Genomic DNA, 288358 nt, shown 5'->3' on the forward strand with positions numbered 1-288358 from the left:
CTCATGTCAGAGGCAAGGAAGATGATGTCAATCAGTGCAAACATTTACAGCAGAATCAATCAGGTTTGAACTAACCAGTTAAACAGATTTTGATAATTTGTTTAAATCTGTATCTACACTGTCAGACTTCTCTGTTGTCATGCCTTGCGTTCCCCACTACTGATAAAATAGGAAAAACATATCTCTGAAAAGGTTTTTAAGGGACAGGGGAAAGTATATTATAATAATCCCAAACCATTTTTTTAGGCAATTCTGATAAACATGGGTTATTACAAGTGAGGTAAAATAAGTCTGGAAGCAATTTCGAGATGATAATTAATTTTAAGAATGTTTAGACCAAGCTGCTGCTAACACTCACTGTAAACTGCAGATGGCACCATTTATACGACATTTTAAAGAGCACCAGGGAAAAAAACAGCCCCTTTTAATCTGAGTTTTCTGATCTGCCGTGATCGTATAGTGGTTAGTACTCTGCGTTGTGGCCGCAGCAACCTCGGTTCAAATCCGAGTCACGGCAGGAGATGATGTCTTTTTTGAAGAGATGCAATTACAGATCGCATACCAAAAGTGATCTGCTAGCGATGTCTACGACTAAGATGAAAAAGCAATTAGGAACTGTGACTTTTACAGGAATGTTTTTCTAAAAAAGTACATAGCATAAGTAAGTATTATTTCAGAAATCCTGGTGCCAAGCAGGATTTTTTTTAATTTAAATTTTTATGGATACTGTGATAAACACAGTCTCACAGTAGCCATGGAATTTTTACTCATTACAGCTGCTTAATATCTGGACTGAGCCATGAAGCCTCTTTGGTTTTGATCTTCCCTAGTTTCTCATGCTAATAAAACAATCAGCCTGGAAATATGACAGTGGTAGATGTGGAAATCCTGCTTACCTTGGTCTGGACTGCTGCCAGCAGAAGGTCTTTGCTAATGACAGAGAAGAGGAACCATCACCATTGTCTGTTGATTCTCTTTGTTTTTATAGTAGGAACAGTGTGTAATTTCACTGTCCTGTTTCACTGAGTAATATGAGCGCATATTCTCAGTATGAAGACTTATAGGTTACCATTTGGATTTAGTAAATTGGTTATGGTACCTAACAGCTTGTTTCTGCAATAAACAAACAAACAAAATTATGTAATTGGTAATAACTACATTAATAAAACATCATTATTATGGGTTAATAAAGTAATTTTTAAGCTACTGAATAGTTTCTGGTAGTTGTTCCTTGAATTTGATAAGGAATCAACTCAAGATCAAGCACTGCTTTTCTCTCACTGCTGCATCTGACAGGACATATGCCCCTTTACAATGGATAACATCTCCAAAAAGCCCAGACAGATTCAAGCTTCCTGCAACAGGCCTGCTTCTTCAAAATGTGAATGACAGGTGCATTTCTCTTTCTCCAAGGGAGCAGGAAAATATTTTGCCATCCTACTGAGTGAGAAAGTGAAACAAATCTTTTTTAACATCAGTGTCGGGAAAAATCAGAGCCCTGAGGTATGGCTGAAAACCTGGGAGGGCACATCAACTTTGGGGATTATGGGCTTACATGTCCTAGTTTTGGTGTAATATGCTAATGACCCCTGGCATGTTTTGACCTTCCTCAGGTTCACGAGAGCTCTTTCTGTTATATTCTTCACAATATCTTTGAGTATTCCTCTGATTTGCCTTAGAATTCCTAGTTAAATATCATTCAGCCTTTTAGGAGCATGTCAGAGTAATTAGCTCATGAATTCTTGGTCTAATTGATGAGACAGATGTGGCTGATTTCCCAAAAGAAAGCAATTTAGAAATATGTACTAGCATGAAAAGACCAGGATGATCTTTTGTACTCTATCCCTGTAGATAGTGGTAGTTTTTCAGAAATGTCATCTGCTGTGTTAGATTTTATGAAATCCAGAAATAGTAAATTAACTCATCACAGGTGCACGTACTCTTTAAAGAATCCTAGTGAATTAAGTCCTAAAAAAGGAATTCAAAAATTGCCACACCAAATATTTTGCTCTACTCATGCATCATCCTGAGGCTGCCAAAACACTCAAAGCTCACCCCTGCTTGACCTCAACCTACCTGGAACTGACTTCTCTATATCCAGTGTTCATCTGTAGCTAAATATTACCTTATTATAATTATTGATGATTTTGAAGAATTTCATTAGGACAGCAGACAAATTCTGAATGCCCTTTTTAAAAATGGCATTCTTTTTTAATGACTGCCAACTGGAAAACTGTGGTTATTTAGTTTGATTTATTTTATTTGGGATTCCAATATTTGTTTTGCTAGCTCAATGGTAGCGTTATAAACTGAGATCAAGGATGGTGCAGGCAGATAATCAGAGCTCTCTTACCACCCCCCCCTGCAGTTATTTATTCTTCCCACAAGAAAATGAAAATTAAAAGCCAGCTTCAGTTTGGAATATAAACATGCAAGTGCAGATGTCTCCCAGCATTCCACTTCATGAGAAAATATTTATCAATTTTCTCTTCTCTTTAAAAAAAAAGAAAACAAAAACTTCAGTGCAAAAGAGTTTCCAAGGATAACAGGACAGCAGACTAGAAACACAAAGAGGTAATTCTGGAACTAATTTTGAACCTTGAATTGCACGAAGGTTTGCCTGTATGTTGCTGGAATATGTGGGTTGTCATGTCTAGTAGACATGTCCACATAACACTTTTCCAGCTGGAAACCATGGTCTAAATAGTAATAATAAAGTATTAAAAATATTAATGGGCTTACATAAATCTGTTTCTGAAACTCTGAATTTTTTATTGTCTAAGAGCAATTTGGGAGCCATAGAGCAGGGTCAGCAGCTTTCTCTACCTTTAGGAAGCAAACTGAAAGCAAGCACAAAATGAATAGTAGTTTAAAAACAAGGAATAAGAAAAGAGTACATTCCTTCCTTTGCAGTTTTCCCATGTCATTTGGTGCTTGCTATTGTTCTCATTCATGGCTCATTCTGCATAAAACATGAAATCGTTAAGACATGAAGGTGTCTATCCATATACCCAGCACAACTACTTTGCTTCTTAGAACTGAAACTAAACACTAATATTATGTACTCATTATGTTATTGGGGAAAGATTTCTTTCTCATTATTGTATCTTAACATTAGCTGTTGATTAGGGCCAAAACTGCTAGACTTTTCAAGTTATAGAGAAAGACAGGTATTTTGAAAATGCAGCACTGACCATAAAGTCTTGAAAAACTGTTGCAGCATTAATAGAGTCTACTGTAGGTTTCTGTTATTCTTCATTTTTCAGGAGCGCAGCAAAGGTGGTTGTATCCAGTCTGATGTCCGTATCCGGTGTTGAGCAGGATAGAAGGCAATGGCTGTTTTGAACCTGAAGTCATCAAATCAAATTAATTCTGTTTTTTTCATTCTCTTTACAGGAGTGCAGCTCATATTAAAACTTTTATAGGTCCCTTCTGAAATCCTTTCAAAAAGCTGTGGTCAAGTAGACTCTTTGAAAGGAAATATGTGATAAAAAGAACTTCTGAAAGCTTAAATACCTGGTTGTGCTTTAGCAAGGAATGCCAGGAATTGAGTTCACAGGTGGGATGATTTTACCTCTGGAAATTCAGCCCTGAGTTTACAGGCTATTATTGTGGAATGGGTGGTAATTGGGAAAAATTTGGCAGGCAGAGAAATTCCTGAGCCTGATGTGTAAACAGAACTACATAAACAATGTCTGATGTTGCAGTCCTGTTCTCATAATCTGTCTTTGGTGTTTCTTGAAAGAAAACTTGTCCTGGTCTCTAAATAAGAATGCTTCTTATTCATAATGCTTTAGCAGTTGCAGCACTGGAGAGAGCTGTACCAGAACACATGTGTAGATTCTTGTTCAATTTTTGAAGCTTTTGACTTGTGCTGCTTTTGGTAAGCTTTGACTCAGGTTTGAGTCTTACAGTCAATTCAATTCAATTCAATTGACTACAATTCAAACTATTGAGTAGGGTCTGGTTTTACTTCTTTGTCAAAAGCTCAGCACAAACCCAAACCCACCAAATGTCTCCAAAACTATCTAACTAATGGTTTATGTCTCACTTTTTAAAAAAATTATTTCTCTATCTGTTTTCATCTTAATCAAGTTCTCATTTTTCTTTATTCTAAAATCTTTATAGATGTAATATTTTGATTTAAAATTTCACAGAAACAAATCAGCTCTTCCATTCAGATTCAGATTCAAACACATCTGATAAATAATTCTTTCACAAAGCTTCATGAAATTAATTCTTGTGTTAAATGTTTTACAACTTTTTCTTCCACTCTTTTATACAGAAATGTTGTGTTGTGTATGTTTTCTCTGCACCAAATACATCTCAGGACATGACACTTTGTGATAGTCCTTCCAAAAGAATTCAGTTTTCACCTCAAAAAAGCCTCAGTCCAAAAGGATCTCAAAACGTGCTTTAAATTCAAAGTGCTTTAAATTCTTTGAGAAGAGAGTATAGTTTTGGTATTTTGTAATAATTAGCAAAAAGATTCTTTTATAGCACAATCTGTAATATCAACACAATCAGCATCTCTGTGCTGCTCAACTAGAACCTTTGTACCTCTTTCACCTGAAAGTTGTGCCTGGAGCCAACAACAGAGCTCCCTCAATTTTTCTGGTAATTTTTATTTATTTATTTATTTATTTATTTATTTCCTGAATTCCAAGTTCAGATCTCATGCTTCCAGGCTCCTCAAATAAAGATTTTTTTTCCTCTGTTGTTCTCTAATATGAGCAGCAAACCTCTAATTTTTACTCTCCATAATTATATCTAAATTATTTAGGAAAATCTGGCATACTAGGATGTGCTTATCCTGGGACCTGTACTATTGTTATTATTCACCATGCATCTGAAGGTGAGAAGGTGTACTGACCTTTCTCTTGACACAGGGAAGACAATTTCTTTACCATATAGCTACGAAGACATCTGTATAAAAACCATATGGTATAAATTGGTATTTTACTGTTACACTTGAGAAAGCAGTCTGAATTATTTTGCTAAAGCAACAGTAAAAGAATTATCACATCATAGAAAATTTGTGCTGGAAACATGTTTTGAAGGCTGCATTGTTGGGTTTTTTAGCATAAGAACTGAGCTTGACTGAAAAATAATTGCAAAAGGACTCTAGAAGTCCGAATACAAGAAACACAAAGTCTTCCAGAAAGACAAAAATATCATTTCTACAAAGAGATTTGCAGTTGGTTCACCAGTTTTGTTTCACCCTAAGGTCATTCTTAATTCTGTTTGCTGATAGAGGGGTTAAATGGAATTAAATATTCCCTGCAGGTCTTCAGAGTTTTGTGAGCTCTGCTTTAAAAGCAATCCTTTTCATCTTAATAGTTTCAAGATAAGTCTGGACAAACACCTGAAGGAAGTTTGCCAGGAGTTGTGAATACTCTGTCTGGTTGCCTGAATGATGTTTGGCCTCAGAAGGACATGCACCATCCTCAGTAAGGAAAAATTCTGAGAATCTGGCCTCAACTGTCAGAAACATAAATCCATTTGCTATAAATTAGTATCTGTTGCTTCCTCCTTTTTCAACCTGCTTCTTCTCTTCACCTGTAGTCGGGCCGTGTGCTTCAGTATGAAGAAATCATTCAGTTAAAATGAGCACTCTTTACTTCAGTCATCAGGATGAGTAGCTGTCTATAGATAAAATTCCAGTTGGTTAAATAATCTAAGTTTGTTAATAAATTTTTGAGCATATTCTATTAATAACAAATTAGAACTGTGTTGCCACACCATCCAGTCAGCATACAAATTGCCAACAGTAGGCGCCTGGGAGTGTCTCTTCAAAATTTCTTCCCTTGTACCTTTCAGCCAGCTTCTCTACCTCACCTTTCCCATACTGGAAAGCCACTGGTCCCTAGCACTGCTGCATTAGCAGACAGAAACACCCAGCAGGCAGAATGGGCAGAAGGAATGAATGTTGCTTTGATAAACAGGGAATCTTATTGGACCATTTTTCTACCCTGTGGCAGAATCCTTTCGGTTGCATCATCCTCTCCTCCCCTCCCCCCCCCCCCCACCCCCTCCCCCCCCAAAAAAAAGGACACTGCACTTCCAGCAGTGTCTTGTTTCTCTTTTATAAAATTTATACCTAGACATGATGCCTTACATTTGCTGCCATTGATTACTCATCTCATAAATATATTATTCTTTGAGTAAAGATACTATGAAGCCTCATGGTAAAGAAATAATTCGCATGTGATTTAGTGCCTCTTTTGCTGCTCTTTCTAGAAAAACTCTTCTGAAATTTTCCTTTGTGGTGAGTAATCCCTGGGAACAAATCATAGGAAGAAATTAATGTTTGCTGGGAAGGTAATTTGTTAAAAGAATTGTCAGATAGTGTGAAATTGGAGAAAATGTTGTCCCAGCCAACATTAGTACAGCAACATCTGCGTGATCTTGTTGAAATCACACAAAAAGGGACGGAAAAGCTCATGGTGCACAGAGGGCTGCTGATACCTTGTCAGGTATCGGTGAGACATATGAACCTTTCTTTTGTGCAGCTGCTGCTTTCTCTCACCTGTTTTTTTCTGTAAATCGGAGACTGAAGTGCTTTCTGCAGAGTGAGGGTTTGCGGGGTGTCGCCTCCCCGGCGCAGTCCCCAGACGGGAGGTCTAAAACAGCCGCGTTCCCACCGTGCCGTGACTCGGATTTGAACCGAGGTTTCTGCGGCCACAACGCAGAGTACTAACCACTATACGATCACGGCAGGCTACAAAGGACGTGTCCCATGCAGCTTTTTGCATCCCGCTTTGCAGAGCCGGGCAAGCATTGCCATCTAGTGTGGGCCGGCTAGAACATGCCACCTGCGGCCATCCTCCCCGGGCTGGCCGCTGCTGCTGCGGCACCCCGGGCATCCCTCGGCTGAAAACGGAGCTGCCGATCGAATACCTGCCAAAGAGGGGCTCAAATGTTATGGTGGCAGAAAAATATTCCTGCTCCTTTTGGCAACTGCAGTTTGTTGATGAAATCTCCCATAGCCTTCTGTTCGGCCAATATCTAGCTCCAAACGTGAAATAATTTTGGTCTGTGAATTTTCTTTCTGTCTTTGGAAAACAAAGGCGGGGGGAAAACCTGGTGAAAGCACGTTCAAAGTTACATAATTATTTAAAACATTGTTGAAAAGGAAGCATGAAAATACGTTCCCCTCCTGCTGTACACCAGATTTGAACCAAATTTGCCATAGCACATAGTACCAACCACCGGACTGTCACAGCAAGCTGGCACATTGTGACAGGTTTTGAACAGATGTGGCAGAAGAATATCAAAGCTAGTTAAATAGAAAATGTTGAGAGCAGTGAGTCACTAAAGAAGGATTTCTGTTCAGGCTTGAGAATTAAGGTTTCAAAACACAAGTGTTCTAGTAGATTTATTCTAATAATTATCTTATTGAAGATCTGATACCTGCCATTTAGTTTTGCTTTTTAATTCTATGTCTGACAGTGATAACAAGTGAAGATTGATAATATCAAGTATTTTCACAATTTTGTTAATTATTTTAAGAAGTGGAAGGAATTAGTGGATACACCAGATGGTTGTGCTGCCATCCCAAGGGACCCCATCAGGGTGGTGAAATGGGCTGACAGGAACTCTCAGAAATTCAGCAAGAAAAAATGTCAAACCAGGCATCCAGGGACAAACAACCCCACGCTCCTGCACATGCTGGGTGCTAACCAACAGGAGAGCAGTGTGACAGAAAACAGCCAGGGAATCTTGATGGACACCAAGCTGACCATGAGCCAACAGTGTACCCTTGTGGCAAAGATCAAAAACCACCCTGGCTGCATCAGGCAGAACATTACAACAAGTCAAGAGAGGTGACCTTCTCTCTGTCCTTAGCACTGCTGAGACACATCCAAGTGGTGTGTCCAGTGCTGGGCTCTCAGGTGAAAGAGAGACTGGGAACACACTGGGGCAAGTCCACTGAAGAACCACAAAGATGATGACGGGCTTGCAGCTTAAACAGTGGACCTGGTGCTTTTTACATTCAAGAAGAGCAGGCTTGGGGGAGGAGTTTATCAATGTGAATATATCCGATGGGAGGGTAAAGATGTTGGAGCAAGGCTCCTATCTGTTGTATGCAGTGATAGGGCAGAAAGTGATGAGCAGTAATCTAAATAAGGAAAATTATTTTTAAATATTAAAATATTAAAAAAACTTATTTTCTGTGAAGGTAGTTGAACACCAATTGCCCAGAGAGGTTGTGGAGCTTCCCTCCTTGAGGTATTCAAACCTGACTCAATATTGGGCAGCTAGCTGTGGCTGATCCTACTCAAGTCACCATGGTACTAGAGGTTTCCAGAGGGGCCAGCCAGCCTTGAGATTCTAATTCTTGGGAAAAGGAAAAAACCCAAGAATAAGAGCAACTCAAACCTGTTAACCAAATGTGAAATGACAGTGCTTGAAAAAAAATTTAACATTTCTGTAATGTATATATGTACTTAACAGCACAGGCAGTTGAGCAGAGGGAGTCCATGAGTGCCAAGAAATGGGATACTGAAAGCTTGACAATCTTCCCTGTCAAAATCCACAAAGTCTGTGTTAGCCAGAGAAGTAAGCAATAGCTGGAGATTGAACATCTTAGTTGGTACAAAAACTTCTATGTTTTCAGAACTGACAAAGGTTATGTAACTTGCATCTTGCCCAGCACATGTGTGTGCTAGATTTTTCCTGGGAGTTGGAGGTACTCAGTGATGGATATGAATGTTTAATTGCTATATATTATATAACTATATATTACTACAGATTAGCAAGGTTTCCTGGAATTTTCCAGCTTCTTGTTTTGCCAAAGTGAATAAAGATTATATAGATTACAGTGAATATAGATTACATTGTTTCAGGCAAATTCCATGTGATTATGAAAAAAGGAGTTGCCTATCTAATAGCCACAAATTAAAAAAAAAAATAAAAAAATGCCAGTTTACTACTGTGTTCAGACCATGCTGGTTTTCTTTTCTCTCTCTTTCTCTCTCTCTTTGTTTTTGTTTTTGTTTTTGTTTTTGTTTTTGTTTTTTTTAATATCTTCACCCAGTGTTGTATGGGCATGTACACCACATACCTGGTTGTATGTGCTGGAATAATAACAGGAAAGCTCACAATTGTGCTGCAAATTAATTCCATTTATTGGAAATTATTTTGTCTCAGTATTTGAAGTTCTGGATTTGATCCAAAGATCTAAATTATTTTATCTGTGTGGCACAAGGCTACATTTCTGCATCTAAACACATATGTATAGCTCTAATTGCAATTCTTAGTAAGACTTTGTGTTAAATGAAAGACTTTTACATCAATAATACTTGTGCATGGTCTAATGTAGATAAAATTCCTAGCCACTTCATATTTAAGGCCTACTTGCAGCCCAGTAATCTCTCTTTGTTGCTTCCATCCTCCATACCTCCCTTTTGTTGAAAATAAACCTTATTATTGTCAGTAAACCCAATGCAAACCTATTAATTGTGTGGTACTGTGTGTCATTCAAGAACAGGAGTGATTTTTGTAACATTTTAAGCTAAAAAGCATGCTTACGACATTAGTAGGTGTGAATCAAAGCTTCTGCCTTTGACTCATCTTGTGCGTTTGTAACTGTTAAACATTACTAGTTGCTGTTGGCATCAAGGGAAAAACCTGTCACATTAAACTGTGTCAGCATGTCTGAATACAAAGCATAAGGCTCTGGGGATTCCTTGGTTTGATAGCAAGTTAGGTTCTTTAGTTGATTGTGGTTGCTGAAATTTAGATAAGACCTTGATTCATTTGGAAATTCAGAATATAATGATCTAATGGTGCTGAACACCAGCAGGTCTCCTTGAAATAATCCTGGCACACCGTATTTCCAGTGCTTCCATTTAAAAATTAACCAAGAACCAGTGGCTGGGCCTAACTTGGTAGCAGAAGCAGAAGAAACTTAGCTGTGCTCATAGGGTTACTTGACACTAGAGCAGGCAATGACAACATCATTGAAAAGAGGGTTCCAGAATAAGGCAAAACTCAGAGCCAAGCAGAGGTGAGCTAAAGTCATCATTTGTGTTCAGTGTGTAGCTAGCTACTAGGGGATAGCAAGACTGCTCAGGTGCATAAGCACCCTAACTCACAGTGGTAAAGCAGATCTCTGCCCCAAGACATCTGCAGAGTCATCTGTAATACAGTTTCAATGTTGCAGGAAATGTTACTGCTGCAGTTCAGATTCTGCTGTTGCTGCTAGTAAAATCCCCTCACCCTGTAATCCATCTTCACCTTACCTTACTTTGCCTTGAACATCTTCACCTTTTGTTACTTTTTACTTTAGGCCTTTCCTTGTGTATCATGACTTAAATTTTCACTGGACTCAACCTGTGCTCTGTTTATATTGTATTTATGTAAAGTAACCCATGGATACATGCAATGGGTTATTGCACACTTAAACAGTAACATAACTTCCAGCGAAATGGCCCCAGAGTAAGAGGCTTCTGAGCTGTGCCAAGGATGCAGAAGAGCTAACTCAGGTGCTAAGGCCTGTTGTGCACTTTCCTGAGAAAAATAAGTGAGCCTCACAAATGGGTGTGCATTCCAAAGCAAATTCTTTGATAAACGAAGTTTCACTGCAATCATATTAATGACAAGGCACCACTAAATTAGTCTGAAGAGTTCTTGGTTAAACTAAAAGTTTGTAACACAGTGTTATCTCTGTAACTATGCAAAATGTACAAATTGAGCCTCTTATTATACATACTTTTAGTTATCTGAGTTGTTATGTGTAGAGGATTATATGAGAATTCAATGCAGACTGCAGAATGTTTAGGGTATGTATATATTTGGGTTTGAAGTGTGTTAGTGTCTTTTCCAATAAAGTTTTTTAAAAAAATCCTATATCATAATCTGAGTTTGATGATAAACATCTCACAGTTTAAAATCACTTTTTAAATTAATTTCTCATCTTAAGTTAGTACTGGCTTAATGTAAAAGATAGTAAATGTTTTTCATCAATATATGAATTTTATAGTGTCTAAACAATGCACTGGATAATAAACCTACCTTTAAGTAAACCTGTCTGGCAACTTAGACTATATGATCCTGAGGAAATCCCTAAAACATCCTATGACTGTTGAGCTGGAGTTCTGGTGCAGAAACATGACTCACATAATGCTGAAAAGAAAGCAGAGTATAGATAATGAAAGCTAAAATGAATCACATCCAGCTCTCTCAGTCTGTCTGGCACACAGATGCCAAAACCTGTCTTAATTCATGACCAGTATTAATTTTAATTTTTTAATTTTTGAAGGTTGTTCTAGGTGCAATGCATTTCAGAGGTGATCTCTCCCTCTGTAATGAGCACGTCAGATCAGAACAGACAGTTGTTAGGTGACGTCTGGTTTGAAATCCTACCTCTTGTACTCATAACTGATGTAGTTACACAGATAGCTACAGACAAGGCCACCATTTTAAACAAACATTTAAGACCCACTTGCAAAATTCTGACTTTTGGGTGTTAGAGGAGCTAAGCAAATGTAGATTGCTTGGCTGTTCAGACAATACTGAAGCTATTCAGAAGAAACTTTTCCATCAGAGCACTTCTCCTATGAGGAAAGCCTGAGGGAATTGGGTTTGTTCAACCAGGAAAGAGAAGGCTTCATAGCTACCTAATTGTGGTTACTGAGTACCTGAAGGAAGCCGACAAAAAAAACCAAAAGATGGACAGGGACTATTTACAAAACATGTAGGTGTGGTGAGGCACTGGAACAGGCTGCCCAGTGAAATTAGGAATGCCCCACTCAAATGTTCAAGGCCAGGTTGGATGGCATTTGGAGCAACCTGGTCTAGTGCAAGGCCCACGGCAGGGGGGTTGTAATTTTAAGGTCCTTTCCAACCCAGACTGTTCTATGATTCTATGATAACTATGGCAGTAGTGAGAGAAATTTTACAGAAGCCACACTTAACCTGATTTACAGCTTGTTCTTGGAAAGGATAACCATGAGGCAAAAACACAAAGGAAATGTTTACATACACTTCTCTTATGAAGAAGACTGGCAAAAATTTCAGACCAGCTGTTACAAGTGGAATACTTATCAGATTATTTCAGTCCTATAATCAGATTGAATCTGGCAATGGATGGTACCTGGGCATCTTTTAAAATTGGAAAAGGATTTCAAACCAATTTTTTTTTTTTAATTAAGTGATTGCTTATAAAAGGAAAAATTATTTGCAAATTACTTAGACTCTCAGAAGCTCAGCCTTCATAAAACAAGATGCATATGAAACCTAGAACATTTTTAATTAAGGTTGAGGTTTTCTTCTTGGAAATAAATAGGTTTATCTAACATGTTCCAATATGAAGATTTCCATCAACACACTTATGCAACAAAGCATGAAATGACCTTTCTGTTGCAGTTCTGCAGACAAACATCTTGTCATTTGACCTGGGTCTAGGCAACATTGTCCAACCAGCAAATATGAATGTTTTGTTTTTCTTATTGTGTGCAGCTCAAGTCCTGTGCTTCTTCAGTTCAAAACACTTTGTTGGTTTCCTGAAATCTTAATGGCTAGTTGCATAATTCCTCTGATACATGAATAGTCATTAGCAGCATAGTATAATCCTTCTACCAATATATTGCCATTCCTAGAAAACATGGGAAGTGGATCAGAAGCAATACCAATCTCTGGCAGGGAGTCTTGCTTTGTGGCTCTGAAGGTATAGATATATGATGGCAGCCACATTTGCCTACTGTCACCAGCTCATAGCACCTGTGGAGCTGAAACAACTTTACAAATTTTGATGCTAGCCAAGAATTTATCTTCAGCTACCAGACTGCTCTCATTGCTGTTTCAGGAAACAAAAAAAAATTTCTAACATTCCCTAAAAGAACTCACAAAGATTCCTTCTGTATTTCAGCTGCTACTGGTAGGTCATGATTTCCAGAGTAAAATCATGTCACAACACAAGTAAAAGACAAGATGGTCCATACACAGATCAATTACTTAAACTTCTGTGCAAATTAATCAAATCTTTGTATAATTTTGCTTGAGATGGTGCTTCACCTTTTGTACAGATGCTTTCAGGTTTCTTCTCTGAGTCTTTCTAGGGATATATTGCCACTCATGTTACAAATGTTTTTTTCAAAGAAAGGTAACCTTGGTATCACCAGAACATTGCTCTGAATATCCCATGTTCAAATCCCTCTGCATAATCTAGACAGGAGGATTCTTGCTGTTATTTGGTTGCCAAAAAATCTTTTCTCATCTGTTTTCAATATTTTCTTCAGACTTAAAAATTTTTAAACAACCTCAAAAGAATAGTGGATGGTATATTATAAATTTATCACAAGTCCATTCTGTATAATGCTGACAACACCATCCAAAGCGTCAGGCTAGTAAAACAGTCAGTGAGATAACAGCAGTGTAGCAGGGTGCCCATGAGAACTCAAATTCATTTCTCTGTAGATATCATCCCACTGGCAGCTGTCAGATGTTGACCACAAACATGCTAGCACTTCTCCTGCTTCTGTGAGACTTTTTGGATTGCAATGAAAAGATACTGCAATATTTGCTTTCTTTTATTTAATGTACCATTTTATCTTTCTGGGGATAGCTTTTGTTAATTCAAAACCTTATGTGGGGTGCAGTGTGGTGAAAGCTACCTAAATAACCAGCTTGACAACCTGCACTAAAAAACCTGCATGTATTTTCTATTGGTGGTGACAAAACTATTAGGTTTTAAAAGCTATTATTACATTAAACCAAAGGTGTTCAGATTATTATGGTCAGATTTTGTAGTGCAAATTACTTCTTCAACATACTATTTGGAGTAAGGAAGGTCTGCTCAGGGGATGACAGAACGGGAGCCACCTAGAGGCCTTTGAAACTCTGGAGGTAGCAGAACTTTGTAGTGTTTTTAGTCCTAAAGTTAGAAAGACATTACACTCCATGATATGGTCTTTTATTGTGTCTGCTGAATGCAAACAAGTGAATAAACCAAAAGCTTTCTATCAAACCCCACACATATATTGCTAGAAAAAATCCTCAGTTGTCTTATTTAAGATTCCACATGCAGCTAAAATTGGTTATATTCATGATGTTTTGTTATGCTTCAAAGCTGCAAAGTATAAAAATTATGTGGTTTGCATCTGTCTGGTAGTTAAGATTTAGCTAGCAAGAGCTCATAAGGAGCAGGCAAAATAACGTCAAGCTTCTGACTTCCTTCAGAAATCTAATTAATGATCCCTTGCTCTGCATTTAAATGGTCTGAGAGGTGTTTGAACATTTTTAGAGAATACTTATTTTTAGAAAAACTCAAACAATTGCTCAACTTATACCTGTGAAATAACAAAATGTTAAAATATTACCAGGTTAAAAATCAGTCTAGGAACTGGATATTATAAGCTGAACCTCAGAAATTAATTAAAAACTATTATAATCTGTTCAGTGTTATTAAATTGATCTGGAAAACACAGAACTGTTATTTCATAGTGATTTAACCAATTGCATCCACATTTTGAATATTTGGAAAATTCAGATTTTCATTGATATGATCTGATTTGTTTCATTGAAAATCTGCTTTTAATACACAGTCTTTTTGGGAGGAAAAAAAAAAAGAGAAAAGAAAATAGTTGTATGCGGTACCAAAAGGAAAGTGACACCAGGTTTTCTCTGTAAGCAGTAGTGCTGTTTGCCACAGAATTCTCAGCATGTTCCTACCTTTCCCTTTTTGATGTACATCAGAATAATCTTAAATATCTGATGAGGAAAGACATTTTATAAAATTTGGGGCTGTAAAGTGATTGCAGTTTCACATACTGTTCTTTTTGTAATTGAATCTGGTTTCCTGCTGCCACCTCCCCTCTGTTAATCATTGCTGCATTCACCAAGTATTACAACCAGGTCACAAACCCTGGCATAACCAGCCCTCTGTTCATCCTCTAAGCAGGCCCTCCTGCTCCCTAAACATCTTTCATGGTAGGAAAGACTAGTTAGGAGTGAGACATAAGCACTTCTGATTTTGGAGAATGTTGACAGGGAACAAGAATAATAATCTAGCTCAGTTGTGCTAGAGTGGTTGATAACTCGCCTGTCAGCAGAATGAAAGGGACTAGGAAGATTGGACACAGGCTTGCATCAGCTGACCACAGTAGGCATCTCGTTCAATCTACAGATTGGTTTTTCACCTTGTGGTTTAGGAATGATACTTCCCAATTCAATTCCCCACCGAGACTCTGCCAAATCATGTGCTGCTCGTTTACTCCCCCATTACCCTTCCACTTGCCACTTGGCAGGATGGAGTTGAGATTTGGAGGTACAAGAGCTGAAAATCATGGGTTGAGGTAAGAACAATTTACCTTAAACAGCAATGAGATAAGAAAACAAATAGTAACAGCAACAATATTAACAACAAGAGTATGGAAAAGAGGGTGATACAAATGCAAAAATGCTCACCATAGACGTAGAGACAATGAACAATGACAGAAAATGACACTTTTTTTTCACGCTTCATCTCAAAAGAGAGTATCTTGTCCCCTCCCCTGTCAATGGTGTAATGTGGTATGGAATAAACCTCCAGGTCCTGGCCAAAGCTAGAACACACCTGTAAAACACTCCCAAAGGCACTGTGAGAATGTAATTTCTTAATGTTAGCAAATCTCTGTTTCTCCGAAGAGATAGTACACTGCCTATGAAACTGAGATATTAATAATATAAATGATATGTCAGTGTCATTTCAAAATCAAAATATATTCCTAAGCATAATTAAAGAACTCTGTTTAGGATGCATTAATAGCAGTTACTGCTATAGTATCCTGATATTTATGCAATCAAGCAATTACCAAAAAATAATTATTTAAGTTATCTTAAATGGGTATAACCTGAAAAGATTAATGTAAGCCAGAGATAATTAATCACTTCTTCTGTAATAACCAGTACTAAGAAATGTTTATCAAACATGCCCTCATCTTCCCTCATTTTGCAGCATGCTATCAGTGTCCTCAGTCTACAGTGCACTCATTATTGTTGTATTTTGTGGGGAGAGCAAACCAAATAGAGCCCAGATATTTGATTTCTCTTCTATGTTTTCCCAGTCCTCAGCGAGACATCTAACTATAAATTATTATTTTTCATATCTGTGAAATCCAGACATTATTTTTAATACCTGTAAAATCAAGCCAACTACATTATCATGGCTGATGAAAAGATGCTTTTCAAATCTTAGATGAAACAAATAAAAGAAGATAAACCACAACAGGTGTATAATTTTAACAACACGTACAATGATCTCCTAAATGTGACTCAAACTCAAATGCCTAACAACAGTCTGAACAATGATAATAGGTTATAAGTATTTAAAGCCTTCCTAAGTATTAACCCATACAATTTCAGTTTTACTTAGATGCTGTTCCCTTATACAAATAATAATTTTAAGGGGAAGAGGTAACTGCCATGCCTCTCATGACATACATTTTTATGATGACTAAAATGACGGAATTCCTCCTGATTTTAGACTTCACTTTGACTAAAAGTATTGCATAATGAAAGTATTATTACAGTCAAACACAGATCATGGGGTTCGTTGGTTATTTTGTGTTGTTTTGTTTTGGGGTTTTTGTGTTGTATTACTAGATTACACAATTGTGCATGAAAACCATTCCAAATGATTTGTCTGCTAAGACTTAATAACTTGTTTCATATAATTTTGACTTTTTTCTTGTGGTTAAGTAATGTTTTCTTCCCTCAGACTTTAAACAACTTGCTATTTCAATTGAGCATTTCTTTCTGGGTAAAACAAGCTCCCTCTGCTGGATCTGCAGAAAAGAATAGGAATCTGCCTAGGTCCTGTGGATGAGGGCTGGACAATGATTGGGGCTTTGCCATTCATTTCAGGAAAACAAATTTTCTTATTCTTCAAGCTTGTTAAAAGCACTGTTTAAAGGAAAATGTGTGAAAGTATTATGCACAATGAATGTTGGAGCACTGATAAAGACTATTGGGTCCAAAGGGACAAAGAAGCCTTTCTTGAGACCTGTGTTTTTCAGTAGTCATCAGAAAGGTGCTCCTTACTGTGAAAAGAAACTAAGATTTTTAAAAGTAAAGGAATTTTGTTTATGCCTCTTTCAGTCCTGAAGAGTTTAATTTGCTGCTTGGTATACGTCACATGTTTTTCCATGACAGCAGAAAAATTGCACAGCTCCATCTTTCAAAATCCTGAGACTCAGTCAGAAATTATGAGATTCTGTAGAAAACCATTAAAACACCAAGAGAGCACATTTTTAGATGGGCTGCTCAAAAGGGGAGAAAAAACATGCAACTACATTTTGGAGTGCTCTTTTCTTAATGGAAGATGAGATTATAAATGTAATGGCTTTATACTAAAATAGAGTTAGATATGATATTAGGAAGAAATTCTTTACTGTGAGGGTCGTGAGACACAGGAACAGCTTGTCTAGAGTAGTTCTGGGGGCCCCATTCCTGGAACTGTTCAAGGCCAAATTTGATGGTGCTTGGAGCAACTTGGTCTAGTGGAAGGTGTTCGTGACCATGGCAGGGGGGTTGGAACTAGATCAATCTAGAAAATTAGAAAAAAATAGAATCTTTAAGGTCCCTTCAAACCCAGACCATTCTATGATTCTATGATCATATCATCATTCTATAGTATAATATTTATAAATTATAATAATATAGTTAGAAATATAATTATATAGTTATGATTATTATATAATCCTCAGTCTTCAACAGTTGCTTAAGAAAAAAAAAAAACAAATTGAAAATCAGAAACATTGAAAATCAGAACAATTACATTCAGTGACACTTCAATTCATACAATCTGCAAAAAAGCCCATATTTTTCAAAGTTTGGTACAAAACAAAAACCAATTATCACTAAATCTGCCCATTTAAAATCGTGTTTCCTCTTTGGATCATTGCTGTCCCTGGACTCAGCGTATGCTAACTGATGTGAATGAACTGAAAAGACGTCTGACATGTTTCTGCTCCAAGTTGCGAAGTTTCGCAGATGATTGTAACATTGTGTCCTCACCAGGGACTGTGACCAATTAAGCCTAGAAAGCTCTCTTCGAAAGATTAGCTTTTCTCCAAAACAGAAAAACATGTTCCATATTAAATTTTATTATTTTGTAGATCTAGTGTTATATCCTCTGGGAAATGGTTTTCATAAATCCCACTGCATTTAACGCCTCTTCCATGATTTTTGTAGCAATCTAATAACTGATAGTTACATAACAAGACCTTTTTGGGTTTTCTTCATGTGACTGAAATTTTGACCCATAATATGTATGCGTATATTGAAGAAAGAACAAAACTGAAAGTGAAGAAGGGACAAAACTGTCTTTACAAATAAGTACAGGAACCCTTTGTGTGGTTACATGGCTGGAGGAGGTCAGCGTGCTTAAGCACAGCTACATGTTGCCATTTACATGTTACCTTCCACTCCTTCCTGTCTAACCTTAGCACTCCATACTACTGGAAAAGTACAAAAGTACTATTCTTAAACAAGAAGGGATTGCTAGATTATGCCACCATTTCCTATGGGAAAAGCTTCTCAGAATCGCAGAACTCGAGCTTGGAAGGGATCTCTGAAGGTCACCTGGTCTAAACTCCTGGGCAACCTGTGCCAGTGCTTGGTCATCCTCACAGCGGAAAGCTGTTTTCAGATGTTCAAATGGAACCTCCCGTGTTTCCATTTGTGCCCATTGCTTCTTGTCTTGTCACTGAACACCACAGGAAAGAGCCTGACTGAATCTTCTTCACATGCTCCTCTAAAGGTGTTCATATATCATAAGATCCCCACTGAGTCTTCTCTTGCATAGAGAAAACTGTTTTGGCCATGGCTTCATTTTTCATGCCGTATCTCTGTTCTGACCATGGGAAAAATATTACCACGTGTGTTTGCTCATGCAGACAAAAGATAAAACTCACCTATGAAAAAGACATGCCTTTCAATGCCACAGAAGAGCAACACTACGGATACACTGAAGCCAGATGCTTCTGCTGTGGGTTTTTAATGAAATGTTTTCACTGACAACATCAGATGAGGAAAGTCCTAAAACACTGCCATATCTTCTACTGGACTTTTTTTTGTTGTTGTTGTGTCCACCAGCCACCCTATCACCAGCACTAGGTAAATCAGAGCTAGAGAATTTCTAATTCTAAAGCAATATTTACTGCCACCGCTGAAAAGGCACTTGAGCTAATGTAAGACACCTCCCAGAAGAGTTTGGGACTAGGACAGTCACAGTAAAGGATGGCAAAGTGAAAATCTATTGGCAATAGGCATGTCTTGTCATGTATAGAAGATACTTCCTTTATTACACCTAGCAATATCTTGATATGACCTGTCTTCTTTCAACTGACTGACAACTACAGACTGACAAATCTAACACAAGAATCAGTATTAAACAAAGGTAAAATATCTTAGGAAGGCCAAGAAAGTAAGGAAAAAAAAAAAAAATCACAGCGTATTCTTGGATTCAGTTTCTTAAAGAGTCTGAAAGTTAGAAAATTTTGCTTTTTATTCAGAATCAAAACATTTATAATTACAAAATCTGCAAGCAAAATGATGCTTTAAACATTTCCTAGTCCCTGACTGATTCCAATGTCACAAGTACTTGACAGCAGATTTCATAATGCTGATCATTACTTCTTGAGCCTGGTGATCCAGAAAGTTTTCCACCTGCTGTATAGTTTGTATCTGTAGAATCTGTATCTCACCAATCTGTCTGTAAATATACTACAGGAGATTGCTTGAAACTGAGCTGAGGAAAACACTATCCACCTCTCACCTCTTGTCTACCTGGGGTGTTACAGAAGGCAATCCAGCTGGCCTAGTTTGATTTGTCCTTTCTAAGGACATCGTCCATACTCCCAATCACTTTATTCTCCTTAAGTCATGGACTTGGCTTCCCAGAGGACTCGCTTCATAATCTTACCATGGACCAAAGGTGAGGCTGACCAGCCTGATATCCTTAGACCCACCTCCTCAACCCTTTGAACAAGGCTATCTACTACTCTCAAGTCATCAGAAACCTCTCTCTGAAACACCATGATAATTTGAAGAGTGTACAGAGTGTGTCACAGGAGCATCAGCCAGCTCCCACAACATCCTGAGGGGCATTCTATCTGATCCCATGGGGTTTGCATCCCATGATAATTTGAAGAGTGTACAGAGTGTGTCACAGGAGCATCAGCCAGCTCCCACAACATCCTGAGGGGCATTCTATCTGATCCCATGGGGTTTGCATCCAGCCTGCTTATGTAGTCCTTAACTCCACCCTTCCTTACCCTGGGCAATGTTTCATTTCCAAGCCCTTGATTATAGGCTTAGGGACCTAGGAGACCTGAAGACAAGTGTAACCAGTAAAAAATCAAGGCAAAGATGTCACTGGGAGTCTTAGACTTTTCCATAGAATCCCTTATTGCTGTTTTTCGTGTGATTATGATTATGATTACGATTATGATCAAGCTCCTGATTATGATCTCAGCTCCTGCTGTGTATGGGCTTTCCTAACTCCATCCTTTCTGTTTCTCAAAAAGTTCTTGGCTCTTTGAGCTGTTTTGCATAACCTCTTAACAAAGAGACCTGTATGCTACTTCTGAAACTGCTTTTGGCTAACACACAACAGTGAAAAAAGCTATCCAGCACAGAGTTCCAGGGCCCAGGGCTACTAATCTATGTTTCTCAATCCATCCTAGACTGCATCTCACAAAACTGCTCCTGTCTGCTGGATCAGCACTTACATCACAGAAGTTTACTTTCTGTACCTCAAATAAACATACTTTGAGGCAATAAACATGACTAGTATTCCCTCCATTTTATGTCTGTGTTATACAGCTGATCAAGAGCCATTCAATTCTACCATGCTCCATCAGCAGCAACACCAAGCCTCCTCAGCCCTACTGAAAAATCACTTAAAATTCACAGCTTTGGATGCAGGTGACACTGCATGACACCAGCCATGGGTTTTGCTCTTTCTCTATTTACATTCCTTCTGTTCTAGATAGTACAGACAGCCTCTAACCTTTTCACAGCTCATACCTGTGACAGGCAGCTGAGGTTGCTCCTTTGAGAATCTAATAAAAGAACACATGAGCAGAGGGGTTTTTTTAAGTTATAACAAGTTCTGTTTGAAACATGTTAGGCTTTGTTAGGGGAATAGATTTTACTATTCCATCAAAATCTGATGTAGAAAATTCAGTGAGTTCTTTTTAATATGGAAGGAAATATGGCACTTGAGGAAATAAGTTTAGTATGCCAGTTAAGAGGAGGAATTCAGCAATCCCATAATTGTTTGAAATCCACCTCCTGCTCCAGTATCATATATGGGAAAAAAACACTGGAAAAATGGAAAAAAATTGCCTTCACTTTTGGTGCTTAAGAGATAATTTCCTCTTTGAGACTTTTAACCAATAATTAACTCCTTCTGCTGTATATAAAGTAAAAGACTGACAATAGTTTTGCTAGTGTCAGCTCAGAACAGAAGCAGTCTATAACAGATCGGTCTTTATGTCCTTAGTTAAGATATTCCTGCCTGATCTTGATGTATCCCTTATGCATTTTTCAGTAAAGGGTGCATGTATGTGTGTGTGTGTGCTTTTAACTTTTAATAGGAGAAGTAATATATTTAGCAATCTGTTATGCAAGGTCACTTTTCTGGGTACTCGGTCAGAGAAAAAACCAAAAAACAACATAGATGAGGAACATTTAGAACAAGCTTTTCAATTAAGCCTATTTTCTCTCAACATACTGAATACCATAAATGCCAGTTCTGGAAACTATTACAACACTTTTAGAGCTGAAAAGTAATCATAAGGAGATCTTGCAGACAATGAACTCTATTCTCCTTCTGACATACAGAAGGATTTACGAACACATTATTGCCTGTGCATTCAAAGAAAATTCCCTTGTGCATCAGAAAAATAGGTCACAAATAACCACAAACTTCTTCCACAATTACAGTGCTAGTTTCACCATTTAAGTTTTATTTAGTATTATTATTATTATACTAACAGTAGATGGCAACCTTTTGTTGAAACTTGGAAAACGTTTGTGAGCTTTACAGACTCATTTCAGTTCTAGTTTTTACTCATGACACTTACACATACAGAAAAATAACATATAGCATATAATTAGAAACTATAAATTAACTAGATTTTTAAATTATCTATATAAATTAATATTGCAATTATCTTATTATCTTCAAAACTCCAGCTTGCCCAGGAGACTTTCTGACTGAAATCCAGCTGTGCTCTGACTGTTTGTTTGGTGATTTGGTAAAATGTCAGTGTCCTAAGGGTTAAGTTTTCCTTACACAAAATCATAACCAGAGAAAAGCAGAAGGTTAATTCCTTAAGGAGTTATCAATAAAGCTTTTCCTGAACTGCCAGCATCTCAGTATGTTTGGATCAAGGTTCTCAGTACAGGTATTTAAAACTCTCCAATTTGTGTCATATCTTTTTCCCCCTGACAGATGCTCAGTGAATATTCCCATTTAATGCTGAAGTTAATGAGAATTCTGCTGTTGACTTGATGGAAATGGGAACATCCCTGGTAATAGTAAAGAACTCAGCTACTCAGCTACTAAGATCACAATGGAATTGAAATCTCTTAACTTTTAGAACTTGTCCTGTAATTGATGCCTGCATGCCCCAGGTGCAGGCTCAGGCATAAGGTAAAACACAATGTCACTACTCACCCAAGCTGGGCAAGTATGAACATCCTGGGCTGTATTCTAGTCTTTGCATACACACGGAAGGTACTTGTGTGATGTCAGGCCAAAGGGTTAGGAGAGGAAATGTGAGCTGCTTGGAGCTCCCTGGATATACTGATCAAAGTAAAGGTGATTTGTGTGTTTGATTAGACTAGGCTACACTGCCTGAACTAAAGACTTGCCTTGTAGATCTGTTCAAGCAAAACATTTTATTCCAGTTTTAGTTGTTTCGAATATTAAATATAGACCTATTTGTAACATATATCTCTGTATGTGTGATTCCTTGTCTGGATCTGACTTGAAATCTTGAGCTGCAACTTCACAACAACAACAAGAACCACGAAGACCATATACTCATGGAACATTCACCACATTTTTCTATTTAAGTTACAGTGAAAGTAAAAAGCAGATCAGCAGGTATCCTAACGGTGCATGGCTTTGTGAACCACTCTGACCATGGCACAGTATTCTCCATGGATAGTGCATCAATCACTGCAAAAGACTAAGGCATTATTCCTGGCTTTCAGAAGCACAGCCTGGGCCTTGTGCTGTTTGTGCAGACAAGTACAGAAAGAATGTCATTTGAGAGGGAGAGTGGGAGCTGAGTGAAGAGAGGGGGCCCTTGTATGGGGAAGAGAGAAGAAAAGAGAAAGGAAGAAGGCTCAGACGCTGGAAAGCAAGATGACTTTTAAGCTGCCAAGGGTTTAACAAAAGAAATCCTGAGGTTATCCAAGAGGAAGTGAGTTTCTTATCATAAATAAACAGATGATTTCATGGGCATGCTCTGGATCTCACCACACTTCTGTGTGTATCCTATTTAAGTGGTGTTTGGTCTCTGACTTTTTCTTGTGGAAGGATCTCTTCTGCAGAACTTCACTGAAGGCTGCGTATTCCACAGGGCATTTCTGTGGATGTGAAAGAGTTCAGCAAATATCCCATATATTTACATACATACAGCACTTTTTATCTGATAATGGAATGAAATATGATAGATAGATAGATAGATAGATAGATAGATAGATAGATAGATAGATAGATAGATAGATAGATAGATAGATGATAGAGTATTAAGAAATTGAACACTCTGTAAAATCTAATAAATGTAGGGCGGCCTCTGTATTCTTCATATACACAGAGATTGTTATTTCTAAAGATGTGTTTTCTCAGAAGAAAGCAGAAGCATCTAGAGAAATATGTAAATAGACTAGGATTAACTGAGGCTGCATTCTGTACTTTGATTGTGACTGCAGAATTCATTTGAGTGTATCTTTCTGCAAGAAATCCAATGCAGCTGCTTGAGAAACCTCTGCCTGTGGTATGAGTAAGAATAGGAAGCTGCTAAATCTTTGACTGTCTGCTAGTACTGGTTTTAAATGAAGTGCAGGAGAATGTCCTGCCACAAAAGACATCAAGGTTTAAAAGCTGAAAAGCAAAGCAAATCAGGAGATTCAGAGTCACTCATCTGAAGAAACAATGTGCATTACACCTACAAGATATGATGCCAAAGTAGATTCCTGTTTGCAAAATTAAGAAGTCAGTAGGCAACTGAATGGAAAGAACTAGTTAGGAAAGAAAGGTACATATTATTAGTATTGTCTCCTAAAGCAACAATGGATTTAGCCAGCAATTGCCTACTAGCAGTGTGTGCCGTTTTATGAAGTTGGAGAACACAAACATAGCCAACCCAAGAGGTTAAATGGAGAAGCTGGAGTATAACTTTTTATACACTTCAGCTTGAAAATAATATGGGTAAAAGAGGGCCTCTGATTTGATGCTGCCTTTTCTGGAATGTACAGTGCAATTGGATCTAAATTTTGGGAGAGTGCCCAGTTTCAGATGTCTAAAGCCTCTGTTGAAAGCAGTGGAGACTATACACTGCCAAAGTTTTATGTATGCAACTGCAGATTGATTGCCTAATGGCAGTGGTGGGCTTTGATCATGAATGTCTGGAGAGAGAAGTCTCAGTAGGTGCCCTTTCCCCCATTTTCCCCTTTACTTAAATCCTAACTCTACTCTTTTTCTCTTTCCCCCCACATTTACTACAACCCTTTCACTGATATCTGAGATATAAAAATTCCTCTCCCTACATATTTCTTTTCTTTAACAGCTTGCTAGTTGAGGACTGTGCAAGAGGAGTTAACTGGAGAAGGTGCAAGGGTATGCAATTGCTCTAACACATTGTCTATTTTAAGCTTTATGGGTGAGAGAAACAGATGAAGATAATTTCCTCTCATTTTCTGTTTCTTATTAGTAAATTGTGAGGAATTCTTAGGTACAGAACATCCAAGTGGGATCATCATCTCTATGCAAAGGAAAATTATTTCCTTACAGTTTGGTCAATGTGTGAGTCAGAGTCACATAAAAGATGTAATAAGCTGCTTCTGCTTGCAATTAGAGGTTTTGTTCTGATGGTAAATTAAAATTTAAGTCCAGTAGAATTAGGTGTGAAATCTTTCAGATTCCCAGCTTACTGTATATTGTGATTCCATTTGGCAGCTAATAGGACTCAGAAAATTACTTTTATTGGCCTGTACTTTCCATTTTACATACACTTCTGGAACTGTGCAAAATGACAGCAAACTGCCATGAATATATCTTTAGTCTATATTCACTTCTCACTTCCTTCCCTTAATGAAAAGAAGGGAAACGCATCAATTTTTATTCCCTTTTACTGAAAAAAGAGAGTAGCAGTCTTAATACTTAACGCCTAACAGATGGAATGAAATTACAAAGAAATGCCTGAGAGTATACATTGTTTTCTAGTGAAAAATCTTGCATAGTCAAAGAATTCAAACTTTTTTTTTTTTTTCCAAAATCATACTTTCCCTAAAATCAGCCTGTTCATTCTTCTTTACATCTGCAGTTATAGGGAATCAGCTCAGAAGATTCCAATTCTGCCATAAAGACAGATGTTTGAACAATTCCCTCCTGCTATGTATCAGCTGTTCAGCAGAGCTTGCCTCAGAAATAAAGTCTCAGTTACCTCTAATTCTGGCTGCCTTTTCAGGAATGATACAGGGAATTTTTTAATAACAAAGCTACCTTCTTTTTTTCTGAGGATTAACTAGAAAACTTCTGGCAAACACAGATTCAGCTCATCAACAACAGAACTTGCTTGTGCTCCTTGCTCTTAAACTTTACTTGCAGACCAACCAATATCATTTTCATGAAGCCATGATGGGGATCATCAGACTGAGGCCCCCATGAATTGTGCATCTCTCATCATTTCAGGCATGATGGATTCGTTTATTTGTTAAATAAAAGCAAAGACCAGGTCAGGTTTTTCTTGAGAAAGAATGTAGGTAGCCTTATGGTGTGGTCTGCTGTGGGTGCAGAGTGAGGTGGAGAATTTAGTGTACTATTCTAAGATAAATGGTCTTGAAGGTCTAGTTGAAGATGTTCCTCCTCATTGAAGAGGGGTGGACTAGTGAACGTTTAAAAGGTGGATTCCTACTCAGACTATTCTGTGTTTCTATGGAGGCTACACCACCACATAGTCTTACTCATAAGTTAGTGTCCTTAGGTGTGGATGTGAAGAGTATCTTAAAAAATGAGATGAAAAACACTCAAACCAGGTGAGGATATAGTGTCAGTATGCTTTTCAGAGTTGCCATGTGATTTGCTCTAAATAAGCTTCACAAGTAGCGGCATAAATGTAAAAAAAAAAAAAACCTTTCTGTTTTCCTTTCTGTTGGTCCCTGCCTCAGAATTATAGGAGAGATTCTTTTCCCTCAGAATCCAAAAGCCTTCTGAGACGTGAATCACAAAACAAAAAATGAAAAGAAACCTGACTTTGAATCTTGACCAGAGCAGGGAGGAGTATAAAACTTCCTTGAAATGAACTCCCATGAAAAAAAAACCATAAAACCCCATAAAAGATTAAGTATAGAAAATAATGGCAATCCAAAAACATGGTAACAAAACATGGCAAATAATTTCTGGAGGGAACCCATTTCATACTTATGAATTAGGATGACCTCTGCATAGTTCACCAAAGTTCCTATTTTACCACTCCTGGGCTCATAAAAGAGGGTATGTTTCATCCCAGGGGTAATGTTAAGATACTGTGAGTTAAGCACAGAAATATGTGCTGAACATCCCCCATTAACAGACTGGGTGGAGCCTTGTGCAGAGGACTAAGTCTTGAGTAACCCTTTCACAACCTTCCTTCTCTCATGTCCGTCTCTGCTGCTATGCTCTGTTCTGAGGAAACGTTTATGTGCAGAAACATGACAGCCTGTGCAGTGACTGGACTTGCTGAAGTGCCTGTGAGAGGTCTTCATTCACACCTGATATTGGCTCTTAGGTTATCGGTTATAGCAGTTATTGGTGGACTAGAAACACCATTATTCACTTCTTTCCCTTTGAGGGCCAGAAAGGGAATGAAATTAGCATAGAAAAGTATGGCATACTGTGACTATAAGTATCACTAGGACAACTACTATAACGTGGGGTGGCCTCCAGCTCTGATAAATTACACCAAAATCTAATTTGGTTCCTCTAACAGCAGGCATCCGAAGAGTCATCCTTGCCCCACCTGTCATCTCTAAATAGGCCATATGTGCTTCAGTTCCCAAAGGTGCAGGACAAATTCCCAGATAGTTACTCTGTCTGGAAACGTTAAAGATGGACATATTCAAATAGCAAGGAAAAAATATCATCTCCCTTTCTTCTCTCCATTGCCATTAAAGTGGTGTTAGGCCATCACCATGGCATTCCTCAGCCTTCAAGAAGAAATCTAGGTACTCCATTGTTAGGTCCCACTTCCTCTTATTCCTGAAGATGCCTCTTTACTTTTGTCCCATATATGTCAATCAAAGAATTTTTTTACATTTCAGGCTAAATTTCCACTGGTAAAATTCTGCAGTAGGGGGAGCATTTCATTTCATAGCTATGGTAGGAGCTGGTGCTCTCCATTTTGGTGGCTTGCACAGCTCTGCTGAGCTCATCTGACAAAAGCAAAACAGAGATCAGGTGTGGCACACTGCCCCTCGTGGAGGCAATGCCGTACTGGTGAAACACCTCTGTTTCCTGAAGTGGGACAACACGGGCCACCTGGCTGACTTTGAAGATCTGATTGACTGAGTTAGTAACAGCAATGACCAGCAGCCAGATGACGTTATATCTGAGCTGATTAAGAAGTCGGGGAAAGGCTGGGGGGTGTAGGTCCCCAGCAAACAGTGGTACCTGTCCATGATGAGAGGGTATCCTCAAGCACACAGGGCAACGCTTAGACTGCAGGAAACTGACAGCTCTGCGGAAAAGCCCTGCATAAAGATCTCTGCAGGCGTCAAACTCTCTGGAAAGCCTGCAAAAACGATTCCATAGAACGTTATTTTTCAGTTTAATGAAGAAGAAGCACGCAGTGATACCCAGTAATCAGTTTTAAGCACTCACTGTGCCTCAGTCAATTAAAAACTAAGGTGAATTCTGGAACCTTAATACAAACCTGTGTCCATAGACATTGTGCGGTACTCAGGAGATCAGAGTAGAACACTTTAATTATTTCAAGCAGAGCCTAGTAATTTTTTTGTAATTTACCCTAGTAACTTCGTAATTTTTCCATTGCTTTCCTTCTGTAAAGTGAGGCTTACGGTCCGGCGAGACAGCGCTCGAGGGATGCTCTGGGAGAACCCACAGCGCTGCCGTGGGCAGCTGCTGTGGCCCGGGGGTCAGGCGTGCGGCCTCAGGGCCCCGCAAGGCAGGTGGGCAGCGGGGCAGGGCAGCCCCACGGCGGCGGTGTCCGGAGCCGAGAGCCGCGGCCGGGCGGGCGGCGCAAGGGGGCGCAAGGGGCCCGCGCAGCGCTGCGCGGTCGCGCATGTGCCGCGCCCGGGCCTTGCGGGGACCGCTTCGCCCCATCGTGGCAGCTCGGGGGTGTCGCCGGCGGCCGCGGGGCACCCAGGGACGGTGGCCAGATCGGGGGCTGTTTTCTCAACGGGAATAGAAATCTGGGGCGTCCTAAAAGTCGTGCCGGCCGAGGCCACGCCTGCGGTCACTGCGCTGCGGGGGAAGGCGGCAGATGGGTTTTGGGGTGGGGGCAAGGAGGGTGCAGCGCAGAGCCCGGGGGCGGCTGGCGTTCCCGCCCCGGCGGAGGGACCGTCTGCCGCTGGCCCCCGCCGGGAAACTGCTGCCGCTCGCCCGCCGGTTTCGGCAGCGGGGTCTGATTCCTCCTGCTTGCGGGAATAAATGCGGAAAAGCTTTGACATGGTCCGTGGATGAAAAGGAGGGCTGCGCTGCTGCCCCGCGACAGCCAGGTGTCCGCCGAGCCCGGGGGCGGACGGAGTGCTGGCGGGTCGGCCGCGGCCACCGCAGGAATCCCGCCGGCCTGAGTCGGCGGGAAGTGGTCTGTAAGGTCTAGGGAGGACTCCCTCCATGCTCCCGGAGGAGGAGGAGGCTGTGCTTGCGCGGAAAGGTGGTCGCGGAGATGCGCTTAGGGCGATGACGACGAGGTGCGCGGGGCCCGTCGCCCTGGCTAAACCCGGCCGCCTGCACTCGGGTAATGACCAGCAAGTACGAACCGGGGCTGAAGTCAAGCTTCCCGAAGGCTCCCTTGGTGAGCGCGGGATGCACGTTCTCCCGCTACCCATTATCCCCAAACTGTGTTTGTGAGCTCTTTGCTTTGTTTTTAGCCTCTTCATGTTCCTGTGAGGCGGCCTCTGCGAGGAGCGCTGTACCTGCATCGGCGCTGCCCTGGGCTGGGGAGCGGCGGCTGGGGCGGTGCCGCGGAGGGACCCCCGCTGCCCCTGAGCTCTCGGCGCTCTCCGTGCCCCCCTGGGCGTGTGCCCGTCCTCTTGTTGTAAACACACCGGTCCCGCGGGATATTTTAACAGCGAAGTAAATGCAGACACCAAAAAAAAAAAAAAAAAAAAAAAAAGCGCCTAACTTGAGGAGCAACGTCAGTGTTGCACTGTAAAAAAGAATTAATCACCTTCTTCAAAAAAAAGAAAAATCAAAAATCAACTAAGATGAATTAAAACCAGAGAATTGGAGGCTCTAATACTTGAGTGGGCTTTACAGAATCACACGAAGATGTTACTGCACATTATTGCACAGCAATAATAGGTATGGAATTTATCTGTGTGCATAAGCAGGAAAAAAAATAACCTTTCTTTTACTTTTCTATGCGACTTCGGAGCCTTAGTGCTGAAATTAGAGTAAGTGGGAAACTGTGCTCATAATTACAAGAAAAAATAATTCCACAACGGTTGAAAAGGACGGGCAGCACACAAAACATCACCAAGACAGTAGGCTTGTTAGGCACAGGGAATGTTTATCTGGATGGCTGCTCATCCAGTTTCTTCATAACAAACACTATTTTTATAACAAAGCCGTTGTTGGTCCTTGTCATAACAATAATCACTATATGGACAGGATTTTGCCCCTTTTGCTCGTGAATAATGACAGTGTGCTGTTGCCGAGAATATAATTAATTATTTGGAGCTACAAAACTCGGATATTCATCTTTTCTAGGTGCTCTCTGTACACGCATTTCACCCTCGTTTTGCAAAGAATACTACTTTGCACTTATTTTATTCACTTGACTTCGTTCAGCCACTGGCCTCTGGCCAAGGAGGGCATCCTACCCGGCGATACTCTGGCGGTACAGAAAATGCTGTGAAGATCGCAGTGTTCAGGCACTTGATTCAATGCAGTGGTTTTGCTAATGCATGTGTGTGTTCAGAGGCAACTGATATAAGAACTTTCTAAATCTTCAGCCACGAAGTTCAAAACTCCGGTAATAACTCCTGCACCTCAGACTGTACCTATGCGTGCATACAAATGCATACCGCGTTATGACCTCAAGGATAGCTAACTTTTAAAGTCTGGATCAATGTAATTCTCTCTTTAGGAAACGTCACTTGATAGAAGTGCGTATCTCTTTTTCCCTTCCCTTCTACTTTGTTATGTATTCCCTTTATAACACTATTTGCGTTCAGGTTGAAGGGTCTGTAGCTAAATATGGAGACGGGTTTTTAAAATGGGCATAGAAGTAATGTCATCTGGAACTCCTCGGCTGACGCGGGAGGGAAGGGGGCAGGGTTGGAGAACATTTAAACGCACTTTACAGTACTCAGTTACCGTAATAGTGGCTGCAGAACTGCCACTGGGAAGGGGGAATTAAGGAGGGGGGAGAGGGGAGAAAAGGGCTATTTAAGTGATTTTTGAATCAGATTCTCATTTTTTGTGCTGTTTATGAAGTGTATGTGGAACTCACTGAAACAGTTCAGCAAGTGCTGACAAAATATTCCTGTCGAGGAGACAAGAATACATTGGGATATTTTATTCACTTCTTACTTATTTTGATAGCTGGGCACGCCGTTAATAACATAATAAAGATAGCACCTAGAGTAGATTTACCATTTGTAATGGTTTCTAATATTTACATTTTTAATGTTTAATATTTGGGGTACTTCCCTGCAATACTATAAACGTTTCTTTAGTTAGGCAAATGCTGCTGTCGACTTAGTTCAGAGTGACTTGCCAACCTAATGTAGCCATTTCCTATAACAGGTACTTTGACAAGGATAACCAACAGTCTTGTATATCAAAGAGCAGTCAAACCGCAGTGAGATTCAAAGCAGAGAATGTTGGAACATTTTGTTCCAGCGAAAGAGCTAAAAATACCAGCCCCTCCCCGTGTTGGAAGAGGGTTGATTTTCACATTTGGAAGGGCATGTAGAAATCATATTATTAATATAATCAAATAGAAAAATCTTCCCGGAGAGGTGAAGGTAAAAGTTTTTAAGTCTCAATGCTTTAAAAAAACAAAACAAAACAAAACAAAACAAAAAAAAAAAAAATAAAGCCCAAAAATCAGAGCCCAGAGCCGGGACTCTGAACGGGATTTGCTGGGTTGTTGGGAGATTTAATAATTTTATACCTTCCTCATGGCACATCAGAACATGATGTTTGAGCTAGGTCATAGTAATGCCAAACTGCACAGCCAAGTGTAATGCTGCTCCAGCCATCCTGCCGCTGGAAGCCAAACGTGAAAGTCTCATTTTCAGCCTAAAAGCAAGCTCCTTCCACAGCCTCATGTTTTACTTACCTGCAGGACAGGCTCTCTAAACATGTCAGAAACCGAGAAACTGCTTTGACATACATTTTGGAGATTAGACGCTATGTGTGGTGCACGTCAATAAGGAAATGCTCAACAACATGATAATTGCACCATCCACGTTACTGAGATATTTTGTTAGAGACTTTCAGCATCCACCCTGTGGGAAAAGAGAGCTTCTTTACTTGCAGACCGTAGGAGAAAATAAAAACAAAACAACATCATCAAAACCCCAAACACCCACGGTTTTAATCCCCCAGTCACATTTTCTGCAAGCAGGGAAAGCTTTCCCCTTTTCCAATAAGCGTGCTTCCAGACAGCTATTACTATTCTCGTGAGCGGCTTGGGGTTTGTTTTTGGATTTGAATGTTTAAAGCGCTGCAGAGACGTGGTATCGAAAGAGCCGGCGGCAGCCCAGCGGAGCGGAGTTGTTCCGCAGCAGCTCCGCACAGCGCCCGTCGCAGCGAAGAGCTGCGCTGCCCCGGGGCGCTCTGCCACGCTGCCCCGCGGCTCTGGCCGCAGCCCTCGAGCATCCCGGCTCAGCTACGCAGTCCCGTCAGCCCTGGCATCCCCGCCGGCCTCCGGGACCGCCGTGCGCGGCAAACAGGCGGGTCGGAGCTCCGGCTCTCCAGTCTCCGCGGCACTGGACGGCAGCCTCGCTCCCCTCGTACCCACTTTATTTCCATCTGGCCCTCAGACACAAACTTTGTGTCGTGTGTGCCCCACTCTCCTCCCCCCACCCCCACTCCCCTCCTCCGGACACAAACACGAGCTCTTCTTGATTCGGCTCCCCTGAGGTCCCCGCATCGAGATGGGGCGGCAGTCCCGGCCTCTCCCTTTCCCGGGGGGCAAGGGGCTTTCCTTTCCCCACCCAGGGAGCCGGGGCCGGACTTTCACCGTTACCTCTCTCTCTCTCCCACCAGAAGCACGGGAATGCCGCACCTCCGGCAGCCTGCCCCAGCCTCCCCTCGAGTCCCGCCTGCGGGACTTCCAGCTTTCCCCTCTTCTATCCTCCCGTTTTCCCGCCTGCATGCCTGCCTCCTTTTTTATTTTCCCCGCCAGTAATTTAAGCCCAAGCCAAAGGAGGCAAAAGGAAAAATACAGCCGTGGGCTCCAGGTCTATAAATACAGCTCGGAGAGAGCGTCCAGAAGTTTGGAAGGAAAGGAAGAAAGCGTACGGAGACAAAAGCCAAGCAACGCTCCGCTGCTGCCGATGCTCTGGCTGTACTCGGGCTTCGCGGCGGCGGACCGAGCCCGTTCGCTGTTTGTTTGGGTGGGATTTTTTCGTGTTCGGGGCGGTGGAGGTGGGAGGATCGGCGCATTCATTATTTCAGCTTAAATACGTGAATTTTAGGCACAAATACCAGTCTATCCATCAGACATCTTTGCAGCTGCTACTGTGAGTGGAAACTTTCCTAATGCGGCTGAAGCCGCTAGTGGAGGATAACATTTTTTTTTGTTTGGGTTTTTCTTTTTTGTTTCTTTTTGTTTCTTTTTTTTGTTTTCCTTTTCCATCTAGTGAAGCCTGAGAGTCGGAACATTTCCTTGCTCCCCCCTTGTTGTGTGTATCCATAGGAGAAAAAAAAAAAAGACACAGTCGTGTCTTTAAAGGAGGGGTAGCGTCGACCCTACCTGCTCTGTGTCGTCTTAGACGATACTGTCTTAGAAAGAGTATCCTGTCTTTGGAACACAAGTGGTGCTGCTGTCCGTCGTAAAAGTAACACTGGGATTTCAGAGAGGAAATGACCAGCATATGTCCGCTGTATCCTAAGTATTTATTCATTTAAGTGGTGTCTTCTTTATCGTGCCTAAGAAATTGGTATTGGACTGAAAATATTGCTCTTTCTCAGGAGGGAGCAGTACCCGTTCAGAATAACAAGGACAGAAAGAGTCAAGGTAATGTGCATATACCAGGTGAAACAGGAGAAACCGACTCAGTTTTGGAGTTCATCTCTTTGGAAGATTGAGGTTGTGAGGAGGAAGCAGGTCCCAAGTCAGAGAATTAAACTAGCAAGCGGAGAAAGTGACTTTCGTTGCGCAGGCAGCGTTTGAAAGCGCAAGGAAGGACATGCCAAGCTGCCCCGCAGCGAGAGTGTGAAGCGGAAGCAGCGAGAGGCCGCAAAACAGTGCGGAAAGATGCTGCCCGGAGCGGCCGCCCTCCTCCCCCTCAAGCTCCCAGGACGGGCGGCCCCAGCCCCGCGTCCCCCGGAGGGGAGGGAGCAGGGGCCTCTCCCCCCGGAAGAGCGAAGTCATCGGCAGCTGTTGAGACAGAAATACGGGGTGCTGAGGAAATAGGAGCTGAGAGGCAGGAGACAATTCAAAGGAGCAAACAGCTTCAGCACTGCAGCTTTGCAGGAGCTCGCGCTTTCTTTGTACGACAAGCGCAAGGCAAAAAGAGATACTCCAAACACCGAAGAACTCTGTAGACTTCAGAGAAGGTCTTTTCCGGGCCCTCCTACGTCTTCGACAGGGGCAGGAGGCAGCTTTATCATGCACTGCTAAAAAACGGAGCTCTCACCCTGCCCCCATGGCACTGTCGTCCAAGGGGGGGAGTTGACCGGGCTTGCCAGGCTTTGAGGTTTTTGTTTAATTAGCAGTGGTGAGGGCTGTTCACAGGCATTACTTTTGGTTCAGGGAAAGGATGATGAAATAGAAATCGTGTATCTGCTTTATCTCGAAAAATTCACCAGTGGTCAATGTCTAATCAAACAGCAATACTGCACAGCTTTTGTGGCAGCAGGGTTGTGAAGCCATCCCAATACCTCCTCACTGGGCTAGCTCTCACCACATTTGGCATTTCACACGTGTAACACTTGGAGCGGAGGCTTCCCCACCACGCACATGTGCTGCCACCAGACCACCACAGCTTTACTGATGACAGATTTCTAGTGACTGTAGAGTTATTTCCAGGGGATGGATTGCACTGCCAGCCTTCGCAGCCCCGCAGTCTGCCCTGGGGTGAGCCGGGAGCTAGGGATGGTGAGGGGGCTGAACACAGATGGGGATAAAACATCCCACAGGCACAGGGACAGAGAGGTGCAGCTCATCCTGCACCCTCAGTTGGCATCTCTGCTCACTGGGGTGAGACTGCCAGCCCTCCAGAAGCAGCGTGTAGCCAGAGCTCAGTCTATTTAAAGCCTCTGCTCCTGCTGCAGACTCCAAGCGGTATGTGCCAATCCCCTTGGCTTGGCAACATTATTTTTGGCTGCAGCTCCCTCCCACATTGTAGGACATACAATAAAATTAAAACAAACATAAAAAAAAAAAAGAAAAATAAGAAAGAAGAAAAAAAAGAGATGCTGAGCAAGTCCTCCTGGCAGGGGAAGGAAAGGAGCCCAAGAGTGTCATGTCTTCCCTTTCTCACTGCTCAGTAGTCGCCTCCCCTCCAGCTGTGGCAGGTCTGCTGGCCCAGTGTGGAGTGGTAGGTGTGGGGTGAGATGAGGCAGCATAGCAGTGTAGCTGCACACTGGCTGCCAGGGGACCTTTCTCACTGCAGTTGCTTGGCCTGACTCCCCTGGGCAGAAAGAGAACGGGTGTCACTGTGGGCCTGTGCCATGGGGGCAATAGCCTGCCCTAGGCCCTGGGGCAGCTGCCGAGGATGGGGTTGGGATCACCCTGGTCTGAGCTGCAATTTAGGTGGGACAGACCTCTCTGTGTGAGCACTGCTGGATTGAGGATGGTGCTGGGTCCTCTTGGTGTGGTCTGGGTTTAATCTTTATCCTGTCTCAAGGAGAGGTGTCAGGACAAGCTGCAGCTTTGCTGGTGCGGGAGAAGCTCTAATTCTAAAATTTTCCATTCCACTATCACATCTCAGTCTTAAAATGAGAGTAGCAATGAAAAAAGATGTTTAAACAAATCCTTCTCCAGAATTGAGGCCATGAGAGTTATAGGCACAATGCATTCCAGAAACAAGGAAACCCATCTTTTCTTGGAGAACTTTATCCATCAAAATTTCACAGAAATGAGAGAGGATGTGGTTCAGTGAGGGAAAGTAAAACCATAAAGGAAAAAAGAAACTCCTCTCATTGATGCAGAAGAAAATACCAAATAACATTCCAATGGAAAAACACTGCCTGCTTTTTTTTTTCTCTAATGTGTCTCTATACAGAGATTATATTGCAGTTATGCAAAATACATTATATACTGAAAAATTGATAGTATTTCTACTTATGGGCTGTAAGTTAATTTTGCCTCATTGAAGGCATGTATTACTCATGTATTACTTTCCTGCACATACTTGAAGTCTGATAGACCTTTCTTCATGCCCCTTACACACCCTTCTGCTGCTTCAGCTCCTCCTACTTCCAAATATATTTTTCTTTCTTTGGCTCAGCAAGAAGCAGAAGGAAGACAGGGAGGGGTTATGATAAAAATGGTAGTGTTGAGGGATAGGAGGATAATGAAAGAGGTAAAACTTGCTTTGATTTGGTTTTGTCTTATCAATCAGTAACATTCTTGTGACAAGGCTAACTTTTCCTCATCTTAGTCAAATCAAACTGCTCTTGGCTTAGACTGATTTCCCCTGCTTCTGGCAAGCACATCTTCTGACTTTCTCTACTTCCTCTTCTCAAGAGTTCCACAACGTCCTGCTTTGCTACTTGCTCACAGTAGTACGTATTGTGCTGCAAAATATATTACTTCATTAATCAGTTAAGCCAATTAACAAAAAGATTATTAGTCTTACCTTATTAACTTGAGTGCATGCATCTCTGTATTTAGAGTATTCACAGAACCACTGGGTATGATTAAGCTACAGAGAAGTACCATTATAACCTTGTTTTCCATATGTTCAAAGTGTTCTGAAAATGCCACCTTTGGAACTCAAATTTCCTGTGTCTAGTAAAAAATATTAACGTGCCAGGAAGTCTTCCTCTGAACACAAATCCAAGTCTTTCAGAAAGTCACTATATGTTTAAAGAATGAAGCAGGATTTATATTTTAGCTTAAACACTTCCAAGTAATTTTTTTTTTTTCACTCTGAACCTGAGAGACAGGATTGCTTGTCCAGGTGTTGGTTTCAGGCAGGATATGGGTTTCATTCTAAAACTGGCTCCGAGAGGCTCACTACAGTGAGTGTGGCTCCCGGCAAAGTTCAAAACTGTTATGCCACACTTTGGTAGCTCTTCAGGGCTGCACTGCTGCTCCCTGGGCCTGTATTGTTCCATTCCTCTTCCTTACTGTGGCTTACCTCTATGCAACACAAATTACCTGTGGTCACTTGTGGCTTATGCACATTAAATCTCCTGTCATGTAGCTCATTCCATTTTTACATGCTTGTCTCACCTTGGACATGCTGCCGAGGTTAACCAGATCTTGACAACAGCAAGCTCATCAAGGTGTTTGGTTACTCCCTGATGTGATCTTGGTTTACAGGTTCATTTTGGTAGCTACATGGAAAATTAACACTGTTAGTGGGGCATGGTGAGGGTTGAAGACAAGAAAATTTTGTATTATTTCAGGGTGTGCCATCATAAATCCAGAGTAGCAAAATGCAGCAACAACACACTTCGTTGTGCACCTGCACAGCTGTGAGTGTGGTGAACTTGAATAGCCCACATGACTGCCTAAAATACCTGCTTTTGAAGTAAATATTTTGTTTTTTCCCCCAGTTTTCATTTAGCTGCTCTGGCTTCTTGTTTCTCCAGACAGTGCTCTTGGTCACTCACACCACAACAGCACGGAATTATACCCCTGAGACATTGTCTCCAAGACCAGATTATAAATCATCAATGATTTAATGTTGTAAAAGTCTCCACCCAAAGCTGTAGAATTTGGCTCCTTTTAGATTGCGCATTCATAATCTCACATCCTAGGAAAGAAGGAGAAAATAAATTTGACAGTCTGGCCTAATCTTCACCTTAGTCTCATGTCAATGCCTGCTTAAATAGTCCCCCTATTCTACCCAGGATGCCAGTACTTGCCTTTAGCATTTAAAGATTAATATGTCATCATTCAGAAGGCTTCTTGGCCAGAACATACTTCAGTAGCTCACCAGCCCTGTCTCTACCATAGTGTGCTCTTCACTAAGTTAATCATGCGGTGTCAGGTGTAGATTTTTACACATGAGAAACTTACTTGTCTTCTGACCAGTAATCTCTCCTTACAAACATTCTGGAATGACCACCTAGTCCATTTTCCCTGACTTCTTTCTCCAGTGTGTTAAGAAATTAATATGAAATCCTTCCCATAATGCACACATGAACAGGGAACCTGGTTGCTAGCAGATGATATATGAGACAAAATGCAGGGATAAAGGAGAAGCTCTGCGGTCTTGCCAGGTCACAGAATATAAAGGGCATAATTTTTTTTTTTTTTTTAATTGAGGACAAGAGATATGCTCATAATTTTTCATGAAGAAACCTTCCTCCACTTAGAGTGGAGTCACTTAGAGTCTACTTAGAGTGCGCCAATAAGCAAAGCAGAATCAACAGAGCATAATGAAAAAACTTATATGGGCATGAAGTACACATCAGCTCTGGACGTTTAGGCCGCTGAAGTGAGGGAGCAATGCCTAACAACAGCAACAACAACAAAAAGCCTAAAAAAACCCAACAAACCAAACAACAACACCAACAACATCAACAACAAACCCTAAACAAACAAAATAAAAAAATAAAAACAAAAAATAAAAAAAAAAAGAATCTTAGCGAAAGAAGAGGGTAAGGTGACCTCAGAAAAGCCAACAGTAGGACAGAAGAGGAAAAAAGGGCAGTGACTTGTCCCATGGTTTCCAAGGCAAGAGTTCCCACTCCTGAAACATAATCAGCCCAAATATTTCACTGGTGTCCTCTCCTGCACACTGCCTTCTCACATAGCTGTCACCAGAGAGTACAAGATTTCCAGTTTTTCCAGGTCTGAAAGTAGGTACTACTCATCATTCACTCTGTTCCCACAAAGTGCATTGGTGTGTGGTCAAAGGGAAATAGTGCCCTTCAGAAATCATTCTCAACCACCAGTGCGACTACTGCCAGCACTTACTGGCAGTGCAAACCTGCATCTTTAAAAATCGTTATTTTTAAGCAGCTGGAGTGCCTGTGATCATTCTAAAAGTGCTTATATAACAGACTGTCTGTAACAGTTTTATTTTAATATTTTAAAAATTATTTAATCAGTTAGACAATTTTCACAGGTATTCTCAGGTTTGTGAATGTGCAGGAGAGAAGAAGAAATTAGGAAGACTATAACATTTAAATTTTCTGTCAGTCAAAGAACCCGTGAAAAACGTATCCATGGGTGTTGGAGAAAAGTATCTTGTCCCATTATGTTTCCATAATATGTTTGCATAGTACAAAAAACTGAAGAGAGTGTTTTCCTTTAGTTCTTTTGCTACTTACTGGGCTGTGCTCCACTAATGACAAACATACTAGCTAGCCACCTATCTCAGGTCTTCTGCGTCTTGAAAACTGCTGGAGAGCCTTCCTTAGAGACATTGTGCAGGACACTGTAGAAGGCAGGAGTAGAAATGGCACTGGCCAGGATTTAATTCAGAAATTATTCAGTAAGAAGGACTGCCTTTTCTTTAGCCTGCTGAATTCACACTTTGCCACTCTAGGTGGAGAGCTGAGAATCTTTTGCTGGGTACATGAAGAGGGCAGGAGGTGTTTCTTAAAATGACATACACATCATATAGACATATCCATATTTTTGTGAGGAAGTAAGATCCCTGCTGTTCAAACTGGTGAATATAATCTCTGGGAAATCAGCATTCTGGTCATCATTCTATTCTTTGGGTAAACAGAAACCTGTGTTTTCTTTCAGGCTGACATGGTTAAGTGTTCTATGGTATTGGTAAAGTGCCATATATCCACATATATCCACACTACTAACTGTCTGCAGAGCAGTTTGTGAAGTCTATTCTTCTAAACCTTAGCTATTTTCTTAAGCACACCAGCTAGAGAATAAAACCATCAATCATGTAAAAATCTTGTCTACCACAGGATCTTCAGCTGAATTGATGACACCAAAATGATAAGAGACCTGTGGAAGACAGGATGAAAAACCACCACGTGTCCAAACCATTCATCTTGGACAAAAACATCTGCCCTGCTGGGTGGTCCAGGAGATAGGGGCAGGAAAATTTTATGGTCAATCCTCATGCATATTTCTTTTTCATGCAGAAGTGTTGAATATCCCAAAACTACATGCTAAGAGAATAGATTTCTATTTTCTTTTTGCACAAGTCGTCATGCTGATGTGCCTACAGGACAACCCATGATGACTGTGGCATACGCTAAGTGTCAGTGTCTGTCAGACTGTCACATGAAGACCCATCAGCAGAAATAAGCTCTCCTTCCATTATCCTGGAGATCCCAGTGTAAAGTCAGATGTTTGCATGAAAATAACCTTTACTGCCTTCCTAAACTCTTCTGCTATGATAACAGTAAAGAAACATTCAGGATGATTGATCCATGTTCGGTCTGATGTAAGTGAAAAGGACAGAAATGAAAGTGAGAGGCTGGGTGAGCAGGCAAAAAGAACTTTTTCACAGTTCTTCCGACTCTTTGAATCATACTCTCAAGCTGATACATGCTAAAAGCTTTGGAACACATGCTCAGAAATCATAGAATCATATACTAGTTTAGGTTGGAAGAGACTTTAAAAAACATCTCATTTCAATCCCCTTGCCATTAGCAGGGAGCTTTCCACTTGACCAGAGTGTTCAGAGCCCCATCCAGCCTGCTCCAGGTATGAGGAGTCCACAACCTCTCTGGGCAAGGTATGCCCGTGCCTCACCACCTTTATAGTAAAGATTTCTTCCTCGTATCTAACCTAAACCTACTCTCCTTCAGCTTAAGGACATTCTCCCCTGTCTTAACACTACCAGCCCTTGTGAAAAGTCCCTCTCTAGCTTTCTTGTGGCCTTGTTTAGGTACTGGAAGGTATTATTAGGTCTCCCTGAATCCTTCTCTTCACCAGGCTGAGCGGCTCCAATTCTCAGCCTGTCTTCCCAGGACAGATACTCCAGCCCAGTGATCAACTTAGTGACTCTAGTCTGTGCTCATTCCAACAGGCCCATGTCCTTGTTATGCTGACCCCAGAGTTGAATACAGCACTCTGGGTGGGGTCTGACGTGAACAGTAGAGAGGCAGAATCACCTCCCTTGACCTGCTGGCCACACTGCTTTGGATGCAGCTGAGGATGTGGTTGGCTCTCTGGATTGCAAGCGTGCATTGCTGGGTCATATTGACCTTCTTGTCCATGAACATCCCCGAGTCTTTCTCCCCAGGGCTCTCTCAATACATTCTCTGCCCAGCCTGTACTCGTACTTGGGACTGCTCCAGCTCCAGATGCAGGACCTTGTACTTGGCCTTGCTGAGCTTCACGACGGGTGCACATACCGGTCCCTCAAGCTTGTCAAGGTCCCTCTGGATGGTCCTTGCCTTCCAGCTTGTTGACCTTACCACCCAGCTTGGTGTTGTCAGCAAGCTTGCTGAGGGATCCCGGTGCCAAACCTATTTTAGGGCCAAATCCAATGCAACTGCAACACAGAGTCTGCAACAGGAGTATATAACAGACAACTTACAAATGTACCTATATTGGGTCCTCTCAGATAAGCATGTTTGTGCCCAGGGCAAGGAATATTGTGTCAAATCACTTTTGGAGCTATGGAACACATCTCAGAAATAGCAGGGCATGTGAAGTTTAGTCAAAAGAAGCCCCCTAATTGGGTAAGGAAGAAGATTTATATCTGGTAGATTGGCTTGCAAATAATAGGAAGCCAAAATAATTGTCTTTTAAGGGCCTGGCCTGGCTCTATTTCACAATGTTTTGCAATTTTTAAACCTAAAAACAAACAACAAACCCAAACAAAACAAACCTACTGGAAAAATATAGCTGCTACAAGGTTAGTTAATATGCTGCTGTTCCGTTCACATAGCTTGGCTGAAAATGCTGCAAGGCAAAAGTAACAACAAAGATGTGCACCCCTTCTCTTCCTGTTCACCTTAATGAGGTGTGAACTCAAAGGGCTCTGTATGCCATTTAAATGTTACCATTAAGCCTCAGCTTTTCTTTTTTTTTTTTTTTTTCCTATTAAAAACAATGATGTTACAGTTCCTTAGCAATCCTGTGGATTGAGAGAAACAAGAGTGTGGAGGAAGAAATTGCACTTTGCTCTATTATTAAGGAGAGTTGAAGAGCTGAATGCTCTTGTATGGAACATACACAAGATTTTTTACCATTCAGTGCTTCACTTATCTCCTAATCTTTTAATTTATTTTGGTGATGATATGGTTGAGTGGTGATGATGTGATAGTGTTTCTGTCATATTTTAATGGAAGAAGAGGTCTAAACAAATAAAAGTACATAGTATGAGACAATTAATTAAGCAGGAAGAAATGCTGTGCATCAGGATTCTGCAGTTGCTTTCCTGGACAAGTAAAGGTAGACTTGCTGCTGACTAAAACTGTACATGCCATATTTCCTATCCAAAAGGAAATTATACAAAATTAAAAATAAAAAATATCTACTGTAACAACTTTGCTATTTCTCACAGAAGTCACAGAACTTTAGAAAAAATTTGGTGAAATCTGCTTGAATTCTCTCCTAATATGCCAGAGCAGGGTAGGAAACGACAGGCACTTGACCCTGCTACAGCAGGTGGGAACTCCAGGCTTTGCTTGGCAACACAGGGAATTACTGACATCAGCCTCTGTGAGCCTTCTGACCAGTACTCCCCATCTCTTTGCCCAGTGCATTTCACCCTGGACTGCAGACTGCTTGCCTGGGGGAAGCAGCAGAAGGAATCATTTCACCAGTGCCAAAATGAGAGTTATAATTCTCCTAGTTGCTAGGAGACCGTGCAGGAGGCTCGGCAGGGCTGGGGTCCTGTAAAGAGCAGCATGGCGAAAGTATGAACTTCCAGAAGTAATGAGCAAGTGTTGTGCACATGTGCAAATCAAGGAGTTTTCATGGTGCCCTGCTCAGACAAACCTGAAAGGCTTGTTTCAGGAATAGGAAGCAGCAACTTTTTACTTCAGTGGCCTTTCTGTTAAAAGTGGGGAGCCCTTACTTGAAAGCTGGTGGGGCAAGAGAATTTTTTCACATGTGAAAATGATGCATTCATCCAAAGCTATGTGATTTTCTCAGCTGTCCTGTTATGAACAAGAATGGCTTATGCCATTGCACACAGTCAAACTGTACTGAGATCCTGCCTACTTCATTGTTGCTTAACATGACCTTTGTTTGCTCAGTCTGTGCAAAGTCTCCATGACTGGACTTCTTCACAGACTGGACTGTTGAACTATTGATAGATCAGGGCCCCTTTCACTGATTTAATTTTCCTGTCCTGTCAGGTAGTAAGCAAACCTTGAAAACACAGAGATTTTAATAAAATAAATTTTTACATCAGCATCTTCAAAAATAACATGTCTTGAAACATCTGGTATTTCTCAAAAATGCTGTTGAAAAGATGTCAAATAATTCTTTGTTATTTGTTTTAGTGGGAATTCTGCAAGTGAGTCTACCTTCCTTCAGATTGCTATCTATTCATACAGATGAGTAATTGACTTGGCAACAATTATCCGTGGAAGAAAACTGTTTACAGCCTTTTCCTGTTTTGTCCATCCTGAATATTAAAAAGTATCAAGTATATAGATATTAAAACCTCAGAAAACCAAAGAAATCCAGAATCAACAGAACTTAAGGTCAGACTATTATAAAATGTATGAGCCCTTGATTAAGTTTATGGAGAAGAAAGCCATAATCAACACATGGTAGTTGCTATGGAACTCAAAAATCAAAAGGAATGGGAATGATACATAACACATTTTTTTAACTTAAAAACATGATCACAAAAGTTGCTTATGACCATCTAGGTTTAAACTAAAACTGATAAAGTATGACAACTTTGTGCAATACAGTTTTTCTTTCTAAAGGACTGAAATACTTATTTCTTTCTTGATGCCATTATTTCTGTCTTTTGATATAATATAAATCAATTTAGCAATTGTTTGCTAAATTACATGCAAAGTTAGGCTTAGTAAATATACAGACTTAGCAAAAACAACCAACCAATCGACAAAACAGAGGAAGCTGCAGAGAGTAATGGGATTGGCTACCAGAAATTAAATCTTTGTCAGCAATCACAACAGCAACACCAAAATCAAACATAAGGAGCAAAAAAAAAAAAAGCCTCAAAACCTAAACTAAATATTGATGAAGTTTTTGCAAAAATTCTTTTAAACATTGATGACTAGCACAAATATTTAATTTTGTGCAAATTTTTTCAAAAATAAAACATTCATTCCATAAAAAGAGAGAAAACATTTAAAATTCAAAAACACCTGCAGATTCTACTTGTCATGGAGAGAGGTCTGCTCTCCACTTGACTGACTGGCTGGTGTAAAGTTTTCAAAATCTGCCGCACATAGCACAAACCATAATTTCCCTTGCTCACTGAAAAGAAAAATTCATAATTCATTTTTTCTAGGTTTGACTTCTTTGTAAAAGGATCAGAAAAGACAAACTCTGAAAAATTAAGCAAAACTCTGCAGTGATTTGGCTTAAGTCTGAAAGCTTATATATAAGATTTCTTTCCTATTTCATGGCAATTTCTGTTCGATTTTAAGAGTAGACTGCATTTTTAGACGCTTAAACTGTTTTTCTCGAATCAAACAAAAGAAAATTAACTTCCTGAGAGGCCCCCATAATCCCAGCAATGGTCTCCTAGTAATTACGAAGATTCTTTACAGTTTGTACTTGCCAATTTTTAACAGGAAGGAATGTATTTGTTATCTGATTGATTAAAACTCTTCACACACTTTTAACTCATGCAGTTTTATTTATTTCATTGTAAGTGCTTTAATTGTGTAGGAAGTTTTAGATGTGAAATCCTTCCTCTGTGAGGTTGTGTTACTGCCGTCGGGTTTGGACCGGAGAACAATTCCTCTGGAGCGGAGTTAATCCTCCAGGGAGCGAGCAGCGTGATGTGATAGTTTATAAAAGGAGGCATCTGAAACCACGAAATTACACAACCTGTGTACAGAAACCTTTCAGGGGAGGGAAAAAAAAACCAAAAAAACCCCAAAAGTGCGAGGGACCGTACCCGTCAAGCGTGGCCTGAGAGGGCTAAACTAAACTAAAATAAAATCCGTGCCTAATCTGCGAGCTCCCGCGGCGGCCCCGCTGCGTGCGGCAGCCGCCAGGCGGAAGCGGAGAGCCGCGCTTCCCGCGGGCGGCGGGAGCAGCGGGAGCGATGGAGGAGGCGGAGGAGGAGCAGCAGCCCACGGCCGGAGCCCGAGGGAGGCTGGGGCCGCTCCGCGCTCCCGGGCCGGGCGGAGGAGGAGCGCGGGCGGGGCGCGCAGAGCCGGCCCTGCCGTAAGAACGAACATCCGTAAGTGTGTGGATGTGTAAGAGTTTAAAATTTGGGCTGCTGGGGGAAGGAATTCTTGGGCCGAGTTCAACTCAGACCCCACTGAAACGTGCTCTCCAGCCTGGCAGCTGAAAAGAGGAAAGGAGACTGGGAAGAGAGGAAGAGTAGGAGGAGGAGCGCTCTGCCCACAGGCTGTGACTTTAGCGCCTTTTCCCTCGCTCACTCCAAGAATTTTCATCCTGTTCGGTGTCAGGCAAAAAGCTGGCAACAAAATAAATCCAAAACCAAGTCAATAGCCAACAGCCAATCTGAGTAAATAATGATTAATATATTAATATTAATAATAATAATAATAATAATAACAACAATAGCAACAGCAACAACAACAAACAACGATAATAATAATAATAATAATAATAATAATAATAATAATAATAATAGATATCACTCCCCCTCTTCCCATAAGAAATCCCTCAAAACAACCCAAACCAGCTATTGCAAACAAAAAAAACCCCAAAAAATACCCCAACCAAACCCAATCAAAAATTACCCCGACACACCATCCTAAAGTAAAAGGTAGGGGGAAAACATAAAAAATATAAAGGAAAGAACAACAAAAACCAACCAACCAAAACCAAAGGCAAACAAAAAACCCAAACAAATCCCCCCAGAACGAACAAACAAACAAAACCTCCAAACACACTGGATCCTTGAAAAAATTGAGATGCATCCTGGAAAACATGAAGCCAAAGGCCAAGTGCTGTGTTGAAGATTTCAATATCTCATTTATTTAATATGATACACCACAATGGTACATAGTGCTTAAGTGATTTGTATTTTTACATATATATATTATTTTAAACTCAATTTAACTTCTTTTGTAATTCCTCCAGGCTGAGATTGTGTCTCTGTGGTTTCAAAGTGGATGTTATACCCTGTTCTTAAATGCTGATACCACTTCAGCTGTACAGCATAAGATATAAGTGGTGGATTGTTTGTATTTGGCTTTTTTTTTCTTTTTTTTTTCTTTTTTTTTCTGGCAGCTTTTGTATGTGGGTCACACTTTTATGCCAGAAATCAGTTGATGGGAGTTTGCATCCAAAAGTGCTGAACTTGGCATGTTTCCTGCTTCAAGTTTTTCCCCCTCCCCCCCTCTTCTCTGGCAGACCACTATCAGCTAAACGCTGGAAAGGATTAATGCAAATGCTATTTTATTGGTACCTAACAGACAGATCTTTCCCTCTCTTTCTTGTTGCTGTAGAAATTGCTTCCTTACTCACATTTTAATATAATATTTTCTCTCTGGCTGTTTTAGCGGTTTTTGCAGTTAATGGACTGCAATTTGAATGTATCATGTGGAGGAAATGGCATTGCTGCTGTGTATCGTCTGCTCGATAAATTGTCTGGAGGCTTGTGCTGGTCTCTTTCATGCTATATAGCAGGATGCAGTGTTAGAGTGGCATTTCTGACTTGTTTTTTAAAGTTACTCTGGAGGGTTTCTTTTTGTTCTTCCCCCCCCACCCCCCGTTCTTTTTCACTGCCGTTTTGTTGTAGGACCTGTGTGTGTATTTTAATTCATTCCTTTCTCTTGCGTGTCTGTTTATATGTGTGTGTGCGTGTGTGTCTGTCTGCTTTCCCTCTTGTCCTCTCTTCCCCTGTGTGTCTGGGCCACATTTTAATGCACAATATCCCATCCATTAAGTTGTGGTTGAATGCGGAGTGTGTGAGGACTTGGCAGCTCTCAGGTTGAAGGGGGCGGGGAAGCCAGTTTCGACTCTGACACAAGATGCCGATGTGGCGTGATCTGAATTATTATTAGTTCTGCCAACATAGCCATCTTCTCCTCCCGCTGCTGGAAAGTGCTGCCATTGAACTTGTGACGGGACAGACAAGATTTCCAGCTTTTTTTTTTTTTTTTTGCTTTTTTTTTTTTTTTCCCCCCCCTCTAAAGTACAGTAGCTGGCAGGGAAAAGGCGCCAAAACACACAGGATTAACTCATAACATTCTCTGAAGCGGTTTTGAGCTGCAACGCTTACAATTTTAATGTTGAATCACAAGAAAAAGATCAAGCACTTCTGTAAGTCTAATTTAGGCAGACATTTAAATCGAGTTTCTAGATGCTGCCCTCGCCCCCACCCCTACCCCTATCCCAATATCCTCAAAATCTGGCATATAGTGATATAAATTGCCAGAAAATCAATATGTTGGAATTTTATTTGTGGTGTTGTCATTTCTGTTTATGTCCAGGGCATTTGAAATCAGCACATGTGAATTTTTAAAGAATTTACTGTATTGGAAAAAGAGGGTTTCATGCCTTTGTAAGGCTGAGGATGTGACCTGCAGTGAGGACAAAAACTGCACAGTTGTGTAACCCAAAATGCTGTGGTTTCCAGCTTTGCACTTGAGGTTTGATGTTTTTATTTGCTGGTCTGGGAGCTGTGAAAAACTCAAGTGTTACAGTCTCCATCAAACCATATGTGGACAGGGGTCAAGTGCACACACCCGTCATACGCATGTGTGTCTGTTTATGTACAGTATGTGTTTCTTCTTATCACCCAAAACCAAGTAAAAAATGCTAGTAATTATCATGATACATAATTTCATTGTTGTGATACTGTACTGGCTTAGAAGTTGTACTTACTGTTGTTTACATTTTAAGTCAAAAATAACTTAAAGTTCAGTCTGATGTGAAACATATCAAGGCCACATGAACCAATATATTATCAGTTTGCTTATTTAACTATTTAAGTGCTTTTTTCCCCCCTGAATTTCTGTGCATGTACATATGTTTATATATACATATATGTCTCCGTGCACAGACAATATTCCTGCACGTAAAAAACTCTATTTGGTTATGCCAAAGATGCAAAGCTTTACTTTGTAGGTTAATATGCTTGTACAAGAAGACTTGCAAGGCACCATGACCACTCATACAGATAGAAACACCATCAGGCAACAATATAATATAATATAATAAAAATATAATATAATATAATATAATATAATGTAATGTAATATAATATAATATAATATAATATAATATAATATAATATAATATAATATAATATAATATAATATAATATAATATAATATAATATAATATAATGTAATGTAATGTAATGTAATGTAATATAATATAATATAATATAATATAATATAATATGGTTTAGATTAGTTGTTACTCATAAGTGACATAAACTATACTCCATTTACTCATTATTTATGTACGTACTCAAGTATTGTTTATGGAATGGATGTGTGTTATTGGCATTTTCTAACAATGGGTGGAAAATAAGTTAATGGTATTATTAAACTAGATATAAAACTTGTGCTTTAGATCACAGAGTCCTCTTACATAAGAATTTTGGTGCTAGATCTCAGATATTCCATACTTCTGATGAAAAGTCATGTGCCAGAATCACTTCTTTCTGATTTCTGTAAAGAGACAAGTGGAATTTTCATGAAAACTTGATTTCTTAGAAGATCAGTATATGAACATTTAGATATTTGACCAAACTGCCCGCATTTGTTCAGAGGTAATCTTAGGCTTCACACTTCAGCATTAGTGATTCCTTTCTTTTTGTTCCAGTAACAACAGTCTTTCGGTCCAAAACTTGAAAAATTTGAGCAGTTGTCCAGCCAAAGGACAGCAGCTGAAATTCTGGTCTAGGTGCGATATAAGTAGTCTAAATGGCCTTTTCACTTTTAAATGTTATTATCTCTGAAGTCCAAGGGAAGTGCCACTTTGCAGCATCTGGTGAAATTTGTGAGCATGGTTTGTGAGGGAGAGGGAGAAAGTACATGATTTCAGCAAGAGTTTGGCATACCAGGGTCTGCACCGAAGAGAACTGCCCTGGGGGAACTAGGGTGCTTGGAGGAGAGTAAGCCTATCTGCCCATGGTGTCAAAAAACCTTTGTGATGCTTTTCTGTGAGATGAGCATCTCAGATCATGCCGTATGGGCAGTGGGTGTCCTCCCATCCTAGCCACCCTGCAAGAGTTGGATGGAAGGCAGGGGGAGCATGGGAGCAGCTCCCCAGTCGGGAGAGTGCAGGCTCAGGATGAGGGTGACTTGCTTGCAGCTTTGGTATCTGCTGCTCAATAGTGTGAAAGCTGCTTTTTCTTTTTGAATGTACATTTTTGTCACATGAAGGTTTCTAGAAGCTGTGTGCCGGCATCCATCTGTGTGTGTGTCCAAGCAGTGTTATCAGTTCTCATTTTGCATCCCACCTGAGACCAGGATCTCTTAGGCCAGCCTGATCCTGTGAAGTCGATGGGTTAAGATTAGTGCTCAAGAGCAGATTTCAGTGTCTCTCGCAGGGAAGGTCAGATAGTGACTTTTATTTTCTTAATTGCCCACATTGAAATGCTGGTTGAACTTCCAGATACAGCATGAAGTTGGCATAGCTCTGGCAGTGAAGACAAAAAGCAATTGTCCTCCAGCCTGGAGCTTCAAGGGTAGAGAGCTTGCAGCATCAACAGGAATTTTAGTATGTGGGGATGGAGAGAAGGGTCTTTGGGGGGGTTGATGAATTAATGCAAGCCAGAATTTGAAAGCAATTGAACCACTTTATCACAAGGTGTCTCTGCATGCCAAGGGCCAGCCACTGTGCCTCGTGTCCTTGCTGCATTAATGCCACGTTTTCTCCAGGCTACCCCAGTTACCACATACCCTTTTTAACATGCCTCTGCAGCAAAGTGATAGAGGCTTACACTTTTTTATGATTTTAATGTAGTTCTTTATCCATTCTGAAAAGAATCTTTAGCTTGCTTTTTCTGTGAAAGGAGCTGAGGGCTTGGGGTGGGATGGAAGAGGATGGGTGCACACATGTGTTTCTGAGGAGGGTTCTCCCAGGACAAAGCCTTTGTTCGTTATGGGTTCCCACTGGGATTAACCAGGAGCAACAGAGCCAAAACATGTCTTTGGGTACCCAGTACAGCCTGCTTTCTTTCACGTACTGGGAGCCTTTGGGTCAAACCCATGGGTAAACCCATGGCAACCTGTTCCAAGCCTGCCATGTCCTATAGATCATGCAGAAGACAAAATGATGCTTGAGCCATGCTGGCTGGGCAGCTCCATTTTCCCCAAGGTGAATTTATATGAGAGGCCTGCTCAATCCCAGCCAGCAGATTAGCTCTGGGTGTGGGGGTGTCTCGCCTTGCCTGGTCTGCAGCAGTGCTGCTCTGGCGGATACTGGCACATGCTGCAGGGCTGTCTGTGCACTCTGGGTAGAGATGCAAAACCAACCTCAGCCAGCTCTTGTGGAGATGCAAGCACAGTCTCACACTGAATCCACATCCCTTGCAGTAGCAATATCTTTAGAAAGTGACTGGTTTCTCTCTGCCCTTAACCTTGCTGCATTTGTTTGTTCCTGCTTGCCAGACTGCCAGGCAGTTCTGTTCTAGTGCACAAGACTCTAGTGCAACCTCAATCCCTTGGCCAGTCATGGGATGGAGTGGGGCCTTCTGCATGTCGTGCCTGGGAAAGGAGAGACTTCTCATGTCTGTGCAGCTTGCAGGGGCAGCCTTGCTGATGTGGTGTTATGGTTTTGGTTAGGTTGTCCTGCTCCTTATGGATGGATGAGAGTGATAAAGGGGACAGAGGAAAGTTATTGTTTTAAACCAGATCCGCAATTATGGCTTGTTGTGTAAGAGTTCAAGCACTCAAAGAGGTGTGCTCAAGGACATCAGAGCATTTGTGCCAGGAGGAATGTCTTTTATGGTAAATTAACTCCAGTTAAATAGAATACTTATTCTAAGGGAAACTCCATAATTTAAAGCTGGCATTATCAGCTTTTTGTAGAGTCTTGGTAGAGGGAAAAACGATTGGGCTTTGGAGGTATTTTACACTAGATTTAAAAAAAAATTTTGTTAATTATGGTTAACCCTGAGTTTGTGTCATTCGTCTTTGCCTAAATTTATGTCCTTAACTTGTCACGTATCAGTATAGTCTGTAGAAGAGAAGACGCACGACAGTTGTTTGACCCCTGAAAATCTGAGGGAACTTGGCAAGACAAGCCAGACAGAAGCTGAGCTGTGGGGATGCAGTATGGATTCTGCAAGGGTTACTGCGTTGGGGTCTTGCTGCTTCCTTTGATATTACCTGTCTGGTACAGGGTCAATCCTTCCCCCAATCATCCCTCTGCTTCTTTTGGTTTGTAAATTTATGGGAATTGCTGCTGGTAGCCTTGGCAAGCTCCCTTCATTAAGAGTCCTCTTTGAAAATGGGCTGTATTTGAGCATTTCCCTAATGAGGACAGGACGGGGTTAAAAAGTGACCATTTCATGGTTGACTTGAACCTGCTTACTTTCCTTGATGTGTCGTTGTGAAATGCCTGACGTGAATAAACTCTCACTTTGGGCAAGGAGGAAGTCAGCGGTCCCTCCGGGACGCCGCCGGGGGCTGCGCAAGGGCAGCGGGAGGGAGTGCCGATGGAGCGGCGGTGCTGGGGCTGGGGGCCGCGCACACCGCACGCCCCCTGAGCTGGGCACAGCACCTCAGCCAGCCTCGTAGGAGCAGAGCAAAAATAAGTTTCTCTCACTGTTCCCACCCCCCCACCCCCCACCCCCCCGCTCCCAGCTCCCCTGGTTAAAGCTGCCCCCGGAGAATGAAACCAGACCCCGGCACCCTGTTGCCGCCCGGGAGCCGGGACCCTTCACCGTCCCCGGCCGCAGCCTGCGAGGGCGGGGACATCAGCCGCCGACCCTGGGGGGGCCGGCGGAGGGGGCTACCCACCCCCGTGTCCCCCGCGGAGGGTGGGGGGAAGCGGGGGCGCATGAGCCCCACCGCAGCTGGCAAAGTCGTACCCCGAAAGAAGAAAATGAAGCCTCTCGCAGATGGCAGCCCCCCCACCCCCTCCCCTTCGCCACCGCAACTTTCTCCCACCAGAAGAGCGGGAAAATGAGGGAGGGATGTTTGCGAAACGTGCTCGTTCCTTCTGCAGCGTTCGGTGGTAATGAATGCAGAGGGAGGGCAGAGGAAGGGGATCTGGAGAAGGAATGTGTTTGCAGGAGGAGGAGGAGGAGGAGTGTAAGCCGTGATTGTGTAATTAAATAATTAAACAAAAATACTTAAGTCTCATTTGGGGAGAGAGCTGGGATAGGGTCCACAGGGTGAATTTTTCAACTTCCAAGTTTTGCAGAGTCAGGGGCGGGGTGGGAAGCGGGGGACACTCACGGAGACGTTGAGAGCAAATCGGGTGGGAGCGCCAGGGAGAGATTTATCGTTTGAATTTTCAGGAGATCATTTTTATTACGGTGGCCCTTTAGAAAGCAGTCTCTCACCATTGCCCGCAGAGCGAGGACGGGCGGGCCAGCACAGGCTGCCGGAGGAGCCCGCAGGCCGCACCGCCCGCTCTGCCCGCCCGAGCGCGCCCCCGCCTCGGCGCGCCCCCGCCGCACGGTCCCGACCGCCCGGCGAAGTTTCGCCTGCCATCGCTGCCCGGGAGCCTCCTGCTCCGCTCTGGGCTGTAACCTTGAACTTTCGAAAGCGTGGTGACAGTGTCGTGTTATAACGGCAGCACTACCAACTTCTGAAAAAAGAAAAAACCCCCCCACCCCTCCAAAAAAAAAAAAAAAAGAAGGAAAAAGAAAAAGGAAGAAAGAAAAAGAAAAAAGGATAAAAAAATAAGCCAAACAAAAAAATCCTTCTTGCCCCCCCCCCCCCCCCTCACACCCCCCCCCCCCCCCCCCCCCCCCCCCCCCCCCCCCCCCCCCCCGAGTCCTTCCCCTCTCATCTGCAAAACAACCAGCAGCAGCAGCAGCAGCAAAAGCGAGACTCCTGCGCCGCCGACTACAAGAGGGTTAAAAGTGTAGATTGGATTTCACCCCGGGAAATCTAGCACACGGAGTGAACTTGAATCTTTGGCTATTTAAGGAGGACTGGGGTTTGTTGTGAAGTTGTGGTGATCCAGAGCAGAGCCCCGTCCTGATTGATTTCATCTTCCTTGAGTCTCAGATGACTGTAAAATGAATAGATGAAATTATTCCTTTTTGAGGCTTTTCTTAGGGGCTCTCCGGGCAGCGTGTACTCAAAGCGAAGTCATGATGTATTCTCCAATCTGTCTCACTCAGGTATAGACGCTTTTATTTAATTTATTTGTTAATTTATTTATTTTCACGTGATTGTCGGGATTATTTTTTTTAAAAAAATTATATGTTTGTGGGTTGTTAATGAGTCATTGCTAATAGTTGTAACGGGTTAAAGCACAGTCGGAACTGCTTGTCAGATCCAAACTCCTCTCTCAGGAGGGAATATTAGAGAATAAACTGTACCACGCCATTGTTTTGGGGAGATCCATTCAAAGTGTCACCCGTAGACAAATACTGTTAATTGTTGGTGCATAGGAAGTCAAAGGTTAACAAACTGGAAATGAGTATAATTATGCTAAAAAACCGTGTTTGAGAAGTATTGATTTGATTGGAATCAAGCGATTTGCACTCTTTTCAGCTCGCCTGTTTACACACAGCCTAATGAAAGGGTTTGAAAGGAAAAGTGGTTTTTTTTGACAAAACACGGCCACTGGCCGGTGCGAAGTAATCCCGTCTTATGCTTAATTAATAATATGCAGGCTGCCAACAATGAGGGAGATGTGAGCGGGGATGACCAGGCTGTGCAGTCTTTTCTCGTTCGCTTATACAAGGGCACTGCGTTTTCCCCCTCCCCGCTAAAGTGTGCTGGTGGCTGAGGAGCATGCCCTCTCCCCAGCACGGGGAAAGACCGACCCTTATTTTACAGCCGCGCTTGCGGGCGCTTTTCGATCCCGAGCGGCGGCTGTCACCGGGACGGCGGGAGGGGAGCGGCGGTCGGCGCGGTGCGGGGCGGCGGAGCGGGGCGCCGAGGGCGGGGGGCAGTACGAGCGGGGGTCCCCGCCGCGGTAAAACGCAGATTTTGAAACCTGAGGGGTTTCGGGAGCATGTTTGGGAAGTTGCCCGGGCGCCCCTGGAGCGTCCTCGCCCGGCGCACGGTATCGGCGAGCAAGGGCCGGGGCACCGGAGCCTGTTTCGGACAGTAAACCCGGTCTGCAAAGCCCAAGGATAGTTTTCAGCTTTCGTGAAAGCCTGTCTTAGGAGGATGTGATGTAAACTGATTAAGCGATAACTGCTTGCTTCCACATTGGTGCAACAAATAGCTAAAAAAGCAGAAAATGTGCTAAAGTAACGTCTGCTGCAAGGCTGCTGCAGAGAGGCCAGCGATGCACTTACAGTGCACCGTGAATAAATAAGTATGATTTAAGTTATTCCGCAGTTACAAACCATTGTAATTCGAAAGGACCAAAGTATTCATAAATTGTGATTGAAGATGGAAACAATGATAAGGCTTATTCAGTGATTGGACACAGTCCTGCAGTTTTTTGGCTGACACATTTTTTATTGTTTATATTTTGTTTGGCATCTAAGTGTGATTGACTTAGATATGGATATTTTCAGTAACTAAACGTGAGCTGCAGTGGAAGAAAGCTGGAAAAAAGTGTTATTGAGATATTTCTTCTTCAAAAGAGAAACATAGGAAGCATTTTGTGTAACAGATATGCACATACTTGCAGTTACACACAGAGAAATAATTACTTAGCATGGAATCTGTGGTCAGAAAAATTAATTCTGTGTAGGCTGTCCAGCGTGTGAAATTATTGTCAGGCAATAAGACCTCTGCATCAGAATATAAACCTGAGAGTACAGCATAAGAAAGCAGTTTTTGCATTTGAGACTCAGATTTTCACAACCATTTATTTTACAGCAGTAATTCATTATCTTGTTTCCTGCTCTAATGACTTCTTTTTTTTTTTTTCCTTTTTTTTTTTTTCTTTTTTTTTTTTATATTTTATTTTTGGACTCATTGGTAAAATAGATTTCCTCATTCTTTACAAATTTGTGTTAAAATACTGCACTCAGGTGTATACAAAAATGCTACATTGTACTTCTACTGCCATTAATCCAATAAAGCAGTTCGTGGCTTTTGTGCATTGATACCTTCTCTGTAATATTTTACAATCACGCACTACCATGTGCCAGGCAGAGACAGTTCCCATTTGGTGATACATGCATGGAACATAGTTGCAGCAAATTGATTTTAGTTTGGAATGTTTTTCTACCTGCTTGGAATGATAGGAGCAGTTTATAAATGATTTTTTCTCTAAGTAAATTAAAAATTAAAATGACACCAGCAGTGAGAACTTACACCTTGTGTTCTTTATTTGTTTAAGGCAAAAGATTGATTCATCTCACGTAGAGTAGCAACTGCATTAAAGTATTACTACCAAAATTGTTTTCTTTATTGTATTCTCTGTCTCTAGGACACTTGCAATGCACTTTGACTGTGGTAGTATATGTTCAGAAGAAAATATTTTGGTAAAAGTAAACACAGAACACCTGTTTGGACAGAGCTACTTATGGTGGTAGTTCAGTTTGTGCCGAGACAGCGCCGAAGCAAGCTTTAGTAACAAGTCTAAAATCCAAAGTATAACTTTTAAGTGAAACCTTTGCAATTTGAGTGTTACCCATTATGCTTACAATAAAGGTTTGGTGGGTAAAGATGGCTCCAAGGTAGAAGAAAACTTACTAAATTCAATTTAATTTTTGGGGCTCCTTTCCTCTCTTTCCCATATACCTCTTCCTCTATGTTTTGGAATGAGTGGAAACTGCATTTATCTCTCTTGCTGAGGCATGAATAGGATGCAGTTACTGCATGCCTTTTAGTGCTTGCTCTCTTATGATATTTTTGCCGTGGTTTATAATGTTATAGTAGTCCAAAATCTCATAATATGTAGTATTTTCTTTTGCTCCTATATGTTGTTGCACTAGGCATGAGAAAATCCATGGAGGGAAATTGAATAGATTAACTTTTCTGTATAAAATTTCCGTACTTCTGCCCAGTGTATTTATTGTACAGTCCTCAGTTTGAACTTTCATGGGCTGATACAAAGTTTAAAAGTGAAAGATAGGAGGAGAGCACTGCCTATCCGCTTTATCTTTTCAATAAAGAAAACCTGGCCTATCTATTGTCATTAGATGACTGCTATTTCTCCCTTTCTCTACAATCTACATAGATGTTATATTGTTACTTCCATTTTAATTTAAATTGGCAGTACACAATGGTTAACCTGACCTATTTGATATGGCATTTGAAAATCTTACCTTTATAAATCACTTCATTGCAAGAGCAACTGTGACACATGAGCAAGTGCTACATAAAAACAAGAAATAATTCACAATTGTCTATATGAATATTGAGGAGGAAAAATAAAATTCTGTAGATATCTTTTTAGGAGATTTGGTGGAGAATGTGTGTGATTAATTGCAAATGTCCATTTAGGATCATTTTTATGGGCATTTCCCCATGTCAAGTAGTATTTTCAGTTGAAAATACTCCAAGTGCACAATGAATAGCTCAAAAAAATCTGATTAAATTACTTCCAAACAGGATGTTCTTTGCTTTGTTTCTCCTCCTCACTTTTCACCTTTATTTGTCTCTTTAAGACTTAACAATATTGTGAAAGAAAAACCTGAATACAGTTTTAAAAGGCTGGAGTTTCTGGTGTGTATGTTTTTGGGGTTTTTTTCCCCTCTCTTTTTGAAAAGCAAGTATTCAGCTACTACAGACTGGAATTTAAACAATGAAATTCTCTATAAAATTTTCATAGATATAAAATGCTGGTGGTTATTATTGTTAATATTGTATGCATTACCTCAAGGGATAGTCAATCTGAAATAATTTTTGATGCTCTTCTTCAAAATTAAAACTAGATGTGCGGTATTTTACTAGAGGAGAAGATGTCCATATTTATTTTATTGTCATTTTAACTTATAAATGCCAAAGTCTGTTTAGATGTAGGGGAAATCATTGTATTGAGGCAGAAATTAATTTCTCCCAAAGCTCTTCAGCCACCTGCCTTCACCCCACCTTTAGCCCCAGCTGTTAGAATTTTCAAAATCTGTAGTAAATCTGTTTCATTCAGCCTAAAACGAATTGTGAGGATTTAACACTGTGCAGTCTTTATGCTTCCATCAATTAAAAAAAAAAAAAAATTATTTGAATACTTCAATTAAGATGACTTCCGTAGGAGAAGAAATAAACTTTCTTTAGTAGTTATAATTGAAAGGAAAAAAAGCATGGCATCAGAAAGCATATGAAGATAGGGAAGTCTTATCATGGGCTGTGGTTGCTCAGAGCAGTACTGCCTTCCCACACAAAGAACAGATTGTGGTTTAACTCTTTCCACGGCCTAGTTTTATGTGCCAGTATAGTATCAGAATTGTTCAAATCTGTGCTGGAAACTACTAATCAGTTTAATTGTTGCCTTTGTAGGTCTTTGTCAAGCATAATTTGGTAATGAAATTGTTTATGTCCCGAAGTATCTTCTCATATTGCCTCTCTGCTCTTTTTTTTTCCCCTTTGCTTAATTTTTTTTCCTATGAAGACAAAATGACCATAGGTAAACTGCTTGTAACTTTTCTGTTGTTTTCTGTTTAATTTGAGTATGGTTAGGGAAGAGAGGTAACTAGATCTAGTGGGTTTTGCAACATTCAGGAAATTTTAAAGTTTGTTTGAAATTCAAAGATTTAAATATGGAATTCTTTGCCTGAAGCTTCTGCAATGGCAGTCTGCACTCTATAATTGAGACCATTAGTTATACTTTCATCATTTTTACCTAATGGAGTTAATCAGCCTATTGATTAAACATAATTCATTCCTTGTCTGGCAGCGTAACTAAAATAGTACTTTGTTAATTGTATTCTTGAATATAATTGCATAAAAAAGGTTCAGTTTTAGTTTGATTGCACTGTACCACTAAGTATGATGAGCAATCTGTGTAGTATTTAAAATTAAATATCCCTGCATACAGGAAGAAAGATACCTCCTCTAAGGTCCCCCTTTCAACCCAAAATATAGTATCATTTGATTTTGCGGATTTGAGACTGCAGTGTTTTAAACAGCAGACTTGTTAATGGAAAATAAGTTTTTGGGGAAGGTCTATTTAGATATTAACATGGATGTGTAGGATGGTACTTTAAGCAGACAAACGAAATTAATTTAATTGCTATAGGATGTGCTTGTAGACAACAACTAAGCATTACCTCCTTAATGCAATCCATATTGCTGCTAGGCAGAAGATAAGAACTTGCAGGTGAAGCCAGACAACAGAAAGGGATATTTTGAAACTGTAAATAAATTGCATGGATTTCACAAAAGCAGCATTGGACCAGCGGTGGACTCATAATGTCTCTGCCACAGCATGCAGAAGCACAAAGAATGCAAAGTTTGTGCCAAGTTGCCATTTTTCATTGTACACCTCAGATTGATTTTTAAGGGGTTTAGAATAATTGCCACACTCATGTGATCAGTTAACAAATTAACTTACTCTATGTGGCTTTAAAATCTACAGTGATACTGCTGGAAGGACATAAATGTAATTTTTGTTCTCACCTTCAAAAAGTCTTAATTTTACAGAGTTTGGGGGTGGTGGGAGGGAAGCGAGAAGAGATGAAAATACAGAAGCTTCTGTTCAGGATTTGTATATGACATGTTGTGTCTTTTTCCTGCTTTTCCTTACTGTATACTGGTTTCTCTAGTTACCACCACTGGAATGGTGCTGTTTCAGTGCTGGAATGTTGGACGTTTGATAAGAAAATGGATCAAGTTTAATGGCGCATGCTCTTTGTGCCACCAGCAGTCTCTTGCTGAGAGCATGCTCCAAAAGCGGGAACTCTGTGGCATTACACTGAGCATGTATATGCTTTGTGTTTCTGTGCCACAGAGAGGAGAAATGAACTGTGGCATTTGCCTCAGCCTTCTGAACATTTCTGCTCAGATTTTTTAAAACCGTGTAGTGTCTTGTGCAATGGTACTTTTCTTGATGATAGCTGTTCACTCAAATATTTAAATGTTAGGAACAAAACATCTCGGTAGCATCTCTTAAATTATGTTGTCTCTGCAGCACTGTGGGATGAAGTGAGGGGAGGAGTATAAAATAAAATTTTCACATGGTTCTTTCAAAGAATGAAACATGGGAAAAATGTGATTCTCTATGCACTTTTTTGTCTGTTGCCTGACAACAGTAATAATTTCATAAAAAGCGTTTTGCAGAAATTTACGTGTTTAAGTTTTAAGTGTTTATTATCTTCGTCTTGTATTTCACTTAAAGATTTTCAGAAACGTTTCTTGATACTGCTTTGGTAATGAGAACTTGCTGACTTTGAGTTTTCTTTTTCTCTTCTTCTCTTTTTTCCTTCACTTCTTTCCACAGGATGAATTTCACCCGTTCATTGAGGCACTTCTTCCACATGTCCGTGCAATTGCCTACACTTGGTTCAATCTTCAGGCTCGAAAACGCAAGTACTTTAAAAAACATGAGAAACGAATGTCAAAGGATGAGGAAAGAGCAGTCAAGGATGAGCTACTCAGTGAAAAGCCTGAAATCAAACAGAAGTGGGCATCCAGGCTCCTGGCCAAGCTGCGCAAAGATATTCGTCAAGAGTTCCGGGAGGATTTTGTGCTCACAGTTACTGGGAAGAAGCACCCATGCTGTGTATTGTCCAATCCTGACCAGAAGGGCAAGATTAGGAGAATCGATTGCCTGCGACAGGCTGACAAAGTCTGGCGTCTGGATCTAGTCATGGTGATCCTGTTCAAAGGCATCCCCTTGGAAAGTACGGATGGAGAACGTCTCATGAAATCCCCACATTGCACAAATCCAGCACTTTGCGTCCAGCCACATCACATAACAGTATCAGTCAAGGAGCTTGATTTGTTTTTGGCATACTACGTGCAGGAGCAAGGTAGGAAGCAGATTGTCATGTTTCTATGTTAGTATGTCAGACTCTGACTCCAAGTAGCCCTGTTTCACCTGTGGGCTGGCTTCCAGTGAAACACTGTTCTGTGGTCTATAGATGTAGTGTGGCTACGTATCCATCTGTAAATCAGCATGTATACGTATATACTTAAACACACACATATTCCTGCAGACTTGTGTGACATGCGTATTTGACAAACGTGCCTCTTTCCAGAGAGAGACCCACGTACCAAGGCAGTACTTTCATTCCACTGAAGTTGCCTTTTGTTTTTTTGTGAAAAAATTGGCAGTACATAGTTGTGGCTTCAGAAAACATTCTTGTTTTCAAGTTGTATTTTTAAAGAAAAATAAAACAAAAACCCCCACCCCAGTACTAGTAAGAACAGATGCAGGTATATGCAATTGCACAATCACAATAAATACTAGAAATATTTTTAATTGTCTTTGTAGTTATAAATAATCAAGAAGCAATCCTTAAACTGATGACTCTGCTATCACATTGAAGAGCGATTGTAGACTTTCTCATACCTATAAAACAAAGCTTGAAAATACTTTATCACAGCTATATTTCTTGTAAATGCCAAATACAATCAGAATTACAGCATACAATATCTAATGTTTCATTCATATTTTACATCAATAGCTCATCTTATCTATCTGAGCTTTAAAGCAAAGATCCAGGTCATAATATTTTGAGAAATTTTTATGAAGAGTGAATTTTCATAATCACACTCATATACTTTTACTTGGCAGGTAATTGAAATGTCGAAAATTGCAGGAAATCTATGTAAAAGCTTCTTAAACTTGGTATTACAGAATGCAAATAAAACAGAGCTTCTGATAATCATGTGTCAGGGGAAAAGCCATATTTCATATATTGGATAGTCAGTAACAGTACCCATAGGAGGCTCCTTAAAATTGTAAATGGCTGTAAGTAGATAAAGGTGGTTTTTTTCTTTTTTCTTTTTTTTTTTTTTTTCCCCTCCGATAGTAAGTCTTCTGAAATACTTTCTCTGTTAAGGTCATTTTGATTCTTTCTGGTAATGATACCATCTTCTAGGTGTCTTTGTAATGCTGGCTGATCAGCAGTAATAATATATTTATTTTTTTTTAGCCACAGATCTCAACTAGGGAAAACTTGACCACCTGCAGATGGTGGGCCATTTCACAACTTGGCCTGGTAGTAGGTAGAAATGGCCTGCAGAAGGGCAGATGGCAGGCTGTTATCTGATGCTTGGTAAATAACTATGGGATTTAACTGGAAAAAAATTGAATTGATTTTGTTAGTAACAAAAAAGTAAAATTGCATGTCCTCATTTGGAAGAGACATACGCAATGAAATGTTTCTGTTTTAAGTGAATTCTCTTTTAGCATTTACTCATGTAAATGAAGAACTGTTTGTGTGAACTCATATATCAGGTTCTTTTTTGTTCATTACTTGTTATGAAAAAAAATTGGCTTTTATCCCTCCTCCCCCCACAAGTATTGTTTTTGTGTTATTTTTTTTAATTTTTTTTTTTTTTTGTCTCTCCACAGCAGTAGACACATTTGGGTATTTTACAATGACTTTAAGTAACTGCGGAGTCTGGTAAATCTGATCCCAAATAATATAGGAAGAAAATTTTCTTTGATATAATTAAACAAAATGGCTAAATTACAAATAATTTGTACCTTTAAACTCCTTTTGTGGAAAAAAAATGCAAATTATATTTTGAATGCATATAGCTTAAGTCATAGCTTACTGATTAATTCTATGGATTTACCTGTCTCTAAAAGTCAAAACTACAAAGGGGGGGTAAAACAGTTTAAGTAGCTCTTGAGCCAAAGAAACTGGGGTCAGAGTACTCTTAACACAATGTTGACTTATAAGTTGTTGAAAGGCAGTAACTTGAAGTGGGAGAAGGAATTGCAGGGCATAGCTGATTTTGTTGATTTAAATGTATTGAGAATATAAAATTATTAAAAACACTTTTGTCTAGTTGGAAATGAGGAAGTTAAGCATGCAGTAATGCTATAACTTTCAAAGTTACACAATGCTGCTTTGCGAATATACTGAAAATGAAGCTGGCTAATTTCTATGTATCAAGGCACTCTTAGAAGACCCTTTTATTTATTGCTAACTGCATGTATTTTGTATCTGTCTTGCTGCTTTACTGCATATGTTCCATTAACATCTGTTGGCTCTCCTCTTGAAGAAGTCATATTAAGTTGTCTACATTATTTTTTTTCCGTTTTTTTAAACTTTGATTCTCTATGCTCGTTGAAAGCAGGTCAATCGTGGCACTTTGTAGTGCACTTGATTAAGAGTGCCAGGCTTTGTGAAAGATACGCATGAAGTCAACCAAAATGCTGCATTATACATATGGCGTTTTGCTTTTTTATTTATCTTTCAGAACATATAAACACGCCTGATAGCATCATGTATAAACTAAGCGAAAACATAGAAACAATTAAATCCCTGAGCGAAATATGAAGAAGGAATTAGCACATAAAATGAATAAAGGGGCCAAGTAGTTTGCTTTTTCTGTCGCTTTAAAATAGAAGATTAGGGGAAAAAAAAGAGGAGGAAGGATAGTTCGAGTGCCAGTGATGGTTGCCAGTGGCACCAGGATTGGCATCAGACCTTCTTTGTTTAGCCTAGGATGTCTGTGATTTGTTGGTTGGCATCCGCATTGCAGTGCAGAGTAATGTTACAATATATTGACAATTTCCAGATCCAGAAGTGTCAATAATCTTTCTAGTTCTTAGCAAAAAGAGCTTCTACTTCCATGTCTGCCTTGAAAGAAGAAATAAGGACTGATCTGTGAAGTTCTATCATTGATGAACTTTCTCAGATCCTACTTTTCTCTCATCTCAAAATTCAGCATCCTTTCCCCCCTCTAATCACTTTCTGCTATCCTCTACAAAAATAAGAGAAAGAAAAGAAAAAAAAAGAGGATTGACACAGGTTGCAATGCTGCCCCTTTGACTGAAATGGAGGAAGAAAATGTGAAGTATACACCGTGATGAATGTTTAACATCAAAATAATTCTTAATCATAACATGCTTCTATGGAGCTCTGCTTGTTGTGTGTATCAGGGGCGTGTGTGTGTCCCACACAGATAGTTTATAAAACCCAAGCCTGAAAATGGTATGAAATTCTTTCTACTGACAGAATTGCCCTTTTTTTCTTTTTTTTCTTTCCTGCCAGCATCAGAGAGTGTCTATCATTTGCTATGGAACGCATTTCAGTCCATAAAATCATTTGATGGTATTTGATTCAGCACAGCGCTTATGCTGTGTTCCCGTTGCTACAAGAACCGCCATTTTGTTTGTCGAGTGCCAGGAGAGGGGGAAAAAAAAGGCAGACAATGTGCTTGATGCCAATAATGGTTGCCAGTGGCACCGAGGTTGGCATCAGACCCTCTTTGTCTAGTTGCTGAATGCCTTTGATTCGTTGGTTGGCATCCGCATTGCAGTGGGCACATTGGAAAGTTTTTGACAATCAGTGAATGAAAGCTGCAGTACTTGTTTGCTGCAACAGAACCAAGATAATATAAATCCCTTCTTCAGATACATGTTTTACTTATTCTTACTGTGACTAATTAAATAAAAAGCTAAAAATTGCCTTCCTTTTTCTAAAACATAAAGTATCTGTATCAATGTGCCTTGTCTGCAGAATTCTGAATTCCCTCATCATCCCTGCTACTTTTTTTTTGCAGAATAAATAAAATGCAAACTTGATATTAGGTAATTCAGCATATAATGAATGAAGCCTAGTACACCTTGGGAAATGCTTTGAGAGTTTAAAGAACTGAAGCGGTGGTACATGGAAATGTTAAGATTCTAAAGTGTTTTTAGTGCATGTGTCTCTCAGAGTACATTTCTCTGATCAGTCATGTTACTGTTTACACTCTCCTTTGTCCTTATGTAAGGGTGATATAACTGGGGGAGCCCACGTTCCCAGCTGTTAATAAACTCTGGAGTCAAAGGAGGAGAGGATTAAACTATCTTTTAAACTATCTAGGGAGCGGGGAAGAAAATAGATGCAAATGTCCTTAGTCCTGTAGTGTTCAGGCACTCTTCGTTTCTTAACTTCTTACACCATCAAGATGCTCCAGCTGTGTGACTTTGTTACCAGGAAATTGGCAAAAAGAATAAATAATTTCTGTTGGAAGTTTCCTAGATAGGTGACATTAATATTGCTTTCCGGTTAACTGCTATTATCTCGTTAATTAATAAGAAGGATTAGCAGCCCTACCCGAAGGGCTGCACAGAAGGAAGCCTGGCCTATGTAAGTCCCTGAGTTGCTAGACTGTGTCCTGTCTCTTGAGGATTGGATGGGGGGGCTGCTGGGCCAGGAAAAAATGGAAAAAGAGAAAGATGAGAGAAGAGCGAGGGCGCTGGCCGGCCAAGGGGAGAATTCTTTATGCAGGACTCTTGTGCTGAGCTGGCCCTGTGCTGGGGAGGTTGGCAGTGCCCTGTCCTGCACCTGCAGGTGCCATGCCCTGCTGTGGGGTGTGGGAGGGGGCACGGGCACACCCTGGTGTGGTGCCCACACTCCTGAAAAGCACGCTTGCAGGTAACCTCAGCTGGGGTGCAGGGTGCTGCCGCCGCATCCAGCCCAAACTCTTTTGCCCTTAGCTTAATGCCAGCAAACTGGTAATCCCTAGCCAAGTGGGGATATCACTTTCCCAATTCAGACAGTCCTGGCAACATGTGTGCCTTGTCTTACTTGAAAAACGTGCCCTCTTCCAGAAGGAATGGTAATTCTTTTTTTAACGTGATATGTCTGAATTGCAGGAGTGGGTGGGTTTATCAATGGCTTGATTTTTTTTAAAGCTTTTTTGAGTTTTCTGAATTTATGTCTTCAGGGAGCTCAAATTTTGGAAGAGGTTTGCATAGTAGTTTTTATGTTGCATTTTAGTTTTCATTCTGTAAGAATGTAAGAAAATTTATTGCATAGTCATTCTGTTCATATTTTAAAATGATAATGAAATTATTTTGGTTAGTTTGCTGTGACTACATGCAATTCCACTTAAATCCACTCTCAAAATAATGTTCTAAGCAATTCCTGGTTAAGTCATATTATGGTCATATGCCTAAATATCACACCACCCAGACAGATTTTGGATGAGGGCTTGCATTTTTTGTGTGCACTGATGTTCCCACATACAAATAATAAAAAAGCAGTGGGCTTAGATGAATCAACCATTTACTGATTGTTTCAAATTCTTTTAACCTTAATGATTTGCCTCCTTCTCAATACTTTACCTGGGAACACTAGAACATTTTACCTGTTTTGCAGAAGGATATGTCAAAGGGCAAGGTGATTTGTTGTGAGTTTACACAGCAAATTTTGAGTTACAGCAAGAACAGCAGGAAATAGAGCTTATTACTGCCCTTACCTACAGGCTTCTATATGCTCCAGGACCTTGTTTCTTGCACAGCGAAATGGCATCCCCTGCTCTAAATCTCAATTTTGAATCAAAAATCCAGTACAGAACCAGAAGCATGAGTTTATATTTTATCTGCTCTAGTACGAGAAGAGCTTTTAATAGTTTAAAAATCTCACAGGGAATAATCAACCTTTTAAAAAGATGAATTTCTGTGAACAATTCCAGTCTGCTGAGGCATGCAGAAAATGCAATTTAAAAAAAACAAAACATTTTGCGTCAACTGTAAAAGACAGTGTATTATTTTCAAGTTTTCTAATGTAAAATTTTTGATAACCGTTTTGTTGACTCTATTGTATTGGAAATTACAGGGAAGAAAGACACTTGCCATTAGGAAATGGAGGTTAATTAAGTGTATATATGGATGTAATAATATTTTTCAGTTGATTATTATAGTTACTTCGTTTATGGAGATGTAGGATACTGAAACATTTTGAAAGGCCACTTGGCAATTTTTATTTTTTCAAACATTTATGTGTGAACTAACATTCAGAAAGTAGGTCTGAAAAATTAAAAATGTTTAATTTTTTCTTTTTAATTTAAAAAACTTTTCTTCAGAGGATGAATGCGGGTCATACGACAGGTTCATGAAAAAGAAAAGGGAATTTTGCATATTCACTATGACTCTTAAGAAGAATTAAATTTATTTGCATTTCAGGAAGGAGCATTTACCTCATTCTGAATTTTCTTGCCTGATACACTAAGAAGAGTAATTTTCACTGGGTTAAATGACATCAATTGTGACAAAAGACACTTAAAAGAAAGAAAACAAAAGAAACTTAAGTTTAAATAAATTCTGTTAAACTACTTGAAAACATAGAGGTGAGTGTTAATTGATGAATGACATTTCAAAAATAAGAAGCAATAAAGAAAAGAATGGAAAAGGAATCAGAAAATTCTTGCTTCGTGGTAGTTTCAGACAGAAATGACAGTGGGAACAGTACTATAATTTAGAAGAAAGGATTCTTCTAAACTATATACAAGACCACTAATTAATAAAGGAAATACCTCAATTTAGAGTTTTATGTTTTAAATTTCTTAAATTTTCATGCATATTGAATTCACTGTAGCTGTGAAAACTTCATTAAAATAATTAAATGCTAAATGCTACTGCATGTTGGATTTTAAAGTTAATTGCATGGGGTTGATGTCAAGTCTGCTTTATCTAGCTTTCTTTTTTTTTTTTTTTCCTGCTTTTCCTCCTCCTCTTCCCTGCTGCTAGTGTAGTAGCATAGTCATGTCAAGGACAGGTTGCCCTCTGAAATGGTGGTCCACAATACCAAACACAGTAATTCGAGAGATTTCCTGAAGTGTTACTTTCCAGTCTTAACAGCAAGGTAAAATGTTTCTTTGATGTAATTGCTTGGACAAGGATGATCTCAAAATCAAGATAAATGGCTATCTTAACTGAATAGGGTTGCTCCTTCCATTGTGGGATGAAGAAAAAGGCTCCTTATGAGGAACTACTTTCCAGATACTAGGTGAATGTGAAAAGGGAAGAAAGTCTGTTACTATTCAGTTTGTTTGACAGATGCCAAACAAGATGTCATTCATTATAGGGAGGTTTCATGACTTTACTCTGTACTTCTTTTTTATTTTTGTACTTTTAAACTTGGGTGGAATTTTTAGAAGTTTTTTTTTTGCTAAAACCCTGGCTCAGGGCATTGAAACCTAGATTAGGAGAGGTTTGAAAGTCTCAGCAGCTACTAGAAGGGAAGCAAATTTCAGATTATTAGCTTTGTCTTAGAGAAAGCAGAGTTCATTTTGGTGTGTCTCTTGTACTGTCTTATAGCACTGAGTTGTGTGTGAACCTGGAAACATTCTTCCAGCACAGTTGTTTGTATTTCCCCCCAACATGTTTTTCTTGACAAAAAGATAACTTGTGCTCTCCCCCCAGTTCTCCTCTGAGGAGGATTCTTTCCTTTTCTGAAGTATATTGTGCTTTCTAAATTTTAAAATAATGTATTTCCTCAGGTGTTTCTTGGGAACATCAACATTGGAGCATAGTGACTTTTGTTCTAATCTGTCTGTCCCCTCTACCCTCCCACCCCCAAAAGAGTGCTGGGAGATGGGCACTTCAGTCTTGGTGTTTGGGAGGAATTTTAAGAATGGGCTGATAGTCTAAAGTGTGTTTATCAATAACAGTATATAAAATGTTTTTAGGTAGCCTAAGGACCAGAGCTTTTACCTTCATGTCCTATGATTCTTGTGTGTTACATTCCACTTTATACAAGATCCCTCTTCAAGTCAGAAAGGTGACTTAAAAGTGTAGGGACCTTGGAGTAATTTTAATTTTAATTTGCTCCTAAATGCCTGTGGTGTTTGGAATTTTTAAGCTACATGTATGTTTGTTTGTTTTTGCTCCAAGAAACAAAATTGAAATAAGAAGTTACTGTGATGTGGCATGGTATGAAAGCTTAGCTGAATTCCCTTCAATCATCGTGTTCTTTTCTCTCAGCGAAACCTTGCACTTTTTTACTTAAGTAACTGCTCATCTCCAGAGTAGAAGGGACATGTTCAGTTTTCCAGTGTCCTTCCATAAAGGCACCTTCACTAAAGACCTCTCTGTGGTTTTAAGTGGGCTTTTTATTATTTTCCCTCTGAAAAAAATACATATGGAAATTGATCAAAACAGTTCCCATTTTCTTCCTTAGAAAATGAACAGGAAAGCCAAATGCAAAAATGAATGGGTAGTGAACTCTGAGAAACTTGGTGTGGCTGTTGAAAAATTAGGAAAAATTTCTGTGTTTGTTTGTCAGAGGCAAACAGTGTGCACAGTAAGTATATTCTGTATTTTTTGAAATTATTTAACAATTGATAATTTTAAATATCTGTGTTTTGAACATGTTGTTTATGTGTCTGACTTCCTGATCTCCAGACAATATTAACCTGAGTTACTACACATCTTTTCATAAGGGGTCAATTAAACAACTGAAAGATGGTTATCTATTTATCTCAAACCTAGCATTGTATTTTAATTTCCAGTCAATTACCTTGCCATATCCTTCATAAGCTGTGTTCTGAGCTGTCATGAGATTTGCATATTATTTAAAATAGAACAAAACAATGTGCATGCTTTAGAATTTAGTAATTACAAACTCAATGTCTTTAGAAATTAAATTAAAATATTCACAAAGTACATATTTTTTTGCTGGTGAATTTCATTGGGTTAAAATGTCAAACCATTTTCAGCCTTTTTTATGAAGTGGCTGACAGGGAAATGCTTAGAAGATTATTACGGGTGTGCATTGTGTCTGAGAGATATCAAATATACTTACTGCAGCATCAGTATTCTATTGCCTGAGTAATGCCAGTGGAAAAGATGTCAGACTTTTTGGAGGGATAGCTCCACTGACTGCCCCTGATTTAAAAGTGTAAAAATTTCTCCTAATCAAGACAACTTACTCTGACATCAGCAGTTTCTAGACGGATTACCTTAAATTTGTTATGCCACGTTAAAAGTCGTGTTTTACGAGGCTGGCCTCAGCTCCTGGCCTTAGTGTCAAGAACCCTGCTATGTGATGCAACACATCTTATTAGGTTTAATTGACCAAAGCTGATTTGTTAAAACAATTCATTTATGCTGTAACTCATGCCCATGCCAAGTTGCTACCTGAATCTCTTGACCTTGGTTTGTCTGGGTCATGAAATGCCTGTGAACTGCTTGACCTCTCTATTGTTCAGTGGCCATGCCACTTCCTCCACTTCTTTGTGGTAGTTGCTGACAAGAAGACCTCGGCCCTGAAATACACCCCAGTGGGTTTTCTGTGTCCCTCCAGAGTGTCTGTATCCTACTTTGGAAGTGCTCCTGATGTCACCACCTATTGTCTGCTGACAGTGAGGGGGACAAATTGATGGCCCTTCATAGTAGAAGAGGTAGTGAGGGAATTTCTCTGAGCTGGAGGAAAATTCCATCCTATCTCAGGCTGCTGTGCATTTCTGTTATGTTGAGGTGCACAGGGTCACTACTTTTGTCAAGGGCAAACACCATCTCTCTTAGTCAACCTCATTTCACTGTGAGCTTTGTTTAAGTGGGATGTGCTGGGAAGAAAGTCCTGCTTTGAAAATATTTTGTGATGAAAATCTAATGAGTATGCACACTATTTCAACTTTTAGGATACAGGAATGGTCAAAATAATCTTTCATTGTGAAATTGAGGAATGTTTCCTGTCAATGTCATAAGTGGCTATTTATTTCTTTAATATCCAAACATTGATTTCTAAAGACCTAACTTGTATTCAAGAGCAGTCACGATTTCTAAAGCAAAGGAGTTTAAACATTATGCTTGATGCAGCATCTAAACTTATTAAAAGGGAGACAGAACAATCTTTATATGACTTCTTAAAAAAAAAGTTAAATGTATTATTTCTAGTGGAAGCTACTTGTCTTTAAGAATTATTCTTGGTGAGGGGCAGTCATTGCCCCCTTACCCTGACAGGCTGCCTACTGTCAGTATCTCAGATGCTAAGGCCAATTTCTTGATGTAGTCTTTGTGCTTCCCATAACTACCAACAATTTGGCTGTTGGGACAGTTATTTTATTGAAATGGGTATTACATCTAATCATATGCTGCATTGTGACACTGTTTTAAAAAGTAGCACCTTTCAAAATCAGTGTCTGGATCTGTCAAAAAATCTAGGTGGTGGCTAGGTTAAGAAAGCTTATAGGCTACTACTGGTATCATTATAAAACAAGTAAATTTGTATTCCTGTAGTCATCAGATAATTGGTATGTTCTTGCTTCAAGTTTTTAGCCTCAGACTGCTCACATGAGTGGATTTATTCAATCAAATTGACATAGTTTAAACCCCATATGCTTTCACAGCATTGTGCACTGACTTTCACAACACATGAGCAGGTTTGTATTTCTGCAGTACACCTGATTTCTTTGGAAACTTACTCTTTTTTGCTTCTTGAAAAAGAAAAAAGAAATCATACGATATGTTTACGTACAGCATTCCTTGTATATGATGACACCTTTCTGTGTGAAACTCTGCGAGCTAGGTGTGATTTCTAATTGCAGTTACGTAGTTCCTCTGAAGGAAGAGGGTGGGAATGCTGGTGCAAGGACCTTGAATGTTATCACTGTGATGACAATGTAAAGTATGACTCAATGTTTAGTTGCAAGGACTTCAAAATCCTTGTCCCTGGTCTCCAACCCTGCCATTGTCTCCCCCGGGGGATGGCAGGCAAGTTAATTAATACCTCTGTGTCTCTGGGCCTGGGGAGAGAGGATACCACTTACTTCAGTGTTGGTCCAGTGAGGGTTGTGGTAAATACTGAGATAAGTACTGGTTAAAACATTCCTGTATTCCACTTCAAGTCAAACCCATGTGCTGGTGCCCAGCCCCCAGGAGGGCTCTATATCATAAAGAAATGTTGTACCCAGTTTTCTCATGCCCAGACAGAAGAGACTTGCCCAAGCAGGGAAGGCCGTCACAAAGCATTCCTTGCCTGTAAGCCCTGCGGTGGTACGGCTCCGTGGGAGAGGGTGTCAGAGCAAAACCGCGCGGCACGGCTGGCCCGTCACAGGGGACCGGCGCTGTGGGAGCAGAGCTCCTCCCGTCACCCCGCTTCACTCTGCAGGAGCTCTGGGCATCTCTTGGGGATGGGACATGGCACAGACAGTTCTCTGAGTTTCCCTTACCTTTGAAAGTGACGCAAAAATGTACTCCAGACAGAAAGATAAAAGAAACACTCATTATGGGACAGTTGTATGGGTGTTCATCAACATTCAGTCGCAAAAGAGGCATCTGCAGAGCCTGTGAGCTCAGTCTGCTTTCCTGTCCTTCTCTCTGCTCTCATCACAGGTTTTCAGTCAAGTGGGCCAGTTGAACACTTAAGTTCCTGCACCGTGGTCCCACGCTCAGGGATGGATGGTCAGGAATTTGGTGAGGTGTGAGATGAAACCCAAGCTAATGTAACAGTGTACCTGTGTCTGGAATATGCTGGCCATCCTGTTTCATGTCCCAGACTTGGACAAGTCTGATCTGTGAGGCGGCTGATGTGCACATCATTGGTTTGTAGGGGTTTAGTCCAGGATTGCATCTTAGAGGGCCTAGCTTTACCTGATGCCCCAGGTGATTATAGTGAAATGCTCCTAAGTAATTAGTAACCTGTGCTTTTTGGACCCAGAATGCCATCTACTTTTACTGCTTCAGTCACTGCTTTCCTCATTCCTTCCTTTATGATGATATTTCAGGGTTGGTAATGAGCTAGCCATACCAACACTTACAAAATTACTGTGTCTGCCTCTCAGAGTGGGAAGTGGCAATCATTTACAAAAATGAAGAGTGTCCATGCATTTTTCCAGCTGATACTGAAACAGCGCCATTCACAGTGAAACAAGGGTTAACATCAAAACTTATTCTATTGTTTAACTTCCAGTTAAAGAATAACCAGCTTGTGCAGAAAGGAGAATTGAAAAATTGATTGAACTTTTGGATTCAGACATAGAATTTAAAGGATATCAGGTTGTAGTTTTGCCATATATGCATTAATAGGTGAGTTTATGGCCTGTAGTTCAGTCATTTGTAGAAGCTTATGTTGGAGGAGCCACAGACTTACTTGGTTTTATTAAATTCAAGGGAATTTGTTTTAAAGCTATGTGTGATTACTTTAACTGGCTTAATTGCTGCCATTTTTTTAGTTAAGAAAACATATCAAATTGTTACTTAGAGCATAAAATTGTTTTTTGCACTTTATAGTGAGGAGTTCTGGTGTATTTTAAAACGTGTGTTGGTCTTGCTTTGTCATACACAAATGCAGTGTGTGTATGTAGTCTTTCTTAATATCCCATATATTTTTTCAATATACTGTGGATATAACTTGAATATTCTGGGACAAGAATTATAGTTGTCCTATAGTGATTTCTGTTCTATTTACAATCTCCAAATAAAGGAAAAGCTGCTTATAGTAAAATGAGGATCACTGGTCTTTCAGTAATTAAATAGACTTGTTATACTGCATTAATCCTTTTTGGAACATTTGGAATGGCTTCTTAGCACTCACAAACACAGCATTAGGGCCAGCAATTAATCTGTTGTTTGTCCTTCAACATTTGGTGATGTAAAGAATGTGCATTCAAAGATGTAATTCAGGTTCAGGATGAGGATCATCATGGAGTCAAATACTTACCTTGATCATTCAGTTGTGTGAACCAAGTTGTTGAGAGAAGTTGCAATAATTGTTGGAAGGACTCACAGACTACTAATTGCATCCAACTTAAAGAACTAGTAATGGTTTTCAATGCTGTCTAGTTTTGATCGATCTATGTACATAAGGAAAAAAATGTGAATTATTTGGTGGTAGCCAGAAACTTTTTAATTTTCTGATTAGCCTTCCTTATAGATAGGTAAAGAAGTAAAGACTCAACATTTCGTCAGTTAAGAATATGCTCAAGAAAAAAATTCAATGTCTTTCTAATGATGAGGACAGTATTGTTTTTTTTGTTTTTTTTTTATCAAGGATGACCTACCTAAACCGGATCTAGCACTGAAGTGGTTCAGGTGATTGCTTGATATTCTTTCTAAATTCGGGGATCAGTGGTGCTAATGCAGTAGCTGAATTTCTTCCTCTTCTGAGCTTTGACTTCACAAACAATGAGCAACTAAAATCACACAAAATTTCTCTCAGATTTTTGCAGTTTTTTAATTGCTTTCCTAGACAAAGTCTGCTAAGTCTTTGAGCAAAACACCACTCTAATTCACTCGGTGCTGTGTTAGATTCCTGTGCTGTTCTGCATTGTTTAGCTTTAATTAACCTGAAGCATGGTACAGAGCATAAGCTTCTGAGACTAGGTTAGATCAGCAGAAGAGTCTTATGTTCCTGTGGTATGTAGTCTTAGAACACATTATCCTATTGCAGTAAGATAAAAGTATTTTAAATATAGTCCAGCCAGTTTGACCTTGTCAGAATTCAAGTCATATTATTGGTAACTTGGGCTTGCTGACGTGTTTCATAGTAGGATGAGCATTAACACCGAACTCCCTATTCCATCTGGTGAGGAACCTACAGAGAAGACTATACATAGATTTGTTTTCTTAAATTCCATGTTACGGTATAATGAGATTCTGTCTTCTCTGTGCTGATGACACCTCTCTTGCCATTGATAGGCACCTTTGTCAGAGACCAAAATGTGCAGCTGAGACACTATGAAGTGGCAGTATTAGACCATGTGGATGTGACTGCTGAATGGTAGTAGTTATGGGTTGTATTTTTGGAAAAAGTGATTAGTGACAGCTTTAGCAAATGTTTTATGAAGTTTTTAGTTTTCAGGGTAAATGGCCTGGAAACAGGTGTCAAAATGAATGGAAGAGAATTTAGTGATTAATCTATCCATGGCACAAAAGTTGCAAAAAGGCTCTACAATTTTAAAATTTGATTCTGCCCAAATTTTCCTATGTGTTATAATAACACAGTGATAACCAGAGACATCATGGTGAGGTCCAAGGAAGCTCATGTGGGTCCTGAAAGCAGCAAAATTGCTTTCATATGGCATTTTCATGTGCTTTCATGTAAACTACTCCTTTGGGTTCCCTACAGGATGATGTCAATCTACTGTGGAAAAATTTGCCCATTGGAGTAACTAACAGATTAATTTGAACTTTTCTGTTACATGTGTGTTTTATTTTCCAGTAATAATAGATGCATATGACAGTGTCTGTCATGACACTGTCATATGTAGTGTTTGATATGTAGTTTCTAGTCTGAGTTCATGCTGTTTGGTACCCATCCTAGTTATATATATCGTTGACAAAGGTGCCTTTGGTTTTTGTTGCTGACTTCTCTGTCACTGGTAACACATGACCTCTTTGGTGGCACATGGAATCCTAGAGTCACTTAGCTTGGGGCAGACCTCTAAAATCTTCACATCCAGCTGGTAACCTAGCACCACCAAGTTCACCACTAATCCCTGTGTGCCACATCATATCCTCTTTTCAATGCCTCCAGGGATGGTAGGTCAACCGCTTTCTTGGGCAGCCTGTTCCAATGCTTGACATCTTCTTTGGTAATCAATTTATTTCCTAATAATCAATATGAACCTCCCCTAGTGCAACTTGAGGCCATTTCCTCTTGACCTCTGTCCTGTTACTTGGGAGAGGAGAATGGCAACCACCTGGCTACAATCTCCTTTCAGGTAGTTGCAGAGAGAGCTCTAAAGTCTCCTCTCAGCCTCCTTATTACCTCCAGACTAAAGAATGTCAATTCTGTCAACTGCTCCTCATGGAAGTTTTTCTCTAGAACCATTCAGTCTCTTTTGCCCTCTCCCTGGCACCTCGAGGTATTTGCTGTAGTAGCCCAAAACTGAAAACGGGCTTCAAGGTGAGGCTCCACCAGTGCCACACTGACATATTTCTTGTTGCCTGAGGGGCAGACATTTGAGTGGCAGAGTTAGTGCTCCTTTTGACATCATCGGTGATGAATAAATATGCATTTCCTATCTTCACAGAGGTGTTTTCACAGACAGTTCACACTCATCGGTTTTTTTGGGTTCTGTCACTGAGTGCTAGGTGGCTCTGGGCTGTGTGTGCTCCTTGCCAATGAAAACTGCAGCAGTTGTCCAGCTCCTGCCACAACTTGTGCGGATGTGGGGAATGGGTGAGGTGAGGGAAGAGAGAGGGTATGGGGCTAGGGAGGAGGGGGCAGGGGCTGCGTGAGGAGAACCCAAGAGTGTGTGTATCTGGAGGGTGGTGAAGGATGCCATCTCTAGTGGCAATAGCACCAGTTTTGCAACCCCTAGACAGGTCTTTTGACTTCTGAATAGTAATCTCTCTTCTTCTGTCTCCTTTGTAACCCAAAGTTACTGCATACAGAATTTGTAGCTCTGGGTTTTGATGATGGAAGACAAAAATATGCATATAGAATTCTATAGTTTTTCTCATTGTGTTCCATTTAGGAACAATGAGAAAAACAAAGAAAGGAAAAAACCCATCTGTTTTATCTTCCTCTCCTTCCTCAGGTTTGTAAATGTGAGGACATTCTTCTTGTATTTTGTAGGTTAGTATGGATCTCATCTGATCTCTTTGAAACTCATTTGGCTCAGGAGGATGTTTTTTACAGTAACTCAAAGTCCTAATGCGAAATTCATGTTGCAAGGACTGTGTTGAGATTCCTACCTCTTCTGTAAAGGATGTTCTTTAAAGGGCTGTTCAGAAACTACTCTGGTGTATTGAGCTCCCAGGCAACAAAACTAGAACACGTATAACTGAAGTATTGCAGACTCCCTAGACTGTAAACCTAATCCTGCAAATCCCTATTTACATAAATCCCACCGATTTCAAAGGGCCTGCACATGAGAAAGCAGGTTTTACAGGATCAGGACATTCTTCCTAGGGACCAACATCTGTTGCACCAACTGTGATAATCTCATGATTGTTAAAGAAAACTCTGAGGAAACATTTTATCTGGAGTAAAAGAAAACAGCAAAATAGTAACACTGTTATCTATTGCTATAAAGTGGATTATTACCAAAAGCAACTCTCATTATATGCTGTGCCTCTCTTCCCTTCCTGCATATTTTCATTTACTCTAGGGAAAATGCTGTATGTAGCTATGTATGGTTGCTGCTCTTCCACACCCATGTTGTAAGAAGTTTGTGAACCAGACTGCAGATGCTGAGATATGCTTAGATACTGAAAGACGCTTTTGGCATATAGGTTAAAGATTATCATTGTCTTCTGGAGTTTTGGAAACTGAGAAAGAAATGTCTTCAGTAAAATTTTAGGGTATTTTGGGTCTTGCAGTCCAAGTCTATGCTGCTTTGGCTGAATTAACTGCAGTACTAAAGTCAGAGAGTCCACTTGGCATTTTCTGTGGGAGCATGGGTGGTCAGTTGGTAATACTGAAAACAACTGAAAAAGAACAACAGAAGCAGATGGTGGTTGTGTTGGGAAGAGCAAAGTCCAGTTCCTTTAAGAACTTTCCTTTAAGAACAGAGAACACTTGCATAGCTGTGGTAGCACTTGCTGCAGCTGAAGCTTAGTAGCCTTTGTGATGTGTACTTAGAGATCTGGAAAGGGACAATAGACTGCTGTGTTACCTTGGTTGACTCCCAGTTTCTGTAGGCCTGGTTTCATAACGCACAGGAGTGTGTGGATTCATAGTGCTGGGCTCATTTGGTGTGTAGTCGCGTATGCTTGCTGCATTCCTTGGGCTATGCAGCTGAAGATAGCAGCAAAGTATCATTCATTGTCCCTTGTAGCACAGAAGTTATAAAATAGCTGTAGAAAAGAATGGCAAAAGAGCGGGGCAGGTCAGTTGTGCCATTATGTGTTGGGGTTAAAGATCTCAAGTCCAAAAGCAAAGTGAGTCTGTATCAATAATGAGCTGCATGCAACAATAGTTCTAGCACTTCATCCATGCTTTGGATTCCCTGTACTTAAAATTTGCAGTCAGTCTGCACATGACAAGGATGATGGCCTGTGATTTCCATGAGCTGTGTAATGGACGATAAGCTGCTGCTACTCATTTCATCAGATCAATGGGAAAAAAGGAGTTAGACTTCAAATATCCCCCTACAGTGCTAGGTTGCTGTCAGCAATTGCAATTGGCAATTGGTGGACCAGAGGCCTGTTACTCCTCTGCATGGTTGCAAATTCTTCTGAAATTTCCTGATAATTTTGAATTCTTCTAATGATTATAATTTCACCTCTGTAAAATGAGTAAAATAGTGTTCAAAGTCTAATAGGCAAGGCTTGAGGGAGCTGTATTTAACAAGTATGCAAAAGCTAGAATATAAATAAAATTTCTGTGCAGTTACTTGACAAAATAACATGTTCAAAGTTGGTGCTTTTATTCACAAGCTGTAACTTTATAGCATCTTTTTGTCTTCCTATCTTTTCTGGTTATTATGAGTCAAGTTTCCTTCAATGTGCAAGATTCATAATTAAGTGTACTTTTTATTAGGGGGAAAAAACATTTACTAGTTTTTTCTACTATGTCACCTATATTTCTGCACTGTGGTTATCACAGTTCCTCCTTCTCTGTCATAGACCTATATTTCCTCTCATGTTTTTAGGAAATAATTAGAAGTTATACTCTTAACGATTTTTAATGAGAATTTAAATGTACCAGTTAGGATTGCATTTGAGAAGCAAACAATATGCTTTAGGGAGTATTTTCTAGATTTTATATTGAGCTCTGTGAAAGATCAGACCTATGCTAAATAAGCAACATTAATCTATTATACTGTGCTTAAAAAAGCAGAATGCAGATCAACATCAACTGAAATTACAAAATGTTCACTGCCAGGGAACAGGTCTTGAGACTGAGAGCAAAACAATTCACACATTTATTTTCATATATACTAATAGGAAAGACTTTGGAAAGCAAAATACATGCAAAATCTCCAGAAAGTTTATTTATATTAGGAAAATATCAAGCAAGCACTTATATTAATTTTCTGTATTGAGATATTGTCATCTTCATTTGCTAGGGGTAATTAGTTCAGTCAGCAGATTTTTTTTTTTTTTCCCTCTTTTTTGGAACTAAGCAGAATTAGTATTTTCAAAATAGCAAGTGTATATAAGATCAAGCTTGCTGAAATGTACTTGTGTACACTATTTCATTTGCCTCCCCTGTCTCAACTCCCAAGAAATGTAATTTCTTTAGGGTCTGAATTTGTTTCTGTTTGTGTAAGGTTAAATATAAGTAATATAACAAACATCTGTGGTTCTTTTAAATTTTACTGAACTTTGTTCTGGTTTGAGATTTTTTCTGATATTTTAAATCAATCCTTGCCAGAATTTGGGAATACATTACAGAAGATTGCAACTGCATGGGAATAAAGTAGAACTGATTCTGAACAAGAAAGAAACCAATCAGTTAGTGTTGAAGAATAGTTCGTTGTTTATTTTCAGAAGACTGGTTGTAACAAGCAATTCTTTGTCTCATTCTCCATAGTTTTCTGTATTGGTCTCTCGTGTCTCAGGAGAAATAACATTCTTCTTCATCAGAACCAATGCACCTTGTTAAGCCACTAAGATAACAGGATCTCCTGTCATTCTGCTATGTTATGGGGCTCTTGCTGAAGGTGAACACCTTTGGATTGCAAAAAGTGTTTTGCAGTATTTCCCGTTTGAAATGCCGTGTCCTGACTGTCTAAGTGAAATGACATCTATTCATATAAACATGCTACCTTTTCCTTTCTGCTGCTAGAAATGCTTTACACAGACTTGCAGCTGAGTGTCTGAGTGGAGAAGGAATGCAGGTATTTGAGATCCACGTCCTTCTGTGCCTCAGCTCGGCACCAAGCATAGCAGGATCTTCAGCCTTGTTGAGGATGTGGTATGCAGTGGTATTTGAAATGCTTAGTGTGGAATTCTGTGCTAAATCACTACTCAGCATGGTATAGCTGCATTCCAACCTGCAGGCTGTGATTCTTAGCATTTTCTTATTGCTAGATAAAACAAATTATTAAACTAATTGTGTTTGTTTATTTCTGATACACTTCATTGTGGTATTGCATTCTGAAATTAAATTCTCTGAATAAGAAAATATTTTTTCACAAGCATAAATAGATAAGTATGTTCTACATCCCGTTCTTCATAACAACTGTTGTGATTGCATATCTTATCTCTGACAATAAAATCTAAAGTCAGTGGAGAAATAGTGCTTTCATGCTTATAAATGCTTGGATTTTAATTTTTTTCCCCTATGATAGTTGTTGAAATCCCTGTCAGTAGAGGAAACCTTGGAAAGCAGCTAAAATTTAGTATGAGAAAGACAGATTTCAGTTAATTATACTGAAAACATATTTTCTAATCATTATAGCTTAATAGTTACAAAATCTCAATGCACCAAGCCAAATAGGACACATTGTAGATAAACACAATTATGCTTCAAACATTGCTAAGAAAGAAATGAAACAGCTTTTGATGAATTTTCACTAGTTCAAAAGAAAATAAAAAACCTAAAATGAATATATAAATATAAAGGATGAGTTAATTTTACTGGATTGTTCTGGAATTGCTTGATACTTTTTGAGAGTTCAGTGGCTGATGCTTCTTGTGATTGATGTTGATGCAAATAGGATAATTTATAAAAGTTTCTAGCCCTATGAAAGTTTAGGACCATGGCATATGCTGCTATAGTTTCTCTTTGGATAAAGAACTCTTTTAAATTTTATTAATAAATTCATAGTGTTTTTAAAAATGACACTACCTCTTTCTCCATTTTTGAATTACAAAACTCTTTAGACACAGCTAAATGTTTTGGTTTTGACTGTCGACGTGTATAAATGCATAGGCTTCAGAAGGAGTGTGCTTCACTCTGTAGTGTACAGATTATCCATGTAATTTCCTCCCTATCCACAGAATCGTAGTGAACAGTGTGTTAAATAGGCTTTGAAATTAAATGTTTAATATTAAAAGTTCATGGTAGTTTGTAAAAAATGGTGAAGATTGTTAGTATAGTCTTCATTGATAAAAACTGTTTGGGTAGCATGGTTCTTTTCCAGACTCTTTGTAGAAGAAGTGAAAATAAATTACACAATGCAATAGCATAGTTCTGTCAGAATACTTGAAAGGTTCATCTTGGAAACCACAAAATTGTGACTCTGACAAAGCACTTATCCAGATAACAATATCAAAATAATAAGTGTCTTATGGACTTGATGAGTTGAAATTTATTTCTTACACAAAGTAAATATTTGAAACTGTGTGGCAGGCAGGTTCATGCATTTGTTGAAAAGTGAGAAAGCTGAGGCATCTAAGCAAGTCCAGATTTTTGAGAGGCCTCTGCTATAAAATATGAATGCGTTTGTTCCTGTGACTGGAATCAACCTTTGGCCTGCAGCCAAATTAGTGTGCGCCATAAGTGACCTTGACGTGCTTTCTGCCACAATCTTTATTATTGCTGTAATTTGCTTTCCTTTTGGTGTTCTTCAGATTTTTTTATCCTTTACCTATATTGTCAAAACATAAGTGTTTGTAGTGCGTATGTTCAGTAATAGCAGTTTATCTCTCCATGGTTTACAGAGAGAGTTAGAAGCCAACAACTGTAATTACTTCCATGTTCATAGCTTAGCAGTAAACCAGGAAAGTGAAGTTAAGGAATGCCATTGATGCAGTACATCAAGAAGGATTTACAGGGTGAAATCATTGCTATACATTCTTTTGGTTTAATGATGACTGTTACTTAAATTTGGTTTTGGGGGGTTTACCACTGTCTGTTGTGTTTATGTGACCACATAAAGAGACTTTAAGTTACCTGTTTTGTGAATGTCTTCCTGTTGTACTTATTTTCCACATCTTCCTTTTGGCTCAGCAGAATTGTAAATTCCAGATAATGACTTTCTACATTAACATGGCATTGTGCTGTGTGGAACCTGTGCAGCTTTTACCCTTAATGGTGGAAATATGTAAGCAAGGTTAGAGCACATACATCAGAGTTCAACTGTAAAGTCTCATAGCCACTACTTTCTACTGGCTTGCTCACATTTATTAAATATATTTAAATGAGGCAGCTGCCTCTAAGGTTGAAATGAGTATAATTGAGACTAATAGGCAACAGGTATTCTCTAATAATGGAAGTCTTAGCATCTAAGGATACAACTCATTCACATGGATGTATTTACATGAATAAATATTTTTTTTATATTTTGGCAGTTAAATTTGAATACTCTGTATGTAGAATATAGCTTATCTGTTGTGGTTCATGTTTTTTTTTTTCTTCATGCCATAATCATGCATATATTTAAATATTATTTTCTTACTGAGGGAAACTTGAATTCAACACAGGAAGTATTTAATTTCCTGAACATCACTAGTATCACCATGTGAAAAGACGCAAATCTTTCATAATCTATATGATGAAAAATGTTTAGCCAAATATGGACCACAAAATCCATAAGTGACCTGAAAATTCTAATTGAATATCATGGATAGTAAGAGGTCTGAAGTTAACGTAAAGTTTCTCCATTTAGCGCATTAAGTAACTTTGCTTAGGCCAAACAAAAAATACATGCCAAACTGAAAAGGAGATTGTGATCTCCAGTGTCCCCCTCTGCCCATTCAAATAGTCCACATTACCTGGTTCTCAGCTGTTGAAAATTAGGTCTGGTTTCCTACCCACATTTGTCAGTATGTGTCCTCTTGGTTCCCCTGAGACTCCACTAAACTTTCTCTCTTGTGTTAGTCTTGTGTGATACCATCATATTGCCATCCAGTTTTAGAGAGGAGAGCACAATTCTATTTTCAAGGGTATCTCTGGGTGCTGCTGTGAAGCATGTGATGGCAGGGCATGTTTGTCACAACCTTGTACACAGAGAAGTCTGAGCTCACCTTCTAGAAAAGTGCTTTGTGTGGAAGTGGTTTAGCCAGTGGTTAAGAAAATTGAAGAAAGATTAGGACATACTTATATGGCATTTTGCGAGCAGACCTAACAAGCTTTCCCTACACCGCGAGCCCGCCAGACACATTGCAGCAACTACATGGCACTCAGTTCTGGCCAGCTGGCTCATGGCACAGTCCAGGCTCGCATACCATTGCCTACAAATATACTGCCATACTTGTAACAGCAATGTGAACAGGGGAGTGGTCACACTGACCTCACAAACAGCTCCCTCCTAGCTCAAGTGACAGGGATGAGGGAGGACATGTGTCCGGGGAGGGGGATGGTGAGGCCAGTTGCTTTGCAGATGCAGCTACTGTCTTCTAGAGGTTCCCTTTGAAGTGCCCAGCTGCCACTTAGCAATGTAGCCCACCCTTGTAACACGACCTAGCACAGCAACAGCACGAGTATCTCCAGCTAACTGTCTTCCCTCTTTGGAAGGCCTGGTGGCCTATTTGCAGCTTGCATGGAGGGATGGGAGGGATAGGCTTGCTCTAGGCTTTGTTCTCTCTGATTCCTGGTCGAAGAGCTTCCTCATTTGTTTCATTCTCTAGTCCCCCTGACTTTGTTTTGGAGTTTGTAGAAAAGCAGAATAAATTTTAAGTTCACATTAGTTTCGGAACACTATTTTTACTGAGTTATGAATGCTTTGGATTTGAAAGGCTCTTGTTTCAGCTGGCAATGACTGCAACATTACTTTTTTATTTTGTTTCAAAACAGTCCTTGAAGACTTAGATTTGGAGACCCAGAGGAGAAATTACTAGGATTTAACCTTCAGTTTCCTTCTGTTCCTACCTCTGTGCTCTCTACTTAGTTTTCATTTGGTGGAAGAATGCCTAAAAAATGCTCATTATCATAATAAAATAAGAACGGTCTGAAATAGTTGAACTCCCCAGGAAATAACAGTGATTTTTTCTAAATTAATATTTGTCATAGGATTTAATGTGGTCATTCTCTTTTAGGGTTTGAAAGGAGATGCACAGATTTAACATGTGTACCTTGTTAGCAATGTTTTGACAAAGAGTAGCAGCTGTATAAACTAATCTTCCTGTAGCTTTCACACATGGGACTCAATTAACAATGAGCCACTTTCAGTATCTAATCCTTTCTATCATTAAAAAAAAAGTTTCCTGGTTTCTGTACGTTTTTCCATGTCTAACTCTTACCTATAAACTGAGGCAAGTGGCAGACTGTGAATGGACTGACCTTGCACGACATTTTATATGTGATTTATAGAAGACAATGGCACTTGTGTTTATATTCCTGGTAAACTCAGATTAAAGTGAAGATTAAAGCCTGTTATTTGCAGAACGTTGTAATGATTGCAGGATCTAGAAGAAAGCTTTGTTTGAAATTCCGGTGTTTCAAGTTCTGAAGTGTAGAGAATCAAGAAGTATTGCCCCAGGTATGTCATTCAACCTCATTGTGGTAAGTGCTCTGGAGGAAGGAGGAAGGAAGAGCTCTGTGGTTATTAAGCCTGTGAACCCATGGTATGTATTATAAGAAAGTCTGTATTTACCTATGGCACAGTCAGGTCACGAGGATAATTGGGCCTTTAACTAATTTCCAGGTGGATCTGTGGCCAGAAATTGAAGTAAAAGGTACTTCCATATGGACACTTCTGGAAATTTTAAGGGGTTTTAGAATAACAGCAAATTAATGCAAGCTCCATTTTAATCACACTTGACATTTCAACCTTTAACTTGAAATTCCTGCACTAGAATGATCTGAAGAGGACATTCTGGAATTACAGGGGCTTCTTCTATTTTGCAAGTGAGCAGGAAGATGCCAAAAGGATATAAAGGCAGAGCCAAACATTGTGTCATTAATTTTTTTCTTTCACCTAGTAAAATTTCAGTAAAGCTTGAATTGCTAAATTCAGAATAGGCTATTGTCACTACTTGCCAAATAGTACATGCTTGTGCATCTGTCTAATCCATATATGAAAGCCACAAACAGAAGCACATAATTTGGCACAGCACCAGAAGCATGCCTCGGCACACTTCTGGAGATTCTTCCAAATGACTTACTGATTCAAAAATTCTATAATGTTTTCCTGTGTGCATGCGCTGAGTGTCTGGAGGAGTTAAGCATGAACTCCACCAGAAAGCTAAGTGTTATGTTTGAAACTCGGATATGATTATTATGGATCCCTACTAATTTACTGGGAGTCCTAGATGCATGGGGTTTTTTTACATTTGTTTCTGTTATTGTTTGTCTGTTGTGTATGTGTGAGTATGAGTGTGAGAAATGGTGGTGTTTTCACTAAGAGAAAATTCACAGAGGCAGCGTGCATAAAATGGACAGGCATTGAAGGGTATTTTTTAGTCAGAATTGCTTTTTTTTTTTCCCACGTGGTTACTTTGTTTTCTGCTAATTCTTCCCTCTCTTTCTGTCAAATTTTTAAAAATAGGATGTGACCTAGACCTTAGAGACTTCAAAACTAGTGTAGAAACCTTGTCCATAAAATAGATTATCTAATCAGAAAATCAGTCTTTTTCTTCCTTTAGTAACCATTGTTGCACATGTTCATCTCTTTAGGCTCTTCTTAGACACATCTTTTATTTCACAATGAAGTGTTTCAAATATTCAGATAAATTTAAGGGTAAAACTCCATGAAACAGATGAGATGACTTTATGGATAACTTCTTTTAAAAAGATGCTATTCCCCTCTGGCCATCTCTGTACAGCTTCCCACAGAAGCCTTCTCTTGCCCTGAAATTGCTGTTTGTTTGTCTCATCTCTTTGCTGGTTTCTATTTCATGATTGTGGAAAGGGTTTAAGTAATCAGAGGATGAATTTATTCTGGAAACTCATTGGTTTAAAATCCTATATTAACAAAAAGCAGATGTAATTATTTGATGCTTTGAAATACAATGCAATGAAACACAGCACAAGAGTAAGCAGCCACTTCATTTTTTGAAGGGGTGTGAGTTTTCCCCTTAGCTTTAAAACAGTAATCGCATTTCTCTCATGCTTCTTTGCCACTCTAGATATAAAAATACAAAATTCTAAACGGTATATGCTGTCAGAGATATTTCACTATAAATTACTGTTTTAGCTGCGAGTGTTTAGAAGTGAGAATAGATGCTTTAGAAGAGGAAAAGATACTTTAGTTTCCAAAGCGGTATTGAATTAAACCAGAATAACTGTCCTGGTAAATCTGCTCGTTTGAACAAATCTTTTGTGAACAAACCTTTTTTTGGATTGCACACTGTATGTGCCAAAAAGTGAGGTAGATACGTCTGTACTCTGGTTCATACTTATGTCCATCTTTCATCAGAACAATGACTGATATTGTATAAAAAATGAGACAAATATAGATTTTCTTGGGTTTTAAAACCTTTGATGTGGAAATATTGTCACCTCACAGTTGTAAAATTGAAAATACCATTGTATTTTTTTTTTCCTTGATGAATAGAGTGGTGAAAGACAACTTATGTCATAAACTGAGATTCTGGCTTTTAGTCTGGACACTACTTCTAGGAGAGACAGGCAAGCACAGCATTTTCTGTTGCAACGAGAAAAAGACAAAGCCTGTTCTGTCTTTCTTTACTGTGGTAGACTGACCTTGGCTGGCTGCCAGATGCCCACCCAGCTGCTGTCTCACTCTGCCTGCTCAGCAGAACAGGGGAGAAAATGAGGACAGAAAGCTGGTGGGTTGAGATAAAGACAGGGAGGTCACTTACAGATTACCCTCATTGGTAAACATACTCAGTTTGGGGAAAATTGATCTAATTTATTGTCAACTAAAATAGAGTTAGATGGTGAGAAACACAGAAAAAGCTAAGCCACCTTCCTCCCACCTCCTGCCTTTTTATAAACTCAACTTTACATGTTGATTCCTGACTCTTCTACCACCACCAGGGCCCTGGGCCCTAGTGGTGCAGGAAGATGGGGAGCTGAGGTTCTGGTCAGTTCAGAACAGCTCCTCTCTGCATCTCCTTCCTCCTTTTCCTGTGTTCCAGCATGCATCTTCTCCATGGAGTATAGTCTTTTAGGAAATATTAACCTGCTTCACTGTGGAGTCCTCCACTAGCTGCAGTGTGGAGAAACTACATAAGGAAAAACTTACTGTGTAGTTGAACAGGTTTCCCAAAAAGGTTGTGGAGTTTCCCTCACGCAGAGATACCCAAAAGCTGACTGGGCACAGGCCTAAGTTACATACACTAGGGGATCTTGCTTGAGCAAGGAGGTCAGACCACATAACCTCCAGCACTCCCTTCCAAATTTATTCTGCCATTCTGGCGTTGTCCCTCCCACAGGCTGCTGGGAAATACTTGCTCCATCATGGTCCTGGAGCACCTCCTCCATATCCATCTCCTGTGAACTCACACAGGGTTGCACGGTTGTTTATCACACTTATTTTTTCCCCTCAGTCCTCACTGTTTTGCCCTTTCTTGTATAAAATTTCCTAGAGGCACCTCCATCTTGGGTGAGGGTCTTGGCTCTGCCCTGTGGTGGCTCTGCTGGGGCCAGGGCAGACTCTGTCTCTTCCACAGAGGCCAGCCCTGCAGCCCCTCAATGCCAGCACCTGGATAGCTGCACCCAGTTCACTTGGCATTGAAGGGTGTTTCCTCTTGGAAGAAGAGTCCATACATACTTTTAGCTTTTCCTTAACAGGGAACAAAGAAGGAAGTGAGACGCCTTCCTTCATACTCACTTCAAACTCACTGCATTAAACTAAGCATGTATCAGATATGCAAAGCATCAGAGATGTATTCTGAATTACGTTTTTCAAAGACTTGGTATGGAACAAAAGGACTCTAACACTTGTACTCACTGTTTTGAAGGCAGTTTTCAAACACATCTCTACTTGTAAGAAGGATGAGACCTGTTAGCAATTGTTTCAGCTGAGGTCTGGAGTGAGCTTAAATCAGGAGGTGTGAGGAAAATATGAGTGTATAGGTAGACAGTTATTTGGCTTCTGTGAGAGAAATTGTGGTTTAGTTGTACAGGACCAATTTAAAACTTCTAACAACAAAACTTTTCATTTGTCTACTTTCTTGTTGTGGTTGGAGACTACAACCTAAATGCCACTATTCTTCTTTCTTTTGCTTCCTCCAAACAATAGAGACATTTTAGGACAGTAGTGTGGTATATTAAATGTTCTTCAAATGGGTTTAGGGTTTTCTCTCTGTATGGAAAGCCTTTTTAAAGTAAGCTAAGTAAGCACAGCTGCAAACTCAGCTACTCTCTTCTGCACTCCAGTGAAAGCTTTGTACCAGCTCTTGGTGTGAACATTCTTAGCTTGTGCTGAGTGCCTTTGTGCAGGAAAATTTATTGCATTGGCAGAGTTTAGAAATATGGTATTGCTAACTCTGGACAATGCTGCAATGATTGCCCAGTGTAGACAGACTGTAAAATGAAATACATCTTGGAAGCTACCATATTTTCCTGTGCAAATGGTGAGGATGGGCTGCTGAAGAGAGAATTCATCATATACAGTTCATATTCAGAACTTTTTAAAAGAAGAATGAAAACTGATTTACTTGCCCTTAAAGCCCATTTATAATGACAAGAATAAAATTTAGCAATTTTTATTTTCTTGTAACATTTAGTAGAAAAGAAATGTTCCTGTAGTTACTTTTATGAGACTAACAATTAATCATCACTAGAATTGAGATTAAAAGTTTGGCAGAAAAAGTATGTGAAAAATAACATGAAAATGAACACAAAAATACATCCATTAAAATGAATACTATTTTTATATTTCCCTATGTATCCCTAACACTAAACTAGGAAATAAATTTATTGTAATGTTTCTATTGAAATGATATAGAAGATTAGATCTGGGCTTAACTAAAGTTTTCCCGCTCACACACGTTTTTGGACCAGCATATAGGTTTGTCAAAAATATCAAATACCCATTTTCATTTTGTATGCACCCATTCAGATTGTAAACTGTCTTTGCCCCTGTCAGCCAATGGCCAGGAACTTGGACTCTCTAGGAATTTACATCAGGTTCTTCAGTTTCCTTAGTGAGCTTTTCCTTGATTCCTGCCTGAATGAAGGTAAAGGGCAAAACTCCTTTGGTCATTGCTACGTGTCTCAGCTTCTCAGTTCTTAGACTGAAACTCTTAATGCATTTGCTTATCTTCCAGTCATGGTAAGGTTTAATCATATTTGTAAGACACTTTGAAGCACTTGGATAAAAAGCAGTGCAGTGGTTATCAGTATAAAATCAGCAATTCTCCATGCTTATTGCATTGTGCTGTCTTGGAGACTGCTGTATTACCTTGTTTCTAAAATAGGAAATGACTGTAGTATTTCAGAGACTGTGGTTTTGGAACTGTTGATAAGCCCTGATAAGGAGTATACATAAGAATCTAAAATCTCTGGACCTTATTTTTGAGTGTTCTGTGTTCTGTTTTGGCTTGATGACTGGGGGCAAGTTTTTCAAATTTTACCCTTAAAATATTAATTTTATGCTGATAGAAACCCCCCCCCCCCCATCTTTTCCCCAAAGTCTATAAAATCAAAATGAAAAATCTACTTTCTAGCAGATCCACAAAAGAGACGAAGTTGTGCTCTCATATAAAATAATAAAACCTTTATTTTTAGGATATTCATTGTCAAAATATAAGTCCATTTTTATAACTTTAGTTTTGTGTCCTCAATTATGTCTGAAATCTCATAAGTAGATTGTCAGCTGAGGGGAACTGAGGGGAAAAAAGGCTTCTGTTTTGTCCAAAAATGAGTTTGCATTTCTGAGTAAAGCACTGATGTGTCACTCTGGGAGAACAAAGTCCAGCCACTTTATTGCACAGATAGAGAGGAAGAATGATCCCACAATGGGCAGTATAGTCTAACAGTTGGCAGTAATGCCACATCTGGCACTGATGAGAGTTTTGGTTTGGCTTAATCACAGTGAGCTACACTGCTTTTTAAAATAATTTTGGCAGCCAGCACCAGAAACATACACTCTGTTGGTATAATCTGTAATTGAGCATGATTTAGAACAGAAACAGAAAGTGTAGTTGAAGGCAGGGCAACGTGTTTGACCACTACTTATCTAGTGGTGGAATGGGTTTACAAAGTCTCCTTATCTTTGGTAGTGAAGAATGTTGCATCAAAGAAAAAATATATGAAAATATGAACAACCCCACCCCCCTCCCGCCCCCAACAAACACAAATTTCAAAGCTTAAATCCCCCAAACTTATTTCTTTTCCCTTTTTAGTCTGTGCTGGTACTGGATGTCCCCTTGTCTGCTGTCCTGCAGTTCGGAGGAGGTCTGTGGTAGGGCTGTCTGCTGCAGTGTTCTTTCCAGGCACTGCTGTGGTTGGAGCGCACTCTTATTGATGAAGTTGAACATGGACAAATTTCAGTCTGAAAATGGTAAAAACTGTGCTCAAGAGACTTGGAGCTGCTACTGTGATTAACCAGTAAAAGTCAGGAATAAAAGTGTTGTCAGAAATGCCTGCTGAAGAATGTGGTCTTACTCAGATAAAAGACTGCGGATTTAGTCTTGTTTCTGGTGAACTGGTGACTGTTTTATAGAAAAGCATCATTGAAATGGTTGGTGACCTCAGCAGAGAAACCCGAGAATGAATAGGCATGGTTTACTGAGCAATTGTTGCTCTCTTTGATGTGGTTGCTCTAGAAAATCATTAAGGAACATTGATAGATACGTGAGAGGAAACTACTATTCCTGTTTATATGTGATTTGCTCTGTGTTTGGGGGATTTGAGCCACTAGCAGGCCAGTTTTATGTGCTACTTTTGCTTGTATTTTACATCCCTCCTCCCCCTCCAAACCTGAACAAGTGAAGCACATAGTACATCCCACTCTTTCTTACAAAATCAAAACTGTTGTAGGAGCCTTAAAATATTGGAATATCTATATACAAGTTACATGATGAATAGATGCAGAGAAGTAAAAGTTTGCAGTACCATCTCTGGTTCTTCACTTTCAAAGTTAGTTACAGTGCAGGAATGAAAGATGAATGTACAAACAAAATAAAGTTATTTTGTCTTATTTGCACAAGTAGTGTTAGTTACAAAAGGCTGGAGAATTAATTTCAGGGTAAACCATTCTGCATACCCAAAGTAGCATGCTCAGAAGAAATATATCCACATGAAGAGGAGGAGAGAATTTATAAAATTTAGAGAAATAATGCAAACACCTTTATCAAGGAAATATTGAAGACAAAGAAGTAATCTCAGGACTCTTTTCTTAGTTTTGAGCAGATTTGTGCTGCTGATTTTTTTTGTGTGCGTGTTTTGGTTTTGTTTTTTTTCCTGCTTGTTGCACAAAATGTCACTCCTTGTCCATATAAGCACTTTCTCGATCAGACGTTTTTGTGCCTTCAGATATGATCTGGCATTCCTTGTCTTATCTCGTTAATGCCATTGGAGGTGAAAAAAAGACTGTTTCCCTCTTACTAATTATGGTGAAGTGACACGTTATGTTGTATTGTCGTTAACAGCTTCAGGGGCGCTGAGAAACTTTAGTTTTGCCCCTGGGGAGTGTGACTTTTCCTCTTTCACTCAGCTCCAGGAAACTTGAACATTTGTATTTTCAAGACCATGTACCATTGGGAAGGAAGCAGGGGTGGAGATGTGTGCAGAGATTATGTGGATATGAGAAGCAGTATGCTTTGTAAAGATCTAGGAACTGCAGAATTTAGAGAAAAATGCACTCTAACTGACATGTCCTTTGGCGTTTTTTAGAGTTCAATGGCAATGTTGTTAAATCTAGCAACCTGTCAGAAAATTCTGTGTAGAATTGTTTTTCATATGCAGTTATCACAGATCACACTTTTTTGCATAATGTTCCCTTCATGCTCTTTAGCATACATAATCTGTATGCAATACATGTGTCTGTGTGTGGGTGCACAAGCTTTCGTGCTCTAACTGCATTTTTCTGGAATACATATTTATCATTCATCATGGTAAAGGAATTCCGTAACTGTGGGAACTAGTTATGAAAAAATAACTTTAAAAATATTTAGACCAGTTTAGCATAAACTCTTTCCACTTGGATATTGGATTTGCAAACAGTAGTCTGGATTTAAATTTAGACTCATGAATTCTACATCTCTACTGACTTTAATTTCTGATGGGATGATATTTTGTGAAAAATACATAGAGCCTTCAGACAAAATTTAGATTTACTTGGTATTTTTTAAAATGATGGTACCACTCAAACTTTGGCCACCTGCATTGTTGTAGATTTAACAGTGTATCAGCGGAGAAAAAAAAATTTCCTTTTCTTTCCTGTTAGAACTCCCTAAACATATTAGCTCAAGGCCAGTTTCAGCGTGGTTTATAGCTACGCTTAAGTGCTTCTGCAGGGCAGTGTGTCCTAGAGCAATATATAATTTGTATGTTCTTACAGTAAGAACTGAAGCAGTACTCTCTTAAAAATTGAATTATCCCTGCTTTTATCAGTGAATAAAAACTGTATATCCTTTTTATCAAATAATCCATTAAAAGTCAGTGAGAATCCTGCATGCACCATGTTCTTCCTTGCTTTGTTTCTCCGCTGTTTTCCTGGTGTTTTCTGTGACGTGAAGGAACAATATGTGCCTATGGATCAGGCAGGGCAGGAACAGGTTATGGGGAGGGCATTGCAAACAGTTCTGTGGCAGGGAGTATGAGCATAGCAGGGAGGAACACGGTAATTTTTCTTCCTATAAACCTAATCATACTGTGGAGGAAGCCATAGATTTCGATATCAACATATCAAGTCCCCTTTAAAGAGAATTTCTCCAAAAGTGGAGCTTTTGAGAAGACTGAACATGAGGCTCATCGTAGCAGGCATAAAAATCTGTGCAGAACAGCCTGTGTATGTGATTAATATATTTCCTGTTTCTTCTTTATTCTGGTTCTACAGCACTGACACATTCAAGTGATAGTAATTTATTTCCTAGGATACGTAGCAGTCTTATTTGGCAAAAGCAAAGCTGGGACTTCCTCTTTAGTATTTACGTTCTTTTTATGCCTCTCAACTTTGGGCTAAATGAAAAAGTTAAATAAATCAATCAAAATTTTCCTTAAAGTAACAAAAATAATTGAAGTAAAACCAAATAAAATGAATAGTTAAAATGAGGTTTCAACATAGTTTTCTCAGTAATTTGCATACATATTACTTGAAAAATATGAAGCGGCCAGACAACCAGTACCATCTTGTCTGAAAGCTAATTCTACAACATTTTTTTCACCTGAAATAATGCTGAAGGTCTTTACATGCAAAGGGTGCTTTTGCTACTAACTAAAAATATGCACTAATGGGAGAAATAGTGTAGATGAAGATCATCTGCAACATACCTACTTTAAAGGTTGTGTTTTGTGACTGACTTAGAAAATTATTTTTATTCCTGTAACTGATCAAAAAGCCCTGCCTGTGATAGAAACATTTCTTGAAGGTGTGCTCTTTTTAACAGAGAAGTTACTCAGCAACTCTATGTCCTATGTTCTGGAGGAAGCACTATTGACAGCGAATCAGTTGGGACTAATGCAGGACAGAACACTTTTCCAACATTAATGTATTTACTGCCCTATATTTTTTTATTCACTGAACTAAAACACATTATATATGAATGTATTAATGGTTTGTTTTACCTATCACCTGATTTTGATAGGAGTCTGAGAATTATTTGAAATTAATTAGCCATCAGTTGCAGTTTACATTTAAGAACCACTTTTGGGACTGAAGTACAGGGTGAGGTCTTAGCAGTGAAAAATTGTTACAATTTTCAGAAAAGTGTTGCAAAGTACAGGAAATGCATACCTTTTCTCTGAATACCAGAGACATTTAGAAGGGTAGCAAGCAAATGCATAGCTTAAACATTTTAGTTGAGCTCATAGCTTCTTTTGAAAGAAGGGAACTTACTACCTGTGTGAATTGTGGCAAAGTGATCCAATAGCTTCAGTAATCAAATTAGTAGGCAACATGTGCATAGAAAATGTGGTAATATTTTATCCTTTACAGTCTGAACAAATTGAAATCTGACTTTTAGAAATTCTAATTTTTGAGTACTTTATTTCTTTTGCTGTTTTCTAAATAGTTAAAATTTGGCGATATATTATACATTTTTTTTTTTCCCCACAGAATTTTTCTTACTCTAATCCTCATTAAGTCTGAAATATCTTTATTTAAGATACATGTGTTACATTTGGAGTAACTGAATTGGGGAGGGAAAGGTGAGATAAGAATTACCAGGTTACTATAAAATCTTATGGAAACAAGATTTCTCACAAAATATGCAGATTTACAATCCTTCTGTCAAGATCAATCTGTTAATATGTTTTTCTTCTTTTCTAGATAAAGCCCACACAGAGGGGTAGAGATGTGTTCTGCAGGAAAGTTCTAGCCACTCCTATCCTCTCTCCTTCAGTTTTTGCCTTTGGGCAGTTAGTAAGGCACATTTTTAATAACTGAATTGTGGAAGGCTGGATTTTTTTTCTTCCTGGACTATTTCCCCCTCACTCCCACCCCCCCATACATTTCCCTCCTCTAATGCAGAGTGTTTTTATTTCTACGTGTGACAAGTCTGCAGTCATGTGTTCTTTCTGAGTTATAATGACTCAGATGTCATAATTAATTTGATGAGCAGGTGGGGGTTATTAGCCTTGTGCTTCACTTGCTAATAGCTGCACAGCTTTTCTAAAGTACTCTTTCAACTAAGGAGGCATTTCTTCACATAGAATAAACAGTGCAGCACAAAAGCCTCAGTTAGATAACTATCCATGGGTTTGAAAAGCTGCCAAGCAGATGTTGTTATTGGAGCGGGCCCAGACGAGATTGGGCAAGGCAGATGCGAGATGGGGGAGGAGGTTACACACAACCCAGGCGCTTTCGCTGCGGTGGCTGCAGAATGGGAGGCTGGGAGGTGTCTTCCCATAAACCAAATCCATTCTTCACTGGCCTCATGCTCATTCCTCAAGACCCACCCTTTAACTGTAAATAAATGAGGAGGAAGCCCTCTCCCCCTGCTTTGTCTTAATATCCATGTGGGAATGAAACCGAATGTTCATCCAGCAGTCAGTGACTTCTGGTTTGCATTAAATCGGCTGTGTGCAATTTTTGAAGGGCCTACAGAGACTTTGCTTCATACCTATCAACATATGTAATGAACATGACTGCACTGACATTTACCAGAACTCTTAGGTTCTGCTTTATTACTATAAATTAGGTTGTGCAAATTTAAGACAAAATGATGTTTTGTTTCCTGTCACCTCTTTTTTTTTTTTTCCTAGTGAGATTATTTTTTGTTTTTATAAAAAAATAACAAATATAAAACATTAGTCCATTTTTATTCTTTTAAAAGAAAAATAAAAAAAACCCACTTAGAAAATTCAGAGGATTTGTATGTGAGAGACAAGTAGATTGGGTTGAAAATGGGGCTGATCTCTCTTTTACCCTCTCTGGATTTTTTTCCCCCCCTTCTGCGATCCTAGGCTTTTTAAAAAAAACAATTCTCCGTCCCTCTCTCTCTCAATAAAATGGTATAATCACATTTTTCATTGACTTGATCTCAAGCCAGTGGTCTGGGCTTTTATTGCCAAGGGATAATTTTTGATAATGGGCTATTAAAACACTTGGAGCTTCCATTGTATCTTTCAAATCTGTACATGCATAGATTGTATTTCTGTGAAGAAAAAAAGACCCCTTTGTTGGCTAAGATCAATAGATTGTATGTTTGTGTAGTATAAATGACTTAAAAGAAATAGATGCTTGTTAAACTAAATACAACATAAAAATATCACAAAATCCAGGTGACTGTACTTGGTAAAAGATGACGTTCTGAATAATTTGCCTCTATGTTTTATTTGTTATTTGCAATGATAGTTTGCTGAATCTTTTGCAGACTCATGTGGTACATACAGGGAAGTTGTTCTACAGTCTCTTTGACCATGGAAATTTACTGGTACATGACAAGATATACAAGACATTTGATCTTTCATTGCCATTTAGATGGTTTTAAAAGGACAGAGAGCTTAGAGTACATCTGTATAATCTTTACAAATATGCACAGTTAAGAATTTTGTATGTTTGACTTGTAAACTTTGTTAGTCTTCTTCAGTAAGTATTGTAAGAGCCATAAAAGCTCAAACTAAGATTTTATTTACCACAATGTTCTTTTTACTAGCTCAGATTTGATTTTCCAGTCTGAACACAGTAAGTTTACTTGCTTCATAAGACAGCAAAATGGTAGCCAAAAGTCAAAGATTCATTTTTCCTCTCATGAATGGATGAAATTCCTTGATGCATTGGTCTAAGAAAATTTTTTCCTTCATTTCAACAGTGTTATTTTTCATGGTGGTCCTTCAGCAAGTCCACGGACTCTTGATGACTTGCTGACCTTATCCTTTTAGGATTTTTATAGCTGGGGTCTGGTATAATACCATTTAAAAATATGAGAACATAATGCAGCAACATTTCAAAACCCAAGCAATTAAATTGTTTTAGGGTAGAACAGCAAAGCACAGCTTCTATACATCCTTACGTGGCAGACAGACTGACCAGGAAATCTTTGTTTTTCTATCTTTTCATGTTGCACCAGGAAGCTGATATTGAAGGACCCTCCATATATCATTCCTTACCTTCAGGATTTCATCCCTAGTTTTTCTCCCTGGATTGACCAGTAAAATGAAGATGTTGGTCCTTAACTCTTCTCCAAAATGGCACTATTTTAATATCTCATTCAGCTGCATGGATAGGATTGAGATTTTTCTTCTTAAACAAAAGCAGAAAACACACACCATCCTCAAGATCATATCTCTAGCAATAGGGGAAAAAAAAAAAAAGGAGAAAAAAATCACAGATCTGCTAGGACACAAAGAACATCAGCCTGCAAAGGATATATACTCACAACTTTGCTGCTAAGGGCCTCATGCAATTTTCTTCTGACGTTTTAACCATATTACCTATTTTGAAGTTGGTGATAATTTTGTCTGAAAAGAAAATAAATTTAAAAAATAAAAGAAAAAAGAAGAAAAATATATTAGTTGATTATTTCGGTTTACTCTTTCTAAAACACTGAATGTTTAACTGTGTATTTGCAGAATGGATTCACGTTTTCCTGATGGTCTTTCAATTTCCCAACTGCACCATATGTCATATTCATGGAAAAGAAAAAAAAAGTTAAAAGATGTTTAAGATACATTAAAATAAGTTTAACAGACCCTAGGGCACCTATCTAATCTCTCAGCACTCTTTTAAGGAAAAAATGCAAGAGAGGTTAAAGTAAATGTCAAATAAAAAGTCCCTTTGCACATTAAAGTCCAACTTCTTTTCAGGAAATGTTATTGTATTTATACAAGATGGCTGTAATCATCCCAGTAATAGATGTGAACAATGAAAATTATAGCATATGGAGTTGGTACTCAATGGAGACTCTGATGTTAATATCTTCTTTCTGACTTGTTTCAAGCAGGGCCTAAAAGTTTCTTCAGTAACAAAAATTGCAGATAGAATAGGAAAGATGAAATCATAGCAAAAAATCATTGACATTGCAGTCCTAGTGTTTAGTTCAGGACTGTCCAAAAAATAAAACTCCATAGAGCAAAGAATAATAATCACACAAATATAAGAAACAGTGACTTTGAAGAGTAATGGATAATGTATAATAGACAATAAGATGAACGTGGCAGCAAGTGCAAATGACTTATATGTGAACAGGAAAATCCTAAGTAAAAGACTGGTATAATTTTGGCATAGGAAGAGCAATTTTTAATGAATGTTTTCATTAATACTGCTTGAGCTACTGCCTAACACCTAGTTAAAGGCAACCTGGAATCAGATGTATTTTCAAGGAGGTGAAATAGCAAACTAGATTTTCACTAATTTTTTTTTTTTCTGGAATTATTCTCAGTTCATGTTTCCATTTGGGATCAGAAATGTTGAAATACAGCAATTCAGTCAATTTTACACTATTTCTGCTCCAGTTGGAGAAAGAAAGTATTGGCTTGATCTCATAAGATTTTTAGTCCAACATTTTGTGAAATATCTTCATATGAGGCAAGGGCCAGATATAAACCAAAAGCTTCTACCAGTTGAATAATGCTGGCTAGAGGATGTGAGATTTTTCAGTAAAACTGTAGTGTGTGCTCAATTCAACTGCAGAAATGTTTGTGTTGTAGTCATCTGTTGTTCTGTGGCATTTCCCTAGGTTAGTAAGTTCAGAAAATCAAGTACTTTGTTCCATATTTTTACTTTTTTTTAGCAAAGAAAAGTTGATATGCAATCAACTGAGTTAGTTTCTGTAAAAGAATACAGAATATAATAACAGAAACACTTTTTGATAGCCACAAAATATTGTACATTCATAAGTATCATGTATGAGTTTTATTTCAAAGGAATGAATGGTTAGCTGTTCTAGACACTTCTAAAGACACACTAAAAACGCTTCTTAGTGTCTTTGCCATTTACAGGGAAAGTGTGGTTTTGACCTATACATTCACTGTAGAAGCTTTCAATTACTTTATTTCTCTTTATAATATTACATGGGTATTGAGATTTTAACTTTTTTAACTTCTTAATATTTCTGGGTTTGCAAATAGCTAATATCTAGGCTATTCAAAAAGCCTGGCCACAATCCTTTCCCAAAATGCTATTCTAGCAGACATTCCATGCTAACTAACATAACAAAAGGTAAAGCTGAATCCTGTGTTTTACTCTATACAAAATTGAAAGAGGTACACAAAACTCTGTATTATCCCATGCCAGGATGAGCTGCTTCACAGAGTACAAGAATCCAGAGATACAAATTTGTTCAGAATCCCAGTATACAAAATACTAAGTGGAGTTAGAATATCTGAGGCCTTCAGTGTTTCCAAGGAGCAGGATCCCCTGGAAGAAGCTACAATTCTCTTGAAGTCAGACAAGTCCCCTGACAGAGGCAGTACTTTGACAGTTTAATATGAAACAATGTATTTATGATCTAGGACTTCAGTGCATGAATTCTTTGTTTTGTATTTTCTAAAGAGAAAGCTGCTCTTGTGTGTATTATTGGGTTCTGTGATTTGGCGAGTTTTTACTGTACATTGTTCACTTTGCACCTATTTTATGTCATGTTAATACCATGCAGTTGTCTCCTTATCAGAATTTTCAAAAGCATTTTCACTGAGGCAAATCACCTAAGGAAGAGTCTAGTGTGCTCCCTGTTTCTGAAGACTTGATGGCAATATGAGAACAAGATTTCTGTGTGGTCTTACTTGGCATGACACTGGGTAGAGTTTATTGGAGAAAGGTGGTTTCCTAATCACAGCAGTGGAAGGAGTCACAAAGGAGCCTGCCTTTTAAGGGGGCAGAGGGCATTATGTATTTCTCTAATGCAGGGCTTCCTGCAGTGTATTTAAGCTGGGAAGCAAAGCCTCCATTCATCATGGAAATCTTAAAAATCTGATCTTGTCCTTTCTGTATTATTGTGGAGGAAGTAGGCAGAGAGACAGATGCAACCATTTGTCAGCTAAGCACTGTTCTGAACCCCAAAAGTTCTTTAAAAGCAGTGAATATGCAGTACCTCATGGGCTAAGAATGGTGACTTGGACTTCTGCTTGAAGCAGCTGGATAGAATATAAGACTGGTCAACATCATTTGGGCCCGGAATTTTGTCATCCAAAGAATTTCAAAGACAAAAATAAGGCTAAATGCTGTCACTGTACCCCATGAAAATCCATATTCTATGTCAAGCTTGGCTAATATTCATGGTCTGTTTGACGGCAATCTGGAAAGATATTTTCATCTCCCAAATGCAGACTTTTCATATATTCATGTTATTATGATTCTAAAATGTCCGCATTAGAGGTGCAATTGGTTACTTTTTTCCTAAAAATTTAATTATTTCTGTTTATTCTAAATGGGACTGGTAACACTGTTGGGAGTTGAGGTAGCCAGGATCTTCTCATTACAAGGGTTCTTCCCTTCGGTCATAAGTCAGTCAAGCTTCATTCCTTTAAACTTTGACTTTGCCATGCAGAATGTCACCTGGGACTGAACTTTATTATAAAGTTTCAGAAAAAAAAGGGCTAGATATTCCTAAAAATAACATTAAAAAATGTATGTTTGTTTGTAATAAATGAATCTTACACCTGTTTTTTTGGTAAGATTTGACTTCTCTATGCTGTTGAGCAAAGTCTTGAAATTTGGCATAGAGGTCATTGTGGTGTCAGGGTATTCCAGTTGCTGTTCTTCTGGAAATAAAGAACTGAATGTGGCCAAGTTATAAGCCCTTGTAAAGACTCAGTTCTTGTATTAGTTTACAGTCAAATCAGACTTTGCTGGACAAATCCATTTGAGGGTGCTGAGTGCTTTGAGTATTTCCAGTTCAGGAAGAATGCTGGACTTTCTGCAGCTTTTGCTACCAGTTCTTGAGGTCTTTGGAGTTAAGTAGAGGAATATGTTCCCTCTTCCTGTCTCAGTTCTTCATCAAATAGGCAAGTAAGGGGAAAAGGTGTTGTTTTTTGATATAGTGGGAACAAGGATTTTCTTCAGAGAAGTAGAAGAACGATAAAAAAGCTAGGATAAAGAAGAACACATTACTGGTAAACATTATATTCTCAAAAAATATAATGTAATGATACTTGATTTATTAATGGAAATGATACAGCTTTAGAAAATGTGTCTTTTTTAGGATCATTTCAAGTAAGGAACAAGAATTAATTTTTGGCTTGCTGAAATGGCAGTAGTGAATGGAGGGAATGAACAAACCTCAGCTATTTCTCCTTGCCTCTTTGGCATTATTTATTTCTTCTTGGAAATACAAATACTTGTGAAACCATGAAGCCACAGAGCTATGAAACATTTTTCAGATGTGATACTGGTGTGGTCAGCAGCCATTAATCATTAGACAGTCAGAAGTTGCTGGTTATTTCTGTGGCAAGGGCCTTTGAATGGCAAAGATATGAAGAAAAATCCTAGTAGCAGAAAATCAGACACTAATTTCTTCAAAATGTTTTGAGCACATCATGGAAGTTGAGCTAATTTAGGTTTCTTTAGAGGCTTGCTGTGAATGGTGGTATTAATTTGTGTACAGAGGCTGGTATGATAGTGTGCAGGAACTCGAAATGTTAGTCTGAGAAAGGAGAGTTCTCTGTTTGTGTCTGAGAAACACAGTGCAAATTATCTTTGTTTTCCACTCTGTCAACTTACAAACTTACCCAGATTTGTTATAGCTGCATGGGGCTTGCTCCTTCTCATGTAAAAAATATTCTGTAGGCCAAATTATATCCTCAATTGCACTTTTGCCTTGAGTCAATCTGTACAGGTGTGCAACTTTAATAAACAAATGTAGCTCTAATAGAAGGCTAGAATTTATTTCTCATGCTCTCTTAACTATACAAGCTCTTCAAAAAAGTCTAAAATGAGTAGGCTGGCCCTGGATAAACATGTTGATGGTGTTTTAATAATGAACATACCATTTGTTTTTACAGATTTTCATATTAGCAAACTTTTTTTAAAAAATTACTTATTGTTTTGGTCTTTGTGAAGGTGAATCTCCACTCCAGTGTCTATTACTATCCAGTTAATTTAGTGAAATATTTTTTTAAAGACTAAGAAAAAATGTGTTCATATTCTAAGTATATGTATTTTCAAAAATTTGACCACATTTTTGCAGTAATTAATATTTCCTCAGATTATCACTCAGTATTTTATATTTGGATTACACAAGAAAATCCTTCTGGTCAATCCTTGTATCTGCAGAAAAGAGTGCTTTTATTAACACTTTGCTTGAAGAATGACAGATCTAGGCCTTTGATCTTTTTGCAGTTAATCATTATGTAGCAAACATAAATCTACAATAGTTTATCCCCACAGATACAGCATGTCCTAGTAAGATCTCAGTGAGCTACATAAAATAACTTTAATTATTGGTTGAACTATAGTCTGATAAACTAATCAAGTATTGCTAGTCAATAGCAGTTTTTCTTAGGGGATCTGTAGACTCCTGCTATATGTTTTGTGCACTGAATTTGAGGATGAAGCTGCTGTGGTGTATATACCTACCTAGTGATCAATACCAAACTAAAACTTTTACATGAAAGAGCATAACAATTATAATCACAGTTACTCTTTTTTTTTTTTTTTGGTGTGTTTGTGTGTGTGTCTGAAAATGCTAAAAGCTTCTGCCCTAAAAGAAATTGAAGCCTCTGGTAATAATACTCTCTTGCTGTGCTGTGATGCATAAAATTACCTGGAAAAAATTATAATTTCTCAACAAAATTAATAAGCTGGAGTTATTAAAAAGTTCTCTTCTCTTCTCTTCTCTTCTCTTCTCTTCTCTTCTCTTCTCTTCTCTTCTCTTCTCTTCTCTTCTCTTCTCTTCTCTTCTCTTCTCTTCTCTTCTCTTCTCTTCTCTTCTCTTCTCTTCTCTTCTCTTCTCTTCTCTTCTCTTCTCTTCCTTATTTATTTTCCTCTCTTTCTTTCTTTCTTTCTTTCTTTCTTTCTTTCTTTCTTTCTTTCTTTCTTTCTTTCTTTCTTTCTTTCTTTCTTTCTTTCTTTCTTTCTTTCTTTCTTTCTTTCTCTTTCTTTCTTTCTTTCTTTCTTTCTTTCTTTCTTTCTTTCTTTCTTTCTTTCTTTCTTTCTTTCTTTCTTTCTTTCTTTCTTTCTTTCCTTTCTTTTCTTTCTTTTCCTTCTTTCCTTCTTTCCTTCTTTCCTTCTTTCCTTCTTTCCTTCTTTCCTTCTTTCCTTCTTTCCTTCTTTCCTTCTTTCCTTCTTTCCTTCTTTCTTTCTTTCCTTCTTTCTTTCCCCCAGAATTAAAACATTACTGTATGCATTGCATCTTTGAGAGATAACCAAAATTCCAAGAAAAAAAATTGAAGAACAACTTTCTTGCCCTACTGGCACTTTATGTTAGACACCAACATGTAAGTTAGAGTAAGTGGTACCAGATAAAAGTGACACCAGATACACCATACTGTGGTTTGCACATCATGCTTAGGAAGTTTTGTAAAAAACCCGTATCAGTTGTAGAGCCTGAATCTTCAAATATCTTTTTAGGCTCCCTGTAATGATCATAAAAAGAAGATACTTAACAAAAATTAGTAAGATTTTACTCCTAGGTTTCCTTCTTTGAACACTGAAAAAAATATAAATTAATTTCCAAACAAGTTTCACAGATGTTTAAATAATATAGCCAAATTCCTATGTAGAGTAGTCCTGAAAGAACTTGTCAGAAAACTTCACTTGAATCCCTACTGTGTAACTGTTTGAGATTCTTTTCATAGAGACATCTTTAATAGATATTTTGTCTGAGATTTTCACATTGACATTGTAATATCCTGAAAATGCAGTTCTTGAAAATGTCAGACAGCAGTTTTAGGAAGTTTTTTTTTATACTTTCCTTGACAGTGACCAGTTAAAGAATATGAGGGTGAAATTGCAGCTTTAGATGTGCTTTTTGCTATGCTTGAGGAAATTCACTGCTGCCTGTGGCACATAATATGCGAGGGGCTTGCCTTTCCTAACTCTCAGTTGTAGAAAACTTTCTTGATTTTTCTTGCATGGCAGCATGAGCGTGTTTGCACAGGCTGTGCAGCAGAGTACACAGAGAGTGTGTGCTTGTACCAAACAGGCATTTACCCTTTGAGTGTTTGAGGTCATTTTACACTGTGCTATTCTGAGCCCTGATCTTCCCCCAGCCCTGTCCTGGCCTCTGTTCTCCACTTTCTCCTTACCAGCTTTGATTTTGGCAACAAAAGTTCATTCCATAGCTCAGGTCAGACAGAAATGATGCATTGCATCACAGCTGCTTTTATGAAAGTGTTTATTTCATATCTGAAATGTTTTTATATACATTTGCTCTGCTATGACTTGCAGGAGGAGAAAGAAAGCAGTTTTACTGGAGGCAAAACAGCCACCTGTGAAAACTAATTGCGTAGGTTGTGTTGTGCTGATATCTCTGGGAATGATCCATCAGGAAGAAAGTAAATATCCTTAATCTGTTAGGAGATCACCTATATGCCAAAATGATCTCCTTTATCAAAGTGGTGATTGAAATATCCTTTCAGATTTGCAGTGGTATGTGTAAGGGGGGGAAGGAAGGGAAGGAAGCATAACTCCTGTAGAGGCAGGTGCCTCATCTCAGCAAAGTGTATAGACAAATGAAAAATTATGAACTTGAGAGGCTCTGACTAAATTGTCTCATTAAGACTGTAATTTCATATGCTTGGAATCCATTTACTTTCAAAGAAGAATTTCAAGAGACCAGGCTGCTCTTCAGCTTTTTTTTCCCCTTCAGTAAGATGAGGCTTGCAGTGTCAAATTATGCCCCTCTGCTCACTTCTGCCTGAAAGTTCTGCTCTCCATCAGATTTCCAAAAAACTCAAAGTAGACTTAAAAAGAAAAATGGGTTAAAAAATGCAGAGCTCTAAGGCAGTTCAGCTGCCTGCCACCTCTGGGTGTGTTGTTCATGCATTCATGTAAAAGCCTGCCATGGAAAACTTAAAAAAATTTGAGACATTTCTGCTTTGTTTCTACAACGTGCTGTGCTCCCCAGTGGCTGCTGAGAACTTGCTAAGAACTTCTGTGTCTCCTCCCTCCTGTGACTGCAGCGGCTTAGGGACTGTGCCCAAGTGCCCCAGGCTTGGTTCTGTGTCCCTGTGTTAGAGGACAGGTGGTGGTGGTGACTGGGCTTGTGTCAGCCTGGTGAGGGTGTGACCACTTGGACACAAGATGCTGCTCAACTTACTGAAACACCAAAGGCCACTGTTCACTGGACAGGATAATTTCAGTCCAGTCTGACTGTCCTCTTCATTCTATGATAAGCTGACTTTTTAAAAACTTTCAATTCCACTGTACCTTGGAGACGGACAAGTTGAAAAAATGACCTTTACTTTGTGAAAGCAAAAAATCTTGCTGCTAACTCCATTCCTGTGATTTGTCAACACTGAGTAGAGTGGACAGTTTTTAAATCCTTATTTTTGGACTTTTTTCGTTTGTTGGGACTACATGGCAAAAATGGTAATTAATACTTTTTGGCCTGCTTATATGAATGGGATATTTGACTCCTACTTTACTACAGCTTAATACTTGTCATATGTACTTAATAACAGTAAAATACATTACAGCAAATTTTAAGTGTAAAACCATTTTGTAGCTCTGTGTTTTAAGCAAAACATGAAATCATGTTTCCCCCACTGTCTCCTTAATCTTAAATTCAATTTAACAAAGTTAAGGTTGGAATATGGGAGAAAGAAAACACCAGCTGATAAAGAAAAAAGATTAATCAAAGGGCTGGTCTTCTCATGTGGTATGCCTCTAACACTTGAAAATTGAGAATAACAGACTATTTAGTAACAGTATGCAGTCTCTGTATGAAATGCAAAGCTTGACTACAATTCTGTTAGGAATGAGTAACTAGAAGAACCAAAACTAGAGTAACCTTGAAATCTGAAATTGACTCCTAGTATTATACCTCTAATTAAATAAATTTTACTTTTGGGATTGACAACAGTGGATATAAGTAGTAAGAGGGAGATGCCAAAATGACAGCTTGTGAAATATATTGAGATATTTTGTAGCAAAGGAGTCCAAATGAAGTCATAGAACTTGTTGTTAGTAGTGGTGAAGATCATGTTTTAATTAAAAATGCACATTTTTCAGAGAGTGCCTTATTTACCAGGCATCTCAGGAGGTGATGCTCATATGGCACAACACCTAGCTTAAATGGATTTTGAGAGAATGCTGTACTACTAATGCCAGCTCCTTGCTTTGCATCCTGGATATTCAGATTTCCGAAAAATTTACGTGAAGTGCTTGGATTTAGTTTGTGAGCCATGAGTCATGTTTTTGCTTAGTTTGTACATAGTGTAGTTATTGTACTGTGCTTTTCCCAAGGATAAGTGACATTAGTCTAAAAAACACGCACTGTAATTTGATATTCGATACTGTGTGGTAGGTGTATCTTTATTCTAGGATTTAGAATAATATGCACTACAAGCCTAATTACCACCAGGCGGAAGGGTACCAAACCTGAATGACAAAAAAGATGCCTCTCCTCCAAATTGAACAAATCATATGTTATTTTTGTAATTCTGTCTTGAAAATTAAATGAATGGCAGTTTTGACCTCTCTTGATTGTTATTGAATCACTGCTTATCTAACTTCTGTAATTTGACAGATTATTTTTCATTTTATGCTCATAGGTCCTTCTTCAAATTAGTAGAAATGGCTGTCATAGGTGCAACCTTATATCCTTAGACTAAGGATGAGACAGTAGGGCCACTTATCAAAAGTTTCAAATGCTGGCGGGGAGAAGGATGTTGCTGACGCCAAAGAAATCTGAGAAACACATACCTGTTGTTATTTCAGAGCTTTTGCTTATGCCATGCTTTTGCTGATAATTGGCTGAGGTTTAAAGTTATGTCTGCTTTAACTCTAATTCATAATTCTGCAACAGATAGACACTAGGGTGAACAAGGACAAGTCAAAAGCTGAGATGTTAATGACTGTTGGATTGACTTCGGAAATTTGCAGTGGTCCTCCAAATTAAAAGGAGTTCCTACATTTTTGCAGGCAGATACTGGCACACATCTCCAGAGACAGACATTTGAGCCAAAGGGGTTTGGGACTGCATTTCAGCGCCATCTGCTTTTGTCACCAGGCCATCCTGACATGCTTACTTTGTCAGCTAGAGATTTTTTTGTTCCCAAGTCTGTCTGTGTTGTGAGAATTCCTGGCTTCCTCAAGTATTCTGGGCAGCTGTGTTGGGCCTGAGGCTCTAGCTCAGTGTTTACAGCCAATTTTTCTACAATACTCATGTTGGTTTGTATCTTGCATCACTGCTTCTTTTGGTTTAGACACAAAGATACTACCTAAAAGTGGTCAAAATTAGGAGAACTTGGCTTTGTGAAAATTAGTGTTAACTCCATCTTTTTTTTTTTTTTTTCTATTGTAAGTATGCCAGATTCTTCAGCATCTCCTCTTTTCCTCATAGTTTCCACTCTTAGAGGTTATTCTCTGTGAAGTCCAGAGGACTTTCCTATAAATAGAATCATAGAATGGTTTGGTTTGGAAGGGGGCCCTGAAGATCGTTTCATTACAAATCCCCTGCCCTGACCAGGGATACCTTCAACTAGACCAGGTTTCTCAGAGCCCTATCCAGCCTGGCCTTGGACACTGGCAGGGGTGGAGCATCCACAGCCTCCTAGGGAAATCAGTGTCTCACCACCCTCACAGCAAAGAATTTAGTTTCCAATACCTTAGTTAAACATAGTATCATTTTGAACTCCTTACCCCTTGTCCTGTCACTACATTCTCTTGTAAATAGTCTCACCCCATCTTTCTGGTAAGTTGGCTTCAGATACCAGGTGGCCACAATTAAGTCACCCCAAAGCCTTCTCTTCTCCAGATTGAACTATCAAAATTGTCTTAGCTGTTCTCCATACAAGCAAGCAGTGCTCCCTCCCTCTGATCAACTTGGTGGCCTCCTCTGGACTCTCTCCAGCAGTTCCATGTCCTTCCTGTGCTGGGACCCCAGAGCTGATGCAGCACTGCAGGTGGGGTCTCAGCAGAGCAGAGCAGAGGGGCAGAATCCCCTCCCTGGCCCTGCTGCCCACGCTGCTCTGGATGCAGCCCAGGACACGTTTGGCTCTTTGGGCTGGGAGTGCCCATGGCTGGGTCATGTCCAGCCTCTCCTCCACCAGCACCCCCAAGTCCTTCTGGGCAGGGCTGCTCTGATCTGTTCACCCCAGCCTGTGCCAACCCAGGTGCAGCACCACTTAATACCTTTGGGATATTTCTCTGGGCTTCATACACTGATACAAGCAACAGTACCAACAAGAGAAGCCCTAAAAAATCCTGCAGGTAAAGGGCTGCCTGTTTTCTCTTCTCTTAGACTCAGGGTTCAGAACCCTAACTGCACCCGTGCAGCTGCCTTGTGAGCTTGACAAACCTGCAAACTTTTGAAGTAGAAAAGAAATCTAGTGGGGTTTTTTTCTACCATCATTGCATTTCACTTTGCAAATCATCTGCATATTTACAGTATTATATATGCTGTTGAGTATATCAGATTAAAGTCGGCAAGTCTGTGTATTGGGTTGGGTGAAATTTGGAGGGAGAGAAAGAAATATTTTATGAAAAATATACTGCTTAAAAATCAGTTGAAATTTTTTTTCAGTTTTGAATTTCCTTAGATACTAAATGAATACATATTTTCTTAGACATTTTAGGAGTTTTGTTTCCATTCCATTCTAACTGTAAATATGTAACTGGTTTCTCTTCAGCTCTACCAGACCCAACTCTCTGCTGTCACCTCTTTTTTTAAAAAAAAAAAATTTAGAAATGTAGGTTCCAGAGTGGGATTTGGTCAGTGCAATTACTGTAGCAGGTTTTTTATTTAAAGTAGTTGCTGCAGGAGGCCTGATTTGACACCACACTGTGCCCCTCAGGATCTTAGAAACACTCTGCAGAGGTGAGGATCCGACCTGTGCCTGTAACCCCTGGAAGTTAATGCAGGTGCAAGCCTTGCTGAGCTTATGACATTTGTTTGCATACCATTTTCAACAACCTGAATGACTGGTTATTCTGGTCTGGAGAAAACAGCACTGACATCATGTGATTCTGGCAAAGTGAGCCACACTGGATCCTGGCCTCTGAATACCCAAGGGGCTGGCAGCAGTCTCAGGAGTTGGCCGGCAGCCCCATTGAGCTCGCTGGTAATCAGTTGACTGCTGGGCTGGACAAGCTGCCCTACTTTCTCTGACAAGCTCTGTCTAAGAGAATGATGGGCAGCCTGCCACTACTGCTCTTTAGTGGAGTTACTGAAGATTAACTGTTTAGCAGCTCAGCCCTGATAGTGCTTTCCTTTGAAGAATGGGTGCCAGAGAGGACTTTGTTGACTGGGGATGCCACTTCTTTTTCTCACTTGTTTTATATATTTCAGTGTTAAGGAGCAGGAGTTTCCTTTTCTTGTTTGTTTTTTTTTTTTCCCTCACTTTGCCTTTCTTGCCAGCTTTCAGAGAAATGCCATTAGACTTATTTTTCTTTGAAAAATATTTCAATTTCAAAATATCTTCATTTTTAGTGAAATGTTACATTCTACTTGCTAGTCAGCATTGCTAAGTTCCTACACTGAAGAAATTCCTGTAGGAAAGACAGACAAAAGAAAAGTCAACCCTTTTACAGGCCAAGAGCATTTAGTATTTATTGTGACAGACAAACTCAGATGGATTACTTTCAATAAAAAGTTTGATGTGTTCTTTATGAAAAAAAAGTAGGATATTCAGCATAGAGGGAGAGTTATATTTCTCAATAGTTTTGAAAACCTGATTTTCATAAACAGGAGTCTGACTGTTGACTATCATAAGTGTGATGAATAAGGCATAATTATAAACAAGAAGCCTGTTTATCAGGCGAGTTGGTGGAAAAACAGTTACAGTACTGTCCCACAAAAAAGAAAATTAAATCTGTAGAACATTTTTTTCAGTGGCTATTTTGTGTAGTATTTTGCTTGACAGTAATATTTTTTCCAAGACACATCTGTCTTGGAGTAAATAATAATATAAAACAAGCCACTGACATTTTTAGATAACTTCTAAATTTTGAAAATAGGAGTTTTCTGTGTCTCTATCATGATTCAGAGGAGCTAATCCAAATTCTTCTGAAGTCAGTGGAAATTTTTATGACATTTTACTCTCTGGCAATTATGAGAAATATATAAGAAATATATAACCCAGGACAGCTTATTATTTTGTGTCTTTGGTTTTCATCTGTTACATGTGTAGACAGTGTCAAATCTGTATATGCCATGTAAACTGGCATACCTTTGCATTACTTATGATGCAGGTTAGCTGGTTCTTCAGATTGGCTGCATTTGAAAATGATTTTCCTACCTCTTAAGAAAATGACAGGCAGAGAAATGCAAAAATAAAATTACATTCTGAGGATAGATTTTGAAGGTTTCTGTTTAAATATTTTGGAAAATCCCTTTAAGGTTTCACTTTCCTATCCTCTACTATGAAAATAATACTTGGACTCCACTGATTTATAAGACTTTGCTGAAACAGTGCAGCTAGTGAGTGGCAATTTGGGAGCTACTTTAGACCACTTAAAATGAATGTATTTTGGTGCTTCTTTCAGAAGTCTTTCTCCTCTTATTTTCTATAACTTTAAGTAACCTTATTCTTGAGCCTCTTTGCTTTAGGTCATAACTAGTTAAAATGTTTGCCTGACAGACAATGGCTGTCCAATCAGTGGACTGACCAGTCATTGTAAATAACTTCTATCAGCTATCTGCTAAGAGATAAGATGTTCTGAAACCCAGTGATAAATTGGACCCATTGCTATTAGGAGATACCTTAGCTCAGTATTTTTATTACACAAAGCATAGAAATGAGACACAGTTTCCCTGTTCATTAGTGAAAATACACCAAGAACACAAACAACAGTCTCCTTTAAAGATGCCTACATTTATTTCTCTGGCTCTTGTGATCTTTAATTGCTTCTCTATTATGAACACATATTCACTTTGAAGGGTCCAGGCATGGTAAAAATTTTAAGTGACAGCATTTTTAATTAAAAAGAAAGAATGCAAAACTGTTTAAATACCATAGATGTAGTAGGTTGTCTTTTTAGTGCCATTCAGTATGAATGAAAAAGCACACTGTTCATACAGAAGTAAGATATACATGTATGCTAAAGCTTTTAATTTACTTCAATCTTAATCATATTACAGGTTATCAAGATACTTTTCATGGATATTAATAGCCAGATTTCAAAACAGAATTTCTTACTTAGATAAACTTTCCTGTGTGGTGTATCTTTATGGGGAATGATAGTATTTTAGAAACACATGAAGACTTACCATTCTCTGATTGATATGGTCCTACAGCACATTTCTGCGTAATTAAAAAAAAAGATAAATGGATTCCATATTGCAGCCTAAGTGCTGATTTATGTAGCTTATTTTTGTTATAAATTTCTGATTCTCATGACATGATTGTACTCAGTTAAAGACAGTGCCTACAAGTTAATTTCTTTGCGAGTATAATTCTGAGGAATTATCACTTGAATTCTCTCAGAACTATTTCTGTTGATTATGACGGAGGTGCCTGTATATCACAGTAGAAACATGCTGTTTATGTCTGCATTACTCAGAATCTGGTCTCAGACAAATTAGGGTAGATCATTGCAGGAAGGTTTGTTCAGCCATTTGATTATTGTATCATTTTCTCTCTTTTCTTTTAGATTATGAAACCTATTATTAAATATATTATTAATATTATATACTAAACAAGAAAAAAAACATATTTCAGTGCACTATTAGTAAATGAGCTTTCATGGGGGGAAGGGGAAAGAAAATGTGGAAGAAATGGAAGAAAATTTCATGTGGAAGATATATATATATCTTATTAATATTTTGCTTATGAAAAAACAATTTTTATAAAAATATATGTTCATAGCCATGATAATGCAAAAAATTGCTATCATGGACTGTAGCTGTGCAGATACTCTACATTTTGCAGTGAGGGAAGAGTCTGTTGGTCTAGTCTGAGGAGAAATAATGTTCATTAGCTAATTTTATTAAAAAATCCCTGACTTCAAGTATTTGCAGATATTAGAGGTATTCCTCAGTGATTTGCAAAGCCTCAGTGCATTTCTAATGCAACATGATGGTTTATAGACCTTTCAGCTGCTCCATTTCAACACTTCAGTAGGAAAGAGTATTGCAGATATAATTTAAGTGTTTTCCTGAAATGTTTAATTTTTTTTTTCTCCATTTTTTATTGAACAATGAACTGTATAAAATAAATTCCCATGAAGAAAAAGTATGTTGTAAGGTCTTTGACTGATATGGAATAATTGCTTTGTTGATTGTATATCCATGCATGATAAGATATGCATAAGAAGAAATCTGGTACAGAAGTATAAATAATACTTATCTTTAAGCCAGCATCTGTCATCTGCTTCAGCAGACAGTGTTTTCTTTCATTCCTGCATAAAAAGAGCTGAGAGATTTATGGAGCAGCTTTGTTTGTGCTCTGCGATGCTTAATCAATTTTTATTAAATTCTAATTTAAAACTTGGCTTTCTTCATAGTCTTTTTTTTTCTTTTTTTCTGCGAGTAGACATATCTGATGTATAGAACAGGAGAAAGGCTCATGACAGCCACAGAATTTATGTGAAGGTGGGAGGACCTCAGTCCTGAACTCCTGAACACTTTGTTTTCAGAGGGGCCACTCTCAATCACTTTTTAGAAGCTACACTGGTATTTCTGTGACATTCATGAATATGACAGAACAACCTTTAAGCTATTAATATCTGGACTCCCGGACTGGTATAATTATTATTGATCTTTGCAAGAAATCTGTAAAGGAATTTTATTTTTATTAATATGCAGATGGTATGAATGGTTTTGTTAATCAAACTATGTTTAAAGTTGGCTTTCATCTTTATGGCAATTTAAAACATTATTTAATTCACATTATGCACTGAGATATGTGAATAAGTAGTGTTTTCTCTATTTTACAGATGAAGAAATTAAGGTAGAAATGCAAAGTTAGTTAGTCAGGGTTGCATCTCTTGAAAGAGGCAGAACATAGGCTACAGGAGTGCTCCAGTCCTTGGTTCAGATCTTATCTGTAATTACTTTGATAAAGAATAGGCACTTATACACAATTTTTATTTTCAAAGTTTAGATTCATGAAATAAACTACTCCCCTGAGACTAAAAGAACACATCTTAAAATTTGGTAGTTTGCTAGTTTGTTCCAATGCTTTGCCATCCTTGCTGATGCTAAATTGAGGTGGTTTAGCTTCATTGTAAAATTCTTGCTATGCTGTTCACATAAAATTGACAAACACTCCATGATCTGTTATTTTCTCTCTACAAAGGTACATACATATGCCAATGAAAACACTTTTTTTCCTTCTTTTTGAAGAAGTCTATTTATTCTGTATCTTCCAAGTAAGGTTTATGTAGACAAAATGGTGCTTTGGCTTTCCTCATTTTTATAGACCTACATCATGTTTTTCTGTCCTGGACTGTGGCTGGGAGCTAGTATTGAAATTTCATGATTGAAGCCTTTCAGTAACAGGTTTTGGGGATGTAGCTCTCCATTCTTGTTTTTCCTCTCTGAAAACCCCTAGGAAAGAACTGAAGATGAGCCATCTATTCAGTATACTCATAGGGTTCCTAATAGATAATAAAAAATTTGCCTGTTTGTTATCTTCAAGGGAATTTGAAAAATAGAAAAGTGAAAAGAAATATTCTTGTTTACCTTAACACCTCTGCTTTCAGGTAGGTTAGCTTGTGTCTTCTACACAGTCTCTAGTATGCATCAATCTGTCTTTGAGATTGTTGTCCTCATTCTTCTGAGTAGTGACACACTAATAACAAAATGTGCTGAAAAGCAAATCTCTCAATCCCCAAAGCTGCTTTAAAAGACCCCTTTCAGTTTATGCATGTTCATTTTAAGAAATACAGCAGAAATATGGAATCCACAGTAATGTGAATTCAGTGTGGCTGAACACATTAATTTCCTTTGGTGAGCTTTTTTAGAGATTCTGAGAAAATAATTTTGGTGATAATTCTTAGAAGAGCGTAATACACTCTTCAGAATTTTTGTAGATCAGCTCCTAATCAAAGAGATGTCAGTTCTTTTTTTGGTGTCCTTTTGCCTTTTTATTCACTCAAAACACTGCTTGTTATCTATTCTGAACACATTGGTTCTGTGTCCAGTGCAGCAGCAGCAGTAACATGGGAAAAAAAGCGTGGAGCTGAGAAACTGGAAGAACTTAGAAAGGAAGACAAATAAAAAGAAGTGTCACTGAAAATTCAAAATGAAAACAGGATGTAGACACGCTGTAGAAGAGAACTTTCATGATACAGTGCAACTGTCTTTGTAGCTGCTTAGCTTTGTGCTGTATTGCTCTTTGCCAATGTTCCTTTTTTAGTTTTTTTTTTGTTGTTGTTGTTTTTTGTTTTTTTTTTTACATAAGCATAACACAGATCTAGTAAGTTTGTGTCTATTTCATGTGGAGTAAATTTAGACTAGATGAACTGAGTTTTTGGAGCCACTGCCAAATGAGGTGGTGATGATGGCTAGAGAGGTTTGAAGTTTGGGAATGCTTCTGACTGGAACACAGCACGTACTGCATCATGCCTGTGACCACGATGCTTTAGACATACTGCCAAGTGTTTTTAACAAGACAGTGCTGTTACTGCGTTTTAATTTTCCTGTTGCATAGAGTACATTTCCTTTTTTTGTTTTATAAACTGTGCTCTCCATGGTTTTTGTACCTCTGTAAACAGTTCTAACTATTTGATATGTGTTGGCAAAATATAAGGGAATTTCATGCAGATTATTCCTTGTTATATTCCTTGTACACTCCATACAGTTTTGGTAGTGTGGTCAGCTTGAGTCCCTAAAATATGCTAAAGACGTGAGTGGAATTTTATTGTTAGATGTTAGCAAAAAAACCCAATCAACCAAACAAAACAAAGGGGGCATTACTTATATCTTTTAAATGAGCAAAAAGACAATTATTAGTATGAGAGACAGAGGATATGTAATGATGTACCTTAACAACAGTTAGATCAAGATTTTCTAAGAAAAACAAGAGTTTTGGAGAATTGGAGTTTTTTTTTCATAAAATTCAAAATCTTTAAAATTTAGTGAATGTTATGGAAATCTCAAAAAGTATATTATTTCAATCTACAAACTACTCATGCATTTATAGGTTGAAATTTTATCTCTTCCACAGAAGAACAAGTACATTATTTTTGCATTTGGAAATGGTCATATAAAACACCATTGAGTCTATGCTATAAGTTCTCAAGTTATAAAATCCACAGTAATATTTTTCAATAATGTTAAAAAGGATATAATGCATTTTAGCCAAACTATTATTTTTGTCATTTAGTGTTTTCCTTTTTTTTTTGGTTTTTAATGCTGGTCTCTAACAGATTGTGTAACTGAGGTCTCTATTTGTACAATAAATTTCCCCCTGTCTGAAAGAGGTTGCTATTCTCTATCCTATCCATGTAATCATTATGTGGTATGTAATAATTGTGCAGGATCTTGCAGTCACCATAGGTACCATTGAGAAGGTAAGATTATATTAATTGTGAACGTTTGTAATTGCAGAGTTTTGTTGTACTCAGCCTGAGGTATTTCTGAGACTGTGAGCTTCTGAAATAATAAGTGTTTTTAATTTCACTGTTTAGCCTTCGTCACTGTTCACCTTAGAGGCAGCTGCATATCTGTGGTGGATAACCTGATTTTTTAGTGGTATAAAACAATAGCAAAGTTTTCAATAACTTTTTTTGGTCGGAATTTTTTAAATGCTCTGGTGTTTGTCCAGTAACATACCATATCAGCATTCAGTACCACAGCTCTTGTTAATGTTAATCTGGTCATCCACATCACAAACAGCTTTGTTGGCTAGTAAGAATAATAGGGTCAGCACTGTGTGATGTGGTTTTGGCAACACTTCTGTTGTTTCTTCATGCTCATGCTTTCTATAAAAAGTATCTGTTAACCCTGAAAAAAAAATGCTAACCAGTAAGTGAAAATTTACTTCTTGTGGCTTGGCTACCTTAGTTATTATTGTGAATAACCTTCCTATGTTTGTATTTGCAAGAGTGGTTTTCCACTCAGAAGGGTTACTGAGTCACCTTGTCAGCCTGCACACCTGACACTGTACACTGACAGGTCAGTTCAGTGCTAGGCTATCATAGCAGTAGAAAAACTGTTCACCACAAGTGATTTCCTGCTGGTGAGTAAATGTTATTGCAGAGCTGGAGATTAGGAATTGAAAAGAAAAGTTAAGGACCAGGAGCTCTCTCTTGAGCAAAGTGTTTATCTGAACACCCTTGCTGTTTCTGTTTATCTGCTTCTTTTCTGGGTGGGCTATTTTTTTTTTTTTTTTTGCCTTCTTCTGGTAAAAGAGTGAAGAATAGGTACTGAGTTCCAAAGCACTGACTCATGGGACCACAATGAAACATTAGGATACAGCCATTTCCTACCTTTGTTTGAAATCAACCGAACGGCTCTGGCGGATGCGGCCCTTGGCTGCAGGGCTTGGTGGAAGGAAATGCTTTTCATCTTTATGGAGTATGGAAAGTTGCTCCGTGATCACTTTGTGCATCACATGTGGCAAGCATGTAAAAGACTTTTCTGTGTGTTGCTATGTACCTCAGAGCCACCTGTGGCTCTGAGGTTATTGACTTCAGGAAAAATATTTGCCAAGTAGAAAAGTGTGGCAAGGGAGATGAGACAGCGAATTCAAAGAGCACTGACAAGTTGCACTGTTTCTGAGGCTGTTTTACAGGTGTGAGTGAAACAGCACCAACTCTTCTTTGAATCTGGGAAACATGGTAACAACAAGATGAGACTAAACACAGAAAAAAGTATTTTCTTGCTAGGGATTCAATGGTTGCTCTGAAAATAGACTGACTTCACGCTCCTATTTTTCTGCTCTGAGCACTTCACTTAAACAGGTGTATCATAATCTCAGAAAAGACAGCACATTTGCATGTAAATGTCTTAAAACCCTCCAACTTTTGGGATTGGTAACTAAATGAAGATGTGCAAAACAACAATGGAAATACTAAAAGAACAACAATGATAACTGGAAGGTTAGGTGATTGTTGTGTATTTACTTTTAGCCCTGAAATCCATTCAGATTCTTTACAATATTTTTTTTCTGGAGTCTTTATAAATGACTCTTGTGACCTTTCATTTAACAACAATAGGCATAATTGTTCTAAATGTTTGTTTGTTTGTTTTTGTTTTTAAACTGTGTTTAATTTGTTAGTTTAGTGATTTTAATTACATCTCAGAGGCAAATTTTTTACTGGTGATCTATCATTCTTTTCTTAAATAGTGCCTTATTAGCATATGCAGTCAGTGTTAGTAAACATATTTAAAGAAAAGGCAAAAAAGTATAATCTTGGAAATTCTCCAAAGAAGGGTTAGGAAGCGACGTACGTACAAATGCTCCTGCTTGGAACAAAATAGAAAAGGGTCCCTGGTTCATGTATTTGTCTGTATGTGTTTCTAGTTTTTGTTAAGCCAAAATTAAACACAGTAGAGTTCAGCGTTTGCTAATCACCATGTGTTTACTTTCTCTTCCAAAAGTGAAGTTGCCAACCAATACATTTCTACCCAGTGCTATGAATCTGTCCAAATAAACATGGGAAGTAGTAAAACAATGACACTATATGAAAATACATCCTCATTCACTACACAGAGTCCAAAAATTTTTGTGAGGTTTAGCAGAAACAGAGAAATGTGCATCATATGGGCTCTCCAGAACATGAAAAAACAATAACATGTCATGAATTATCTTCTCAAGAAAAACGCCCTGTAATTTTCAGAGACGAACATCGATTATTTTATATCATGCCCCTCTGTAATCCCTCTGGGCTTGCACATTTTGTATTTCTTGTGGTTTTATGTTAATAAGGAAGGTAAGTGTCTTGCAGAGAGCAAATGATCAATTCTGACTGCTGTCTCAATCATTAAAGGTTTATACCAACATGTCCTTCAAAGTGAATTTTAAAAGAACTTCTGCTACAGATCACAGATACAATAGCAGAAACACTGCAAAATCAGAACCATAGAATCATCATGGAATATCCTGAGTTGACAGGGATCCACAGCTATCTTTGAGTTCTCTCCATGCACAGGATCAACCAAGGGTCACACCATGTGCCTGAGAACACTGTCCAAACACTTCTTGAACTGCCAGGCTCTGACCACTTCTCTGGGGAGCCTGTTCCAGTACCCAACCACTCTTTGGTTGAGATGCTTTTTCTAACATCCAGCCTAAACCTCTATTCACACAGCTTCATTCTTTTTCCTTCAGTCCTTTTACCATTCACAAGAGAGAAGACTTCAGTGTCTGCCCCTCCACTTCCCCTCACAAGGAAGCTATCTACTCTTTAGTACCTATCTACATTTGGTAGCTATCTACATTTAGTGCCAAACTAAGTATACCTCTGAGTCCTTAGGTAATGTTTTTTGTTTGCATGACCAACTAATGTTGGGTGAAACACTCTTCTATGTGTGGCAGAAAAGAAGCTGTACTGTACAGCTGTCCATCTTTTCCCACCACCCAGATTCAATTGATATATACTTGGTCTGTGGCAAAATTTAATATGATGTCAGGAGATAGTTCATAAAGGAGTCAAAAGTAGCTTTTAACCATCAATTTTGTCTATCACTGAGCTGGAGAATGGGAGATGACCTCTTTCAATACTTCATGCTGTGTTACATGTATTGGGTTGAAAATAAAGAACTATGCAAAAGGCATTGAAGCAGACCCTGATACAAAATTTTACAAACCCAATTCTTCAAGAACATACTGAAACATTTTAGATCTCATCAAAAGGAGAGACTTTGAGGAGTTCATCCCAAGGCATGTAGTAAACATAAGGTTCTTAATGGGGACCCATGCTTTGAAGGCCCTCTGTTCTTGAGAGGCAGTCCTGAAATGGCATTCTACCCTGCAGATACTCCTTGTCTGTCCTTGGCAGAAAGTCAAACAACTGCCTCTTTCCACCAGCAAACCATCTACTTGCTCTCTGTAGATCTGATTGTTGAACCCCATCCAATCCGTAATACACTTAAGAGCTCGTGCTTAAACCTTATGACTTGTCATACCGGGTGACAACCTGGAACTGTCTGATGTTGCACTCTAACAACAACATAATTCCCATACTTCATCTGTGGATTTTATTTTGAAGTCCAGCTTCAATCACTAGTTCTTGGTATTTCTTCTGTTTTAATTTTTTTTGGTTGTTTTTAGGAACTTGAATGCTAAGAAAAAAAGTTTCTGTTGCAGCTGGGATCACATACTTCATTGTGAGGCACAATTTGTGTTAATCTGCAGCCATGCAACCTGAAATAAAAACAGCAAGAGATATGAACTTACAGTACAGGGGACTCTGTCTTTAAAGTTGAGCAATTATCCCTGGGATGCCTAGGAGTCAGGAAATTCACTATTAATCACAAAGGGCAGCAGAAATGCTTGCCCAAGCCAAGCTCAGGGCCTCTCTTCCTTCGTCTAGATGATACATTCCTCAGAAAGTGGATTTTGAGGGACTCAGATTGAATAATCAGATGGATACATAAAATGAGACTTGCTGAATATTCTTTTGATTGCTTGGATAATTTGGAAAATAAGGTAAATGTAGCACAGTCATCTGGAAAGCACTAAGCTTTGTCACATGGTCAGGAATCTTTCATTGATTGAGAGAAAATTTTAAGTTATTATAAAGGGTTCAGATTTTTTTTTTATTTGTTCTTCCCACATCAAGAAGCACTTACATAATGGAAAAATTAGGAATGTGAGATTTGCACCTCTGCTGAAGAAACTGTATGGATAGAAAATGTCTGCAAGGGTGTAAAGGCAGCAAATGCATGAAGAGAGTGCACCTGTAATTCCTCTTGAATATTTAATAAGGATTTACAATATTTTTATTCATTTTTTAAATCAGAGTTTTCTATTACATGGAGTAAAAATTCTGGGGCCAAGGAAAATGTGAACAAAATCTTGATGACACTTGATGAAAACAATGCTCAAAGCTCCTCCTCAGCCACCTTATTTCCCCTGTATGTGAAAAATCTCTAGAAATGACAGCTGGGATCAAAATTTAATCACACTGGGCACTGTGCAAAACCAACACAGACATAATATCTGCCCTAAGGAGTTTATGGACTATTTCAGGGCTTGCTGCCAGGAGAGGGTGTAGCAAGTAGTGAGAACAAGGAAGAGGTAGTAGTTCTAGGAACTTGTGACTATCCTGTCTTGCTAGATAAACACTCAGTGTCAGCATCATTCAGTGAGGTTAAGATGCAAACAAAAGCAGTGGTACATTTGGTAATCATGGCTAGTCATCTATCTTGTGACAGGCCTGGTGAATTTATGAGATAGAGCTACTTTCTCAGATTTTATTATAGTCACTTTTGGGCCTCAGCTTACTATCTCCATTTTTATGGTCTGTTTTTTCATATACCTACTCCTACAGAGGAGCAGTGCTGACATATGTGTTTAGAACTTCTATTTCCAAAAGAAGAATATTTTCATAAAACATACTGGGGGTTGGGGGTTTTCTTCTTCTCTTCAATTTCTGATAAAATGAGAAATACTTTCCCCATGTGAACATTTCAGTCAGTGGGAGTCAACTAATAAGCAAGTATAGAGTGTATCTGAAACAGATAAACCAGTTTTCAGGGTACAGGATGCTGCGTTCTTTAGTTGTTTTCACTAACTCCCCTTTTTTTTTGGCTCGTTTGGGGAAGGAGGCAGACCTCTGAGAGATCATGAGCCAGTTCAGGGAAACATTCTCTCTACAGGGTATCCTGAGGTATATTCTCATAGCTCGTAGGAAGCAAACACCTGCATTATTGCCCTGGGCAGGTAGGACTGGCTTGTTATAAGAAGACCCCCTTAAAGAAAGGTCACAAATTCTGTGTGGAAGTGCATAAGACGCTACATTAGAGCTGTGCTGTGACCACAGGAATGTTGCCATGTCAGACAGGAATCAGTGGTCCAGGTCCATATACTTAGCTCTTGGTGCAGCTCTCCATGTTTGACAGCAGCTGGTGGAATGTGCAAGAAACACGTGAATCGACAGTTGGAGGATAACCTGCCCATAGTGAAAGTTGCTTTCTCAGCTCAGGCAATTAGTGGTTTTCTTCACCTTTTAGAAGGAGTTTGCATGCTTTGTCTTCAGTGAGCAAGCAGTTCAGTTTGCTGAATAAGATCTTTCACGTGGCTGTGGGAAACTTTGTGGTGTGCTCCTACTTTAAAAGCTGTGCTGCGCTGCTCATAGGTACAGTTTAAATGGGAAAAGGCAAGCTGAGAAAGCTCAAAGCAGAAAGGCGAGATGCATTTTAGTGAGACACTAAAATCTGTATCATTTGCCCCTTTTTTTTTTTAAATTCCTTTTAACCATTTAGGCCAAAATGTGCTGCTTGTTATTGATGTAGGGATTTTAGTCTAGTCTGTGATGTAGATATTCTAGTCCTTGGAATTGTGATACTCATCAGTAAATGAGACCAACGCCTTCCATACCTAACTCTCTTCTCATCAGACATCTCACTGAAATATGCACTACTTCCAAAAACTTAGTATAGTATGGCAAATGGGGTGTTATTTCACTCCTTTGGGAAAACATAAACAGGGCTAAATATCTCATGTATGTGAAGATTTCCCTGAAATTTAGAGTAAGTATTCAAATTTTCTTCTCTATTTTTTTTTTTAAAGACTCTTGTGTTGTTTACACTCTATTTTTTGATGTGCCTTGTACTTTTACTATTTGAATGCTTCAAATCTCTGTTGACAGTCATCAACTGGCCTTTGAATCCCACAGCTACAGTCTATTTATTTAGACCTACTAAGTTTTTATATTTAAAATAAATTAAACAAGTTAAAATACATACATATTTAAATTATGTAGAAAATACCATATTTCTATTTTTAGGTCTACTGGACCTAAATTTTCAGAGTGATTGTACTTTTCATTAAAATTTATAGCTATCTCACTATTATTGCAAGATCATGTAGAAAATACATGTTCTCTTTGTCCACATAATTAAAGAGGTGATATTTGATGAGTGGTTTTGGGGAGACTGGCAAATGCAGAGTTAAACAAATGACCAGTTTATGTTGAACTGAACATTCAGTGTTGATGGATCCTTAATCTCTAAACAGATGGTTTACCACAGTCCTATTGTAGTTCAGAAGTACCTCTTGCATGAGAAAATGCAGTCATGCAGAAACTGTACAAATACTATTGACTTGCCCACTACTTGCTGCTGCTTCTTTTCTCTCTCTCTCTCCTCCTTTTATTTTTTTTAAACAGAATGCAATGTTAGTTCAACTTTCATGCCCATAATACCTTATTGCTTTTTTACCTAGGATTTCTGTTTTGCTTCTAAATTAAATTAATATGATGGATATGATGGACTCAAAAGCCTTCAGTATGAACTGATTGTGAACTCATTTTCAAATTTGCCTGGTTTTTTATTATCAGAGGACACTTCTTTTGCTTTACATAACTTCTCAAATCATGGCATTTCAAATTCCTGAATTCCTTTAATACTATAATTTGTGAAGAAGAGAGATGAGAAAAAAGAGATATTTTAGTTCCTGCTTTTGTTAACCCATTTTTTCTTCTGTGCAGAAAAAGAAACGGGTCTCATTACTCAAAGTTGAAGATCTGCCAGCTCGTAAAGTATTCCTTTTCATATGAGGAAGATTAAGTTCGCATTTTATGCAAGTTCCCTAGTATGCAGCTTTGTCTCTTGTCATACATCACATAATTACTGCATTTCACCGCCAGCGATCGTTCTTAAGTTAAAACCAGCTATAAACCTCTCATTAGTAAAAATAAGACAATGGGAGTAGGATGCACACCTTCAAAAAGAGAACCTACTGTTAAGGAAGTTAATCTCTTCATTGCACAATAGATAAAGAATAAATAATTTTCACTTAGGGCTTTTCTTTCACATGCAATCAAAATAGTTTGTGATAACATATCTGCTGCCAAAGGCTTCATGAACACAGAGTGTTTTGCAGATGGGGTTGCTCTTCTTTCTACACTGCATTCAAATAAGGTAGATTTTTTTAAGTCACAGCAGTTGACCAGATTTTGGTGTTTGTATTATGGAGAGTGGAGAACTCCTCCATAGAGAGGGTGTATTACAGGGGGCTGCACACTACCTATTTACAACCTCAGCCAGGATAAAGAATGATTTCTGGACAGTGAAAAGCCCCTGGTAAGACCTCATTTTCTCTAAAAAAGTTTTGTCCTGAGCTGTAACTAGAGCATGGAGGCTGATATTGGCACTGAGAATGGTTGTTGGCATTGTACGACATTATTTTGTGCCAGGCAGAGACTTGGTGTGTCTTCCATTATTGCCTCCTATGTAAAACCATATTCTCTTCCAATCCAGTTCCATCAAGTCAAAATATGAAGAACTAGAAAACAAGATGTTTTTTCTTCTTGTCAAAGCTTTCCTACGTTAGGAGAAAAGCCTGAAAAAAATTCAGTGTTCCATGTTCCAGTGGGAATTTAATTCAAAATGAAAATAAAGCTAAGACATCCTCCATGTCATGTGAACATTTTAAATGGCATTTTCCTGTGGAAGGCCTACTGTGGGATCATTTTCACCTGTGCTTGGTACCAGCATGTAGTGGGCTGCTATACCCACTGATGAATTTGAAGTTTTGAAAGGGATGACAGAGAAAAAGGCAGAAAAGGGGAGGAGGAAGGGAGGGAGGCTGGGAGGGAGGAAGAAAGAAGTTGCAGATCCAGTACACTAAAGAGGACTGAAATGCATTCAAAAGTAGTGCACCACCACATATCATAAAGTGTATAACATCGCTTATGGGGTCACTGCATAAGATAAATCTTCAGGAAGTATTTTATCTTGCCTTCAGAATTCACTCAAAATTTGTGTTTAGTGTATGCAAAGTGAAGGAAGATCAGCTAAGTGTCTTGGTGTCCTGGCATGGTAGTATCACCAGGGAAAAAAAAAAAGAAAAAAGTGATGAATACAATAGAAATAAATTCTATTGTATCTAAATCTAAAACTGATTATTGATTTCAGTGGTTAAACTATGGGAATGCAGCCAGATCAATGGAGAATGCTTCTCAGAGCTCTGCTCTTGTACCAGAAGATAGGTAGGCTAAATACATCTGAAGATTCAGGAAAAAGGTTGTCTGAGTACGACAACCCAACGTTGTGCAGGTGCTTTGAGGGATTTTCATACATGACCTACAAGGAAAGAAAATAATGAAACAATTGCCAGGAAATTTTTCAAAACTTTTTAGCACCAGAGATACCTTGTTACATGTAAAACAACTGCATTTCAAAATCAAAATTAGAGGACAAATAATGTCCTGCTTCTGAAGTAACATACTGAAAGTTTGCTATGGCAAATTCCACCCCTGCCTCCCCTGAAAACAGTTGAAAAATTACATTTTTCCACATAGTATCAAATAGGATTGAACTACAGAAAAAAAATAAATCTAAGAAACCTGAAATTATATAATATTAATTATAGTAATGATGAAAGATTCTAAATAAATTAGTTCTTCCAGAAGCCATCCATGAGAAATTACAGTGGGAGCCAAACCACAAGCACTTTTTTGCCTCTTTGAAAGATTTAGATGGAATGCTTTCCAAAACAGGGATGTGCTTGAGGGGAAAAGAAGAAAAGTAATCATGTTAACCAAAATAAGTAGAATTCAAAATTACTTTTGGAGCTTTCCCTTTCCCTATTGTGAGAAAACAATGGGAGGGGAAATGTTCCTCAACTAAAATTCAGTTCATGTGTAAAATACACTTGCCATTGCAGGATCCTTTTGCAGCTGCAGAGTATGAATAATCTCTGAAGCTCTGTGATTTTATTCTTCCAAATAGCGTGACTGGCTAATTCTACAAGAACACTTAGTGAATAAGAGTGCACAGTGAAAAGAGTTCTTTCAGGTGTGTGTGGTATATATCCTACAGTTACAAAGTAATTTACACAGAGAAATATAAAATAAAATCAACTACATTAATGACTTTTCTCCAGGCTCTTGGAGCTTAATTACTGTAATCAGTAGCAAGTGGAAATATCATTTCAGTGTAATAGGTCACCTCAGGTCCAATTAGCCTACAACTTGCATGGAAATCACATAGTCAAATTGCTTGGTCACTAGTTAAGAGGCTCACTGCTTTTCCAGGAGGTTTAAATCCCCAACTGTTACATAAGCCAGCATCAACTTTCCTGCTAAATGTGGGCACTTGTATTTGGGATTCATCAAAATCTGGGAAGCAGTTATTTCTTACACCATATTTATGAATAATGACAAGACGCTGCCAGCTGGTATGTGTAAAGTTGTCTAGACCAATCTAAGAGCAGTATGTTTTTGCATCTTTTCCTATGGCAGCTTTGAGGGCCAAGGAGGCAGACTGGATAATTTTCCTGTGACTGCTAAATGACCTCAACCTCTGGTAGAAATAGTGCCTGCAAACACTACAACTTTGGAGGCTGTGATAAAAATAATAACAATAAAAAAAATTGGAAGGGCATCAGTACTTATGCTTTAGGACTAATGTTGTCTTGGAGGAAAAGGAAGTTTTCTACCTAGGTCAAATATTTCATAATTGCGTAATGCAGAAATTTTGAATTATCATCACTATTACATAGTGCTCTGCACTCTTTGAAATATGATCATCATGAGTTAAGATTTGGAGGTGTGAGCTGGTGGGATAGGCAGTTGTATCCGCAGTGCATTCTGCAATGTTACCTAGTGAAAGACTGCATAAAGGAATTTATTAAGTTTGTTTTTCTTTTAAAACCACATTTATTGATAGCTTTTCACATGCATTTCTTTTCTATCTTGTATACCTGTTGAATTCTAGATAGCTGTACAGTTGTGTGATATATCTTGGTGTTTTTTCCCCCCTTGTACTTTTTTTCACCAGAAGGGAGAAGTCCTGTAAACAACATCCAACTTTCAAACTGTCTTTAGTTAGGGTGAACACCCTAACGAAAAGTGCTGGATCCTGAAAGAGATGATGTGTGGCAATTTAGGAAAAAAAAGAAAAAAATGTGAGGTGAGGGAGATATAGGACAAAGAAGACTTTTATGAAAGAGAAAAATTTTTGTAAGAGAAAGGAAGAGAAAGGCAGAGGAACAGTATAGGAAAATTAGTTTTATTGCTAGAGAAATAATTTTTTCCATGAAATGTAAATGTTTTGACATAACCATCAGCTCCATCTCTAGATGGGAAGACACCAGCTGATACCATGATTGCCTGGAAACTGAGTTCTCAAACTCTTCTTGATAAAAATTACCTACAGCTACATTTGGAATGTCCTTGTCTTTATGCACAATAAATATTCAATTCAAGCTGAAAAAATAATTTATATCTTAGCTTTGTAGGCAGAAATGTGTGTTAACTGTTAATCATTTGATAATGATTATAAATACCACTCATGAATGTATAAATAACATACAGCCAGTTCCCCTGAGTGACCACTTGAACAGTCATATATAATATTATTTTAGGAAAGATTACCATGTGTAGATAAAAACAGTAAATGTAGCACAGACACAGTTCATGCTAATATTTTGTCACTTTGAGGACTTACCCCTCTCTCTATTAATTTTTTTATTTTACTGTGTGTTCATGTCTAACAAGTGCACATTTAAAAACAATCGAGTTTAGCCATGTGTAGTAAAAAGATATAACTGTACTGCTAAAAAAGAGAAATAAAGATATAATTCTACAGATCTCTCAAAAGAGTTTGAAAATGTCTGTTCAAGTTTCCATCTCTTGCCCCAGTGTGCCACCATATTGTAGAAAAGTGAGTCCATTTATCATTTTGTTCTACACCTGGATACAATGAGTTGCTGTGGGGAAGATCATGACTTTCAGAGCCATCTAGACAAACTGTGACTCATTAGACATTCCTGAAGTGTGGTGAAATGGAAAAGTCAATGGAGTGTTGTAATATCTGGGTATAAGTTACGCAAGGATAGTTAAGTCTATAGTGTTGAGGGATTAATATTATGTAGTATGTTTTCCACTTAATTAATGAGATGATGCCACTCCAGCTATAGTGGTAGCTGTAGAGAAATGAATCCCACATCAATAGGTATGTTTAGAGTTCTCAAGCCAAAAGCACAGCTTACTCAGCAAAGAGAAATTGCATTTCTGTTTGGAAAAGAATGGACCTGTCTGTGACACTGCATAAATACCCTTGTTATTGTTTTGCAGTGAACACTTGCCCACATCTCTGGAAGATGCACTCATTCATGTTTAGGTGAAGGATACTAAGATTTTGCATTTCTTGTTGAACCATAAGTAGATGTTAGGATAATTCCATGCCTGAATAGATTGAGGGAGCAGATTCTCTTCTTTGCTGTGTGCTGTCAGCTCTGTATCCCTGCCATGCCTCCTCAGTCTTGCTTAACCTCTGTTTTTTCATTGGGAACCTCAGTTTCATGACATTGTTCCTCTTGTGGAGGCTACAGCTTTTTTGTCTGACCACTAGAGTATTTTTCCTGTGCTAATCAACAAAAAGTTATCTACATTTTTTAAGTTCTCCCATAAAAAAGAGAACACCAAGTAGGTGGAAAATGAGAGAGGTATGGCAGGAAAATAGCTTCCACCAGCTTCTGCTCTCCTTTTCCTTCACCATCAACTGGAGCTGATAAGAGGCATAAAACAATAGGAGAGTCAGTGAAAAGTTTGAGTAATTCAGCCGGTCAGAGAAGGATTGGTTTGCACAGGTGTTCACATACATACTTCAGTTTGTTGTGGTTTTTACTAGAGATGGTGCCAAGCTGAGTTTGCAGGGCTGGTAGTCTATGAAAAGTCTGACCCTGCTCCATTTTGCTTCTCTGATGAGCCGTAGTCTAACAGTCTAATGGGAGTCATGTAACAGCTCTGCACATTGCTCTATCTTGTGATTTCAGAGAGCATCCTTAGATAAGCTATTCTTGTGGAAAGCCTCTTCCATTGTTGGTAAATGGTACATGAGGCTGACAGCCAGAACTGAAGACTCTGGTTGACCTCCTGACTGACACCAGATATGTTTTGGGCATGCAGTGTTATCATGTACATGCCAGGAATGGCTAACAGAACTGGCAGGGACTAATAGCAATATATGAATTACTGTGGTTTGTGCCCAGGATGCACCTCAAGAAGTTTCACCTGTAAAAGACATTATATTTAACTAGTGAGGATTGTTGTCAAGTCAATTTCCTTCCATGGAGCTCATGGCTGTACATATATGTCCTTTATATTGCGAAGGAGAGAGTAGTCAGGATGCACAACTTCTGTGTTCCATTTTGGAAAACAAATTGCTCATTTGAAGCATGAAGAACTACCAAGGCTAACTATTTTTTGAGATCTCTATACTCTCTTACAGGTTTCTATGCCTGCATACCGTGGGTCTGGGTATTATAATGGAATATGGTATTTTTGGCAAGATGAACATGTCCTGAGGTATCACATAAACTTTTCCAGAAGCTAACTGGGGGAAATTTTCACAAGCACCTTTCACAGACAATCTTCTGCTCCCCCTCAAGGTGGATACTGGTGGGAAAAATAAAACAATTTGAATGTTTTTCCCTAAGAGCCCAAAGACTAGAAGCACTTCAACCTAGATAAGTGTATCATGCCCAGCTTAAATTCCGATTCCATTTCTCTATGGTATATTTTTTTCAGTGGCAAGGTTGACATATGTTGTTACAATTTGCACATTGTTTTCTGTATGAAAGTTAATTTTTGGAAGACTCAGGTGGAATATCTTGCTTCCTGTTTAAGTTATTGCACTGTGCTTCAATATGACTGCTCACAATTTAGATGTGTATTCAATATAGATTTATTAGTTAGGCTTATAAACTGTGGCATCTGTGAGTCATGTGTGGCTTAAAAAGCATATCTCAGAGATGGCTGGCATTCAGTTGTGTGTGAAATGCAATTCATAGGCCAAACTTTTCATTTGTCTACATGAATCTGCTTTAATTCAAAGGATGTCTGTAGAGCTATTCCTGCCTCACCCTGGAATCACTGAGAGATACCATTCACTTCATAGACATAGTACATTAACAAATATTGAGTTCTAAAAATTTTTGGAGCCACAGAATTTATTAGCCATTTTAATGTCACTGTGTCTTCTCTTATTTTACATCCCCAGGCAGTGGAAAATCTTTGGATAATCTGGTTTCCAGATGTACTTTTAGTCTAAAAGGTGTGATTCTGACTGAATATATTTCATACAGTTAAAACAGATTAGGTATATTTCCACGTGATCAAATGAGCTTTTGAAAACTATCTTATATATTGAAATAGAAGTGTTAGGCTATCTGATGCAGAAATTATAGATAATAATAATAAGCAATAAATTGCTGCTGATGGATGAAATGCTTGGTGCCCAGTGGCAGCTAAATCAAAAAGAATTTGACATAGTTGTGTCAAAGTTGTTTTGTAAGCTTTTGTAAGCTTTTCTAGTGAGGTCTGTTGGGTTTCCCCCTTGGCCTCAAGAACCCATCTATTTCACTACTTGGCATCCTCTGAAGATACTGCTAATTTTCACATATTTTGTGGTTTTGTAGTGTGGAAAAGTCCCACTAGGTGCTAGACAAACAACTGTATTTGTGATTTAAGCCACATTTGTACTGGGTTGTCAGAGGTAAAGGATTAATATATCATTCCAGCTCATTAGTTGGTTGTCCCTCCCAAATCCTTCAGGGAGGTTTGCACACTGGAAATTTCATGTAACCTTCAAGTTTTTAATTTTAATTTATCATCAAAATACCCAAAACTATTATTACAGCATCAATGAACAGTCTGTGGCATTTTAGTTGTTTTGCTAAGGAGTGCACAGTCTTTTGTTCCACAAGTTGTTTTCCGTTTACTGTTCCTTATAAAAACCTCTTCACTATGCTGTTTTTTCAGAATATGTTTTTAATCAAAAAGTACATGTTGATGTTTTATGATAAGGCAAGAGGAAAGACTGGCCACACCTTAAGGAAAATGCTGTAATCCTACAGCTTACTTGTTGCCTTGCTTGGAAAATCTTGTTGGCTTTTAAAATGCTCCCCACCATTCAAATTTGCCTTTTGCTCTGAAAAGGATGCAAAACACTAAATCCCTTCTCCAAAACCGAATGCTTGTAATGTTATGAAAAGGGCGAACAGATGGTAGCATAAAGCTTAAGGGGAAAGTATAGCACTTTAATTCAAATTGTTTGACAGAGCTAAAGACAGCCACTTAGTTACCAATTGCTTAAGTTATTTATGCTCCTTTGTGTAAAAGAAGAAAACAAGGAAATTAAAATGTTTTGCACATTCAGAGAGAAAAGGGTAAGATAAGGCAAAATGGTAGTTTATTTGATTATGCTACTTGCTAGAAGTAATGCCCAAAATGTGATTGATCTTACTAAGCAGCCTTGCAGAATCATTAGAATAATTGAAAATTAATTGTATAATAAGTTATTGTATTTGGTTTCACAGTGGGCAAGTTTACCCTGTTACAATGTGATAGCCTACTAGGAAAATGCACAGAGCTTCATAACTTGGAACCTTTTCGTATTTTCCTTCCACTTTTAACTAAATTAGTTTTGCAGTTCCTCAGGATTTAGATTGTGATTCAGTGCATTAACTTATCCCCATGCTGCTTTGATTGAACAGCAAAGCATCCATTACCAATGCCATATCCAAAGTGACGTTTCCATACAGACTGCCTGCTGTTTCATTCATAACCACAAGGCAGCCCAAAATGACTTTACTTCTTTTTACAACTTGCAAGGAGTTAATGGACTGTGCTGGCCCCCTGCCAAAACCTTTAAGAAACTTTATTAATGTGTTATGAGGCTGGGACACCATAGTGTGGGATTTTATTGGTTGCTCATTTTAATGAATAAAAATATGTATGCACAATTAAAACCAGGTTTTCAAGCAATTTCCTTCTAATAAATGTTAAGTCTTTGACAATGATATTCCTAATGTTTGCTAATGACAGTTTTGTATATTTGTTCTCATAATGCAAGTCTTTGCCCTGCAAGGATATTAAATTTGTGTTGTGAATGTTCCTTTCCATGCTAGCACCACCTTTGGCCCTGAGAGTACCCCTTTCCCATGCAGGAAAAGAAGTATTGAAAGCTTCTGGTTGGACTTTACCATAAAAGACTGTGAAGACTACATGGCCTTGGAGAAATAGTCAATCTGTACGCACTATATTAAGAGCTAACATAATGTAAATAGCGTCAAAATTAATGCCAGAAGTCAGTTACTGGTAGGCTGGTTGTCTGATATGATTTAAGTGTTATTCTGCAAACATTTCTTCCCAACAGGCCTTTAAAATTTAGAATTCACTCAAACAGTGATGTAGGTAAGACTAAGTAGATAATGCTCTCAAGAGATTCTAATGCTTGGGAACAAGAACAGAGATGGTTCCTTGCATAAAGATATGTGAATGCTTTTTAAAATGAGGCTGTTTCATTACTTTTCCTTCCATCATTAAGAAATAAAAGTGGTCACTTAGGGTCCTTGTTCACTAAAAAGTATCCCAATTTCCAGTCCCTGAATGTTTTTTCTAAAACCTATGAATACTATCAGGGAAAAAAATCGTCACAGATTTAATAAAGATAAAATTAGGAAATACAGAAAGAAGTGTGGAAGTGAAATTCAGTAGGGGATGGAATGAAGAATTAGTAGCAAAGAAGAAACTTTAAATAAAAATGCCTCAGTCTGTTTAAATAGTTTGTTTATAGTTTATATTAGCACATGTTGACAACTGTTGAGTTCCCATAAAAGTTTTCATTCTGCTGTCAGGCCTCTCATTTGGACTTGAAAATTTCAAAGCTTGGTCTCTTAGAAAGCAATCATGCTTTGCATGTATTTTAAGCAAAGAAGATGACAATGGTTTGCATGTATAAGGTGAATCGTAAAGGACAGTCCTTGGTATCGAAAAAGAATGATCTTGTGAATTTTGTTTACACTATCTTCCTGTGAAAAAATACTTTGAGATGGAAAAACGATATGCTGGGGACCTTTACTGAAGAGTGCTGCAGTGATTATTTTAGGTTTGTGGGTGATGGGCATAGTATTTTTGTAGGAATGTGCTTCAGAATCCCAGGTGTAGTTCAGCCTAGATTCCTCCTCCCTTTAACCTCTTGTACAGTAGCTGTCTATTGTGGACAGCCTAACCCAACTGAAGTTGGCCATATGCATATGTGATTAATGAACAATGCCCTCAAAGAGGTGCTTCATTTGGTAGATCATCTCCAGTTGAAGATTTGGACTCAAGAATATATTTCCCATATAAAAAGGAGGTACCCTTATGCTAATAGAGATTCTGTTTGCAAAACATGGAATTTTGGTTTAATTTTGCGCATACGTATGTGCAGAAGTGCTGCATGAGTATCAGTACAGCAAGAATCCTGCTTCTTTCTAAGTTTATATAAAGCCTTCAATGCATGAATATTTGTGACATTAGGTTCATTTTAAGAATCTTTAGAAAGGATGACAAAAACTAAAATGCATATGGCTTAGAGTGCTAAGAAATAAACCATATTGCCAACACTGATTGTGACACCTTGACTCCTTGACTTTCAAGCATCTATCTATGCAACTTTCTTCTTGCATATAGCTTTTGTACACTTCAGGCAAGATAGATTAGGAATCTCTGGATGTGTAGAATAAACAAATAATAAGTTGATGCAAAACCCAGAATTATCTCATGATAAGTTTTGCCCCCTCTTGTTTTAGATCTAAGTACACAATTCAGTGTTCTCTTCTAGCAGGTTTTTATTTAGACATAGATTCCAGCCATCAGCTAAGGAATGCCGGGAAAGTGGATGTGTTATTCATAACACATAAAACTTGATGCTCCCAATAGAGGAAATACTCGGAGCTTTTCTGTCTCGAAAATTTTCAACAAAAGGTAGATCATGTAGGAGTAAGTGTAAATAATAAAATACATCTTGATCCTTTTTTCCTTTGAATACTTCAGCAAACCATATACCAGTGAAAATGTGACCCAGAGTGGGTCACATTTGGTAGAGCCTTTTTAAATATACAAGTGGAACTGTTAAGATACTGCTAAGATATTGGGATGTTTCCTACAGCATTAAAAGTAGAACATGAGTATAATGTAATATTTCTTAATACTGTAAATAGAATTTCACTGTAATTTTAAAGCTGGAATAAGTAAAATTTGTTCTCTTTGGATTTAGTAAACCTGTTTGCCAGCAGCATGAAGAACCCAGGGACTGGGGGTGCAATCTCATTTTCTTACTGGTTACAGCATGATGCTGCTGAGTTACATGCAAGTATATAGTTATCTTTATCTCAAGTCACTGGCCTGGTATCAGAATGATCAGATAAAGTGAGACCCTAGAATTTGAGCTGGACAAAACTGTTGTGGTATGTCTGTTTTTTGTCTCTCATAAATAGAATTGTAATCTTGAGAATTTTCAGTATTTCTTTCAGTCCAGGGGATGTTTTGGGATCCTCAATAAGCAAAGTACCCAGTGCTTCTATAGAGGAAAATGGTCCGTGTTTTTTCAGTGTTTTAACTCAAAGTGTAGTGTTAACTCAGTGAGGATGAGAAATGGGGAATAGGTAGATATTTATTTTTGAAATACGTGTGTGTGTTTGAAAGGAAGAAGAGTGGCATGATATTTACGGGATGAAGCTTCATTTGTAGAGGCTGTAAGCAGCAGGTAAGATAGAGAAAATGGTATGATTTTTTGAAGATGACCCTTTGCATAGCTGAGTTGTAGATATAGTCCCTTGCTAGTTTTGTTCCTTCTTTTTTTTTTTTTTTTTTTTTTGGTAGAGAGTAGTTTGGAGATACACTTATTAAATATTAATAGAAGAGATGCTCTTTGGAACCTTAACCCCAGCTCACTGGAACCTTACAAGGACATCAGTATTACACAGCTGTGTGACTTCGACCCTGATTACTAATTAAACAGAGGTGAAAGTCACTTAATTCAGAAGGATGTTGAGTGGACATAACAATCAAAGTGAATGTCCTCTCTATTTAGTGGTACAAAAATTTCTCAATAGAGTAGAAAGGATTTGAAATGAAATGTAGTTATATAAATAATTGACTGGGGTTGATACAAAGTCTTCTGATGCAATGTGGCCATGGGCAATAAGCATTTCACGGATCAGTTGACTAGCATTTTCACAAAAACCTCCTATTCAGATGTTATTATATAATGATAGTTGATAGGGAGGCTTAGGACCATAAATAGATAGGGGCAGCACCCACAAGACAAGCTTTGTATTCACTTAGTGTCTGTAAGGTTGTGATTCTTCTCCTAATGGAATATTTTTTTCTGGTGTGGACACTTCCTATTTTATTTTTTAATTTGAAGTGATGCTAAAACGCCTGTAGAGTTTTATTTCATAAAGAAAATTCAGTGAAAAAATCATGATGCACTCGAGTGTCAGCTGTCATTATCCAAACCACCAGAATCTTGTGAAATTGCCCATCAAGCGATAGGAAAGCAATGAAATGCCTTAGCTTTGGTTGTGCACAGTTATGGTTAAAACAGAGTACAAGGCCTAAGGAATCTCTCAGTTTCCGTCTGTCTTGACACTGAACACAACGAGAGAGAACTCTTCTGTCTGTTATACAGGCATGGGACAGGATAGGTAAGGTTTTCTAATTCTGCCCAAGGGTGGTGTATCTTGATGAGGAGGTCCATCTCAAATAAAATAGAGACTGTCACAGCAAAGGTTTGAGATGTTTGGAAAGGTTTTGTACATTTTGCTGGTTGTTTGGAAAAGACAGGGATTTTCTTTAAAAGCTGGCCAATGCAATCAGTGTGAAGGAGGTATAAAGCATGTGGGGCTTCGCTGGTGCCTTGTCCCTGAGCACTGCGTTGCTATACTTTGCAAATGTCCCAATGTGTGTGCTCCTGGCACAGGGGAAGCATATGACGATTTGTTCATAATTTAAAACAATAAAGTAAGCTTCCCTTCAGGAAACCCCTCCTCCCCCCTTTTTTCCCCAGTGATGGGATGTGTGGAGCAGTCAGCATGTCTTCTAGCCCTCTGCTCTGTACAGTGTACTGGTGAGCCTGGTGTGACTGACCGGCGGCGCCAGGTCCCACTCGTGTCTGGAAAACCAGCTCCTTGCCTAAGTTAAAACAATCTGATGGTTTTAGAACCAGTTTTGGCTTTTGCCCTTCATGCAGGACGACACTAGATCGACGACATTTCGGGATAACTGCTTGGCAGCCATTTTAGAAACTGCCTGTGCTGAGAGCTCTCTGGCTGCCAAAAATTGCAGACACTCTGTGCCAAAACACTCTTGGCAGTAGAGATAAACTTTGCAGAGATACACAGTCCAGAAATATCTTATAATTACAAAGCACAGGGGGCAGAATGTTTTTACAATACAGCTGTGCTAATGTAAACATTTAATTTGGCAGCCCTCTCCACCCACTTTTCAATTAACCGGGTTTATGCAGATACTTTAGGTCTGCAATAAACTTTATTGCTGCTTCTCTTAGAGTACAGTTTATGAAACACAGATTTGAAGTATTTTGGGGGGCTTTCTATCCATTTAGCAAGGCACATTGAAAATGTTAGTCTGCTGTAAAGGGAAGTGTCAATTCCTGTTTTAAAATGCCTTAGCTCTGGCTTCACTAAAAGCTTTTGCTTTAAAAGTATATATTAATTGGGGCCTGTCTCCTTTGCTTTTTCCCAAAGCAAGTAACAGGATATTAATAGAAAAAAATGAAATCACTTAAAGAGCTACAAAAGGACATTTGTGCTGGTGGTGATCATTAGAAAAGACAAATGTTCCTGGTGTTGCAAAATGGTGCTACAGAGAATAGCTCTGAACAGCAGTCTTTACAACTATAATTGCAATAATTGTGTGATAGCTGCAGTAATTGTTCTCATAGAGTAAAAGAAAAATAATTTCCAATCACAAGCATTATTCAGCCTTAGATGGCAAAAGCAGCCAAAGAGCCTTTCCTGAAAACTCCAGAATACTGGAGGTTGCAGTATTTTATAATGAGATGAGTTAATTGGCTTTTTAAAATTGGCTAATATTTTATAATATAAAATGGCATATTAGATAAAGTCTTTTCACTGACTATCAAATAAATTAAAGTAACTCTCTCTAATAACTTTTGCATTTTGTGGGAATGAAAAGTGTGACTTTGAAAGGCCAAAAGGTGGAGTCCTCCCTCACAGTATCTCCCCAATTCTGTGAGGGATTAGACCGTGTCAGATGGGCTGTCCCTGCTCTGGAGGGCTATGTATTCAGGAGCTAGGCAACACAGATAAAACACAGTCACAGAATCAGATTAGCATGTTCTCTAGGTGTGCTAGACTTCAGGATTCAAAGGATCACTTCAGTCTGGACAAACTGAGGATTGGGACTGATTGTTTGTTGGTTGATTTTTTTTTTTCAAAGTATGTTGAGGTTTTAGTTATGAAACTTGGATGGGCAGCCAAGAAGAAGCTATCTTGTTACGTTAATTTTGACATTTGTATTTCCAGACCAAGCCACTTACTGCTAATTATGCAGTAGCAGCAGCAGAATGAAGGCTTCTGATAGTCCCACAGCAGTCTGGATGTTGGTCTCTGCCCCACAGAGCATTCAGCTTTAGTTTCCCTGTGTGTGGGGCCAGGACGTGGTGGTGTGAGGCAGTGGGATGACTGGTAAAGGACAGGAAAGTGCCTTTACAGCTGACATGCAGAAACTTGTTGGGGATTGGTTAAAGTATTTTTGCTTTGAACTTCAAATGAGGGAAGGGAAAGTATGCAAGTAGATAGAAAAGTGACAAGACTGAGGGCATAGTTTGCCAGAAAGCTTTTAAATGTGTGTGTTATGGCCCAAAGACAACTCAGTGAAATTAACTACATAATTTTTTAATGGATTCCAGGAAGTTTGGTTGTAAATGTGAGTGAAAGGCCATCAAGAAGAAAAAGAGCTTCTTAATTTACTTGTTTCTAGTAGACATCACATACATGTGATTAAGTAGTAATTACTAAGGCATAACAGCATAGATATATTAAAAAACTATTTGAAGAAGGTCAGCAAAAGCAGATGCTGAACATAAACTAGGACCTAGTTGTAAGGATAATTCTCTCTGCTACCTGTTGAGCTATAAGGACTAGCTGTGAGGAACGGAATATAGTTTATGTATGGGATCCAATAAAATTGGTTACTGCAGGAATCCAGAATATGTTCTTGTCCTGCATGATCACAAGACATTTTGTTACACTCCTATTGTAGGAAGTGATCATTGCTTTCAATTTACAATCATCTTACTTTCTATCAATCAATCAATCAATCAATCAATTTTGCTGATAAATTGGAATGATCTGTTTTTCTTAAGTGCTCTCTCATTTATTAAGGAACACACTTGTTCAGCATTGTTGTGATTAGAGTGTAATTACAGTAAAGAACAGAGTGCTTTTGGGAGTAGTATGACACCTTTTAATAGATCTTGGCCTTTTCGTGAACAATAAAAATTCAGTTGGTGAATTAAGTGGCAAAGGGCTGTGATGAGTGGGATCTTTATTTTCTCCTTTATTTGGCCCTGGGAGTCTGTGAGAATTCTGGTCATGGCCCAAAGGCAGAATCAACATTTTAAAAATCATGCTTTGTAATTCATTGGTGTTAAAATAATATGTAATCAAGGTAGTAAAAGCCTGGCCACAGGAATGAAACATCTGAAAGATAGTGAGAAATGCATTCCACACCTACAAAGAGATTGTTTATCAGGTATCTTTGACAACAGTACTTTAATAGGTTATTGGTAAATAAAGATCTGTATGAAATGCAATCTCCTTTGCCGCCTCCCTTCCTAAGGCTTTACTGAACCATAGGTGGTATTTGGGGACAAAATAGCCTGTGTATTTTTTTCTCTATGAATAAGCCTCCTAAACAGCTGGTTTGGCACAAGGTGGTTTTGTACCACTCTAGGAGGGCAGAGTCCCTGTACAGCTGCTGAGGGTCTCCTATGTGGAAGACAATCTCCATATCTAGGAGGGAGCCAGACCTTCCTGGGTAACAGAGCAACATGAGCCACACTCTGCTATGTCCCCTTTGAAATTTGCAGTCCACTGTAAGTGCAAGGAACCTTGACTAACCAATGGAGGAAACATCTATAATAGTCCTCCCTCTGCACGTGTTGGCAATGTTCCCACCGCTTCCTTTGAGGCAATGAGCATCACGGCTGCACTGCCCCAGGTTGCAACAGCCTGCGATCTGCAGAGCACAGGGCTGGAAGTGACCTACTAAATTCTGTGCCCAGGGTGGGAACTGTACCCACAGAAAAGCCCAAAACAACCTCCCTTTGTTCAGGTGTTTGAGAGTATGCAAAACCAAAGCTGTTTTCTCATCCTAGGTTTGAAGATGAGTGTTTGCATAATTTTTGGGCAAATGCTGGATGTGAAATAATACTGCTCAGCTGATATGGCAAGAATTAGAAAACTACTTTCAAAGTGGTAAATGCAGTTTGCCACAATAGGCAGTCTGCTGCCAATGCTTCCTGAGGCTACTTGAAAGCTCGAATCATCAGGGCTGGGGGCTGGGGGCAAAACAGGGACATGTGTGAAGGGGATTCCATGCTCTAGCAGTGTCTTAGAAAGCTTATGCTCATACGGTGGCATCAAGATTTTACCCTGCCAGCCCATAGATGATAGTAGCAATGCTATTTCAATTCCTTAGAAAACACGTAAACAAGGGCAAATGAAGTATTCCCCTGTAGAGCAGAAGAGTGGATTAGATTCCGGTACAACACTTCAGTTTATCAAGCATTTAGTGTTTAGGATGTACAATACAGCCGTATGTGACTTGCCAGCTATCTGGGCTTCCCCCACTGTTTCTGGTTTGGCAACAACATGGTTTTTCACCCTGTTGCAATGCTGACTGCCAAGGAGACATGGCCAGCTTTCTGCTTCCTGTCTTCCTCTTTGTTCTGGCTTGGCCTGCATTCTGCCTGCCAAGTCACAGATGCCAAAAGCTTATTCAAAAAGGTCAAACAACTAAGGCTTGAAATCACCTATGCCAACATTTGTATTTCCCTTCTATTCTTCTGTATTTGTCTAAATGGAAAGTACACACCACATGGCTGAGACAGGCATACAGAGAAATTTTTTCAAAAGAGTGTGTAGATTATAGTTCTACAAAATGCTCATGAGGGCACGAAGCACTAAACTTTGCTTAAAATTCCTCTTATGGAATTCCAAGTGCTAAATATATATATTAACCTCTTGTTTTTTTGAATTTATGTCTCTCCCCTTCCTCACCCAACTTGGTTTTGCTTACTCTTGCTCTTTTATTTTGTTTAGGAGCCAAGTTCATCTGGAATTTAGTACTACAGATCTCTGCAGTTGGATCTGCAGTTACACAAGTATCTGTGACCCTGCTGTAGCCAATAAGAAAATTAGGCTTTCTGTAATAGTTATAATTGGAAAATTCTAATAATAAGTATGTAGCTGTACAGAAGCTAAACATCATCAAAATAAATCTGAAAATTCCTGAACTGTATGGTCTTATATATTTTCTCCAGAATAAAATTTGTTTTCCTGATTGCGGTTCAGCCTCTCCTCACCTTGTGAGACAGAAGCAGAAAAAAGTATCTACCACTTCTATTCCTGTAATGTTCTTATCCTGATAATGATATTAGTCTATAACTTCAACCTCTAAGTTTTAAACTAAACACTAAGGCTGATAATAGTAGCCTTGAATGCAGAAGGACTTTTGGCCATGAGTTTTATAATTGCCCAGTTGTAGGGTAAGCCTTCTGTTCAGATGATTCAATAAAGCCCAGGTAGCAAAGCACAGCTTACTTTTCAGTCAGTCTTCAAAGGAAACTACTCATTTTACTCATCATTCTCTCAGCCTTTCTCCTATCCCACACACCCTTAAAGAGAAGGTGTTTCCTTAAAGTAATGGTGAGAAGCAAAATAAAACAAAACACAAGGACGCCTTCAGCAACAGGCATTTCATAATAAGCTGCATTGGATTGTCTCTTATTCAGATAAGCAAAAAACCTGTGCAACTTTTGGTGGTTTTACTTTGTTTAAATAAAAATGTTTTCCTGGACACTGCAAAAATTGCAGCTTTGAAGAATATTCCAAGGCATATGATGATGGCACAAGGAAGGTAGAGAGAAAATGCAAAAAGAAGACAGCAAAAATAATGTGTTCATACAGGTGGTTGCAAGTTATCTTAGAATAAATCTTTAACTATTTAACAATTCAGTAAATCTTTAACAATACAGTATGCCTAAAGTTAATTATAGACCTAGATTTTGGGTAAATGGAGCTGCCAATATCTTTAATGGGGTAACTGTGCCCTTTCTAGTGTCAAATATTGCTTATGGACAGCTGCCTGTGTGAAAAAAATATGTCAGTTTTCTGTCACTCTCCCCTACTAATCTCATGGAAAGATACAGTCCAGAGAATTTGCCTTGTTCTGCCCTAAAATCAGTGCACTTCTTTTTTCATGCCTTATAATTTAATGTGTTATTTTTTGACATGTGAATTTTTTTATGTGTGTTTAGTCTAGTCTTTTTTTTTTTTTTTTTTTGTCATGCTGCAACATACTGATTACATTTTTTTCCATCTGCTGCTTATTAAAATAGACTTATACATTTGGGAAGGCAGCTATCCTTTTGGTGTTGACATATGCCTTTGCTAAGAGATCCTCATGTGATTGCTGTATACTACATGAACTTAATGTTGGGCTGTGGTGTGTTGTTTGAAATGGTGTAGGTGAGAACCATGCAAAGATACCTGCACTTGCTGTGACCGAGCCAAATGATACATGAAAAACTCTGTAGGTTTGCAAGTTTAGCCGTCTTCCTAGAGTGATGTTTTCTGGGCTGTCTCCTATATGCTGTCTAACTGTGGTAACCTCTAGACTAAACTTGATATAAAGCTTTAGTTTGACTCTTATTGCCATGGCTATCTGTCTTCATGTGCTGTTTCCATCTCCTGAATGCTTACATCATGCTGTTATCAATAGCTATGCGTATGGAAGTGATTTCATTGTTCATTTGACTAAAATAGAAGAAAGGGTCCATACAATATTTCTAGTGTTTCCTGGGGGGACACAGGGCTTTAGACTTGGAGCAGACAAACTGACTTGATATGGGATGTGCTTTAATGTTGTTACACGGATTTAATTTTAGTGATTGTGTATGTCAGAAGACTAATGACAGGATCACTTTAGAAAAATTGGCCAAACTGTGTGCTGGTCTGTGCTTAGTTTCTGGAGATTGCTTTGCTGCTGGTGGAGTGCTTCTGTTGCCAACCCTGATGTTGCATTGCTCTACTGCAGACAGGTCACATACCTCAGTTCTCCTTCCACATGTGGAAGGGAATGTGGGACATTGAACTGAGCAACACATGAACAAGAGTATCACATGAAAAGTGCTTATGCTTATGGTGCAGCTTCACACTTTTCAGAGGCGGGGGCAAGGGGGGAAGCAATCTGGGAGGACTGCTGACCAGCAGACTTAACTGTGCTCTGTCCTGTGATCAGTGCTCTTTTATTTTTTATTATTTATTTTTTTTTCTTTTGGCTTGTTTTTCTTTCACTTTGTTTTGGTTTTTTTGGTTTGCTTTTTACAAGTGTGATGTGTGACTTACTAGTGGGTCCTCTTCAATGCTTGCCTGTCAGTCACACCCACTGGGTGGAGAAACACAGCCCTAGACCAAGGTGAATTTCATGTAAGAATTGTATTTTCCCATGTTCTTGCATTTTAAGTGGGCATTAAAGTGATACAATTGTTATTCAGAGATACAACACCTCATGGAAAACTACTTGAAAGGATAAAAGTGTTTTGGGGCTTTGGAGATTTGCTTAATGCAACTGTTCATAAATGTAAAATTTAATGTCAAACTATCCAATTGGTCTCATCTGCATAACAATACAAATTCTAACTACTACATGGAAACCTGAACTGCTCAAAATTCGACTGATGTGAATGAAGTCTAGATTTGGCATTGCACACTTTTCTGAATTTGCTTTAAGTTGCTCAAGCAGCACAGACAGATTGACTTTACACGGCTCTGGAGTGTTGGTAACAACCACACCAAAAAAAGACTGGGCTAAAAAGGGAGTTGTAATAATACTCTAATTTCAGAATCACACAAGGTGTGTTGTGTATTTGTGTGGAGCAGGAAGAGACAGGCAGAAGGGAGGAAGGTTAAGTAAAATCTGAGTTTGCAGGTTACCATTTGAGTATTGTTGAAATCAGTCTTGAAATCAGACATAAAAAAGGTCTGCCATAATTTCAGTGCATACTACTGAACTATTGTGCAGTACATTGTGTCTCATCTAACTCGTTCAGGTCACGTGTTTTTAACCCATTTGTTCAGGAAAACATAGTGGCCAAGGGGCCTGAATACACGTAAGGTATTAAACTGGATCTTGAATCTGCTATATATGAGTGCACAATAGGCAAATTATTAGTATTGTTCACAGAAGAAGGGCAGTGCAAGTATGATGCTGCTATTTTTTGCTCTAAAGCTTTTTGAAAAGTCTGGAATATTTCTGTAAGGAATGCTATTGTGAAGGGGCTGTTGTTCACATTTATTCCTGTTCTTTCAGTAGTGCACAAGAAAGTCAACATGTTTAACCCATTAGACTTCCCCCTTCTCAAAGACCAAAATATTGGCTATAAGTAAGATAAGCCTGAATCGATATGAATTTATAACTTCTGCACACACACACATACATGCACAAACACATGAATATAGAGGGTTATTAAAGTGGAGAGTTGTGTTTGGATTTAATTTTATTTCATATATTTAGCTAGCAAAAAGTTATTTTTTTAGTATTAAAGGGCCTTTAATAAGAATCTAAATAAATCTGCAGTTATAGTAGACATGCTGAATATCTAAGATTACTCATTCTGGCTTCATGTCTTGGAGCTGTTGGGTGGTACAACTCTTTCTGCTTTATATACAGACTGAAACTTGAGTTTCTGATACATTTTCAATAAACATGTACAAGGTTTTTTAACTCCAAAGGCTTTTTTTTTTTATAGCTTCAGACCAAACCAGTCTTGATAACTTTTTCAAGGTCCTGCTGTGAGAGAGTAATGGTAAGAAAATAAGCCTTAGAAACAGTGGATGGTTAAATAGTATTCAAGACACTGTCAAATTACCAGGTACAGCAAGAATTTTGAGTCAGGGTTTTTGTTCACCCTCAATCTCCCCCCACCCTCAACGCCCCCTTAATTAGCACTCAATTTTTACTCATGCAAAAAAACCCCAAGAACTAGTAATCAATAAAAATTAAAGCCTTGGAATGTGAATCCATACATCTGTTGTTTTAGATAAAAAAAGTAGTATCCTTTTTTCAAGTACGTAATACCCTTAGTTACTGCAAGAACATGTGCCAACTTTTGTAAATAAAACAAAATTGAAAGAGCAAAATCAGCCTCAGCTGTATGCTGAATTGGAAAGCATATTTTAAAATCAATACTGCAGCTGGTATTGTACATATCAGGTACAATAGTCTCTGTCAGGGAACTTCATCTACATAGATGATTAGAAAGTTTGGGAAATTAGAAATCACTTAAAAGTGATGTGTAATATCCAGTGAAAATTACAAAATTTCGAAACAGATGCTGCCATGTGATATTGGCCACAAAACTACAGAGTTATGTTGGGCAGGCACAAATGAATATGATCAAATAGGATTTAATACTTTTATAATAGCTTTTGACCAATATGATAGCAACAGCAGTACTGTTGCTAGTAGGAGATGAGGAACCTGTGCGAAAAATGTTCTTTAAAATTGCTTTGTATTAAACTTGAAAATCATGGTTTACATGGTTTAAACCAAGATAACTTTTTTTCCTTTTCAAGTTACATGCTTAAAAAAAAATTCCTTGTATTCATTTGCAGAACATTGCTGCCCAAATTCAAAACTGAGTTGGTCATACATTTATATGCTTTAGTCAGTCCTACATTTTAAATTCTCCTGGGGCACATCATATGACTAGGTGCTTCTAATTTTTATTTACTGTAAAAGGTCAAAGTAGATTGAAAATTGATATGTAGGTCATAATTTTTTTATCACTGTTGCTTCAGTACTTTCTCATCATTTGTTATGAGCTTGTGTATAAACACGTTGCCTGTGAGCACACACGCAATTACTATCAAGCTTTGAACCACTTGCATGAAAAGCTGTGGTGATATTTTTCAGCCAGGTCTTGTATATTACCTACTTAGTGCACATAAATAGATTTAATCTTTCTTTTGTCATGGTTAGTTTGTTTTAATTGTGTGTGTATGTGTGTGTATGTGTGTGTGTGTGTGAGTGAATATGGATAGGCAAAGTGGTGCATATTTCATCCATGAACTTTTACATTACAGCAGACTACATTAAACCACTTTATAAAGAACATGTGTATATACTTCCATTTGAGACGTTGTTTTCACAAAGATCTCTGATAAAAAAATGTGTTACTTGAGGATCCACAGAACTATGGCGTTCCTTATGCCCCATGTCTCTTAGAAGTAAGTTAAGTAGCATACGATTGTAAATTTCTGAACTGCTGAGGAATCTGTCTTTTATTACTGTATGATTTAGTGGAGAATGCAATGCACTTTGAAGAAAAAAAAATGCAGATCTGTCCAACAGATCCAACAGTATATGTTGAACTATGCTTTTTTGTTCTTTTAAACTGTAATTTACCATAAACTGCTTCATCTAAAAATTGCTGGAGCAACTTTTCATTGATTTTAACAACTTTTGTCTGTGACTCATGTTAACAAAACTGATTTTGTCTTAGTCCTGTCATCATTATCCCTGGCCCAAGAATGTTGTCTTATGTAGTGGAAATGTGAATTTTATCTCTCTGAGCTCTTTTTGCTTTCCTGCTCTACAGTTGAACAGAAAATGAAATCTCGATTGCATGGGACTCAGTGGTAAAATCTGCATCGGCTTCCCTGAAACCAGAATCCATGCAGTGGGTTCAGGTTGGATGTTAGGAAGATTTTCTTCACAGAAAGGGTGGTTGGAGACTGGAATGGGCTGCCCAGGGAGGTGATGGGGTCACCATCCCTGCATGTGTTTAAGAAAAGACTGGATCTGTCTCTTAGTGCCATGGTCTAGCTAACAAGGTGGAATTGGATCATAAGGTGGAATCAATAATCTCAGAGTTCTATTCCAACCTAATTGATTCTGTGATTTTGTAAAGATCTCAGCAGTATACATTGCATATACATCAGGGCCAAGCCTGTCTTACAGAACCGAAAAAAATGATCAGTTATTATTAAGGTGAAGGTATATGCAAGGAAATTCCTAGTATTTGCTTGCAAATATAAACTTTTAAATTAACATAGCCTAGCATATAATTTCTTCCTTCCCTAAACATCACAATAAATCTTCCACTGTGTTCTACATTTCGTTTTTGATTTTCTGAAGAATGAGTAAAAAAGGCCTTTATGAAACATACCTTATTGTAAAAGGTCTTCTTGGGTTCCAAAACTAACTTCTGACTATATTAGTATCCACAGTATCCTCCAGATGGAGAAAATTAAGCATTCATATCTCATCTTTTCCTACTGAATCCAACAATTTTTGGAAAGAAATGTCATTCTTTCACATTCACCCACATGTGGCTTGATACCTATGTAAATCTCATCTTAATGTACATGTCAAAAAAGAGCTCAACTAATATTATGAGGTATGGGAAATATTTGTTTCAGGCCATGAAAAAATGTAACCCTTAACTTAAAAATATGTGTGTGTGTGTTCGTGCATACATAGATATGTATATATTCCATGCACAACTTATAACACAGCTGGGGAAATTTGTTCAGCTTTCAATATGAGCAACATATGGTCTTTATAAATTGTATAAGAAATATTTTGAATAAATAAGTGTTGTGACTTATGTCACATAAACAAAGGAATTTAATTTAAAAAGATAAATCTATGCATGAGATATAAAGCTGAAAATCTTACTATGCATATTGCTATTTTCATTCTCATAAATGCTTCTAGGTCCTTGAATTTCTTTCAACTACATAAAAAATGAATTTACTCCCAGAGCTCCACTTCTTAACTAGGGCAGTTTAAAAACTAAACAAGGATTGAGTCAGTTAATTAATTTAAATGAGATTACAAATCAGAAACACATTACGTAATGTTGATTTAATTACCATTTTTTTATTTACCTAATTAAAATACTCTGAAGGAAAGTTAACAGTCTTGACAATGGCTGGTTGGGTGACTTGGCAGAGGCAGATCTGCTGATAAAAGGGGAGGTGAAGCAGGAAGCCTGCCGTGACCCGTTGGGCTCTGAAGCCCCAGCCCATCACACACCATCTCATTGGCATTGCTCTGGTGAGCCCAGCTGTGGGGATGCTCCTCCACTGGCACTGACAGGGCGTTTCACCCAGCCATGCTGGCCATAGGCAAGCTTGTCTGGGGTGGGAGGGCATGGGGGCATGTGGTGAAATGGATCAGCTGATAGCTTAATAACTCTTGCTGTGCCCCCAGTCCAAAGCAAACAATTTTAAGCCAAAATGAAAACTGAGCCCAGCTTCTGCTGACTATCCTGATCAGCTCTCAGCAGAAGCACCTCCATGGCCCAAGCCGTGAAGGCTTTATGAAGTGGCATGCCTGCTTGGGCTAAAAGCCTAGGTACCAACACCAGCAGACAGCTTTCTGGGGTGAGCAGTCAGCTCTGTTATTTGCTGCCTTTTTCAGGTAGGTGAAGGTTAGACAGCAGCACTCTTTTGATGTGAAGAGCCCAAGTCACTGTTACAGCCCTTGGTGCTATACAAGGCTGCTGCTGAAGCCTGACTGCACAGGATCACCACATCCAGCCTTCAGGGTATCTCCCGCTGTCACACTGGTCTCCTGAGAGGTCCCAGCCATGCCTTCTGGGTCATTTCTCTATGCTGCTTATTTACCACCAGTTGTACGAATATGAAGCACAATAAAAAAATACAGAACTAGCTTTTGGTGAAGGTGACTTCCTGACTTCCCTGGGAAGTTGATTGCAATGGCTGGCCACCTTTTGGTGAAGAATTTTTTCCTAGTGTCACCTCTAAACCTGCCTTGATGCAAAGCCTCCCTTGAGGCTGTTTCCTCTTGTTTTATCACTTGGTCCTTGGGAGAAGAGACTGACCTCACCTGGTTACAACCTCCTGTCAGCCTCCTGTAGAGGGCAATAATGTTCAACCTCCTTTTCTTCAGGCTAAGCAATGCCAGCTCCCTCAGAGCTCCTCACAAGACTTGCTCTCTATCAAACAAATCGGTGGCGGTGAACATTTTAGCAGAGGAAATCAGAGAGACAAAATTTTCTGGAGAATATTTGAATTAAGTGTAGAGATCTATGAAAATATGAAAAATAAATCCCCCCTCAAGTTAATATACTTATGAAAACAAGGGTGACACTAGCATTTCTATGTTTATAGCAGCCTTTCAGTGGATACTATCCATTTTTCAATGGAAAATGCATTAAGCCATGTTTAGCTTGTTTATACCATGAATTACCTGTCCTATCACAAGAGTTGGTGTGAATAATGCTATTAAAATGGTACAATAATTCTCTATTGTCAGAAAAGGACTACACAAAGAAGGACACTGCTTCTGTGAAATGAAATTGTTACAAGCATTTGGGAAGTTTGTCAAATAATATAGGCAGTAAAAGGTAGTTACACAGTAAAATTAGGGTAATTATAAGTAAAGGTAATGATCTAAAGTAAAGGGATGAAATTATTTATCTGTTCTATGGATTTTTGCTGCCCACCTTATTTCCTTTGGAGAAGAGGAAGATGTCTTTGCTATGGATGTTCAGAGTCTTTGAGAGATCAAGATCAACAATCTTGATCAAAATCACAGCTGATCCTGTGATTTTCAGGGGTACAACCATTTGCCTCAAGTGATGTCAGGTGGCAAAGTAATCCTGACAGTCTGGAAAGTAGTTATGATTTCTGTTCATGATAGTGAACTGTCAGCTGCCAAGTGCTGTATATTAATTTGAAAGTTTGAAAAACATTATACATGGTTTGATGATGGCCACATTCCTATGGTCCCTTATCCCTCATACCACAGTCAGAGACTATCAAAGAGCAAGGATTTATTTACCTGTTGGTGAATGATTAAATTAGTGTCTGTAAACTGAGATCATCTGAGGCTGATCAAAGGCTCTCCTCATAACCTGTGGCAAATAGAAAGGCATTCACTGAGAAAGTTTATTTCGTTAGTGTGATGCCTGTGGACAATGTGCTTATTTCCCTAAGACATGGTTCTAGAAAGTATTTTTAGATTTTAACAGATTCTGCTGCTACTTGTTTTCAATGCCTGTGATATTATGCTCTAACAGACAGTCTTAAAAATAAGATTTCTTGTACTGGATGTGGCATAAGGAATGTGTAGCAGCTTGCTTTTTAGAGACTCTCTTATCAGCTGAAAAGTGAAAAGTTAGATTACTGAGGTGAGCAATGCTAAAAATCCTTCAGGAAGCTGGTGAAAGTGTGACTTTCTTGACTTTGTTGGCATGGGTATCTTTCCTGCTTGTCAAAGACAAGGTGGTTCATTGGGCGAGAGCATGTCATCCTTTGCTATATGGCAAGCCATTAGCTTTTTTTTTATTTTCCTCTGCCTTATGAAGCCAAGACTTTTCCTAGTGTATCACAGGGAAAATGGAAGCTTATTTTCTCACTTGAAGCAGGCCTCAGCAGTCAGTTTGTCTTAACTCTGGTTGCACTGAGAGTTACGTGCACTCACAGATGCTCATTGTGATCAACCCCTGGAAATGTAAACATAGGAAAAAATTAAGTATAAGAGTATAAAATGAAGTATAAAAATGTCAGCTTCTTGACTCATTCTTTCATACAGTCTCCTAGAAGCAAGAGTGATTTGATATAGAATGTCTTGGAAACAGCCATGCTAAATCATGATAAGTTATATATAAAGTGCATCAGGGTTATTTGACCTGTTAAAAGTAAACTCTTCTTTGAACCTATTTCATATAAACTGTTAATCCATGGGGCAATAACTTATCAAAGATGAGTTGCTTCAGTCAGCACCAAGAAAAGCAGAGCAGATATGCTACTCTGGCTGTGAGGTGCACAGGAAAGACATTTTGTGGAAATGGTATGTGTAGGTGCTCCCTACCAACAACTCCCTATCAATAACTACAACAACAAAAAAACTAAGGGAACTTACAGTTGGGAGCTACATAAATTAAAATTATGAAAATTTCAGATTCATTGCATGAACATGATGAGATTTTATTTGCTTCTTGTTGTGTATCTTTCCAGCTTCTAGCTTATGAAGTTGCTTGGGGTTTGGGTTTTCTTTTGGTGGTTTGATTTCTTTTACTTTTGGTTGTTGGATATTATTTTTTTTTTTAAAGTGTGTAAGAGTTATTTGCTGGGACAATTGAATGCAAATCCAGCTAGACAGACAATGAGTTTGGTTTATGTCTTTCTCAATCACTCTGGAAGAAAGGGCTCATGTTGTTAATTAGTGATCTTGTACAGATGAGGACAAAGAAAGATTAAAAGTTTTTGAACATGTCTTTTTCTTCCTTAGCTTCTGTGGCTTCCCAAAAATGCCTCTTACTCCCTCTTTTAGAAGAGCATTGCTCTGATGTATCTGTTCATTCAGTGTTCTGCTCATATGAAACTATTAATATAATTTAATCCTACAATGACCATGATCCTTTTGGACTTTGCAAAGTTATTTGCATCCAGTCAAAACAGAACAGAAGAGTGCTTTATAATTACTGACATTGGTAAGAGAATTGGATCATCACAGGTCACCTCAAGTCTGTGTCTTTCATCTTGAGGATCAGATGCTTCTCTGTGTTATAAGTGCAGAGTTCTATAGTTTGGAACTCTATGTCTCTCATACAGAATAAAATTATTTGATTTTTCAACGGCATTTAGTGAATGCTTAGATAACTTTATTCTCATATTCTACTTCAGTAATCTCTGCTTTCTCAAAATCTTGTTGAGATCTCTGAAAGCACAGACTGAGGATCAATATGTAAAAGCCATGATTATTGAGTAGTTAACAAAACCCAAAGTCTGACTGGAAAATATAATAAATAGCCAGCTGCTTATCCATATGATTAGAAAGTTCTTTGCTAAATTTCTTATTACAATCTTATTACAATTGTTTGAACTTCCATTAATCTTTAAATCCTGAGTCCAGAAACTAGAAATAGAGGCAAATTGCTGTGCAAGATCCAAGAAATTACTTCACATTGTGCTTTTTTTCCGTGAATTTTAACATGAGAAAACTTCAGAAGTTATTTTCTGGTAGGCCTCATTAATTCAGTTTCAAATCTCTGTGATCCTGAAGCTGTGTTGTTCAAGCTTTATTTGGTTTATCTGCTACCAAATTGACACTTCATTTAGCCACACATCTGCAGTAGTTTTACACGCAGACCACTGCTGTGTCAAATAAGTCCTCTCTAATAATCTGAATTTAAATAGTAGTATGTATGTTTTGCCGAATCAAAGAATATCTGTTAGAAGACCATCTACTTCACACAGGAAAAATGAAAATTCTCCACAAATTGGTCCATATATGGAGAAACATTAGATTTTTTAGCATTTCTTGTAGCTGATTAAGTTTTCACATTAAACTAAATTAATTCTTTTAAGGGAAGTATCATATCATGCGAAGAAGCAGACATACTGAATGGTTACATACTGTGCTGCACAATGGGACTCCTAAGAGTACCAGGTGCCAAACAATGGTAAGGGTAGAATCCAGCTCATAGTCTAGCCCTTCATGTTTCCTGACCAAGGATGAAGAAGATAGATGTAATTTCATGGGAAATTCCCTATTTAATGTGCATTTTACTGTGTACAAGAGCGATTTAATTTGGTATTGGAAAATTTAGTTGTTTTTAACACCACTGGAACTGAGTTTCACATGTGCCTTGGAATTCCAGTTCTCAGGCATCTACCCAGATATACACATTTTTGGATAACTGCCATTCAGATCAGCTTAGTAGAACCTGAGCTGTGGAAAGGATTTCCATCTCAGTTGATATCTTCTGCAGAATCAAGCTTGTATTAATTTAAAGTGTTTGAGAGACATGTGAGTCAAGCCATGTATATGAAGCTACATAACAGGTGGCAACAGATTTCAAAGAGCTTCTTGTCACAGGTAGAGGGAATCTCATTCTAAGCTGAGGACTTCCTCAACTATAAGAAGAGGAAATGGTAATTGAAGGAAAAATATTTGTTGATATAAACTTTTCTTCTTTTCTGTATTTTCTTCTTCTTTACTTTGGGTACTGTAAGCAGCAACGCATTCTACACCTCTACATCCATCTGGAGTTCATTTGGTGGTAGCAGTTTCTGTGGTGCTATGATGCAATCCTTTGGTGGTCTTATGCTATTAATAACACCACTACATTTGAGAAAATCAGTATTTTTTATTCAGACACTAAAATAGCTCCATTTTAGAAGCCTGTATGTGGAAAAAATGGTGTTGCTTCATTTATTTTCTTCCTCTCTGCAGTAATTTTTTTAATATCTTTGTTAATTTCTTACGCTGGAGCAGGGTTTTGTTATATTATTGATGTGGGAATACAGTGAAAAGTAGATTTTTTAAAAGAAACTTTTTTTATTAATAAGAATATAATTTATTATTTAGCGTATTAACATGAAATTACATTCTCCTCTTGATTCAGTAAGTGCATGTATAATGAAAACACAGTTTGACGTGTACGGTGTTTGAGGTTTGTTAGTTTTGACGTTACATAATCTTAATTTCACAACAGCAGTTCTCACAGGCTAGGAACACAAAGATCATGTTGTATTTAAACAGACTGTCATATCCTTGTCACAGTCGTGAGTGTGGAAGCAATGTAGGCCTTTGTGTTTTAAGGAAAGGCTAAAGCAACAGGCCTCATCACTGCAGCCTCTAGTTGCCTGATCCAGTGTGTCTTTCTGGTCACTGCCTGAGCAGTTACCTCTGCTTTGCTCATTATGCAATATTATATTTGGGGGATGGAAAAGGAATGAAAAGGTACCCTTGTAAATGTGTTTACAACTTGAGTATTTAACTGAATGAATCTCTTGTCCTTATTCAGTGATCTACAAGTTCCTCTTATTAGGATCATTGCATCTTTCACAATGATTCTACATCTGCATAAAATAAGTTACAGACAGTTTGTTTGTTCAATAATGCTTCACATAGAAAGTCAGGGAAATGACCTTTAAAGAATGAAGTATTAGTTTAATAGTTAATAGAGGGTATTATATGATTGAGAGATACTTGCAAAACAAATTATTAAAACATTTCTTTCATTTCTTTATAGATTCTGGACAACCAGGAAGTCCAAGCCACAATGATCCTGCCAAGAATCCACCAGGTAAATATAAGTTCCCGAACATGTGCATCTAAAATTGTTTGAGAACAATGATACTACTGATAATGGCTAAAGAGAGTGTAATTGGTGAGCAACCTATCTTGCACTGGTGAGTACATATACTCAGGACAAGCTGTGATACTTTAGTTCCTCTAAACTGGCAGTGCCTTAGTTGCAGTTTCATCAGCATTCATTTAATCTAAGGAGTTTTTCTTTCATCTCATGGTTTTTAGAATTTTCTAAATGGGAATTGGTAGCAGAGTAAGGAAGCAAGATTCCCAAATAACTTTCTTTTTGTAAAAGTCTTCCAATGCTAGCCGTTTTCTTTCATCTCAGAAAAAATACAATTGACCTGTGTCTGAACTCTGTGACTGAGCTACCATCTTTTTAACTCTTCATGTGTGCTTTATAAAATACAAATGTGTTAATTAATTTTTTTTTTTTTTTTTAATATCAGCTCAGAGCAGTCTTGGAGCTAGTAACACCTGACATTCCTTTGAGGGACATGCTAGTGTAAATGGTCCTTTCAAGGATTCTTTTAAAATAAAAATACAAGAGAAAATCAAACCCAGGCTTTGCCATTCCAGTCTGTTTAGACAAAAGGTTCCTTGAATTTTCATGAGGCTATCCTTCTAATCAACTGGGCTGTGCAAGTAAGTCTTGTAAACCTTTGCCACGTTATGAATTTTATCAGAGTCAGACAAACAATTTAGAGAGACACACTATCACTTATTAGTAATGGAGTGACTCCACCCACTATCATCACATTGAATCTTCTCATTTTAGCTCTCAGATGATGTGTGTATTTGAAATAAGCTGCAACTAACTCAGTTTGATCTTCTAAATCCAAAATGGACCATAATCTGACCAGGAAGTAATTTTGCGTTGCTGAGCTGTTAACATACACATGGATATTTTCTGGATCTGCTACAACATTAGGATAAACAGTCTGCTTTGTGGTTGTACAGTTTTGTAGCATGCGTATGATCAAAGTATTCTCTGTTTGTGAAATATGTCATGTGTATTGTGTGTGAATATCCCAAAGCGGGAGAACCATCAAAGATCATTATACAAAAAGCCATATTCCTGTTATATAAATCCCAGATATGTGTCCTTGAAGATAGGAGATGTATTTTAGAGATAAAAGGGCAGAACAAGTCAAATAACATCATTCTAAGCTCTAATGCAAGTGATTTTTTTTCTTCAAGGGATGATTCAGGCTTGTTATCAGTTTCAATTGCAGACTTTGATGCTGTTTCTTTCCAAACTGTGTGGGATGTTGAGAGTGAAATTTTATTTTTCTGTTAAATACATACCATACATTATGTAGAATAGTGGTTTAAAAACCCAAAGGAGCAAATTTACTCATAAAATAAATAGGAAAAGTTTTCCTATGGATAATTACACCTTTTGAAACTTGGACCAATTAGCTATAGAGAGTTTATTTTGCTTTTAGGATATCTCTGTGAGTGCAAGAAAAGCCAAATGTATTAACCTTACCCCTTTTAATCTTGAAGGATTCTTCGTAGCTTCTGGGTTTAGGAAGCTGAAGGCAGGGTCAGCTCTCCTTCAGCACGCTTTAAAATTCTGGTTTGGAAGTACCTTTTAGCATTTGGAGTAGGAAGGTAGAATTACATATTTTACTAGTGCGGATCACACTCCACAGCGAGTCCAGTCTCTCCAGCCCTCAGACTTAACTCCAGTGAGGAGGAATCTTGTTGCCAGTAACAGAATGTGGTAGTTTGGCAGTAATCTAAACTACTACACAGAACCTTCGGGAGGCAGCAGACAGGTTGTGTTGGCTTTCTTGTGGGCAGACTTGTGGGTCAAGATGTAACATTTGACAGACTTCAGTGTCAGAAGATGGAGGGACACAGAAAGCAGATAAACCTGTTGCTGATTCATCATGAAACTTCCTGCTTCAAATATGAGCATAACACTTTCTCATGATTTGGAGTCACTGCAGCCAGCATTATCCCTTTTGTCTGCTGCCAAGTGGGGACAGAAAATAGAAGCTGTGTCTTGCTTCCCTTGAAACCCTTCATTTAAGCAGAGACAGAGGATAATTGAATGTCATCTGCTGGAGGATGACTTTCTAGCTTTGTTCAGCTTCCCTGTGTAATATTGTTTTGGAGTTAAACTGGCAAGGTGAAAGTGCTCTGGTTTGTGGGATGGCAGAATACAGGACTTCTGAGGCTGTGCAGGAGAATGAGAAGGAATTGCATGCCATTCATCTTCTCTGGGAAAAGCTGTCCTTTCTTACTGAACTTCACACGATTGTTATTATTAGAGCCAGACAGTCACTTCTGTCAGAACCCTGGAGGATATCCACTCTGAGGTTTGTTTTCAGCCAGGAGTATGTGGACTGGTAGTGCCAGGAGGGTGGTTCTTCTATCATGTTTTGTTCTAGTGCCTGTGTGTCAAGCAGCCAGGATGCTGGCAAGGATTGTGTGCTGTTAGCTTTTGGATGCCACCACCTTCACAAAGATACTGCCAAGGAAGAGGATGCTGGAAACTGAGTGGTAGTTGGCAAAGCTGCTGGTGTTAAGAGTGGGTTTTTCTAGGTTTGGCGAGACTGTTGCATTCTTTAGGGTGTCTGGTAATTTGTTGTCCTAACAACAAGTTGGAGAGAGGGTAGCATGACTTGCCAAACAAAAGAACATTAAGAGCATTTGTTGGAATTCTTTACAATAGGTTCCTAAAAATATACTGAATATTTTGATAGCCCAGTATAGTATTAAGACCTGTGGTGTAGCTTGTGGTGGAAGTGGTATGTAGCTCTTGTAGCTAAATCCTGGGGTATCCTTCTCTAAATTTTATTTATCAATAACTTTGAATAATATATTTTATAAAACATATTTTAAAATATATATTAACATATTTTTATAAAGGTTGAATCTGGCTTTACAGACAGCTGGGTTGTAAATTTTGCTTGTCTGGAGGAATTATTAAATAAGTTCCAGACAGATAGATAAACAGAATTAAACTGAGAGAGGATAAAAATCTAAACACTGCTATTGTTTGCATCAGCCTTCAAGTTCCTTGTATCTAAAAGTTTGTGCTGTGCTAGCACAGTCTTAACTATTAAAAGTTTACACTATTTAAAAGAGAGAATGGAAATGAAAAAGGCCCCAGTCAGGGTGTCTGAACAGATAGAGGCACACTTGATTAGAAGTTTGAAAATACTCATATTTTTGCACACAAAAACCAAACACCAGCAAGCCACCAAAATCCAAACGCAACTGAAGTATTTTAGGCCTGTCTTGTTTCTTTCTTTGTGCTTAAAATGCTCTGAGCTACAGTTGAAGCAGTCTGTTAAAGGTAGCCCAGTGTAGTAGTTTCAGTGTAACACTATGTTATTATTTGCTCCCTGTAAGTCCTGCAGGTTTTTTATAAAGTTTAAGAAAATCTAAAAAAACATCCTTCACAAGTGTATCTGGAAATATGTGCAGTAGTGTGACAGGATATGTACTGAAGACAGAAGTTATCTTCAGTGAATTAATCTGTTAAGCATAAGAAAATTATGAGGGTGAATAAAAAGATAAAAATATCTAGAACTGTAACTAAGCTAATAATATTGACCCTGACCATAACAATAAGATTTTCAGAAATACAGTTCTTACTAGCCAGTTCTTCTAGGTGAAGATTTTCTGGATTTTGCTTTGCGTTATTACTCTTTCCCATTCTGCCTGCTGGTCACAACTACTAGATATTAATAAGACCTCTTGCTGTTTCCCACTGGTTTGAGGTTTCTGCTTGGCAGATTTGATTTATATGCCAGTGTAAAAAATAAAAAAATCAAAAATCAACTGAACTGTGTCCAGTTTCTGCTGTGTTGCTCAAATCTTTGAAGATAGCCTTTTTAAGCTATTAAAATAGGGGTAAGAAATAGCAACATTGATAGAGTTAAACATTGTCTGGGTAGGACAGTAAGGAGTCTCAATTTGCTGTAAAGCTTGCAACCAGTCTCTTTTTGTTTGGATGCCTTCTAGATTTTGAAGCCATTTTTGTCCAGCATTGGCTAATACAAAAGATAGCTGACCCGACTCAGACAGGTATGAGCCTTTTCGGTGAGGGAAGATGAGTGTGTTCAGATTTTTCCTTTTATGAATTCAGAGGTTAATAGAGCTGTGCTTCCTAGCAAGTGGCAAACACTAATTTTTTTATTTGCTTGGATTTTCTTCTTGATAGATTTTATTCCATTTTATGTGGTTTAAAAAATATTTTCTTATAAATTTCTGTGACTATAAGATCAGGCAGGATGCAGAGAACTCAGGTTTGAGCCTGTATGCTGAATAATATTAAATTATTTGTATGGGATAACACTTTTTGATGAAGACATGGAAGAGATGGACAAACTGTCTCGGCCTCTTTGCCTCACATTAATCCCCACTGGTTCCCTTCTTTCCTCCATAATAACCCATGATATGCTGTCAGGGAATTTGCCTAGTGATAAAGTCTTTAATCTGAATGAGGCACAGGTAGTTGAAACCCCAGCCCCAGCCTCACTGTCCTGGAATTGTTTTTCCTCTTCTATTTTCCCCAGAAATTTTATTTTAGGAACCACTTCCAAAGAAGACCTGAATGAAATCACCAACTCTGAAGTTTGCTTTGTTTTGTTTTGGTTTGATTTTTTTATAATTAAAAAAGGTGTTGCCAAAATCTTGCAATGAGCCTCACCTATCTCTCAATATGCAAATATATATTGCAGATGTAGAGCCCCAAAGGCTTTCCTTGCACTTTCATATGGCCTAGCAGCCAAAGGGAGAATATTTTTTTTTATCAAGCCCTTAGAAGTGTGTAATAAGTTTGCCTATATATTTCTGTTTCAGATAAAATATTTCAGTTTTAAGTTTTAGAATGTGTAGTTTCAGAAATAACCTCTGAAGAGGAACGTGGTCTTAACCTTTGCACCCTTTTTGAAAATGCAATAAACAAAAGTCTTTGTGTTTTGAATATCTCAGACCACAGATGCTTTCATTATTTTACTCTATTGCAAGCTACCCTCTTGTGGGTGGAGAATTAGCTGGAATTAATCAGAATAAAAGAGATATTCCCCAGCCTCATCATTGTAAGCAGCTTTTCTTGTGGAAGCCATGATGCCAAAGTAGTAGTATAGGGAATTCAAACACAATTGTATTTAAATAAACACATATTTACCTCTTTTCCAGCATGGGAGTGGATATCTTGAAATGCTTGCTGTTTCTTATGTACTTGCAGCTGTGCCATCTCAGATAGTGATCTTCAGATAAAGCAGGGTTGGGTTTGGTCAGGTCTTGATTTTCTGTGAAGTTCTCCCTTTCCCAAATGCTCTATGAATTAGTAATGTCAGTCATTTTCTTTTTCAGCTTCCCAGCACTGAGCTGGAGAAGGTGGGGTGGGGCGTTCTAGGGTCAGTGCCCAGCTGTACTATCTCAGCACTCATAAACCTGTATGGGTTGTACAGCCCTGTTTTCCAAAAGAAATAACTTTAGGCCGTTCAGGATGGTTTGGAATTTGGTGTGGTAATTACTTCTGTCTACTGGTTTAGGATTACTTTTACATTTCTGTTTGCATTTGTTCTCCTTCTTTATGAACCTGCTGTGTGAATAAATGATGCTGTGATCAATTCTCATGTGATTCAGATGCTGTTGTGTTCAGTGGTGTGTGTGATGGTTTTTACTTCAAAGTATTCACAGAGAAAGAATTTACTAAAAATTCTTATGTTACGAGTTAGAATTCCAGAAACCTGTTTTGGCATCAGAAAATTCCCTTTTGGTACCTGTTAGTGCTATAGCTGTTAGAAAGGAGTTCCCCCAACTTTTTCTTAAATCTTGGCTGTAGTTTCAATATAACCTGAGACCCTCTGGAATAGAAAGCAATACACATTTGTGTTACTTACCCTTTCTCTTTCTTGGTAAGTTTTAGGGCAACTTACTTCTTGAATTCTAGTCATGGATTTCAGAGTCCCTTGAACCTGGTTTTTATTTCTTCAAATTTACTTCTACTGCAACACAGATTACTATTGTTCTGGCTATAATTCTGAGGATGTCAAAAATCTCATTTGTTTCTGAAAATGGCATATTTGGCTTTTTAGTTCCTCATCATGCTGAAAGTTCAATGCAGTCAGGGGGTCTTTCTGCAAGTTTGTTACCTGTCCCAGTTACAACATTATTGCAACATTACTGCAATAATATTGATGGCTTGGGAGAATGTTATGTGTTAGCAGAAATAGCCTTATTCTCTAGGCAGAGCTTGGTTCAATTTTTTCAATGGTATCATCACTGAAATCTTCTTTGTCACGGCTTGGCAAATATTATCCACCCATATCTGTTTTTAAGATATTCTGTTTTGGTAGCAACCTGTTTCTGCTACTATTTTTCAGATGCTGGTTTCAAAATGCATGCAGTAAGAAAACCAACTGCATGTCTGCTGACTGTATTTTGACTTATGAACAGTGTGAGACTAATTTTTCACTACCACTTCTGACTAAATAGTATCTGTACAAAGTTGTAGCTAGCAGCATCCAGAACATTACCCTGCATAACTTTATGTACAGCTGTAAACCAGGCTAATGTCTTCAGCCTTTTTTTCTCACAGTACCTCCTGTTGTTCTATGTATTTGTTTTTCTGCTAGTAAGTCTATCTACTGTTTTATAATTCCTCCTTTTAAGATCCTGAAATTAAAGTATATTATTGCAAATTGTTTCCAGCACTGGTTGGATCCTTATCCTTTTATAAGTTGCTCAAAACCAAGACAGTATCAGTGAGAAAACTATATTTATAATAGTACCAGGAAACAGTTTTATGGTTAGGCCCTAGCCAATATACAGCAGAACATGAATAGGCATTCTATTCATAAAAGTACAATCAAATCAGAAGACATAAAAAGACCGGTTAAAAATTTGCAGAGTCACTAGTAAGCTTTCAAGTAATGTGAGAACAAGCTTGTTAGAGTAAGTAAACTGAAATTATTTTTCAGTTAGTTGAAACTGTTTTATGTCCTCCTCTGTGACCCCCTTCTTTAACTTTTTGCATGGTTAGAACAGTTAAAAGCTACACTTGTAACTCATCTCTTCAAGGCCTAGTAAAAGGCATAGTGCAGAAACAGAGTGGGAGAGGTGCAAGGACTAGGGCAGTGACTTCTACAGCAGTTGGGGGTGTTGCTGAAGGTTTCCCCCTTTACTGACTGTACATGGGAGCTTGATCAGAACTGCTGCTTGGCTTAACCTGTTCTATCATGCTTGATGCCACAGGACTGGCCATTGTGGAATTTTATTTTCCATTGTGGAAATTTTATTTATCATGAGTGAGGTTTTCTTTAAAAAAGGTAAGAAGAGAAAGATTTTCTAATCACCATATAAAAAAACTAGGAGAGAATTTTAAAAACCATACTTTTATATGTGGGTTTTGGAAATGACTGATTCTTTGTACAACATCACACTATGGCAGTTTTGTGAGACATTCTTCTTTTCTAGAAATAAGATTTTTAAAAATAATGACAATTTGTAATACTCATTTCAGAGAGTGCCATCTCTCAGGTAGGATGAGTTTTATAAAATAACAATATTCAATGCTTCTTTTAGGTTTGAATGATAAAGACAGCAGTGTTATCATGACCATCAAAAGATAAAGTAAATTGTCAGGAATACAATAGACTAATCAAGTGCATGAATGTCTATACTGAACAGATCAGAAACACACACCAAGAGTGCTAATTTAAGTCTCTTTAATGCATTTATGTAAACAGTGCATTAAGGAACGGGCAATAAAAAAAAAATTAAGGCCTATACTGTATATTAATATACACTGCATATTCTTGTCTTGTGTGAAGCGTAATAATGTGAATGTTAATTCTTACTCAGTGGTGTGATCAGCTTCATCAAGTAGAAGGCAGTATCTCACACCATAAACAGAAAATATCCTATACTTCATACCTTCTACATACAGTCTTGCTGTTTAACCTCTGTCTTACGTAGAATGCTTGCTCCCACAACAAATTCCAGAAATTTAATGGCACAGAATATTTTCTTCTTGCAGAGCTGGGAGCCAAGTAACAGTTGTGTAACATACCCACCATAGATTATCTTCATAACTAGGTGAAACTTTTGAAGTTCACTGGTGTTGGACCTTAAAATGCTGACCTTAAAACCCTGAGTCAGCATTGGAATCCACCTTCCCTGCTAGAACATAAAGCTCAGGATGAAGTTGCTCAGTGATATGACACAGATTGTTTATTGTAGCACTAATTCTTTGATAATAGTTTGTCTAATTACATAGAGAAAAAAGTCAAGTAGTTTTTCATGTTGAGATTGACAATAGCTGCAGTTTCCCTTTATTTCCTTATGCCAGCCAAAGTATTTGTATATATCTGTGGGTGTCATTATTTTTGGTCCATTCCAAGGCAGGATGGAACCTGAGTGAAAGAAAGATATGTCCCATCAGTTAACAATGCATCCTTTTGTGAGGGGATGAGTGGTAGCGATACCACTTAGTGGCAAAATACTTACCCTGCTCCCATTTCATCATCACAACTAGAGAAATACTGTATTGCTCTTTTTATTATGTATTCTCAATATTGCCAGTGGCCAAAACTAAGAATCCACGAGAGAAGACTGAAGATTAAACATATGTGTCTGGGTGTATATGCATGCATCCATTTGCACATCTGTGTTCTTACATATAAAATCAAACATAGGCTTTTTCTTCTTTTAGTATGAGCTTTGGGTCTTCTCACTATAATGATAGCTTGATTAATCTACACTTGGCTAAAACTCCTCTTAAGTTAGCCTGGTTTGGATGAGAGAAGTTGTGCTTCAAAGTAGTAGTGCTTGGATAAACAGCAGAGAAGTTCAGTCATGTCTCATTACCAGCTTCAGAGCTGGCTGCATGGTTGTACACTGGCTTTATGCCACACTTCACTTATAAGCCAACTAAAAATCAATAAATCATTTTCTCTTTGGAAATCTCCCTTCCATGTAGTACTTTAGATTGTTTCTGCTGGAGGAAAAAAGCAGAAGAGGGAAAGACTGCCATTGCTTGAGGAATTACTAACCTTCATCCACTTTACCTGAACTTTGATTAAAAAGCAATAACTGAGGAGGAAAAGAAAAGCAAAAATGGAACTGTGTGCATTTTTTTGTTATATGGTGTTGTGGTTTAGAAGACAGGTGTCTGCTAGGGAGGGCAGGAGCCCCTCCTTGGAACAAAAATGGAGACCCCCTCCCTCCAAATTATTATAATTTTGAAATCAAGGGGCTTTCAGGCAGAGATCTGGGGATAGGAATAACAGTTCTTTACTAGTATAACCAGGCAAACAAACAACAATAACTACAGCAATAACAAGAAAACAGAACCAGGGACCCTGGGACAGCCTTCTCGGCTGAGATGGGAAGGGATGGAGGAGAGGCTTTGTTTTCACAAACCCCTCGGGCAGTCAGTCCCGGTGCTCCTGCAGGGCTCCGAGGAACACTCAGCTGGAACAGCAGGGATGAGCTGAGATCCTGGGCCGGTGGCTGAGGTGTATCAGCAGCTCTGAGGTGGTGGCTGGCACTGCCACACGTCCCGGCAGGACAGGGAGTGTGAGGCCCACCATTGCAGAAGGAAGAGAGAGAAGGAGAAGGAGAAGAAGAAGCAGCAGCTCCGTCTGGGTGATGGCAAATTCCCTTCTCTCAGCTGCAACAGGTCCCAGTGAGAGTTCTACCCTGGAGCTGAAGAAACCAGCCAGCCCACAGCTGCCCCCACCTTCCCTTTTTCCTGCCCCACTTCCCTCCTGGGCCCAGCCAAACTCTGTGTTTCTCAAGCACCAGTGGGTGCCAACCACCACTAAGTACCAGCAGTCAGATTTTCCCAGTCACTAATGGGTAAAAATTCCATAGGTGAGCCAGAGCAAAAGGAAGGACACCTAACCCCCAACATATGGGTATACCAAGTTCTGTCAAATAAAGAAGTAAATATTTCAGAAACTGTCCTATTTTCATCCACACAACAAATGGAGAAACAGTGCAAGAGAATGCAGAAAATGAGAGAGAAAATCGCTTATTTCTTAGACACTGCAGAGGGGCCAGCAATATCCAGGTGAAGGATGGTAAGAGAGGAGAAAGTAATGGATATGGAGATTATCTGTTGAAAATGAGAGAAATATTAAACAAAGTGAATTATAAAGGGAGGGAGACCTGAAGAGCTACTAGTGGGAATAAAGACATGCAGGAATAGAGTATGAAGTGACATTGACTGGGAGATGAGAAGACGACTGCAGTGGCAGAATACTGTTCAGGATGATCCTGCAGGCCTACAGTGCTCTGTACACCTGTGGTGCTTGATCATGGGATGGTTCTCAGCTGGGAAAGACTGACACTCTCCTATAGGTCTGACAGCATAGCAGAGATGTTGGGAAATGGGCTTGGTCGGATGGGTTCCTATTCTTTCAGCTTATGCTCTCACGTGCACCGTTTATACCTGCCCTGGTAAATAATACCAGAGGTGCTGGGTGAGACAGCTCTGTGGGATGAATAAGCAGGGGAAACCACTCTTTTTGCCACTGCCCTCTTTTTGACCCTGGAAAGTAACTAGAGGTTTCTCCAGGTGTACCAAGGACAGACGTGTCAGGTAAAGTGTACTGCTTTTACAGTCACTTTTCTTATTCTAGTGGTCATGTTTTTGCTAAATCAGTTGAAGATAAAAGCAGCAATTTCCAAAAGAAATCCAAAGAGAATAGTACCAAACCACTGTTTTCTGAATCAGTAGGTATTCCAGTAGGTGTACTTTTTTGTATGTTTGTTTTGTTAGGACATCTAGAATACTTTTACTCCTTCAAACATTGGGGACAGAAAATTGACAGTTTATTTCCAAATGAACAAAACCTTATTAATTCAGAAAAGAGACTAGGGAAACCAGAGTAAGAAATTCTTAGTATACTGTCTCACATGAAATCAAATTAAAAAGTAACCCTGTTGGAGCAGCAATGTGCACCAAGTATAGATCTAAATACTTTCATCTGTAAATGGTTGTTATTACTAGGTATAAAATGCCATGATACAATGTAATCTCAAATTCTCTAATACAACTTTTGCAGTGATTATTGATGTGAGGCTTCCACAGAAACATGGGTTTTCTTAGCTCTCTTTGCATACAGTTACTAGTTACACTACTGAGATAAGTGATTTGATTGTCAGCACTGTTTCACAGCACTGCTCCAACTTATGCCAGAATTTCAGAGCAGAGAGAGTATATCAAATACATTTATCTTAGGATAAGTAAATACAGGCCAAAACAATAATATGTGTTTTCTAAAACATAGGTTTCTAGATACACAATTCAGCATGTATATAAAACACACCCCACTGAATAGCTCAGCTGCTTTGTTCAGTTCCTGTTTCTCCTGGAAATAATAGCAAACCCCTCATCTGCCTCAGAGGTGATGATTTGGTAGTGAGGATTGTACTATAAAGTCACAGTCAGCAAGGTGAGAGTTAAGTAAAAATCTCTTTAACAGAAACATATGCAAGGACAGGACTGGACCATGGTGAAATTGATTATCCAGCTGATGCCAGTTGTAGTTCAATACTGACTTAAAATTTCAAGATACTAGTAAAAGAAGCTAGTTTTCAGATACTTTTTTGATGGATGGCTAGGGACTAAATATATTGCTTAATAATTTTCATATACTTTTTAAAATTTGCTCTATCACAGATTCTTAAGACTTTTTTGCTCCTTTGCCTGAATTTCGGCTCACATTAGATACTGTGATCAGCTTTGAGTGTACTTTGATCTGTGTATTATTGTTCTCATACTCCATTAATACCATTGTTAGTTGGTGTATAAATCTATCTATAGTTATTTATTTATCTTCTCATTATACTGACTATGGGTGTATGATCTTTTTCAGTGTACCTTGAAGACAGTTTTGTGAAATCCGGAGTATTCAACGTGTCAGAACTTGTGAGAGTGTCAAGAAGTAAGTTAACATTTGTGTTTAATCATTTCCAAAGCCTGCTATAACCAAGGGAAGGTTTTTTCCTTGAACTTTTTTCTTCACAGGACATAAGATGCATGGTAAATGCCTATAACCATGCACAATTTTGATATATTTGACCACAGTATTACAGTCCATCTTGCACATGTTTGTAATAAAACAAATAGGTGCTGTTCTGTCTCCTTGATATTTAAAGATGGAATCAATTTGTTATATCTCCCTCTGCACACCTAGTCATCTGATGCTTCAATAAAATTACCATATGTAGCAAAATCTTCTATTGTTAGACTTAGTTTCTTAAGGATGCCCTTCACATTCTTGGATATTGCTAAAAGATCTGATTATTCTTCTAGTGGTTTTTTTTGTTGTTGTTGTTGTTGTTGTTTGATTTTTGTTTTTTTAAATTTGTAGCTCCTAAAATGAATTTAAAATGGATTTAAAGGATGATCAAAAATGTATCAAATATTTGTTTCTTTTAATCTTAGCATTGGCTGTAACTGAATTTCTAATTACATTGTCTCATTTTGGCATCAGAGATATTATATACATGAACATGTAAAAAACCCCATAAAAATAAATGTGAAAGGGCAGGTGAAGCTTTGACTGCAGAAAGAAAAAACAAAAAGGATATAAGATCTCATTTGTTGACACCTAACAATTGTTATAATAGTATAGCATAAAAACCTGTCAACATTTTCATCTTGCATTGCTTCCTGACCCTTTCTTTTCTCCCTTTGCTATCAACGTTATAAAAGTATTTCTCTCAAGACTTCATTAGGAAGTAAAGAAGAATAGTTGGAAGCTATAGTTAGAGGTGTCCACAGTGGTGATATCAGCATTGTAAAAACTGAATGGTCCAGAAAAATTACTTTTCTGGCAAGGTGAGGACAAAGCCAAAGAGGCTTCCAAAGTTTCCAAAATGTCTGTCCATATTTTGCACAGGTGTTAACTTATGCAGGATCAGGGTGCTTGAGGAATGTAAATAACTCACTGAGGCTTCAGATGCATGGGTTATTTCATTTTCTATGGTCAGAAATTAATATTCAACAACTAAAGTTATGTTAAATCCTTCAGCAAAACAATGAATATTGCAATCCTGCAGTGCTAAGGCATATAATTTTTTGTGCTTGCTGAAGATTTAGTTTTGCTGTTTTAGAAGGCTGAGGATGTGTGAATTATAGCTTTCTTTTTGTTGTCAGGTGGTTAAGTACATTTTAAAGTATAAGGCCATTCAGGTTAAAAATGAAACAATATTGTAATTATGCTATGAAACTGTGTGTTATGCAGCTGTTATACATGATATACTCCTAATAATAAGCATTAAAGCATGTGGTTTCTGTGGAATTTCTTACCATGCATTTGTTTAACCTCAAGCCGCAACAGAGTTGTACTTAAACTGTCAGAAAAAATACAAACCTTCAAATACATTACACAACGTGCAATTATTCTTTTAAGTGCCAAAGGTAGTTAAAATGCACAATGCACAGACAATGAGCAAAGGTAAATACACCACAATATGTAACACATAATTTATTCTTGAGTTGCCAGAGTCTGTATGGTACACAGACCCTATAAGGAGGTGAAGGTAACACTGACTCTATGTATTTGTGTGTAAGTGTACATATGCAAAGCAGAACCTGGGTGAAAGAAAAAGAAAGCAGAAAACCAGGCTGTCCACACAGAAGGCTATTATTGATACAAAAGTGTTAGCATTAAGGAAAAGGAATGAGCATGTCTCTGAGTTTCTTATTTCAATTTTTTTCAGTTATTTAATAAATAATACTAACTGTCCTCATAAACCTGGCCTCATTCATTATAGTGCTTGAGGTTTGTATTATCTTTTGCATATTGGTGATTCCTTGTTATCTCTTCTAAACAAATGTGTTCTATCTGAATGACTGCTAAGAACTAGGGAAGATAATTCGCTTTTTAGATACATAATCATTGATACAACTTGTTGGTACTTGATTTCCACAAGAGGCAGAAAATTAGATACATGTAATAACATCTTGATATTTTTCCAAGAGCTGAAAAGATAGAAGATTATCTCTGACTTCTTATGATGATTTGTTTTTCAGCACCCATAACCCAGGGAAGTGGAGTGAACTTCCCAATTGGAGAGCTTCCGAGCCAGCCATATTACCATGATATGAATTCGGGTGTAAATCTACAGAGGTCCTTGTCCTCTCCACCAAGCAGGTAAGAACTTGATACAAGTGCTAATGGGAACCGTGTTTAATAGCGTAGGACAAGCGATTCACAAATCCTGTCAACAACCAGCTACTTTGTTAATTTTTTCTGATTTTGTGAGGCTAGATACTTGTGTATGTTACCACAATCTCCATACAGATTTGTAAGTTATAAATTTTGTCGTTTGTAATGGTGTCATTATTGCCTGTCATCTTGCATGATATTGAAGGCAGTGGTAACTTTTTTCAGGGTTTGAAGTGCCTGCTAAACCATCTGCCAAAGGGACAGATACACATCCCAAGACGGTAACTGAGCTGCAGGAAGGGCTAGCGCTTGGGAACATGCTGGCAGGGCTCAGAGTGGTTGCGAGCAGAAAGGCTGTCTTTCAGGGCCCTCTCTTGGACCTCCATCTTGCAAAATGTGTTTGGACAGATAGTGTTTCCTCTATAAAAGGTGTTAGGACAGGTATATAAAGACAAGGTGTTTTCATCCATAGCAACCCAGCTCTTTCAAATGTGTTTCCTGCCTTGCTCTTTCAGGGGGCACTTCCCAGCAGTGGTAAGAAGGAGGAGCATGTGAGATGTTTAAAGGTTAATTTTTCTCAAGGGTCTCCCTTTGCCTGCTACAGGCAATTTAATCTGAGGGCCTGACTCCCTCCTTGTTCAACATCTCTTCTGTTCATCCCTTCTCCTATCTCTGAGAAAAAGTCCCTTGGGAGCAGCTGGTTGGCCCATGGATGTAGAGAACCTGCTGTGTCCTCTACCTGACTCCCAACTAATGTACTCTCTGACAGACCCCCAGGGCCCCTTGGTTTGCTGAAACTGCTATACCATGAAATCACAAGCACCATAGGAGCTGTCATTGTCCCATGTTTCCAGAACCACCCCAGTGAGTCTGGAAGTGTCTGCACATTGGGACAGGATTTAACAGGACTATCAGGGGGCTGAGGTATTCATCCACCAGCACTTAGTTCTTTTGAGTTATTTTGCTCATGTTCCCATATTTCATTCCATCATATTTTCATCTTGGCAGTATACCAAATCCTTTTTAGAAATTGATGGATTAATTAGAAATTGATGGATTAATTATCACAGTGTAGCAGTAGCAGCGTTAGTAGTAATAGCAGTAATAGTAATAGTAGTAGTAGTAGCAGTAATAAGAAGAATACCACACTATTAGAACCTTTATTCTGGTTTTCTTTGGCAGTCAGTATAACAGCTTCAGTATATATTGCTATGAGGAAACTACGCTTTCCTCCACTGTATTGAAGTTCCGCCTCATTTTATATGGTGTGACTTGCAATAAGGGCCTTTTGTTGTTTTTAATTAAACTAGTCAAAAATGAAAAGTGCTTCAGACTAGCCCTCTTTGAGAATCTTTGGAGTTTGACCTGGTGAAATACAGTAAAGTACATTTTTTCCTCATTAACACGTTCACAGAAGTTCCTGTTCTACCTTGGTCTTATTGGTAACACTTTCCAGTGACTTGCTGTGCTTCAGGGTTTCTGCATAGAGTTTAGTACCTTCATGACACAATCTTTCACAATCTGCTTTCTGGTAGGCTACAGGAACTGGTTTCTTGGTTGTTCAATGAAATGCTGTGGACTTTTATATTACCCATCCATGCCATCTTTGAAGTATTAAGTCATGTGAATAACTGGAGCACATCATGTATTATTAACATTGCCTTTGCAAGCTAATGTAGGTTGTAATATCCAGGTTTTTTGGGTTTTTTGGCTTTGTTAGCCTGAAGTACTATCTATTAGAATATTTGTAGGGATCCAGACACTTTATATACCACCACTAGATGAATATTATATTCACTGACAAATCTCACAATTCTTCAACAGCAAAAGACCCAAAACTATCTCCATAGATGAAAACATGGAGCCAAGCCCAACAGGAGACTTCTATCCTTCTCCAAATTCACCAGCTGCAGGAAGCAGGACATGGCATGAAAGAGATCAAGGTGAGTAACATGGGATTATTTTACCTTGAATTATGCTCACATATACAATAAACCGCTCCCATTCCATAATGGCTGCAATAAAATGATGGCTTTTTAAAAGAACCTTTTTTTCTGTGTGATTGCATTTGCTGGTTTTGTAAATATGTTTAAAACCAACAACCATCAGGATATTGTATAAAGAATAACAATAAATAACATTGATGATGATGATGATAATAATAATAATTATAATAATAATGATAATAATAATGATAATAATAATACTAATAAAAATATCTTTTGTATCTGGTGACAGCCTTGTTGTTTGAAAAGACATGTGACAAATGAGGTATTTGATATTGTCTATGCCATGAATTTGGAGATATGCTAGAATTTGGAATCCAGTGCTTTCAAGCAAAAATCAAAACATCTTACTATGGTTTAGTCAACATAAGATTACACCATTTCTATATTACCATGACACGGACATTTAGTCTCTCTCATGTGACTTAGAATAGATCCAATAGGCTGTTTCTGAGGAGCCCACATGTAGCTATGTGGGACTCTATCTGTAGGATGAGGGGATTGGTAAGTGGTGGTATGTTCTGGGTTATCCAAAGCAACAAACATGCTTATGTGGATAAGAAAGTTGTGGCTGTCAGAAGAGTGAAATTAATTGTCATAGCTCGCCCTCATGTTATCTTGATGCTTTATAAACCTAGGTTCCAGTGCAGTCTTTTCCCTCCCCTTTGTTATGTGAGAATGTGGTTAAACTCATATATTTGAACAGTGTTGGTTAATGGATCCTGTGTCTGAGGTACTGCAGCTGTCTGGAGAGCCTGTGACATGTAAAGCATCGTATGTACAAGAGAAATAGAGAAAATGACATGCAGTTGCTTCCATTGTGAATCTTTCAGTATTTGCTCTCAATTTTCACTTCCACTGCTAACCTTGCTCTCAGTTCTTCAGCAACTGAGTGACCCCTTGGTATTACCTCATTTTTATATTGTTTTAAAGCTTCTGAAAAAACCTGAAACAACACCTCCACCCCCCCCCCCCAAAAAAAAACAACACCCCACAATTCTTTTTTATTTTTCCTTGCTAAGTTTTCTCTTTCATCTCCATGTGCAAGGAAGCATGTGATGGGTATTTCTTTTAGCTACCTTTTACTTTCACATTTCTTTTATAGTTGGTCTCCTTTTAATATGCTTTCACCTTCTTATCTGTGTTATTACCATTAGGCTCTTCTTCTCAATTTTAACTAGTTTTTTCTTCTTAATTTCTTTGTACTCCGTTTCTCATGGAGGCTCTGATACTATTTTTGACTGTTTGAAGCATTCACTTTTGATTTTTTTAAAAATAGGCTTGCCTGTGGTTTTGCATAACCTAACTCAGTAACAGCAAATAGAAGAATCTTCCCCAGAAGATTCACCCAGAATCTTCCTCCTTATGCAAAATATTTTTCTCTGTGATTACTACCTGTTTTGCTGTGAAACTTTATAACAATTTTTCATGAAAGACTGGATCACATCTTAAATAAACATTTTACTTTCTAGATAAATTATTTTTATTGTTTTAGGGAAAACAGCTTGTTCTTCCTCTCTCAGATATCCCCATCTGGCAAATGAAGTAGTTTTGTGCTGCTGCATGAACCATGGGGGCTTCTGGGAAGTGCACTGCCATTTAGACTCCTGAGGGCAAGTCCTGCTGACAGAGCCTTTCACAGATGATCTCTAAAGTTCTCAAGTACCTCAACTGTATTTTAGGCTTTGAATCATTCCACTTGCAAAGAATCATTTTCCATGAACACTGGATCTGTTCATGTTTGTATGAACTTCACGTTACAGTTATCAGTAGTGAACAATGAATGAAATTTAAATCCCTTGAGTGTATTCACAATGAACCTTTACCTGATTTCTGTGTCATTAGGTAGCTAGACTACTGGAGTGGAACAACTTTTAATATGTTCCATAAGACAAGGAATTACAATATGAGGAAGAAAGAATAAAGAAGATAGACTTAAATCAGTGTGTGTTACTTTTGCTTCCTGGAGTTTAAATCCCTCCTTTAATGTTCTGTCCTCTAGCACTAATAAACTTAGTGACCTTTTACCAGATCCCTGTCATAGAGGCTACCTTTAAGTCACTATTAGGGTTTTTTTTGTTTGGTTGGTTTTTTTTCCATCTGTAAGATGTTCCATTCCTGCAGAGGCACAGATACAGCACTGTCCAGTGTTGTACTGGGGGCCTTTTGCCCCTAAAAAGTTATTGAGCCTCTGATCACTTTCTGAGGTTATCATGCTGCTGCAGAAACACTGTAAGTAACAACTGCAGTGCCTGCCCTTGGTGCCTGGGCTCAGCGGGAATGGGTGTGGGGCAGCTCCTGGCATATTTGTTGTGCTGCTAGTTTCTTAGATGCTTGATATCATCTTCATGGCACTGATTGCATCTCTCCAGTGACCAGTGGTAAAACCCAATGAATGGCAGGAAGCTCTGCCAGGACAAATTTAGCTGAAATATTAGAAAGAGGTTCTTCACCCATGGGGTGGTTGGAACAGGCTCCTCAGGGAAGTGGACACAGCTCCAGTCTGACAGACTTCAAGAAGCATTTGGAATGTGCTCACACACACACATAGTTCTTGGGACTGCCCTGTACAGTTCCAGGAGCAAGACTTTGGTAATTTGTGGGTCCTTTCCAGCTCTGGATATTCTATGATGATTCTATTCATGTATCTGTGTAAAAGCTCCTTTCAGACACAGGTGTTCTATTATGATATTGTATTTAGGAAAACCTATTTTCTGATTCCATATGCCTGCAAACACAAAGATAATAAAAATTATTAACTACAATTTGGAGGTAGTTTCTATGCCAGAAGTAACTTGTGTTACTTCCCACTCATCTATGTAAATCTGTGTGCTATATGAGGTTAGGGATAAATGAAAAAGAAATAAGCCTTTTGGGGTCACATTTGTGTTTATCCAGTGTCAAGAAGGAATGCTAATGTAGTCATAACAGGCAGTGCTTCAGGCAGTATCCACAGGTCATCAGCACCAAAAATGCAAATAGTTTCACAGTACCCACAAATAAATATGTCTCTGGATATCATGTTTATGGGTAGATAGCTTCCCTACCACTCTAGTGCAGTTTTTACTTTTCTAAGGGAGACAAGATCAGGAGTAATGTTGATACTAAAATATACCACTGTTCATTTCTGTTTCATGGTCTCAGTTTTGAACTTGACCAAGAGAGGTCTCTAACCTCTGAGCTGAAATAGATTTAGTTTCTTCATCACCATATCTAATGTAAAGTATTTTCGTAGAAATTGAAATGACATAGTTTTGAAAGAATCTTTTATCATTAAGGCTTTTCACATCTGTATTTAACTATTTCTAAAGAAACAGAAATGTCATGTGCGTTGTAGTTTGGAACTGGGTAGTTGCAATAAAACAATGACATCTGAAACACATTTGAATAAAATATTTAGGATTTTCCTAGGTGTCCGAGGGATATTCTAAAAGTTTTGATAGAGAGAATGAGGCAGAAATTAATGTGCAACACAGAAATATTACTGAGATTAAAAATAGGATAGAGGAAAGGTTGGAAGTAGGGTGAAGCAGATTAGATCAATTTTCCATTCCTTTGAAAAACTAACATCATAGTTTAGTAGGTAAGAAGACTTTAGGAGAGGAGTGATTTTGTTGTATTCCTGATAGGTTTTATAGTTTGTCTGTGCAGCCATGCATCATGAGGGTCAGGGACATGATTAGAAGAGTACTTCTGGTGTAGCCAGGATGCAGCATTTGTGAAACTAGGAAAAGGAAATCTAGCCCAGTTACAGTAAAATATTGCTCATACCAGACTCTGTTTTTAGCTGTAAAACTCCAGACTGTCCTTTTGCTGTTAACTGTCTTCCAAAAATGTTTTGATAAGATTTCCAGATGTTGTGCTTTATAGTCTGTTTTGGGGGAGCTGTCTCTTTGAAGCTGTAACTCTGGGCAGAAATAAGCAAGCATATCTTAAAAATAGTAACTTTATAGATGGCATACACTTGGTAAGAAACAAACCCACAAAGCATTACGTTACCAATCTGATATAAAAAGATATCCCCCCTTAACTAACCAAAATTAACATTAAAAATATGTATTAATTTTTTTTTTATTTATCATAGTCAGATTATTAATCCTTATAGAAGAAAAGAAAACACTTAGGAAGCCATGATACTGTCCTGGAGGTTTACTTCACTGGCTTGCAAAAAAGTTTGTGACTATTTTAAAAATATATGTAACTGCAAGAGTATGTGTAACAGTTTCAAAAACAGATTAAAAAAATACTGTGGCATGACATTGTTTTTTATTTTGGAGACATCCAGTCAATGTGGGAAGATTTGTAGTTTGGGCCATTATTTTTGCTGTGTTGAAACGTTCAATATTTCAACACAGCTTCTATTTGTGTGATCTTTTGAAACAGGTTTGAGATTTTCTGGCAGAGCAAAGAGGCAGGTTTATAGCTGCAGATTTCTCTCACGACTTTTGCCATTAGCCTTTCAAGTAACTAACTGTCCTCCAAAAAATCCTACAGTCCCAGAAAAGGAAAAGTCATCTCAGAAGGGTGCATTACTTAGAAGTAGAATCCTAACATGACAATTAGGATTCCAATTGTCGTGTCTTCTGCCAGATATTATGCAAGTTATTTTCTTTGTCTTGTACCTTGTTTCTTCCAACTGGATGCCTTAATAACTTCAATAACATCTGAATCATGTTTTATACTTCTATCAATTAGAAATGCATCTATGTTTAATTAGTTATTTCCTGTAGATCTCTTCCAGTCTTCCTTCCTCCAGGTTGCTGTTACTGAATTCTTTACTATGTTTCCATATTAAACAAAATTTTGAGTTCCTGCATCAGTAAGATTTTGTGAGATAGATGTAAGTTTCTGCCTGAGTAAAACCGATGAGTGTTTTAGAAATTTAGAAATTTTACGCAGAAAAAAATTAAATCCGCTCGTAATTTGGAAGAGAAAGTTACTAAAAATCTAAAAGGTGTCTAGACTGCTGCAGAGGCTAAAGAGTATTTTCTATTTAATAGGCTAATAACTGTTGGTGAACATCTTGATTTGCTAACTTAGGTAAATCGGATGCTTTTTTCTTAACCTGCAAGGAAAGAGGAATATCAGAAAAGAGAAGGACAGTGTGTGCATCTATGGCCTCCTTTCTGAAAGCTGGCTTAACAAGGTTCATTAACATAATTGCAGACAACTTATCCTTGAGATCTGTTTTACTGTTGTAGTGTTACAACACTGTGTATTTCCATAGTAGTCAGGTGTCTGGAAATACTGAATATCAATATACAATGAAGTGAATTTTAATTTTACAGTTTCTTCATCATGCTCATTCTCTTACACCTCACCCACCTCTACCAACATTCAAGAGCCAAGATGCCATCATTCCATTAAAACTGAAACAGCTGGACCGCCTTCACCTGCTGTTTGCCCAGCGTCTGTTGGACCCTCCACTTCCCAGGTCCCGACACCTTTTGTTGGATACTCCTCTTCTGGACACTTGTCCCCTTTTTCTTGCTCCCCATCCACTGGAAACTCCTTCCCCGTAGGGGTCCTTCCTGATGGCTGTTTCTTTCTTGGGTCATCTTCTCATCAACTCTCAAGGATGGATGTTCTCATTTCTGAAGTGAGGGAACTAAAAGAGGAAGTAGTTAATGTGGTCCAGGAGTTGAGAACGGTAACAGAACACCTTGGCCTCTTGGTGTCCTGTGTTGGACAGGGTTCAGGATTTTTTCCAGCTCCTGGTGCTCCTTCTGAGGGTTAATACTTTAGAAACACACTCTCCATCTGACAGATCAATTCAGCTTGCAAAGGTTTACTTTGATGAATACCTGTTAAATTCCATTCTGTGTTTCTGAGGTAGCCTGAATTCTCAAAGTCCTTCTATGTCAAAGTATGTTTGAAAGCAATTTGTGTCTTGTTAGTAGCTTGTTGCTTCTACCTTTGTATATTTTATTGTTTCAAAATACTCTTTAAACAATGTATACACGTGCATACACATACATTTCATATCTGTGTATCTCCATAAAATACATATAATTTTCAGTGGTTTTGACTAGTATGATGGAATTATTTTCAACACTGTAGTCAAATGCTACCACTTGATAAATTTTCTTAGCCTCACATTTCAAAATAAGTGATACTTTTCACCAAGACTAACCTCTCAGAATGTATCTCCAGAGTGAATTCTTAGGCGTGTCTTCTGTGGGACTGTTGGCTGCTGTGATACTGAAAATGGGATCATGGTAACAAACAATAGCCTTAACAAGGAAGAGTTACCTGAATGCCCAATTTGAGTTCTCCTTGTTGTTCCTCAGTGCAGAAAAAGATGTTGGCAGAGTTCAGAGAACTTTGTCTGCTAGTTAAAAGTAATATTAAATGTTGGGATAGTTTAAATAAATCCATGGGGAATTGGTTTACTTTTTTTTCTGTAGCGACAATTTTGCCAAAAAATAAAAGGTGCTGGTACCTAAAATAAGTCAAACATTATTTTTATAAAGATGAAAAACACTTGAAAGGCACTAAATATAGAAAAATAGGTGAAGGATCTCCTAAATGCTTATTTAATAAAAATACAGAGAAAGAAAAATGTAGCATGAACAGGATGGCAAAAATATTACCTTAGTAAGTTACTTATACATCAAGAAAATTGACATCCTGAATTATTGAGAGTAATGTTGTTTATGCTCTCTTCAAAAAATAAAGCAACAAAAATTATATCTGTTTTTCTGTATTTAAAACAGATGTAGACAAATTTACTTCTTCATAAGTGTCTTCAGGTATTCAGAATAGCAGATGATATTCAGATGAGGAAGATTTTATTCTGGGCAGAGCAGGCACCTGGCTTTTCCTTCAGCCCATGAACACTTAAGATTCTGACTGAATGAAGAGTAACAAGATGTTTAGAAATATAAACAGAAAGACAAAGACAGTTGGAGATGCAATATGGCAATATGAAGCATACGAAAAAGGTTTGCTTTTTTTTTTTTTTTCATTCCTGGAAATGACTGTTATTTGCTCAATAAAGTCACTGTAAAAAATCTCATTGCAGATTCTTTGTCTTTTCTTTTGACAAATATATTGTGGGAAGTCCTATTACTTAATGTTTTCTGTGTGTGATGAGTGAGTTGAATACACTCCAGGTCTCCATATAGGTCAATGAAAGATGTTAGTGCAAAAGAGTATTTTTCTTGTATTCATGGCCATTATCCTCTGATGAATTTAATATAATGGCAGCACCCTTTTATCTGGATGATAGATATCCTTTGATTGAAATTAATGATAAAATGAATGTCTTAATGCAAGATTTGTCCCAGGAGTTATGTGTAATTTTCTTATTCCAATTTTCTGAATAAGAGATTTAGTATTATGAAACTGATCACCTCTTTTTAGAATTTGTAGGGTATGTATGTGTAAGTCTGCGTAATTTAACATATGTGGTGCAGAACATCTTCATTTATGGAAAGAGGTAATTTTTTGGGCATCTCTTTTCATTCATAAATTCTTTGTTTTTGTATTTGCACATAGACATATTTGAAAAGGTACTTTTCTACTTCTTTCAAACAATCTGTGTCAAACTTGATCAAAGTAGTATATTTCAAAATGACTTAAAGGTTTTGTCTCCCTTGAAAACCATTCCCCAGATGGATTAACAATTAATGTGGCACACCTCTTAAAATGTGCTTAACTGTTACCAGTATAGACTGTAAGAGTAATAAGAAGGAGATTTCATAATCTGAATTCTTCTAAATCAACAAATTACGTTATATTATTTTATCTCAAATAGCCCTTTAATTTTATTGCATTAGAACTGGAAATACTTTTGTGACTTTAGTAGTTATGGTTACAGTATTGATTTTATTTTCTGGCCAAGGTCCTTGTAGTCTCAGGTCCAATGAAATGTTACAGCTGTGCATTTTTCCTTGAAGTCTGGATGACTTTCTGTAGGATAACTTAATAAATGACTAAAATGTACTCCAAAGTCTTTATAACTTGTTTGGTATTTTAGGAACATCTTTCTCATTCTTCCACAATACTCTTCTATCACAGCCATATACAGGATAAACACCTTTTAACAATGATTCATAGATGATGAAATGGCCCAGTCTGTTTCTGAAGTGTAAAGATAAACAAAAAAGTACTCAAGTACCTGAAATACACTGGAGCTGCTTAAGGGTTTTTTATGGCAGTGGCTTTTTAAATGATAATATTTGTTAAGGCAACACAGTATTTTTGGTGTGATGCCTTTTATCTCTGTTTCCAAAGTCAGCCTCATTACTTGCATTGCCTGCTCCATGCTTAATAGGGAGCAACCCCACTGGGCTCTGTGTTAGTCCCAAGAACTTTTCATGCATGGCTGTGTTGGTACAGAAGTGGTTGGATAAACTGAGTCTGCAGTTGTAGGAAGATGTGAGACAGGAGAGGCTGCAGAGGGGCAGCTGGTCCCTGTGGGTCACTGTGAAGGGATGTGGAGACATTCTCACCTCCTCCCAACAGCAGCACCCCAGATCCCAATGATTTCCATGATGGCACCTCCTGCTTGGGGCTCTCATAGAAGGACAGTGTTCCTGGTATGAGAGGAGGGTGAGGAAAGGTGAGGAAGGCTGGCCAGCTTTATACTAGAAGATGAATGCATGGGAAAAAAGGGTGTGTTTTCTCCTCACAGGAAACTGCAGATGTGGTAACGTAGTCATGCTGATCATAAACTTCTCCTGGGAGTTTTACTTCCTGGTGAGAAGTGGTGAGGTGCGTTTAAAGGATGAGAATGAAGAATTGCTGCCCACAGCTTTTTGCATGACAGCGTGCCATAGTTTCAGCCTAATCTTGGTGGGAATAGTTGTAAATTTACATGGACATAGTCTCTTCAGTGTGGCAGGTGACCTACATGTCATTTAATACTGTCTGTATTAACAACAACAGTTATGGTCTGTATGTCCTGTTCTAGAGCTGGACATTTTTTGAAATTACTTTGGGATGTGGACAGGTTTGGTGCCTACATATTTAATATTAACTGTTTCATCTGACATTCATAGCTTTTTCATCCCCCATTTTATAAATGGCTTTGTTGCTAAAATTGGAAAAAAAAAAATAAATATTTTTAGAACATGTGTATGCAGGTTTCCCAATTAATTTAGCTTGAATGAACTTGCACTAGATTATACTTATACAAAAGCTAGTCCATATCATTTTAACAGGAAATGTACTGAGTTGTTTTGCTTTCTGTCCACAAAATAGGATAATTAGTAACACAATGGAGAATTTCAGTTGTCCAACTTTATACATCTAGTCACAAACACCAACTCGGTGTCCTACATTATTTATACAGGGACTTGTCTGCGTTTTCCTCCCTACCTCCCTATATGCCCCCTCCCCCAGTATGCTGGGAGGTATAAGGGCAGGTAGGCAAAACCCTTCTGTCTCTTGTTCAAACCCCTTTCTGCTGAGGTAAAGAAAATCTTCAAGGTAAACACAGCCCACAGAATGTTACTGTTGGCAATGGAGTACAGTATTCTGCAAGTTCATGTGGGTAAGGATAAGAAGAATTACATGACTGCTCCATCTAAAGGGTTTTAACTTTTGTGTTTCAGTTGTCTGGAAGTTCTTTCTTTTCTTATGTATGTTAATACTTACTAAACAAAGTAAAATAAAATAGTGTAATTTATTATAAAACTAATGAAAAAAGAAATAATTCAGTTGCTATTGCAAGTAATTTACTTCTTTTGCTGTAGCTTTTCTGAACTGCAGTATCTTTTAAATGTCTTTCCTGGTGCTTACAATACTGAAAATGACATTGGTAGAAATTCTAGTCTAATTTATTTTCCTAGGTTTTTCAATACAAATCTCAAAAGATAATACATTGAAATGGTTTATCTGTTGTGAAATGGCATAATAGCACAACAGAGCATTTGATTAGTCTTGGGCATGGTTCCTGATGGGAAAACAGGTGTCACAGTCTGGTAGACTGGATTGTGAAATATCAGAGGTGTGTCTGTGAAAACAGCATTGGTGCTAAGCAGGCTGATTTGAAAATGGGAGGTTATCAAATCTTCATACACTGAAATATTCTAACCTAGTATAAAATTTTCATATGTAAAATTGTTTTCAGTACTTGATGTAGAAGTAAAACTGAGATAAGTTTTTAAGATGTGAAGTAAAGCAGATCAGTATTTTAAATATGGATGAGCAGCTCTTTCTAAACCTTGACACTGGTCCTAAAGTTCAGAACACTCTCATCTGCTAAGCAGTATGCATGCAGCTGTTGTTTCTCTCAAAAGTGAGTACAAAGGCCTTCACCTTGAGAATTGCTGAACATGTCTCAGAAATCCACACCACAGAATTGACTGCAGTTTGTTTGTTCTGATTTATTTTGTTTATTTTTCATTCTGGAGAACCTCAATTACCAGAATTTTTCATGGAAGTAAATAAATGTTTAGGAGGCCTTATCTCTGGTCCAAGTGAAGTGAAATGAGACACCAACAAGTCAGGGATTAGGGCACAGATTTGTAAAAGGGATGAGCTAGTGGCAAAGACTGATCTCTTTCTCATACGGAACAGGAGCTCTAAGCCAGTCTTTCTCTGTTAAAAACATCAAGTATCTCAGACACCCAGCTGTTCAGGCACATCTCTCTTTCTTTCCTATTTATTCACATATCCATATAAAAATATGTCCCCACTCTTTTTCTTCTTTTTGTGGACAAGATAAATGAATTAAAATGTTTTGATTTTCATGATTCTTAGTTTCCATCCAGCCCCAGTGCCAAGTCTTTAGGCAGATATAACAAAGCCTTTTTTCAATAAGGGAGGGATAGTTGTGGCTTAAAGTCACTCAGCTGTCAGTATTCTGTGTTAGGTGCCTTATTAAAATGCACAATTGAGAAATACATAATGCTTACAATGTTAAAGGAAATAATGTTGAGCTCATCAGAAAATCGGTGCTGCTGGCTCTGCCTATGCAAAGTAGCTCTGCTCCTTCTTCACATGTGCATGTGTAAAGCAAAACAAATTCTCCTAAGTACAGTGGGATTTCTTGTCATTATGCAGACACCCAAAGTGAATTCAGAATTTTACCTAAACTTTCATGTGCTTCATGCACGTGTACCTATCAGATGAGGTGAAAACTGAGGCCAATCTGGACGTGATGTATGTAGTGTATCCTGCCACCAGAAATCATCCCAAGTACTGCCTCTGGGAAAAATCAGTTCATTTAAAACTGTAGCATGGAAGGATGTATCTTAGAGCTTGAGAGTGGTGCTATGGAGCCCATAATTTTTTGTCTTTTATTATAGTCATATATACCGTAAGCTGAATATGAGCTTATCTTATTTTCTCTGGAGGTGATGCTACACTAGTGCGTTGTAAATAAATCTTTACAGATTGTTGTTTGCAAGAGTGTAAAGGAAGTCTTATGAAACCAAGCAGTAGAAAATATATTAATAAGAACAGTTACAGAATTAAAAGACAATAAGATATTTATTATTTGTTTATGGATTCTTCTAGCTCTGCTCATAAGCATCTCTCATAGGTGAGAAAGAGAAGCTGCTATGCTGTGGTGGTGAACAAGAAAGCAGGTCAGGTGTCCAGAAATAGGCAGGTGGATGTTTAAACTTGCCCTGGGTCACTGTTTGATTCCAGGTGAGTTCTCCTTACAGGTAGCTTGCCAAGTGCTGTGCCAAGATGATGCCCATCCAGGAACTGCCTGGATGGCAAGCTGCTTTAGATTGAGGAAGAGGGTCTTTGCTTTGATGAGGAAATTGCCTAAACTCATGTCTCATTAGTGTTTCCTAAGGTTCTTTGGAAGTGAACAACAGTTTAATTAAAGGCTGATGTAAACATGTTTCTGCACTTTCCCCGCAGCACTTTATCACATTAGAATTGATCAAAATTGTTGCCTTGGGCTGTCTTGAGCAGCTATACATCTGGAGCACCATTTGTGCAAGCTGCTGGTGAACAGGGTACATATGCTATGTTTCACAGCAGCTCTTCTGCCTTCCTGTGTAGGCAGATCTACCTTGCTGGAAGATGAGACGTTCTAACTATTTTATTTTGCATAAGCCCTTTTTACTTTGATGTGATGCTTTAAAACATGCTACTTGTTTGGGTGCCTGTGTGTTGTATCTCCAAAGTAATATGAGAATACAAACAATAGTGATTTGGAACAGCACTGAGAATTTCACATTTGAAGAACATTCTCAGCAGGACAGGACACTGTGTCTGATTAATTTTGACCTTACAGTGACGTTGTCCGAGTGCTTTTGGCATCTTTCTGCTTTTCATCTGTATTTCAGATTTTCTTTTTTTTTTCCAAAAGTCTGTTTTATTTTAATTCTCAAAGTAATAAGGATTGGAATCCCTTCCTGAAACTTTAAAATAAATAAAACATTTTTCAGCAGCACTGTTGAAGATATGAACTTTTCAGGGTATTCTGGCACTCATCAGAAATAGTAGTCAGGATCAAAGTGGAGGGTGGGGATTGCAGGGGATGGTGGAGGGTCACAGGCAGAGTCTGCTCTGGGTCTGGTGCCAGTGCCTGTGCGGGGCTCGACAGCAAGGTGGGGCAGAGTAAAGAAAAGGACTCCCAGTTTCATGTGTCCTGCTCTAAGTTCAGTTCAAGAAAGCATTGTTCCAGTTTGGTCTCAATAAAAGCTCCACATTTTGCAGGCCTGTCTTAGCAGATTAGAGCACACCAATATTAAAAGGATCAAAAATCCTTTTAAAGATGACATGGTCCATGTGAGAAAGTCAATGGCAATGTGGCCCCTGTCCAGTAAAGTGCTTAAGAAATTACCTCTGCTTTGAACAGTCCATTGATTCAAAATGGAATGAATTATAATATCGATGTCTCTTCTATAAAAATATTGTAATGAAATTTGAAATAATTTCATGCAAAGTCCAACAAATATTTAATTTAAATTTTCAAAAAAAATCTGGTAATTCTGCCCTATGGGACATTGGTAAGCTTGGCAGAAATCATACATTTGTCCCTACTACTGTGTTATCTTCACATAGTGGTCTCTAAAGAAATGTTTTTATTGATAGGGATACTCGAAGAAGTGACAAGTCCATCCTTGAGACATGGAAACTGTGAGAGGAGTTAAAGTATCCCTTGTTCTTAGCGAGGTTGCATTGTTTCACAATGGTTTCAGGAAGAGTAAGGGATAAGTTTTGAAGTAATACAATAATAAATACCATGAACTGACATGTGTATGGCAATTACCCTACACACCTGAGTGTAGGTGTTCCATTAAAAAATGCAATAAAAATTAAATGGCTGTTGAAGGAACTGATGATTTGGTGATGTTCTGGGGAGCTGACAAGTGTCTGGGGAAGTTCTAAAGCCATTAATTTCTTCACTGTTTGGCTTGTCTGGTATGCAAGGAATGTAGTTTCTGTTTTGCAGGACAAGGACCTGTTAGGACATTATTTTTAATTCTCAAATTTAAAAGCAGTAATTTAAAATTAGTTTATTCACCAGGGGGGAGTTGGATCAGCATATGATATTTGTGCAAGAAGAGGAAAAAGAAGTATCTTCAGTCTATAAAATTATGTGGCCTGAATAAGGCTTCTAAGCTAATGTCACTGTTACATTGTTTTTCTATTGTAGATATGTCTTCTCCTACAATGAAGAAACCTGAAAAGCCTTTGTTTAGTCCTACTTCTCCCCAGGATTCTTCATCAAGACTGAGCACTTTTCCCCAACATCACCACCCAGGAATCCCAGGAGTTGCACACAGTGGTGAGAGTTATGAAGGAGGAAATAAAAACCTCCCTGTTAATTTGTTCTGATCTTCTTTCTTATAATCAGATTGTGATGCATTTTTGCAGACTTTCTTAGAGACCTAATCCAATTTATAGTACTGGTGAAAATAAAAATTGAAAAGGTTGGGATATCCTTCCAGGAGCATTCATTTAACTGTTCAGGTAATCTGCCTGCTGGAAGCCACTAAAAAGGATTTAGGATTAACCAGTGAATAAAATAAACTGTACAATGCATGAAGAAACTGACAGAGGAAAAATTGTCCCTGTATTTCATCCTTTCACCTAAATCCCGTTTTTATTATTGTTGCTATGACTATATTGTATTTAAATACCACAATAGGCAGGACTTAATACACAAGAGAAGTCACAATCATGTTCATGATGTGACACAATAAGTAACAAGTATAAGAAATAAGTACCAGTGCTTATTTTGAATGTTGAGTCTAGAGTCCTGATTAAGCATTTTCTAACACCTGTTTTCTGAAATCCATAGTAAAAATTCACTTGAAGTAAGGATGAGATATGTGAAATGTGCCAGAATGCACGTTGTCTTGAGAGTTTATCAGTAATGATAGAAATTCCACCATCATGGTCTGTTTAATTTCATAGGTGAGACCAACCCTGGTTTTCGGATAAGAACCCAGTCCTCAGAAGTGTCCCCTCAGCATCTCATCATGTCTCTTTATAAACAGCATATAAAAGTTTTAATTTCTTGAGTGGGGCTGAGTGACTAGAGTCATTCAGTAAAACAAATTTGAAAACTTTATTCTTTTCTATCATATGCAGTTTTGCTTTGAGAAGTCTCTGTTTTATTTTTCCTCCGTGATTTCAAGTAAATCCCTTTAAATTTGTATATAAGGACTATTTTCCCCTTAACTGCCACTTAATTTGTATTACAAAACGGTCCTGGACTCATTCTGGTTGCTGTGAAGTTTCCACTACTAGCAGATACTCAAGTATATAAGAGATGATGGGTGAAATGGAAGGGATAGATTTCTCTTCATTTGTGTTGGTCTTGCACAGCTCTGACATGCCAAAGAAGTAACTAGTACTTTGTTTAAACTGAACTTGGTGGAGCTGTGATTAAAATGAATCTGCTACCAAAAAAACCCCCAGAAACAAACAATCAAACAACCCCCCCCTCCCCCCCATACTTGTGAGTATGTCTTAATATTAAATTTAGAGTATAGTTTTAAAATATTGACAATCATAACCTAACTTGGGGGTGAACTATCTACTTGCTGGGAAACTCCATTTTTATCTTTGTAGCCTGTTCTGTTATGACCAATGCCCCAAAAAATAGCAGGTCCTTTAAAAATTAAGCTGAAGAAACCCAGAGATGTGAAAGCTGTCCAGAAGGGCGGTGTTGGTGTGCTTGCACTTATACAGTATAGAACCATTGAACAGTTTATAAAAGACCTTGCTTTACAGACCTGATTTTGTATTTTTCCACTAATGAAAATGAAAACTCCTTGCCTCTTCTCCATTTCCATTGAACTAAGTACCTCTTTTTTCAGTACACCAAGTTTCTTCTCTCTAGGGGTGTAGTAAGTGTGGAAAGTGTGTCCTTGTGCAGTGGGATAAAAAAAACCTCTACACTTCCAGACTGACAACTGGGCACCAGAAGGACAAGCTGTACCTTCCTTGCACTGTTTAGACACTTGCACACTGCACACAGCCTTCAGATAGAAAATTGTGTGTTTGTAGGGTCAGGAAATAAAGAAAATGAAAAGAATAAAATAATCAAAGATAATTTTGTTGGATGGTTTGGTTTCTCAGGCCCTGAAGTTGAATACTTATTAAGATTTTCATAAAAGTCAGCAAATATTTGTGGCAATATTGATGAGTAGATATTTCCCTGTCCCCAGATGAGGCAGGTAGAATGCAATGCAACGAGGAATCCCCATTTCTTTGGGCTTGGTGATTTATTTTCCTCAGTGCAGGGGTGCTGTAAATAAAAGTAGGGGCTTTATTTAATATTTGATTTTGGTTTTTTGGACTCCAGATGGAAAAAATGTGTGTAATTGGAATATCTTTAATGTTGGAAAATGACTCCTGTTTAAAAAAATGAAAAAAACTATGATGGCATAACCCACAAAATCAAAACAAGATACAGTATTTATGAATTTGAAACAGTTGCATTTTCCATTTCCTGGGATAATGTGAGGGCAGGACCTGTAAGTTTTTCTGTAAAGATGCCATAAAGCAGGAGTGCAGTACACTGATTTATAACTGACTTTTTATTTTTCTTGCTGTAATACAGAGGTGAAGAATTTTAGAAGAAACAAGACGCGAAGTAATTTTAATTTTATTTTATCTTCTCCAGTCATCTCAACTAGAACTCCACCTCCACCTTCACCATTGCCATTTCCAGCACAAGCTATTCTCCCTCCTGCCCCATCTAGCTACTTCTCTCATCCAACGATCAGATATCCTCCCCACCTGAATCCTCAGGATACTCTGAAGAATTATGTACCTTCTTACGACCCGTCCAGCCCGCAGACTAGCCAGGTACTGTAAAATTATGTGAACCCTCCAAAACAAGTCTTGTGAGGAATATGTGTCTTCTAGGGCATCTAGACTGGTGTCTTGCCAGTTCTGGTCTTAGAGAAATCTGGAGCTGCTATATAAGTGATATAATTGATCCTGTTCATCGTGGTTGAATAAAGGGTGCAGGTTAATCATTTTTGTCGGGGGTAGGAAAAATACTTTTCTGAAAGCCCTGGCAGCAGCAACAGGGCAGGTCCTGGTCCTGAACCCTTCCTGCAGGTTGTGCCACCAGAGGCAACGCTCCCACTGCAAGGAGTGTGCTGGTACATACACATGTCCAAGCACACACATGGATGTACAGGTGTATTTATAGGCTGACAATGAAAATAAACTCTTGCAAGTTAGTACTTGCCCTGTTCGATAGGCACTGATATTTCTTTGCACTGTGAGCACAGCACAGACATACAAATTCTTTTCTTCTTCCTTTTGTCGAGAAGATGCTGTAGCAGATGCGTTCCTGGCAACTGCATGAGTTCAAAGTTGTGTCTGATATTTGAAATTAACATGTTTTTCATTAGTGAAGTAATTTGTGAAGGACTGTGTGCAAAACTGCTTTCCATGATAGCATCAGCACACAGCATTACCGTGTGATCTGCACTACAGGACAAACTGCAGTTGAGACTTGGTCTGTCAATACCTGGAATATGTCCAATGTCAGTGTAATGTAATCTTTGCTGTTCAGGCTGTTATTTTTTTGCTGCCTTGTCTGGAAAGCTCTTGTGGAGCCCTGTTGCTTGTGCTTTTTGAATGCTTTCTTGGAAGAGCCTTGTACATGTAAACTGAAGAGACAGCGGTCAGGTTTTCCTTCTTCTAAGGCTTAGGTTCCTTTGGAAGGACTTTCTTAACAGGGATGAAGGGGTTGCTATGACAACGGTTTTGTTTTGGGCTTAGTTTGTTTTGTTTTTCACCAATAATGACAGGCATTACAGCATTCATTTTGGTTACAGAAGCAGTGGAACTTGAGACTGAATCAAACTTTCTCTGTTGAATAACAGATATGTACCCTTTGGACTGTGCAGATCATGGTGGCTGTGGGCTAATTTCCTTGTCCAGCTGCATGACTTTCTATATATTCAATTAATTTAAAAACAAAACAAAAAAAAGTGGGTCCATAAAATCAAAATTTACTTTGAAGAGAGAAATCCTAACTATGTGGGTTTTGTTGGTTATATTATTACTGCAAATTAAACCAAAAACTGAATATGGAGTATGTTGACATCAGAATACAAATTGCTATCTGCACATGGATTAAAATTCTTTCAATCCTGTGTAGCATTTTTTCTGAGACTCAGCTGGGAATGTTGCATGCAGGACCTGATTTTAATTTGTGTAAAATTTCCATGAATAACAAAGTCTAATTAAGACACCCATTAAAAGTCCTTAGTGTTAATTCAGTGAGGAAAATCTCAGAGTTCTGTTGGATTTTTTTTTAAACTGATGTCTTAATTAGGCACTATTAAGGGAAAAAATTATGCAAATTAAATCAGACCGTTACTGTTATGCATTTCTTTAATTATTCAGTGCTTGTTTTACTTACATTTTGATTTCTTATATATGTTAAAAGAGCAGATTAGGTAATAATCTCTCTGGATTGTTCCTTGTTCTTCCTTGGATCACTGAAAAAAACTACATCAAAATGAAGTATCTGACTTTCTTTCAGTTGAAAAATGTGCTGTCTTATGATTTTAACATTGGAGAGTATATTAATTGAGCAGGAGTTATGCTTTCAACTTTTCCCCAACTCTTTTCCCTTATCTGTGCTTGAAAAAATAATCTTTTGACCTTAAAAGATAAAATTTTATCTGCTGATTTTTTCACAGAGTAGTAGAAAACTGAGAAGGCTTCATATTTTTGTATATTCCATATGGAATATCAGACTTAACTAGCCTAAATTTACTACTTTCATCACTTCACATAACCTTTTTATTAGGGTATTTTTTTTTCATTTAATTTGAGGTTTGATTTAGTTCCTGACAAGAGAGGATGGGGTAACTAACACCAAATATGCAATTTTAGGCATCTGCATCATCTATTCACCATAATTCATTATCATTAATCACTATTATTAGTGGAAGATTTAAAAAAATTAATTCTTTGAAGTTCATCTCTGAGATTTGCTGTGAGTTGGAGTAATTGCATGCCTAGTCAAAATACCTCTAAATAAAATAGTTAAATTTTGGCTGTATGAAAAGTAAAACAGCAGAATTAATTTTTTGCTTAGGAAAAGAAGAAGCAACTGTCTGAAGTTTCAGTGACAAAAGGGAATTGTTCTGATACAATGGCATGCTTTGAGCCAAACCAATTTTTCTTTTCTAAATAAAACATAAATTTTTATTCAAATTTAATTATTATATAATGAAAAACTGCATCTGTAGGAGTCAAATACCACATCAAATTTAATTATACTTTCCCACCTCAAAACATAGTCATTTGGATTTCAAAAGGAGAACTATGATGATAGTTTTAATTTAGCTGTAGAAATAGAAAGGATGGATACCCTGACAGCATTTACCTAAAATGAACTGTTCCTCCTGAACATCTTTCAGTAATACAGTAATTTAGATTGTTACGACAAGCAACTGAGATGCCTTGTACTCCCCACAGCAATTTTGAGATTAATTACATTACTGCTGCACTGATTATAGTGAGACAGTCATGCTATTCAATGGAATACTTTAAGTAAAATTAGTTCAAGGATATGGAGCTCTCATAGGTTCCCATGATGGGAAGCACTGAGCAATTTTCTTGACATAATGTTAAATAGTCCAAATTATGTGTGATGAACAGTCAGGAAGTTCAAACAGGCCCTTTGGCTGCAGTGAAAAATGTTTCAACAATGGATGATCCTAAACAAAAGGGAGCTGTTGCTGCTGGTTTCATGAATATCTGCTTTTTATCCCCTGCTCAATATGGAGAATAAACAAACAAATGTACTGAACAGAAATAGACCTTGTTAGATATAAAGCTGGGCTTGTCTCAAGATGGAAGTCTGGTAAGTTCCCAGGGCTTTGAGAACTGCTGTACTTTCCAGTGATTTAGAATTTCTGCTATACCCTTTTTAGTGTACTTATTTCAATGCTTTTGTTCTTAGCTATGTACTCATGTTACTGATTGAGATTTTATATGTGAGAGTGTATCTTCATTATGATGGGGTGCAGGTGTCTCTGATCGATACTGATTATTCGATGGAAGTTTCATCAAAAACTTATTGATTGATATGTGTCTACCCATCAGTGGTGTTTATTTGTGCAGTGTGTGTTGAGGTTTTCAAAGCTACCACAAATTTCTAGCATGTATTTCGTTTTTGAATGATCCCAGATAGGTGGATCTCTCAATCTTAGATAATATTACCTCCTCTGTGTCTGTGTACACAAGCACAGACACACACACACACACACATCTGCACACAGATGAAATTCATTATTACTTAGGAGTGTATGAATCATATACAGAATCAAAATAAGACTTCCAATGACCCTGAACAAATCGTCAAGCACAACATCACTTGTGTGGCTGAAATCAAAACCAAAACCTCCAAACATAATTCACGGTTGAGTTAAAAGGAATAATTTCCTGATCAAGGCATGGTGAATCACAGAAAAAGGATAAGGAGGTGTGATAAAGGAAATGCAGTAAAGCAAGCAGTTGAGACGAATCCTGATGATGAGCATCCTGGTATCAGTAAGAATGTTTTGGGTTTTTTTCTGACTGAATCAAGCAAACAGAAGTAGAAAATCTTCCAACTCTTTGAGTATGTTATTATGAAGGGCACAGTTTACCTGTAACTTTAACTCAAATTTTATGATACTTATGATGAAATATGCAATTTCATGATGTCATAAAACTAACTGAACTTGATGGGAGTTAAGTATTGGACTACTTTCTTCTTACAAGAAATGGCTTGCATGTGCTATGTACTACAAGCTGAGTGAACTACTGCATATTTGTAGTACATTTGACTGTATATTTGGCTAAAATTCCTGGGTCTTATAAACCATACTTTACTGCAGTGTGGGCTAGTTTCCTCTTTTTGTTGGTTTTGTCTTTGTCTGAAGTCAGAAATATCTGAAGTGGTCAAGAATAGTTGTTTCTGGAAGCTGATGAGGCCACTTATTTTTCTCTTGTAATTGATTGGGATATTGAACCTTTTTTTCAATAAAAGGCACATTATTCAGGGATGCCAGGCAGATGCTTTGTCTTACATTCTTCAATACAATAACTACAGTCATTTAGAGTTGATGAGGGAATCTCGTGAGCTTCTCTTCGGGCTGGTCAAAGCATTTCCTGTTGGTTCTTGGGAGAGTACTAGCAAAATAAGCCAAAAAAAGCAAAATTGTGTGCAAGTGGTTTCTTTGGTATAGCTAGCACCTCTTTTATTTGTTGATCTTTAATAATTGTCAGCTTATTGGGCAAATCTTTCCTTGTAATTTTAAAAAAATAATTGAAGATTAAATAAGGCAATGTGTACTTTTTTGTTGTGATTGGGAGGCAAAGATTGAGAGTCCTAGCTTAAACACTATCTACTGGCAAAGTGTTTTGAGATTTAATTGCAGTTGTAAATTATTATTTTGTATTTCGTCTGCTCTAAATGCATGAGTATGTCTCCAGGGTGCATGAAATACTATGTAACATAAAGATATCTTTTGAACATTTATCTGCAAAGATAATTCCTCTCCCATGTTTCTGTCACACAAACTTACCCTGTACTAAAGGCAACTATACAAGAAAATATGTGTTTTTCCTTGTGCTCTACCTGTTGACAAATAACTGATATTGGGGGCATGGATTGCTGAAACTCTGCAGTTGCTCTCAGTTTCAGCAGCATTACATCAAGAGGAAAATTTATACATCAGTTCATCAAATGAATGATACTCAGGCCTTTCTAGATCCAAGTTAACACCTCGATTTCTTACAGAAAGTACAGAAGGGATGTTGTCAGCCAAGACAGCAGCAACATGTATTTTTCTAAACCTAGTTTTTCAAGCAGACAGGTAGCTGTGTGTCATACCACATGAAGCTTTGGTGTGGCATTTCAGAGTGAGGTCTGTGTAAGATGTGCTGTCACAATGAGTTACGCAGATTCTTAATACAGAAGCTAAGGAGATTCACTCCTGTGTAAAGTGGTAAGGGGCACTAAAAGAAGGCAAAGTGCATTTCTGATGCTACCATAGTGTTCAACAGCAGAAAGAAAACAGCCTTGTGCAGCCTTGATTCGTGTGTAGCAAATGCTTTATGGAACCCACCAGGTTCAAACTGCCCTACAGTATTTTCTACAGTCTCACTGGTGGTACTCTATTAATGCCATTCCCTTGTGTTTAGCAGAGTCTCAAAAGCATCATTATTAGTCAGAGGGTGATAAATTGAGGATATGTGTTTCATACATTTCATGAAACTGCCTGCTGTACTATTATGCTGTGTCTGGTGGGAGAATAACAGGGCCATTTGATTTTTAGAAGTGATGGAGCATTAGGGTGCCCTAGACAAAAAGGAGAGGGGGAAAGTTAGAAAAATGGAAGATAATGCTGATTCCTTTCAGTTGCAGATTTTCTAAAACATTCATCACTCTCTGTGGACACTGCACAGCACAATGACGTGGGCTCAAAGACAGAATTTATCAACTATGATCTCCAGGTTCACAGATGTGTCTACTAAACAATTTTTAATGTAAGATATTTGGTATAGGGGCAAGGGACCAAAATATCCAGAACTGTATCTCCTATGCCTTCGTCAACAAAATTAATTCAATCAGCCTTCTCAAAACTACACTGACATAGGGTTTTGCAGAAATATTTTTCATCATAATATTGGAACTTGCCTTTACAAGCAACTGGAATTCTTGAGAGAAAATGGGTGACAGTATTTCCAAATGCATGATATCCAGTTTGACTAAACTGCATTCACTGGTTCATCACGTGGCTATAATATTATAACATTGTGAAATACAGAAATTCTATTAAAACCTGTGTTTTGAATATATTATTCTCCAGGTGTAGTGGTTAGTTGGAGTAATATAATTTTTTGTTAAGCCATGAAACGTCTTTCTGAAACAACTAACAGAGTATCTTATGTAGCTATATCTAGGATATGCACAGATTAATATAATTTCTAGCCTTTGTTAATTATTTGTTTGAAGATGATTTGTACTTAAGATTTTGAGGAAAACTGGATTTCTTTTATTTGGAATCGAGAAGTATAATTACATTTTTTTAAAAATTGCATATGTGAGCATCAAATATATTTGATAATTTAAGCAATAAATTGTTCATGTGATTTTTTTAATAGATATGTCAAACTTCTGTTATGTTTGGATACCTCATCTGTAGATGTTAGTAGTTTCTATTTCATTATAGCATCAGAAATATTTTTGTAACACTGAAAGTAGTGAACTTTGTGACAGAATACTGTCCTGAATTGTAACTGTATAGCTAAGGTTAAATATATTTGATATAGGTTGATATTTGAGCATGTATGTGAACAAAAGCATGAAAAGAAGTAGATTAATTACTGATTATAAATATGCTAGAATATCCTGTCAGAGAAAAGAGCCACGGTGAATTGTGACTTTTAGAAAGTCTGTATTCATATCTGTTACAGATTTCTGTTGAGATTTCAGAAGTGAGGATTAAAATAAAGAGTGCACAGTGCACACCATTAGACAAAAAAAAAAAAGCTTGACAATCTGAGTTATATTACAGCTGTGACAGCAAAAACAACTTGTCTTTGGCTTTGGGCACATAAATGAATTAAACTATGGCAATTCAAGATGTTGCGGAATTGAAAAAGCTGAAAATTGTAACACATCTGAAAATCAAATTAGTGTCCAACCCAAGAGTAGAAAAATGTATGCCTGTAGAAATAAGGGCTAATTTTCCCATACCTTCATTGTGTTTACTTATTTTCCTCACAAATTTTCCAATGCACAGCTTGTTTATCTAACATAGCTGCTTTTATGGAATTTGCTTGAGGTTTATGCCTCAGGCTTTGCCTCTGTGAATCCATCACACAGGCATATTGATGCCCTATTTGATGGTTACAGCTGATTCTTCACCTGCAATGCACTGGAACTAGAATATAGAACTTGTTTTGTATAAGGAAAAAAATTCATTTGTGTTAAATGACTTACTGTGAGTATTTGTGCTTGTAATTCAAGTAGGTGATGTCCAAACAGATATGCAGTTTCCATGCTAGAATGTTGTTTGATATGACTGTAAAGGACAAAAGAAAAACAGGTCACAGAAGTTTTTTCTAGCTGTCAGTTTTCAATAAGATTAAGAAGGGGCTGTTTCCTACCAAAGGGTTTCCCTTTCTGGGGTGAAAACTTAAAGTAGCTCAGAGGACTTGAGACACTTGAGAGAGTCAATATTCATGAGCTCGAATTGTTATCAATTGCACCATCCATAATCTAGACTTTTACTTCAAAAGTTTTAGTTTTGTGTATCCAAAGATAACCACAGAAGAATGAATTGAGTATAAACTGATTCATCACTATCCGCATCAATCTGAAGACAGGCCAAAGCAATAACTCTGTGACAATTATGTGATCTGTTTTTTAGGACTACTTTTATGATCTTAAGCTGCAAACTAGTTGTGATAACTTAAGTAAAAGTTTGATGAACTCCTCCATTGTCCTTCACTGCATGCAAGAAGAACAAATATGGACATTTTGTGAAGGCTTCATATGAGAGTCATTCTTCTAATAGAATTTGGGAGAGTGTGAGAGTGCTATTCATAAACTCTGTTTTCAAAAGTAGCATGCTTATGAAAAACATTGAAGTTTAAAGTAAATTTGAAGTGTACCATTTTGTATGACAACCTTTGTCAAAAGGAGGACCTTGGTTTGCATCTCAAAGACAGCTTGATTGTTGAAAAAGAATTGTATTTGTAAACTTCACACCAGGTATGTGCTTACCTACAGCTGGATTACAATTGCATTTGAAACTTAATGTGCAGAGTGTGAAATCTTGGACCTATAAGAATTGAACTTACTGAAGTAAAAAATTTTTATTGTTTTTTTTACTTCGGAGGTTCCTTTTCTGTGTCTAGAAGACCTCAGTGTCGTTGTATTGCACCTGCACCCACTTTTAAATATGAGACAGATATAGAACTTCAATTTAGGAGGAAACTGGAGGAATAAAAAAATACAAAGATGTAGAGGCACTTGGTGTGGGGGATCACAAACTGCATCTACTAAAATCCTGTATGGATATCAACTAGGAAGGACAGGATTTTACCATGCATTTGGATGGAGTGGGGTGAAGCATTGCCATAATGGGAAGAATTTGGTTTAGAAGAGAATGGGGTATAAGTATAATCTTTGTCTTAATCTTTGTCTGAACAAGGAGTGGGTTTCCTCATTTGGGCCATATGGATAAGGGCAAAGCTGAGGTCTGCGTGAGCCACTGGATTCCTGTTGGCTGGAATTACTACAGTACAATATAAGGTGATACATTTCTGTAAATCACGGTCTCCTGTGATTTTCTAATTTCTTTTAATTTATCCTTATTTATTCTCGTCTGTCTTTGGAGACAGCTGCTTTTGTAGGCTGATAATACTACTGTCTGTTTAAATCCAGACGCTTCATGGAATCTTTCTTAACTTTAATAAATGTTGATCATTTTGGTTAAAGATTCTCAGTTACTTATTTGATGTTAGTACAGCACATAAGCTAAGGCTCCTAAGGTAGCCTTGTGGTTGCAGGTCAGCAGCTCCACCTAAAAGCTAGCAGATGCAACTGAGAGGTGGTATTCCCTCCAGCAGGCTGTGTGGACAGCTGGGCTGCCAGGACAGGAGGGGAGGCTTGCCTCTGCAGCAGACTCCCTAGAAGCATAGTGAAAATCCAGTCCAACTTAGTGAGCACGTCTTACTGACAGGAGTTGTGTCTAGAGAGTGACTTTTTCTTGTTAAGAGGGGTAGGTTTTTTGCCACTCATAATTAGTGTGCATTTTTACTGTTGTTTTTCATTGTGAGGCTTGTGATTATAGAGAGGGGAGATAGTCAGCTAGCTGTTCAATGTTCCTATGGACATCATATTGGTTTCCATTTGCACTTATATTTTCTAGTGTTTTCTGCTAATTTAGTTTCAGATGTCCTAAACAAGACTCTCCCTTGGGTGCATTTGCAAAGTCTAGTAAATCATACTGCCAGGAAGTTTCTTGTGCTATTAATTTTAAATTTCCTCCTTCACAATTTCATTCCATTACACCAAGTATGCATTTCCTGTATTTTCCAAATAATTCCTTCCTCTTCTGTGTGTTTATACTTCTCACATACTTGCAGTAATTGTCTCAGTCCAGTTATTATTTCATTACCATAGTCATGCTTACCTCTTTTAACCTTTCCTTGAATCAGTTGAATTGTGTCCTTTATCAGTCCATGTCTTTATGTTATCTTAATTTGACAAGATGCTTCTGATCAAAAGATTCCCAGTATTTCATGTCTGTATGACTCTTTTTAAATACTTGTGACTCATAGAGCACACAATCAGTTTAAGGCAGAAGTTATCAGCCGCTGTTGTAAAAACTCTTGACTATGTGCTAGTTTTTATTGCAGGTTATTTACCATTGGAGTGTTTGTGGTCATGCAGAACAACTCAAGCACTAGATAAACATATATTTACCAGTCAACTTTGCCATACTCAGATGTGCCTACATGTAGACAGTGTCCTATTACCTCGATGACCTGTACCTGGCATAAGGTCATATGCAGACAGCCTCTTGTATGTATGAAAGAAGTGTTGTTACTTATTATGCTCTTGACTTGCAAAGTTCCCATTAAACACTTCTCTGTTTCTGGTAGGTGGCTTTTTGCCAGATGTTATGATGTGTACATTATAGTGCATCCTATCCAAACCATCTACCCCATTCCCAAATTGTGAATCATTAGTTAGCCTTCCAGTGTGAGTAATCTCTGTGGACAGCTGTGGTCAGGTCTTGGTTATCCTCCAAGCCAGAGTGGTATGGCATGTGAAAACAGAGGTTTTCCATCAGTTGTTTGCTCTTAATACTTCATACATTAGGGCCTATGCCTGGTCAGTTTACTCCTGTGGTCATGGGATTTTGGTTCACAGCACTGCATGAGCAGCAAAAATATTTTGAAACAATCTGATGCATGTGCACCCAGGAAGGAAGAATGTGGAAGAATGCTTAAAAGTACTGCTACCTAAGCATATACTACCTACCTGAGAAGGGACCTGCCTGGTGAAAATATCACATGGAAATTCAGAGCCTATCTAGAACAGCACATTCCAAAACACAGGTGCTATGATGATGGGCAAGTCTGGAAAACCCTAAGATAGGTATGTTCCTTAAACACAATGTGTATGTTTCACAAGGCATTCTTTTGGTTTTGTTTTGTAGCCTAACAGCAGTGGTCAAGTAGTAGGGAAAGTGCCTGGCCATTTTACTCCAGTTTTGGCACCCTCTCCCCATCACAGTGCGGTGCGACCTGTGACCCTGACCATGACAGATACTAAACCCATCACTACATCCACTGAAGGTGAGGCATCTTCACCTACAGCAACCAGTAAGTATTTCTTTAGGAAACAAAAAATGTCCGTCAAAGATTTGATATGATTTCAAATTGAGGCCAGAAAAAGGCGCCTTTTCCTACTATTTGACCAAGTGGGTGCTCATCATTTTATATGGAGAGCAAATATGATCTGACTGCAAAGCTTTTCCTCCCAAAATTTCAACTTACAGCTCATGTTACATGAACCAAAGCTTGTGACATGACAACCAAAATGAAAGGGAAAAGCCTGCATATTTGACCACTATTCAAGGAAAAGAAAATGTGTTTTTTTCATCTGAGGTGGACATTGTTCCGACATTGAGAAGCACACCCAGACAGTAAGGTTTTACAATGACCCACAAATGGAATTCCAAGCAGGGACTGGATAATATGCTCCTCAATGAACTTTCCTACAGAAATCAAACCTTGTTACAAGGCATACTGAATCCGAGCTATGATAATTGCATGTTAATATAGGTTGTGTCGTTTTTAGCAAAAACAACTGTTGTGGCAAAAGAAAATTTCAATTCCTTGTCATATCTACAAGGAATGGTAGATCCACTATTTGTGCTTAGTTTTTTAAAATAGAAAATAGCTCTTTACTAAATTTAGGGTCATGTTATTTGTCCTATTATCTTCAATGGAATTGCAGGTCTAGAAATAAGGGCAAATATCTAGACTAATTTCTTCACTTCAGAGTATTCATAATCAGTGGTGCAGAATGTTGCTTTCTAATTGTGTTCTGCATTTCTGTTGTCCTTGAACTTTTATTTGGAGATGGCCAGTGTTACCAGCATTTATCAGAGTGGTGAAGATTTTTAGGAGACACTTCGAGATTCTTGGAAAAAAATCTTAACAGTCTTTAAAAGTATTAGTCTCTTCAGGGCTTTTAACATTCAAATTACTTTTTCTAGACCTATTTAATATTTGAATTTCAAATGCGTTCCCTAACTGTTGGTCTGTCATTAATGGAGGCCATAAACTATTCTTTTCAGGTGTTATACTACTTCAAAACTTTTCATTAGAATCTGAGGCAGAGATGAGACTCAAAGGCATAAGATGTAAAGGAGGAAAAAATAAGCATTTTTTATAAAAGGATAGTAGTTTTGGAGAAACTACTGACCAAGTATAAAAAACCAATATATAGAGAGAGATTTATGGAAGCATGTTATATACCCTTTCTCTATATTAGCTTTGTTAAGAGGTAGTAGAGTCTACCTGTAGCCCCACTGGTGATCTGTGGTACTGTTTTATGACCTTTTAAGAAGAGTTAGTTTTAGCAGCAAAGTAGAAACTTTTGCTCTAAACATTTGCACCAGAAGAGAAAACTGAGAAATTTCTTGTACAGTGTCAAGAATTTGTGGCTTCATTTTGCTTTGACATGATTGTGCTTGGCCTACACATGTCTCTTAGATGAGGTCAGGGTTTCTGATAAAAATGGCAAAAAAACCCACAGTAAATGCTAGAACTGTTTTGGGATGTTTTCTTGTAATATGACCTTAATCATCATTATAGAAAAACATGCCTAATCTGTACATTGTCCTTCTACCAAAGGAATGATTTTGACTATATTTTCCAATTCAGGCATCACCCAGTTTCTTCTGCAATTCATGGGAACCTGAGTAGCTGATTCCTGCTGAACCTTTAGAACATCTTGGCTTTGATACTTAAAATAAAGCTTTCTCATGCTTCCATAATAGTTTCCAAGTAAATTCTTGCCACTACAGCACATAAGTAATAAGAGAAAGAATGCCTATGTGCAAATTTTATTTGAATGTGGCTGCATTGCCTGCAAGATAGTGTATAACATCTCACTTGCTCAGCGTGTTATGGCTTTCAGAAAACTGCATAGTCTATCTCCTAGCCTAATAAAAGCCTAGTAAAGGCTTTTGACACTGGATTGCTAACTGTAAGAGCATAAAAAATGAAGAAATATAGCTTACTGTTGAAGAAAATAACAATAAAATGAGAGATCATGTCCTTTTGATATATAAATTATATATGAATACAAATAAACTGTATTATCAGTCATAATAGGTTCACCACAAAGATCACTAACGTTAACTTGATGGGAAAATCAACACTAAATGTATATTGTGGCACAGTTTTCCTTTTATTTGCGGTGACTGATTGATTGGTTCAAAATATATATAGTTATATATTTATACAACTTGGACAAAAAATTAGTGTTATTATTCAGTGTGATGAAAATAAACTGGCAAATAATTAGCACTGCTTTTCATTCTGAAGTTTTATAGCAGATTTTTGTTTAACGAGAATGAATGTCAGGCTTTAATAATATTTGGGGAACCCTGTGGCCTCCATCATGATTTCCTTCTAATAGTTGGTTAGTTCTTATGACGGCTTTTTAGTAAAGTCTGTTTATTGTATATATAATTTTTATTTTTTTATTTTTTTAATGAATGCATTTTGCCATGTGAACTTAGTATTAGCAGGCCAGTGTTACAAGTACTCTCATCTAGCATCTCATTGGCATGCTTGTATGTGTCTGTCCAGTTTTAGTGGTTTTGCTACTACATCTTTGCCATTTTGCCAGCAAGTTTCCAGGTTGTAATGCTACAGGCTGCTGTGTGGATATCTCTGCACTGGGAAGTTGAATAAGACCACCTAACTAATTTGATAAGTGCCACTAAAAGACATGACATGGTAAAGATTTCTAGGAATTACTGGGAGAGACCAGACAGGAATCTGTCCTATAGGTGAAGGATCCATTCATTCCCTGTAGCTAATCCCAACATCACTTGAATTCCCTTTCTCAGAAATTGATTTCTTCAACCGTCTGTAACAGGCAGCAAGAGAATTATTTTAGTAGTTCCTCTCAGAAAGTAATGTTTTCTGATGTATGGCGGAATTAAATTTTTACTATTATATTGCACAGTAATAATTAGCTCCCTTCTTAGGAAAATATTAATAAGATTATGTCCCATTACTGCAAAGATTCATTTCATGCCACATAAGTAAACCAAACTTTTTATTCTACTTTATATTGTTCTTTTACAGTTTGGTGTTTTCTTGGTAAAAACGGGGCCTTTACAGAAATGAAAACAATGCAATAATGAATATTTTCTCTCAGCATTGTAACTTCAGTGATTTCACAGTTACTTTAGATTTGTATAATGGAAACTAAAAGTGTGATTAGTTCAAATAAATTATGAAATAATTTCAAAAGATTAATCAAAGGAACTACTATTGTCAAGAGACATCATGATTTAGACATGCAGCTTCCATTGAAGTTTATAGGAATTTATTGAAGCCTTTCCAAAATTGATTGGATATTTCTTTTGCTTTCTCTTAAAGAAAAGCCAAAGACACATCCTATATATTGCAAAATCATAACTCTGGATCTCTCATATTTGTACTGTACCTGCACAAGGTAATAGATATGATAGGTTGGTATTTTTATCAATATCTTTTGTTCTTCCTTAATCAGCCTACACAGCCTCAGGCACATCCCAAGCCAATCGATATGTGGGACTAAGCCCAAGAGACCCATCCTTCCTACACCAGCAACAGGTGGGCAAGTTTCACATAGGTGTAATGATAACAGAGAAGCTTTTGTACCTTCCTACATGCTGCCACTGGTATCTTGGTTTAGACTGAGATCTTCAGGGTTTCGTGTGAAGACGCTTACTCAAAACAAATTGAATGCTTTAAGAAATATCAATTTAGCCTATTCTTTGTTTCTTAGATTTGTCCCATCTTAAGGAACTCCTAATATGTTTCTTTCAATATTTTATTTTTCAGTTCATACATTTAATCTTTAGCAGGATTTTAGGAAGTAGAAGGAGGTGTTTAAGAAACAAATACTAATTTCAAAATCAGTTTAAAAATAAAAAAAAAGCAAAAAATACAGCTTATTATTTCCAAGTTATTTTGTTTTCTCTTCCTCCAGATGTTTAACATGTTTCTTCATTTTAGTTTTAGAAGATCAGTTATAAAACTGAATTCTCAAGGCAACCCATCATCATTTCTAGTGTAATAGGTTTAAATTGGTCTGCTGATTTCAAATGTGATAAAACCACGTTTTTGTTCTAGTTTCTTACATCATTTATATTTCAAGTAGCATTTTAAATTTCACATCTCATTAATGCTGTAAATTTAATGCAAATGAAGTGTTTACCCAAACTGTGAAACTATACAGCTGAGATTAATGATGGCATACAAATAAATTAGCTGCAGTCGGTAGCAAGGCCATGCACATACAGAAATGGTACATTACAAAAATAAATTCAGACCCTTTAGAATGTTAATGTACTTTATGATGGGTTTGTGTTCCTCTTAGATCTTAACAGCAGAGGACTTTGAAATTCACAGCATGTAAAATGCTACAAGGAGGAAAGCTGTATGTGGCATTAAGAAAGAGGGTGTTAAATAGGCCTTGGTATTTGTTGTACTGTATTTTCTTTTTCTCAGACTTGTGTTCCTGTCAGCAGTTTATATACATTTTTGTTTCATTTTTCGGTAAAACCTTCCTGTTCTGCATTGTTGAGATATAGCTGACTGTGCTTCAGCTGAAACTCCCTATCCATACCCACTCCCAGGGCAAAGAGACAGAATGTCCACTTTAAAGGTCACCACATGCCGAGTTCAGAGAAAATCATAAAGATGATAATTTATACAAAATAGCTGATGCATTGCAAACTATTTTTTTAACTAGCAAGACCTAAATTCAAACATCTGTATACTTTTATAAAAATATGTAATGACTATTAGGGGGCTTTCCAGCCATTAATATCGCAATAACTTTTCTGACATATAGTTTTGTTGGATTTTTTTTTAACCTCTCAAAGATTTTTTTTTTATGAAATGTGCTATAATTAATATGACATTAATTTTTTTTAAAGGTACACTACATATGATAATTGTTTTTAAGGGACACTCAACACCCCTCTTTTTTACATCCAGTGAATATGATTTGTGGAGCTCTTGTGAAGTTTTATATAGTATTCTTTGAAATATCTCTGACATCCTGTTGATTTAGGGATGTGCAATAATTTTTTCCCCTCTGTATTTTTGGACAAAATATTTTTCTGCAGATTGCTTCTGCTCAGGCCTACTCCACCTGCCAAGCTTTTTGAATGACTTCTACACTTCCCATCACATGCCAGAAAGTAGTAGAAGCATATTTATTTTTTTCCTGGCTACATTTTGACATATGTATTGCTAATGTTTTGCATCTTGTATTTATTTTTGTCTTTGTGTAGATCAAAATAGATTTCAAAATTTCAGCAGTGTCTTTGGAACATCAAAGTGAGAGGGATCTCAAAGGTCTTTGGTGTTTGCATGCTTCACATGGTACACCCCTTTCATGGTAAAACATGTGGCCAAATGTCTTAAAGGGAAGGGAAACTAAGTTAGATCTCACATGCACTTCAGAAGCAGAAAAATTATTTAATGCCACTGTGCAAAACCAATGTTCTACTCTCTAAAGTGTATTGCTTCATAGTCTCATTATATTAATGCAACAGCATCAGTTGGTGACCACTGAGCCAAGTGGTATATTTAAAAATATCACTGTTTTATTGTCCTTGCTCTTAGCTCACTATTCTCTTCTATCATATGCAATGGACACATCTGGGTTTGCCTGAGTGTGTTTGTGTGCGTTTGTGTGTATGAATGCCTACACATATGTAGACAATTAAGGAGTACTATGTACAGCTGAAACCATCTGAACGAACAGAATTCCTAAAGTAGAATTTTTTTTCAGATGGATAAAAATGGACATCTCAGTATATATAGGTGTGTTTCTAATGAATTAGTTACCTTCATTCTGAAGGTGACATACAGAGATTACAGACTATATATATGTATATATATGTATGTATATGTACACACATACACACATACATAATACTCAATAAGGTAGAACACTGAGATTGTCTAAACAATTTTAGTAGAGCAAAGGTTATCCTTTGGTAAGGCAGAAATGGGATTGATTTACTATGTCCTTTCATTACTTTACAACAATTTAAAATAGAGCACTCTTCTTGTGGCAGATTTTAAATGCATTTGCTTTAAAGCAACCCATGATGAATGAAAAGAAAAATCAAGGGGTATGTGAAATAAGGCAATTAATCATTTTGTATTAGTGGAAAGAAATTTTCAATTAGAAAGCCAGTGGTTTTAGTTCCAGAGAGTTCTTTTAAACATTCCCCACATCCTGTAATGCACAGTGACCCCTCAAGAATAAATATTGTCACCGGTACCTTTTTTACTTCATTGGAGGAGTCTTTATGAAGATTTATTCTCTCTGGTTATGAGAAATATTGGCATGTACCCTTAAGTACCTTTTGTTGCTGTTAAAAAGAACCATTATGTAGCCCATTTAAGTTACAGTAACCACTATAAATTTAAAAGTTACACATGTATTTTGCAACATACGCTCACATGGAGTCCTGACAAAGTGATAGCTTGCTAGAAGATTCCAGTGAATAATGTATAGGAGAGTGCACCCGAAATACTCACATGTACATGGGAAGCACTGAATAAAACTTTGAAAGACAATGCATAATAGGGCCAGTGGGAGAATTTGTTGGCTTTTACTGGTCTGGATACTGTGAAATTGTAATGTTACATGCATTACTTAGCCTGTGAGATTGATAGTTAGAAAGACCAGATCCTAATGGGGAATTATACTATGGACTATGCAGTCCATATCCACTTTTGATGCACTAGCTGGTGGATCTTCCCATTATTTGCCTTGAAATGCCATATTCATGCTGTGGCATGAATAGTTAAAAAAATACATCTTGCTTCAGTGGCATTTGGAGAGTCATATGTATTTTGGCATTTTCTTGTAAAAAAAAATAATATCAAACCTCCTCTGTCTATTAGAAATTTCTAGTGACCACTTGTTTTTCTTTTTTTTATTCATCATCAGCTTCTAAGAGCTGTCAAGTGTTGATAATGTAATTATCAGGAGGAAAACTATGGGAGAGGGACATGGTAAGAGCTAGTACCTGAATGAGAAAGTTCTTCTTATTTCAGCAGTGGCCATTGGTGGAAGTATTTTCTGAAGGCAAATCTACTGCTGACTGTTCTTTATCTGAGAAACTTCCTAACTAAATTAAACAAAATAAAAGTTGGGTAGTTTGCAGTTATATCAGTGCACCTTCATCTGCCCCTCCCACCCTTAATTTGCTTTTATTGAAGATTTGTGGTTTCTAAACCAAGACTAGAGGAAGAAAAGCAACAAACCAATGAACTGAGGAAAGCCAGTCAAATTCAAACTTCTATAAGTGGACACAATTCCTTGCCAGAGTCTAGTTAAAGTCATTTTAGTGGCAGGATCATTAGTTCAGTAACAAAGTCTTAATGATCAGGATTCTCATGTTTATATGATGACATTTCTTTAGCCTGCTTGTGCCATGGTTCTCCTCATGGATTTATTGTGGTATTGAAATGATAAACACTTAGAGACAGGTTATGTTGTTTCTGGCAATAATGCTAGAAAGTTGCCAGAAATACTAGTCATATACTTTGCCTGTGTAAACAGTTTAAAAAGATGGATGGATGGATGGATGGATGGATGGATGGATGGATGAAAACGTAGACACTTGTATTTATTGCAGGTGTAGATGAACGATATCACAAAAATATAAGGTTTCTGTTGGAGTGAATGAAATAACTGCAAGGTTTTTGTTCTTCACCATTTAATTTTAGTGCACCTCTGGGCCTTGTATGGATGATTCTATTTTTATTTAGAAAACATAAATAAATGAAATAGCTATGAAGGTTGTTAGCAATTATCTCTAGAACTTTCCTGTCATTGTGCTAACTAACCCTGGCCCAATTGCTGAAGAGTTAATGAACTCTTCCAATCTTTGCACTGATAAACCCAGGGGCATGGTTTTCACTAAACCTTGCACTTTCTGGGTATGGTATGTTGCATTCATGATTTTCACACAGATTTTAAAATTATAAATGAGACCTTTTGAATGTACATAATAAAAAGGTCTCCAAAATGATTAGAAAACTATAGATAGCTTTTTATTTCCTACAAACAGCTTCCCTGTCTCTTCAGCAGAAAGTCATTCTTACCAGGTGCATCCTTTAGTTACTGAGCTGCACGGTTCAAAATGTAGTTCTCTTCATACTATTAATCATGGAAATTGTGAACTTACATGTCCACTGAACACAGAGTATTTGTTTACAAAATGTTTTGGGTGGATGTTACTTTTGCATTCAGCAGCAAGCTGAAAGAACACAGGCGGACTCCTAAAGAGAACTTGTCAGTAAAGTCAGGAAACAGGTTATCAACACTTAGCCTGTTCTTATTGTGTCCCTTATCATAATTGACAGTTTGACGTAAAACTGGGTCACATGATTGCCAGGGAGGTATGTAAATGGCTAAGAGGTCACCTTTCACATATGCTTTCTGGAAAGGAAACACATTTAAAGGAAGTTTCAGTCCGAACAATGACAATATGCAAATATTAAGTTTTATGGGCTTTTCTCAACTAAGAGGAGCCATAGCAGTCTCCTAGTAAATGTTACAAAATACAATTCTTCTTTCACTAGCTACCACAGAAGCTAGAATTGAATGTTAGTCTTAGCCATTCTTAGCCAGTCTTTAGATACAAGATTGCAAAATGTGTTTAAATACTAACTCTTAAAAATGTTTCACACTATCATTAAAGATCGAGCTGTAGGTTTATAATGTATGTGTGATTTGCATACTTAAAACACTGCAGGATGGCTGTGCTTGCAAGGTGCTGCTTAAACTGTGAAGACAGCTATAGTAAAATCTAGCACTTGAGTAGAACTTCACATCAGTATGTCTCACAGTTCTGGAAAGTGCAAAACAAAATCAATTTCCTGGCATTTTACAAAACAGAAGCACTTAGTCTACTGCTTTGTAAATCTCCAGGCCTGTGTCCACTTCTAGGCTTGAGTCCCCTTCCCATAAAACACCTGAGGTGAGTGAGGGAGTTGCCCTGCCTCCCAGGAGAAATGTATGCAGCGGGCTTTGTGCTTCTGCTGCTTCATGAGTGCAGCAGCAGGGATGTACCACAGGCATAAGGGCAGAGCCTAGGATCCAGGACTAGGAAAATGGCTGGGCTACCTATGAGGATTCCTCATCTCCTGCAAGGCTGGGCATCCTTTTCCACTTCATAATATAGACTCATCCTCTTTTTTTTTGTGGTTAAATGAGAGATAAACAAGAAAATCCTTGATAATGTTTTGAGGATGGAAGATGTATAGTAGTGAGGTTCCTGTGGCTTGCCTTGCTAAAAAACCACAGAACTGTGGACTGAAGGTCAAGTCTGTTCAACAGCCTTCTAGGAAAGACTTTTAACCATGTCATATGTCAAGTCAGGTAATCTATTTTTCATTCATAACATACATTTGATAAAATTAGTAATGTTTTCAGCAGTTATTAGGTACATCTTGAGGACCATTTTTATGTACCTCTACTGAGGAATATAAGTTTTCTCAAGTTTTTCCTGACTCTTCACATATCCTACAGAGAAACCTTTAGATGGCTTATAGTGGGTAAGAGTGACTGTGCCTTCTCATCTCCAGCTAACACTGTGGCACGATTTTAGAGGTACCTGGGTTACTCTGAGGAGAATAACTAGACAGAAAGCATTCACTATGGCTCCAGACAACATAAAATACTGTAATTAAGTGCCTTATGTCCTTCCAAAGCTTGGTACTCATGTCAGGTCTGTGTACCCAAGCTTTCCCTGCTGGGCTGTCTGGACATCCTCCAAAGGCAGCCTCCCACTGCTGCTGTGAACAGACTTTTTCCATCTAATGGAGCCCAGGCTTACAGAATTCTATTAAATTCGGCAGTATTTTTACCCAGAAAGCACTCAACACAGGCACAGGATGCAGATTTTTCAAGTGATATTTCTAAATCTTAGGTCTGCAGAGATCTTTCAATAAGAGTGACCTGGGAGAGGAAGTTTTACATGAGAGTGATTTTTAAAAAATAAAAATTCTAGGCAGGTTAATTCTTAAAGACAATGGGACAGCCATGTAAGCCTACTGAGGAGTGTGGAGCAGCAGTTTTTAACATTGGGAAGGTGTATTTTGGTACAACTATATACAGCCCTGGGCTTGTCACAGAGCCAGTTGTCATGCAAACCCACACCTCCCCATGGTGTTGTATGTGAATTGAGATACACATGACTGTATGTAATAAGAAGCATGTCATTACTAACATTTATGAAATATATTGCAAAAGCTTTGTGGTGCCTTCTTAATGATAAATTTAACACATTAACTGTGTTTGGGGAAGGTTTTCATACAGACTGTGGGAAGAATACAGTGATTTAGTGCAGAAGCTAATTTACTGAAATGCAATATATCAGTCTCTTATTATTTTCCGCAAATGGCAAATGCAATTAAGTTCTGTATAGCAAGCTAAGTGCTTGCCAGATTTCTGAGTTAGACCTAAGTGAATATAATAATTTGGTAACACTAAGCTTGTGATTTTAGTATATATTTTTAATGGTTCTAATCAGCCAAAGGTCTTTTATTCATAGATTTTATATTTTGTGAAGAAGTAAAAGGGTGGGATGGGTGGGAGGGTTTAACCTTTCAGTCTTTTGTTTCAGCTGCAAGTGAGTTTTTATAGCTAAGTTTTGAATCTTTAAAACATGCATTTGTAGTAAAGATGATGACATCCTTAAGATAATAGCAGAAATATGTCTACTGTACATTGAGTAACTGGGCTGACATATTCTATCTATATGTTTTCATTATTAAAGTCAGGCTTAGGATCCTGTTTTGTTTAGTGACTAAATCAAATGTTTACTTATCCATTTCTTTAAACATGTTTGGTATATTATTCACAGTTACCTCTAGCAAAATTTTTAACTGTATGTTTCCTTTTCTGGTTAATTTCATGTGATTTAGTCATGCTTTTAAATGGCCTTTAGAAGGTCCCTTGGAGTTCTTTAGATAACAAACAAGAAACAATCCTTATGAAAACATCAAAGACTAACATTTCCATTTCTCAGACCTTAACAGCAGGAAGCTTATTAGTCTAACATCCAGACAGGGTCAGGTTTGCAATATTGTCTTGTCCTCAACATTTGTATTTTTCAGGAAAAGACTGCAATAAATTGCACTTCTGTGAAAACAGTTTATTGTAGTTTGTTTGCTGTAGCCTGTGCTATCTCAAGAATGTGAACATGGATAGAGAAAACTAAAATGCATTGAATGCAATCAAACTCAGCAACATTATCTTCAATTAAGTGTTTAATCATATATAATAGTACAGCAATTTATATAAACATGACTATACAGAGGATAAAATGTATATTTTCTTCAGTAGCCAGATAAGCTCACTTTTCTTAAGCTTAAAAATAAGCAGCATATATTTTCAATAAATCTGCTAACACTATCAGGCAGCTGTTAAATAAACAGAGCTGCTGAGGGTTGCTCGAACAATCTGTGAAGGCAGAATTGACAATTTGAGGATCTGGGAAGAATTTGTTTCAGCTAATATTTAGTACATTCCTCATTATATTAAAATGCAGTAAAGTATTTTAAATCCTACTATTCTGAGTCTGAACAAGATTAGATTATTTTGTCACCTCTTGCTAGGTAACACCATTTTCAGTAACACTAGATTAATAAACTTCAGTTATAAAATACCTTTACTCTTCTTAAATAGCAAGATAACAACATACAGTTTGTTTAATTTTGGAAAATTTTCTATAAATTGCATGTCTTCCATGATTCACAAAGCATGCTAGATGATATTTATTATATCTTACCTTACTCAATACACATTCTATAGAGCATTGCTTAAAAAAACAGCATAATTATTTCCTTTCTTAAAGTATCGCACTATTGATTATTAACATTTCCTTTTATTCCAGCTCAGTTTGTTCTAATAATGGCTAATTGCTCTGTGCTACACACTAGTTACTCTTTTATGCTTTATTAATAGAGGATCATATTAAAGTAGCGTTATATTAAACAAGTCTATAGGCATTTATTTCTCAGAATAAGTTATTTTGCTTTATTTTTGAAAGTTACTTCTTGGGAAAGTAAGACTTTTGCCATGTACAGTAGTAGTTTGCATGTATTCATTTAAATACTAAAAACTGTAGTGTGCTCGATCCATATCTGACTGCTAGGTTTCAATTGACAGCTGAGAATTTGTGACTGGACCATGAATCAAAACGGCAGGCATTTATACCCCAGTGCCAGTGAGGATACATTGGGAATTACTTGGCAAAGGTAACATTTTAATTATTTCCACCCCTACACCACCTCTAAAAAAGTTTCATAGAGAGACAATATGTGTTTTAGCGGACCTCCAGAGGTTTATATGACAGCATTATGATCAAAATATGTGTGTAACATTTCTCCTAAATGCATTCAGGTTATATTTCATGTAAGCTGACTTTAGACCATCCCTCAATGTAACACCTGAAATAACATTATGCTGTCCTATGCAAATGGTTTGCAAGTTGAAGGAAATGCTGATTTTAGGCTTTAAAAATGTTATTTGCACTCATGTTTTTGGGACCTTAGAGGCTAACAGAAAGAAAATGGTGCTGTTAAGGGTATAGATGAGTATAATAATTAATGGCTGAGGTGGTGGTCGTTTTTGGGTAAAGAATAACTATGTTATTCATAGAGACATTTCTTACCAATTAGCTGGTGTAGTTTTAGGTCACTAACATATGCCTGAAGGTAAGATATAAACAATTTTATTTTTCAGCTAAATAACAGAATAATTAGGAATGATTTACAAAAAATTAGTTTCTTTTTCTATGAGCTCCAAATAAATTCACCAAATAAACCAAACAATAAACTCCATTAGACTTTGATATTTTATTAATTTATTACATTTTACATCTCTTGGTATATAGTGAATTATGGTAACAGCAGAAGGTGTGTGCTTATCTAAATAGGTGTATAAACAAAACAACATAATTTTGCTACATCAGTTTTCACCTTTTTCATCTACAGGATTATCTGCAGAACTCAGCACTTAATGAGGGTTGTACATGTAAAGCTTGTAGGTTGGGAGCCTGTCAGATGAAGTATTAGACACCTACTCATGAAATAATTTAGAATTTTTTTGAAATTTATGTGTACATGAAAATACATGTACCTGCGAATAGTTAGTGTAAATATATGTGTGTAACTGTAATTCATATGTATTATGTACAAAATGCCTTTTGATGCATTGTACTGATGGTACTATGGATTGCTAGAAATTTTTTGACTTTTGAGAATTAACTTGAAAGTGAAATTACTGAATTTGAAAATTGGTGCTGTTTATAAATCTGAAGTTTAATTTTTTTATCAATTTTTTTTCAATTTTTTCTGAAATAATGTTTTAAATCTGGAAGAATTGTGGTGGTAAAATAAGACTTCGTTATTTCTTTCCTTATATATTAAATAGTACAATGGAAAATTAACTAATGGATTTACTTCATCTCCTCAAGGGCTGCGATTCACATTACAAATCCCCATCATGCAGTAATTGCCAGAGTTTTCTCTGTGCTGCCAGTAGTGAAACCAAACTGACCTTTTATAGCACGGGGGTGGGGGTGTGTGTGATTTATTCTCTCGCTACAAAGTTTTCAGGTCATTGACAGGTGTTAGAAAAATTACATCACAACAACTTATCTAGGAACATCCTTCTCACATGATTTTAATCAGTTGTCACTTGAGCCCCCTTTAAAGCAATGCCAGTTATACCGATTGGAGCACTGTCCTAGTGTTTGCTGAATTCTCTTTTTTGATGATGTACTATCATACATCACCTTGGGCATAAATTGTGAAAATAAGGGAAAAGTGGGGGAAAAAATTTCCATGTGATGATCAAGAAAACTGTGATGGTGAATAAAAGCATGCTCCATGATCCATTCACTGTTAGAGGCCACACCAATTTGCAGATCACTCCCAGAATGTTGCCTGCCACTGTGGCCCTACCAACACACACAAGCACTGCCAGAAAAGCACAGATTCTGCCATGGGTATTTCATTAGAGGCCTAGGCTATGCCACTTGCTCTTGGGTTATGCACAGCCTTGAAGGACAAGGAAACAAACAGTTCTGACTAAGCAGATGGCTCTTAGTTGTTATGAAATATGACATTCTTCAAATCCCACAGAAATGAGGACTTGAGAAATTATTCCTGCATAGGCTAGGGAGTAGTGAACCTTTCTAACACTAAAACTAATGTTAAAAAAATGAGAATATGTTGCAAAAGTAATTGTTACATGTTGGTAAAGATATATATCCCAGTCCAAACAAGTTTCTGCAGCTCCAAATGGTTTGATAAATACTTGATTATGTGATTTCCTTGGATCTTCAGAGCCCATTTTGATTGTGCTCAATCTCACCATTTGGGGCTTTTGGGGTTAAGCATACTGATTTTTCAGAAGTATTACTGACCTCAGACAGGTGAAAAAGTTGGCAGTCCCTCAGTGTTAGCTGCCCTGTCTCTACAGCTATCGAATAGCAGAGATGGTCAGGTTGAAAGCTTTGTGATCAAGTATTGTTGGTGAACCACACCTTGGAAGTTTGGGGAAAGTAAATGATGAAAACTTTCTGTTATTTCTGAGTTCTTTGTCTCATTAGTAGTTGTCTGTCACACCTCATGGTAGGTACAATACATAGATTTCAACATTTTTTTGTTTTGTTTTTTTTCCCGAGAAAGTTATGTGTCTGTCAGCATTTAAAGATTCAGGTATAAGGCAGTAGTGGTCTGTATGCAAAGGCTGAACTTTGCAGAAAAGAGAATACGAGTAACAGTAAAAATAAAAGGGACCAAAAAGCCATGAAAAGATCACTGATACATCACTTTCTACAAAACCAGGAGACTTGCAGGGAATAGTGATAATAAAAAGTAGATTAATACTCTGTATGGCTGAGTTAAATATTCTAGTATATTTAAAGGAAATACTTACAATAAACATTCAATGAACATCCTAAAAATCCCAAAATAAAATCAAAAAAAAGCCACCCCAATTTTTTGGTGAAGTATTTAGAAGTAGTAATTTTTACTTTGCTCCTCATTCTCAAGCCACCTACAGTTTTTGTTTGGGTTGGTTTGACTATTTTCATTGCTTATTTAGAACATTTATGGTACATATTCTGTCTTTATATGACTTCTTATGTTTATTTGTGAATGTATTTTATTGCGTCTGCTGCACTTTGAACACCATTCAAATACATCAATAAAAATAAGTTCTCCAGTACTTCTATGATCATTTAGGTAATTTTTTGGTGTACATATGAAGAAGATACTAAAAACCATTAAAAAACCTCAAGTCCTTATTTTTTTGATAATGGCAGTTCTGTTTTCCCATAGACAGAAGGCGAGGGAAAGCTGTGAAAATTGTAAGGCTCATTTAGAAAAATACAGTCTCAGTCACTACGTGAGGGCAAGAGTGTATGCAAAAAGTACACTTAAGAAATGAGTGAGAGTGACAAAAAGTGGGGGTGTGTGTGAGGCTGATAGCATGCGTTTGATCCTAAATCTAAGCCACTCATTACACTATTGATGGTATTTCCAGTAAAAATACTCATAAAAGCTGGCATAACGGGTCTCTCCTGGACCATGCAGAGTATTTGCAAGTCTTCCACAGACTGTTAGCAACTTTTCATTGCCAAAGTGTACATTCCAACTCAACTATTGACAAATGTATTTTTATTTATATTAATTCTTGTAACAATCATTCTGCATTAACCACTCAACATTACCTTTACTGTATCCAGGCAAATGGACTAGTCTAGAATTTCATGCTTTCATTCTGTTTCCCTGACACATCAGCATAGTACAACAGCTGTCTCATTCCTGGAGATGCTGAGGGGAGCTCTGTTCTCAGAGTGCTGAATTTCTTTCTCAGCTGTAGCTGTGGGGTATTCAGCATTCCAAGCATCATTACTCCCCCCTCAGCCCCCCAGCACCACTGTGTATTTTATGATAACAGTGCTGATAAGGCAATCAAATGGGATAATCTGATTTGTGACAGAAGTTGGAGGGGAATTGAGAATGGGTGCATGTTGCTTTTGTAGCATAATGTCTTGTAGATGTTTGGTAAGGACAAAACATAAAGCTAAAATTGCACAGCCAGCAGCGTGTCTGTTTAAGCACATTTGGGCAAACACAGACACTTATTAGAGCAGTAGTTCACACACTCTGACCTGTGTCCCTCCCTCATTCCTCTCCCCAGCAATGGTTTGGAAAAAAAGTACTGTTTCAATTTAAGAACAAAAGGGCTGAAATTTCCTTGTTGTAAAAATATTCACAGAGAGAAAATAAAATTATTCCTTATCAATTTAAATTACTAATTCTAATAGTTTTTCCTAACTCTGTATGCAGAAAGATGTGCAGAACATTGTTTTCTCCCCATCCAGGCAAACATCTTCTGAACACTTCCTAAGAAATTAGTTGTATTCAAGCCAGACTTGCATGCTGCCATCCCACAGGAAATGGGTCAGCAATCCATTAAGATGCCATTAGATAATCTAATTTGGAACTTAATCTCTAAATTAACCATGCTCCATACTTCAAGCATACTTGAGAGAAAGAAAAAAAGTTTATGTTTGAATCGATAGGGGAGCCGAAGCGTGAAGAAGGCTGTTTGTTTTTTCTGTAGCTGTGGTCACGTCTCAAGCCGTCTGGTAACCAGGAGAAACCAGACATGATGTAATTCCAGATTGAACATGAACTTCAGGGACTTAGAATGAGGGAACAATGGACCATAGGAATCAATAATGTCCATTTTCCACATGATTATGTTTGGAGCTTTAAGTTAAACTTTATGGGAGAAGCAACAAGAACTGCAGTGTGGCCAAAATGAATGAGTTGATCTAGAAGCAAGATGTTAAAGTAAAGAAAACAACTTTAGTTATAATTTCTGAGCAGTGCTGCAGATTCCAGCAGGATTAGAAAAGTTCTTGCTCTGCAGTGAACTAGTTGCCTGTTCTGAGATCTCTTTGTTCACTTAGGTGGGACAAACTTAATCTTATGTTTCCTGTCAGATGATTTTTGGCAGCTGCTAAGGAAGGAGGAGCATATTATAGAAAATTCCCAAGTGTAAACTGCATCTTTAACCCCTTGGTTACTACAGCTTTCTACTTTATCATCCTACCTCCAATTGTTTCTTTTGAATCAGTAGAACTGATTTGTTTGGGGTTTTTTGTTTGTTTATTTGTTTGTTTGGTGCAGTTAGGATCATCTGCATTATTATTTAGTCATGCTAATTGATAAACTTGTAGTTATATTTTTTTAAAAGGGCTAAAGTAAAAATTCTAATGGTTTGAAATGGAAATAGTAATATTTGGGAAAAGAAAAAGGTAGTGCAGTTGTGTAAAGCTGAGAGTCAGTTTTTCATAGGCAACCCAGTGACCAAGCATGTGCTCTCCATGGTTTGGCTTGACTTGGTCACAGGCCCCTCTGTGCAAGTGCATGTTTGAAACCCGCTGTTATCCCTGTTCCTGCACCAAATTCTCATACTTGAATGGTCCAAAGCACAGCATGGACATGCACCATTTCTCAGGGCTCTCTCTCTGTTGTGGGTCTTTGTTAGTAACAGGCTCTGTAGCTTCTTTCCAAGCTTTGTGTACCTTTTTGTGTTACATTGCCACAAAAAGAAGCCTGCAGAGAATAGAATAAATAGCATTCTTATAGAAGATTTCCCTTTTCCCTCCCTTGGGCATAAATCAGTAGGTCTTTAACTCCTCTGTCTGCTACATGGGTGGTATGTGTCTACTAAACTGTAAAAGTCATCCTAAACTAACCTGTGATATATACTTAATACACCTCTTGAAATAATACATCTCATGAAACAAGTGCTCAACTTGGAGGTGAAATTTGGCAGCTGTTTACCTGAATGCCAGTTCAGTATGGTAAAAGAAGTACCCATTAAGTAGATGCTGGAAGGGTGGTTATTCTTTTGCCAGAAATGCAGAAGTGGGAATTTAGCCAGGGCACTGAGGGCAGGAAAATTGCATTTCCAAAGTTCTTATGATCCAAGTAATTTTAAAAGGTAAAAATCCCTGTGTTTGTGTGGGCAAGCACTAACTACAGAGATAGCCTTGCTTGGTGGCTTACTATTACTATTTACTTCACTCAATATTGAAGTTCACTCAATATTTCTCCCTTTTCTGTGCAAAGACTCACTTTGCAGGATCTTCTCTACCTTCTCTAGGCTAGTGAGTTCATGTACATGATAGTAAAGCTGCAAGAAGGAAATACTGCTTTAGATGTACTTTCTGAATGGTAAAATATTCTTACAGACTTCTGAAACTGTGAAAGAAAGAAAGTAATAACTGGTGGAAAATAAGAATTTGAAAGACCTCCATACTTACTCAGGTCAGATTAGATTTATTTTTTATTGCATTTAGTTAATTGGTTAACATTATTATACTCTATAACCTCCAAAGTGGACTGTATATACATACAATGTAAGCACTACTTGTGGTCCATTCCAGTAATATTTTAACCAGAGGTCCTTGAAACAGCAATTATTATCTTTAAGAGGAAATCATGGCAGAAATCTTGATTGAATTAACATCTGGAAACTGTAATGGAAAGTGTAATGGAGAATGTTAACCCTGTAGGATTCTTGCAGAAGTTTCCTTCGCTGTTTTATTGCATTTGAACAGATAAATACATTATACTTCCTGTGGATAGAGAGGGAACTGATGACTGTATAACATATCTGATAGTCTGGCTATGATGCAGAGACAACTGCTAGCAGTAGTGAAATGACTTAAAAATGTAAGTTTCAGGAAGGTGGTCCTGCAACAAAGATGGATCCGAATCTCACAGCAGACTCTCATGGTGTTTCTCATGTAATTTTCTTCAAAAATTAGCCTGGAGCAGTTTTTTTAGGTCTCACTTCATGTTTCAATAGAAAGGCATTTTATTATAACTTCTGTTAGCAAATGGATAACAGATTTCCTCAGGAGTAGTAAGCTGGAGTGTGAGGTAGACCTTCTTTATTTCACTCGTACAATACAAAGATTTCTTATCTGAAGGAGAACACATGGGGGCATCCTATTAACTTCTGCAAGTACATCCACCTTGTCTCTGTCCTAGGCAATGGAAAGCATTTTGGCTTCCCTGGCTGAGGTACTTAGTGGACAGAGGCAGAGTATTGCCTCTGGTTTTATGAAAACAAGTGCTGAATTTTAACTGGGACTCACACTAACTGCTGGATGGTATGGTGAAGAGAAAAGTGTTCCCCCGTTTCCTGCTCATGTGGGCACCCAAGCAGAGTTTGCCTTGCAGCCAGAAGTAACTGTCATTCCTGCCAGGATGTTCTGCAGAAAAACCATGGATGGTTTCCATGGCAGAAGCTAAGCTCTGCAATACTCAGAGAGGTCCCTTCTGAAAGGGCTGGAAAAGGCTATCAGGAGACCTTGCTCTTCTGGGCAGTTGCTCTTTCTTGGCTTCATCCTAGAGTGCTGGAGAAAGCACACAAAGCAGTGTGGCTCATAGGGTAGCTGAAAGTCTCACTAAGTTTGTCATAAATGTAAAGGGAGGTCATGGGAATGCTGGTTGGACAGACACATGCATGCCGCTTAGCAGAGCCTGTGTTGTGTGTTTGGTAATTCACAGTTGTGTCACAGCTGTTCTCAGAGCTCTGTGTGGTAACTAACGCTGTTTTTCTCCATAACTTTCATTCAGTTTTCTTCGTTTGTCTGCTGTACGACTCTGTTGGTGGTACCTGGACTGGGGTGGCCCAAGATAGAGTTACATCCACCTGTTGTATAACATTATTTTCTAAACTACAGGCAGAACTCATCAAGCCTTGAAAAAAATGGCTTAGGAAATGGCAGCAAAAGAAGCAATGGGCTTGTTCCTCCCAGCTGCCAGAGCAGAAAGACTGTGCCCAGTGTGAGTGTTCAGGCCAGGACTTCAGCCACCTCTGGAGGTGTGGCAGTGGTGGCTGTTGCAGCCCTGCAGGCAGACACTGTGTGGCTATCCTGGTCCCACAGGCACTCTGCTGCCTCCAGCACAATCTCTGGCAGAAGGCTTGGCTTGAGCAGAACAAGGGGCTTTGAAACTCCTGTGGGATATACGGAGTGTTAACGTGGATGATGTGTTACTTCCTCAGGATTCATAAGTAGTACTGACAAATTTTCTTGCAGTCTGCAGTTTTGTCATGGTCATAATACAAGGTGGGAGGCTTGAAAGGTTTAAATAAACACCTATATTAGACTGATAGGTCATATGGCAACAACAGTCATATTAGGAACTTGATACAACTTATTTTTATTGAGCAGTTTCCATAGAAATCAAGATCTCTGTCTGGTATTTGAAGTAGCAAATAAAAATTCTGCTGCAAGTCCAATTTGCTTTTAGTCAGCACTAACTTTTTCTCTTCACCCACTGTAGTTACTAGAAGGTTGGCAACTTTAAAATAATGCAAACAGTTAAAATTATATTTATCCAATCATTGAAGTGTACTGTAAATCTTCGGAAAGATAATCTGGAGCCTGTACGTTTAGCCTTTGCCACAGAATTTTTTTTAAAATAGAATGTTGACCTCAAATAAAATTCTTATCCTTTGAGTTAGTGTTGTATTTTTTGAAGCCACTAAACCTTGTAAATCCCATGTAACAGGACAGTGAAGAACTGTGCATTGTAAAACATATATTCAGACAAGCAAACAAATCTGCTTGACTCTTTATTTTTTTTATTACTAAGTCTTATTTTTACAAATCCATGTGCTTGGAAGCGATTTGCTTTATGTCTGTTATTTCAGAATTTACTTCTTAACATCACTGAAATCCAAAGAGGAAGGAACAAAAAATGCATTTTAAAACAAATTGTGAAGGAAGATGAAGAATAAGTTGAAACAATTAAGACTCTTAAATGAAATTCTGGTACTGAATATTTTTTTATTTTTGGAACATATTCTTTTCATTATATCGTCTTGGAAAAATCTTTCATGCATAACAAGGTTTAAGTCTTTGTGAGTGCTTCAAGATTTGTGGTGTAACTGTGATTTTTAAATTTCAAAAGGGTTTTTATTTTACTTAGTAGTAGATTTTTTTGGTAATAGTCAATTGAATTAAAACAACAAAAAAGAAACATATTAGCTGATCTTACATTTTGAAAGCAGTAATGTTTTTTAATTTTTGAAAATGTTAAAACTGTTAGATTTTTAGGTGTCCTTCAAGAATATATCCAATTGAAGAAAAAAAAAAACCCAACAGCCTTATTGAATAGTATTTGTACTTCAGGCATTAAAATATTAATATTTATTGTATTTTCTTCATGAAATAAGATTAATTCTTCTCCTTTGGAAATATGGCTATCATTGAGACAAGCAGGTCAGGAACTATTTTCACTTTTTTGTGTGTCTAAAATACAGCACCTGAAATTAATTTCTAGGAGGTAAAATAGCAAGTTAACAGGTTTAGAAAGGTAAGTATTTTCAAACAGAAATAAGTGACAGAAGTTGTTTCTAGTTTTGTATTTTTTTTTTTTTAATATGAAAGACCAGAGAAACACGTCCCCTGGAATTCACAAAGTAAGTTGACCAATTTTCAGCAACTGAAATGATCACAAAAGGCTTCCAAATTAAATGTAATTATGTCATGAACATTTGAAACAGATAAAAATGGTCAATTATCCTCTTTATACCTGATGCCACAAAAGCATGACTTCTTATCCAGGAAGAGAGCAGTAAGAAATGGGACAAATGATATAGAGGGAAGAAAACTTTTTGCCTCCACAATAAGCATGTTGAAGGGCTTCAGATGTGTTATCGGGAAGCTGGTTAGCCTAATCCCAAAATGTAATTCCAAGTAAGCACTTATGTTGTGATAAATGCTAGAAAAGCTCACATATTATGAAATGCAGAGGAAGGGTGTGTTTGCATGCTATTATGTCCAGTGTTGGTATTAACTCTTTGGCAATGATGCTGACTTAATGATGCTGTTTTTCTTCTGAATAAACGTGACAAAACTTTCTTTGAAGTCACAGGATCATATAGCTTAGGGTAATTTGGTTTGTACTTCTGGGTTGCCAGAACCACAGAAAAGAAAAGGGCTGCTGAATACCAGCAGCTGAGACCTGTCTTTGAGTATCCTTCTTGCAACTACTACTGATTGGTGCCTGCTGAACCTGTGAATGCCATTGGGACTTCATCTCTTTAGTGAGAGAGTTCTTTTGAAATGATGACTTAAGTTCCTAAGTCATTGGATTGTTCTTGAAAATATTTTCTTTCTCAGAGGCTTGTTGACATATAGCACTCGCTGCTATCCTGGACTCATGGCTACCCTTGAAAGCAAGTGTTTAGGTGATTGGATCCTGTGTTAGCCGGTGTTTCTGAAACTGATGTTCTTAGGGAATTTTTTTTTCAAAAGAAGTTTTTTTGAACATAAAAATTCCTCTGTTGTTATGGGTGTCTGTACATCTCAGAGACCCATATTGGGATGGTGAAAAGATAAACTGCTGTGTTGTAAGAGGGAAGGAAATCTCACAGGATGCTGAACCACCGAATCTTTATACTCACTCTTGAAAAAAGAACACCTGTACCTTGTGGTATATTTCACTAGCTCTTAAATGACATCCATTACTCTATATAGTGTCACTTGTATGGTATAGTTGTGTCTGCTCTATGTATTTGCATCTGACATTGGTGGGGGGTGGTTTATAAGCAAACAGACCACTTAGTGTAACTCAGGAGTCATATACAACTTGCTACTGAGTTCAACACTATTATTTTTCTTTCAAAGAACTCTTGCTTTCACAAAGCAAGCTAGGAAGTAGAATCTCAAGTTACATTCACGAGTTTTGTTTCCAGTTTTATCTTAAATAGTGCTATTATTAATGAATATTAGATGTACCTTGATTCAAATTCATTGTATAAATGTTTAATGTGTGTTTGTTTTGTTTTTTTTCTCTCTCTTTCTCTCCCTCCTTGTCTCTTTCCCCTTTTCAACAGTCCTGGTACCTGGGCTAGCTTGGTTCCTTTCCAAGTATCAAATAGGACACCGATCCTGCCGACAAATGTCCCAAATTATGGTTTGAACATAATTGGAGAGCCTTTCCTTCAAGCAGAAACAAGCAACTGAGGGAAACAAAATAAAAGGCAAAATTTAAAAAGAAAAAGAAAAAAAAAAAGAAAAGAAGACAGTATGAGAAAAGAACCTGAAGAAAGAAGAACAAAAATAGACCAGCAATTGCAGCTCTTACAATCACTAATTCCCTTATGGCTGAAACTGAAATGATATACAAAGGGTCGATGGTATTTCACTGATGGGTAGAATGCAGCTCCTCCTAAGTAGCCTTTGTTATATGAAGTCCGCTGGGAAATAGATGTTCTGTCTCCGACAATATATTTTAACTGACTTTCTAGATGCCTTAATATTTGCATGATAAGCTAGTTCTATTGGTTTAGTATTCTTATTGTTTACGCATGAGATCACTATTCCTGGTTATCTCACAAAACAAAGGCTAGGCAGCAAGAGCAGAGCTGCAGGAGGACAAGGGCTGTGAGCCAGCCATTTTCTCAACAGTCTGATTTCTAAATGTTTTAAAAATAAGCTCTGTAGCCTTTAGTTATCAGTATGGATTTATTAAACTTTGGCCCTTAATTAAGCCTTTTTCTAGTGTGTTATGCAGTTTGAAGTTTTCAATCCGTATGAACACACAGGCTCTATGGAAGAAATGCCTCTACGCAGGTAAAAGTGTTATCTTCTCATGCAACAGTAAAAAAGGAAAAAAGTGAAATTTTCCCCACTAAAGAAACACTTACAGAGGCAAGTGCAATTTAAAAATCATATCTAAGAGGTCATCACTATAAGTCCTTCAGCCCTTGGACTCTAAATTGAGGGGATTAAAAATAAAAATAAAAAATTACTTTGAACAAACTTATTGTTCCCCTCAGTTTTTGAGGGCATTAAAAGGCATTAAGTCAAGACAAATCACGTCCTTGAGAATAAGAAATCAATGGAAACACAGCACTTATGTTGGTTTAGCTGCTGCCTTTGCAGAGGGGCAGGGTTTATTTATTTAAAGTTACTTGTTGCATCAAGAACCCATAGGGTTTACATGTTTCTGTAAAATCTACATCATAGAGACAAAGACATAGGCAAATCCATGTCACAAGGGCAAAGCTTACCGTTTACAAACTGGTAATACCAGGATGGGGATATGTTGTATTTAAATAATGCACTCTTAATGTAAGTCTAATTACAGGGTGCTGTAAACTTGCATGGTGCTTTCAGAAGTTAGCCTTGTTCAACAATTTTCACATATTGACAGAAATATAATGTGCATGGGCAGACATTTTGCCTCTATGTCTCTTTAAAAATTTAAAATACTCTTTCCAGTAATCCTAATTTGCACGAAGATATAATGTCCACATTACGTGCCTTGCCTTGAAATCTAAAAAATTGAAAAAAACAAAAAAAAGAAAAAAAACTACAAAAAAATTTGACATCACTACACTTGTTTTGCTGCATTTATTATAATTTTAATTCTTTACCATTTTTATGACAAAATATTTTGTACTCCAGATGCGAAAAATGTGTGACATCATGGATTTTTTAGACAGTTATACCTTTATCTCACATTTATAATGCATATCATGGCTGTGTATAGTTGCCGCTTAAGAATTGTAATCGACCAGCAATATTTTCAGTATTTTGGTGTTTTTTCTATTAACCTTTCATGTTTTTCATCTTCCAATTAATATTGGGGGGAGGGGATACAAATTTATACGAATTATGCAATACCAAGTTTTGCCTATGTAGGTAGTGCTTTTAGCTGTATTGGTTATTATAGGTAAGTACACAGATTTAAAAAAAAAAAAAAAAAAAAAATAATGTATGCTTTTTTTGTTTGTTTTAATTGACCAAAGTGGGTACTGCTATTTTTGCAGTGTGATGAGGTCCTTTTCTGTACTGAGAGGTGGACAGGGGATTTTTTTTTATACATACATATATATATATTCTGGGGTGGGGGGGAGGATTTTTAACACTTTACAGTGTAGCTGTGAAGCAGTGCACCCTTAGCCAGGCGAGGGCTGCAAAGCAACTGTTCTGCCTACTGTGACAAACTTTCAAATCGGTTCCCTCTTTTTAACTTCCCACCTGGGGTGCAAGCTGAAATCATTTCTGGATTTAAAAAATAAATAATGAATTCTGTTGGAGGCAGACTTGACTTGAGGAAATTGTTTTCCTTCAAGGTTTTTTTTTTCACAAGAAAGAGAGACAGACAGAGAAAGAGGTCAAGACCCACAGTGAAATTAAGCCTTCTCCATTCTGGCAAAGATAGTGCATCCTGAAGTGTTCATGTTAGAAAATGTTTTTAGCTCAGAATGACAGAGGCATTTACTTTTGTCTAGGAAATGCAAGTACAGGGCCAAAATCTTTGCTGGCATAATTCCACTGTCTCCAGTGGACTCTGGAGCTGCTCAAGCAGAGAATTTTCCCCCCTTATCCTGCTTGACTTTTTTCCTGTACATAATTTTTTTTTTTTATGTTCCACTCCCCTCTCGTCCCACCAAGGTTTTTAATTCATCATTTGAATTACAATTTTCAGCCTGCTTGGGCTACATCAGAAGTTTTCAGTCTTCTCATAGAGCAGATCAGATGGAGACCTCTGAGGTGTAGTGGAGAAGGAGTTTCTTTACACAAGGAATTAGACAGTGGAGGAAGTAAAAGTGACAAAAGTGTGTTTCCAGTAAAATACCATTTTGCAGACCAGTTGCTGGTGACCTCTTACAGACAAAAGATATTTGCAATGTATGGCTCAACACAGGATGAAATTTTCTTTAAGCACAGTCCTCTATTAGGGTGAAAGCAGAGGAGCATATAGTAATGTGGATGGGGAAAATTAATCCCTATGCTGTTGTCTCTGCATTTTGGAAGTTCTCCTACCCTGGAGTAGTCCCAGAGGCTCAGCTCCAGCAGCAGCCACCCCAATGAGCACTGGTCAGGGGCATACCACCATCAGTCCCTTCTGGCTCTGGCTGTGGTTAAGAGCAGAACCGGCAGCACATCCCCATGTCTCCAGGAGGAGAGAGGGTGCAGGCAGGGCTTGAATGGCTACAGAGATGGGAATTCTAGGAAAATAAACCTTTGAAATTTAACTAAACTAAAAAACCAAACCGACCGAAAAAACAAAACAAACAAAAAACCACAAAACCCCACAGATGCAAAATGAGGCGCAAAAAGACATGTGGGGTTTTTGGTTCTTTCTCAGAGCCCCGCAGTAAGTCGATTTGTTTGCTAAGCACATGGCAAAGTCTGCTAGACCCAAGCACAGTGTGCCTCAGGCTCTGGCCTGGTAAAACAAAGTATGTGTTGTCCTTTTCACATGTCATGATACCGAGCAGTTTGGGAGCAGAGCTGTGCTGGGGGCATATCCTTGATTAGTTCCATGAACAAGGTGTTCCCTCTAAGCTTTTCATAGCACATTGGGACAAAACTGGAAAAAGTTCAGGATTCAACATGAAATATCCACAATGGTGATTGCCCTTTGTAGGAAGATAGATGCCCCTTAACAGAGTGTTTTGGTTTTTTTTTAAATCTCTGTCCTTCTGTATGGAAAAAAAAAAAAAAAAGGCTGAGCTTAAAGACACAATGTTTTAGAGAAGTAAACTCCTTCTTCAAACTAGGTTATTCAGCAGCTGTGGGTTTTTTGTCACCTGCCTCTGTAATAGAAAAGCCTGCTTGGAAGATAATGAACTTTTCATTTATTGTATGTTTGGTTTTAGGTTGGCTTTGTGGGTTGTTGTTTTTTTTTTTGAACTCAGCAGTCAAAAGATTAAGATAAGATTGAGAACTCAAATCCAGTCTCTGGCCTCCTCCTTCACCAGGAAGTGTATTCTGACTAAATTGAGCCACCCCGTTCTATGTGCACTGTTCTGCCTTTATTAAGTTGCTTTGCAGCCCTGGCCTCATGGCTGTGCCACTGAAGTGTGTTTCCCCTGGAGTGACATGAACGCTTGAGGCTTGACTAAGGAAAAAAAAAGGCAGTGAAGGAGACTGTACATAAAGACATGGCAAAAATATTAATTATAGCAATATAGTTGTGGGGTGATGTTCAGGTGGGCAGCTCCATTAAAAATATGTGAATGAGTTTGTGAAGCTGCAAGTAGCAAGAAGAAAGGATGATCTTCTGAATAAACCGCCTACCTTGTAGACAGTAATTTGTACACTGTATAGTTTTGTTAAGAATTTTTTTTTTTTTTAATTAAAATACCCTTGTTTGTAAAGCTAACTTTTTAACAATTATAATGGAAATACATTTCCATTTTTAAACAAGAATATTCTTTGTTTAGAAACTGGACTTGGGTTAAAACTCTCCAGTTTCTTAATTTATGTATTAAAAAAAGAATCTGTCCATGCTAGGAGTTATTTCGCAGATTCCTGTGCTTGAAAAGCATAGGTTACTAATCCTTTAAAAATGTAAATGGAGAAAAGTTATATTTTATGAAGGTTATTTTGTTGTATTTAGTATTGGAAAAGTTGGTTTTCAGAGCATTTCAAAATGTTGGAAGCACCACTGTCTTTTTTATTAGTATATATGGCCTTTAGCAAAAGTTTTTGTGATTGTTACATGATGGTATTTAAGATTAGGTTTGCAGAGCTATTCAGGATAGGCAGAGAGCTAAAACAGTACTTAAGTCTCACACAGCTGTGTCCTCAGGGAGCAGAATTTTGGATTTGCAACTTGTAGCTTCATAAGGACTTAATGGAAGAGATTGCACAAAGACATCTGTGACACCGGAGTGTGTTCTATATCTAAACCTAAATTATATGTACTGTGTGAGATTATGAAGGCTGCAGAAAGTTATCCCATATTCAGTGTACAGTTTTCACTTTTAATGAAAAAAAACTCTCTAATGTGTTGCTGGCAGTAAGGCCCCAAGCATGACATCCTTTATGGTTTACATGATCCTGTCAAGGTCTTTTGTTAACGTTAACCAGCTGTATGCTCCTGGATGTTTTTATTGGGTTTCCATAGAAAAATTTAGAAAAAAAACAGAGTTAAATCCCATGCCAGCTAATCAAGTTAAACAGGAAAGGCTCAAAGCTGAATGTTCTCCATGCTGAAGGAGCTGAAAACTGCCTCCTTCTTATTTGCACTTTCTGCTAGTTCCCCAGTTTTATTAATTCCTCAAAATTGTGTGGGTGTGGTGGAGCACTGCAGTTGGAGGATAACATGGACCACTGATTTTGCCCTTTAACCCTGCACAATGACCTTTGCATCAGCCAAACTTATTGCCATGACAACTCTTTGTACTGTTTCCATGCCACAGCTCTGTTGGTCACATTGTCAATAGTAAAGGGGACAAGTTGGAGACGGTCAATTTTTTACATTTTTTTTTTTGTTGCAATTTTTTCTTCAATGGTTGTAAGTAGTTGTTTGGTTTTTTTATGATAAAAGGGTTCACTAGTTAGTACTCTTTAGAAATATCTGTGTGTTGCAATTCAGATGTATGTTGAATTTGTGAAAAGGGCTTCAGTGCCACTAGCATCATGATATCCTAGAATAAGCCTTTGATACTTTCATTGCATGATACCGTAACAGTAAAACAAAAGGTGGCCTAAATAAATGGAGAGCAGTGTGAGCTAGTGACACTAAAGCCAGTCTTTGTATTACTGTATTTTTGACAGAATGATTTTGAAAACTGTGCTACAGGGACTGATGTGGCAAATGTATCTCTATATGCAGAAGGAAGTTTTTTAAGAAGTATGGCTTATTATGCATTTTTCATTGAGGGCATTGAAGTTGCATGGACTGATAGAAGTTGATGCAAAATGAGAAAGAAACAAAAACCAGCAAAATGTTTACCAAAAAACTCAAACAAATGAGCAGTGCCTGTTCAATTTCACAGTCTCTGTTGAGTTCAGTTGTAAATATGTTTCAGATAACATTTTCTTCAAAAATAATCTCTACAACATTGTAGAATGTGAGGGGTTCCTCAATCCCAGGCATAGGCTTCTCAAGAGCTGCATTAGATTATGTCTTCATCAAGCTGTTAATTTGTGCTTATATCATATAGAACTTTTAGTAGTCTGGGAAGAGGCACCCCATCTCAATGATATTTCTCTGAGAAAAACTTTTGTAGGGCTGTGTGTTTCTTTAGATACATTTAGTACAACTGTAGGTGACAAGTAGTCAGTTATTGCTTGCTAGCTACATACCAGGGTTGATCCATTTTAAAACTTTTGGCATTTTTTCCCATACTGTAGGCCATAAATCCTGAAGATTACATTTTAATTAAAAAGAAGGTGTGTGCAGAGTCTTTGTGTAATGAACCTTCACTAGTAGGATGCATTACAGTACAGCTACTTAATTCTGGAATTAGAGCCCTCTGGCATTAGACCTGATTTTAGCCTGAGTGTTAACAAAGGTTTTTATTGTGCCTGGTTGGAGGATAAAGTGTTCTTTCTGGTACTTTTTTTTTTTGAGGTTACAAATGAACTCAACTGCCACAAGTTTTAAACTGGTGTAAATCAAGCTTGACTTAATGTGATTGTTACTGTTATATCCAGCCTATACTGCTAGCAGCTGCTCATACTGCAGTCAATTACTGGAAGCGGATATATTTCCTATGCAAAAACTGTTTAAACAATAAAAATGAGCTATGCTACAGACCCGGCCTTACGTTTTCTTTTCTGTCTCTAAGAGTCATAATTGGTAATATCTTAGAAACAACCCTTAAACCTTGTAGCCTGATTGCATGGGACAACTTACAGAGTTCTGTGTACACCTAGATTAGATTTTAAGATATTTGTTTGCACACATTTGGGCTTGGCTTACACTGAAAAGAGAGGAGAAAAAGAACAAAAGGAGATATAATCAGGTAATCAGCACAATTAAAATTTTACATTTTGTTTTCATCATCATATTCAATGAGCCCTAGTAATTATACAGATGATCTTGATGCCAAATGGATTTTTGCTTTTATATATTCTTCACTTATACTTGTAGCTCGGTACCTGATGTGTAACTATAGATTCATACTAGTAGTTTCCTATTCCATTTGACAGAAAGACAGACCTCATTCCTAGGCGCCTATCCTATTTTCTGAGAACTAAGGTCAAGACAATCTCCCATAAACAATTAGCAAAGAAGGGGGGCTACAGAAGAGGGTAGAACTTCAATACCCATGATTCTAAGTGGGAATTCTTGTCAAATATGCTAATTTGCTAAATTTATAAAACTGTACTTGCTCTATGTCACCTGTGCATCTTTGGCATATTTTCAGCCTGTATTTCAGCATGTTGTGCATCTGAGGGGACCCTTCATAAAAGGTAACTTCATTTTTATCACCTAATTGTATCTGGCTCATGATTTTAGGGACCAGAAAAAGGCATCAGTCTGAACTGCATCTCCTGTGATGTAAGATTGAGCACAACAGCAGAAGGTCAGGACCCCTCTGTTTTGTTTTAATGTTACTGATTTGTGACAGTCAATCTTTGATTTCTGAACTGTCTTCATGATTACATTTTTGTTGAATAAAGACAGTATGATCTAATCTTCCCAAAATTCCTCCTGAAACCAGAAGTCTTTATCTCAAGTCAAAATCCTTCAACTCTACAAATGTGAATTCATGAATGTGAATTTGATGTATCTATGGGATGCTTCATTCAGTTATTGTTCTGGTAAATAGACAGTTTTCTCCTCAGACCACGAGGATTCCATAAACTAGTACCAACAGTTAACAAGAAACATAAATATGGCCAAAAGACTGGTGGGATAATATTGTAAAAACTGGATTATATATAAATCATCAAATTTTGTCCCACAGTGAAGCAACACAGCTCTCCATATACTTAGATAAAAGTATTCTTCAGTTTCTAGACCATAAGCTTTATCCAGCTGAAACCAGCAGTGTGAAAAATAGAATTTTTTTTTTCTATTTTTCTCTACTGGTTTGTTAACACAAAGACCATTTGTTTATTAAATATACTATTTTTTTTTTGTGGGAGGCCCTTCTTTGTGTGTGTGTCTTTCCAAAACAAATTGTCAGGCATGAAAATGTAGGAAATTGAAATGATTTCTCCTACTGGGGTTGCATTGAATGTTGCCATTTGCCCATGATTTGAAGACTTTATTAAGGCCTTCAGTTCCATGTTTAAAGCTCCAAACCAGAAAACTTTCCTGAATTATCCAGAGACAATTAAGTTCAGTTGTACCTCCCCTCTCTGAAAAAAAAATGCCCTACTTCTCCAGGTGCTCTTCAGCCCACTGCAAAGCGTGTGGCTGATGGAGCCTGCAGCAATCCTGCGCAACTTTGGTGCTAGTTGTATGGTGGCACTGATGCAAACAGCTGGAAAGAGAATGGCAGCTGCCTGAGACTGCCAGTGCCACAGCCCGGGCTGCAATGCCATGCTCAAGATACACAATACGGTGTCCTAGAACACCAGTATGAACACAGCAGGAAGGAGAGAATGAAAAGACCCTGACTTGCAACTTAGCAGTCTTACAGGAAGGGGAACACTCCTGGTTCAGGCCTGCCTGCTTTCCCATTAACAAGATTTTTGAGAAGAAGTGGACAGACAATTTTTTTTTTTCCAAGCCCAGTGTTATTTTTTGTGTATTTTCCCATATGCTTAAAAATTATAATTGAAAAATAACATAAACCTTGACACCAGATCCAAACACATGCACAAGCAACAAATTAAATTTGTGCAGTGCCACCTCAAAGATTTTTACTCCTTAAGTCACTGCATGAAAGTCTTTGCTATATTTGCGTTTCTTTTTTGAGTCTTATCTTAATTTCTATGCTAGTTACAGATCTAAATTCGCACAGTAAAACTGTTTGTCAAACAGCTTCTGGTTTCTTGGGTAACGGTTAAAGCAAACATAGTCTTAGCATCTTGCTTGTGAGCCTCAGCCCATGGGCATCTGTTGGTTTGGGGCTGTTCCCTTGATACTCTGTTTCTTTCTTTGGATCTGTTCTCCTGAGTGCTTGGGGGACCCTTGGGAGTGTTTAACTGCCAGTATTTGAGTCACATCCAGGAGTGTCTATGAACACGAGGTTATTGAACGCTCAGGACTGAACCAAATGTTGTCTGGAATTTGCTGGAGGTAGGAACATTGCTGCTATACAGGCGATTCTCATGCACGTTGTCAGATCTCCACTCAAGAGAGCCACAGCCTGAAGTCTTCCTGGTAAGGTAACCAATGGATTGTTTCATAGATAGGTTGTATAAGTCACTCTAAGAAATGGTAGAACTATGTCCATTAAGATTTATCAACAGAGACAAGTCTAAAGCAAACTGTTGGCATTGTCAGACTTCGACAGACGTAAGCAGGACCTAACCAAGATCATCATTAGAAGAGGTATCCTACTTCTGCCTGGCAAAAACAGCTTTAGAGTGTCCACTAACAATTGATTTAAGGTCTTTGACATGAGAGCAGCCACTATTACCAAGGCTATTACCTGCAAATATTGATGGACTGAGCTGCTGCGAGCTGTAAAGAGCTGAGCAAGAATTCAAGTGTGTATTGAACTCAATTTACCTTTTATGGCATTCACTGTTATATTGTACCCTGGTCCACTTTTCTTTCTCTCTCATATCAGTATGTTCTTCAGACAAAGAATGGAATGAACAGTTACAGGACATTGTCAAATATGAAACTTAAGAAAAAAACATATGGGAGCTCTAAGGCACCACCAGTTTTTCATATCAACTTTCATATTTCATATCAATTTTCATATTATCTTACATGGTCTCTGCACATGCTGTTATGCAATATCTAAACAGAACTTGCTGCTTTTAAAAAAAAAAAAAAGGGATTGAGGAGTAGGTGTGACCTCTCCTCTGGTAAAGCTGACTTATGCCACTGGGAGTCAATTCAAATGCCTTAACTGATTTTTAACAAGTCTTATTAAAAACCACCTGTATTGCTGTCAGGGCACCTTAATTAAGGTGAACATGTATTTATTTTCCAGGCCTTAATATGTATACCTTTATCTTTTTTCCCCTGAGGTAGGTGCCTTAGGGTGAAAGCAGATGTTCAAAGCAGAAAATAGTTTCTGCAGTTAAGATGATGCTCACTACTAAAATAATGGTCTCCACTGGCTATATTTAGATGCACTGCAGCTGCCAAAACCAGCACACATTGCTGTGGGCAGACAAGCAAGTAAGTCTGATACACCACAGGACTGGGGCAGGGGTGAGAGATATATCTCTGCCTAACTGACAAATCAAGCTCTGTAGCACTGTGAAGCTGGAACCATATTAATATTAAGCAGCTGTCTATTCAATTTTCAGAAACTCTCTGATCAGATAATTGCTGATGTTTCAAGAAACAAATGTTTCCCCCAGTTAAAGCACTGAAATGCCACACAATGCAACGAGGTCATCCAAGAGTAGGGTGGGGGCTTTAGTACTTAAACACTTCTCAGGCATTATTCTGGCTGTAAAACACCTCTCTCCCAAATTATTTGAGATTGAAATACTTCCCTCAGTGTATTTTTCTGCTAAAGTACACTGAAAAAAAGTCACAGTTGCTTATAGTAGATTTGTTTCACAGACCAGAAAATGTGGATCTGTGATAGATCACATTAGAAGCTGAGTGTATTTTCTGTTTCATGGAGACAAGAATGCAAGGATAAAATTGTGGGTTTTCCTTGGTGATGTTTTGGATTTTTTTCCTCTTGTTGCCTTTTTTTTTTTTTTTTCTTCTCTTTAGGTGTCTTAATCTCTCCCCACCCTCAGTCCATCGTTTGAGAGAATGTGATATAGGAATTCACTTTGTATCCAATACCTGAAATATCAAATGTCTGTATGTTTGTTTGGACTTTGAACAGGAGAGGAGGACACACACCACAGTACTCATCAAATACACTCAGTAATAAGAAAATTAACTGAATATAACATGATGCCTCTAAGACTCAGAGCTTGCACAACTTGGAAATATTAATATGTGGGCTGCAGTTGAACTGAGGCACTTTAGATGATGTGAAATGAGGTAAGCAGATCATGCAAAAAAATCACTGCAATCAGATGTTCACCTCTTAAGCTTTGCTGAGTGCCTTCTGGGCATGGTGAGCTAGCATCACACTAGGATGACTGTGCCTTTACAGGTGTCAGGACCGCTCTGCTCAGGAGGAGACAGCAGCAAGAGCCATGGGGCCCTGGCAAGCCTGGATTGATGTTTCAATAGGAAGCTCCAACAGTTCATGCTGTGGATGGTGGGTTCCTTTAGGACAGTGGCTTTTGGTCTTTGGTCCTAAGAAATCTTGTGGCTGTTTGGAACACTTCTGTAAAGGAGTGGAATAGAGAAGATAAGTTGAGTAATACAATGATGGCCTTCTAGTAGCTAGTTTTCCTGACACATCATTATTCTTTTAAGGGGATATGCAAGACCCCTTCACAGCAGTTTATAGATTTACAGCCCATGTGTTCAGGCTTGTGATGTTTCATGCAAAGAACAGAAATCCCTACTATCTTATACATTTACAAGTTAATTCACTTTGAATTTTGATAATTGTTCAGAGGCTCCCAGGAGGATGATATTAGGGTAAGACAAGAAAAGAAAGAGACTAGGACTAAACTGCTCTGTTCTTGGCATAGTGGCTGCTGATATATGGAACACTCTGGTAGTTCCCAGGTGCTGTACCACAGAATCCCTAGGAGATTAAAGGCAGAAATATTTAAAACAGTCTATAAGCAGGAACTTGGTCTCTAATGCCTCTATCCAGCCTGTTCTAACGACACCAAGCTTAAATGTTCTGCTCGTGGTCTTGCGTGTCACTATTCAGGTACATGGATGACACCTGTACAGAGTAAAGATATTTGGGCTGAATTAAAAATCTTCTTTAAAAAAAAAATGCAGGCACTTCCTGAGAGGTATGGGCCAAATCACAATCATCATCATTAGCTCTTAGTAAAGCACAGAGCAGATGCCAGAAAATATAAAGTTCATGCGGACTCAACAATTTTTAATGTTGTTTCATAAGATAAAATAGCCCTTGCAGCCAGTGTAATTTCAAGGTTGTGTTTTGACAGCTACATATTGAACTTTCCAGTTGATTTGCAGGTAAAATACATATGTATGTCACCAAAGGCTTAGTTGTGAGTGCTCTTAGTGGAAGTACAGTCTCCTGAATGATGATTTCCAATAATCACTTTATAAATGAAAGCCTATGGAGGCTGAAAGCTGGAATAGCTAGGCTTTAACTTTCCTGTATCTTTGATTCTATATGATCAAATAGGATAACAGCACTTATTTACCTTATAGCAACTTATGCCCCCAGATTTCACTGAGAGTTCTAGGTGCTCCCACTAATATAAGTACGAAACTACTATTACAAGCTCTGTCCACATTTTTTGAAGAACTAGATTTTTCAGCCTTCTAACAGCTTGTTTTCACAAAGTTTCAGTGATGATCAGTGCTTTCTCTCTCCGTGGAAGTCACTCGATGATATTAAGAGTTTTAATGGGTCTCAAATTCTTCAAGCTAAAGTTTTCTGACTTGAATGAAGGAACCAAAATAACTTCCTCTAAAGTCAAAGTTTTCTTGCAAGTCAGAAACCTTGCAAAGAATGAAAACATTGACCTGTTTGCCTTGGCTCCTGGTACTGCTCTGCTTTGCTGTTCCTGAAATATGTAGAATCATCTAATTTCCACAACTGGTCTTTGATTAAGCAGAATATCTGGCCTGGTCATGAAATAAATAGAGTTTTTATTTATTGATTTCCAGGGATGTCATCACCTTAGCAGTTGTAGGAAAAAAGAAAATATTAATGATTTAATTCTGCTCAAAGCCAGAGCCTTTGCATTGCTGAAATTGTAGCGTTAGATTGAATCTTAGTGCTGAGACTTCCTCTCTGAAGAGGAATTTGGAAAGGTGCAAGCTTTTTCCAGTCAAGACAACCTTAACCAATTTAGTTAAGAAATCAGATACTTAGGGAAAAGATAAAAAATTCTCCTGAAAACTATATAACTCCATATTTGGGCTCTGTACCTGGGGGTTCACAGCTGAGACGCCTGATCCAATATAAACAGTACATTTCCTCTGCAGCAGGCCCCTGAAAATGCTGAGCACCACATGCAGTAATAATTGCAGAATAAAGTTCCCCAAATTGAGTGTTACAATTTTTTGACATTATCCCCATTTACTATTTTCATGTTCCGCATTAAGTTCTTTCTTTTCAGTTATTTCTGTGATGTTGGTTATACTAACAGGCAAAAACTAATTCTTCAGCTGGAGGAAATGTTATCAAGTTAACTGATTTTTGTCATTCCTTTGCACAATTTGCATGATCAGTGCAGTTCTGTTTCTATTTTGATTGTACCTTTGATTTTGATTCAGAACCTGGATAAAAGCCTTTGTTCCCATATCAAATCCCTGTTTCGTGACAAAGTTCTCTAAAGCATGCTTTCATTGGAAGTGATCAAAATTTAAAAAAGCTGAAGAGATGTATATCTGGATGTATATCTGGATGGCAAGTCGTCTCACCAATGAATGTGAACCAGCTTTAAACGAAACCAAGCGTCCCATACAGTGGTTGTTGCATGTTGCAGCTGAACAGCTGCTCTGAGAGCACAGCAGAGGTGGGCTGATGAACGAAGCTGCAGGGCAAACACTGTAAGGTGGTGATAGGAACTGCTGCCAACAAAGGGCAGGAATGTACTGCTGAATTGTGGTCTGTTCTGACATTGAGAGGATCAAGAGTGGCAGGAGGAGAACTCATGTTGGTCTTGCCTGATGTTTTTCCTTTTTTTCGCTGTCAAAAACTGCCAATGAGGAAACTACCTGCTAGATGGGATTTGGTGCCTAGTTCAAAAGGCTGGGATGGAAAACCCAAGCATTGTCTAAAAATAATTAAGAGGTGCCTTAGACACTATTGAACAAGTTGTTGCCATTTTTCAGTCTGCCTAGTATCTACATCATTTGTGAGGGAATTTGTGAGCTTCATAGAGTGCAAACTTTTTAAAATCATATTTTTTTGCCAATAATGTGCTCAGAGCCAACCTCATCTATTGCTGTTAACATGCGTAGAATGAGTTGCAACTTCTGCTCTCATTTACTATGTGTTTAGTTACCTTAAACACATAGAAGATATTTGTCTTCTGATTGGATTTATGCTGACTGGATATACCTTTTTCTCCTAGACAGCAACTAACTAATTCAGCACAAAATAAGATATTTAATGCTGATGGTGATCTAACAACTACTTTCACAATCACCTTGCAAGATTTTTTTTATGGCTTGAACACTTTCATGACTAATTTAGGATTTCAGTCCTCTCAAGCAGAAAGAAAATAATCTGACATCTTCTCTGATGAATCTGAATACTATGTTTCAAAAAATCCAAAAGTCAACAGCAAGAACAGCAACAAAACCAAAACAAACCAAAACTGAAAGTCATCAAAAAAAAAACAAAAACAAGAAAGGAAGGAAAGAAGAGAAGCTGTCTGCTAAAGAGATGTACAAAAAAGGAGAGATGTAACATGGCAAAAATGATAAAGGGAAACAGAAGATTTTTAAAGAGCAATGTTGTTTAGAGGGCTCAGAATAAAGAGAAGCATTATGAACAAAGAAACCCTTACAGTGAAACAGGGCAATTGATGATGATGAAAATTTCATAATGATGTTGGAAAGACTGATTCCAAAGAAGTGCTCCCTTAAAGTGCACCTTAGAGGTGTTCCTATTTGCAAAGAAGCAGAAAGCCCCTGTATGTCATCAGGGTGTTGACATGCTTCTCATTTCTTTGCTGAGGATGAAGAGCACTATTTGCAAAGCACAGCCAGAGAGCAGTCCTCAAAGAGAGTCAAAGGCTATTCATATCTGCAAGTATTGAAATATGGAATTGAAAGTAGATGATATTTAGGGTCCCTCCTAACCCAAACTATTTCATGATTCTATGCAATATATTAACTTAAAAATATTAAGTACTATAGAAATTCCAAAAGCCTGAAAAAATGTTATAGTTTGAATGGTTAGTTTGAAAAATAACTATATCATAGAGAGTAAAGAGAACTGAAAAAATCCAAAGGAGTTAATTATAGAACCATCAAGGCTAGAAAAGATCTCCAAGACCATCAAGTCCAACCTTCAGTTAAATAGTGCCATGCCCACGAAACTTTATCAAAAAGTAGCAAGTCTAGTTCTTTGGTTTTTTTTTAACAATTCCATGGTGACTGCAACTTCCTTGGGCAACCTGTCCCAGTACTTAACCACTCTTTCAGTAAAGAAATTTTTCCTAATATCCAACCTGAATCTCCTCTGGTGCAACTTGATTCCACTTTCCCTTGTTCCATCACTAGTTGTCTAGAAAAAGAGACTGACCACCACCTTGCTACAGCTTCCTTTCAGATAGATCTAGAACACAGTAAGGTCTCCCCTGAGTATCCTTTTCTCCAGACTAAACAGCCCCAGTTTCCTCAGCCACTCCAAAATTAAACCTGTGCTCCAGATGCTTCAACAGTTTCGTTCCCCTTCTGTAGACTCCAGCGCCTCAGTGTCCTTCTTGTCCTTAGGGGCCCAAAACTGAACATTTCCAAGGAAGGGGAATGATCTCTTCCCTGGTCCTGCTGGCCACACTGCTGCTGAGTCAGGCCAGGATGTCACTGGCCTTGGCCACCTGGGCACATGCTCTGCCCCTGTTGACCAGCAACCCCAGCTCTTTTTCCACTAAGCAGCTTTCCAGCTGCTCTTTCCTGGCCCTGTTGCATTTTTGATTGGGGGTGTTATGACTCGAGGGCAAGACCTTCCACTTGGACTTGTTGAAGCTCATACCACTGGTCTTGGCCCATTGATCCAGACTGTTCAGACTCCTCTTCAGAGCCTTCCTACCTTCCAGCCAGCCAACTGGGGAGTTGCTGTGGCTTTTACATGTGTCTGAAATGATAGTGAAAGTAATGTGGTTGTGATAGTTCAAAGCTGAACATCAACAGCAAAAGCAGATCATCTTGGAGGAAGAAATATTTTATATACTTGGAATTCAGAAAAAGGATTCTGGGAAATTTAGAGTGCTTGACCTGGTTTCTTTATCAAATATATATTATAAACAGTGGTAAGAAGATGTCTTTAAGCTGAAGATGTGCAATTCAAATTAAAAAAAAAAAAAGTAGATTTTAATTTTTAAAGATTGATATTACTAATATGCAATCAAAATAAATGGTAGAGTCTTCAGCTCTTGGATTCAAATAAAATAATTTTTTTCTGCATATTTTCTTAAGCTGTTTTTCCACCCAATGCAAAAATTATATTCATATCAAAATAAGAATATCTGGATAAAATTAACTAAACTGTCATGATTGGATTTCAAACCAGACTGGTACCATACTGTGTTACTTAGCGCCTTTTGTGGATGTCTGTTCATGAACATGTAATGTTTTAATTCCTTCTGTTATCTTTCAGTGTTACTGCTGAGGAATGACTTACTGATAAGAAAGTAACAAAGGAATAGGTTAAAATGGTTGTTGTAAAAGTGGTGGAAACAGGAATTATTTGGAGGTTTTCGTTATACCTTTGTACCTTATACTTTCAAAATAAACTCTGTATATTATCCAAGTTTGGTTATAAAAGGTGTATTTCTGTTTGAGAGGCTCCATCAGATTTTATTTCAAACTTTGATTTGCTATGTGCATTTTAATTATTTTTCAGTAATCTATTGAAATATTTCCAGAATTCTACCTAATCCTACCTAATTCTGGGTTTGCTTTTCTAAAAAGAAAAAGGGTGGTTTTACTTTTTTCTTTTCTTTCCTTATCAGGCTATTCAAATTTTTGATGAACTTCGTGCAGGTAAACTCTTTGTATGTGTATGCTGGAGATTCAACTGTCTCGAAATCAGAATTTCTCCTTTTGTGTCTTTGGTGGGTTGACCTTTTCTGGCTGCAAGACCCCTGTCCATCTGCTTTCTCACTCCTCATTCTCAAAAAGGACTGAGGGGAGAAAATAAGATGAAAAAGCTGCTGGATTGAGATAAGTACAGACATCATTTAAAAATTACCCTCACAAGCAAAACATACTTGGCATATGGAAAATTAATTTGATTTATATAAATTTAAAAAGAGAGTGGTGAGAAACAAAGACAAAAGCTAAAACCTCTTTCCCCACACCTCCCCTGTTTTCCAAAGTAAAACTTCACTCTTTCATTCCAAATCCTCTACCTTACCCCTTCCCATAGAAGCACAGGAAGACAGGGATTAGGGAGTTACACTCTGCCCACAGCAGCTCCTCTCTGCTGCTTCTTCCTCCTCACCTGCTCTAAGGTGAGGTAACTCACACAAAACAGGCCTTCAGGAGATAAGCACCTGATCCAACATGGGGTACTCCATGGCCAGCAGTGAGGATATCTGTTCTGGTGTATTCCTCCCATCAGTTAAAAGGGAATTAAGTGCTCCAGTGTAGTCTGATCCATCTCTTCCTCCATCTCCTTTTCTGACCTTGTTGTTCACAGGTTGATTCCTCGGACTTTTTTCCTCATTCTTCACTGCCTGTGCAATATTTTTTGCTCATTCTTAAATATGTTTTCCACAAGGTGTCACAACTTGGCTGATGGGTTCAGCTGTGTCTTGTGATGGGTCTGTTGGAGCCATCTGTGTCTAGCACAGTGCACACTAAATTCTTCCACAGAGGTAAACTCATACCAACACTTTGACACACACATTCAGTACAGTATGCTTGTCATTTTCCTTTGTCCAATCTACTCTCAGGATTAGAGGTTAGGTAGCTGAACTTTGTGCTGCAAGAAAAAAGGAAAGTTTTTCTAGCCACAGTTGATATGACATTGTGGAACAACTCATGCAAAATTCGTTCTATTATGTTTTTGATGAGAGATGGTTCTTTGAATGAAGTAATGGAGGAAATAATGAGCTTCTCAATGGCTGCACTTAGAAGGGGAATAAATTGTGGGAGCTGAAGCAGAGGGGACAGAGCCAGCCTGGGGCTGTGGGTTTGCTTATCTAAGCACTATGAAATAACTCTCTTGTTAACTTCCAAAACAAGATGCATGGCAGTTTCCTTTGAAAAGGCTCTAGCTCAGTAACAGGAAGAGAAAATGTCCAGTCATTTATTGAAGTGGAAGAGTGGAGACAGACATTACTGTTGCTGTGCAAGCTACTTTGAGGGCAGAGGGAGCAGCAAGCCCTGTGACTCATTAATGACAAGGAAATGAAGACTCAGAAGTGGTAGGTAAAACTTACGCAGTAGAACTGATCACTTGCCTCACACATTCTGGTCATCAGAAGAAAGACAGGCTCTTTTTATTTCTAAGGAAAAAAGAATAGATTGAATATTTTTCTTTTTTAAGCTGTCCAACAGCAAAAATTCTAGCTGCTGCACATGTTTTAACAGCACAGAGAATATGAGTAACTACAGTTCTCTCTGTGTGCAGTGAGCTAAGGGCTGATCTAACCTGCCAGAGGCTGTCACTACATATGCACACTCTTCCCAGGGATGAGGAAAAAATAGCGTGACCCTTTGTTCAATGGAAGCTGTAGAGAGACTAGCTAAGATGAATGATTTTTTAAAAAATTATTTTAATACTTTCAAGCCATAAGAAGAGGTTTGTACATGACTGCAAAGAGGTGGAGATGATATACAAAACAATTCATAAGACTAATAATACAGCACTGGAATAGGATGATGCCGGAAGCCAGGTGTTTTTCCTGTCCCACACAGCAATTTTGGAGTGAAGGGAAATACACAGAAGTGGGCTGGAGCCCTGTCACAGGAGTTCCTGGTGAAGGCACCGGCAATAGAAAAGTTATGCTTTAAACAGAGCTTGCTGTTTTTCAGACTTTTTTTGGTACACTCAAATGTTTGACATCACCTGCAGTACTGGCAGGTATTTCAGGATCTGGAACTCCAAAATCAGGCTGTAGATCACTCAGATCTTTCCACAGATAGCATTCCCACACATGCCAGTTCATTGTGGTAATTCTCATGTCACAAGACACTCAGGTGTTGTGATATTGCATGCTTGAAGCCAACAACAACAAAATAATTTTTTTTTATGCATATTTTTTAAAGAAAATACAAAACCATATCTTGCGATCAAGAAGGAAAAAAATGTCTCTTGGGTGGGATTTAGGGTATTGTGCCTAATGACTGAGTCTCAAGATTGTGTATTAGAACAACTAAAATATTTTTCTTCTTCCTGGGCCTTAAAGAATTGCACTATTTTATGTTACAATTCAGAGACACACAGGTTGGAACACAGTATGTTGAGAGTTTTTTTAGAGCAGAAGTGAATTTAGATTCAGAGTGGGAGCACAGTAAAGAAACCCAACATCAGTGAGAGGTAGAGTAAGAATAACAGTATTGCTGGTCTCACTGTACAAATGCCTTTAGAGAAGTGACAGCTATTGTGGGATTAATGTATTTCCAAAAAGCCAATTGAGCCAAAACCTAGGATGAACTGTGCAGATACAACCTGTATGATAACAATAATTATATTTTTCTGTATTATTTTACTACATATATTCCTGAAGCATCCTGATATTGCTACTTGTAAAAACAGAGCATTTTGAGTGATCAAGAAAGACTTTCTGTTTCATTTATTAGATTAAACCAAAACATTATACTCACTAAAACCTGAGTTTCAATGGCTCTTGTTCAATCACAGTTCATGTTTGTGTATTAATAATTCAGAAATAAAAATGCTTCCTGTGTCAGACAAAACTTGCCATAGCAAATGTGGCATAAACAGATGCATCAAAACATAGGAACACAGAACAGCCAACAAATAAGAGCATACTTACAGAAACATTTATGTTTTCATAAAGCACAAATATTGTGTCTTTCTGAACAATGGCATGGGAAAAAAATTATGAATGAGTCCTGTTATACAGTTATAGAGTGGTCATTACTATTGTAACATTTACCAAATCTGAGCAGCCTGTAAAACACCTGGTTTTAAAAACATGTAGGGTTTTAAGTCTTCCTTTCTCCTATATACATTTAATTCTTTTTGTCTATGTCCATTGTCAGAGATTTCATGAAGCTAAACAAACTGTATTTTTTTCTATCAGTGAGAGGAAAATCAAGGAATGTGCGAATGCTTTGTGCGTTTTTTTGTTTATTTATTTTTCTTTCTTCTTTATTGCACATTCAGTTTGGTTTTAAGTAGAAATACCTTAGGTCATCATGTTAGTGTCCGGAGAACATATAATAAGAACACATAATAAGAGCACATTATAAGAGAAGACAACTGCTCTTGAGGTCCTTTTTTGTTTTTAAGTAGGCTTTTATAAGCTGCTCCCAACCGTACACTTTCCTCATGCTGCAAAAAGAAAAGCAGCTTCTCTGCCTGTCTCATCTGAAAGATCTCATCTGATAGTGAAATGTGTTCTACACTTGAGATAAGTTTGCAGGGCCTCTTGGGGTAACCTGTAAACTCACAGGCTCATCACTAGTCCAGCTGATGTGGCTTGGCACAGCTGGCAATGTAAGCTCAATAAATGACAGAAACTGAGTGAAGATGGAGGTTGAATTTACGCCTCATATATCAAATAAGGGGCATTTTCTCAAGGGGAATGTTTAAGTGAAGTGGAAGACTATGTGGAAATGGGCCAAGTGCTCACCAGTTTAAGCACCTTGCATTCAGCTTCTGCCCCAGGACCATGCATGGGTGAGGAAACATTTATCTTCCCAGAGACACAAGAATGAATTAAGGTAATAAGTAAGGTAATAAGTAAGGTAATAAGTACTTCCCTCCTCTATTCTCCAAAAGACACTACTTCTCAAAGTCAGGCTGACTTGCTCAGATGCAACAAAGAGCATATTAAAACAGAAATGGCAAAAAAGAAACCGGAAAAGGAATAAAACTTCTTACCAAGGTTGCTGATCACAAAACTGTCTAGCAAGCAAAAATCCCCAGTTTGAGGTGTGGAGGAAAAATTCTATGTAAAAGCCAGCTTAACTTCACAATTGCAATCACATATTGCCATTTGTACATTATTTCCTTCTAAACCTAGTAGCCTAACCCAATAACTTGCTGTGTCACATTATAAAATACCCAAAAAACCTAAACACTTCTTTTCTGTGTGTGTTGTTTTAGTCCATGGAGTTTACAGGCAATGAACATCATCTATTTATTTGTGATTCATCTTTCTTTTCAAGGGGTGACTACCAACTACTTCCAGTTCACACGAAAGTAGTTCATAAAGTAACTCCTTTTCTGACCCATGACCTCTGTAACAAGGGGATGGCTAAAGCATAAGCTAAGTGGTTTTCCCTGAAGTATGAAGGGAATAACACTTCTTCAAAAGGAGCAGGTAATTTCCTATAGCTGAAAGACAAACTTTTGTTCTATAAGGAAACATCTCCAGGATTACAAAGTGAGGTAAGACAACAGAACACTGGTGTCACAGTACATAATTCTCTGTTTAAAGATAAGCTGCAAAACTAATTTTTTCTGTTAACTTTAGAAATGCTATTTTTGGGGTTTGTGAGAGGAAATTTTTCACAATGTAGGATTTAGCTAAGGTGAGGCTTAATAATGATAAACTATGGTTCGTTTGGGATTTGGGAGAGGTTTATTAAAATGCCCTTTAGACTCCTAATAAAAAACTTTATTTAAGAGAAATCAAAGTTCTCCCTACCCTGAACATAAATTCTGGCTAATGTCAACATTCACTGAATATTTTAGATTTTATTTTGGTAGATCATGAAATGGGAAATATAGCTGATCACGCACACAATATTTGTAACTCATGCTAAAAGTGAATGGAGAAAATTAAGAAGCATTACCACCACTGAAAGAGACTGGCATTTTATTTTAGAACTAAGTTGTGGTGGTAGCAAATATAAAACATTCTAGCTTCTTCTTCTCCTGAATATCATCTGATCATGCAGTCTTTAAATCATACCATTTTCCTTGTGCATGTGTTAAATTCTAATGTAGCCAAGATAGGATCGCATACTGAGGTGTAATCTAGACTACTGTGCCCCAGATCCTAGTTAGGGCCAGCCAGAAAGGCAGTGGTTTTAAACACATAGGCTGTGTATTTCAACATATGGCCCCCTCCTTTCAATGAATTGCTTTATTCCTGCCTGCTTTTTCACAAGATGTTCTAATTAAGATTCTGTCTACTGTGTTATTAAAATTTCTTTTTACTTTTGCCAGTCATCCCAATGCCTTGCTGCACTAATTCAGCAGGTTCCCGACAGAGTGATTGCTTGCTGGCACTGCTGATTTTGTGCAGGTTAACTTTATTAGAGGTGAACTAAAAGTGCTGGAAGGATAGTATTACCAGAAAGATGCTCCTTTTTATCTCCCCTGCCATACTCAAGTATTCTCTTTCTTTCCACCTTAAATCAGATGGCAAATTTATACTGAGATTTCTCCCCAGTCTGGCCATCAGTTTAGTTACTGCAGCCCCCTCCTTGGTGAAAATGGCTGAGCTGTGCTGCACTGCTGTTATGGCTGCAGAATGACCTGGAGATCTGAAGCAAAAAACAGATGTCTCAATAAATTTTTGTCAAAATGTAATTATCTTGGGAGCAGGGAAACAAATGGAGGGAGAGGCAGAACCAGATGCATGACTTTAAAATATGCAATCATAATTACAAGGAAATTTTGAATAACTAAGTGGAGGAGCCAATGATTGCAGAGAAAACTCTTTCTTCACCTCTTGTGATTATGATTTCAAATGAATCCTGAAACTCAGTTTCTGATAATGGTGCTCAAAGAAGAAACAAAGAGGGCTACACACACAAAAAAAATCATCCTGAGTGCTTTTTCACAAATAAATCTTTTCAAATATGACAGCCTATCTTTCCCCAAGGAATCTGGCCAAGCTGCTTCTTCCTTTTCAGCAAATAAAACACTGTAGATTTTGCATGGTAAGTAATGGTGGGAGTTAATTTCTTTAAGACATAAGATTAAATAACACAAGTTGGGAAAACTAATTTACTCAATCAGTGTGGGGCTAAAAGGTCCAAAAATAATTTTTTTTATGCTGGTTAAACATTAGATGATTAAATTAATTTCAAAGAGAGATTTTTTTTATTTTTTTTTCCCTTTAAATCAGAAAAGACCATTCTATAGCTGTGTTTAAACAAAATGTTATGAAAAGTCAGACCAGTTTGTTAAAATGCCTTTTAGGTGTATATAAAATGCTATATTCAGTTGTTGTGAGTAATGTTGCAGAAATTCTAGGGAGGGCTTCCTAGGAGCACTCTGGTTCTCCTCATGCAGTGCAAAACTCATTGCCATTCCCTGAAGCACTGCCTTCTGTAGCTTTGGATGTTCACTGATCACCTTACCAGAAATGCTTACATATACCTGAAGCCCCATGTGCAGCCAGACTGTCTTCAACATGTTCTTCTCTCCAGGGGACTTGGTGGAACTTTTACAATTAGAAAAAGTTTAATAAATTTCACCTCTAATGAGGCAAGTTTTAGCTCACTCATTGGAGAGGCAACTCCCTCATTTCCCCCTTTTTTGTCTCATGTTCTTATCTGTCCTGTGATTATAAAGGGTTCTGCTGTTGTTTTTCTTCACATGGAAGTAGCAGTTTATAGGAAGTGTTCTCACAGCTTGGAAGGTAGCTGGCTGGGATCCATTCTGTGAAGAAGAGTAAAGATTATTCAGGAAACAGTAAAACCTTACTTCTGTAGCTGACACTTTGTTTAAACACTTTAGGGTTTGGACATATCCGTGGCCAATTTATGAACATCAAAAAGAGAAAATACACAAGACAGTTCTCTTGAAAAGGAGGTTGGTTCCTCCAAGATGCCGTGTTTTAGTTGTGCTGCCAGACACAAAGCCAAAAGTTTTGTCTGTCCATAACTTAAGGAGTGTCTGGGACCTCTTATTTCACCTCACCAGTGAAAGCGCTGTTTCTGGATATGTTTAATAAATATGATGACTGAATTATAGAAGATAAATACTTAGAATCTTCATTAGCATGACAGTTTTCCCCCTTTATACTGCCTATTTTTTAATTGATGTTGAATAGCGTTCTTGCACTCCCCAAAATATCAAGTGCTCTTTAGTCTTCAAGGCTGCTCTTTCAAAGGCCAAGAATGCTAACACTGACTGACTCTAATAATGAGCATCCATTTCCCTTCTCCCCCACTGATATATATTCATTTCTTTCAAAACAGTCATTGGATAGAAAAGAGGTGGACAGGAATTATAACTAAGTGTGAATCAGATTCTAGAATTAATTTTAACAAGTCTACAGAATTTTATTTCCCTATGAATAGTAACAGCCCTAAAAAGTTGGCATGAGTGGACATTAAAATTACTTAGTAAAAGAAATTTTTGCTTTTCTCTGTTTCAGACTGAAGATGAAGACTGAAATGAAAAGTTTAATTATAGTTAATAATTTATTCAGTAGAACAAGCCTAACACTTTCAAAGATACCTTATAGATTAGTTGTCATGTTACTGATTTTCAGTGGCAGTGGACAGATAACTTTATACGTAGACTTAAAAAAATCTTTTGAAGATTTAAACCTGAACATAAAGTATTCTCAGGTGTAAGAAGTCACCTGAGATCAAAGAAAAAGGTGAAAAGAACATAGATCAAAGTGTGGTCTTTAAAGTACCAGGTTAGAGCTGCCTCACTATGGAGGTGGACAGATTTTTCCATGGCAATCCTTTTATTCTTCCTGTGAATATTTAATATAACCAAAATAGATCTAAAAAGCAAAATTAATTTCTGACAATAACAAGTTCTAGATTAATTTCTTTACTGAAAGGGTGTTCACGTACTGGAGAAGGCTGCCAAGGAAGTGATAGAATCACTTGCCCTGGAAGTGTAGATATGGCACTTGGGGACATGGGTTAGCTCTTGCTATGGCAGTGCTCAGTTAAGTGCTGGACTCAATTATATTAGAGGTGTTTTTCAGTCTTAAAAATTCTGTGATTCAGTGGAAGCAAACACAGAGATGAAGCATTTAGAAGAGCATTATCTCCTTACTTGTTGAAAAGATAGTAAAGCTTTTTGTTATATATTCAACTTGTTCTTAAAACTACAGGATTAATTATGTTTATTTTCATGGTGATTTGGGCCAGACTATCAGGATTTAATACTGCATGCAATACCTCTGTCTACTGGATTACACTTCTTCTATTTTATTGCAGCTGAGGTATTAATTAATAATTTATGTTAAATTACTGTTTTATTAAAATATATATATTCACAAATTCTTAAAAGGAATTTTGGAAACTTAGTTGTAAAGCATAGGCAAATCTGTGGACTGTACCTTTTCTTTTACCCTTATCAAAGTTCTCAGAGAGTGCAACATAGTTTATAAGCATGCACATATGTATTTGTACCAGAAAAGTTGGGTAGGAAATCTTGAGATCTGCAGGGGCTAAGCATGTCCTGCTTGACCTACAAAGTAATAAATAAATAGTCTCCTCCAGGTAGAAGGAGACCATAAACGAAGAATACAAAGTTGTGCAGTCTTTTTCAAGACTGAAAAATGATAAAATTAAATTCAGAGCTACAGGAAAAAAGGGTTAGAATAAAAAGCACTATATGACCTTTGTAACATGTTATTGTAGGATGTCTGAGTAGGCATATGCATCTATATAAACAGGATGTTAATCATTTAGACTGTGAATTGAAGGAGCAGCAAGGAAAGAAATTAATAAATACTTCTAATTTCTTGGTGTTTTAAGTACCCTGCTGCCTACTCAGAGAACTGTCTTTTTACAGAGAAGAAAAGTGTATTTTCACTAATGCACTGTATCAGCTAGATAATCAGATGAAGAGTGAAACTAACAACATGTCAATAACAAGGATGATCATCCTTGCTCCACTTAATTGTACTGACCATTTTGGAAATGTGCAATGTTTATTGCTGGTTAAATTTTATATGCCTAGCTTTAGAAAACTTTAGAGAGAGAAATTAATATGCAAAATAGATAAATTTCAGTGCTTTATTATTGGAAGGTCCTAGATTGCTTGTCCTTAGTTAGATAACCTAACTTGAATTTTTGTTAAGCATAAATGCTGTGGTTTTTCAGCAGAGAATCTGTTTAAGGTTGTCACAGTCACAGGGAAAGCAGTGACTGTGTTATAATTTTTCATATTCTCATTTTATATAAAATAAAACATTGAAAAACATTGCATAAATGTAACAAGATTGGAAAAATCCTGTGTAAACAAAATTATTTTTAAGTGCAATGTTTTTTGCTGTCCCAATGTTAATAAGATTAGAGCCTAAATTAAAAAGCATGTTTAGAACTTAGTACTTTGTTCTTCAAAAAACCCAGTAAATACCTAATTTTGATTTAACTTGCTCTGGACTTTTTGCAGCAGCTTTCTTTTTTCCCCATGTGTCTTTGTTTCTTCTAATCCAACCCCCATACCACATGCTCTGCAATTCCTCCTGTTTCCATTTCACCCTTCTAAGAACTGCTCAGCCTAAGTACATTGAGAACACAACGACACGTTCCCAAAACATAAAGTTAACCCGTAAGTGTCCTGTGATACACTGCACAAACCCAGGGAAACCATTCTTCCATAGCCTTGTCAATCAATACGCGCTTACTAGGAGCTGCCACAGCTCTGAAATGATGATAAAGCATGCCTTCCTGAACTGACCAGTGATGCACTTTGATGAAGCGGTTAATTACCATCAGTTATGTACTCAACACCGTTTTTCTTATCAGTTCTCTCTCCACCTTATGCGCATATGGCATTTCATAAATGAGATGATAAAAACCTTTGTGTGAAATCTTCTTATCAAACACACCAGAATCTGGACTACACGTGCTTCGGTATCTTAAAACCGCTCGCTTTCCAAGGCAATGAAATAGTTAAGACCTTTAACCAATGAAAAATAGATTCCAGTACTCCTTTGCTATTTTGTAGCTGTAAGGGTTAGCTGTAATCATGCTCCTTTATTTATTTTTCATTTTCATTCATTTGAATAAACCCTTCAGGTTTACAGTTCCATGACTCATTGTATGTATTACCTGTGTAGGTAGGTATGTATGTACGTACATGTGCATGTATTATTCAGAACCTAAAACCATATGGAGAATTCTGCTTTCTTAGGTATTCCTTTTTTTTTTTTTTTTTTTTGTACCAGAAAGTAGTAAAACATTTTGAGATTTTATTAAGTCTTCAAGTAACAGAATCTAGATTCCACCTTAAAAATGTTCCATACTGTATGTTGAATAGCCTGGGGTTCTGACTAGCTGCCAAATATCTATCAGAGAGTGATTTATGATATATGATATGTTCCTCAGCCCAAGTGGAGACTGTTTAGTTGAAACATGAGAAAGGAGAGGCCTTGTGCTCTCCAAACCATGATGACAAGTTTCTGTTTGGCTTTCTGAGTGAGCGCACAGTACAAAATGTGCCATATTTTACAGCACCAAAACTTATGTAAGGAGCAAAACTAAATTCACTTAACCCCTGGTTTCATTAGTTTTTCCTTTTTTTCCTTTTTTTTTTTTTTGTGAAGTCTGCTTCCTATTGTAAGAAGCCCAGTTTTCTTTTGTTGTTTGCAGGGTCTGTAAAATAGAATTATTACAGCTTAGCTTTGAAAATTAAAATATTTTCAATAGCTGTGTGACCCTATTTTTTTAAATGAGATTTCAGTCGCACCATTTAAATTTGGTTTGTATACTTTTCTTTCAACTGTACCTAAAGTCTGTGCTATGATTTCTGTTGCATTTTGTTCTGAAAATCATTTTGTGCTGAATAGAATTTTTCCCTGAAGCTGTAAAGGAGTACCTCTCCTGTTTTTGGGGTCCCCACTTTAAAACTCCTGGGTAGAACAATATGATCAGTGACCTCTGTAGTCTTGAGCAAGAAAATTCCTCAAAGCCTTTTTACTGTATTCACAGATTCTTGCAGCCATGGGAAAATGGGAAAGGAGGAGAGAAAAAAAAAAAAAAAGAGAAAAAAAAAAGAAAAGAAAAAAAGAAAAGAAAAAGAATACTGCCTGTTTAGTCTAGCTGATGTATCTGTTTTAGTTAGATATTCATTCACCACAGTACCCAAATGCCAAATTACAGCATGGAAAAAAAAAATAAAACCAAACCAAACTCCTGTTTCTTAAAGGGGGCTGGATTTATTTGTATTATTATATTATCTTTGCATGTTCTCCCTCTGCTTTTGTTATCTATGTTTTTCTGTGGGAGACCAGCTGATATGGAAGGCTGGTTTTACACAGGGAAATGAAATGGTCAGCCTAGAGCATGCTCTGATCTCAAGCAAAGCATCACAGCAGCACAGAAAATGCATCTCATCTTCAGCATTTTGTATGTATGATACACTGAAAGCCTCTGCCTACTTAGAAGATGCAGTAAATATTATACTATCCATATTATGAAAACATGTACCCCCCCAATTAAAAAACCTTGCAGCTTAGTACTTGAAACAGACATTTAAATCTAAGTTAAAATGCAGAAGGAAACAAATATTTTATTCTGTCTGTCTACAAAAGAACAGTTATGACAAAGGCCATATCTAGTCCCAGGAGTGCTTCCCAGATATACTATGATATTGTTCCAGCGCTCTATTTAAGGGAAGACTAAGAGCTAATATGGCACTATTCAGTGTCTGCATTTTTGCCAAAGGATATGGGCCCAGTAGAGCTAGGGAGTACTTTTACCACACACCAGTCCTGACAACTGTGAACATAGGTTCCTGGCATGTGTAATGACATTGATCCTTCACTCAGTCCAGATACAAACAGGAAATCAAAGTAATATACCCTATGACACAACAAGAAACTGTTAGCAGCAAAATAAACTTACTTTTCCTGTTCTGAGTCCTTGTAAGGTGCTTAAACACAAGATCTTATTTTTGTAAGATTCACTGAAGACATAGATAATTTTCACATATTTCACAGTTATTTGGAGAAGCAGCAAATCATGTGGACTTGAGAAGTCACTTTGACCTCAGTCCATTGAGGCTGTCAGGATGAAAGATCAGGCTTTTGTATTGGACATGCAGGAAGAGGAACCAGTAGATAATCAACATGAGCTGGTCTCAGACCGTTAAGACAGAGGAGAGAGTGCTGAAGAGGCAGGATAAATGAACTATGACACAAGTATATTTCTGTTGACGTAGAATATTATTCTTGCTCAGAATTTTATCTCTGCAAAGGCAATTTGACTAGCCAGTCAATAGCAGAAAAAGCCCAATCAACACTGTCTATTGAGGCTGACTATCCTTTCTGTTCCTGGGTCAGTATGCTATTAATAGACATCTTCAGGCTCAGTTATTGTCCCCTTCTGGATATGCACAAATCAACAACTCAGGAAAGCCCCACTCTTTGGGCTTCTCTAGTACTGCTTTTTATTTTTTTACCCACAAATCCAGGCATTGAAAGATGTTGTGGGTTAATGCAGTGATTATTACATTAATGCATGTGATTAAGGAAACATGCAAACTGGAAACCTAAGAACTATTCATATGCCTAGAAGGTAAGCATTTTTTAGTTTGGGAATAGAGACACTCCATCATTCAGAGTTGTGCAGTGATTTCATTGCATCCGTCTCACAAACATACATCTGGTTATTAGTCCATCATATTCTTACCTTATTTTGAATCTTGGTATATTCTGAAATATGTCTTTCGAAACCTGCAGCTTTTTAAACTCCTTTCTCAAATGTTAACTTAGTTGTAGTCACATATGGCCTTTCTGAGAAAGAAATAGGACTGAGTCTGAACACACTCGCTACACTTCATATATGTATGAAGTCATACAATACTAAGAGAAAAAATATATAGAATCTTTCCAACTCTTAAAAATGGACTGGAAGAGAGGGACAGCAGCCTGTAAATAGAATAATCCTCTAACCATGACAAGTGTGAACATTTGTGTTCTGTATTAATCCTTCTTGCTGTACGACTTTTTAGTTAATGCAGAGTAATAATATTACACATATTACTGTTTAACCTGTTGTAGGGATCTTATTTATCTTGAAGCCTTTACTTTCTTCTATCCCAACAGGCACAATTTTCATCATTTTATCATGTAAAGTGACCCAGTCTCTTTTGTCACAGGGATGCAAACATGACCCAGTTGTGTTTTATCTGGATGGTTCACAACCTTATTAGCAGTAGAGAATGGAGCAGCATGTAGAAAATACATAGTGAGCTAGTAGGATCCCTGGAAATCTCTTTTGATTGTCTTTCCACTATATCTCACACTTTTACACCAATACTTGATGTCCTGAAATAATTGTATTTTGTAATCAGAGTAGAATCCTGCCTATGGAATGATAATAGTGACTATTTTAAATTAATTTGGAGGAAGAAAAAAGAGTAAGTAGTCTTTAGATCTCTCAGCCTGCAGAATGCTGGTATTATTTGTTACTTTACTGACAATACCTAAAAGGTCTAGGTATGTTTAAAAGTTTAAAATTTAGTGTTGTCTGCTATCTGTTCTGCAGAACTATTAGAATATAAAAACTGTTGAAGATTATGGGTTCACCAGCAAGTTTTCCTCACTTGGGAGTAATCTATCACTCATTTAGAGTACAAACAACCCTATTAATGTTAAAATAATTGTTTGAGACATTTTCTTGTGCTTGTATTTTCAGTATAAGTGCTGAGACTTGCAACTTGGCTAACGTCAGCAGCAAACAAACATCCTGTCAATGTGCCTGGCACTCTGTGTTCCTGTGTGATTGGCAGGAAACAGAGTGTTTGGGGAAGGGGAAGATGGACATTACAAAAACTATAAACTTGTTTTCTCAAAACAATGGCATGATACAAACCCAAAGGAGCCTTTTATTAAAATATTTGCCATTAGATTAATGAGTTGCGGGGGTAGGTGGGGGGAGAAATGGGTAGAGGATGTGATTACTCAATATGTAACCAAGGCTTAATATAACAGGTATACTATACACATATTTTCTTGTAGTGCACTTCAGCCACACTTTAGCATGCATGGAGCTGAAACCACCCATCTGTATGTGTCCATCCTACTGAGGTTCATTGCTAGTACACTGTATTGGCAGTAGTTGCTATGTTAACTTGGTCTGTCTTCATGATAAGTGTTCAGTGCAGATGTCCTTCTACTTTTTTGGGTCTATTACAGCTCAAACTGTAAAGTAGACCAGTTTTTTTGTTTAATTAGTGCCACTCAGGCATTGTGCAGAAGGTTAGCTTTAATCTCTGTAGGGCATTGTATGCAAAGCCAGCTGGCGAAAGCTGCCGTGCATGTGCTGAGCAACCATGTTCCTGCCTGGGCAGCACCTTCTGCTCAGTCGCTCTCCAAAACTCTTACAGCTGTGCTGAAACCTGGAAGCTCCTTCAATGAAGGAAAGTGAGAAAGTTCTTCATTGGACTGCAGTCCTTCAATCTCCAAACCTTCTGGATTTCTCTGATGCTTCTTTCCTGAAATGTAGTCTGGAGCAATTTATGAGTTTTTTACATCTCTACGGGCAATCAGATAACTAGTTCAACTACTTATACAGCACACAAGCAAGTAAGGCCTGTCAGGAGGGGATTGTTGAATCAGGTTGTATTTGACAAACAGTCATAACTGGGAAGTGGAATTTATTTTCTTTTCCTACTCTTTCCAGTAGGCATATCTATAAATATACCAATTTGGCAGTGAGACTGAATAACATATTCTGAAACTACCAAAGGAAATTGAAGTTAGTTCTTAAAAAAAGGGGTTCAAAACATGCCAATGATACCCAAAAGTGTGATGGTGAAGTTGTGAATCAGTTCTCTTCTCTCTGAAGGGGCTGTGGATAGGACATGGGAAAATCTGTGATACTTGGTTTTCGTTCTGTTTCATCCTGAGCCCATTGACTGTCTGTGGAATAAAAGAAATTATAATGTTGTGACCAGACGTATATCTGGTTGTTATAAGCATATATATTAAGAAATTAAAGAAGCTTCCAATAATCTTGGGATGGGAGAGAATATATTAGTAAATTATTTGCAATTTGTTCAACTGTGAAAGATTTTTTGCTGTCATTAAAGGCTTTGAACTAAAAGATGTCAGCTTTGCGTTGGTGTGTGATACCATCTGGCACATTTGCAGCAGCAATTGCTTGATATCAATGGTGGTTCAAGCAAGGAGCATAATGAATTTTGGCAGCAAGTTTGAATAACAATGAGAAAGTTGAGTTTCTGTTCATTGCTCATAAACAAGGACATTTGTGTTGCCTTACAGTGCTAGACCAAATGAAATGCAAAACTTCTGGTGAATATTTGTACTGGTCTTAGCCAATAGAGTAAACTTCCTTCATAGTAGCTAGTGTGTGGCTGTGTTTTGGATTTGTGCCAGAAACAGTGTCGATAAGGGCGGATGTCCTTGTTACCGCTAAGCAGCAGTGAGGCATCATCAAGGCCTTTTCTGCTCCTCGTGCTGCCCCACCAGCGAGTGCACTGGGGGTGCACAAGTGGTTGGGAGGCAGCAAGCCAGCACAGCTGACCCCAACTGACCAGACGGATATAATTGACCACAGAGTTTCATGCTCACCATATTGAGCTGGGGGGAGAAAAGAAGGGGGACATTTGGAGTTGTGGAATTCTTCTTCCCATGTGCCCTGATTTCCTGGGATGGCTGAACACCTGACTGTCCATGGGAATCAGTGAATTAATTCCTCGTTTTGCTTTGCTTGTACGTCTGGCTTCTGCTGTACCTATTAATCTGTCTATATCTCAAATCATGAATGTTTTTGATTTTACTCTTTCAGTTCTCTTCCCCACCCCACTGTGCAGACCTGAATGAGCAGCTGTGTGGTGCTTATTTGCTGGCTCGGTTAAACCATAACAGAACTGGGTGTTTCTCTGTACTCACATGCTTTCTACCTACTCAGGGTCTGCTGGCCATACGAGGGATGCTCGTATTTAAGCTGCAAAAAATGACAAGGTAAGTTGAAATGGGGAGCAGATAACGCTGTGGACAGACAGCAGTTACGACTTTATGGAAATCAGTGGAACACATCACCCCACTGGACATTAATACATTGCCACCACACTCTAAAACTTTAAAAGAATTATCTGATGTGCTGTGTCTACAGTTCCTTTCTTTCCTGTGCAGTTGAGGCACCTATATGACCACGGATCACTGCAGAGACATTTATTTCCTTAGTTATAGGCAGATGCACTAGGTGTCCCAGGTGTGTTGGAGCAGATAAGGAGAATCCTAACTCCAGGAGTCTATTTCTCCTCTAAATGTGTCTTAATCTACAAACAATGCATGTAAAGCACAAAACAAAGAAACCAACCAGCTTTAACCAAACTGAACCCTACAACTTCTTTAGTTTTAGATCTTAGTAATGAAAAACACAATAAAGATTCCACAGGGGGAAAAGATGTTGTAATTTTTATTGTGGAAATTTAGCATGTTCTTCCTTCCCTTAGCATTGTCACTCCTTTTTACTGCCAGTGGCTAGTGGATGTTTGTCAAGGATGTCTACCTCTATTTGTCTACATGCTCTGCCGCCCAATGCAAAGGTGTGGGCAGGCATGGCAACATGCTGTCTCTGTCCACACAGGTAAATTTACAATACCTTGGGAGATGCCTGTCAAGCTTGCTGTCTAAAGGACTAGCACAAGTGGAGCCGTAGGACTCAGTTTGGTTAGGGCTGGCTGAAGCTTCTTTTTCCTTCAGATTCAAGCTTATGAATGTTTGCAATTAGTTTGTTATAAAGACTTGGTCTTTGCTTTTACAGCCATTTGGTTTAGCTTTGAAGCAACATGGGTTTCCTACAATGCTTTCCAGCCTTAATTAAAAGCCTTGTCTTGAGTAAAAATATTGTCCTTACGTTGAACTGGCTAGCTGGTGTATAAGCTGAGTGAACACAGAGTAGTGAAAGAAAAAGCAGCAGCAGATTCTTATTCTAAATTGGAACAAATATCATTGGGGAAATTGCATGTAGTCGTCATCAGTCATAGTAAGAGATTTCTCTGTGAGTGGCATCTAATTTAATGATTTCACAAATGGGTGGGGGTGACTCCATCAATTTTTGGTGAGCTGACAAGCTCATTACATTTATAATAGCCAGGACTTGATCCTGCAAACCTTACTCACCAGAGTGAAAAATAGTTTGAGTCAATGCCATTGTTATGTGCAAAATAAAGGAGAAATAAAGATCAAAACAAACATTTTTTCCTTCCCTTTTTTTTCCATCAGCAGAATATTTCTGATGCTGATAAAGTGGTACTCTTTCTCGTCTACTCTGAGATTTAAATCAGTGTTCCATTTTTATTTTGATATGTACTTGAGGTAAAAAGCATTATAACAATAACAATAATAAAACAAATAATTCACAACTCACAGGATAACAAAATTATTAGTTATGCAGTATTTTATGACAAAGCAGTAATGTGAATGGGATAGAATCAAACACTTATTCCTTACAACAGTAGAATTAAAACACTCTAGTATCTTGAAATGGTGTCTTTTTGCTAGACTTCACTCCTCTACTTAGTGGTATAACAAAAGGAGAAAGTAAAATTCAAAATGTATCAGGCTGCCTGTGCATCAGGTGTTTTGCTAAATTCCCTTTTCTTGCACTTTGCTAGCACAACAGCTGGCAGCTGGGCAGCATATGATTCCAAGACTTAAGTCAGGGATTCTGAGGAAACAATCTCACCTTCACTGCTCTATTTATGTCTTGGACTGAGAAGTAAGGTTTGATGATGTATGTAAAGTACAGATCAACATCTATTTTTGAGCCTAAAAGTATTTTTACAGCATTGTTATCCCAAAGGACACTAAAACTGTTTGTGGTTAACTGAGAACAGCCCTCTCCAGGAATGAGAGCTGTTCTGTATCAGCTATGATATGTAATTCTGAGGCAAAAGATAACGGGAAAGAAAAAGGAAAAAGGAAGAGAAGAAAAGGAGAATGAACATGAGACGTAGGTGCAGAGGGGTACAGCTGAATTTGTGGGGACACCCAGATTAATAATCTTGGTAAGAAGTCCCCGAAAGTCATTAACAGGAAATAGACAATTTTGCATTTCATACTCTAGAGGGAAGAATGATTGTTTTATTCTGAGAATCAACATATGATGTCATGAGGCATACTGTGGGGTTTGCACTACCCTATAAAGCACTTTCTTGTGTAGGATCAGTACAGTAAAGACGCATGTTAACTGAAGTGGCATTATGTTGGTTTTACTTTACGGCAAATCTGTCCTTTATAAATTGATAAAAAGGCTGATATTCTTGTAAAGTTAAAGTCTACCCTGATTAGTGATCACTTCATCACTTGAAATACTAGAGCAGGGGGGAATTAGAAGGGAGGGAACCAGTTTCCTATTTATACTTAAAATAATAGGCATTGGACACCTGGCACCCTATAAATACTGTGACACTGTACGATGGCAAACATGGGCACAATGCACTGCTTATTCTCAGTTGGAATCCATCTGTACACTACAGTAGTAAGACAAAAGAGGATTGTTAGCACTTAAAGGCACCTTGACGCAGTCATACCACTTGACTGTTTTATTAATTGCCCCATCTGTTAAGTGAGAACTTTCTGACATAGGTTGGTACACGCTCTTAAACCCCTTGGTCTGCTTCCTATTGGTTCCACATGTGTTTGTATTTGTTCTCAGTAGGCAGAGATTCCAGAGAGAAAATGAACCGCTGCAGATCGATTGCAGTATCAGTCATGCAGAAGACATGGTAATACATGCCACTTCAGTCCGATTTGCTGTTAACCCTTTGAACACAGAGAAGTAGCGGGTGTAGGGTGGAGAGAAAGAGAGAAACCAGTAAGCTGCCGGGGAGTCTACTGGGAGAAATAGGATTGGTATCATGATTTCTAAATTACTCATCTCGTTAGGGGCTCTCTGCCTTCCAATAAGTCTTTGCAAATTAAATTTCCACTGCTGCCTGTCTTAGAGCTATGTACTTTAATACAGCCAAGCCAGACAGTATTAGGATAATGTGAAAGATTACACCATTTTGCTGAGTATTCCTGTCCATTCTGCACTGCCTGGCTAATTCTCTGACAAAATTACAGTGACAAGAGCAGTGACTTAGGCCTAGACTGACAAAAGACAGAGCATTTAAAGGTAAGGCCATGATTCACACAAGAAGAAATAAAACAAAGACATAGTGTTGCTAAGTATTTGCAGAAGGTTTAGGCCTGCTTCCCAGAATTTTTGGTTGGCACTTACGGTATTGCTTAGAATTCTATACTAAAACATGATTTTCAAAGGCATTGAGGGACAATTTGTAGTTTGAAGACCTATATTATGAACACATGGACAAGAATTCAAGACATTTCAATTTATTAAGCAAGTAGAATTAAAATCAGAAGACCGCCTGTTTACATGAACTCACAGGTAGAAAAGCAGTATTCTAATTAATTAAAAAGGATTGGCAGTACTTAGTAGATTGGCGGTACTTAGTAGGTCTCTAAAAACTCAATGAAAAGTTTCTTTAAATGTGACTTTTGTGAATTGTAGACATGTATTTCTACAATGATGCTTGAGGCAGGCAAGTAGGACCTGTTTTCTCAAAAGTTCAAGGCAGCATAAAAATCTTTTGTTATAGTGCTACAGTTGTGTTGACTGAAAACCTGCTAAAGTCTAGACTGAATACAAAGCTCCTCATAATCCAGGTATTGTTCATAGAAACATTTAGGCTGGAAAAGACTTTTGAGATCACCAAGTGCAATCATAAGCCTGGCAATGGCAAGTCCACCACTAGTGCCACTTCTACCTCTCTTTTAAGTACCACCAGGGAGAATGGAACAACCACTTTTCTGGATTGCCCTTTTCAATGTCTGTCTGGTTTCTTTGAAGAAATGTTTCCTAATATCCAATTTAAACTTTTCCTGGTGCAACTTGAGGTCATTCAGTCTCATTCTGTCTCTTGTTACTTGGGAGAAGAGTCTGATCCCCATCTTGCCACAACCTCAGGTAGCTGTAGAGAGCTGTCCCTCCTTTCCTCCAGGCTAAACAACCCCATGTCCCTCAGCTGCTTCTCATGGAACTCCAGATATTTCACCAACTTTGTTGACTTTCTCTGGACACAATCCTCAATGTCTTTTTCGTAGTGAGGGGCCCAGAACAGGGCACAGCCCCTGATGTGGGGACAATCATATCTATCTTTTCTTAAAACCCTCTACTTAGATATAAAGTAAATGCATAGTAGTTACACGGGAGAGCTAGAGGATGCATTAGAGATAACTCATACAATTTTTAATGCAGTTTCTACATGATATTTTAACTTTACCAATCATAGAGTCATAGAATGGTTTGGGTTGGAAGAGACTTTAAGAAGCATCTAGTTTCAAACACACTGCCATGGGCAGGGACACCTTTCACTAGAATGCGCTGCTCAGAGCCCCATCTAATCTGGTCTTGAACACTACCAGGGATGAGGCACCCACAAATTCTCTGGGCATCTTGTTTTTCACCACCCTCACAGTAAAGAATTTTTTTCTAGTATTTGATCTAAATCTACACTCTGTCAGTTTGGAGCCATTCTCTTTTGTCCTGTCACTACATGCTTGTGTAAGTAGTCTCTCTCAATCTCTCTTGTACATTCCCTTCAGGTGCTGGAAGGCTGCAATTAGGTCACCCTGAAGCCTTCTCTTTTCCACGGTGAAAAATCTCAGTTCCCCCAGCTTTTCCTCATGGGAGAGGTGCTCCATCTTTCTAATAAACTTGGTAATACTTCTCTGGGCTTGCTCCAAGATGTCCCTTCTGTGCTCAGAATTGTCCTAAAAAAACGCATCAAAGATTTAATCTCAGAGTTTATGTGAGATAGACAGTTTATGTACCTGGGAGGGTAACAGACACTCTACATGAACATGAATTAAAAGATGACTGATGGTGTTTCAGTCATCTAGTTCTCTTTAAAGACACACATTTTCTAAAAAAGCTCAAGGCTAGTCAAGCATAGAAGTTTCCAGGTGTACGTGAAGGATATGTAAGTTGACCCAGTCTTTCAGGGTCTCCTGGCAGAATGCCATGTGTACATCTTTCTCACAGAAGACTGCAGAAAGGAGATGTGGAAATTTCCTGGTTTTGGAGCTTTGAGTCAGATTTTCTATTCTAACATGATTATTTTTCATGTGTTGAATTTGTTTGGCTGGTTAACATATCTTGGTGACTCAAGGGAGTGTCCACTATAATTAGCTCTTAATGTTCCTTCTTGTAGATGTTCAACTGCAACCAATTATCTAAGTGTATGGTGCTTATTGAGGGGTATCTAGAGGCTGTGCTTTTAAAGTTTTGCCTTTTTTTAAATTGAGAGGTCCCATCAAAAAGAATCCGTGAGCATTGGATCATATTTTGAAATTTAAGTGCTATCAATATTATGCTTCTATTGTTTTATTATACTTTTTATTTTTAAGGCCAGAAAGAATCTTGACCAATAAACTGTTAATATTTTATTTACAGGTATTAGCTAATTATTCCTCTTTTCAAAGCTATTACTATAAAATTGAGGTTGTTATTATTAAAAATGTATGTAGAAGTATTTGCTGTATTCTCTTTCTGAGGGAGTGAAATAAAAACAGGACACAGTTATCACCACAAACCTACAAAATAATCTTGAGTCCAGATCAGTTAAGAACATCACACTAGCCTCAAAAAGTGGTCCTTTGTACAAATATAGTTCATAAAGAGATTTACATATATAATATTTTCTATGGTGATAAGACTTAATATGATGATAAATCCTGGGAAGTCACAAAAAGTAGTTTCTGGAGAGACAACAAGTGATTTCTTCCATATCCTGGTGTCCCTAACTCGTGTGGTTTTGCCCCTATAGCCTCATTATTTGAAAAGAGAGTATTAAATATATGCTGTAGGGGTGTGCTGATCATAAAATTCCTTAATAAACCCTTTATTTCTAGCAAAATATTTTTTATATAAATATTCATTTCACAGAACATTTTAAGATGATTTATAATTAAGAGCCAATGCCCACGGACTGGAAAATGTCAATGACCTCCTTCCAGTTCATGAATGTGGAAGCATTTATTTTCCAAACAGCTGATCCTCTGACACTGTTCTGTTAGAGCAACATTTATTTTATCATATAAAATGACTAGGGCAGGTTTAAACATTTTATCTGACAGATATGGGTGTGCAGGTGCACCAGATACTGTACTGTTTGCCCCAATGCACTCTTGCAGAGTTGAAAGCAGCTCTCTCTAGGTCCTAGATAAATTACTGATTTTGAGCAGATCTTGGTATTAAATTGGGCTACTTGAAGACTTCTTGTTTTGAAGTTTCCATTCTCTTCCATTCAATTTCTCAGAAAAAGACAACAAAATTTATAATTCTAGCAATTTATAATTATTTCCACAAAACAGTTCCACAAAACAGAGTCTTACTAGGAAAGTGTTGGGAAACAGGAAAGAAAATTAAGAAGTATATCCTCTGTGAAGCAAACAAGGATTAATAAAATTGTATCTATGAGCAATTGGGATTGCTCAAGGGAAAACATGGTTCCAACAGTCTGTGTGCAGCTTGAATTTTACTTTAATTCTTGCCTTTGTTATGATTCCTAGAAGTGATCAGGACCATGTTAACAGGGGTAAAGACAGCTAATTTCCCTTCCAGAAGAGGTCTGTCTTCACACTTGTCTTTTTTTTGTGTGTTGTTTTTTGGTTTTTTTTCCATGTGAACATATCTGTGACTCAAACGTCAAGAAAATGATGAAGGAGAAATGTGGTTTTATGCAACAGTCAGTCTTACACTCAGCTGAACAAATGTTCTAATACAAGCTATGTTACTGGCTCCTTCTGTCACCCTGAGCACGTAACTGCTCTGTCTCCCTGCTGGGACTGCAGTATTAGATTATTAGCATTTGTAAAACTCAAGAGTTGGGAAAAAATACCATTAGGAATAGTTTTTTGGGGTATAGTAGGAAAAAGAAATGGGTAGCATTTACAGAAGATGGAAATCTGCCTAGAGACTGAGTGCTGAATGTGAAAACAGCTCATCTCAGAAGATACCTTTGAAGTAAAAATTACATGGTTGTTTTTTGTTTTTTTTTTTTTAAATCTCACAGAACAGGAACTTTAAATAAATGGTAATGCTGTGAAATATTAAGCTGACAATGAAAGTGATGATTATGGAATTTCAGCGTTAATGGGCTTTCCTTCAAACTTTTTGATATGAATACTGTTGAAAAACAGCAAAAAGATGTTGCAAAACCCCTTCCAGCGATAGTTAACCATCACAATGGCTAGGTATCTTGTTGGTTATGAAATATGTTTCTTCTTTGTCACACTCACTCACTCATTTGAAAGACTATGAGTCAGGTCACCTTCTAGCTGCTTCCTTTGAAAGAAATTTTTGAGTAGAACCATGAATTCTTTACAAAAATGTAGGTAATACACAGTTTCCGATGTTGAACACTATTGGCCTGCACTAAATTAATTAAAAAACCATTCATTTTCTTTACTAGGAGAGGGAGAGAGTGCGTAAGAAAGCAGGAAATGTTCTTTACACATCAGTCTCTCTTAGGGAATAATTGAATGCCAAGACTGCTGACCAGGCTGCAGCTATAATGAGCTTTTATTAACTTTTCTATTAGCTCTCCAATTCTTTGTCTGCTAAGATCCCCTCCTTTCATATGGCAGCAATCCCAGGTGGATGACCATGCAGTAAAGTGTTGATTTTGCTCAGCTAATAAATGTGGAAATAAGAAAATGCTTTCCCTGAAGCTAAGCAGCATTGTCTGGAAATATATCCTTTGCACACAATGTGTCCAAATGTCTGGGAACAACGTGGAGTCTGGGTTCACATCACTCAAAGTTTAAGTGTCTACTGAAGAGCAGGAAAGAGCTGGGCCATTACTGTGGGATCATACTCCCTATTAGAGGTACTGTAACGCTGTTGGTGCTTGGTAACAGCGTATTTTTGAAAAGGTTATGAGCCTAATGACTTAGTAGAGATCTTATGCCATTATTTCTCAGGTGCAGTTATACTGCTCAAGAGCTACTCGAGTTTGAGACTAGCAAAACCATGGCTGAACCCAGGTTTCTGGAAGGACAAAAACTTTGTCTTCCTTCATTTCCAAGAAAAGTAACTTTACGTCCAGCAAGTTCAAAGGGAGGAGATAAATTCTCTTGAGTGTTGAGGAATGAGCTGTTTCATTCCTGGAAACACAATGAAGCTTATGGGAGAGCCATTCCAGAATGTCTTATGTTTTGTGTTTTATGGATTGCAGAGAAAAAAAACAACAGTGTACCTAAATATCTTTGGTACTAGCCAGAATGTTCTCCCAAGAACACTTTTTCAGCAGGGGTGAATGAGAAGGTAAGGTGTGCCACAGGGACTGTGCAAAGTACACAGGAAGAAGGGTAAGAAGTAAAAAGAGATGCCGGCATAAAGAAAACTTGAAATTGGACCTCACAGCTAAGTACATGTCTGCTAAGCCTTCCTGTGAAGATCTCACCCACATCTCTGGCACTTCCACAGCAGATAACCTAAGCTGACATTCAACTTGGCTGCTTTACAGAAGTAATATTTTCAGCTGGACAAACTGTTGTTGAACAGCAGCTCCATTGAATTACTCATGATTTCCTTTATGATCATACATGTTTTCTTTTCCACAGCACTGGTTTTTGGCTTGGGTATTTTTGTGTGGGTTTTTTTTCTTTTTCTTCTTTTTTTTTTTTGTGCATACTAAGATACTCTCAGTCCCTCTTTCCACTTTTCAGTCTTGCCAGGTCTACTTCCACAAAGTGGTCATTTATCATTCACTTACAGTACTTTGACAGGAAGCAAACCACGGTTTTGATGAATTTTGTAAAGCAATTTTGTTTGTGTGTGAGACGTAGTTGTGGAGAAAAGTTATTGCACTTGCCATTTTGCTTTCTAGTGTTTGGATTTTATAGTAAAAATGAGCTATTGGTTATTGATACAACTCTGACAGAACCAGCCTTTTCCCATCCTAGCCAACAACAGACAAGATCCTTGATATGAACAAGAGGAACTGCAAAATATTTGCACATTGGGAACTTAGAATAGCATCAAAATTATTCAGTTGGATAGGGAAACATTCAGGTACTTGCCCAGCTGCCTCTGAAAAAAATGTTTAGCAAAAAGGGTGGGATGATTTACGCCAATATTTATCCTCCCAAAAAACTGTCAGTCAACAATGTTTTTCTCTCTTCTTCAGAGAAACAGGATTTGTCAGACTTCCTGAGCCAGTGGTATTTAAAATATAAACAAATTAAGACAAAAAACAATAGGTGTTTTTCTACAAAGGGGTTATTCATTTGTGCTGGGCTTTTCATAAAAAAAAAAAAAAGAGAAAGAGATATTGCAAAATGTTTAACTACAGACCTGTGTAAAAACATTAATGTCTAGGGTAATACCTATTTTTTTTTCCATCAACTTGTAGCTTTTGCTTGGTCTACTTCTCAATCAGCTTGGTCAAATCTGGCTACTTTATTCTGCTCTGCATTTTGTGATATTTTCTTTTTTTGATCATTGTCAAATCATAGTCAATGAGTAGTCTAAAATTAGTGGACCTGTGTGTGCAGTAAGGTGATAATGTGCTAGGCAGATGGTAGGATTTGTCCTTTCGTCTGTGCTGTCAGCTGCAGACAGACGCTGGTAGAATGCAGAATTACAGCTCTGAAATATGCTCTCCAGATGTAACCATTTTGTAATCACCACTGCAAAACAAACAGAATGCCCCAGACTGAAAGCAGGTAAAAAAAGTCTCTACTCCCATGCTGTACTTACATGCTCTCTTTCATCCAAACATCCTTAGTCTCACAAAAACTGATGAACAAGGAAATATGTTTTAATTGTCATGTGTTAGGAACAGCATGGCATGACTTTCCTGAGGTTTCATTGGTATATTTCTTGTTTAGGATGTCTTACCTCTCTCATTGTGTGAAAGCTGCCCACCATTATCAGTTCATCCACCAGATCATAAAGTAAACAGAGGGACAAAATCAAACTAGATCTACCTATATTTACAAGAAAAACTAATGATGGATGCACTTTTCAATTTTCCTCTATTTAGCAAGGAATTTGTACCCTTTGACCTTGCTGTAAAGTCTCAGTTCATGACACAAGATGTGATTAGAAGCCCTTTTTTGGCTGGAAGACAAATACATCTTGGTGTATAGTCCTAGGAAAAGCAGAAATCTTGCTCTAGATAATGTGGCCCGTCTCTCTCATGTTTTTCCATTAGGTGCAGTATTTTACTGCAAGGGGATGCAGGAGTGTCCAGCACTGTCTATGCTATTGACTGATCACCATTTCTGTTTCCTGGCTGAATGGGGTACGTCTGTGGGAATCCTTGTGCGGAGGCACAGTGGCAGTTATGGGTCACAGGGGTGTGCACAAGGTGCCAGCAACTGGAAGCACCAGTGGTGCACAGGGTTAGAGGTTTGGGAGCCACAAATTGGGTTGTTGCTCTGGGTACGGTTGAGAATAGGTCTGAGGGTTGTCTACTGGACTGACAATAGGTTTAGGTTAGCTACTTCAGACACCCAGTGTCTGAGCTGGGTAAGTTCCACCAGTCTGAGCCAGCTAACAGAGAGAGTTGTTTGTGTGTGTGTGAGAATGCCAGAAGAAGATGGGACAGTATGAGGTCCAAAGCAGCTGCAGATGTATGTCTAAGGCCAGTTACTGAAGTGATACACATTAACTTAAACCTATGGACCTTGATGCAACATCCTTGCCATATTACACGTGGGAAAACTGAGGTAGAAAAAGGAGGCAGAAACCAATTTATCTAACAGGCCAAAGGCAGATCATCTGTGGTTTTGACTTCTGGAAGAGTGAGAGTCACCATTCAAATGCAGTGAATAACACAGAACATCTCTAAGCTCAGGGCACTGTAGGTGAAGAGGAGTGGAGAGGAATAAAAGCCTTTTATCTCAACTAGCAATTGTGTCTGTGAGAGGAAAGGAGATTGTAAACGTCTGCTGCACCACACCTCAGCAGGCAGAAGTTAATATTTTGAGAAATATTTAAACTGAAGGCATCACACGTTTTATGCTACATGTCCTAAATCAAATCAAAGAAACATACAGAACCAGGACACTGCCAAGAAGTCACATTTTAGGCTGGTAAGCTGTAACACATAAGGCGTAATAACTACTATAATAATGCATGATTTATCATGTCTTGTTATTTAATTGTCTTTCACACTGTATAATCTTCCGTTCTATCGTCTGCCTTGCTCCAAACCACACCCTGAGGAAAGTATTTCTAGCACTTAGTATTAAAGTCTTTAAGACAGACCACAGTGTAATTAGACTATTGTCTTGTTGGAGGTGCATAACAGCTTGGCATGTGGTTTTTCTCCCACTTCACACTTGGCTGGTGTCAAGAACAAATGCCAAACGGCAACATGTGAAGTCTGTAGATGGTGGCTAAATATATCTGCTAGTCTGTAGATCCTGTTTCCTTGCTTCAAGCATCACAAAGCAAGCCAGAAGTTATGCAAAAGGGAGGACACTTGGCTTGACTTCTGTGGCTAAAAAATTCTAGAGAGGTTTTCATCCTGAGTTCCTCAGTTGAAACTTGTCAGGACACTGAGAATTTTGTACAGGTGCACATGAACTGGGGTGTGTGGGGGAGACAGGTGATAAACCCTGACATGAAGACTTGAAGTGTTAGACAAAAATACTGCCATGGTTGAGCTTCTCTGGGTAGTTTTATTTTGTGTGAAAGCTGCATGGAAAATCTTCCTGACTCAGCTAGAGTATGAAAACACTTGACAAAACATCAGGCCAAGCTCAGCTAATCTCAGTGCTAATTATTAAGTTGGTATTGGAACCTTGGAGGAGTGAAGTGAGTGTGTCAGGAAGTGTAAGACGGGGGGGTAGATGCTGTTTTCCTTTTGCTGCAAAGCAAGAATATCATAACTCCTAGCTTCAGAGCTCCATGTCTGTGCATTGATATCTTTGTATGTGGGATGAGATTTAAAAAAAAAAAAATCTATATAGATATATATATAATATAATATATATATATAATATATATGTTACCACAGGCAAAATAAAAATGCATATTCTTGAATATACATGTTCATGCATATGCTCTTCATGTGTCTGCATAAGAGCAAGATCTAGTGAACAGCTTGAAGTCTTCTGTGTAAATGCTTTCATTTCAACAGGAATTGTTTTGACATTATAATTCAAGCACAACAAAATTGAGTTTGAGTTTTTTACTGTCATCCAAGTCTGCCTTAATGTGACAGGGACTGTTGGAAACAAGCATTCTCTTTGAAGAGAACCATTGTCCCTGCTATCTTCTGTATCAAACTGTACTGAGACTTGGAGAAGGGGCGCTAAGATGACAGTAGCACAGCAATTTACCATCTGATTTTTTTGAGGTTTAAATGGCACTAGGGTTTTATTGCCCTAGGTGTCATTCTATAGCTTAATGCTGACAAAAATGAGTTACCACTGTATGGAGAAAGTAAGAGAACAAAAGGGTGGACAAGGTACCTGGTTGGAAGAATTCTGCCTACAGCAGAGGTTTTTTTTTTACATTGGTTAGCTGGATCTTTTACAAACATTCAGATTCCTTCCCATGCCTGTTTTGAAGCAGTTGAATTCCTGTATCAGTGTAAGTGGGTTGTTGCAGCTGCTGGGATACATGAACATATACTGTACCTATATGGTGCATTCAAATAGAAGACTGGGAAATAATGCCACTCAATTAGCAGCAAACAGAAACTGAATGAAGATGAATAAATTTCTGTTGCTTGCTAGAAAGGCAGAAGTTTCTGTGCTTCAAATGAATGGTTAAAGCTACTGAGAACACTTCAAGGGTTCTCCAAAGCTATTACGATCTTTCAAACCAATAGCTGTCTTAGGAAAAACGATTTAGAAACTTTAATTAAGAAGGAACTGGTACAATTTTCACAGTAAATGGGAACAGAATGCTGTGTGGAACTAAATGATAGCAGTGCTGACAACTGATAGCAGACTGGCAAAAAACTCTAATTGTTTTAAGGGCAGGGCCTGGGGAAAAAAACTGTATTACGAGTTCATGAGTGCCTGTTCCCTGTCGTACTGCAATATTTGACCAATTAGTGTTCAGAATAGGTCACAAGGCACTCTGTTTTAGGATAGCTTTTCAGACTGAAAATGTTAAGGTCGGTTTAAGCAATGAATTTGCTTCCACACTATGTAAATCAATAAAACCTCTAACAACTTTACATTTACTTTATACAAAAAGATAATTTTATTATTTGAAAATGTTACATAGAAGTATATTTCAGTGTCCAGAATTAATTCAGATGTAAATATTGTGGGGATTTTTTTATTTCCCTTAAAAATTCCCTGAGGTCTTTTACTACCTTCTTACTGGCCTGCTCTTACCACTTTTTTTTTTTTTTTTTCATTTTAATGACATAAAATGCACACTTAATAGTGAATTCACTCAGGAATGTACTGTAGCTGAAAATAACTCTTTTGATATCACTTAAATGTGTTTTTTTCCAAGTTGATTATGAACTGCAACATCACGGCATTTTTAAAGAATGTGGGAGAAGGTCAATCATGATTAAATTAAGATCATTAAAGAATGCTGGTAAAAATGGAGTGTGAATTATAAAGAACAGTAATTAAGGTATGCAAGTGAAAAAAAAAATAATGATGCCTAGTTTTCAGTGAATTTAAAACAGACATCTGAGCTACCAGCCATTCACCTGAATCAGGCACTAAATTCGGGATCTCTTCACTCAGATTTTACATGTCTTTGTAGTTAACAGATATTTATTCTCCAGTTTAATTTTTGGGTGAAAAAGATATCAATTGCTTTAAAAGATGTATTTCCTGTCAGCCATTTAAAATAATTGCAGTATAAGGAGAAAACTAAAATTATTTCATTACTTTTTCACTAAAGGAAAATAAATTTAAGTGACTGAATATCAGAGGTAGAAGCAGCTGGAATGATCAGAAAGGATGTTGCAGATGTATAAGTTTACTGGGGAGACAAAGCCATATATGTTAAAAAAAGGGAATTGCTCCATAGCTTCAACACAACTTGTTAAAGGTTGCTGTACTGTACTTGGTCATTCTTCTAGGGCTTTCTTTGAAAGGGAAGGGGGGTGGTGATGTTTTTGAGATATGTGCAGAGGGGCTGAAATGTGCTGCCAGGAAAGAAGTCAGAGTATGTGGTATTTTGGGCTTTTGGTTTGATAGGCTGGATGAATAGGAAACAGTTCCTAGGATTTGGCTCTAGAACAGAAAATTTCTGAGAAGGGAGCAAGTGGAGTTGTACAACAGCTGGTCTATCCACAACTGCAGGTCAGTGGGAAAAGGTGCTAATGTCTTGCTTATTAGTGGGTGTTGGGATGCAAGAATCCAGAGTGAAATTTTGCATGAAAGCAGCAAAAATTGCTATATGATAGCTGTGCCCAGAACAATAATGATGTAATGAACCCTTTACAACACTCCTGTCCCACTGAGCCTTTCCTCTATACACCATACTGTCTCTAATAACAACTTTGAATGAGAGGTTTCGCAGCTGAAAGGTTCAATATGTAGTAGGCAAGGGGTCACTGAGCCTGAACTACATCCAACAATGTCTAACTGGTTAACAAAGGCCTTTTGATGAAAGATGTTTTGTATATGCAACTGGATCCCTTTTCACTGCCTCTCTTCTACCACCTGCTCAAAGAAACCGGACTCATGTACACTCTGAAAGTAAAGACTATCCAAATGCTGCAGATCAGCACACTATAAGCTTTGCAGCTCTGTTGCTGCATAATGAAGAAATTCTTATTATTTCTGTAAGACAGCTGAAAATTTAATTTAAAAAGGTGAGAGAAATATTTTCTTAATGACATGCATATATAAAATGTGTAATACAAGTGTACTGAGATGTATGAACTATTATTTGCTTTAAAGTTTGACAGTCATTGCACAATGAGGTTAAATTGTAAAAATATGTTTGTATTGCTAACAAACTGCCAAAAACATTTAGGGAGCAGGTAGATTGTGATTATAGTAGTTTAGGAGTCTGTGTATTTGTGTTCAGCAATCACACATTTTTGTTACATAGAAGAGAATATGATCCTGCATGGGAAGCATTAAATGGGTAAGGAATGTTTTCATTAAAGAAATTCAAAACTGATTTATGGCCCACCAGTTGCATCTCATACTGGAAAAAGGAAACCCTATAAATAAAATTGCTTAGAGGGAGTTCAGTATACTTTCCTTAGGGCAGTCTTTTTCTTTTAAACTTTAAATTAAACTTTAAAATTTTAAAATAAATTTTAAAATAAATTTTGCATAATGACATTAATTTTAGTCCTAACTGCTTTTCCACGGTTTAACTGCTTTGTGACTGTATTCCTTGAAGTTTCTAACAAAACTTTCTGAAGGGGCAAATTCCTGATGAAAAGATTGATCAAAACCTGATATACTAGGTGAGTAAGGAAATGCCTGGATGTATCAGAATTCATTATCTCAGTACTGTCTGAAGGTCTACTCACTGAGATCCGGTTTTAACACTAGCAAACAAAAACACCAAAAAAAAAAACAGGCTAGGAAGAGAGAAAGTGGAAAAAAATGTTCTTGGGTACATTAGGTTTCTCTTCACTACAGAACAAATCTGCCTAAAGGAAGAAAGCTGCTTCTATGTATCAGTTCCTTAAAGGTCAACTTCACCATTGCTGGTCTTTGGATGTCTGCTACTAGGGACTTAGATGTATTAATTAGTGATATTACAAGAAAATGGGTTCTAAATGGCACAGAGATAAGAAGAACAGAGCAAAGTGGGAAAAAAAAAATTATATTCTTACTTCGGAAAGAAATCTAAGACAACCCTAAGACAACCTGTGACACAGAAATTAATTTTGTGTATCTGAAAAAATTTGCTCTCATGAATAAGTTTTTTCAGTGCAGCTATATAGTGAGATTGTTGGTATTTCTTTTTTCCATATAAAGGTCTATTTCTAAACAGTTTATCTTCCTAACATGAATAAATGGACACCTTGTCTGAAGTTGATAATATGAATAATAAAAAAAAAAGAAAACTTGTATATGTTTACAAACCTGCATCTTACCCAGCAAGAAGTTAGTTAAGCAAGATCTTTAACCATTTCTTTGATTCCCTGAAGTGTTAAATTGAAATAGAACTTGAAAGTCTTGTTCCAAATGCTCATCATACTTGGAGAAATTCAAACAGAACCAGTTGCCTCTGCTGTTCTGTTCTGTATGGGAGACTAAACCAGTATCTCATATCCAAACAGTGACGCCTTGAGTGGGAGAGAAAAATTAGTGATGACAGGGAATGAACTAAATGTTTTTTCTGCAGCAATCCAGAAAGCATACTCCATACTGGAACATGTCCAATTGCAAATTTACTATGCAGAGAACAAGATGCAGCTGTTCATTATGACTGGTTGTGCCAGTTTGATAGTATGGAATCACATTTGCAAAAAAGATAAAAGGGAAGGTGATAGGGAACAGAGTTTAGCCACGCTTTTATCATCAATTAAGGTAATTTCAGAGAAATTATATGTAATTTGTTGAAGAATTCTTCCCAGTAAATGATAACTCTGATTTCACCATTACAGGACACTGCTTGCTAAGGCTTTCAAAGCAGATAAAACACACCTGAGGCAGCAATGTCCCTCACTAGACTGAACTAATGTTGCTATGAAATGTATGTTTTCAGACTTTAGCCATATACTTTTAAACCTGCAATTCCTTAACCAGCACAGTGATTCTAATGGAGACCAGGTGCTTTTTCCTCCCTTCAGACAAGCAACTGGCATAAGTGCTACTGTGTGATATCTGGTAGCCTCTCGTTTGTCTCTCCAGATGGGCTTTGATGCTTGCCATAAGCTGCCTTTTCAAACTTCTAGAGTTGAAAGAAGCTCAAGCCTGCAAGAAAGTCCAGTGGAGCAATCAGATAAGTCCAGACAGGGAAAACAAACAAATATGGTGGCTATGTGTGGAGCAAGCAAACATCTTAGACTAAAAATGGTACTTCATTAAGGGTGTGCAGCCAATACCTATCTTTTCTTACTGGGACCTGGGTCAGAGACCTGAATATGCAGGAAATAGAAATAAAATATCTATAAAAACTGCAAGATAGATATTAAAATATCAAAGAGGCCATGTTGTTGGCAGCTGCCAGGTAGTCCAATTGAAGGTCCCTTTTTCCCTTACATTATGGAAGTTTGCTATTTAGTCTGGAAATGAGTAATGGATATCATGAGCAAGATTTATTTTTAATAAAACACAAGATTTTAATTGGGATTGCACTTATGTAGTTATAACATTCCATTATAGAACATGAAAACTTTTTTAAATTAATTCCTTGCAGAGGACTTTTCTCACTTTTCTTTGCATTTCAATGTATTAATTTTGACATTGTCCACTTCAAAAAATTTATAGCAGAAAGGAGAAGTTTATAATGGCTCTGTGAAGATGAAAAAAAGAAACCTGGCTAAGGGGAAAATAAAGGAGAAAAAGTCTGCACTTTCAGCAGGAGCTTAGTTATCTGACTCCTTCCCAGCCACCTCTGGCACATGACACTATCTCAATGAAAAAATTGTCATTTTTGCTCTGAGGGAAAAAACCAGGGATGGAAAAATACCAGTATGTGTGACACAGTGCAAAACTTTAAAGGTCAAGTTTAGTTAGAGTGGGCTTGAAACACTGCAGATATAGGGCTTAATTCTTTCTTTTTTCTTTTAAATAGAATGTTCTTGAACTGAAAGTACAGAGTGGGAGGAGACAGAACAGTTTTGTGTAGCCTTTTTGAAAGGCTAAGCTGTGGTGCAGTGGATGTCATGAATCTTCTTATGCTGTTCCATTTATGTATCCTCCTATAGTGAACTTTGATGCAGCAAAGTAGTGGAATGACCCAAAGTGCTTTCTTTTCCAGCTCATTTGTTAATGACTTTACTCTGTGTTTCGGATGCCTATGGAATTTTTGGCCAAAAATTGCCTGAGTCCTAATACATTTAAACCTTTTGAAACTAACAAGTGGATCAAGGCAACCCCTGAAGTCGATCTGTATACATAATCTGAGCATTGTGGATCTGCCTTTTTTCTGGTAAGTCAGTCAGCCTCACCTTGATCATTGATTCCTCTGAAAGTGTTGGAGCACCTATGTTGCTCTGTTGGGAACGGCAAGAAGAATGACACAGACTCTCTCATGAGTTCTTTCCCTTAAGGTTTATTACCTCAGATTTTCTTTCATAGACTGATACGTGAAAGTACAGAAAAGTAAAACTCTTATTGGTTAGTAAACTAACACATCACCATCATTGGTCAGTGGGGCTCACCACCCCTTGACCTTCTCTTGCAAGAAAACAAGGAACAGACAAACAGCACCTGCAATGCTGTTTTCTATCTCTGAGGATTGTTTTAATTCCTCCTTATGATTTCCCAGGCCACTTTCTCAGGCAAGACTGAGAAAGTTATGTGGCCTGTTATTCCACAGGCACTGTGCTCCCTGCTTCTCAGTTAGCATCCATACACCTAGTCCTGTAAGCCATTTCCAAGCAAATAAAAGATGAGAAAAGGACAAGATGATTATCAGGACTTCACCATAGGGAAGTAATGACTGACCAACTTTATACACTTCTGCAATAAATGACTGCCTTAACAGATGATATGAGTGCAGAGGATATTGCCTACATGCCTACATGAGTAAGGCCTTTCTCACTGCCAACCCCTAAGATCCCTGATGACAAGCTGTTAATGTTGGATGAATAGTCAGTCATGTGGGTTGGAAACTAACTGAATGTCCAGGCCCAGAGAGTGAAACCAAGTCTAGTTGGAGGCCAAAAATGGTGGTAAAATACTGGGTCAAATTCTGTTAAACATCTTTATTAATAATCTGGTTGATGAGGCAGAATTTACCCTCAACAAATTTGCTGCTGACACAAAACTGGAAGGAGTGGCTGATACACCAGAAGGATCTTAATAGCCCAGAGAAATGGGCCAACAAGGACTTGGTGAGGTTGAGCTAGGAGAATTCCAAGGTCTTGACTTATTCCAAGAGAGACGTGGACATACTGAAGATTTTCCAGTAAAGGCCACTGAGACCATGAAGGAAATGCAGCATCTCTCCTTTGCATAAAGGCTGAGAGGAGTGGAGACAGCTCAGGCTGGAAAGAGAAGGCTCTTCAGGAAAAGTATAAATGTATAAAAACACTTAAAAGAAGAATGCAAAGAGGACAGACAGGACCAGAGGAAATGGGCATAAACTGAAATATATGAAGTTTCCTGTGAACTTCAGGAAATACTTTATTGTGGGGGTGACCATGCACTGCTGCAGATTGCCCAGAGAATCTCCATCCTTGGAAATGGATCAACTGCTCCAGGTGGTTCTGCTTGATCAGGGCAGTTGGATCTGCTTGAACAAGGCAGATTATATCCACAGGTTGCTTCCAACATAAATCATTCATGTTTCCTTCAATGAACCCTGGATCAAACACTTTTGTACAGTTATTGCACCTCCTTAAACTCCAGGCAGCATACCTCCTAGGAAAAGAAAATGCTCTTATTGAAATTGTTAGAACTATTACTAGTATTGTTTATGTTAATGCAACAATATATTTATATATATTTGTATTAAAAAAAAAATCTCTTCTGCTATATATACCGTTCCTCTTTTTACTCATAGTGGAATGGCTGTCTTTTATAAGAAAACTTTATTATCCCTACTCTCTGAGGAAGATCTGTGTTTTAGAAGGAATTCAAGTATATATGTAACATAGTTTGGAATTCTAATCAATATTAAGAATATTTTCAACAAATTTGAATTTCAGTGAATGTGACTTTCTGGGTCCACTGACAGAAAAAGAAGAATAATTAAAAGTTCATATGTTCTAATGAAAAACCCACACCAGGATGATTATACTTGAAACGAAGCAAAGAAGACAATGACAACAGGTGCTGTCAATGGGGTTTTATTCTGAAGTATATAGTAATTGTGATAGGAATGCAGTCAGAATATCTACAAATGAGAGCACAATCATATATAACTGATTAATTAATCTTTTGCTAAGTTTTTAGGTAATTTTATTATAAAAACCTCAGATGATATTTTACTGTTTTGTGGGAGACTGGACACAACTATGGAGTACTAAAATGTTCTAGTTAGCATAAAATGGAGACACAAAAAGCTCAACATTTATGTTTTATCTACATTTTACAGGGTTAAAACATTTCTCAGCATAGTTAGACAATGAATGGCACATTTTTGAAAGATTTCTGATTTTCCTAATGTCTTTTTTGGCAGTTGAGAATTGACCTATAGTTCCTGCCTAAAGGGCTCCATGACAAGGCAACCCCTGAATGGGGATGAAGAATCCTGGCCACCTGAAGTGCAAATTCTTCATGTTGAATTTGTTAGAACCTCTGGTACAACAAAGTCATCTCATAAATCTTTACAGAATCTTTATCATATACAAATTACAGAAGAGGAACAAACCTATGCACAGCGTAGGCTGATAATCAGTCTCATACCAAGGCATAAGTCCTTTTGTCTCAGATACACATGTAAGCTGAATGAGAGTGCCCTGCCTCCCCTTCACAGTCCAGGGATTACAATTTGTGGCTCCTGTCAAACAATGGCTTTAGTCTCCAAAAGAGTGACTGACTAACTGTGAATGACAGTGACATGTTTAGGTTTTCTGACATGGAGAGGCACAGTCTATGTTATCATATGTTATACCCCAGACAAAAATTTAACTCCCCAGTTCTTCAGTCAACAGTAAAAACACATATGCTCATAGCACACCTTTCATAAGAATGCCTGATTTAAACCCTGAGGTATCTTGCACCTGGACATCCACACGTTTTCTTCTAAAGCAAGCACTGCAGCTGTTAAGAATAAATGCCACTTGTTCTGGTCATTGTTTCCTGAATCTCTCTTTCTTCAGTCTGTCCTGTTCTTTTTTTTTAACTGCCTGTAATTTCTTTGAACTAAAAGACAGATGTGAAGCAGCTTATTATCTTCTTTCAGGATCTTTGGATAGGTAAAACGGAAGAAATGGCATTGTATGTCTATGTGTCTGAGTTTTACCTTATCCTGACAGTGAGAATATTGAAGTTTGCAAGTGTTCTCAGTCACAAAAGAGATAAACAGATCTTTCTCATGGTGGAGTGCTGGATTCAAAATAATTCTTCTCCTCTGGCTTTGTTTTCTCTTTGTATACTATTGCATTTTCTGTATGTGCTCTCATGCTCTGTCCCTTGTGTCTAACTGCAAGTTTGGTAACTGACATCAGCCTCTAACAATGTAGTTAGTTTTTCTCGTTCTCACATTCTGTTCCCTAACGCATGTACTTCTTTCTTTTACAATAAAACTTTTTTGTACTATTCATTAAATACCCATGTCCAGCTGAAAACTAATGCACAGCATTTTCATGTAGAATGATATTTCAATGGTTTCTTCTACAACAGCCATCTTTTCCTTAAAATTTTTAGCTAGTGATGTTTTCATTATCTATGTTCACTTTGCTGATGCTTGCAAAATGTTTTAAGCTTTGCATTTCTTTTTATGTGCTGGTTATGGTGTTGATTTTTGCTGTTTGCAATAACATGTGAACCTGTATCTGGTCAGAATTTTTCCTGTAATGTGGAGTTCCTAAAGCCTTTCTTTTTAGAAATACATTGCAGTTATTTTAAGTGTATTCAGTGTCAAAACACTGTTGGCCTTCCATAAGATTTGGCCTCAGACAGATGACTGTCTTATATTGCTTAACTCTAGTTATGCCAGTAGTTCCTTCAGACCTAGTCCCTCTGCACTACATTCTTTAACCTTTCACCTACATCTGCTACTGCCATATATTTTCTTCTAATTATATCCTCTGTTTGACAGAATCTCACTCATTTGTGTCATACAGCTTCCTATAAACCCATTTGTTAATATTGTCTTAGTCCTCTCTCCAGTAGTTAAATGAAAAATCAGGCAGAACTTGAAATTAAAAACATCAACTACATCAGTCAAGGCTAGCTCTGAATAGATAGTCATCTTTCTACTTTTTTTTTTTTTCTGGAATTATTTTTTGCAAATATAAATGGGACTGCAGATCCTTTCTTGGCTTGTCTAGTCCTTTGCAGTGTGAAGTAATCGCTCACTGCTTAAGAGAGTTTCAGGATTTATGCTTTATTCTGTGAAGGACTTCTGCTCTCTCTGAATAATTAAATTGCTTTGTCATTGCTTGACTGTGTTTTCTCCAGAATTTTAACTGTTAAGGTACAGCTCCAGCAAGAGAAAAATGCTGGTCCGTGGTTGTTAAAAATTCTTGCAAGAGGAGTTAATGAGTAAGATCACAATGTAGTACAGGATCTAAACTGAACAGAGATTTGATATGAACAGGCTGAGATCATGTCCCAGTGTGAGAAAATATAATGACAATAATAATAATAATAATAATAATAATATAATCATTACCACCACCATTATCATCATCATCATCATCTAGGCTTTACTAAAAGATCCAGTGGGTCATTCAGTTTTTGAAAGAGAAACACGAAATGTCAGGGAGAAAAAATAGGCTTCTTTTTGAAAGTATTGTTTATACAAAGCTTTTTCACTTCCTATTGTGGTCTAAAAGATAGGTTTCATACTTGTTTTGCATTGCTTTTTGTAACCTTCAGAGTTTTGGAGACACTGCAGCCTCCTGTGGTCACCAACACATTCTTTCTACCACATCTGGCTTGTATGGCTACTCACTCAACCTTTCCCAGGGTATGATGTCTTTTCCTTTCAGCCCCAGAGTCTCTCCTGGCTGTTTTTCTGGGAACACTCACCTGGATTCTTCTCCTAAACGGAACACAGTGCAGAAACAAATAAAACCAACCTATTTTCTACCAGAGGCCTTGTGTCTATAATAGAGAGGGCTAAAGTCCACAGACATAGTCAATCGCAGCAGGGTTTCCTTATGCATTTTGGGGTCTCTTTTTCTCCCCAGGCTGTTTATTTTTGTTTGGTTTGGGGATGTTTAGTGGGTTTTTTTGTTTGGGAGGGGGAGGGTTGGCTTTTTTTGTTTGTTTTTTGTGTTTGTTTTTCTTTTTTTTTATTGTTTGGTTGGTGTTTGGTTATTTTTGTTTGTTCGGTAGTGTGGTTATTTTTGTTTGGTTTTGGGTTTTTTAGGTTTTTTTTGAATGAAACATTCATGAAATGTGCATTACCCAGTGTAAATTCAGTCAGGTCTTCAATCCACCTGCTGGATTAAAAGTATTGTCTTTCCAAGCACACCGTTGTTTTTAATTATCTCTTCAATGAAGCTGAACAAACTGCAGTCAGGTCACACCATCCAGCATGGTTCAAAAGTTTTATGAGCTATGTTGCACATCACAACAAGGTGTGCAACCAGCTTTCACAAAACAGCACACTATCTCCCAGCAAGATACTGTTTTTATTCTGGATGGTTCCAATGGAATTGTTGCATGGCTGTTGTATAAATTCAGAACTTACACTGTTGAGAATGAACACAATCTCCCATTTACCAGGATTTTGTCCTGAATTTCAAGCAGTGGTAGGCACATTTCTTCTGTAGCATAGGTGCACTGTCTCATGGGAAACTTAACACTGTCCATGAAAATGGTAATCTAAGTGTTGAGGGGCTGTAATGAAAACTGCCCCCTATGCCTTCCACATGGGTTTATTATGAAGGTAGCACAGGCACAGTTTGCTCATAGAGTTTCCCAGCTCTGTGACACATCCTTCATTAAGATATCACAGAGACTCTTGAATTTCTCTTTTTCATTCAAAACACTTTCTGTATTTCTGTATTTTCATTCTTCAGTAAAAGTCTTGGTTATTTGTTCAGCACCAGCAGCATAGGGGCAAAATTAGTGCTTGAACTTTTCATAGAAGAGTAAGAACAACAGGTGGGCAGTGTTGCCAGCAGTTATCTTCTAATCCAGACTTCAAATAGAAAAGTGGTTTTCGAAACTTCCCTCTGGTTTTCATGTAAGAGCTGCTAATAGTGAATGTACTGCTCAACAGTAAATGTCATGCCAATTAGAGGTGAGGGCAAGAAATCTTCAGGTTTTCTGTCATGGAAAAGAAAGGGGTGAGAAGTGGGGAAGGGGGAGGTGAGAGAAAGCAAGAAAAATGAAGGGGATTTAATTTTCTACTAGCTCTCACTTCACAGCTCAAGGTTTCTTAGCAGCATGGCAATAATGTCAAGAGACTGCAGTGAGGATCAGGCCATACTGTTAGGCAATGCATATGCAGGAAGAATATTGCCTGTATTGAAACAGTGCCACAGGAAATCTCTAAGGTCTTTTCTGGAACTTGGTAATGTTCAGAAATCCAGCTTTTACTTGCTTCAAATATAGATGTCCTGGTTTCTGTCTCAAGGTATGGGGACCTGGCTGGGGTGTGCACATGGAGTCAAGGAGATAAATGGTATCCTGCCAGCCCTGATCCTGGTAGTGTTGTGTTGTGATAAAAGTAAAAATGGCATGTGAAGGTGACAAGGGAGAGGAATGGGAAACAGAGAAGGAGAAGAAGTACACTGAATTAATTTGCCTTTGGGGGTTTTGCCCATGGTTCATAGAGGCAATAAGGCAGTTAAAGGAAAGAATGCTGCAAACCCAAGGGAGGGTGAATGCTCTGAATCAGGACAGGCAGAATGAAATAATCTTCCAAGTGAGTAACACAGAGGGAAGCAGAATGATGAGTTTTAACTGTGCCCAGTGTCATCTGCAAATTGCACCTACATGTTTTTGTAACTTCACATTATTAGTTTCAATAGGGCACACTTCTGGGGTGTTATTGTTGTGTTTCTTCTGTTGGCATAAAATTTCCTCTTTTCCTTTTCCTCTTACTCCACTGCAGCCCCCATCTCATGAAACAGGATCAAGTTTCAAACTGCAGTCTGAGATGAAAAGAAAAAAAAGGAATAATGAGGAAGGGCCCTGGAAAGGAAAAAAGTAGCTTGTGGTTTTAAGGGCCTCCTAAGGAATTCCCAGTGTGGGCCACCTCCAACTGAAAATACTTTATCTATGAATGCAAACTTTATAGTATCTGCTCTAATGTTATGTCTTTGCAGAAAGGATTTAATCACTATTCCATGGACAAATTGCCAGACAATTCCTGCTTGAGTAATTTGTACCTCAGACAAGCAATGAGCCAAATCATTTGGAGACAATCAGAAGGAACCTATAGTTTTAACACTTTGAATCAAAAACAAAGTTCAGTTTGAGGTTTGGGTTAGAGATGTACCCAAACCACCACTCTTGCTGTAAATAACTCCACATTTTAGAGATGTTTGATGTAGGTTTGGATCTCGTTTTGGGGTTTGGGCTCATTCCAAGTTTGTTTTTCTGTTATTTGATTTCCAGGAATAGTAGGGAATATTACTCCTTTAAGCAGGCAAATTTAATGATGCTTGTAAGCACACAAATTAGCAGTAGGTATATGTCTTCTTCTCTGACTCATTCTCAGAGTTAGTAACACTGCTGTGACTGAGTAGAGGACCAAAAATAAGGCTAATTGCATCAATGGAAGCACTTTATAATAAATAACATCTCTACAGCAACATAACTGCTCAATGTTTGGTGTGCCAATTAAACTTTAATATGCTCTAGTTGTTTTGCAGGACCAAGATGTGTCAGTCTGTTCTACACTCTGTTGAGAGGTAACAGAATTCTGATTTTAAAGATATGAGGACTTCCTATGTGTTAAGAAATCTGTTCAAGAAATATAAGAATGCAAATTTGTAGGAAATATGGTCTGCGATAATGTAGACCTAAATAAAGGGGAATATATGCATCATTATTTTAATATTCAGGTATGATAAGACCCCAGGATAGGTAGATTTTTGTCATGTCATATTTTCACCTTGAAACCTGTTAGGTTTGACTGCTGCCTCTTACTGTTTCTGTATTCACCCTGACATAATACATCAAAGTTTCTTGTTATTTTTGCACATTAGATGCAGAAAACAAAGGTCAGTTTGACCACTTTGAGACACTGGAGGTCAGTGTCTTTTCAGGTGTCCAGAGCATTGTTTTTTAGTTGGTCTTGCAGATATTAAGCACATATAATAAATATTTCTTTGTCTGTTCTAAGCTGGATGCTGTCAGAACATGCCATTCTCACTAATACCTTTAACTAGAAGAAATGCACTTTTTTGACACACTTCAATAATATTATATTTGCCTACTTTTTATAAGGTAAAGAATTTTTGCCTCAGAGAGTTTGCTTTTTACTGCTGGATAAGAACATCTTGCACCTAAAATCAATCATTAATGTGGATTTTCCATCTAGCCCCAGTTTCATACTCTAACAGACATTAAGTAAAAAAATGGCAGAACCAGGATGCATTTTCTTTGGACTTTGGACTTTATCTGTGTTAACCCACCTGGGGAAATGTTTACACAAATCAATTAATAAGAGTAATTAAGCAAATAGAACATCCATTAAAAAATGTACTTCGACTCTGTTTGTTTGGGTTCTGTTTTGGTTTTATTTTTTTAACGCAGAAACTTTCTGATTGCACATAAAATATCTGTATATGGAGTGGATATTGGGAAAAAAAACAAACAAAAAAGAGTAGAGGGGTCTGCTGAGAAACCTGAGTGGCTGGAGGAGCTAAAACCCCACCAATATACTGGGAACAGTTTTTGAGCTGACACATCTGCTAACAGTGGCTCAGAGCTGGACAGGCAAGATGTATATATTCCTCATTTTCAGTTGCTTTCCTGCTTGGCTGACTTCATACAGAGGTTTTGTGGAGGGATGTTTTTAATGGCAGGATTTCACATGGTAAGGATGTAATTCAGGAAACAAAATTTGGCATGTTGGCATCTGCTGGAGCCATTCAGCCCATCTAGATGAATGAAAGCCTGACGTGACCACAATGATGTTGTCTCTTATAATTTTATCTTAAAAACTTAAACTAGTCTGCTGTTGTGAATGTTTCTAGGGATACAAATCTCTTTTCCATGGTCTAAATGAAAAGCTGAAAGTGACAACAGACAATGATGTAAGTGTGAATTTTAGGTAGATCAGAGTCTGTCCTGACCACTTCAAATAGTTTACTGTACTGAACATTTAGAAAATCAAAATAGTCCCAAACAAAACTCTATAACTTTCTGCATATATTTGGAATACTATTTACTGGAAACACTTGCTTACAAAGCAATACACCTGCTGTATGGATTTCATAACACAGTTTTGTTATGCTACTGTGTAGATGCCATCAACATACTGGTTCATTCTGAATATTGTCCTAGGGAAGTGTTTTCACCCTTGACTATTTTATATGCCAATAAAAAGTTGTTCTTATCCTTTTTCTGCAATGTTACTTTGCAATCTTCAGATTCCAAAATGGGCTTTTTGACATGTCTCAAGATAATAACAGGTAATGAACTTTAAATCCTCTTTTGTTGCTCATGTTGCCATGTTCTTTCTAGAAAGGAGAATGTTGACAACTTGCATTTCACAACAGCCCTTCAGAAAGGTATTTTATTTTTCTTCATTTCTTAGGAATGGAATTGGGAAGGCTGAAGATATTTGAACTGCTTTTGGTGCTTACCTGTTTGCTACTGCCTTGGAGGCTTTCTTCACACCTGTTTCATTACAGTTCTGGTAAAGTATGGAAAACAGCAGTTTCTGGACAGGTTTACAAATACACTGGCATATTCCATTTTGGCAGCAAACTATTCTAGAGAAAGATTATTACATAGTATATAGAGTTTCTTGCTTACTCTCAGATATGAAGTGAAACAACATGGCCATATAGATGTTAAATAGAGAACAAGATTATCTTAAAATTGGAAAACTTAAAAGAATAGAAGAAGGATTAAGATCAAGTGTGTATGTCAAAATACTGTATTTTCATTATTCTATTGCCCATTTTATAAATTGTAAACTTATTTTGCCTAAAAGTTTTTTTTTCTAGATTATGAACAATTTCCCTTTTCAATAAACATGTGCATATATTTTCACAGAACACTTTTAGCTATGTATGTAGTTAAGCCTCAGTTTGTAGCCAGAAAAGTACTACTTAATTCCCATTGTACTTAACTCAGTTGGATAAATCAATCAACATTCAGACTGGTGAATCCAGATTTTGATCATTTTCTAATAAAATGCCTTGAATAGTGAATGAGACAAAGCCCTGAATTCTGTCTGTGTTTGAAAAATCCTAATACAATGTCAGTTGCTTAGATTAATTTTGACAAAAATTGTACATTTGAAAATGAAATAAATCCCCAAACCCTTGTTTCCTTAACATCAGAACTTTTGCTTTTGACAGAAATTGTTGAAATAAGTTGTTAAGATTCTCAACCAGATGTGGCTTTTATAAATGATACCACTACCACATCAGGGTTATTTATAATGGAAGACAAATGCCTAAAATTTTTTACCTTCCATTGCATTTAAAGTGATCTATTAACTTTGTTCTGATTTAGAAGGTGAAAAAATTTGGAGGTATTGGAATTCTGAGTAGAATGAAACCCCTTTTGTTAGTTCCACTTATAACACAGATCCTAAACCAGGCCAGCTGGCATGCTCTCATCTTGAAAGATGTCAGCACATCTCTTGGAATGCTCGAATGATGTACATGTACAAATAAACACTTGGATCTATCACACACTTGTATCAGCTCTGCCTCATCTTGTGGTCTGGCAGCTGCAATATTCTCCCCATCCTGTCTTTCCACCCTGGTTTGTTGAAATGCCTTAAGGATATCAAACTGCAGTAAGCCAGGTGCTTCCATTGACTTGTACTTGTGGATAGCAACGTGTGTTTTTCATTGCTGCTGGCTTTTGTGATGTGCTGTAGGCTAACTAGATGGAATTGACAAATTATTTAATGACAGTTTGTGTCAGGGGTCTGCAGACATCCACAGCAATATTGTCACACTTTGAAGTGACTGCTTCCTAGCTAAAAAATGGCTTTTTCAGTGTATCTCAACTGTTCTCTGTTTCTCAAAAGGCAACAATGTTACGACAAGCTCAATCTATGCTTGCAATGTAGAATGTCTGGGAACTTCAAAGGCTCTGCTGCAGCCCGTTCCAAGGGTCTCAGTGCTATCCAGTCAATCAATTCATTGTCAATGTGCCATTAATAAGGTGTAGTTAGTGGATCAGTAAGAAAACCCCTAAACCAAACATTGTAGGAATCAACTGTGAGTGTTGACGTTTACTACACAGTTAATCTGATTTCTTGGCATGCACATCTAACCTGAATTAACACCCAGGACTGCAAACATTCCCACAGCAAAGCTCCACCTCTGACAGCACAGCACTGCTGGTTCTGCTATTGATATGTTTAGGTCTGAGGGTATGGCCTCCACCCTAAAATATCCCAGTGTATCTCCATGATCTTCACAGCAATTCATTCTGGAGGCACTGTGAAAAGTGAACTAGATTACTTGCTTTGTCTAGGTAACTGTTTAATCCTTCCTAACAAAGGAGTGCTCTAACTGCCATACTGACCTATACAGCATAGCTGATACTGTCAAACCTTCAGATGTGACTCTCAGAGGTTTTTTGATGCCTGACACAGGGAGGTAGAAGTTGAATACAGACTTTCCTCCTCATGGGAAACAAGCATCCACAAAGATAAGTGCTACAACTCCTTCTAGTTTCAGGAACTATGGGGGATTATTTTCAGCACAATTTTTAACAACTTTAATATATTTCAGTGACAGCTGGTGCACCTGAAGAAGTCAGAGGTACAAGAGTTTGGTCTACTGAAAGCCATACTTCATCTTAGATATGAGGTTACAAGAGTTTGGTCTACTGAAAGCCATACTTCATCTTAGATATGAGGTTTATCTCACTGCTAAAGTCTGAGTTTGTAAGAAAGTTATCACTACCTACACCATGAAGTTGGAGAAGAGCTGTGGGAGATGGTGAAGTGTAGAATACTATTCTGACAGGAAATAATACCTCAGAAAAGGGAAGCAGGAACTGGGAATGCAGTACAGAGATTGAAGATTGTCTGTTTATGATACAGTGAAAGTAAGCAAGCCTGTGAGAAGATTAGGAGAAGTAAGTCACTTCTTTAAAGAGTTTTCTACCTCTTGGATGAATATTAGTCAACTTCAATAACTGTCATATAGGGGAGTATCAAACAGCTGATTGCTAGTATGAAGTTGTATAAGCTATAAGCTCACCTGATGAAATCTCTGGGTTTTTTTCAATTGTTCCTAGAATTTTCTAAGTCTTACAGTAATTGCTTTTGTAAGGAAAGAATAAAATTAAAATATTCACCTATGGGATTTCATTCTGATAGTTTGTTTGGTATAAAGTGGAGAAATGGGTTTCAAATATTTTTAATGCTTTACTAATTAATTGACTAGAAAGTTATTCATTAAGCTTTCATTTATTTCACTAATCTCAAGCTGCTGGTTCATGCTTTCATTTTTGGGATTCTCAACTAGACTTGCAAACTAGTTCTTCAGAATATGAATATGTATGGGATATTTCTTTTTGGCCATGGACTCTCTTTCTGTTCTCTAGCAGTTATCAGTGCATCATTAACCTCACTTCCCTTCTATTTATGCTACCATCTATGATACTAAAATCTGTGAATGGATAATAGAACTTTTTTCTGCTTATTCTTTTAATTTATTCTTTTTGTTACTATCATGTTTGTTGCATCTGTTTCTTCTTAACTGAGTGACCCTATACCTTTGGGGTAATTGTCATCTGAATGGTTTGTGTTGTTAATTGTTGTCAGTTAAATGATACTGAGATACAGTGGCTCATATTTTATTTATTTTTCCCCATAGAACTCAGTTCATATTCAAATTCAGTGTAAAAGTAAAATAAGCACAACCTGCTTTACACATTCCCAGTTTTCACAGGTAGGTTCTGAGCAGCAGTCTTGTTGTGTAGAGTCATCATAATAAATGACCTTAACGTGTCTGTCTTGTCTAAAAAGACTAGATCTATCTGAATGCTACTATTTCTTCTTCACAGAGGAAATTCTTGGGCAATTAAAAAGCTTCTCAGAAAACAATCTTGGTTCCTCTGTCCTTAGCACAGGACTTTTGTTCCATGTGACATTCTACAGACCCCCTAGATTCAATTCACCTTTTATTTGAGTGATAATGTTTTCTAATATTTTTAGCGCAGAAGCTGGAAATAGCAAACACACTTTCCACACAGTGTCTCATTATCTCAACTTCATCTGTAGTAATGTACTTCCAGCAAGTTGAAGGAGGTGATTCTCCTCTCCTCAGCACTGATGAGGCCACACCTGGAATGCTGGGTTCAATTCTGGGCTCCCCAATGGAAGAGAGACATGGACACAACGAAGATTGTCCTTCAAAGGGACAAAGAGAATAAAAAAATTGCTTAATTTCTCCTATGAGGAATGGCCAGTATTAGATGTTAATGTTTAAGGAAGTTTTCTGTTTAATTCTGATCATGGCTGATGGGCTGAATGTCCTTGATATTGCAGTTTGGCTGAAGACAAGCACTTCTTAGACTTTTTCTTTCAACAGTCACGCTCTAAATCAATATCCGTATTCTTTATCTGTTTCAATGCCTATTGTACAAGCAACAATTTTCTAATTCATACAAAACCAAACTTCCTTTGAGTAAAGGAGCACCTTTGGTCAAGGTTTCTTTACTAGACTTCGGGGTATGTTGGTAGTGGATGATATTTTGCCACCACAAAAATGAAGGCAGGTTTTAACTCTGTTCTTCCTTGCAGACTACCCTACAAATCTTGTCTCTACCTCTCAGTCATATCCTATGCTGATGAGATACAATTAGATGATCTTTCCTTTCTACAGCTTAAGAAATTTGACACGCTCACAATTTGAGCTGAGTTAATTTGAGACCTAGGCTGGATGCACTCTCAGCAAGACATTCTTATTAGGAGCCACCATGGGCTCCTTGAACAAGAGACCTGATGTACAAATATATTTCAATGATTTGCACTTATCACTTATTTAGCAAAGGAGACATAACCTGTGTGGTTTCGGGTTTGGTTTTTTTGTTGCCTCATGAGTTGTTAAATTACAACTGCTAATACTCAACTATATTACCTCATCTATCTGAAATCCTCATAATTTGTGTGAATGTGATTAAAGAAATCCCTTACCCCTGAGGCTTTAGAATGAGTTTGTTTCATTTAGCTGACTGATAAGGGTTGTCATATTTAATTTAACATCAAAAGTGAGGAGAGGAAAAGCAGAAGAAAAACAAACTATAATTTTTTTGAGATTGAGTAGAAAATTTGTAAGTTACATGAGTACAAATAATTATACCTCTTCACACTTGTTGAGATGGAGAGGTGTTTTATTCTTGGGGGATTTTGAATAAACATATGCCACACTTGAATTGATTCAATGGGTGGCCTGGTTCCACAGGAAGTACATAGCCTATAGGTAAAACTGAAGGGAACAAACATGTTAATTGATTTATTTTAATTACAGGGTACATCTGTTTTACCATCTTGTCTGTGTTAAACAGTTATTTCTAAGTACTTAAAATCATGCAGCCAGACATATCTTTAGAAGGCTGCAAACAGAAATTAGGAATTTTCTCCTTTATATTCACAAAATTTTGTTCCCTTTATTTCTTGAAGTAATTAATTTTAATTGTGGTTAGTGATGGATGATAGGGGGATAATAACTGTTTAAAACATATGGGTTAGATTCTCACATGATGTCACTTTGCATTATTTTGTCATGACAGAAGATTTGAGTTCATGCTCATGCTCATTAAACTAACTGAAGGTACTGGAATTATCTAACCTCATCAACCATGTCAGGTCAGAATGTATACAGAAATGTTTCTGAAAACAAAGCAAAATGCACAGTCATATGCAGCCAAGGATATTTTAGTCCAAAAGGACTGAGGTAGATGATCCAGCTACCTGTTTATACTGCAGCAGCAAAACAGCATAATTTCAACAGAAGACTGTGAGTAGAGATTTCTTATCTTGACTGCTGGCTCCTTGCAAAAATGTAGTTAAATATTATTATAATGTTAGGATCTAGAGGCTTAAAAAAAAAGTATCTCAAAATTGCTGTGAATTACTTGTTGAATAGAATAGAGGAAAAAAAAGAAAGAGAATAAGCTCAACTGCAGTAAACAGCATGAACACTGCAACAACAGCAGATGCCAGTGGTGTGTTGATCGGGGGGAACATGTGGTGAGATGATGAAGACTAATTAAAGGACTTGGATGAAGGGAAGGGAAAAAAACCAAAAGAAAAGATAAAATTAGGAGAGGATAGAGCAGCAGATGTAATTAAGGAGAGGAAAGGAGAGCTGTGCCCAACTTGTAATTTTCTTATTACTTCTGAGGGATCTTATTTTCACTTTTGCAGTAATTTCCCATTGATCTTTCCCTAAGGTGAGTTCCCCAAATCCAATGGTATGTCCCCAGAATGTTGAGGATTCTGGGGCAGGAAGCTGAACTTTGTCTTGACTGCTTATCATTCATTCTTTTTTTTTCACCCTAATTTTGCTGCTGCTTCTTTTAACTTGTCAGCTTATCTAATCATGAGTCTCAGTTTCTCCAGGTGTTGAAACACATCTGAAGATGAAAAGGTTATAAAAATGCTCAACCATTCTTGTTCATGTCAGGCTTTGCAATGAAACTGTTTTCTCACTTGTCACCTGTCTGGGCTTGTTCATTTTCTTTTTAATGGATCTGGTACTATCAAAATGAGCTCTGAGATGAGCTCAGGAATACACATTATTGGTTTTAAAGAACTGAAGGTGAGAATGACTGTATCAATGGAATGTTTTTAACATTTATTTTTGGGGAGGACTTCTATGGCTACCAGTGCTGTAACCTTTAGGCTAAAGTAATCATTCTGCAGCTGCTTTATCCCCATCCAATTTTATCTGAAACTGCAACACAATTCAGATCAAAAAAGGAATCTGTTAATTTTACAACAGATGATCAATCTCTTAAAGTGTTTACATTTTTCAACACAGTGCTCATAGTTAAAATCATCTTTAGTCTTCTGTCACAAAAGTAATGTGATAAAAGTTTTTGAGGTAAAATCTTGTAGCAAAATTTTTCTATGTAGAAGAAGGAACCATGCAATTGCCATACTAACCATGTGTTTGATAAGCTTCTTAATTGCCCCTTGAAAATTCATGAAATATATCATTAATTACACAGCTTTTAAGAAACCCACATTGAAAGGTTTTGCCTGGAAATACTTCACAAAGCCCCTTTTTCCACTGTAGATGGGCTCACAGTTTTTTGAGTGTGACTTTTGGGTGAGACAAGTTCCCCAATACTAAGCTTAAATTATAAAAATAAAGGAAAAAGACAAGGATAGCAACAGAGCAGTTATTTTTATTGTTGTGATTGTGGAATTTTTAAACCAAATATTTCTTGAGTTTGATATTTTTCCTTTACTGGCCTCTGAATAACCTCAGACCGTGTCTAAATATATCTTTTTTCACTTTTCAACCCAAATCATAGGAGTTACTAAAGGAAAATTTTACATATGATAAACTGAAACTCCTATTAAATTTTATAAAGTATGTCCTTTTACTCATCATAAACCACACCCTTAACCAACTAATCTTTAAATTCTGCATGTTTTATTATATAAATTCTGAATTAAAACTTAGTGATGCTTTAATATAAAAAACCCAACTTTAGTAACTTAAAAAAGAGGTAGACTTAAACTATATTAATTCTGTAGTTTATTTGAAACAGTGCCAGTAATCTTTAGTTTTCTGGGATCATGATGACTCATGCTCTGCACCATAAAATCAGTAATTCAGAAATACAGCAGGTTTAAGCAAAAACAAACAAACAAAAAAACAAACAAAAAACTAGAAAGTGAGGTCCAGCTGGATTTATGGTTTTCACTTCAATTCACCTGATCTGGGTGAGTAGCAATAGTTTTCTGACACTGTAGCTAGTGACCAATATTAACTGCCTTGTTTCAAGGCTCAAGAACTGTTTGAAAAAGAAGAGATGCTAAACGATAAGAATTCCCTCCTTCCATTTTCTGTGCCACCCATTTATTGGATGAATAGTTTATGCTTTTCAACAAGACATTTTTTCTTTCATAGCACACTGGTTATTGCTGGGCTCAGATGACCAGTGCATGATTTCACTCATATTTTTTATTATTTACATGGTAACCATATATTAGAGATCATTCTCTGCACAAAAAAACAACAAGGAAAATAAGAATGAATATAATTATCTGCTAGAAAATGGTGGTCATCACCATGTATTTCATGACTTTTGCTTTCATTGAACACAGAAACATGATAGAGCATGAACCACTGACAGTTCTCTGAAACACTGGACATGGAGGCAAGACCAGCCTAAGTTCTGAGCACTGTCCCAGCATCCAGACTACAGTGATTAAAATCCTCCACTGATTTATTGCTGATAAATGATGAGCACTATGTTTAATTCATTCTCTAGAAATCATTATTCTATCTTCAGAAATGTTTGGGAGCTGAATCCATTTTTTTTTTCATATTTTTTATGCTGCATTTTTTATTGTTGTCATTACCATAGTTGTTATATGAAGAAACAGGTTCACTGCTTAGTGTACGAACATATATGAGGACATAGTTCTTAATTTCCATGCAAGAAACAGCTTCAGAAGAAACATTCCTTTTTTTCATATTGTTACTTTTCTGCGAAGTCCTGAAAGTGCTGGAAATTTAAAATGTGCAGATACTGAAAGATGTCTGTGTGCTGCTTATAACTCTTCTAATACCCTGAAAGATTTACCTTGCCTTTGACACTGAATAGTCAGCTTCTCTGCTCTTTTGTTGAAAGTCTTTCATAGTACAACTGGAGAGCCAGTTTTGACCTGAAGACTGTTTTTCTTTGTGTATGTGTTTTAAAATACTCATTATGATCAGTACTTAATAGTCAGGTTTTCTTAATTTAGAGCAGATTTAACTTGTATTGTTTTTGAGTAATAGGCCACTGTGAAATGCTTCAAAACGTAACTACCCAGCAAAATTATTTTAGTCTAGAGAACTAAAAAGACACAATCTGAGGGTTTTGCTTTTTTTTAATAACATTTGTGTCTCTTTCTGCTCATAAAACTGACAGCACCTCCAAGACCGTAACTAAAATGCCCCCCACACATCTAGAAATATAAAGGAAGAGATGTCAAAACACTAAACCAATAGAATGCCTTTTCTGGGGCTCTCTGAAGATCTGTGCATATGTAGATTGTGAGGAAGGGGCTGTGAAACTGGGGTCTTGGTCATCACATCTTCCTGGGGACATTACTCCAGGACACCCATACAATACCACGGTTTTAAAAGATTATCCTACTTTGTACTCAAGATCCTCACCTATCAAAGAAAAAGGTATAGAACTGAACTGTAGTAAATGTGATATTTTGCATTTTCCTGACTATGATACTCAGAATAACCTTAATTAAATCTTGAAGAAGTAAATTGAACCTATAATGCATGTTTTGAGTTGAATGCATGAATTGAAACAGACAAACAAACAAAAAGAATGCTACTTTGTCCATTTAAAATATCTTCTGAGAAGAGGATTAGTGCATGTCCTCAACTCTGAAGGGTTGTTCTCTCCTATTCCCTATCTCTTTTTAGCAGTGCTTGACAATTAGACTAAATTTTCACCAAACTGAGAGTCTTTTGCAATTTACAGACCAAAGATACTGACTGTATTCAGAAACCTGGAATAAATGTGCTTTATTGATACAGCTTAGTTTCTCACCAATATGTTATGTAATGTATTGTTCAATCAGTAATTTTGAGCTGTCATGTGCCAAAATACCTTTATTTTAAACATAGATGTAACACCTCCCTAAAATAGAACTTTAGTACAGCTTTTGGAAATTGAATGTTTCCACACATGTAAAAACTAAACAACTATGATTCAATTCACTGAAGGTTATTTATACCTCAGAACTTACTGTCCTAAAAGTGCCTGTCCCATTGGAAATATGATTCAGACGCCCTGAACTGAAGAAATATTTTCCCTTTTCCTGTGTTAAATATGAAACAAAAGACAACTGAAAACAACCTCATTAAAACAATTCCTTTGTCCTTCTTTGACAAAGTAAGTTTTAAAGGCACATGGAAGTTTCCCTACATAGGTGTTCTATTTTATATGTTAACCTCTCAACATCTTCTGAGATACACTGCGAGTATTGATGAGTTCTGATGATTTTTATCAGCACCTTGTGCAATAAGAGGTAACAGGTTTTCAGTCTATTAGAGACTAAATTTCCAAGTGCAAGAGATTTCTTTCAGAAGTGTTTCTTGTCCTTGGCCACTTCCACCTATGCTCAGGCTAGGTGAATGTGTTAACCAGGATGACCCTCCCCTGCTGGGGTGTGTTCCCTTAACTGTTTGGGAAGACACAAATTGGTTTTCATGAGCAGTTGCAAGGAGTTGCCGTCATCTTTGTGCCCATGTGTGATGTTTAGGTATGCTTCAGGGATGACTGCTGGAAGTGTTTGCTTTCATATTTAGTCATCCTAGTGCTTTTTATCATCCTTTGCTTATAGGCTGAATATCTTTGCATGTATGAAGGCAGGCAAAAGAAGATTTCTTTTAGTGAGGAAAAATGAATACTGTGACCAGACCTTCAGCTGGCATAAATCATGCCTGCTCTGTTGAAGCCACTGGAGACACACCAGCTACCTCGCGGAGGAAGCAGCCATGTGTTCTTTGTGACTTTCTTTTTTGGAAGCATCTTTTTAGAGTTACAAATGTGTTTCATATCCTTGGTCCTGGGAGGAGAACAAGCCAACACTTAACTATACTCTGGCTTTCTAAATACAGTAATTTAATGATGCCCGTTAATCAGTCAGCTAACTTGCATGGAAAGTCTTTACAAGTGAGAAAATAGAACTTTTAGTTGTTACTGTTAGACAAAATTATTATTATTTTTTTAAATATAATTGGTGTCATTTTTTTCAGTGCCAAGTAAAAGCAGAGGCATTTTTCACCCTCTAAGTCTTCCAAACTGTCACTACCCATAGTCTGAGACAGTTGTGAGAGAGGAGTTGAACTGCTTCAGTGTTTAATGTGGTCTCTGTGAGGGCTGGGTCTGTCGTTGCCCAGTGATGTAATTTCATTAATTTGTACAAAATGGGCTGGTGCAAGTTGCTTGCAGACACTTACATTCCTACTACCTACACAGGAAAACAGTTTTTAATTGCAGATAGCAGAAACAGGATGGAAATGTTCTTGCTTGAACTGGTGCCACAAAGCTGCATCAGCCCATTTAGGGGTGAGCCAGGGGCAATCTTTCATCAGTCTGACATACCTGCAGTTGACTGGAACACAGAAATACTTTCAAATTAGAAATAAAAGGGAGGAAAAAATATCCCCGTAGGTATGCTTCTGAAATTTGTTTTCCTGAGACTTAATAAATAGGCCAGGGAGGACCATTATATCACCCCATCTCACCTTTTGTACATCACAGGCCATTAAAACTTCACTAAGCTATCCCTATACATAGTGCCAAAGCTGTCAGAGAGATTAAACATTTCTGCAGTCTGAAAGCAGCAAAGACATCCAGAAAAGGAACTGGAAGGCCAGTGGTACTGCTGACACCTGAAGCCCTGCATTTTGCTGTGTACTGCACATATGGAAGATTCATCCAATCTCAGGAGATAAAGCAAATTCCACATTGCAAAGTAAGGTTTAAAAACCCCTGAAAAAATGGACCTGGTAATCCTTACTAATCTAATATCACAAGAAATTCTCTCTTGATCTCTATGGGCATGAAGATGTTCTAGGTGAGTGCCTGGGGAAAGTGTTGTTCCAACGCAGACCTATAGGGTATCCACTAGGTGCAATTGGACTTCATCCATATGGTGAAGCACACATGGAACCATCAAGCTGCCTTTGCTAAGGATTAAAAACTTCTCTATAGTATGAAAGTGATAGGTCTGGAACAGCCCTTTTGCACTCAAATGATGCTGCAGGAAAACAGTCAGTGTGGTTGTACTGTGAAGATCAACTAGGCGTATGCGTGTATCATGTGAAGGACAGAAACATGATTAGGATCTGAAAAACCCATGAGAGAAGTCTCCTATGCTCTGGTTTAAACTCAGGAAGAGTGACTTTATGAGCCTCTGTGGTGTCTGGGATAGTGATGTGTTATGTATGCTCTTGTCTGCTTTCTTTCCTTCCCTTGAACCTCTATGGTTTTGCAGCCAGATCTGAATATTTCCATTGAGCTGACAGCCAAGCTGAAATTACTGGTATTGTATGGGACAGCATAGTTACATAGATGTAGATGTAAAACCATAAAGAAAATAGAGAAAAAAAAGAAATAGTATAAATGAAC

The 288358-nt window shown here is 37.9% G+C and overlaps 1 protein-coding gene and 2 non-coding genes across 9 annotated transcripts; 2 read left to right on the forward strand and 1 right to left on the reverse strand.

Annotated features, from left to right (window-relative positions):
* Positions 1-445: 445 nt before the first annotated feature.
* On the forward strand, positions 446-517 carry TRNAH-GUG (transfer RNA histidin (anticodon GUG)). The gene has a single exon. It is a non-coding gene; the product is annotated as a tRNA-His (tRNA).
* Positions 518-6646: 6129 nt separating this feature from the next.
* TRNAH-GUG (transfer RNA histidin (anticodon GUG)) lies at positions 6647-6718 on the reverse strand. Its single transcript has one exon. It is a non-coding gene; the product is annotated as a tRNA-His (tRNA).
* Positions 6719-52810: 46092 nt separating this feature from the next.
* Positions 52811-222923, forward strand: NFIB (nuclear factor I B). 7 transcript variants are annotated; one of them, XM_005522671.3, is made up of 12 exons: positions 52811-53130; positions 59301-59832; positions 150333-150386; positions 162250-162318; positions 164415-164535; positions 166375-166493; positions 180130-180261; positions 182611-182795; positions 193190-193355; positions 196792-196874; positions 205474-205562; positions 216256-222923. In XM_005522671.3, the coding sequence occupies exons 1-12, from the start codon at positions 53101-53103 to the stop codon at positions 216383-216385; spliced, it is 1710 nt and encodes a 569-aa protein (XP_005522728.1). In that variant the 5' UTR covers positions 52811-53100; the 3' UTR covers positions 216386-222923. The 7 variants fall into 7 exon arrangements, with proteins under 7 accessions (XP_005522728.1, XP_005522729.1, XP_014107750.1 ...); XM_005522672.3 differs by having other exon boundaries at positions 193190-193328; XM_014252275.2 differs by lacking the exon at positions 205474-205562.
* The last annotated feature ends 65435 nt before the right edge of the window (positions 222924-288358 follow it).

This window comes from Pseudopodoces humilis, chromosome 4, assembly GCF_049639895.1.
Source record: "Pseudopodoces humilis isolate 2021_Gansu_Grassland_sample_001 chromosome 4, ASM4963989v1, whole genome shotgun sequence".
Lineage (NCBI taxonomy): Eukaryota > Metazoa > Chordata > Aves > Passeriformes > Paridae > Pseudopodoces > Pseudopodoces humilis.

Coding starts and splice junctions, on each gene's coding strand:
- NFIB (XM_005522671.3), top strand. CDS start 53,101: ATGATGTATTCTCCAATCTGTCTCACTCAG. Junction 166,494..180,129: donor ATGGCATGAAAGAGATCAAG/GTGAGTAACATG, acceptor TTTCTATTGTAG/ATATGTCTTCTCCTACAATG. Junction 180,262..182,610: donor CCCAGGAGTTGCACACAGTG/GTGAGAGTTATG, acceptor TATCTTCTCCAG/TCATCTCAACTAGAACTCCA.